Source organism: Dryas octopetala, chromosome 1 (assembly GCF_963921425.1).
Source record: "Dryas octopetala chromosome 1, drDryOcto1.1, whole genome shotgun sequence".
Taxonomy (NCBI): domain Eukaryota; kingdom Viridiplantae; phylum Streptophyta; class Magnoliopsida; order Rosales; family Rosaceae; genus Dryas; species Dryas octopetala.
The window spans coordinates 32,234,033-32,522,390 of NC_141366.1; the positions used below are offsets into that span (position 1 = coordinate 32,234,033).

The following is a 288,358-nucleotide window of genomic DNA, read 5'->3' on the forward strand; positions in this document are numbered from 1 at the left end:
GACTAATTAATAAATGCCTTGTTTATAGTATAAGGCAGCTCACTATCATAATCCCATTCTGATTAGGAATATGACTTAGTTGAGCTTTTCCTGTTGTAGTTTGATTAATACTCCTATCACTTGACTTTTAAGTTTTATTAGCATGATCAACATCCGAATAGAACAAGGATTAAGTCCATTAATTTCTTACATACCCATCCAATGTGAATGTGCCATTGCCACCAGTAGAACATGAATACCAACGTTGAGAGAGAGAGAGAGAGAGAGCGAGCGAGCGCTCACAAATGTTCCCTACTTTGTGATCTCGGTTGGAAATATAGTAGCCCTCTGTGGCTCTATGTTAAGATTTTTTGTTTTGTTTATTTGGATACCCATGTGTATTACCCAAACCCATCTTATCTCTATATGGGTTTTATAAAAATCCTCATACCCAGCCCAAACCTAATAATAATGTTCCAAACCCATCCAATAGGTGTTGCGGGTACCCACACCCATGGGTCAAATGGCCAATCCTATTCTCTACTAACATATAAACAATCAAGAACTTATCAAGGAAATAGAGTTAATTAAGAGAATTTAGGCTGATAGGAAAGCATGAGTTAAATTCTCATTATCTCAATCATAAACAATAGATCAGCACCCTAAAATGCACCAGTATATATTAGACTACATTGCAGCCTATGCATAACCACCTAAACTGCTAGCTAACTATTCTAACAACAATAACTACTTGTAAGTGACTTTATGACTGGATAATCTTAATCAATGTTGAACTGGACTTAAATAAGTCTTTTAGAAATAATAATCTGTGTGGTGGCTAACTTGGAATTTTAGAGTATTCACACAAGATTATGCAGCTAAAATAAGTAGATTTGGATTAATGGGAGAAAGGTTGAAATATGGTTGAGAGTGCGGCTGTAAGCTCACCTCACTAACTCAGATACATACATCTTACATCACCTTCAAAGAAAACAAAAGATGACTTAGAGAACCTGATACATTACAGCAAGGGTGATGTGGATTCATCACAGCCTTACATCAAGTTCTATAAAAAATGACTAGATTGTCCTATATGAAAAATAACAGCAAAAACATAATACTAAGGACATAAAGGACATTAACACTCTATTAAGAACTAACAGCAGCCCCTGCTATTAAGAACTAACAGCAGCCCCTGCTGTTAAGAACTAACAGCAGCCACATGTTTTGCAACTGCTAAGATCTTCTGGTTAACATCCTCCTCTGCATAAATCTGACAAAAAAAGTCCTTTTGAACACGATGCTTTCTAGTTTCTCTTTCAGGCCTAGTGAAAGTTAGTTTCAGTGTGTTTTTTTGTGAGCATGAAACATTGGATTTGACGATGAGACATTTTACACCAAATTAGAGGGATATTGGGAATGAAGAGATGAAGATCATCACATAATAGTTGTCATTCCAAGCCAGCTCTGTAGAATATGATAGCAAGAGCTCTATATTCAATGTCAGTGGAATATCTACACACTGTGGATAGTGAGGGGTCTGATCCTAGAAGAATGACAAATCCACTTGTAGATTTCTGATTATTAGGATCCATTGCCCAATCATCAATGATTGCTATGAGGTTGAGATTGCTAGCTGTGCAATGGATAGCAAAAGACTGTGTGCCTTTAAAATATCGAAGAATTCTTTCTACTCTAACAAAGTGAGTATCAGTTCCGGAATGAATAAATGACACAATTGGCTCACAACATAAGCAACAAGAAGGTAGGAGTGGCAAAAGTATGCAACCAAAATTTTTTACGAAAAGAAGCTCTAGACAACAAAGTTAGATCTATTTAACTATATGTTTATGCTCTTTCTGCAACTTCATTTTGTTTGTGGGGTACATAGGCATGATTTCTGTTGTTGTATGCCATTGGATTAGGAGAGAAAATATTGAAATCACTTGCTATTGTACTCTCCACCACCGAACAGAAAGACTTTAATCTTGGAAGATGATATATTCAGCATAAGCTATGAATTTGCAAAGTACAGGAAAAAATAATATTGAGAGTAATCATCAACAATGATGATGATAACACGGCCGAGGACCGAGTGTACAATCATGATGATTTGCACTACTGACTTCCAGTTAGGCAATCGTGAACCAAGAAAGGAATACCCCTTGGTTGCAAAGGCTCAATTGCCTCGGCTATAAAGACTTAGGGCAGATGGACCGTGTTAGGCGTGATGGTGCTGCCATGGCTGAAAGTGAATATGCGAGTGATAGGTGCAAAATTAAAATAAAGCAAATAACAATTGACTGTAAAAACAAAATCAAAACACAAGCAATCTTCGGAATTAATTGTAATAATACGAGTATGAACGGTAAAACGCATAATCTAAAACTAATATAATCTAAGAAAGCAATAAAAAAAACCAATAAACCTACTTATGCAAAATTTAAAGAACAAGAAAGTAAAGCTAAACTACCAATATATATGGGAATTAAAAAACCATACTCATATTAACTCCAACAAAAACCGAAGAAAAGAAAGGTTTTATTCCCAAGTTCTTGAGAGAAATCATAAGATTTTCTCAAGAAACAAGCCTAAAAACAAAAGAACATAGCAACTACCTATGAAAATAAAAAAAATATAAGGGCTCTTGATGCTTGAGATGTCTGGGAATTTTTCTGGTGATTTGAGTTGTTCTTTGTGGAGATACAAGGCCTCTATTTATAGTGGTATAACCCTAACGGGTGTCTTGGACTTCAAGAATCCTGATTTTTTGAAGAGTTGCAACAGGAAACACTAAAGCTCAGAGGAAGCATCAAATATTACACCATTTTCGTCGTCCCGTGCGGCACCAGGATCCACTCAAATCCTGGTCAGCTTGTTTCGCCCATGTATAACACGTGATTATGTCCAATAACAAAAAATACGGAAGACATCTAACACACATCCTTAACGAGTCCCGCCACAAACCCATGTCATGTGTTGGTGACGAGACACGGTCTGCCACACCAATATCCAACCAGCATCCGTACTCTGTCGAGACAATCTCTTAAGCACACATAATCCACAAGGTACTGAGGGTAAGGTTTACCTGCAATCCTATTCTTCAGCTAGTCATGCATGCTGCCAGATGTGCATGTCGCCCAAGAGCAACACATATAACATCGAATGTCTATACATCAAACCTTCATCGCAGTGCAGGGTTGCCCAATCTGCACTCGTCGACATCCATGCATTTCCTTGAGCAAGGCTGAACCCAAGCCAAGCTCTAACGTGGTCAGGGTTCGCCACGATACTCCAAGATGATGGCATGATCCGCCTGAACGGTATACCGAGCCATAATATCGGATACATGCCACAACCTCGGCCCCTGTATGGGAGCCGCAATACTGGTGCCCCTTACTATCAGTACTGTCTGTAAGACATCTTGTTCTACAGAGACACTAACTGCCCTTATGACAATCTAGTGTTCGACACACTCATGATATCGCACATTGCCACACATTTCCACACGATACCAAGAGAGGGACTCGCTTAGTGCCCAACATCATAACGGCACTTGGGGTGGTAGAGAGTCTTACACCAGATTGTCACTCCCCTATATAGCATTCTGAGCCATCTTCCATCTGGCAGGATGAAACATCAATATGCCCGAGGAGTCATAATGGATATTCCCTCCATATTTCTCTCATGGACGCGCTACGAGAAGTCCGTCCGTAACATTCTCCCACACCAAATCTGTCAATGTCCTCATTGACGAAGAGTAGAGGATCCTGTCCATGACATTCTCCCACACCAAATCTCTAGATGTCTTTATCGACACGCCAAGTTGCAACAACCCCCGAATACACCAAATCTCTCGATGTCCTACAAGTGCAATTTTACTGGTCTGTCCCCACAAGAAACTCCAAGATATCCACACGAAACTTCCCTTTTACAAGTCGTCAGCCTTCTTATGCCACACCGATCATGACTAGCTCATCCTCGACTATCCCGAAGCTACCCGACATGACAACCTTGAAGCCATGCACATGGCATGCTCCCCCAGAAATCACAATGTCGTGGAATTTGAATGCTCCTAAAACTCCTCCTCGAACCAACCAGGCATTAGTCCAACATAAATGCTAACACCATCATTGTCATGCCAACTCGGGACTGAAGATCAAACCACACATTTCAATCAAGCAGTAAACATGTTTCGACTTCGTCCCAGCTTTTAGTCCACAACTGCTGCATATCAACCTGACACATCCAAAAGGCTCATCCTAGCTCAAGGAGCTCTCCCATCTCCAAAGCTTCAACCAACACGAGTCTTTGCCATAACCTAGACGCTTGCCCAAAATGCTGCCTACCTAGGATCAAACTCAGACTGCACCCATTTCCTCAAAGTCCCAACTGATCACACAACTTCAATTCCTTAGTTGCTACCGGGTCCCTGCCTACCCATGTTCCCACTTCCGCGGGACACCCACTAACATGTGAACACCAACTCAGTGTGGGTGCTTGGAGAATACGAACAATAAACTGGGTTGTCTTCACCACACCACTCGGCATCAGCTCGCATCATAAACGTATCCCAGGTATCCTCCCCCACCTGGACACGTTAACTGCATCCCAAGTTCCTTCACCCCTTGGGTTCACCAATCGCATATATAAATGTGGAGCGAACATATCATTCAACATCACAAGTATCCTATTACTTTCAACCTGAACAATCCATCAACCTGGCTTAATTTCTGGCAACCTCTTGTCTGGCTAGCGTGGTCCACAAAGTACTCGACTATTTTTGAGAGCAACCCTCGTTATGACTTATGCACTCCCTTGACTCCAAGTGTCCATGGCATGCGCCCCCAGGAGTCTGCATTGACATGGCCCCATAAGCTCTTGCAACTCCTCACTGCACAAAGTAGAAATCCTAGCCTGACTGAAGAGCTAACAAAGAACCACAAACTCTAATACTGTTTGTCATTCCATGAGCGCATGCAATACGCTGCATACCTATTAAGACTCAGTTTGGAACCACATTTGCCCTCCCACGTGAGATCACCATCTTGTCCCACGTGGGTATATATCCGCTGCAAATCGGACCCCTGCCTACCCTTCAACCATTGGGTGCTTGCCGCAATCCAAGTGAGATAACCTCGTCTCACGTGAAGATACCGCTATAGGGCCAATGAGAACAACTTCGCCCAACAAACATACCATCCATCTTGCCTACTGAGGAGTTAACCTGCTTCAATGCTAAATGCAATAAACCAAAGACGCTCCATGTGCTTCTTTTTCCGAAATATGGGTGGGTTCTCCAACTCCATAGGACTTCCATCCAAATCCACATGTATACCTGCTCCGATGGTTGTACTCCCAACATCACAGGAATTCCAACCTTGTTTCCATTTCTGATTCAACAAATGGTAGTACCATTACACCAAGGGATCAGTTTTGATCGGATGAAAACAATTGTGAAGTTCTTTCACCCCAACAACCAGAATTTCCCCAAAGTAATCATTTCACTCTGATACCATCTATCACGGGGCGACGCTAAAGCCCAGCGGAAGCATCAAATATTACACCATTTTCGTTGTCCCATCTTGGAGAGTTATGACTCTTTGCCTTCCTTGTTTTAATGGCACTTGCCTCCTTTGATTTAATCTACACGCTGGGCTCGGACCACTTTTCTTTTTGGGCTTTTGTGTTGTCTCTGGCCCATTTCTCTTACCGGCCTACTCCACTATGGCGGTTTCTTCCATTTATTGGGCCAGTTTTGTAATGGCCCAATATCTTTCCATTTCTTGCCCATCAACTGAAAAGTGTAAAAATCGGGCCCAAACAATATGTACAAGTATCCAACTAGTACATTCAGACATTTTCTTGGAAAATGCCACACTTTCTTTGTTGAAGTAAGTTGATCAAGCGGTCAGATTTCCTAAGAATCAACTTAGTGAAATCTCATACTTTAGAGAAAAACTTACCTATAACAAGATAGAGGACTGACTTGGCATCCTAAGAGATAAATTATGTTTTGAAATTGGAGAAATTGTTAGGTGATGAATTATAAAAGCATAGGTGTTATCATGTTATTGAATTGTGATACTAAATCAATCATATCCCTGTTGCAGAGAAGTTTCTCTCCATACTTTAAAGTTATGTGAAATCAACAGTAATTAGTGAAATTCCATACAAATTTGTAAGTTTAAGTGGTCTAGCTAATATGTACTTTGTAAATTAAAAAAAAATGATCTGTGAGATTCAGGATTGAAATTCAATATCGTACCAGTATCAATATAGTTTATTTTCTTTATTTGAAAGCAAAGATTCAACAAATAACATCCAAAATTAAGAAACTTTTCATAGTCTGAGAGAACTAATTAGCAATTCCAAATTTTTTTAAAAATAATTTGTCATTATCTAATTGTTTTCAAATAAGTCCATTCAACGATGTTGGAATAGAATAAAGAAACATAATCTATGTATAAAGATAATCTAAGCTAGTAAACAATACTAAAGACAAATGTAAATTAAAAACGAACGTCACTTTAAATTAATGTCTGAAAATAATATTACTCTCCAAATTAATAGAAGAGCAATTAAGATTACATGCAGTAGATTAATTACAACAATCATAACAGATTGTTCATTATTATAAAAATGCTGCAGACATTATTACTTCAAATTAATACTGAGCCTCGCTTAGGGCAAGGCTTGTTGGAATTAAGGTCCTTAACTGATAGCTTATTAGGTAGTTAAAATGAGTTAATCAGTTTTTAAATAAAAGAAAGGTGTTAGTCATGTTAGCTATCATTTTGGACAGGTGTCAATACCTTATAGGGTCTTGTCTTTGTGGCTGGGAAGAGATCACAGTCTCTCCTTTTCTTTTCTATTACAATAGCCAAAAGATATATACACTTTATTGCTTGTAATTATCACATACAGTGGAATGAATTGATACAAAAAGCACTACGTGTGCTCCAAGAGATTTCAGACTCCATTCTTCCTTCTTTATTTCTTTGCTAATTTCTACTGTATCTCAACATGGTATCAGAGCCCAAGGTTTGATTTGAGTTGGGCGTTGTCACTGTGTAACGGGTGAGAGAAATCCAACAGAGAATACTCTCAACTCAGAAATGGCAGGAGCTGGTGGTGAGCTACGGGCTCCCATCTTTGATGGTACTGAATTTGAGTTTTGGAAAGTTAAGATGATCACAATTTTCAAATCTCATGGGATTTGGAAACTTGTTGACAGAGGTATTGTAATTCCAGAGTCCAAGAAGAAGAAGGGAAAGAAAGAAGGAGATCCAGGGAGTGTTGATGATGAAGAGGATGATGCTTACCTGGAGGAGCAGCTTATGAAAGATGCCAAGGCACTGGGAATTATCCAGGGGGCAGTTTCAAAGGAAATTTTTCCTCGTATTGTGAATCAAGAAACAGCAAAAGGGGCTTGGGACTTACTCAGGGAGGAATATCATGGAGATGAGCAGGCCAGATCTGTGAAACTTCAAGGACTACGACGTGAATTTGAGTATATGAAGATGAAGGTAAATGAGTCACTCTCTGATTATTTCAGTAGATTTTTTGAGTTAACAAACCAGATGGAAAAATATGGAGAAACTTTGGCTAACCAACGCATGGTACAGAAGGTACTAATTAGTCTCACCAAGAAATATGATCCGATGTGTGTTGTGATTGAAAGAACTTCTGATCTGAATACTGTTTATGTACATGAAGTCGTTGGGTCCCTTAAGAGCTATGAGTTACGAATAAATAGAGATGATGATGATTCTGGAATTTCAGAACAAGCATTTGCTAGTATGGGCATTTCCTCAAAGGGCCATAATGATAATCACCGATCATATGGTCAAGAGGGTGGAAAGAAGAATTACAAGGGATGGAAAGGAAAGCCAAAGAAATGGGAAAGCAGGTATCAAACAAATACAAAACAGGGCACTGCCAATGATGGTGGAAAACCAAAATGCAAAGTGTGTGTCAAGACTCATTTTGGTGATTGTTGGTATAAGGGTAAGGTCAAATGCTATAACTGTGAGAAGTTTGGTCATATGGCAAAGGAGTGTCATCAACCTGGCAGGAAGGGTCAACAAGCTAACTATGCAAACCAGGTACAAGATAACGCCACCATGTTTTATGCATGCCATAAAGCCTCTGTGCAGGGAGATGGAAATGCGTGGTATCTGGATAGTGGTTGTAGTAACCACATGACTAGTTGTGAATCCTTGTTGATTAACATTGATCGCACTGTCAAATGCAAAGTTAAGATGGGAACTGGTGACTTGGTTGAATCAGTTGGCAAAGGGACACTGGTTGTGGAAACAAAGGGTGGAACTAGATTCATACCTGAGGTTATGATTGTTCCTGGCCTTGATGAAAATTTGCTAAGCGTGGGACAAATGATCGAGCATGGATACTGGCTAGTATTTGGAGGATTTATGGCCTATATTTATGAAGACAAAAATATGCAAGTACCAGTTGCAACTATCCAAATGAAGGGGAATAGATGCTTTCCTCTTACATTTGAAAGCATTTGTCCAATAATGGCAAATAGGGTGACTGTTGTTGACTCAACCTGGAAGTGGCATAAGAGACTTGGACATTTAAATTTTGAAAGCTTGAGGATGCTGGAGGATAGAGACATGGTTTATGGACTACCAAAACTCACAGATAAAAATCACATTTGTGAGGGATGTGCTATTGGGAAAACTCACAGAGAGGTGTTTGATAAAGAAAAGGTGAAAAGAGCAAATGACCCCCTTGAATTGATTCATACAGATGTGTGTGGACCAATGGTGGAGACTCACGGAGGTAACAAATATTTTTTGACTTTCATTGATGATAAGACCAGGATGTGCTGGATTTATTTTTTAAGATTGAAGTCAAGTGTGCTCTCAGTGTTTATGAAATTCAAAGCCATGGTTGAACTGCAATGTGGCTTTAAAATAAAGAAGCTAAGGAGTGACAGGGGTGGAGAATATACTTCACAGGAGTTTGAGAAATTTTGTGAAGCAGCTGGAATTGAAAAACAGCTGACAGTTGCTTACTCACCACAGCAAAATGGAGTTTCTGAGAGAAAAAATCGAACAGTGGTGGAAATGGCCAGAACAATGCTTCACGAGAAGAAGTTGCCTTTCACTTTTTGGGGAGAAGCAGTAAATACTGCTGTATATATTCTAAACAGGTGCCCTACTCGTGCACTTGAGAACATGACACCTTTTGAGGCTTTCAATGGAAGGAAACCTGGTGTGAAGCATCTGAAAGTATTTGGTTCTGTGTGCTTCACCCATGTTCCATCTCAGCTCAGACATAAACTAGAGGAAACAGGACAAAAGGGGATATTTGTTGGCTATGGCACTAGAGAAAAAGGCTATAGAGTTTATGATTTGAAAAGTAAGAAAGTAATTGTCTCAAGGAGTGTTGTTTTTGATGAGGATGCTCTATGGAATTGGGAAACAAATGAGACCTCATATGTGACAGTTCCATGGGACAAAAGAAATGAAGCAAGTGAAGATGGAAATTTGTGCATATCCTCTACTCCTGTGCAGTCATCTCCAAGACCTTCTAGTACTCAAGATGTTGGCTCGAGTTCACAAATCACTACCTTTGCTGTTGGAAGTAACAGCCAAAGATCAGCCCCTAAAACTGATGTGTTTGAAAGTGGAATAGATTTTTCAGAAACTTATGATTCTACACCAAAGAAATGGAAGGATCTCAATGAAGTGTTTGCTCAATGTCGAGTAAGCATGATTGAACCTGAAGGGTATGCTGAAGCAGTAAAAGACATAGCTTGGAAAAAGGCCATGGAGGAGGAAATTGCAATGATAGAGAAGAACCAAACCTGGGAATTGGTGAAAAGGCCTGATGACAAACCAATTGTGGGAGTTAAATGGATATATAAGACTAAGCTAAATCTGGACGGAACTATCCAGAAATATAAAGCAAGGCTTGTAGCTAAAGGTTACACACAGAAGCCTGGAGTAGACTTTAATGAAACTTTTGCTCTGGTTGCTAGATTAGATACTATTCGGACCTTGATTGCCTTAGCAGCTCAGAAAGGTTGGAAATTGTATCAACTGGATGTCAAGTCAGCTTTCCTAAATGGTGTTCTTGAGGAAGAAGTCTATGTAGACCAGCCGGATGGCTTTGTGGTTAAAGATGAGGAACACAAAAACTACAGACTAAGAAAGACACTTTATGGGCTTAAAAGCTCCAAGAGCCTGGAACAGTAACATTGATGCATATCTACAACAATGTGGTTTCAAGAGAAGTCCAAGTGAAGCAACGCTGTATGTGAAATCTGAGGAAAACAAAGGAACCTTAATTGTATCTATCTATGTAGATGACATCGTGTATACTGGAAGTAATGGTAAAATGATGGAAGAATTTAAAGATGCCATGATGGAAAAATATGAGATGACAGATCTCGGGCTGTTACACCACTTTCTAGGAATGGGAGTTATTCAAAATGAAGGGAGTATCTTTATACACCAGAAGAAATATGCTCTCAACCTACTTGAAAAGTTTGGTTTAAAGGATTGCAAAGAGGTGTCAATTCCTCTTGCAACAACTGAAAAATTAAGGAGGGATGATGAGTGCACACCAGCAGATGAAGAACAATATAGAAAAATTATGGGAAGTCTGCTTTATCTGACAGCTACAAGACCAGATATCATGTTTGCTGCCAGCCTCTTAGCAAGGTTTATGCACTGCCCTTCAGTCAAGCACTATGGAGTAGCCAAGAGAGTTCTCAGATATGTCAAAGGCACACTAGACTATGGAATCCAATACAAGAAGGGAGACTCAGCTCTTTTAATTGGATTTTGTGATAGTGATTGGAGTGGGGATGAAGATGATATGAAATCCACATCAGGTTATGCCTTTTCTTTTGGGAATGGTGCATTTTCATGGGCTTCAGTAAAGCAACAAAGCGTTGCTCTATCTACTGCAGAGGCAGAGTATATGAGTGCTGCAGAAGCAACCACACAAGCAGTTTGGCTTAGATTTGTGCTCCATGACTTTGGTGAAGAGCAGTTAGAACCTACTACACTATGGTGTGATAATACCTCTGCCATTGCAATGTCTAAAAATCCTGTATTTCATCAAAGGTCAAAACACATAAACAGGAAATTCCACTTCATTCGAGATGCAGTCCAAGATGGTGTGATAGATTTGCTGTACTGCAAAAGTGAAGAGCAGCTGGCTGATATTTTCACTAAGGCATTGGCCAAGGACAGATTTTGTTACTTAAGGAGCAAGCTTGGAGTTAAATCAGTTAAGACCTTAGAAGGGAGTGTTGGAATTAAGGTCCTTAACTGATAGCTTATTAGGTAGTTAAAATGAGTTAATCAGTTTTTAAATAAAAGAAAGGTGTTAGTCATGTTAGCTGTCATTTTGGACAGGTGTCAATACCTTATAGGGTCTTGTCTTTGTGGCTGGGAAGAGATCACAGTCTCTCCTTTTCTTTTCTGTTACAATAGCCAAAAGATATATACACTTTATTGCTTGTAATTATCACATACAGTGGAATGAATTGATACAAAAAGCACTACGTGTGCTCCAAGAGATTTCAGACTCCATTCTTCCTTCTTTATTTCTTTGCTAATTTCTACTGTATCTCAACAAGGCTATATGCATGATCGAGCATCAGAATTGCGACCAAAACCGCATGATACATGAAGAATATAATAAAAGGTGGAGGGTGGTCAGGTCGTGTGGCCAATGGTGTGCAAAACATCACAGTACTATTAACATTAACATCATGATTTGAATTGGAGTAAGTCATTCTCTCTTTCTTCTTGTTCCAATAATTGTAGGCAGAGACGAGTCCACGTTGTGGGCTGCCTGGGCTGTAGCCCATGTGGATTTTTTTTTTTTTTTTTTTTAAGTAGGCTTAGTTTTACACTTAAGCCCACCCCAAAATAACCCCAGCCCACTTATAGCCAATTAATCAAACCTCCGCTGGTCACAGTAAATCACAAATCACTTTACTCTTCAGCTCTCTCTCTCTCTCTCTCCTCTGTAGCTTTGTCCGACTGTCCCCTTCATCTTCGACAAATCATCTTCTCTCCAGGACCACATGGTCCACCGCATCTTCGGTCTTCCAATCCAAATTTTTGGTGGATAATCTATACTTCTCTACGTCTCTAGTCTCTACAACTCAGCTTCAAGTTCCTAGGTACTGTTTGTCCCTTTTTTTTTTTTTTTTTAATTCTCAAATTTTAAAATTAGGGATTTGATTATTTTATATGATTAAAATTAGGGATTTGATGATTAAATTAGGACTTGATTTTGATTAATGTATTAGTAAATTAGGATTTGATTATTTTGATTATTGTATAGGATTTGATTATTTTGATTATTGTATGTAGGATTTGCTTTGTTGGTCATCTAGTGGAGTGCCTCACTTGTTCTAGCTATTGAGGTGTAGTGCTTTGCTGAGGTAAATTTCTTGTCTCTATAAATCTAATATCAATGCATTATTTTTGTGATGATTGAAATCTTGGACTGTTCTCTTAGCCATAGAAATATAGAATATTAGTCACTGGATTTATTCTTTGCCAATTGCCTTGTTATTTTATGCTCATTATATCTATATATAACTTATAGGTTATATTTTATAATGTCGGAACATGATCGAAATCCGAAGAGATTAAAGAATATGTTTCATTTCTTTAAAAAAAAGAATGATGAATCATCAAGTGGGGTGTCTTGTGGCTCTTCTCAAAGAGTTGAGTCTGCAATAGCTTCTCAAGGAGTTGAGTCTCCAAGAGTCGTCTATGATCAAGAAGTAGATACTAATTCTCTTGAACGTGATCCGGGATTACGTCGTCAAATATGTGAGTATCCGGTTAATGAACGTGACAATATTCGAAGAGCATATATGCTTCTTGGACCATGTCAACCCAAATTAGGGGAGTATCCAAGCCACTTGGATGGAGTACAATCTCGTCGATTTCAATATGTTTGGTTCACACAATTTCCTTGGCTTGAATATTCGGTTACTAAGGATAGAGCATTTTGTTTTCCATGCTTTCTTTTTGATAGTGAAAAGTTACACAAGGCATTTATTGTTGATGGGTTTATAAATTGGAAGAGGATTGGTGGACAAAAATGTAACTTCCTTGCTCACAGTGTTGGTTTAGCACATCATCGTGCTATGCAAGACTGGCGTGGCTTAGGAAACCCATCTCGACATATTGACACAGTCATGAATGCACAATCATCAGAAGAAGTAAAACAGAATCGGTTGCGGCTAAACACCACAATAGAGAGTGTTAGGGTGTTAGCAAGTCAGGGATTGGCTTTTAGAGGTAATGATGAATCCAGTGACTCAACCAATCGGGGAAATTTCATTGAATTGGTTAAGGCTTTTGCAAGATGTAATGTTGAAATCGATAATGTTGTTTTAGATAATGCTCCTGGAAATGCCAAATATATTGCATCTGATATACAGAAGGAGATATTGCACATTTTTGCTACTAAAGTGAGGAATAAGATTCTTGAGGAAGTTGGGGATAGAAAGTTTTGTATTCTCGTTGATGAAGCACTTGATGAATCTGGTAAGGAACAAATGGCTATTATTTTAAGATTTGTTGATTGTCATGGGTTTATTCAAGAACGGTTTTTTGATATTGTGAGCGTTCCTGATACTACTGCTCTAACTCTTAAAAATGGGATATCCAATGTACTTGCTAAATATAATCTTCAAGTGGAAAATATGCGTGGTCAAGGATATGATGGTGCTAGCAATATGCGTGGTGCATGGAATGGATTACAAGCATTATTTCTCCAAGATTGTCCATATGCATATTATGTACATTGTTTTGCTCATCGTTTGCAATTGGCTTTAAATGGTGCAGCTAAAGATGTGAAGGTTATTTGGAGATTTTTTTCAATGTTGACTAATGTTGTGAATTTTGTTTGTGCTTCTGCTAAGCGACAATCTGAGTTAAAATTAACTCGAAAAACTGAAGTTGAAGACTTGTTGGAGGCCGGAAAGCTTGGAACAGGTACAGGGGCTAATCAAACTTGTAGTTTGCAACGACCTGGGACTACTCGTTGGGGTTCTCATTTTAGTTCTATTCGAAGTTTAATTGAGTTATTTGGTGCAACAAAAACACTTCTTCAGGATATCAGTGATAATGGACCAAGTCAACAATTTCGTGGAGAAGCTGAGAGTCTTTATATTGCTATTACATCTTTTGAATTTGTGTTTAGCTTACTTTTGTTGAATAAAGTGATGGGATTCACTGATTTTCTTTGTCAAGCATTCCAGAGAAAATCTCAAGACATTATAAGTGCTTTGAATTTTGTTTCAAGCACAAAATTGCAACTTCAAGAGTTGAGAGAAGATGGTTGGGATAATTTGATCAGTAGTGTCGTATCATTTTGTGAACAACATGATATTGAAGTGCCTGATATGGATGATCGTTATAAGATTGGTACAGGTCGATCTTGTCAACAAAAAGATTCTATTACAATTAGACATTATTATCGTGTTGATATTTTTAATGCTCTAATAGATTTTCAGTTGATGGAGTTGGATAGTAGGTTTTCAGAGCAAACTGTGGAACTCCTTACTCTTAGCTCAGCATTGGATCCTCGTAATGCTTTCAACTCATTTAAAGTTGATGATATATGTAATCTTGCAGAGAAATTTTATCCTGAAGACTTCACTACATCTGAGTTGTATGCTTTGAAGCTACAATTGGGGTTTTATAAGTGTGATATGGATCGTCGTCCGGATTTCTCAAATATTGATTCAATTTCTCAATTATGTCAACGATTAGTTGAAGCTGGGTTGTCAAGAGACTATCACTTGATTCATAGACTGATTTGTTTGGTGTTAACTCTTCCTGTTTCTACTTCAACGACTGAACGAGCATTTTCATCTATGAAGTTTATTAAGAACCGACTTCGAAACAAGATGGAGGATAAGTTTCTTGCTGATTGTCTAATGATCCACATTGAAAGAGAATTTGCTAACAGTATCAGTAATGAATCAATAATTAATGATTTTTACTCAGTGAAGAAACGTAGGGCACAACTTAAGTAGTCATATATTGTATTTGCATTGCATGTGTAATTATTATTTTGTTGTCTTTTATTTTTATGTAAATTTTATCTATGTATAGATGTGCATTTTGAGAGGTAATAGACTCATTATGTCCTCCTTATTTGGTGTATCTTTTTTTTTTTTAAATAAAATTTACTCATATCGTCGAGTTTTTTTATAAGCTAAGTTTAGCCCATCCTACTTTGGAATCCTGGATTCGTCCCTGATTGTAGGTGTCTCATATACAGTCGCTTATACCCCAATAGCCAAGCAGGAATTGTTGATTCATTGCCTTGCCTCCAGATGCTGAAAGAATGTCCATTTATGCGTTGTTTTGTTGGACTAAGTAAGCCCATTGCCATTTTATTTAATTTGGGTCAAAGTAGATCGACAAGCCACTTACATCTCACGTGTGATACGCTAGAGGAAAGCATTGTGGTGTCAAAGTCCAACTGCCACATCGTCTCTACTGAAGTACAAGCCCTGATAGCTTTGCAAGTTTCTTATACACAAAGTTAGTTTCGCATCACAACCTGCGCGCAAAGGAGGATCTATATGATATGGGAAGAGATATATGTTGGGATGTATGATATAGGCTACAATCAGTGAACAAGGAAGTGTAAACAGAATTGGGAAAACATCAACTAATTATATATTTCAAAAAGTCAATGGGAACAGTACTACTCACAAGAAGCAAGCGATAGTGCGGTCAAGTAAGGAAAAACCTCTTGGCCTAGGTCATTTTTTAGTCTTGGGAACAAAACTTTGTAATGATATATTGAACAATAAAAATTATAGATTGAATGGAAATCAAGTGCGATAAACATAAAAGAGAATTTTAACTAATTAAATTGAAAAAAAATAACGTAAAGTGCAAATAATTAAAAAGAACTTCAACTAAAATGAAATTGAAATGACAGAAGCAGAAACTAAATTGCAAGAAACTAAATTAAAAAAAAAAAAAAAGTAAATTGTTACTAAGTCTATAGAAAACTTATAGCAGAGCTTCAAACATAAATTAGAAATTAAGAAATAAAATAAATAAACATGGTGTCTGGGTTCTTGTGTTATGTTGAGTGTGTCTTTTCTTTTGTTCCTTGTTGCTTGTATTTATAGGGTTCATTCATGACTCATTTTGGTTGGTCATTATTGGCCTAAAATCATGTTGCTTGATTGATCGGATTGCAATCAAATCCATGAAATTTGGGATATATGATTGATTAGCTTGCTCTTCAAAAACTTTTTAATTCCTTCCTTTTTGAAATCGATCGCAATCAAGCCCATGGATTGGGAATGTGATTAAATTATGATCCTATATATTACTTGATCTTGGCAATTAATGCTGAAATCCTTTCCTCATGTCGCTTTAATTATTAGTCACATGAGAGGCGTGTTTAGCCCTGATTCAAATTTTGAAATCTTTGGTAGATTTATTCTTGGGTGGATTCTATATTTGGGCGGATTCCATGAGGCGGAATCTATGGTGAGAAAGATAATCTTTTATATGACAAATTTGACTTGGACTCTTTTACATCCTTACACAAATTGAAGTTACTACATTTAACAAATCCAGACTTCCGATCAAAATTCTATAAAGGAAAAAAAATTTGACCTTGAGCAAAATTCAAAATGAGAAGGATCATTCGACCTTGAGCTGGCCAAGTCGGGTCTGGTATGGGTACGGGTATCAGTACGTACGTGGGGAGACCAAGTGGATGATGAGGCCAGGTGAGTCCTACACCTACTCCTTGTTATCTTTTCATGTTTTTTGGCTCGGTACTCATTGTTATCTTTAACTCTTATGGGGATGAAAAATCCCATCAAAACACACATAAGCATCTCAAACATTTTTTGGGCCTAAAAGTGGGCCGAATTGTGAGAAATTAACCTATTGAGCCCAACCATTGCACACTCATGATATTTGGTCTACAGACCTTATGCAAGCTAGAAGTTATTGATCGACTTCGTCAATAACTGGGTCATAGAAGCTCAACCACATGCTCCTACAAAGTAGGAGGCATGACCACCACACTTTCCATCACTCTCTCCCAAGAGCAGATTGGAGTGCATTGGTGGACAGAAAAGTGGAACGACTAAAGCTTAGAGCTATAAAGACCGAAGATCACATCATTTCAAGGTATGCTTCATTTACTTTGAATTATATTGTACTCATCTTGAACTCTTGCTGAATTAGGCATCGGATGAGAGTTTTTTGCAGGTACAACCCTCTCCTCTCTCATTGTCGGCAATCGAAGATGGAGTCATGCTTCTCAAAATCATTAGGGAATAATCGTTGTTGGCAAATTATCTTCTTGTGAGAAATTTGTCACCAACAAACTCCAAAAATCTTTGTTTTATTAACAATAATGGATTGATTGTTGTGTATGTCGCTCGATCATTTCACTTGTTTTCTTTCTTATATAGTAATAATAAATAAATCTTTAAAATAACTTTATGTTTTTATGTTAAATATTATATTTTTGTGAATTATTGGTTTTGCATATGACATGTCGTCTCATGTAAATTAACAAGGAGAATGCTTAAGTTTAGCCCAACTCATTTCCTTACGTACAAGACATTCTTATATTGAGTTCTACTAATGGGTAAGTACCATTTTTCTATTAACTAATTGTACGTTGGTCCTAGGTTAACTGTTAAGCACTTAGGCCCCGTTTGGGATTACGATGAAGGACCCAAAAGCTGCTGTGAATGACAATTCTCAATCACCTATAGCAGTTTTGGTGTTTGGTAAAAAAATTAAAAACTGCTTTTTCTCACAGTTCTCAACTTCCCACAGCAAAAACAGAAAGCTGGTTTGAAAACTGCAGTGAATCACAGCAACAATTAATATTTTATTTTACCCATAATACCCTCATTGATTTTTGAAAATCACATCTTTTATCCCTATTTTATTTTACGTTTTGTCATATTAGTCATTTTGGTATGTAATGCATGTGATGGTTGATTATAATTTTCATGCATATAACTATTTAAACGTCTATAATTTTAATTTTGTTTATTTTAAATTAAAAAATATGTCTATTGTTAGTTATATTTTATATTGTAATCATTAATAATAATATTTTATTTGTATGATTAAAATTCTAATATACCTAAAAAAATAATAGGCATACTTATTTAATCAGTAATGCTACACTTACCACATTTTTATACCACAATTTCATACTATTTTATATGGTATTCATACATTGGACACTAAAAATTAAAAAATAAAACCTAAAAAAGAAAAAGGAAATACCCTTTCAGTAAAGTAATGACACATCAGGTGGGATACAAATGTGGGGAAAAAAAAAGTGGAACAACTAGCATTATTGTTATTTAATAATGTTGTTCTTAGAAAAATTAATGCTAATACAAATTTGTAGCCAAAAATTTTAAAAAACAAGTAAAAAAAAATTTATTTTTACCAAACAAATAAGTGAAAAACACTTTCAGCATCATGTCCATTTTAGTAATTATACACAGCCACAACATTTTTACATTAACATTTACCAAACACTTTGATACTGTTTTTTGCAGTCACAACACTATTGAAAACAAAGTTTACCAAATACTCAACTGCTTTACTTTACAGCTGACTTTACTTCACTACTGTTTTTCCTCACAGCAATACCAAACTGGCCCTTAAACGTGTCAATTATCAATTGACTTTTTTTTTTGTTGGCGTTGTGAGTTGCTAAATTACATCTGCTAGGGGTGGGCACGGTGTGGTTCGGCTCACTTCACTCCGAGAACCATGCACCGCGCCATAAATGTTTTCTCGGTGTGGTTCGGTGTTGTAAACCGAACAAATTAGAGAAAAACCAAACCAAACCAGACCATTGCAAAGACGGTCTGGTTCGGTGCATGCACGGTTTTAAAATAAATACAACCTATTTAAAACAAAGTTAAGAACCTACTTAAAAGTTAAAACAAATACAACCTGCTTAACACTTAAAAGTTACTAGTTTACTACAACAAAAAAAATAACTACAAGTCTACAACCAAACAAAGTTAAGAACTTGCTTTCTTAATTTCTTTAGGCATTACAAGCCAACCAAACAAAGTTAAGAACCTGCTTTCTTAATTTCTTTAGGTTTGTCTGATGACTTGAATCACTTGATGAGTGAATGTCTTTTTTTTTTTTTTTGTAGGAGAGTGAATGTCTGAATGAATATGTGATTTACTGATTTTGTCATTTTTTATTTTTGTTTTTGGTCTATTGACTTATTGAGTATTGACTCTATTGACTCTATTCTAATATTACAGACTTTACACTATTAATTATTTAATTAGTTTAATTTAGGTATGCCACTGTCTGATGAGTGATGAGTGATTTCTAAGTGATTTTGTGATTTTTAATTTGTTCTTTTTGTTTTTGGTCTATTACAGTATTTATGTATTACTCTATTTGTTTGGTTTTTTTTATTTTTTCTGTTTTAGTTATTTGGGGTTTGGGTAGATTGGGGTTTCATTTGAAGTTTTGGCAAATTGGGGTTATATCTAATATAAGATTATAATCTGTAACTATATATATTATATAATCTATTTGTTTGGTTTTTTTAATTTATTTTATTTGGCATTTCGTTTGGGGTTTGGGGAGATTGGGGTTTCGTTTGGGGTTTGGGGTTTGGGTAGTAGGGGTTTCATTTGGAGTTTTGGCAAATTGGGGTTATAAGTTATAAGTTATATCTAATATAAGATTATAATTTGTAACTATATATATTATATAATCTATTTGTTGGTCTATTTGTTTGGTTTTTTTAATTTATTTTATTTGGGGTTTCGTTTGGGGTTTGGGGAGATTGAGATTTCGTTTTGGGTTTGGGCAAATTTGGGTAATAAATTATAACTATATATAAGATTATATATAAGTATATAACTACTATATAGTAATGAGTATAGTATATATATAACTATATACTACTATAGTATATACTAGTATACTACTATAATTATATATTACTTATATAGTTATATATAACTATTGTAGTATGTATACAACTATATACTAAGTTACTAACTATATAGTTATATATAACTAACTATACTAAGTTACTAACTATATAGTTATATACTAAGTTTATATATAACTCTATATGCATAAAACATTATTATATAATTAAACTATTAGACTCCTTCTATTGAGGTATACCTCAACTTAGTTATGTTGAGGTATGACCTTGTTGAAGCCCACACGAGTTGTCTTGTGTCGATCCAAACCATTCAATTTTTACATCTCCATTGATAGATCATTCTTGCAAAAAATTAGCCAAATCGGAAATCATTTGTCTATCTAACTTTGATCAAACAAATGAACGGTTTCATCGAAAATAGTTGGTTCGTCCATTTATTTGATCAAAGTTAGATAGGTAAATGATTTCCGATTTGGCTAATTTTTTACAATGATGATCAATCAATGGAGATGTAAAAATTGAATGGTTCGGATCAACACAAAACGACTCGTGTGGGCCCCAATAGGGTATACCTCAACATAAATAAGTTGAGGTATACCTCAATAGAAGGAGCCTGATTAAACTATAGACTATAGAGTATATAGAAATAGAATACACTAATTTTATTATATAAGATATAACTAAAATTATATACTAAAACATTATTATATATATAATATTAAACTCATAGGGTTATATAAAATATATTTTAGGGTCTAAAATAAAAATGTATAAAATGTGTATAAAAATGTATAAAATGTGAACAAAAATGTATAAAATGTGCATAAAAATATATAATTATATTTTTTAAAAATTACTCGGTTTGGTTCGGTTTGGTTCGGGTTAAATGATCATAAAACCGAAACCGAAATCGTCTATATACGGTTTGGTTCGGTTTTCTCTTACGGTGTTGACTTTTCGGTCAACTCGGTGTTTTTTCGATTTTTTTACGGTGGGTTTGGTTCGGTTTTTCGGTGCGTCGGTTATTATGCCCACCCCTAACATCTGCAACATATACAAAATAATAACACAAGTATAACTCAATATCTTGCAAACTTAAAACGATAGCCTAAGTACAGAGTATCAAGAAATACATACCAGATGAAGACATGTTGCTGTTAGTTGCTTGCAAGTCCATAGGCACAAGTCTTCCAATCAGCACACCAAATACCAACTAGTCTCTCATGCAATGGGGCAAAGAATATGACTCAAAAGCTTGATGTGTGATCAGGGACTTATGCTCTTATATAGTCATTAGAATCCTAATCCCTCCCATAAAAGGATTTCAGGTTTCAATCCTATCATGACTCTATAAGAGACTTAGTTGTACCATTCCTTGTTTATTGGTATGAGATCTCCTAGTATCTAAGTAATCCTAGTCCAAGTCAGAAGTGAACCAACGGAATTGAGTCCTACTAACAGTCTTATTACTTGTATCTTAAATAACACCATGAGTTAATGAATCCAAATAGAACAATGACTTAGTCCACTTAATTTCTTACATTCTCCCACTTGGACAAACATTGTTCTGAATCAAGAAATGTATACTCAGTATTACAAGTAACCCAAAGTTGCGCTGGACATGTTATGCAGAACAAAATACTCAGATCAACTTTGTCAAAATATAATATCAAGCATCAAACTATGAGTGGTAATAAAGCAATTTAATCTGCTCTAGCCACTCATGATCATTGATTCTCAAAATTATATCCCACATAAGTCATTTACAAGGGATGAAAATGAAATATCAGTTTACAATGCAGATGTCCCTCTCACAGCAACATAATTTGTAAACTTGGTCCTTCTGAATGATTATGATGTACCTTTTGCACAATCACTGAATATTATTTGCAAGACCACTATATGCATGCACAAGATAATATGTTATAAACATTTCTGGTGTACTCTGAAATGACAATGTCTTTGTCTACAGTTTGTGCATGCCGACACCAGAAAATATTTTACTGTTAAAACTTCAAAATTGAAAAATAAACAGCAATGTACATGTATTAGGAATTGAGCTGACAAGAACTGTAATGATGATTAGTTCAGATCAATCTTAATCCAAACTGAAAATACCAAAAATTTCGACAATAAGGAAAAATTGAACTAATAGCACCTATTTTTCTACATTTATAACTATATTACAGAAAACCAAAATTAAGAACAAACAAGAAAACATCAGTTAGCCAAAAATATAAAGAACTCCCACTATATCTATAGCTCCCACTCAGCTATAGACTGTAAATTTTCCAATACTCCCATGTTCAACACATGTTGCTTGAAAACTCCAACTGCCAAGGCTTTAGTGAAAGTGTCTGCCAACTGATCTTGTGTGTTAATATACTCAATTTGTAATTCTCCTGCTCTTACATTCTCCCTAACCATCAAATATTTTGTCCCAATATGCTTAGACTTAGATGTTCTCTTACTGTTCTTGGAGAAACTCATAGCTCCATTATTATCACAGTATATTCTAGCTTATAGAGTTAGTTACTGACTTCACTATCTTTGTCTTTAACATAAAATTCTCCAACCAAAGAGCCTGTATTGATGCTGCATATAATGCCACATACTCAGCTTGCATTGTAGAAGTGGTAGTTAAGGTCTGTTTAACACTTTTCCATGATACAACGGCACCTCCAAACATGAAAATGTATCTTGATGTAGACTTTAGACTATCCACACACCCTGCAAAATCATAATCTGAATAACCAATCAATTCCAAATCTTTCACTCTTCTAAATATTAGCATATGATCCTTTGTCCTTTTTAAATACCTAAGTACCTTCTTTCCTGCAATCCAGTGGGCTTGACATGGATTTATTTGATATCTTCCTAGCATTCCTACAGCGAAAGAAAGGTCAGGTCTAGTACACATCTGTGCATACATTACAGATCCTACTAAAGAAGCATAAGACTTATCCTTCATAAATAATTGCTCTTGTGCTTTTTACTGAACTTGTCACCTTTTTTGGACATTGGTGAATCACCAGGCTTGCAATTCAACATGTCAAACCTTTTGAGGACCCTCAGTATATATGCTTGCTGCGACAATCCCAGTAAGAAATTCTTTATGTCTCTCTTAATTTCAATTCCTAGTACATAAGATGCCTCTCCTAGATCTTTCATCTCAAACTTGTCTAACAGAAAAGCTTTTGTCTCAATTAGCAGCTCTTTATTACTACTAGCCAAAAGAATGTCATCAACATAAAGGACTAAGAAAATAAAATCGCTCCCACTGGTCTTGAGATATATGCATTCATCTGATGGATTCTCTTGAAAACTGGGTTCTTGCAGGGCTTAACTTTATATTGCAGACTGAGCTCATACCTGTTGTTGGTCCGATTCCTTCTCTCTTTTCAGGTACTCACTATGATCCTTACCATAACCTTCTCTGCATAGTTTATGGCTGCAAACAAGGTCAAATAATTTCTCTGACCTTCTTACTGCATAGGCTTTTTCCAACTTGAGAATGATTAAATAGGTCTTTTATATTTCTAGTGCTCCTTGCATGTCACTAATAGGCTAGCTGCAAAGAAAGTGCAAAGATCTTGCCTTTATAGTCTACTTTCATCCCTACAAAAGTGATTTTTTTAGTTTTATTTCTGAGGGGCAACAAACTGATGAGCATTTTTTTTCATGCTATATTGTTTGACAGTATTTGAAGCCAACCATAAAATCAACATGACTGTGGCTTATTAATTTATCTTCCCTTCAAAGCCAAGGTTTTGAATTTCTCTGATTGTTCCATATCCAATGATGGTTTAGATTTTCATTATAGGAGCTTGATCTTGTAGTTCACACTGTGTACAGAACGATGGATCACTAGTGGGCTATAGTTAAAATGCAATAATGATATTTTTTTTGTCATTTTGGTAGGTAATGATGATTCATTGTGCATATGTTTATTGTGATTGCAAGAATTTGATCCATTCTCATTGAGTATCGATGGGGATAAACTTTGTGGTCATGGAACCACTAGCTGATTGCTTGGGGCATGTTGAACTTGTAACTGAGCTCATGAGAAGGCTGGGGGAGACAAAGCCAAAATTGAAGTCAACTGCATGTGGTGGTTGTCTTGATTGCAAATGAAGAGAATTCCGCCATTTCAGGAGTTGGTGTGGATCCACTTGTAAAGGAAGGTCCTCTGTAAGTAATTTGCATTTCTTAAAAACCAAAAGGACAACTAAGAAACATCACTCTGATTTATTTTGTTTTATCTTATAAAGAGAATGATTATTCTCTTTTTTTGCTCTGATTTTGTTTTCTGTTTTATCTTTATAAAGAGAATGATTATTATTTTTTTTTTCTATTTTAGTTCAGTTTTAGTCATTAACTTCTATGTTTTTTAATGTAGATTAGAAGATAGTGCAAAGGACATCATTTGGCGTAATGGCTGGTGAAGCACAGAATTATGAGGAAAGAAATTAAGGATCAGAACAAAGGATGAACTTGTTTGGCTAAGTCATTCCAAATTTTTTTGTTTTTTTTACCATTTTTTTTTTTGTAATTGAGATACATTTTATATCTTGGTTTGAATACAATTGATATCTTCTAATATTACGTAACTTACAAGTTTTGTTGGACAATTGATATCTTTTAATACATTTTATATATTTGCACAAATTTCAGGCCATTTCAAATTACATGCACAATTGTATATTCAATTCATTGATATCCTTTTAGGTGAAAAAAAAAAAAAAAAACTAATATATATCATACATTCCAAATCTTTTTTTTTTTTTAACTTGAAATAATAAACAATATCAGTTTTGGTCTAAAAACTGAAATGTTATGCCGTTTTGATATCAGATTCTCTCTCAGACCTGATATATAAATTATGTTTAGATATCATGGTCTGTTCCATACATGAAATTGATATTGAGATTACATATAAGATTTTATCTTATACCTGATATTGATACCATGATTTTAAATCATATTCTACCTCAAACCTGATATTGATATCATGGTTTTATATCATATTCTACCTCAAACCTGATATTGATACCAGGGTTTTATATCATATTGTACCTCAAACCTGATATTGATACAATGGTTTTATATCATATTCTACCTCAAATACGATATCTATTGATCAGAACTATTGATACTCGGATTTAATAGATATCAGAAATAATATCAAATCGGATATCCATTTTGTATTTATGACATCAGATTGAAAAAAAATATATATATATATATAAACAATGTTTACATATCAGTTTAAAACTGATATTTAAAATGTGAACATTAGATATCACGACTCGCTATATCGGATGATTACTCAATTAGATATCAGTCCACGACTGATATATCGACAATTTTGTAGTAGTGACCATAGGAGGTGATCACTGCATCAAATTTGACATACCATTGCCTAGATGCTTGTTTGACCATATGGATTTTCTTAACTTGCAAGCCAAATGGATTTTCTTAACTTGCAAGCCAAATGTTCATTGCCTTCCTTTATGAAACCTTCAGGTTGTGCCATGTAGATTTCTTCTTCCAATTCTCCATTCAAGAAAGCTGTTTTGACATCCATCTGTTGCAGCTCCATATCAAAATGTGCCCCTAAGGCCATGATTATCCTGAATGCATCTTTGCTTGAGACTGGTGAGAATGTCTCATTATAATCGATCCCTTCTTTCTGAATGAATCCCTTGGCTACCAATCTAGCTTTATATCTCTCTATGCTGCCATCAGGGTTCTTCTTTGTTTTATATATCCATTTATAGCCTATTGGCTTGAACCCTTGAGGTACTTCAGTCAGCTCCCAAACTTCATTCTCATACATTGATTCGATTTCAGCTTCCATTGCCTCTTGCCATTTCTGAGAGTTAATATTACTCATTACTTGTATGAAACTTCTGGGATCAGTCTCTTCCCCAATGTTGAAATCTATTTCATGTAAGTATAATACATAATCATCTGATAAAGCTGGTTTTATTTGCCTAGTTGAATGCCTTCTAGGAACTTCCTCAATGTTCTGCACAATCTAATTGTCATTAGGTGCCGAATTCACTTGATTTAATGCTTCATTATGAATTTCTTCAGCTCCCACTACTTCTTGTGGTTCCAAGTCTATCTGCCTTTCTGATGCCATAGCATTTTGAACTGGGAAAGATAAGTTTAAATCTCAATAATTATTCTGCAAGTGTTCTCCACTATTGAGCTCTTCCAGTTGTAAATCCTCTATTGCTACTCCACTTGATGATCCAACTTCATCTATGAACTTAGCAACGTTTGTTTCCAGTATTCTGGTAGGATGAGATGGACAGTAAAATTTATAACCTTTTGACTTTTCTGGATATCCAATGAAAAAACCACTTGTAGTCCTTGAATCTAACTTTCTCATATCTAGGTTATATAGTTTAGCTTCTGCCTTGCAACCCCACACATGTAAATGTAATAGTCCAGGTTTCCTTCTTGTCCATAACTCAAAAGGGGTCTTGTCAAGAGACTTACTTGGAGCTCTGTTGGTCATGTAATTACCTGTTTTCAAAGCCTCTCCCCATAGGAACTTAGGAAGTCTAGTTGTGCACATCATGCTTCGTACCATTTCCATAAGAGTCATGTTCCTTCTTTCAGCAACCCCATTTTACTGTGGGATTTCTGGAGTTGTATATTGAGCTTTTATACCATTTTCCTGTAGATAAAGAGCAAATGGTCCCATACGTTGTCCTGTCTCACTGTATTACCATAGAATTCCCCTCCTCTGTCAGACCTCACAATTTTAATCTGCTTTCCCAATTGTTTTTCTGCTTCCATTTTGAAAATTTTAAAGACTTTCAAGTGACTGCGATTTTTCTAAAATAAGAAACAAAGAACAATATCTTGAGAAGCCATCTATGAACAAGATAAAGTATGAATTCTTGCATATTGTCTTGCATGAAAATGGCCCACAAATGTCTGTATGGATTATTTCCAGCAAGTCATGACTTCGGTTAGCTCCTTGTTTCCTAGAACTTGTTGTTTTTCCTTTAATACACTCAATGCAGTTATCGAAATCAGAAAAATCAAGATCTGGAATGAAGTTTTCCTTGATTAAAACTTGCATTCTCGCTTTTGATATATGTGCTAGTCTCTTGTGCCACAATACAAACGAATTTTCAATGTTCCTTGATCTTTTGTTAGCTGTTGAAACATCAATGTCATTGACATCTTTATATTCATAACAAACCATCTTCCAGTGATCATTAACAAGAAAAGCATTGCCAATAACAAAAGAATTGAGAAGCAACTGCAAGCCACTTTTATTGATGATAAATTCGAAATTCATCCTAACCAACTGAACAACAGAAAGAAAATTTCTACTTAATTAATGAAGCGATTACAAATACTTCCTCTAAATCTAAGACAAAACCAACTCCTAAACTAATGCTAACAGCTCCTATGGCTTTGACTGCTACTTGCATCCGATTGCCTACTCGGATGTTGACTTCATCCTTCCTAGCTTGGTGTCCTATTTCTTGTGATACCCTACAAGGAATTTGCAATATGAATGGGTGAGCCTGTATCAATCCAACAAAAATTAATAGGAGAGTCAAGTAAATTAACTTCTAAGTAGAAGCAATGGGGAATACCTTTCTTAATCATCCAAGCCTTCCATTTCTCACAATCTTTCTTGAAATGACCAGCCTTATGACAGTGAAAACACTTGAATTTAGTTGTTTTCACTGCCTTGAGGCCATCTGGAGTTTGCTTGGAGCTGCTAGCATTACCTGGTGTTGCCTTTGATTTGTGAGAATATTTCTTATTACCTTTGAAACCCTTCTTTCCATTGTCAGTCCTCTGCACCAAATTCACGTCCATAACTGCCTTGCCATTTTTGTTTCTCTCCTCTTCTTGTACACACATGCCAATAAGCTCATTCCGTGTCCATTTTTCCTTTTGAGCAAAATAAATCGTGATTAGTTGTTCATACTGCTGTGGTAGAGCCATCAATACTTGATAAACCAGAAATTCATCAGCTATTGGGATTTTTAAAGCCTTCAGCTTTGCTGCAATGTCAATCAGAGACATAATAACTCCCTCTCACTGCCACTTCCATCGAATTTCTTACCAGTCAAAGCTGCCATTAAATTTCCAGTTTCTGCCATTTCTGACTCCTTGTACTTTGCACTTATGGATTCATGGTAAGCTTTTGCATTGTCATTCTCTTCAATCCCACCCTTGACAATGTCAGCCATAGCCCTTTTCATAATAAGATGTGCCATTCTATTTGCCTTCTCCCACTTCTCAAAATTTGTCTTTTCTTTAACTATGCTTGTTGTTGTCAATGCAATTGGTTTGTCCTCTCTCACTGCCAAATCCAAGTCATTGAGTCCCACCACAATTTCAATGTCTTGCTTCCACTTTTTGAAATTGTGACCATTAAGGGGCTCAATGCTTGGAAAACTCATAGAAGCTGCATTCAAAACTGAATAAATCAAAAGATACCAAAAATTGATTACAAATAGGTGAGTTTAGAAAATTATACCCCTGACTGAAATTGCTTTTAACTTCATGTATCGATTTGTTCTATACATGTAGTTAAAAACTTTATATTCTGTATCATGCTGTCTACCTGTTATGAGTTCATTTAGTTTGATTGATTTTCTGCAATTTGTTCAGCAAAATTTGCAATCAAAAGAAGTACTGATCTCATAAGCAGACTTACAGCATGGCAATTCTGTAACTTAGCATTCAAATGGCTGTGTCTCTTATAAGAGAGCCAACAAATACCTAAAATACAGAATTAAACCTTCATGTGATCTGAAGAATCTATTGTCTTAATCGTAGTTCTCATTATGCAGAAGGATTTGTGTTTTCTAACACAATAAGAACTTTGGTCAAGATCTTGATCACTTTGCTAAAATCGAATTGTAAAAATAAAAATAAAAAAGAACAATTCTGCAGCGGATTCAATATATATATAACTCCTAGCACGTACTAATATATGCAAATGATACATAGAGATAAAATGATACTCATTAATATACGCATGAAATTAGTATATGTATAAAGTTATATATAAAAGTCATATAAATCATGTATTACACAGGATCATGATAAAGGAACAACTAGCTATCACTTTAAATAAACATACATGCAATTTAAGATGTTTGAACAAGTGTATATAGCAAATAATCAGTTGTTATAATTAAGCTTATGCAATATCGTAATCTGTAATAAAGATCAAACTTAATCTTTGTCTTTATTTTGTGTGTGGTCGCTCTGATACCACATGTAAGTTGCTAAATTACATCTGCAGTATATACAAAATAATAACACAAGAATAACTCAATATCTTGTAAACTTAAAACGATAGCCTAAGTACAGAGTATCAAGAAATACATACCAGATGAAGACATGTTATTGTTAGTTGCTTGCAAGTCCACAGGCACAAGTCTTACTATCAGCACACCAAATACCAAGAAGTCTCTCATGCAATGGGGCAGAGAATATGACTCAAAAGCTTGATGTGTGATCAGGGACTTATGCTCTTATATAGTCATTAGAATCCTACTCCCTCCCATAAAAGGATTCAGGTTTCAATCCTATCATGACTCTATAAGAGACTTAGTTGTACCATTCTTTGTTTATTGGTATGAGATCTCCTAGTAACTAAGTAATCCTAGTCCAAGTCAGAAGTGAACCAACGGAATTGAGTCCTACTAACAGTCTTATTACTTGTATCTTAAATAACACCATGAGTTAATGAATGCAAATAGAACAATGACTCAGTCCACTTAATTTCTTACAGGCGTGACTTCCAGCCACCACAAATTTGCACTATAGCCATATAGGGTATTTAGAGCATTTTTAAAAATCTAGATTTTGTAAATCCCTTTTATGCCCTTAAACTCATTTCTCACATTTTTTCTTTGTTTTAATTAGGGCTGTTTTTACTCCTTAAATTATGCTTTTAATATTGATGATCATTGATTGAACGTTTTCTGCACAAAGGGTCTAGATAAATTGTTTATTTCTCGATGCTTACCAAAAAAAATTGTGTATTTCTACTTAGTTATATAATTGAGAGCACTTAAGTCCTTAATAATTTTGTGTGGCCATGTATGAGAAATGAAGTTAAATTGAAAAAACAAATTTAATTGCAATTCAAAATAGGTAAGTAAATTGGTCATTCGAAAAAAAAAAAAAAGAAAAAAGAAAAAAAAAAAGGTTAATTGATGATTCTTAAAAATATGTAGGTGATTTGATGATTCTTTTTTTTTTTTTTTTTTTGATCATTCTAAAAAAATATGCTTCTTTTTTTTCATGTGAAATATCTACTTTTTTTGATTTTTTATTTTCACGTGTTTTGTTAGTTTTTGGTCATTCGAAAAAAAAAAAAAAAGAAAAAAGAAAAAAAAAAGGTTAATTGATGATTCTTAAAAATATGTAGGTGATTTGATGATTCTTTTTTTTTAAGTAGGTATATTGATCATTCTAAAAAAATATGCTTCTTTTTTTTCATGTGAAATATCTACTTTTTTTATTTTTTATTTTCACGTGTTTTGTTAGTTTTTTAATTAATTTTGAAACCTTCATGTACATACAAATTTTAAAGAGAGATTTTGAATTAATTGGGAGTAGACTATCTACTAAATTTAGATGTTTGTTTGTAATCTAATTTTGTAATCTATTAATGCCTTATATAATTGGGATCAATCGAATCCCTAAAATTTGGATTAGATTTATTGCCTTGTAATATTAATGAGAATGGTAGGTTTTATAATTAGTGAGGGCATTTAAGGTCTATTTTAATCTTAGATGGCTAGAAATTGTGAATATGGGTCTCATCCATTAACTAAAAGATCAATGGGTTGCAAGCTTTAAAAAAATAATTGGAGGGGCTGAAATCCAATTAACCATATTTTAATTTTAATTAATAAATATTTTGCAACTGAATATGGTCAAATTAGTTTTTTTTTTTTCGTTACAGTTCTGAATCTCTGAAATGCGTATTATTGAACTTTAATTCCATTCAGTAAGATTATCTATCTTCTAGATGTTTATGATGCAGTCTGCGTATTCGATATATCTATATTTTAATTTTAGAAGATTTATTTTATTTTAATAAGAGATAATTAGGCTTAGGTCGTTTAGAAAAACAGTTTTTAGATGAAGACCGATAGCCTTCTAAAAAGAGAGTAGCTAACTTCTAAACAAAGGGAAAGAATGAGGGTATTTTAAAATTTATAAGAAAATCCTTTTAATTCATAATAATTTATAAGAAAATTCTTTTAATTCATAATAAAGTCTTTTTAATTTATAAGAAAATCATTTTAATTCATAATAAAGTTCTTCTCCGATTTGAAGGGTATTTCCCCTCCTAGGGTATAGAGTGGGCTTTGTAGATGTTCCATGTTAGGTTTTAACTTCGAGATTTTGGGCAGAGCTCAAAATCTTGGAGTTAAAACCTAACATAAAGCAGTCAAAGAAGAAAAATAAAATGACTTAATTAAAAACCCTAAATCACTATCGGTCATAGTCTAAAAAAGACTCATAAAATGGACTGGATTTTAAGTCTCCTTTTTAATAATTTGTAATAAGAAGTCTCTGCTAGTTTTAAGAACTTTTCTTAGATTTGGTAAGATAAGATTTTAATTAATATTTTAGATTTTATTATATTTTAGATTTCGTTTTAATTAGGATTCTTGTCGCCCAAGTAGTATGTTTGGTGCCCAAGTAATCTAAGCCCTATAAATATGAGTTCTTGCATGTACTTTGTTGAGGTGGTGGTTGAAAATTAATAAAATTTGAGAAAAGATGATTTCTCTCTTTTTCCCTATTTTTCTGATAGTTTAGAGAATTATAAATCTAATAGAAGCCCTTGTTTCTGGCCATTCTCGATGTAGAGAATCAACATATCTATGATAGGTTGTGTTCCGAAGAACCGTTTCTCTTTCGTTCGCCGCACGCTGTATCAGGAACTAATAAAATAAGGAAGAAGATAAATCCATAAAAATATATTAATATGGTCAAATTATTTGTAGTGTTATTTTTTTTTTTTCCAAAAGTTCGGTGTGAGATTGAAATTTTTTAAATATTATAGATTAATTAGAAATACCCCTTATAGTTCTGGCCAAAAAATAAAGAAATACCCCTTATAGTTAGAATCAAGGAATAAAATTTCGGGTTTCGAAGAAATTTCGATGGAAATTTCGATGGAAATTTCGACGGAAATTTCGAAGATTTTTAAATTTCGACAAAAATTTGATGGAAATTGTTATCAAAATACGGAAATTTTGAATGAAACTTTACCATATGTTTATTTATCATATTATCTACTAAATTGATAAAAAATATTGAAGAAACTAAATTATATAGTAGGTTTCATGTGATATATGATAAATATAATGCACGCTGGAGACAAATACTGATAAATAAAATTAGTATAAAATGAAATTAGTATATTTTCTATACTCTATAATATATACACTAAACCCTATATATTTTATAATCTATATTCTATATTATTTAGAATATGGTATATGATACTAGAGTTTAAGCCCTTTAGGGTACTTTAAATTATTTTTTATATAAAAATATATTATAGTTTACTAGTTTATGGTTTAAAAACAACTAAACGAAACTCCAAAACGGGCAAACGAAACCCCAAACTATTTTTTTTTTCACAATTAATCCAAAGGCTCCAAACCCCAATCAACCCTAAACTTTTTTAATTTTTTTCTCTTTTTTCTTTTTTTTTTCTTCTTTTTATTTCCTTCCTTTTCTTTTTTTTCTTTTTTTTTTTTCTTCTTTTTCTTTCCTTCCTTTCCCTTTCCTTTCCTTTCCCCCGAGGCTCCAGCAAGTCAGCAACTCTGTTTTCTTCTTCACTCTCTCTCTCTCTCTGCATCTCCCCCGCCGTCTCCCCGTCGCCCCTGCCCTCGCCCCGTCGCCCCTCTGCCGTCGTCCCGTCGCCCCTCTGCGGTCGTCCCGTCGCCCCCTGCCCTCGCCCCGTCGCTCTCTGCCGTCGCCTCTCTCCCTCGATCTTCCCCCTGCCGTCGCCTCTCTCTCCCCCTCGATCTTCCCTTGCCGCCGCCCTGCCGCCACCCCTCTTTCTCCCTCGATCTCCCCCCTGCCACCTCTCCATTTTTCTGCAAAAACCCAGCTCCAAAACCAGATCGAAAACCACCGTCGAAAATTTTGCCGAAATTTCGACGATTTCGGCGAAATTTCGATAATTTCGACAATTTCGACAAAATCATCCCGAAATTTTAGCAAATATGGGTTTCGATTTCGACACCCCCAAAAATCGAAATTTTCGGCGAAATTTCGCCGAAAACTTCGAAATTTAACACCCTGGTTAGAATCTTGCTTTGGCAATAAAAAACCAAAAAAAAAAAAATCAACAATCAATGACAATATATTGTGGTTGTTAGGCGTAAATGTCTACATGACAATTGTGGGTCTCATTTTGTATGCTAACATGTAATCTAACTTGGTGCCACATGGATTAAATTATACCATGTGGATAAAAATTAATTAAAAGAGGGCTTAATTATGTTTTTACCACTCAAAGTTTCAGTTGATTCTCAGTTTACCACCTACAATTATTCTCCGGTCACACTTTTTCGTCCATTTCGTCACCCAAGCTGTCAAAAATATTGACTTTGTAGTGACATTTTTGTCACTAATATTGACGGATTAGCTGACAGAATTGACGAAAAAAGATAAAGTGAGACACAGTGAATAGTTGCAAATGGTAAAGTGAGACAAATAAATATTTGGGTAGAAAAGTGAGAAACATCGGAAAATATGGGTGGTAAAAACACAATTAAGCATACAATGAACCATTAAATTTTTTAAGGATACTAAGAATTGAGGCTCATTTGAAACTGCTTTCAGAACTGCCAAAAGTGCTTTCAAATTAGTAAAACTGTCTTTGGTAGTTTTTGACAGAAATAATTGAAAGTACTTTTGGGTCGTTATAAAAGTGTTTTTTAAGTGATTTTTTGATAAGAACGTAACAGGTACTTCCTCAAGAATTACTTCTAAGTATACCTAAATTTATTTCAAAGTTTTAGTGAATGAGCTGTACCAGAATCATATTTTATACAAATTTGCAGTATCAATTAATTGTGGTCGACCTTTCTTTTTAATTGTTTCAATTAGAAAATGGGTATTGTTGTAATTTCAATCCATTCATCATTATTATGTCCAAGATTGTCGTGAGCAAGAAAGAAGATGAAGAAGAAGCTAAACCTATTGAAATTAATATATTGATTGATAGTAATTTTTGCCAACTCACCACAGAGCGAATAATTATCCGCTCACGTAACCACCCAAAAATGAAGTTTAATGGTCGAAATTGTCCATATTTTAGGTAATCATTCAAAGATCACTCTTCCAAAAAATAAGCCAAAATGGAAATTGTTTGACCAATGTACTACTGTCAACATCATTTCAAGTTAATCTAATGTACTGTACTTGTCTGCATAATTTAGATGACCAAACAATTACCGATTTAGTTTACAAGGATGACCCTTGAGGAGAAACCTAAAAATGGATGGTTCCGATCATTGAATTCTCTGTTATACAGTGAGCAAGGAATTCTCCGCTTTATGATGAGTGGGTGATCATTTTTGTATTGATTGATATTATAAAATAAACAAATAGAACAACAAATTATTAGCGCAATGATGACTGACACACAATCATGCCCTTCAAAAATAGTTTGATTCAATTTTAAAAATGGTAACCATCACAAGTTTAAAAACGATAATTGTGTGATAATTTTGAATTAAAAAAAAAAATAATTGTGTGATAGTTACCAATTAAAATATAATAATTGTGTGACAGTTATCAATTAAAAAACAGTAACCGTGCGACAATTACAAGGTAACCCTTTCTCAGCCGCATCTCTCTCTCTCTCTCTCTCTCTCTCTCTCTCTCTCTCTCTCTCTCTCTCTCTCTCTCTCTCCCTCTCTCCTCCTCCTCCTCCTCCTTTGCCGCTTCGATGACGATCATGATCTACTGTTTTTCTCCCCCTCCGCCACCACATCCAAGATCTCCCTCCCTAACCACACATGCTCTATCGCCAGCCGTTCCCAGCTGTTCGACAGCAGTGTTGCCTCGAGCGAGTCGAAGACAGCGGCATAATGGTCCACCGCCTCCGCGAATCTCTGGAGAAACACCGGGTGGTTGTGGTCGGCTTCTCGCTCCCCCATCATCACAATCGTCATCAGAAATAACAAATAAAAACAAAAAAAAAATTACCTATCTCGCCCAACAACCCAAAATAAAAAGGGAGAATTTTTGTTATTTTTTTGGATTAACTTTAATGGGTTTGAATCATTTTCGATTGTTCTGTAGCAAAATCCATCTTGTTTAATTCAGGTGGATCTCTTTGGGGTGTTAAATCTATATTTGGTTGAATTGGTGACTTGGGTTCTTCAACTCTCGCGGCTTTGATCAAAAATTTTTTGTAGTTCTAGAATGTTGCTCTTACCGAAAAGCTATTCGATCCAAATTCGATCGCGAGGTGTGGAACAACAATCTGGAGGAGCTTTGACATCAATGACATATGGAGGTGTATGTCACAGCAGAGAGACAGAGAGAGAAAGAGAATGAGAGAGAGAGAGATGCAATTGGGAGGGGGCTTGCCAACGTGGGGAGGAGGTATATGACTGGTGGACGGAGAGGGGGAGGGAGGTGGGTGGGTTGGGTGGCCAACGCAGGGAGGAAGAGGGAGGAGGGTTGCGGCTGCCAGTTGCTGGGCTCTTAGCCCTTTTTTTTTTTTTTTTTCTTCTTTGCTTTTATTTTTTCAATTCATCAGTTTTGAAAGTTTTATTGATTTTATTATTATTAATTGTTTATCCATGTGGCTATTTTTAAAAGTCAAGTGAATGCTTAGTGGTGGGGTCCATGTGTGCCACGTTAGCAGTTAACGAACTTTCTAACAACCAGACTAACGGAGGTACTTAGGTGACGAGATATCGTAGTTAGGGTACTCAAATGCAACTTTTTAAACTTGAGGTACCAAGGTGAAAACTGAGATATAATTAAGATATATAATTGTAATTAATCCTTGAAAATATTTATTGATTTTTTTTGTAATTGACCCTTTTTTTAATGGTGTAATTGGCAACAAATTGGCAATTAAGATTTTGTTTCCATCACGGCCAAAAACAAAAAAATTGCCTTCCATTTATTACTCAAAAATAGATTTTCATTTTGCAAAACATAAATGCAATGTATAATATAAATAGACATCCTCTATGACCATATGACTCAACCATTCATATCAAAAACTATAGCAAAAGGGAAGAAGAATAACCAACAAACCTGGGCATTATGGCTTCCACCAATTTTGCTTCTCTGACGAGATACTTATTCTTGGGGCTCTTATGCATTGCTTTACTTATTCTCAGTTCAGGTGAAATTCCAGTCATTTCCAAATACTTGTTATGTCGAAATAACATACTAGTAATGCAGTAATGCTACATGTATTACATTTACTAATTACATGTCTCGATTTATAATAGAGATGAAATTTATGTATATAAAGTGAGTTGCATTTTTATTAAATATTTGATTTCTGCAATTAATACAACCTTGTATCTTATACAACCACATTCGAAGGAAAAGTGAATCGTCACACACAAACATTAAAAGCATGAGTCACATTGCTATTAAAGATGCGAGTCTTGCAATTAATTAATACAACCTTGTAACATATACATTCACATTCAACAAATTTTATACCCTAAAAGAAAAAAGATGAACTCGTCACATCTAAATGTTAAAAATAGGGGTTGTATGACATATAAGGTTCTATTGTAGAATTTTTCTAAAAATGCATGTACATGTGATATATAATATAGTTAGTAAATACAATAAAAAATAATTTTGTTGATGAAAATCGTATTCGCACTCTTTTATATACAATTATTGAAAAAATAAAATAAAGCAAGAAATTAAGATTTATTTATTAATTACTTTTGTATTGAATTTTTTAGGCAATGCAGCTGCAGAAATCGCTCCTAGGGAAATTGATGTGGGCCTATGCTCAGAGAAGTTCCCAGATTGCAAGGGTTTTTGCCAAAGTTATGGCCATAAGGATGGTGGTTGTGAAGTGAGGCCGCCATCTACAGAAAACATTTGTTACTGTAGAGATTGATCATGAGAGTGCATGCTATAGATGGCTAGAGCTGGGACAACCTAAATTATATTTTCAAGGTTTCAGTTAATTGAGTTGTTCCCATATCATGTTTTAATAAAAATTTGAGGATCAACTAATTGTGGTAGAATTAGTTTTCTTTTTGTTACAATTCTGAAATGGGTATTGCTGAAAATTCAATTTTTTCCATTCAGAAATATTATGCTCTAGATTTTAGTGAGGGAGGAAGTCTATGAAGAAGAAATTAAATCTATTAAAATTAATATATTGGATTATAAAAATATAAAAAAGACAAATACATCAACAAATTATTAGCGCAAAGATATATATTAGGTACATTTTGTGGCAATATTCTTCTTTCATTTTGTCCATAATTGTTAATTCAATAATTGAGTCTCTAATATATCAAAATAAAGTTTGATGAGTACAATCACACATCCAATTCCATGTGTAATAATCGTATCCCCACGTGAGCCCATCATGATGCTTTTAACGTGTAACCTGACATAAAACCTAAGTTGTACGTCCTTATATTGCTACCATTAGCAAACCACAAACAATTGAAACTACAGAAACTAAAGTGGAATCTAACCCAAACTACATGGACCAAAGCGAAATTTGATCTCAATTTTAATCAATGTAATAATGCTAAAGAATTAAAGATTGAAAATAATTATAAGAGTAAATATATAACAACAAAAACAAAAAGATAAGTAAGAGTTTGTTTATTACAAAATGGTAACAAAGAAGTTGAAACTCTTAGCAAAAACAAAAATGTTGGCATGTGGAATTTTTTTAATCAGATGATATTAGTGTTTGGGCCATAAATTGGCATTTACCATGGCAAGATGATCGGAAAAGAGAATGGGTAAAATAGAGAAGCCGGCCTACATCTTTTAATTGAGTTTTCGGCAAGGAGGCCTAGATGAGGAATAAAATCAAACACTTAGCGGGCGTTGTTGTCTTTGAACTAAGAAAGCTCAAAGGGGCTGCTATGGGGTCCCAAAATCACAAGTTTCAATAGAGAAAATATGTTTCTAGCATGATTGTGTTGCTAGGAGGATGTGCGCAAAAATGACTAAAGCATGGGCTGTTGCATAAAGAACATGTAGGTGGTTGGTTTGTTTGGCATAAATGAGATAATATGATGAGTTTTTATGGCTGAGTTTGTCTCAATATATCCAAGGCCAGCAAATAATATATATATATATATATTTGGTTAATCAAGTGGCTTTAGTGGAGAGATGGGCTTTGTTGTTGATTTGATATAGAGAGATCATTGAAGAAATGGGGGCTGCAGTGATACCTGCGTGAAGTAAAGGAAAGAATGGCTGCAGTACGTGGTACTTCATGAATTGAGGAGAGAGGGAGGAATGGTTAACCTGGTAAGTGCCAAAGCCAATTGGAAAAGGCTACCCGTGTGTGTTGAATGCACATATATATATACATATATATATGTGTATGTACAATGCAAAAGAAAGATGGCAGTAAAAGTGGTGTGGCCTTTTGTACTAATATATATATATTATATATATATATATATACAAAGTAAAGTAGATATCATACATGTCTAGTTGGCCATATATATATTAGCTAGTATACACATGCAATTGAAAGAGATGGCAGTAAGTGGCGTTAATTGCATAAGTGTATGGGTATATATATATATGTCTATATATATATACATGCAATTGAAAACCTACAGTAAGTGGCATGGCCTAATATATATATATATACATATATATATATTATTTTATTAGATATTTGGCTTAAAAATAAATATATGTATATTTATATATGCCTAGCCAAATACATATTTTTAAAGACCAAAAAGTGGTTTTATTTTTAAGTGGGCCCAAACTATTTTTGAAAAAGAGACATGGAAGTTGGCCACCCAAAGCCTCTAAATATTCTGTCCAGCCTCATTCTTCTTGTTTTGTCTAGCCTCATTCTTCTTGTTTTGTCCGGCCTCCTTCTCCCTAGCTATTTTGTCCAACCTCTCTCCTCTCCTTTTCTACTAAAATTTCTTCTAGGCTATCCAGACTACTTCTACCCACAAAAATATCCTATGATTAGCCTGGATTGCTTTTTTCCCATTATTTCTATCCACCCAATTACTCTATCATTTTTCACACCCAAATACCTTCTACATAGCCCGGGTAACTTTATTTCCCTATTTTTTATGATTTGATCACCCAATCTCTTTTCTTGATTATTTCGCCCAAATATCAACTATGTTGATCACCCAACCTTGTGAGCGTGATGAAAGTGATCAATTAAAATCTACCCGGGCTACCTCGCCCTTGGTTTCAAAAGTGTTGTTCGCCCACTATAGGAGGCCGGGAGAAAATGCCTACAAGAGGCTGGGCGAAAATATTTTGTGAAGTAGCTTCAAAGGCCTAGAAGAGGCCGGATTTTGGCGAGGGATCATGAAAGTGGCTCGACTTGTGTGGGTGAAAGGCCAAAATATTTTATTGAGTGGCTCAATCCATTATGTCGTATCAAATAAGAGAGTAATTCCGGCCTATTGAGGGGCCAGGTCATCTCTTTCTCATGTTTTTAAGATGAGTTGGCCCAACTAAATGCAATTTGCTAGGCCATATATAATTTCAAGCAAAGAAGAATAATTTTGGCCTAGTTTGAGGCCAAGTTATGTATTTAAAATAACGAAATCGGTCCAATCGAAGATAAAAATGGGCTGGACAGTTTTATTATTGGGTATAAAAACAAAAAGAGGTGGTTCCAGCCTAGTTTTGAGGCTGGGTCGTTTCATTTTATTTTAATTTTTTTAATTAAAGTTTGGGTCTCAGTATTTGGGCCGAATTTTTATTAAGCTTAAAACCTCAAAGAGTTTGATCGAGCCCGAAAGCTTCTTGATGAAATTTCTTAGCCAATAATGGCTCTGCCCAAGTCACATAAGGATTTCTCATCCACCAAGAAGTTCTACTTAAGCTAGAATTCCGTCCAAGTAAAGAGTTCAAATTTGGAAAGGATTCTCATCGACCATCAATGCTCAAGATCATGTGGTTATCAAAGAAGAATCCGGTCGAATCCTAATTTCAAGAGAGTTCAAATCTCATATGTACAAGGAGTCTAAGGGGAATTCCGGGCCAAGTAATGGCCCATTGCTATCCTAACCCTTATATATAGACGCATTCAGAAGAGAGAAAGGGACATTGAACACACAGCAATCAACTCACAAATTTCTCAAGCTTTCAAGAATTTCTCAAAGTTCTTTTGATTTCAATTTTACTTAGTTGCTACCGTTCAAGGCGCTTTTCGGTTTTCAATAGTTCTAGTTCACTAGGTTTGTAGCTCTGCCATCATCTTTCCCAAAGGCTTGTGGTATCGATTTAGTTTTGTTCTTTACTTTTCATGCAACTTTGTTTGTCTTGATTTCAACTTTAATGCAATTTTTCTTTCATTCGCCCTCAATCTAATGCCTGCTATTTTCATTGTTTATTTGAATCTTGAAGTTAACTTGGTTGGTCAAGATCATATTGAGTTTCATTATATTTTTGTTATCCATAGTTTCTTTGTTTTGCTTGGGCACTTGCACCACTTTGTGCACGAGTTCGATCACGTAATTTTAAGGAGGCCAACTAGTGGGTCGGATTCCGATTCCGACTAGGCCTTTAAGAGCCTTGTCCCCGAGGCTAGAAAAGAACCTAGGCCAAGAGTGGTTCCTAGCTTGGCCGATCAATCGCTTGATAAGAATCAATTTAGGCGCAGTTACTCAACCCAATCACTATCACATTCCGATTGAGCCAAAACTTGGCTTGACGGTGGCACGCCCCGCACTTACACGAAAACGGACCAAAGTGTTGCTTTTGGCCAACCTTGGCTAAAAACGAGTGAACATATTTTTGGCACGCCCAGTGGGACCTTATTTGTTGTCTTTGCTAACATTGCATGGTTGCTAATACTCGTGCGTTTCCAAATCGTGATCAGGAGAATCCTTACCGTAACCCGGTTCCTTATCGTGATCCAATGACGAAGAATCAGGCCATCCCAAGCAACCAACCCGCTGGCAAGGCGACCGGTGCTATGAATCCAAGCAATCATCCCAACCTTGATTCTGGAAAGAGGCCTCAAGTTGGCCAACAAAACGGGAACGATCACGTTTCGACCTTTGTGGACCAAGGAGTGGACCAAAAGAATCAGGATGGATCGTATGGTGAAGTTACAATCGAAGATGTATCGGAGAAAATTGACCCTCTACTCCTGCCGAATCCGGCTACTATAGAAGATGTCCAACAACTCATCGACTTGGTGAGGGAAGAAAGTCGGGTCACCCAGACTCATTTACAAACCGTGGCTATCCAGGTGAACACTACGTTAGACCGGATTGAACGGACTAACAATGTGATGGCCAACAACATTGCTAGTATGGGTACCCAAATCGGACAACACATTGTTCAAGCTCTTCAAGGAGGTAAGGGCCAGAATCCACCCGTGGCCAATCAAGTGCAAATCCCTGAACCCTATAGACCGCCACCTTTGGCAAATCAACCACGAGTTCATTTAGGTTTGGGGGGCAATGGTAACGGCCAGAATAATGGACGGGCTCAAAACCAGGGAGGCAACCATCAAGCGGTCAACAACTTTGCTGGGGGCATTCAGGTAGGACTAGGCCAAGCCCCAGTGGGAATTGATAGAAATATAATCGAGATGGTCGTCCAAGACATGTATGGACCTCTAGCTAGGAGAACAATCCGACCAGTATACCGAACACCTTACCCTGACTTTGTGGACCAAACGGAATACCCAAGAGGTTTTAGGGTTCCTGATTTCACTTTGTTCTCCGGTCAAGATTATCAATCCTCTATTGAACACATAGGCCGATTCACGGCCCAGTGTGCTGAAGCGGCAAACAATGATAATCTGAAACTTAAGATGTTTCCCAACTCACTCACTAGAGCTGCTTTCACCTGGTATGTTAGTTTGCCGGTCAACTCGGTTCCAAATTGGCAAACTATGGAGCGAATTTTCCACAAACAATTCTATCGCCACGAACCAGAAGTATCGATGGCTAACTTAGCCCGTTTGGTGCAAAATTCTGAAGAATCAGCTCAAGGGTATATTTCTCGATTTAGGCTTGCAAGAAGTAAATGCACTGTCCCTTTGCCCGAGAGCGAATTTGTGAAGTTAGCCCAGAATGGTTTGTCTTTGGAGCTTCGGAAGAAGTTTGAAGGGATGGAATTCCGAGATCTTTATGATTTAGTCATGAGGGTGGATAGATATGAAGCTATTCTACGGGAAGAACGCCAGAAAAGAATGGCAGCAAAGGCTGCATGGAACAAAAATAAGTCAAGTGTTTAGATGGTGGAGATGGAAGAAGAGCTCGAGGAAGTGGAAGTTGAATCGGATGAAGAATCAGCCGAGGTCAATGCGGCTGAGATTATGATTTCCAAGCCTCATGTATGCAAGGCCTTGGTGAAGGCGTCCAAAGATCAAAAAGTGCAACAAGTGAATTTTTCTTCTAAGCAGAAAGGATCCGCCACTAGAGCATTCACCTTTGATTTATCAAAGGGTGAACAAATATTCGATCAACTATCGGCCGAGAAGCTTATCAAGCTGACCAATGGCCAAGCGATACCACCGGCCAATGAACTAAAGGATCGAACCTACTGTAAGTGGCATAATGCGTGGACTCACTCGACCGCTAATTGCGTTGTCTTTCGGAATATTGTGCAGGACTTGATTGACAAGGGAACCTTACGCTTCCCGGAAAAAGAAAAGGCCATGATGGGAGTTGAGAAGGATCCTTTCCCCAAGATGCAGGTTAATATGGTCAACTTACATATTCCAAATACAGATCGAGGAAAAGAGAAAAAGGTCGGAGAGAGAAAGTATAGACCAGCACAACCGCATGGGGGGCAAACTCAGAGGCAAGAGTATTAGCCGGTTGGAAAGATAACAACTCGGCCGGAAGAGAAATCGGCTCCAATAAAAGGAATTGTGCTATGCAGTAGGTGCCAATGTGAAGTGGCGCTCGAAGCTTTCAGGGTAGAAAAGGGGGCGGAGGCCAAGGTTCTAAATGTGTCCTCGCCGACTCAAGATCACAATGAAATTAAGTCAATCATAGTTCAACCAAAAGACAAAGGACAAGAAAAGATTGACCAAGATCATGAAATGAAGAAGTTGGTCGGGCATCACCTTAAAGACAAAGGCAAGGGTAAGATGATTGAAATGTCACCACCTGAAAATTATGGTCCTCATAGCCCTAGAAGAAGAATTGAGACAGATAGTAAGGCTAAACGTCACCTTGACTTTGATGATTATGTCGAGAGGAAACCAGTTGGTTTGCAACTTAGAGATAAAAGCAAAGGAAAATTGGAGGAAATGCCTCCACCTAACGGCTACCCACTTCGTAGCCCAAGGAGAAAGCTTGTGTTGGGAGATGAACCAAGACGGAGTTATGAGAATAATTATCGTAGGCCGTACAAACAGCCTTATCAGAGGACACTCCGATATGATGATGTGGCAGAAGATCTTTCCAAACCATATGAAAGAAAGGAAAGAAGCCTTTGGGTATTAGTGGCTGACGGCCAAAAGCGAGACGTGTCTCATGTTACTATGCCGAAACCAGGCAAGAACACTTTTAAACCCACTCCGGCCGAGCCTAATGTATGGTATAAGAAAGGAAAGGATGAAGCTATGATTCCATTGTCAAGAACCCAAACTCGGCGTGTTCAAAGGCAATACGCTCAATCATGTCGAGAAGAAGAAGCTTGGATTGAGCAAAGGGATGCTCAACTTAGGAGAGGTTCTGACCTAAGGGAGAAATTGAGAAGAGGGAAGTCAGGCTCCTAAAGAATGATGGTTCAACCGAGGGTAATGTGACTGTGTTGCCTAAGGTCCAGAGGATGGTCGAAGGGACCAAAGTTTTGGTCGTTCCAGATGAGAAAGAGGAAGTGATAAGTATGCTAGAAGCTCACTTGACTGGTGCATTCGAGACCAGAAAGAAAGAAGTCGTAATTAATAAAGTTGACATCGATCAACCTATGAATGAGGTTTCTAGAATTGCAATAGACCAACAAATGGTCGAAGCTTCTAAAGTTGAAACTGACCAATCTGTGGTCGAACCATTTGAAAGTGAAGTCAACCGAGAAACGGTTTTAACTCCTGAGAAGGAGGTCGACCAATTTAAGATTGATTCCCTCATTCCCTCTGTGTTCATTCCACCGAGTTCTGATCCGCTGATAGAAGAGAATAAAGACCCTGTCAAAGAGGAAGAAGAGAATGAGGCCGAACCCAACCAGGACATGGAATATGAAGGCGGAGAAGATGACTACTTGGAAGACGAGTACGATGAAGAATATGATGAAGAAGGGGTCGAAGAGGAAGAAAGTAATGACAAGGAAGAGGAGAAGAAGCCCCGAATGAAGATATCGCCTTCTGGGAAGATTACTTATGATTCCGGAACACAAGAGTCATCAGAATGTGGCATGATTATCACATTACCTTTGGAATTCGAAGCAAGGCCAGAACAAGTGGCCCAATTGCAAGGTGATGTTGTAGCTGAAGAAGAGGCTTGGGCAGAAATTGATGAGGAGGTAGCAAACCAAGAGGAAAATGATGATGAGCGGTTTGCATGCCTCAAAGAACATAATGACAACCTTAGCAACCAGCTGAGAGCATGCCTTGGTCGACCAACAGAAGCAATGGCCAAGCAAGTAAGGGCATTATACATTCGTGCACACATTGAGGGAATGCCAATGAATAAGGTATTTGTGGATAATGGAGCTGCCGCTAATATTTTGCCTTTATCAACCTTAAAAAAGCTGAAGAAAACACAACATGACCTGCGTCCAACAAAAGTGAGGATAAGCTCTTTTGTAGGGGATGATGAGGAGATTTTGGGAGCAATTTCTTTAGAAGTAGCAGTGGGGAAGAAAAGAAGAAACACTACTTTCCTTGTAGTTAATTCGAACTCCCAATACAACGTACTCCTTGGTCGAGATTGGATCAATGGTAGTTGGTGCATCCCATCTTCTTTGCACCAGTTACTAGTTCTTTGGAATGAGGACAATACACTTGACGTCATATCGGCCGATACACGGCCTTTCCCAGCCTCCGCCAACTTTGTTGATGCGGAGTTATATAAGGAAGGAGTCACCTTCCAAACTTTGGTGGATGGAACCAAGACTACAAAGCCTTTGGGGATAACGGCCAATGAATTGGCTGGAATTGAGAAAGGGGAAGTCAAGATTGAAGATAAACGACCATCTTTGGTCGACTTGTTTGCAACAATATCCATATCCAATGACAGACAAAAATAAAGAAACTATTAATGAAGCGTTGGAGAGATGGTCAACGCACTTGGCCGAAGAAACGGCCTGGATAGATGAGGATGAGATCAATCTCATCGAGTGTTTAAGAGAAGGGCCTAAAGAGAACCTCTTAGAGATCGAAGAATTGGATCCAGCGCCGGCTAAGCTTGATGACTCTAAGGCTGAAGTCCAAGACCCTTTGATCGAAGTAAACTTGGGAACGGCTGAAGAACATAGGCCGGTTTACATCAGCGGCTTGATGGAACCATCGCTAAGAGTCGAGATTGAGTCACTTCTTAAGGAGTTCAAGGATTGCTTTGCGTGGAATTATACTGAGATGCCCGGACTCGATCGCCAGCTAGTGGAACATCGTCTTCCGATCAAAGAAGAATTTAAGTCATTCCAACAACCACCCCGACAAATGTCTAAAGAAGTAGAACTTAGGGTGAAAGAAGAAATAGAAAAGCTTGTAGAAGCCAAGTTCATTCGGCCATCAATTTATGCAAAGTGGCTTTCTAACATTGTTCCTGTAATAAAAAAGAATGGCAAAATAAGAGTTTGTGTTGACTTTCGAAATTTGAATCTTGCAACTCCTAAAAATGAATATCCTATGCCTGTGGCGGATCTCCTTGTTGATGGAGCAGCCAAACATGAAATTTTGTCATTTATGGATGGTTACTCAGGTTACAATCAAATATACATAGCAGAGGACGACGTCCATAAGACAGCATTTAGGTGCCCGGGAGCAACCGGGTTATTCGAATGGGTGGTAATGCCTTTTGGCCTTAAAGAACGCTGGGGCAACTTACCAGCGGGCCATGAACGCTATTTTTCATGACATGATCGGAAAAATGCTTGAAGTATATATCGATGATGTGGTTGTTAAATCGACCACTCGACCGGGTCACCTTGGAGACTTAAGAAAAGCCTTTGAGAGAATGAGGATGCACAACCTTAAGATGAATCCTCAAAAATGCACTTTCGGCGTGTCGGCCGAAAACTTCTTAGGTTTCCTTGTCCATCAAAGGGGAATCGAAACAGATAAGAATAAAACCAAAGCTATCGTCGATGCACCACCACCCAAAAATAAGAAGGAATTACAAAGCTTCCTTGGCTGGATAAATTTTCTTAGGAGATTTATTTCAAACTCGGCCGGAAAAACAGAACCATTTTCCCCACTTCTTAAGCTTAAGGGAGGGGAAAAGTTTATTTGGGAAGAACAACAACAAAAGGTTTTTCAAGCAATCAAGGATTACTTGACCCGACCACTCGTGTTGATACCGCCCAGAAGAGGTAGGCCGCTCAAGTTGTACATTTCGGCCTCTGAAAACTCGATCGGAAGTCTTTTGGCCCAAAATAATGAGGAAAAGAAGGAACAAGCCATCTATTACTTGAGTCGAATTTTAACGGTGATTGAAAGAAAGTATTCGCCGATCGAAAAGTTGTGTTTGGCCTTGTATTTCACAGCCACAAAATTAAGGCACTACATGTTGCCTTCCGTAGTATATATCATTTTCAAGACAGATCTTATTAAATACATGTTGTCTCGACCTATCATTAGAGGCCAGATTGGAAAATGGACAATGGCTTTGTCCGAGTTCTCATTTAGATACGTGCCCCAGCAATCGGTCAAGGGCCAAGCTTTGGCTGATTTTTTGGCTGCCCACCCTAGCGTTGAAATAGAAAACATGGAGTCGTTTGAGATAGCGTCACACTTTTTGATTCCATGGAAGTTATACTTTGATGGGTCGAGTACCACGGCCGCATCTGGGGCCGGAATTGTGCTTATTTCCCCAGGAAGTTTCAGAGCACAATATGCCTTCCAATTGGATTTCACATGTTCAAATAATCAAGCTGAATATGAGGCATTAATTATCGGCCTAGAAATTTTGAGAGAACTGGGGGCAACCAACGTAACAATCATGGGTGACTCCATGTTAGTCATCAAGTAGTTAACCAGGGAGTACAATTGTTATAGCACGGTGTTGTTAGAATACCGCGAAATGGCCATGCAATTGATGGACGACTTCGATGAAGTTAGCATAGAGCATGTGCCTCGAGACTTGAATTGGGAGGCCAATGAATTGGCCCAACTTGCATCCGGCGTGCACCTATCTAAGGGGTTGGCCGAGAGATTCTTTAAAGTAGAAAGAAGATCTTTACCTTCAGTCGAAGAAAGAAGTTTCTTGATTGGAGCGATACCGTCAAACGTTACCCCAGAAGATTGGTGTCATCCTCTTCTTCAATACCTTAGACGTCTAACCGACAAGCACAACCGACGGATAAGACTTCAAGCAAGAAACTATGTGATTATGAACGATGAATTATACAGAAAAGGGTTTGACGACTTGCTTCTGAGGTGCTTAGGAAAGAAGGAGGCCATGCAAGTAATGACTGAAGTCCATGATGGAGCATGCGGTGCTCACCAATCCGGAATTAAGATGAGGTGGTTAATTAGAAGACATGGCTATTATTGGCCAACTATTCTAAAAGATTGTATCACGTACGCAAAAGGATGCCAGCCTTGCCAGAGGCATGGTCCGGTCCAGCATGTGTCCGCTTCAACCTTGAACCCCATAATCAAGGCTTGGCCGTTTAGAAGTTGGGCTATGGATGTGATCGGAGAGATTCACCCATCGTCAGGCAAGGGCCATTCCTATATCTTAGTGGCCACTGACTACTTCACTAAGTGGGTCGAGGCTGTGCCTTTGAAGAAGGTATCTCAAGTGGAGGTTATTCAATTTGTGAGAGAAAACATCATTCACCGTTTCGGCCTGCCCGAATCCATTACTACTGATCGGGCAAAATATTTCATTGGGGCGGATGTCAAGGCATTTATGGAAAATAATGGGATTAAATTGTATCATTCCACCCCATATTACGCCCAAGTCAATGGCGAAGTAGAGGCCAGCAACAAGGTTATCAAGAGTATCATTCAAAAAGTTATAACGAACAAGCCAAAGAAATGGCACGAAATTTTGTCCGAGACCTTGTGGGCATATCGAACGTCAAGGAGATCGGGAACAGGAACAACACCGTTTGCTTTAACATATGGGCATGATGCGATTTTACCTATGGAGATGGCAGTCAAATCCTTACGGGTCGCCCTCCAAGAAAGTTTAACACCGGATGAGTACACCCAAGCCATGGTTCAAGAGCTCGAAGAGTTGGATGAATCGAGATTGAAAGCCTTGGATAACTTGAAAATTCAAAAACAAGCAGTAGCGAGAGCGTATGATAAGAAAACAAAAGCCAAGAGCTTTGGAGAGGGCGATTGGGTTTGGAAAACTATCTTACCTCTTGGTGTGCACGACCGGAAATTTGGAAAATGGTCACCCACTTGGAAGGGACCATTTGTCGTGGATAAGGTTTTGGGAAAGGGGGCATATCATTTGAAAGATTATGACGGTCAGCTTCACGATGCCCCGATCAATGGCCGATACTTGAAGAAATATTACTCGACAGCATGGGAATTGATGGAGAGAGGAAATGAATAATAAAAATAAATTTGAATTGCCAAGGTCAACCGGAGTGCATATATATCATGGGACGGTCGAAATCACAAAAAAAAAATAGGGCCAAGAATGGCCTAATATCCCAAAATAGGCCGTAATCGGCCTGCCAAACACGAAATATCTAAAATGGCCTAGAATGATAAATAAAAGCTAACAAAATGCGGCCAAAATACATCACAAAAGGGGCTGAAAGCTACATGAATGAGAAAAGATCTAAACCGGGCGAAAGAGCCCAAGGACTGCAGTACTAATCAGCTGCAACAGATAGCGAACCGAAGCCTCGGCAGTCGCGTGCTCTCCCTCAAGTCCCTGAAAAGAGGCTTGCTTCCCGGCAAGACTCTTAAGCCTGGAAATGCATGGCTGGATCCCTTGGGACTCTCTATCCTCCTCGGCTGCTAGCTCAGTCAACTCAAGCTCAATTTCTCTCTTTTTGTCCATCAACTCTTGCCGACGGAGACACCGCTCTTGTTTCTTCTTGTACTTTTCTTCTAATTCACCTCAAACAATCTGGATCTGAGCGGGAAGTCGTCGTCCTGCCTCAAGGCGACTAGAAATACCTAAGTATCGGTCTAGAGCAGACCGGAAAGCAGGCATCATCTGCTCAACCATAGTCGCGGTGGTAGACTCCAATGCACCAGCCTCAGCCAACTACCTAAGAGATGTGTGAAGGCTCGTTTGGTAAGCCTCGCCAACCATGGCCCTAGGCTCCCTATCGAACAGATCTCAGAATGTGGCATAGAGGTCAGGAGACTGAATACCAGTAGAAGTAGGTGTGATGAAAGAGGCCGTGGGAACAGAAGTGGCAGCAAGGAGATCATCGACCCCCTTCCAAATATCATCACTCGAACATGCAGAACCCTACACCAAAGGGGGATAGGTCAGGATACGTGCTAACCAAGTAGGTTGTAAGAACTTTGAGTTCGACAACTTACATCATGAGGTTGAGCAGATAGGCCGGAATCGATAATGGTGGAGGCATCATTCTGACCCGCGGCCACCTGAAAGGTAAAAAGGTGTTTTTTGAGAAACGTTTTGAGCAAGCGAAGTTAAAAGTTGATAAGAAAAGAAAAGCAAAAGCTCACCACGCGGCCAATAGGAATAGAGGATCCTACCTCGGAATGACCTGAGTGAGGCAAAGATGTCATCATAGGTTGGCCGGCATCGGCCTGAAAGGGAGCATCTCGATCAATAGTATAGTCCTATAATACAATATTAAAAAATAAGGTGACAGAGCATAAGTATGAACAAAGGATAAAAGTACAATTATAGGACTTACCTCTACATGGCCGGGAGAGCTAGCGGTATCAGTAACTGGTGCATCAACAGTTATGGTCTCGGTGTGAGTAGGGACATGGCCCGATGTGCTCGTCTCCTCAATCGGAGCCTCAGAAGAGGTAGAACTTAAACGAGCGGAAAACTGAATCACTGGGCTCGCTACCTACCAAGGATAGTCAAGGGATGAACTTAGTTGGACCCAAAAGAAATCGAGATGGGCTTCAAAGAAATAGCTCAGTCAACTTACCCGCGGGTCAGACGAGGTGATAAATTGAACCGGTGAGCTGTCGTCAGGAGCAGATTCTATCACTACGGTAGTGTCTGTTTGGCCGTGTTTGTCGGTCGGAGGAGTGGTTGTGACAGAAGAACTCGGGCTCTAAAAAAAAAAAGGTGGTCATTCTTAAATAAATAAAGAACGGCCAACAAACAAGCATGCGCCAACAAAGTCAAGAAACAAACCTGGCGGACGGATTTCTTGGGTTTCTTGGTAGGAACTTGGTCGGACAATTCCTCTTGATCGCTCACTTGATCTGCAAAGAGAAGGCCAACCAAGGTTAGAAAAGCTTGATACCATGAATAGTGGAAAAATCAATAGACAAGAGACTAACCTTGGGTGGAAATTTTGCGTTTAGTTGCCGCCATTTTGAATCTTCCTTTGGGTGGCGGAAGGATTGGAACATTCTTGATCGGCCGAGTACCTAGAGCAAGCAAAAGATGGAATGGATGTCATCTGTATAAAAAGAAAAAAAAAACATATATGGGTAAGTCGGCCTACCTTGGACTTCTTGTGATTCATGGCTAGCCTGGCCGGAATGGATGTCATCTGTGGCTCCTCTTACTTTATCCGCTCCAACCCCATTATTCCCCCTTCTAGTAGAACCTATCAAGACAAGAAAACGGTTAGAATTGTCAACTAGATATAAGGGAAGAAAAAGAGAAAATAGAAAAGTAGGAAGAATGCATACTCAAAGTCTGGTCCTCGTTGGTTGCCTTGGAGAGCTTGGATTTGGTTGTTTTCTTGTAGTTGGCCGACACCAGGCAAGAGGCAAATACAATATCGGCCTTATCTTTGGCCGGGCTGCTAAACCATAATTTTGTGAAGTCTACCCACCAAGAGGTAAACTCGGACGACGCACTGAAGTCAACATCTCGAAACGGCACTTCAAAGTTTTCCAAAAGGCCATTGTTGTTGGAAATCAATCGGTCCATCGATCCATCACTGAGTTCAGCTCGCCAAACCTGATGTAAGTTTGGGGAATATATGTTTGGTAACGGAATGGCTTGTCTAAAGCCAAATTGGCGGCCCACGGCCGGGGTCCAATAAAGCTCACCTCCACACGTGTAATTGGGCGGACTAACAAGGACAAATCCATAGTATAGATCACGCCCAAGTAAAATGCTAGTCCAAAGATCATTGTGCTCACTTTTTTTTCTATCATCATTATACAAAGAATTTAGTGCAAGTTTGAGGAAGGATGGGTAGCTCCGATCTAAACAAGTGGAGAAGTTGGCCGGTGAGAATGTGGATAAGTTGTAAAAGTAAGTGAAATACTCTTCCACCGTCCGCTTCTTAGTGGGTGTGAGTGGAAGTATGCTCTCACCTAGCACTCGGTTTGGCGAAAACTTGGTACCAAATGGGCGAGCCTCCGGGAAGTACACTTGAAGCCATAATTGAAACAACCATAAAGGGCCCGAAGTGTGGTAATCCAAGGTGGTCTCACCATGTGTTATCTTTTGAAGGCCCCGATATAGATGAGCCAAAACTAATGGACCAAGGGCGATCGGGTCATCACCAACTAGGATCTCGGCTAGAGGTTGGAATTCCTTGGTCATGGTGCAAGAGGCCGGGCAAAATATGTACTTGCACAACCACACATGAAGGAAAGCTACATGTTCTTCCATAGAGATTTCTCCGGATGATTTAGCATTTTCCTTGATAAAACCCACAAAGCTCAAGGAATTGTCAAGAGTAAATGCACATGCAGTCGAAAGGTTTTTACCATGAATAATTTTACCATGAGGCCGGAATCCCGCAATGGCGGCCAAGTCAAGTAAAGTAGGAGAAAGCATGCCAAATTGAAGTCGCATAGTATTGGAGGAGGCCGACCAAAAGCATAAAGCGGCCCCGATTAAGGAACGGTCACAATGAAATTCACCTTTGTAACAAAGGGTCAAGGGGTCGTGGAGACCACGTTGATGCCATTGATCTCTAAGAATGGGTTCAAGCCGTTCATACCATGCATTTCCATGACATATTGGGAGAGCTAGACTCACTAGGTGGGTTGGTCATGCTAGAGCCCTTAGGGGGCACCTTGGCCGGTTTGTCAACCTTAGAGGGGGTTGGCCAATTTTTGAAAGGTTTACATTTCTCCCAATTTTTCCATTCAATCGGGCCTCTAAGCCACAATGGGTCATCCTCCCGGTAACTTTTAAGTACCTCATTTATGTTGGTTGGTAAGGAAGTAGCAAAGTAAGGGCCAAGAAAGCATTTACCGGAATTAGGAGCGATTGGAGCATAGAAGGCATCCATATAAGTCTTGCATTAATCAACAACTTTGTGGAGCTTTCTTGAGAATTCCTCCGAATCAAGAGAAGAATTTGGTGAAGCCATGATGATTGGCTACAAAGAAAGTACCAAGAAAATATCAAGAACACGCGGGAAAGTTTTAAACTTTGACAACAAAGTTTCTAAAAAGCCACCAAAATACATGAAATTGAAGAGAACAAGGTGGGAAAGTGAGACTTACCAAAGATTCTCGAAGAAATCACCAAGAGTCGCTCCAAATCAAGTCAAATCCAAAGCAAATTAAACCTATTATGAGGTTTTTTGAGGAAAAGTTAGAAACTTTTTCTTGAGTGTTTTTGGCTATGGAGTTTGTAAAAATGAGAAAGATGAAGAAGAAATGTGATTTTTAAATTACCTTAGTAGGGGTGATGATGTCACAAGAGGGCTTCTCCACCAATTGTTAATTGCCACACTATGTACCTACAAGAAGGAGAAATTCAAGAAAAGTGAAAATTTGAAATTCAAATACTTTACAAACTTTGTGGCTTTGATAGCCAAAACCACAAAGCTTGGGGGGGCAAATGTTTGGGCCATAAATTGGCATTTACCATGGCAAGATGATCGGAAAAGAGAATGGGTAAAATAGAGAAGCCGGCCTACATCTTTTAATTGAGTTTTCGGCAAAGAGGCCTACATGAGGAATAAAATCAAACACTTAGCGGGCGTTGTTGTCTTTGAACTAAGAAAGCTCAAAGGGGCTGCTATGGGGTCCCAAAATCACAAGTTTCAATAGAGAAAATATGTTTCTAGCATGATTGTGTTGCTAGGGGGATGTGAGCAAAAATGACTAAAGCATGGGCTGCTGCATAAAGAACATGTAGGTGGTTGGTTTATTTGGCATAAATGAGATAATATGATGAGTTTTTATGGCTGAGTTTGTCTCAATATATCCAAGGCCAGCAAATAATATATATATATATTTGGTTAATCAAGTGGCTTTAGTGGAGAGATGGGCTTTGTTGTTGATTTGATATAGAGAGATCATTGAAGAAATGGGGGCTGCAGTGATACCTGCGTGAAGTAAAGGAAAGAATGGTTGCAGTACGTGGTACTTCATGAATTGAGGAGAGAGGGAGGAATGGTTAACCTGGTAAGTGCCAAAGCCAATTGGAAAAGGCTACCCGTGTGTGTTGAATGCACATATATATATACATATATATATGTGTATGTACAATGCAAATTAAAAGAAAGATGGCAGTAAAAGTGGTGTGGCCTTTTGTACTAATATATATATTATATATATATATATATATATACAAAGTAAAGTAGATATCATACATGTCTAGTTGGCCATATATATATTAGCTAGTATACACATGCAATTGAAAGAGATGGCAGTAAGTGGCGTTAATTGCATAAGTGTATGGGTATATATATATGTCTATATATATATACATGCAATTGAAAACCTACAGTAAGTGGCATGGCCTAATATATATATATATACATATATATATATTATTTTATTAGATATTTGGCTTAAAAATAAATATATGTATATTTATATATGCCTAGCCAAATACATATTTTTAAAGACCAAAAAGTGGTTTTATTTTTAAGTGGGCCCAAACTATTTTTGAAAAAGAGACATGGAAGTTGGCCACCCAAAGCCTCTAAATATTCTGCCCAGCCTCATTCTTCTTGTTTTGTCCAGCCTCATTCTTCTTGTTTTGTCCGGCCTCCTTCTCCCTATTTTGTCCAGCCTCTCTCCTCTCCTTTTCTACTAAAATTTCTTCTAGGCTATCCAGGCTACTTCTACCCACAAAATATCCTATGATTAGCCTGGATTGCTTTTTTCCCATTATTTCTATCCACCTAATTACTCTATCATTTTTCACACCCAAATACCTTCTACATAGCCCGGGTAACTTTATTTCCCTATTTTTTATGATTTGATCACCCAATCTCTTTTCTTGATTATTTCGCCCAAATATCAACTATGTTGATCACCCAACCTTGTGAGCATGATGAAAGTGATCAATTAAAATCTACCCGGGCTACCTCGCCCTTGGTTTCAAAAGTGTTGTTCGCCCACTATAGGAGGCCGGGAGAAAATGCCTACAAGAGGCTGGGCGAAAATATTTTGTGAAGTAGCTTCAAAGGCCTAGAAGAAGCTGGATTTTGGCGAGGGATCATGAAAGTGGCTCGACTTGTGTGGGTGAAAGGCCAAAATATTTTATTGAGTGGCTCAATCCATTATGTCGTATCAAATAAGAGAGTAATTCCAGCCTATTGAGAGGCCGAGTCATCTCTTTCTCATGTTTTTAAGATGAGTTGGCCCAACTAAATGCAATTTGCTAGGCCATGTATAATTTCAAGCAAAGAAGAATAATTTTGGCCTAGTTTGAGGCCAGGTTATGTATTTAAAATAACGAAATCGGTCCAATCGAAGATAAAAATGGGCTGGGCAGTTTTATTATTGGGTATAAAAACAAAAAGAGGTGGTTCCAGCCTAGTTTTGAGGCTGGGTCGTTTCATTTTATTTTAATTTTTTTAATTAAAGTTTGGGTCTCAGTATTTGGGCCGAATTTTTATTAAGCTTAAAACCTCAAAGAGTTTGATCGAGCCCGAAAGCTTCTTGATGAAATTTCTTAGCCAATAATGGCTATGCCCAAGTCACATAAGGATTTCTCATCCACCAAGAAGTTCTACTTAAGCTAGAATTCCGTCCAAGTAAAGAGTTCAAATTTGGAAAGGATTCTCATCGACCATCAATGCTCAAGATCACGTGGTTATCAAAGAAGAATCCGGTCGAATCCTAATTTCAAGAGAGTTCAAATCTCATCTGTACAAGGAGTCTAAGGGGAATTCCGGGCCAAGTAATGGCCCATTGCTATCCTAACCCTTATATATAGACGCATTCAGAAGAGAGAAAGGGACATTGAACACACAGCAATCAACTCACAAATTTCTCAAGCTTTCAAGAATTTCTCAAAGTTCTTTTGATTTCAATTTTACTTAGTTGCTACCGTTCAAGGCGCTTTTAGGTTTTCAATAGTTCTAGTTCACTAGGTTTGTAGCTCTGCCATCATCTTTCCCAAAGGCTTGTGGTATCGATTTAGTTTTGTTCTTTACTTTTCATGCAACTTTGTTTGTCTTGATTTCAACTTTAATGCAATTTTTCTTTCATTCGCCCTCAATCTAATGTCTGCTATTTTCATTGTTTCTTTGAATCTTGAAGTTAACTTGGTTGGTCAAGATCATATTGAGTTTCATTATATTTTTGTTATCCATAGTTTCTTTGTTTTGCTTGGGCACTTGCACCACTTTGTGCACGAGTTCGATCACGTAATTTTAAGGAGGCCAACTAGTGGGTCGGATTCCGATTCCGACTAGGCCTTTAAGAGCCTTGTCCCCGAGGCTAGAAAAGAACCTAGGCCAAGAGTGGTTCCTAGCTTGGCCGATCAATCGCTTGATAAGAATCAATTTAGGCGCAGTTACTCAACCCAATCACTATCACATTCCGATTGAGCCAAAACTTGGCTTGACGGTGGCACGCCCCGAACTTACACGAAAACGGACCAAAGTGTTGCTTTTGGCCAACCTTGGCTAAAAACGAGTGAACAATTAGTGGGGAGGAAAATTTGAATTTGAAATCACAAATATAGGAGTAAATCTTCTTAATCGCTAAACTTTATCTTTGGCTTGGACATGTGGCATTTAATGATGTAAGAATAAGGAGACATGAGAGTTAGAGTCTCACTGAAATATAGGAAAATATCTACTCCTCTAACAACAGTTGAGGGTCCCTGTCCAAAAATAAAAGTTGAGTTCCATATTGACTAGCTTACAAAACTTGTAAGCTTTTCATTTTATCAAACCTTTTATGTTTAGAAATACAAAATGGAAATGATTGCATTGCATATTTGTTTTGGACCATTCAACATATGTTAACTTTCTTTAATTTCCCAAATTACATGACATTCTCGTGGAAAAAAAAATCATGGAATGAGTACACCCATTTTTTCGATCTCTTTCACGCTCACATCGAGTTTGACACATTATTCTTTTTTTAATTCAATTACGTGGTTTGTCTTATCATGTATCTTGGGGAGGAGCTACATGTGGGCTTGAGGTTTCCCCCCAAACCCACAGACAGCTCTATGAAATTCTTAGAACAATTTAAAAATAGTTGTAATATTCTTCAAAATTTTGGAAGAAATTTCTATAAAGGAACCTCTAGTTAATTAAGGCATTTGAAATTGTGGCGATATGGTCCTCTAAAAAAAATTTATGGTCCCAGCTACATGTGTTGTATAAGTTGGGAAACAAATTTGGGATAAACAATATTTCTTGTTTATTTTTATGATAAAACTATTTATACCACATTTTTAGCACCACATTCTTGATAGAGGTGGAGTGCGCGTATACAACTGTGTCACATCTATACTACTAGAGATGTGCTACACATGTCTAACCTAGGGCTAGAGCTGAGATTTTGATCAAGGGCCCGAGGCAACCATAAAAGTTGGGCCCTCAACCTTCAGTGTACATTCAATTTTCTTTCTCTAGTTAGTAAATACTCATAGAAATTATTATATTTACTCATATTGGTCCGCTGTTATGGAGCTGACTTACTGGTCCTGATTAACATAATTACTCAAGTTGATCAAGTGGTCAGATTTCCTAAGGATCAACTTAGTGAAATCTCATACTTTAGAGAAAAATTTACCTATAACAAGAATAGGGGCTGACTTGACATCTGTAACGACCCGACCCAAATTTCTTTAGAAATTTGAAATTTTTATTAAACTTTATTTATTTTAAGAGACTTTATAAGGAAAATGAAATTTGAAAGACCTCGAAATTTTTTTTACTAAATTACTTTGGAAATGTTTTAAGAATTTATTCGGTGTTTTCACTAAAATTGATTTAACATTATTCAAAGCTTATCGGTTGAAAGTGTTATGTTTTTAAATTGTGAGACTCCGTATTTTTCAAAATCTTTATTTGGGATATTATTCGATATTTTTGGGAATTTCTATGAGGAAATAATTGATTTGGGTTAATTTTCAAATTTGTTGTTTTAAGTTGGTTTGACTTGAGAGTTGACTTTTTATTTATTGGGCTTTTGTTTTTTTATTTTGGGTCTTGTTGGATAGGTCTCGAGCCCACGAGAACGTAGACACGAAGTACACGTAAATCGAAGTTATGGTTTGAGAGTTATGAGCGTTTGAAGTGAAGGGCAAACTTATAATTTTGCTTTAAGCTAGTTTAAAAACCCAAAACTGAATTCTTATTTGAGTTTTTTTTTTTTTTTTTTCTCTCTCTCTCTCTCTCTCTCTCGCCCATTCAGCATCGCCGCCTTATCACCGGCGTGTGGGCGCGCGTCCAGCAGCGGATGGAGGGGGACGAAAGCTCCCCGAGCTCTCCGTCCCTCCTTCTTCCTTCCCCTGGCCTTCGTTCAGCCCAGAAAAACCCCAAACCTGAAACCCAGTTCAAGGCCTGTTTGGAGCTCCGGCGTTGACTTGCTGTTTCCGACGTCTTTGCAGCCTAGCTCTGGCCCAGGAAGCTTCCTTTCGTCAAGCCGAGCATGGTGGTGTGCTCCAATTGCTCATCTGACGCTCCTCGACGGCGAATTGACGCTGTGAAGGCCGACGGCTTCCACCGCCGATTTCGGCCATTTTCGGCGAGATTTGGTCGTCGACCCAGTTGCAAGAAATGATCCTTTAGGTAAGGGCTTTCTTTCCCCCTTGGTCTTGCTTGTCAATTTTGAGAAATTTGAAGTTTGAATGCACGGATATGAGAAGGATCATTCGACCTTGAGCTGGCCAAGTTGGGTTTGATACATGTACGGATATGAGTACGTACGTGGGGAGACCAAGTGGATGATGAGTCCAGGTGAGTCCTACACCTACTCCTCGTTATCTTTTTATCTTTTTTGGCCAGGTACTCCTTGTTATCTTTAGCTCTTGTGGGGGTGAAAAATCCCTTTAGAACACACATAAGCATCTCAAACATTTTTTGGGCCTAAAAGTGGGCCGGAATGTGAGAAATTAACCTATTGAGCCCAACCATTGAACACTCATGATATTGGGTCTACAAACCTTATGCAAGCTAAAAGTTATTGAACGAGTTCGTCAATAACTGGGTCATAGCAACTCAACCACATGCTTCTATAAAGTAGGAGGCATGAACACCACACTTTCCAAATTTGTCACCAACAAACTCCAAATTTCTTTTCTTTTCTTTTTGGTTTTATTTTTATTTTTATTAACAATAATGGATTTATTATTGTGTATGTCGTTGTTCGTTGTTCGATCACTTCACTTTTTTTATTTCTTATATACTAATAAATAAATCTTTAAAATAACTTCATGTTTTTTCGCTTAATATTATATTTTTGTGAATTATTGGTTTTGCATATGACATGTCGTCTCATAAAAATTAACAACTCGTTTTCCTTACATACAAGACATTCTTATATGGACAGTACTTGGGTCACTCCACCCCCCAAGTTCTGATTTCGGCAATGTCGGTGCATGATTGGAACTGTTCACTTTTAGATAACTTATTAAAGATCATCTCTGCAAAAAATCAAATCAATCGGAAATCATTTGGTTATATAACTGTTGTCAATTAAGTAGAAAAAATTGATGATTTTCAATTAAAGAGTGATTTTTTTACCAAACCGTTGATTTTTTCTATTTAATTGACAATAGTTATATAACCAAACGATTTCTGATTGAGTTAATTTTTTGCATAGGTGATCTATAATATGTTATCTAAAAAGTGAACGATTCCGATCATGTGCTGGCATTACTGAAATTGCGATTTTGGAGGGTGGGGCAACCTTGGGGTACCCCGAAGGGGTGACCCAGGGACTGTCCTTATATTGAGTTCTACTAATGGGTAAGTACCATTTTTCTATTAATTAATTGTTGGTCCTAGGTTAACTGTTAAGCACTTAAACGTGTCAATTATCAGTCCACTTTTTTTTTGTTGGCGTGACTTCCAGCCACCACAAATTAATTTGCACTATAGCCATTTAGGATATTTTGGGTATTCAACAAAAAATAAATTAAAAACAATTGGACTGTTCTCAACAGGACCAACATCCAAAGCCACAATCCCCCGTTCCCCTTCCCACCTTCCTACCTTCACATAACCCTCACTGTCATCACCAAGCAAGCAGTAGACATAGACACTCAAAAATAGCTAGCTGCCCTGCAACACAAACAAAGCCCCAAGGCTTCTCACTCTTCACACTTCAAACTCAAATCCAAAACAAAAACAAGAATGAAGTCATAATAAGCATAAACCACACACCATGCTCACAACCCTCCTCCTCCTCCTCCTTGGCACCGCTCCCTCTACAGTCCAAACGGAGGAACAACATTACAAAAATTTGAAAGTTTGGGTTTAAGATTAATACGTTTTGAAAGTTAGGGACCAAAGTACTGTTATTTGACCCAAACAATTAATAAAGGTGCAAAGTATAATTAACTTTTTAAAATTGGTTTTTGTTTTATTGTTTTAAAAACAAAACTCATAATGCTTGACGAAGACTGCAGGCCCCACTCAGTCAAATTAATGAAAACTTTTTATCTAACAAATATTTAAAAAAAATGAGTAATTGTAATTTTCGCATCAAAGGTTGAAAAGGATCCATATAGCAAAAAATATGTGTTGGGATGTATGATATGGGCTACAATCGCTCGGCAAGGTGTAAAGAGAAACAAGTATTTCAAAAAGTGAGTTAATTACACTTACACCCCCTGAGGTTTATCGTCTTTTCACATACACCCCCTGGGGTTTCAATAATTACACATACACTCCCTGAGGTTTCAAAACTGTTGCATATAACTCCCTATAGTGAGACAAAAAATGATGAGAAATTGCAAAAAGGCATACTAAGGGATAAAATGACCTAATAAGATTACTCAAGGTGTAAGGTTCAACCTCAATACAAATATTTTATTTTTTGTTTATTTATTTTTTTCTCTTGTAAGGGGTTATATGCAATAGTTTTGAAACCTCAGGAGGTGTATGTGTAATTATTGAAACCCCAGGGGGTGTATGTGAAAAGACGATAAACCTCAGGGGGTGTAAGTATAATTAACTATCTTTTAGTTAATGGGACAAGAAGCGTTCCTCGAATGCTAAGATTTGTCCAAATTTTCATGAATTGGAGTTGCTCCATATATAAAAGTGGACTAGTAAATCCGGAGAATGGCTTTAATTGCAGAAATAACCAATACCAGGTAATGGCTTTATTTGCACAAACAGCCAAAACCAGCCAAAAGGAGTAGGGTAACACTTTAACTAAGTTCACACTCATTTCTAACTTCTGCTACTCTTTAATGGCTAAATGAGTATTGATTAGGGGACCTGTTGTTAGTCTCTTGCTTGATCTAGAGTTTGTCATTTTCCTCTTATGGAGTTTCTAAAACACAACATTCGCATGGTTGGATTAGGCGGCGTTGGGAATTGATGATGGAATTACAAAATGAGGCAGGTGATCTGATAGGCTGATAGCCTAGGGGTTCAAATACAATCATATACATGGTTGTTCTGATAAAAAGTGAATCTGGGCTGCATGTAGGTGGTGCTGGCTAAGGCCCAGGCGACCAAGGCACAGGCCTAGGGCTACAAATTGAGAAAGGCCTCACATATCCATCAGCCTACTACTCTACTATTGAAAAGAAAAAAAAATTATAATGGCATAAAAATTTTTATAATGGAAGCCTGAAAGCTTCCATCCTTTTCTCTTGAAAAAAATAAAATAAAAAATTTAGGCCTAATGTTATTGTGGAAGCCTAGCTAGTAGCCTACATGCCTACAATTAATGTTGCACACCTACAATATATTAATGCTAATTGCTGCACGCCTACAATTAAGCCATCAGTGATCAAACTCTACATTTGTTGTCTATTCCTTATTCCTAGCCATCAGACTCTCAAGCTCTCGTCTCTCTCTCATTCTCTCTATTCTCTTCTCTATTCTCTCTGACTCTCTATCTCTCAGTCTCTCTAGTCTCTAATATTCTCAATCTTCAAACTTAATAGTCAAGACTCATTAGAATAACTCGATCATAACTGGTAAGTTTCTCTTAATTTTTTATAATTGTCAATTTGTCATTCGATTTTTGAATTTGGGTTGTTCAAAATTGGTGTGTAAATGTGTAATCATATGATTTTAATTTTATATTAATCAAGATTTTTTTTCTTCAAAATTGCAGAGCCATTTACTTGTTGAAATTGCAGTTGAGCAAAGTTTTATTGTTCTTGTATCTCATTAGTTTTTGTTTGTCACTTTGTTGTTTAATTATTAGTAGAAATATCAAATATGTCTAATAGGAAATTTGAATCTGGGTACAGTCAACTATGTCACAAGAAAGATTAAATGGGTTAGCCATGTTATCTATTGAAAAAAAAAATTGGTAAAACAACTTGAATATAAAAATTTAATCACTAATTTCGTATCTCAAAAAGCAAGAAGATTGATTTTTCAATGATTTTTTTTTTAATATTTTTGAATAATATATTTGAAAGGCCTCTGCGTAGTTTCGCGTTAGGCCTCACTTTCCATTAAGCTGCCACTGAGCCGGATCATAACGATAGTTGATCTTTTTCCTGTTTAACAATGTACAAACTGATCGATTTCTAAGTCAGTTAAAATTTAAATGCCTCAAAACATTACTGCCCACATTGAATAATTAATCCTCACAGCTATATAAGCTAATTTCAATATCTAATTTAACATTACATTAGAATAATAAAAAAATTGCATTTACATAATGCAACCACGTTGAATGGATATATATCAAGGCTCCTACAGAGTGATGATTGGACTTTAAATTGAAAAACAGAACACAGTCCAAGTATAAGTCTATAGTCTAACAAACTAGTAACAAAGGATTGCTATGGTATAAATTAATCTAGCGGTAAAGGAATCAAATCAAATTCCATGTACAGTCAATCTCTGTTTTATTGCATGATTGTGATCATATATTATATAGAGTTAATTTCAGTTTAGTACCTCAAGTTTGCTTCAAATTTCAATTTAGTACCTCATGTTTAAAATTTTGCAATGTCATACCTCATCTTTCCAATTTGTTATAATGTCATACCTCCGTCAGTATGATTGTAAAGAGATCTATTAAATGCTGATGTGGCATTTACATGGCACTCCCACAATACTGACTAGATGTCACGTGGTCTGACAACATGACACGTCATTCCAAGTGGCATAAAAAATAATTTAAAATCTAAAAATTTAAAAATAATTATGTGGCATGATGTGCCATGTTTCTAGATTTTTAATTATTTTTATGCCACGTGGTATGACTTGGCATGTTATCAGACCACGTGGCATCTAGTCATTATTGTGAGTGTCATGTAACTACCACATAAGCTTTTAACAGATCTCTTAACAGTCATACTGATGGAGGTATGGCATTGCAACAAATTGGAAAGATGAGGTATGACATTGCAAGATTTTAAATATGAGGTATTAAATTGAAATTTGAAGCAAACTTGAGATACTGAACTGAAATTAACCCTATTATATATTTATAAAGGTGCTTAATATAACATTGCATGCATGCAACTTGATCGAAGTTTTCTGAAAGGAAATTAAAGTAAAATAATACTAAAACATCAAACAGACCAATGTAATTAAATTAAGGACGAACACGACTTAAAATTAATGGTTCATAAAAATAATATTTCTCTCCAAATTGAAGAGCAATATTACATTTTACAAATTAAATTCTTTTACAATAAATGAAAATTGAGTGTTGATGAACTTTGGGTATAGGGGTACAACGATTGCCAAAGGATGCATGCAAATGCAATTGCATCTTTTCCAAACTCATCGATCATGTGTTTGTAAATGTACGTACGATAGAGTAGGTAGATACCCTTTCCCAATGTACAGTCGCTTAATTATACTCCAACAGCCAACAGTCATGGTGATGGTGGTGCCTTCTAGCTTGGTGATACATCAAGATCCATTTATGCCCGTTTTATATAATTTGGGTAAAAGTAGAAAAGCCCATAGTTATGTTGTGATCCAGTAGTGGAAAGCATCTTAGACTGGTGTCCAAAGGATCCATAGATATCTGTTTTGGGCTACAATAACTCTGCATATGTTAGCAAGAAAGTGTACGTAAAGAGAAATGGCAAAACATGACAAATAAGTATTTGAAATTAAAGGTTCATAGGAACTATTGACAAAAGTTCTTCAAACGCCAACATATATTTCTCCATTTAATTTCGTGAATTGGCCGGAGACGTTACTCCACAGCCAGATCCATGAACGATATTGCTCCATTGGAAATCCGGTGAATGGCTTTAAATGTACGAACAGCCAGCTGATCCAGTCTACCGAACCGAGAATGAAAAGGAGTAACTTAACACTTAGTCAATTAATTTTTCAGTAGTGCTAGATATCCCACATTTTTATACTACAATTTTATACCACTTTATGTGGCAACTTACATAACATTTATACATTGGATACTAAAAAATAAAAATAAAAACCCAAAAAGAAAAAAAAAACTCTATCCAATTAAGTAATAATACGTGATATGGTATAAAAATGTGATATAAGAATGTGATAATTATAACATTATTCTTAATTTTCTAATACAACACAATATGAGGCAGATGATCGAATTGATAGCCTAGGGTTCCAAAATGCAGTCATATATATGCATGGTTCTGTTTTGTGAATCTCGACTGTATTGATCATAACGATAGTTGATCTTTCATATTGAATACGAACCGTAAAGGAATAATCTAGAACATATATATAGTTGTAAGTAGTATTCAATTAGTTCAGACATGTTCGAAAAGGCCCACACTTCTTTGTGGAAGTAGGTTGATCAAACGGTCAGATTTCCTAAGAATCAACTTAGAAAAATCCTAAGTTCAAATCGCCTAATATGTACTTTGTATATTAAAAAAAGGAATGGTCTATTAGATTCGGGATTGATATATATTTAATATTGTACCAATATCACAATCTAGGTTATTTTCATTTTGGATAACAATGAAGAAACATAATCTATGTATAAACTTATTACAATTTTTACAAAAAAATAAAAAATTTATCTAATTTTAAATTAGACTGGAATTATAAAATTTGAAGTTATGTAATATTATTTGTAAGTGCGATCCAGTAAGGCTGCAAGTGCATAAGAACCTAGCTAGCTAGCGTTTCTATGAGTTTGGTCTTCTCGGTGAATGAGTATGAGCTTCTCCATATCTTTTCTTTCTCTTTTATTCTAGCGAAGTCCAAGGCAGAGTGATGAACTTTAATTGAAACACATAACGCAATCCAAGTTTAGTCTAAGAGTAATAATAAAGTCCTATATATTAATACTGCTTCCTCCATGCACATGCACAAAGCATGAATTTGTGTGGTTTGCTTTGGTATAAATCTAGCGGCCCACAATGGAATCTAACCAAATTTCATATACATGGGAGTCTCTCGTATAAGCATGCATGACCAATATCCTTTGTGATCATTATACAAGTGCAAGAAAACACATTGCACGTGCATGCAACTCAATCATGAGCAAACGTATATAGTTTTTTTTTATAGGAATTGAAATTAATTTAAGTAAAAAATACTAAAGACAAATGTAAATTAAAAACGAACATCACTTCAAATTAATGTACTGAACATAATATCTCTCCAAAATTGAAGAGCAATTAAGATTACATACAGTACATTACAACAATCATAATTGATTGTTCATTATTACAAAAATAACATTATTACGTACTTCGAATTTACTGACGCATGATCAGCATCAGAATTGCAACGAAAAGTGCGGGATACATGAAGAATATAATGAAGGGTGGAGGGTGGTCCGGTCCTGTTGCTAACGGAATACAAAAAGTCACAGCAGCAGCCAATATTAACATTATCATCATGATTTGCACCGCTGACATATTCTTCTCCTTCGAATATACGTGTCTCTCACTCTGTATGTAAATTAATGTGTATAAAATAGTAAAAATCAAAAGTGCTGATGAAATTGTGAGGAATGGTGGGTGGGTATATATAGTGTGCATGGTGTCTATTTAGGGAGGGGTACAACCATTGCCAAACGATACATGCAATTGCAAACTGATCTCTCCAAGTCATCATGGTATTGGTGCCTTCTCGGTGAAAATGATTCATTATGTTTAAAGACCACGAACCGTTTCAATCAGAAAAAGAAATTAAAAAAAAAAAGGTCCATTTATGAGTTCTTGGACTGAGAAGCCCATTGCCGTTAGTTTTATATAATTTGGGCCCAAGTGAGAAAGCCGAGTTATGTGTCACGTGACCTACTAGATTGAAAGCATGGTGGTGGTCCAAGTTGAACCGAGACGAAGGCTTGTTTTTTTTAGGGTTTTTTTCGTTTTTAGTACCTAAATTTTGACCATTGTTTCAATCTGATACTTAAACTTTTATTTGTCTCAATTGAGTACCTAAATTTTTTTTTGTGTTTAATAGGTACCAAATAAATTTCTGTTAAAATTGTTAACAGAAATTAGGGACAATATGGTCACTTCAAAAAAATTATATTTTAATTATTATATTTTATATGTTTAAAAGTAAAAAAAAAAAAATTAAACCTTTCTCCACCTTCTACTACCACCCGCCCACCAGTCTCCCTTTCCTTTCTCCTCCATCGCCCCTCCTCCTCTCTATTTTTTATTTTGGTTTGCTGATTGTGAGTTTTTTGTTTTTGAATCAGATTTGCATATTTTAAAGGAGAAGGGGAAAGAGAGAGGACGAAGAGAGAAGAGAGAAAAGAGAGAGAGAAGGGGGAAGAGGGGGTTGTCGCCAGGGACGGATGCAGGATCCCCAACCTGGGGGGTCAAACCCAGGTAGAGCCTGGCGCCGCGAAGCGGCGGCAAAATTTTTAGGGACCGGGCACTGCAGCAGGGGCGACGGCGTCACGGCTGGCTGGGTTGGGCACTTCGGCTCTGACCTCTGTGTGTGGCTGTGTGGCGACTGGGTTTGCTGTTAATGAATAGGATTGATTATTTGATATTGACGAAGAGCGGAAGTGGCTGGGAGCAAAAGCCATTCTGTTTTGTTTTAATTCCTAGCTCAAAACGACGTCGTTTTGAGTAGGAAGTTAAAAAAAAATTACACAGCCCGTAGGCCACAGCCCACTAGCCCAGCCCACTAGCCCAGTAGCCCAGCCCCTTATTCAGTCTTTTTTTTTTTTTTGGCCACGCAGCCCACGCCCCCACGCAGCTCCTCTTCTCCTCTCTCTCTGTTTTTCAATTTTCAATTTCTCAGTGGAGCAGCGGAGCTTTCATGGCGTTTCATCACCTGGAAGGCTGGAGGCTGGAGCAGCGGAGCCCTGGAGGTCGCCTTCTTCACGTGATCACGTCGGGCCGTCGTCGGGGTCGGGGGGTCGCCTTCTTCACGTCGGGGGGTCGCTGGTGTCGCCGTCCAGAGGTCCAAGCCTTCGTGCTCCGCCGTTCGGGGGGTCGCCCGACCCCCCAAGCTTGGCCGTGCGTCCGTCCCTGGTTGTCGCCGTTGATGGTGTCAGAGTTAGCCGATGCAGAAGTGGGAAAGGGAGGCTGGTGCAAATCCAGAATGAGAAAGGAATAGAGAAAGGGGGAGAGAAATAGAAGGATAGAAAGAAAAAAAAAAAAAAGGAGGGGGAAGAGAAGGCCTCCGGCCAGTGCAAATGATGGTGAGAGGGAAGGTGGGTAGGTTGAGAGAGAGGTTGCCGATGGTGGAGAGAGGTTGGGGGGCTGGGTTGTCCAAGGAGGAGAGAGGTTTGAGTTTTTGATTTTGTTGTTTTACTTTTCCATAATCTGCAGAGAAAGCATGGAGGGGGGGGGGGGGGGAGGGCGATGGAGGAGAGATGGAAGGGAGAGTGGTGGGCGGGTGGGTAGTAGTAGAAGGTATACCGTATATTGTTTTTTTTGTTTGTAATTTTTAATGGTTTTTTACTTTTAAATATATAAAAGAAAATAATTAAAATATAGTTTTTTTGAAGTGACTAATTGTCCCTAACTTCTGTTAACAATTTTACCATAAATTTACTTGAGTACTTATTAGACACAAAATAAAAATTTAAATACTCAATTGGGATAAATAAAAGTTCAGGTACCACATTGAGACAATGTTCAAAGTTTAGGTACTAAAAATGAAAAAAAAATCTTTTTTTTTTTTTTTTATTACAAGGGTTCGGGTAGGAGGGAGAGTTCGAATCCAAATATGCTAGGGGGAGCTATTGTTCTTGGCCAACTAGGTCAACCTCATTTCACAATCGAGACGAAGACTGAAGGTCATATTAATTATTAGAGGTTAATTAAAACATGGGTCCTCGTTCAACTCGCCGCTGCCACGTGATGTCTACTTTTGAGCACTATAAAATTTGACACTTGCCAAGTATACTGGCTTCTAAGTTGTAACTTGAGAGAGACTCTCTGCTACTTTGGAGATACAGAGGATGGAATGGGGAGGTTTCATGGTTACCAAAAGACACCGCACACAAACTCTGCATTTGGTAAACTGTATATATATATATATATATATATGCCTACTTAGATTTTTCTCTCTGTACGTTTTTTTTTAATATATAAAATTAGTGTTCCTTTTGTAGAATGCACATTTATGGCTTGCATTCTTTTTTGATTTTTTTATATGGGAAAACTTTCTAAATGGGCTTTATATTTTATAGTTAATAGGTTTATGCACTATTTTTGTAGCCTTCTGTTATGGCCAAAAAATCTCTCGACCACCTCACAGTCGAGATCGACCACAACACACCTTGCCGTAAGTGTGGCAAGGATTCCGACCTGTGGTGTGAATGCGGGCATGCTACTATTCGGCTTGAAATAACCAAATAGAAAAAAGATAATATTTGATGCGAAGATAAATAAAACGTAATGTGCCAAATTAAAGATCTAACTTCTAAGGGCTATTCCTTGCCTCAATGTGTCTGGAGATGCCATAGGCGCTGTAACTATTGCCAGTAAGTTAAAAAATTTAAAAAAAAAATTTATAGGAAACTCAAAATTGCAAAACCAGGGAGCCCTGAATTTGGTTATATATTGTAAATATAAGACACATTCAAGGTTTATTATTATTAGTTAATTCTAAGTTGGAGTTTATTTGTGATGTCATGAAAGTTGGTGGATTGAAAATTATAATTCTAAGGAAATCTTTCTTCTTACAGGGAGGGAAAGTCCGAAAAATAGAGGAAACTCGCCAAATTTTGTAAAAATGATCAAATTTAAAAATTGAGTCTCTGTATGTAAGATTTGAATCATTTATCTTAGTGGCTCTTTTCAGATATCCACATCCTTCAGTTGTGAGGGCACAAATCTGAATCATAAGACTGTTTATGTGTTTTCCATTCATATGACATGCTATAGTATGAGCCAATCGCTAAGCCAAAAAAACAAGAGCAACCCAATTACATGGTTTTTGTAGAAAACGTTCCAATTATCAAAGGAAGCAATTAAGATCAATTGAAATCCTACAAGGAATTAGAAGATCAACCTTCAGAGCCTTTAGGCATGTCGAGAGTAAATAATTTTCAAAGTTATAGCAGGAGTTAAATATTCTCACAAAGTCTTCCAGAAGTGCTGCAAGCTAAGACATGCTTCAAAGAAATATACAACAATTGATTATGGAAAATTATCCAGCCTGCTATGCACTCCTTTATTCCAGGTATTCTCTCTTCATCAGCTTGTACACTTATATTGTGACTGGATAATAAAACAACGCAGAAAAACAAATCAATGTTATAGCAACTGATATTAGAACATGCGAATGCTTTCCATAATCATGCAGAATATATATGATCGACAGTTGTAATTGTTTACAGTGTCAAATGAGGCCATGCCATGTTCATATCCCTATTGGTAAAATTGACTGAATCATATATCTTTTCAATTTATGTGAATATATAGTTCAAACAAATAGTTAAATAAAGTGCAAGATTCCAAAAGGGAATACTAATTTAATACAATATAAACCTATGATTTGATATACTAATCATGACGTTATTATTAGCTTGACGTACATTGTTGGCACATTCTCTAACAACTTAAATTTTTGGCGTCTAGTGGTTGTTTAATATGGTATTAGAGCTCTAATTTTAGGAGGTCTTTGGGTTTGAAACCTCTAATTTCCAATATACACTTCTTTGTTGGTTAATTTGCAAGGTACAGAGTGGGGTTGCACCTATTTGTTTGTCTTCCCACGTGCAGAATGGGGTTGTACATACATTTGGGGTAATATTAGCTTGATATACATATATTGTCAGCCCATTCTCTAACATATTAAGTTTTTCGGTTTTTCGGGTCAAGTATGTGGTTGTCTAACAATTGTATGGACCTACTGTCCTTACAGTGGAAGATAAATTATGAGTTTAGAGTTCTAAATGCAAAAAAATAAAATAAAATAGAGTTAGTTCGCCACATAGTTAATAAATCAGTTGTGTGCAAACCTGCATGCTTCAAATTTTCACATTAGTGACATACTTCGTAAGCATTCCAACAATATCCGATGAGACCTTTGAGGCTGATCCCTTCAAGTTCTTAATTTTCGTTTCAGTTTCGTCTTCAAGCCTTTTCACATTGGATCCCGAACTTCCACTTGTCTACAAAAGAAAAAAAAAATTAAAAGCTAATCAGAGAAAGAGATCAAAGAATACTGACTCATTAATTATAGGAGGCTCATGTTATGGTGGTAATGGTTGTTGAAGGTTTTGGTAAACATAATAGTGTCGCTCGTATTCAATTTCAAGAAAGATCATGACTCTATTGACAACCATGGAGTTATCGATCATGATCGATATTGATATTTAATGAGAGATCAGTCAGTACCTCTGTAATTTTCTTTTGGTACTCAGCCTCCAAATTGGACCGATACTGCTGCACATCCCTCTCAGCTTCATATTTAGCTTGTTTCAAGCGTGCCATCTTCGCTGAAGAATGTAAGATCGTTGTGGAGGATCCATATCAAGAGAAAAGGAAAATGGCATGAAATAAGTTTATGCATATAATCAGTAGTCTATGAAAGTCAAATCTCAGACAATTTAGAATAATAATTGTGGAAATGAGTTTATGCATTTACAGTTTCTAGCACTGTTAACAATGTGTTGAGCCTCCTGTTCTGCTGTTAGCAACATCTGGATGCCTCCTTGTCCTCTAACGGAATCCATGGCTTAACAACACAACCAAATTAAAAAGGAAAATACTCCATAAGGACTTTAAGAAATAAATGTGCACATTCTCTACTAACATATAAACAATCAAGAACTTATCAAGGAAATAGAGTTAATTAAGAGAATTTAGGCTGATAGGAAAGCATGAGTTAAATTCTCATCATCTCAATCATAAACAACAGATCAGCACCCTAAAGTGCACCAGTATATATTAGACTACATTGCAGCCTATGCATAATCACCTAATTAAACTGCTAGCTAACTATTCTAACAACAATAACTACTTGTATGTGACTTTCTGATTGGATAAACTTAATCAATGTTGAACTGGACTTAAATAAGTCTTTTAGAAATAATAATCTGTGTGGTGGCTGCTTTTAAGAACTAACAGCAGCCACTTGTTTTGCAGCTGCTAAGATCTTCTGGTTAACATCCTCCTCTGCATAAATCTGATAGAAAAAGTCCTTTTGAACACGATCCTTTCTAGTTTCTCTCTCAGGCAAAGTGAAAGTCAGTTTCAGTATGTTTTTTTGTAAGCAAGAAACATTGGATTTGAGGATGAGACATTTTTACACCAAATTCAAGGGATATTGGGAATGAAGAGATGAAGATCATCACATAATAGTTGTCATTCCAAGCCAGCTCTGTACGTAGAATATGATAGCAAGAGCTCTATATTCAATGTCAGTGGAATATCTACACACTGTGGATAGTGAGGGGTCTGATCCTAGAAGAATGAGAAATCCACTTGTAGATTTCTGATCATTAGGATCCCCTGCCCAATCATCAATGAATGCTATGAGGTTGAGATTGCTAGCTGTGCAATGGATAGCAGAGACTGTGTGCCTTTAAAATATCGAAGAATACTTTCTACTGCAACAAAGTGAGTATCAGTTCTGGAATGAATAAATGACACAATTGGCTCACAACATAAGCAACCAGAAGGTAGGAGTGGCAAAAGTATGCAACCAAAATTTTTTACGAAAAGAAGCTCTAGACAACAAAGTTAGATCTATTTAACTATATGTCTATGCTCTTTCTGCAACTTCATTTTGTTTGTGGGGTACAGAGGCATGATTTCTGGTGTTGTATGCCATTGGATCAGGAGAGAAAATATTGAATCACTTGCTATTGTACTCTCCACCACCGAACAGAAAGACTTTAATCATGGAAGATGATATATTGAGCATAAGCTATGAATTTGCAAAATACAGGAGACAATAATATGGTGAGTAATCATCAACAAAAGACAATCAGAAAAATCCAAAAAAAAAAAAAAAAAGTTTCAAGAGATGGGCCCTATGAATCAACTCAAGAGGAGACGAAGAAAATTTATGAGAAATAGAGAATGGAAGCTTAGGCATTTTTGCATAAAGGCAATGTTTACAAATGCAATTCCAGTTTTCTGATGTACAGCATATCACTAGAGGTACATTTAAGAATTTCTTCCTTTAAACTGATAGAAGTTTTTCCACAAATTGATAGGAAATCAAATTGCAATAACTCTGAAAAGACAATAAGCTCAACAGCTTAAGAAATTCATTGAGGAATTATTCAGTAAGGCTCAGGAGAAAGAGGTACTATTGTAGACAAAAAATTCAAAAGGCTGAAAACGTTGTAACTTGTACGGATGTGAAGTTGTAAGGAGTTAAGAAATTGAATTGTGCAGCCTCTATTATTAATTGGTATTTATACATTGTTCTCCTGCAAAAGCTGATGAAAGAATAAACCCCTTTAAAGCCTTTCCAAGAAGACCAAAGAGGTGTTGACCATTGAAGAATTAATTTTGGCAAAGTTACTCTCAAAGACTGTTCATGAGTAATCTCTTTTGAGCCTGGGTTTCTAATTTAAAATCCTTCCCTTCCATGCATATATGAATCATTCAATTAATTAATGAAGTTTTCTTATTTTCTAAATAAGAAAGATTAGTGGAAAATTAGAAATTGTAGTAAGCTATAAGCGGATTTATATATTAAAGAACAAATTCAAGCAATTTACTCTCAGATGTACACATCTTGTTTTGATGGAATAAGGCAGATTTATATATATATTAAAGAATAAATTCATTCGTGAAACTGAAATATGTATGATACAAAATCCGAATCCAAATTGTTGAATTGTTTATGTTTTTCTTTTCTTAATACACAACCACGCATTCAAAAAAGAATCTACTTAATTAGTTGTTCTGATCGAGTGTGTGACAACATAATACAAGTTTGGCAAAACAAAATTACTGTGTCTGTGTATACATATATTATATATTACACTTCATGGGAAAATTATTCAGAAAAAAAGAAAATAATAACACAGCATGAACATATAAATGACATGAACTAGATAATACCTAGATCTGTGTTTGAAAAATAAAAAAATGCACCTGAACGAAAAAATACTGCAGAAGGGTTATATCCTTAGAAACGCCTTCAGAAGAAACAATTAATTATGGTAGTTTAAGTTGTTTGATAATATATAAGTTGGAGAGAGAGAGAGAGAGAGAGAGAGAGAGAGAGAGAGAGAGAGAGAGAGAGAGAAAGAGAAACCATACTTAAAGGGATTAGATTTTAGTTTTGGACTATCCAGGTCAAAAACTGTTAATTTGCATGTATACGTGTAAATTAATGATATGAAGTTATACACCAGCTCAACTGAGAGTCTGAGAGGAGTTTAATTTGGTTGAGAAATTATTGGGTCATGGTGTCCATGGTGATTGCTGACCACGTGACATACTTATCTGATGCGGTGTTACAAAGTCTATGCTATATCAATTGCGAATATATATATATATATGATCACAAATGTGCTAGACAGATGTGCATGACTTAGCAGGTAACAAATGACTTCCTCACCTCCACCTTCACAGATCTGCCATTGCTAGCATAGTTAATGCCACTCCATATACAAGTCTCTTTCTTTTCTATTCATTGCGTGAGGAGGAGTTATGGAAATTGGTAGGAGTAATGAGTCAGGGAAGAGCTATGGCGGATGGGTGGGCTATTTCCTTCAACTAGTTTTTATTTTCCTTTCTTAATCAACTTTCCTTTCTTTCTGTATTGTGAGTCAACATTTTGGTATCAGAGCCCTTCTTTCATGGGCCGTCCTAAGGAGGGCTCCACCTCCGATCCGCCTGCTACAAATCTCCTGGCTGACGTCCACCATGACAAGATGGTCTCTCAAATCGAGGATTTCCAGAGCTCAGTGGCCTCTCTGTCTCACCATCAGGAAGAGTTTCAAACCCAACTTTCTGAAATGCAAAAAGCCATTGCTCTCATGACCTTTCAGTAGACTGCTTTACTTACCCATGCAGCAAAACCAATTCCAAAATTCCATTTACAATAATCAGCAGTCCCTTCTCCAAAAGGCTTTCTTTGATGAACTTCGCCAGTTGACGATTGGACCTCTGACCTTGTCCCGCCCCCGTTTTTCCACCACATCGTGTTTGCCTGGAGGTTCCCTCGAGTACTGATGCAGGGAAGCGTATGAAAACAAGCGTCTGCGGCAGATTAAACACGAATTTTTGAATTCAACTCTGTAGCTTCAAAGAAGACCAGAAAACAAATCCAGAATTTTAGAGCAAATGCTCAAATGTAATTTTTATTTCATCAAAAACTAACTGCTGCCTTCACATAACTTAGAGGTGTCCCTAACTTAGATTTTATTGGATTTTAAAAGTTCAATTAAATCTAAGTGTCATAACTTAGATTTTAATAGATTCTAATGAAATTTAGGTGTTTCTAACTCAGATTTTAATGAATTCCAATGAAATTCAGGTGTCCTCAAAAAGTCATGGATTTCATTAAGTGAAGGATTTGAGTTAATTACACTTACACCTCTTGAAGTTTATTGTTTTTTCACATACACCCCTTGGGGTTTCAATAATTACACATACACCCCTGAAGTTTCAAAACTGTTGCATATAACCCCCTATAGTGAGACGAAAATGATGAAAAATTATGCAAAAATGCATGCTAAGGGGTGAAGTGGCATAATAAGATTACTAAAGGTGTAAGGTTCAATCTCAATACAAATATTTTATTTTTTGTTTATTTATTTTTTTCTCTTCTAGGGAGTTATATGCAATAGTTTTGAAACTTCAGAGGGTGTGTGTGTGTAATTATTGAAACCCCAAGGGGTGTATGTGAAAAAACAATAAACTTCAAGGGGTGTAAGTGTAATTAACTTGAAGGATTTTAATGGATTTGAATGCATTTTTTACACATAACAAATTTCATGAGAATTCCACCCAATTTCTTTGGATTTTGATGAATTCTATAAATTTTAAAATCCATTAAACTACTTTAAAATCTGAGTTGGGGACACCCCCCATAGTTTAAATAGGCAAACCCTATAATAGCTAAAATTAAGCGTAATTAAAAAGGCAGAATTGACGGAATCAGATTTTGACTTTTACAACAAAAAATATAACAAAAAATAAAACTTTCTTAAAACGGAAAAAACGGTTTTTTCAAGGCCTAAATGATGGAATTTGCCCGAAAAGCGACGTTCTCGCTTCCAATCAAAATACCCTGCCCAAACACCAAAATTCGACCAAAATTAAATTGCTAGCAATACTCCAAGGGTCTAGTAGAAATCAAAGTTATTTCCACTCCCAAGATTCCATAAAATGATTCGCCATCTCCTCCACGGCATCATTCTCCCCAGGCTGAATGAAATTCGCCCTCGAAATCACGACATCATCATCCCCAGCAGAATTATCACCATGGAAAGGAATAAATATTGCTTCACATTAAACACATCAGCAATGCAGATATGACTAGGCAACTTCAAGCGATAAGCCTTAGGATTAATCTTCTCAATGATTTCCACTGGACCAATCTTACGGGCAGATAGCTTGTTGTAGTGACCCACAGAAAACCGATCCTTAGTCAACATAGCCCAGACATAGTCAGACACATCAAATTCTACCTGGCGCCGTTTTTTATCTGCAGCTTTCTTGTATTTGGTCATAGACTCCAATAATTTCTGGTGAGTCGCAGCATGAACGTGTTGTAAATTGGCCACAAAATCCTCTGCTTTCCCATGAACACGCTTCAAATCAAGAGGAGATGCCAAATCAAGTGAGGCACACAGAACAAAGCCATACACAATATGAAAAAGACTAAAGCCCATGCTGCGGTTGACATAATGGTTAAACGCAAATTTAGCTTGATATGACTTCTTATCCCACGCCTTCAAATGCTCTCCCATTGTTTATACCAGGGCTAAATTGGGAGGATTATTAGAGGAGCTAAGGCCCAAAGAGACACAACAAATAAAGCCCATGAAAGAAGGCCCAAAGCACATGTTAAATATAAGAAGAATGAGACAAAACAATTGTCCACAACTAAGGAATAGTGACGTCGCAGGGCTGATGTCACTGTTCATGTGACGAGGTCACTGTTCACGTGCCTAAGGTTTGCGAGCCGCTATATAAAGAACGAATCCCAAAGAAGAAAAGGATACCCAGACTTTTACCTAGAAAAATACACAAATACCCAAAATTCCTAAACATTTTGCATTGTTCTTGCTGCTAAATGTCAGAACTATACCATCATTGTCATTTTTGTTTCCTTTTGTATTTAAGCTCTACCAAAAGTTTAAGCCATGACTCTTTTGGTATCGATTTAAGCGCATGATCCGAATAAAGCACAAACTCTCTGCCAATCAATAAGAACGCCAATGCTTAAGGGCTTGAACTACAACATAGAATTCCACATCGTAAGTGCTGTAATTAAGTTTGCTCCCATTGAACTTTGCGCTGAAATAACCTATCGGCCTGCCACCTTGGCTTAGAACGCCACTAATCCCTACTTTAGATGCATCACAATGAAGCTCAAAAGGCTTCGAAAAAATCTGGTAAGATAAGGATAGGAGCCGTTATCAACCTTCCCTTGATCAACTCATCCAATGCCTTGGACGCTCCTCTGTCCAAACAAAATTACCACCCTTCATACAATTTGTCACAAGTGCCATAATAGTACTAAAATCCCGAATGAAGCGTCTATAGAAAGAAGCCAAACCGTGAAAACTTTGCACCTCAAAAAGGCTTTTGGAACTGCCCAATCACGTACTGCTGCCACCCTGGTTTCATCCATGGCAATGCCATCCTTGGACACAAGATAACCTAGGAAAAGAACCTTATTCATCATAGAGGCGCACTTATTGAACAAAGCATACAGTTTTGCTTCGCGCAATACAGAAAGAACCTCCTGCAAATGTTTGAGATGCAAATCTGGGCAGGCACTATACATCAAAATGTCATCGAAATACACCACAATAGATTTACCGGCACATGCCCAAGCCGAAGGGCCGGTTCACGTGATACATGGGTATTATCGCCCGTTACCCCATGCACAACAAGTAGCCGGTCCCGAGCAAGCCATCTTAGTCCAACTCCAAGGAGGAGTATATGTACCTCCACATAACCGAATGCTCTACTTGCGAATGGAGTGAATGGGGCGAACAGAAACGAGGCAAGTGTAGGAGTCCAGAGACATGAATCGCAGCACCAACATCAATACCATAACCACGATGGACATCCAAGGTATGAAGTTCCTCGGCAGCAGGTTAGCCGATGATTAACGACAATGAAGATGGCACGCGAGTGGTTGTAAACGAGAACCACTTCACTGGACAACAAGCGCCATGGCTAACAAGGGCAGAGGTTCATGGCCAATCTAGGGCGAACACCAAGACCTACCTATCAGCTCTCATTTCCACCAGAAATTGCCAACATGGATTATCGAAAGGGATTTTGCTTGCATGATTTTACACGTACTATATTCTGGTTCTGAGGGATTTTCCACCCTAGAACATGTTGGGCGGTTTACAGCGCAATGCTGTGAATATGCATGAGACGAGACTTTAAAGATTAGAATTTTTGTCAATTCTCTAACAGGTGCGGCCTTTACATGGTTCAATAACCTAGGCCAAACTCGGTTCATACATGGACTGAGTTAGAGAAGCAGTTCCATGAGTATTTTTATTCCGACCAAGGTGGTGGACTTGATAGACTTAGCAAAGATGTATCAGTCAAATGTGGAAACAGTCTTCGGTCATATCCAAAAATTCCAAGAGGCAAAGTCTAGATGTCCAGTCATTCTCCCTGAAAATGAGTTCGCCTGGATGGCGTTAGCGGGCTTACATTTTAAATACAGGGAGAAGTTTAGCAACGAGAATTTTAGGGACATCTTTGATCTTGCCGAGAAAGTAAGGAGATATGAGGCAGTTTTGAGAGAAGAAGCTCAAAAGAAGAGTTATGGGAAAAGCACATACTACCGAAGACTATTGCACATATGGCCGAGGCATACCCCACAGAGGTCGATGAGATTGAAGAAGCAAAAGTTGCGACAATGCAAATTGATTTGACAAACCGTTTACTTGTGAGGCATTAGCGAAGACAAAAAGGCCTGGTCATAAGCAAATGGTAGTAATGACTAGACCGGGAAAACAAAAAAAGAAAGTACCTGTACCAAAGGATTATTCCTTTGACATTTCTACTGCCAGTAGAATTTTCAATTGTTTGTATGTCGCTGGGAAAATCAAGTTGGAGAGTGGCAAGAAAATGCCCTCGTTCGAAGAATTGAGCACGTTGAGAATCACAAGAATAAGTATTCAGCACCTTGAGGAAAAACAGTAAAGAAAATTACACTGAAAAAGAGATTAGCCTACTTCAGCAACTTTTGTTGTGTCTAGTGCTCCTGATGGTTGGGCATTAACATCAATGGTCTCTACTTCAGACACAAACTGCAAGCAGAAGGGATAATAAGATAAAAGAAAATGCAAAATGAAGTAAACAAAGAGGTAAATGCGAGGAAAATCAAACCCATAAAGTAGGGTCAGAGACATTGAGAGTTGGTGAAGCTGGAGAGGATGCTTCGCCTGGGTGGCCTCCAGTGGACGTTTCGATCGCCAGTACTAACATTCTGTTTCAATAAAGTGTTAATAAGGAAACTAGAGTAAAAGAAAAAACCTTGTGAACAAAAAGTGAAATACTTGGCGAAACATAGTTTCGGGGGCAGGAGACTTCAGTCGAAGTGGTGTGGTCGAAGCCCTCGTCCTTCTCTCTTCCTTCTCTTTTTCTTCTCTCTCTTTCTTCTTCCTCTCTTCCCTTTCTTAGTATTCTCTCTCTCTCCTCCCTAGCCTTCTTTGTGTCTCTTTCTTCCCTTTTCCTTTTTTCTTTCTTCTTCTTCTTCTTTTATCATGTCTCTCTCTTTCTTCTTTCTTTCTTTTCTTTTTCTCTTTTTCTTCTCTCTACTTCTTTTCTTTTTCTTTTTCCTTTTCTTTCTCTCTTTCTGCCCTCCTTTCTTGTTTATATTGCAGTTTGATTGCCTTAAGGCTGCCAACCTCATTGTACTTAAAAGTACCATCAACTTGTGGGTCTCTGATCACAACCACGGCTAAGCATGGACAAAAGAAAAGAGTTTGAATCAATATTTATGTTTATGTAAATATAATATAAGTATATACACTATGTATATGTCATAACATGAACTTACCTGTTGGAACATTAGTTCGCCCACGCTAACCCTCGCCCAAATGGCCTTTACTCCTCTTTCTCCGCTGAACAGAGATATATGCTCCTCTTCGTCCACTGGGATCGACAGAGTGTCGTCCTCAATCTTTTCGGCCTCATCTTTGTAAAATGGAGTAATAAAGTCGCCATGGGGCCTAAACCCAAATATGGCCGCCATGTCCAGGACCGTAGGCAAGAGGGGAGCGTCTGGTAGGTATAGAGCGTTTAAGGCCGAAGACCAAAAACACAGAGCTGACGCCAACAACGGGAAAGCGAAAGTAGGGGCCATCAGGGACAATGCAATGGCATCCTTGATACCCAGAGTTTTCCATACATTGCTTTTGGTCTCCTCCACCCTAATGTACCATTTGATACATTCCTCTATGATAGAAGGCCAAACGGTTTAAGGTTTTTGGGAAGCCCATCTTCCCCAATGACTCCCAGTGTAAAAGGTGGAGTAGTCTTTGAACAACGTGGACATAGCCTCAGTACGTAATAGGACTAGGCATGTCATCTTTGAAGCAGGGGCCCAAACAAGTAGATAAGCCAGGGATTTCCTTATGTCTAATCAGCAAAGATATTAATCTTGTCTGCAATGGTGTCAACAGTACAATCAACAGTACAATGGGAGGTGATAGAATCATGGAAAGTTGTGGCTTCCTCTTCCATCCTTCCGGAAGTTTGAACTCTCCTAGTGGGAACCATAGTGAAGAAAAGAGAAGTGGATTTGGTGTTTAAGGATTGGTTCTTCCAGAAAAGTGAAGAACACTTAAAGAAAATTTTCAGAAATTCAAGAAAGCATTGAAAGCGTAAAGAATGAAAAAATGGCAAAGAGCTGAATTCATAGTACCTGGGCAAGAAGGTGAAGAGATGTGAAGTATGGGAAACGACTCTTTTTCTTTCCAATAGTCACAATGGTTCAAATGATGATGATGGACTTTAATGTCTGAAGCGGTGGTTGAGTTTTAAAAAAGAGTAACACCTTATGATGCGTGAAGACATGCCACCTAGGGTTTCGAAAATCAAATAATGACATTGCCTCTGAAATACGAGGAGACACGCGGCCAATCAGGCAACGCCACGTGGCCCTGAGCGTGCAAAAAGCTGCTGCATGCATTTAATACACTAATCCAATGTTTTCCAACTCAACTGACTTTCCTTTTTCCTTCACCTAACCCAAAAAGGTTTAGTTTTCCTTCCCCTAGTACGAAAGGAGCCAAAATACACACTTGGGGAGCAATGTTTGTACCATATTTTAAATATGCCACCTGACATTGATATTTAGCCCAGCTGCAAGGTATAGAAGTCCAATTGATTAAAATCACCCAAGTGGCCCAAGTCCAAGCCCATTTAGTGAAAAGCCTATCTGACCTCAACCAGCGAATAGAAGCTCAGATACATAAGGCAGAGGGAACATGACCATTAATGTGACAACATGCGTACCAGGAAAGCTGTCAAAAAGCTGTCCCCAGCTGTCAAGGTTGTACTTGTTTCTTTGCAAAGGTCACTCACAGACGTACACTTGTCAGCTATGCCCTGATTTCACTTGTTTATACTGTTTGTCTTGTGTGAAAAATTATCTTTTATTAATTCCAGCTCCTTTACATTTACTTTCAGTATTTCATTTATGATTGTATTTCTCTTAAGGTTAAGGAATATTAGCGACCTTTATTTCCGAGTGTAATTAATCTCATATCTGGTTACTTTCCAGTATTTATTAGCATTTATTTTGTCTTTTTGATTTAATCATTAGCTCATCATGATCTCCCATTTATGGTTCGATTTGCAGTGAGAACTACAATTGTTTATTAGCCAAGCTTGGATGTGATCAATTTACTTTCTTTACCTTAATTTATTATTTTTATTTAAGCCCTCTCACCCTCAGTCCTACGATTAGCACTTTCGAGTTTACAAACATAGTAGCAATTAGATTCGAACACTGAATGTCCTAGAATGCCCAGGCAAAGAAAATAACTATAGCTGAGGTTGTTCCTTAATTAGCTAACAATTGTCTGATCCCCGGCCTTTATTTTATTTTACATTCATTTCATTTTCCTTTTATCTTTTTTATTTTTTTAATCATCTAGCACTCGTCCAAGTACGAATTTACTTGGTGGTACGCCCTAATCCCAAAAAGAACAAATGATATGGATCAGATCCTAGCCCTCTACGTGGCAAAGACATTTTCGACCATAACAGTTACATTTTAACAATAGGTGTACTAGAGATTAAGTAAAATGTTTGTCATGTATCATGCACTAATTTATTCTTTTATTTATTCCATCAAGTAATCACTACCATTTAAGTGATTTAATTAGTACTGTTTGTTTATTATGTATTTAAGTGTATATATTGATGTGAAGTCATACACGTTGCACATGATGATCAGAATTTAAATTCAAAACTTGACTTTTGAGATAACCATGATGATGAAGCTGATCTCATGATATATATTTGTGTATTCACACGACAAATTAAACAAAGTCATACACAGCAGGAGAGAATATTCTTGTTTATTTTTTTATTATTAATAGTTAGTATAAGTAGGCCAATTAAGCGTTACAGCCTTCAAACTCGCAGCAAAGCATGGCTAGACACAACAATATTGGTGCAATGCTTATTCTCCTTGTTTGTGGTATGATCTCCAACCCTTTTCAATTGTAGTTATTTATTCGGATTGTAATTTTCCTTTTTTATTTTTTTTAAATGAATCATTTGCTTACATTTAACTTTTGAATTATGCTTGCAACATGCTTTCAGTAAAGACCGAATTATGTTAATGTTCTTTGTAAATTGGGTCAGGTTGTGCTAAAGTTTTTATAGTTTCAATTGTGCCAATAGTGCTTATATAGTTCACTTTCTCAACTTGTGTACATTTAACTTTTGAATCATATGCATATGGCCAATAAAAATAAAAAAAAAATTTTGACTTATGCATGCAACACGCTTTCTATGAAGCCGAAATTATGTTTTTGGTCAATGTACTAGTTTGGGTTAGATTTTGCTAAAGTCCTTATACTTTCAATTGTGCCAGTTTTTTTCTATATATGTAGTTTTGTAACACAGTTGAAATTTGAGGACATACACACTCTTAATTTCGTCAATTTTTTTTATAACGAAAATAGCATGTTAAGTGCATGAGTAAGGGTATTTTAGGCTTTTAGATGGTTTAAGTACTTCATGGTTACTATCTAGCTAAAATGCCTCGAATGGTGTACATCACATGTTATGTTGGATTTTCGTAGACCACATTAATTGTCAACATTAAGGATGTGTCCTCAATTGCAACGTACTGTTAAGAAATTATAATGACCTTCTATAATAGAACGTCATATTGAAATATAGAAGAGTAATGTTAGATGTACAATACTGATACCACATCTCTAATAAAAATAAAAATAATGCCTAAAAAATAAAAGCAAAACGCATCAAAAATAAAAAGCTTTCATGTTTTTCCAAGGGTATATATGTTTACCTCATTAGGGTGATTGGCATGTTCCAGGTTCAATCCTACTGCAAATCAATCCAAGTGCAGCCAAAATTTGCCCTCAAATTTGTGGTGGAGCAGCAGATTATATGACTTGCCCGTCTTCAGGCAGTGAGCATCTTGCGCCATCCTGCAATTGTTGCTTAGCTCCCAAGGGCTGCACCCTTTACCAAGCTGATGGAACTCCAATCTGTACTGGCACTTAGCACTTGCCATGCATGCATGCCTTAATTGTATGATATAACAAGACTGTATTATATATATATATATATATGGTTTCCCATTAATGATGTAAATGGCATTGTTGCATGCCAACCAGTAATAATAACATTAATGAGAATAAATAAACAGACTTCGATATCTGAATTATGTATTTTTGTAGTTTTAACCCAATTAATAAACGGTAGTGATATGAACGAAATATAAAAATTTCGAAATAAGTCTTTATTTTTTGTCATATCGCATAGTACTTCTTTAGAAGTCAATGTACTGCCTATAGTTTGCATGTGTAGGAGATCAGTTGGAGTCCTTTCCCAGGATTCAGGAAGGACCCTAGTGCATGCGTATCACTACTAAGCGATTATGCTTTAACGAGATGGAATGGTTGAGAATGAAATTGAACAGAGAAAAGAATGACTAGATAGATTAGAGGAGATGATTCAAGTCTAGCTCAAGCAACTGTAGCTTACCTACTCAAGATAAACGGGGCGCCTAGCCTTTTCTTAGGCTACATATATCCTCTTGAAATATCTCATCCAAGAGATCACTAAAACTTAATTTTTAGGAGCTTTTTAATTGTTTTCTAAATAATTTATTTGAGGGATCCCTCAATAGAATAGAATGAGGCTATATATATATATATATAAGATTTTCGATTTGACTAATTTTTTGCAAGGATGATCTATTTATGGAGATGTAACAATTGAACGGTTCGGATCGACACAAAATGACTCATGTGGGCCCCAACAGAGTATACCTCAACATAAATAAGTTGAGGTATACCTCAACAGAATGAGCTTATATATATATATATATATTACTATAACTATTTCCTGTCATGCTAATTGTGAAATTCTACATGATTCCTTATGGAAATAGAGAGAATCAAATTATAAATAAATTAGATTTATTAAAAGGTTCTAAGGGAGTTAAACTAGGAATGTAATTAATGTATATATATATATATAGAATGATATACTTTTGTAAGATGAGTTTTTTTTTTTTTTTTTTTTAAACCCAGATCTAGAACCCATTGAACCACCCGGCTCTGTTGCAAAAAACCAGTACCAAGCCAGTCCTTTGTCAAAATCTCGATGGCTTTGGGGGTTGGTTTTCGGGGGGAGATGTGGTTGTCGAGGGGAGGGCGACGGTCAGGGTTGGGGGAGATGTGGGGTTTCGACTGGTTAGGAGCTGGATAGGGGCAGGGAGAGCAGAGAGAGATGAGAGAGAAAGTGGGGAGAGGCAAAGGGAGCTAGGTTGTGTTTCTAGACAAAGAAAGAGAAAGAAAGAGAAAGAGAGAGAGAGAGAGAGGAGTTCGGATGCTGGGAGCTAGAAGAAGTTGATTGGCAGTGACAATCATTTATTGTTGGACATTAATTATTTAAATTGTAAAAATACTCTATTAATTGTAACTGTGCAATAATGGTAATCATTGCAGGCGAATTTTTAGTAATTTACCTTTGTAAGATAGTCTTATAATTAACAAAAATATTAAATTAATTATGAATGATAATTACTTTATTGGATTAAATATAAAAATGGTCCTCCAACTTTCATTCATATTTCAAAGTGGTCCATGAACTTCAAAACGTGACAAATTTGCCCAAACTTTTCAAAGTGTTTCAAGTCGGTACAAATGTTAACTTTTATTCAGTCAGTTGATAGAAGTGATTATGTGCATCGCACATGACCACTTTTATAGGGGTATTTATGTCCACTAAAACAAACAAACTGAAAAAAATAAAAAAATAATGGAAAAAAAAAAACTAAAACTAAAAGAAAAAAATAAAAATGGGAGGTCCCCCCGTCGCCCACCCCTCGCTGCCTCCACCCTCCCCCTCCACCTTCCCCCTCCACCCCATTCGTAATCTCATAAAATCCGACTTGAATCACCAAATTAAACTAATTAGATTTGTATCAGAGCTTTGCCCTATCGCCATGAATGATCAATGACTCAAATAAAAAGCCAACAAACCCTTGACACAATCATGCAGAACTACCATCATTTAGATGTTGCATGTGGGACCTGCATAGTGAAACTCAAGGTGCCATACCAAAAGCTATATACAAATATAGCAGCTAAACCCTCTTTCCTTGCTGCAACACATGGACAATTAACAATTAATTATAACGGTTCTGTTAATTTCAGAGTACATCTATAGAGTTGATGAATGCTCCAAAATCAGATAAAAAAAATTATCTTCCTTATCAATTTATACTTCACGTTAATCATTACCCTCAATTTAACAACTTTTAAACAATCAGTTTCAGTGTATCACAAATTGCAATAAACCTAAATAATAAGCAGCTCAATTTAACAATTAAAACAAACGCCAAAAGCCAGAAATAGAATGCTATTGAATTGAGATCCAATCATTACCAAACAGAGAGTTTTTTTATTTTCTTGCAAAGACGAAACACAAAAAAATCTGAATTCATATACAAAAAAAAAACACACACACACACGCAGAGCCCACACCAAGTGGAGCTCTCACTCACCTAGTGTCACCTAGCTCTTGGCTCACACAGTAATATTATCTGACTATCAAATTGCCACTCCTCACTTCTTGCTATCGTAATCGACGACCTTGGAGTCGGTGAAAGATCGCGAGTGCTGCACGATGGACCGTCCGATTGAGTTGATCCAGTCCTCCTTCTCTTTCTCGAAGTCGGTGATGAAATACATGGTGTCGGCGTGCGTGGAGAGCTCGAAGGTGTACTGCTTGTTGAGGACGTCCTCGGCACCCTGAACAGTGAGGCAGGAGAATGGGATGCGACGAGGGCCAGGGGGAGAAGGAGGGTGGAGGCAGCAGGAGGGACCTCCCCTTTTTATTTTTTTCTTTTAGTTTTATTTTTTTTTCCAGTTTGTTTTAATTTTTTATGTAAACTATTAAAAACACCCTATTTTGATATACATTAATTCAAAACCTCCAATCTTTATTAAACTATTTCAAAACCCCCCGCTAACACTTAATATCTTTGTAAACTCCCTAGTCAACTTCTAATAAGAAAAGTTTGACTTTAATTTTTTTAAATATACCAGGTTTACCCCTGTTTTGTTTTCCTACATCAACAACATTAATTACCGTACCATTTTTTTAGTTACCCCTGTTTTTGCGCTTGCGATGTTCATCGTGAGCTTGAATCTTCATCATGAGCTTGAATCTTCATCATCGTGAGCTTGAATCTTCATCGTGAGTTTCTTCATCTTCATATGCGATTCTCTTCGTGAGGAATTGAATATTCGTGAGCTTGAGATCGGATTCTGCGGGGTGTTTTCTGTGATCGGGGGAGGTCTTCATCGGATTTTGGAGTAATTGAATCTGCGCGAGCTTGTTATCGGATTGTTCGGGGTGTTGTGATCGGATTGTTCTGATTGTGATCGGGAGGTTTTCATCGGAGCTTAGTAGACCAAATTTGATTACTGTGAGTTCTTGAAAATTGAGTTTCAATTGACTAAGTGATTTTAAATTTGTGTGTTGATTATGTTGAATTTAGGATAAATTTCAATTGATTTACAATTTCTGTGTGTGATTTAGTTACAATTTGTTTGAGTGATTTAGTAACAATTTCTGGGAGTAATTTAGTTACAGCTTTAGTGGTTGAATTTAGGTTTGTTGATTTATTTAGATGTAATATCAACTTAGTCAATTGATATCAAAACCTTAAAGAGAATAATTCAGTTTCACTGTAGGAATTATGTTGAAATTCAGTTTCAGTGTACCAATTATGTTGAAATTCAGTTTCAGTGTAGCAATTTTGTGGAAATTCTGTTTCACTGTAGGAATTATGTTGAAATTCAGTTTCAGTGTAGCAATTCTGTGGAAATTCAGTTTCAGTTACACTTGTGTTTTTTCTTTGTTTGTTTTATTTTAAGTCAGAAATTGAAACTGATATTGCCTAAACTTATTAAGAAATTGAATTGCAATACTGATTATGTTGTTCTGTTTTAACAGTTTCAATTGATTTTATTTTGTTAGTCAGTGTTTACTTACTTTTTTGTTTTATGTTTTCTTATCATGTAGCTTAATGGATGTTGGTGTGATTTCAAGAGTTACTTGTGACAGTAAGTCAGTTCTTTTGTCATTGTTTTCCGGTGTTACCTATGAATGGATTTGTAGTGAAGTAATAAAGAGATTCAATCATTTGAAGGCAGGGCAATTTAGGTTATCTTACTCTTTACCGGATCTTGAAAGTTGCAAATTGGAATGTGATATGGATGTTCACTTGATGTTAGCTTCTTTGCCTTTGTTTAAACTTTCATATGTTGATATACTTGTGAATCACGATGGTGTTCTTGTTGAGTATGTTGCTTGTAGTGCTCCTAGTACATCATCTAAAGATACAAGTGCTAGTGAAGTCTCTTATACAAGAAAGAAAGGTGCAAGTTGTTCATCTTCTGAAGACTTTGAGAGTTTGATTGATCCGAATCAGTATTTAGGTGATTTTGGAACTGCTGAAACTAAAAGTTATCTATCGAAAGAGTGGGAAGGTTATATTGATCATGTTGGACAAAAATTTGAGGGCGGTGTAGCTGAATTTCGTTTGAAATTGGTGAAATATGCTGTTCAGATGGGATTCAAATTTGTATATGCGAAGAATGACAAAGATCGGATTATAGCTGAATGTTTTGAGAAGAATTCACACGGATGTAAATGGCGTGTGTATGCAGTGTTATGTAGAGCAAATGGATTTTGCTATATTCGTACTATGAATAATCAGCATACATGCCGTGGAGTTGTTCGTGAGACTAAAGGTAAGATGATGAGTTCACGAATTGTATCATCAATTGTGAAAGATGAGCTTCGTTTGAAGCCATCTTTGAGACCTATTGACATTGTGCAGGAACTGAAACTGAACTATGGTTTGGATATCAGTTATCAAAATGCATGGAAAGGTAAAGAGATGGCAAAGCTTCTTGTTCATGGTGATGAGGAGGCCTCTTTTCAAAAGTTAGCTTGGTACGTTGAAGCTGTGAAGATTTCAAATCCAGGCACACATTGTGTTTTACAGTTGGATGAGTCAAGTGGTCGGTTTCAGAGATTTTTCATTTCATATTCTGCATGTATTCAAGGATATAGATGGTGTCTTCCCATGGTTCATGTTGATGGAACTTTTTTGAAAGGGAAGTATTTGGGTCATTTGCTTGCTGCAAATGGAAGGGATGGTGATAAAGGTACGTCTTTTTTTTTTTAGTTGCAGTTGTTTATTGATTTCGTTGCTTCCTTCCTCGATTTTTAAGGGTAAATCCCTATTTTTGATCCAATCTCCTCCTAGGGTATAGAATGGGCTTGGTGGAGGCATTATGTTAGGGTTTAGCTACGGGATTTTGGGCGGAGCCCAAAATCTCGTAGCTAAACCCTAACATAAATGCCGACAAACCAGGTATTTGTAATATTGAAACTTTTAATTGACTTAATTATATATGGCTCTAAAGAGATTAATTCAGTTCAGTGTAGGAATTTTTTGGTAGATCAGTTTCAGTGTACCAATTCTGTGGAAATTCAGTTTCAGTCTAATATGGCAGTGAAAGTTAAAAAATAGAAAGATTGAGTTTATTTGACTTGGTTACAGTTACAGTTCAGTAAATTATCATATTTTATTCTTTTGCTTTATTAGTTACACTTCGGCTTTTTCTTTGTTTGTTTTATTTATTTTTCTGTAGGTATATTTCCTCTTGCTTATGCTATTGTGGATTCTGAGTCTGAAGACAATTGGACTTGGTTTTTTGAAAATTTGTATCAAGTTTTGGCACCCCAAGGTCGTACAGTTACATTCATTTCAGATCGTAATCTTGGCTTGTTAGAAGGTGTTAACCGTATTTTTCCTTCCTCACCTCATGCATATTGTTATTTTCATTTGGTAGGAAATTTGAAAAATAAGTTTCCTGTGAAAGTAGTTGGTAAATATTTGAGAGAACGTGTTCTGAATTTATTCATGAAATGTGCATATGCGCCAACGGTTGAGATTTTTTACAAACATTTGGCTGATTTGGAAAAAGAAGGGCATGACAATGCTAAGAAATTCTTAGAGAGCATTCCGTTTGAACATTGGGCGTGTGCTTTTTTTAAAGGTAATCGGTATGGGGTTATGGCAAATGGCTTATCTGAGTCTTTTAATTTTTGGATCCTCAAGTTTCGTTCATTGCCCATATTTGAAATGGTTGATGGTATTAGAGTTCAAATAATGGAAACTATGGACAAAAGAAGGACTGAGGCTAGTAGTTGGCATAATGTTCTTTGTCCTAAAATGGATGAGATGTTGAGGAAGTATATGGAAGTGGGTAGGCATTGGAAGATTGCCCGATCATATGATTCTGTTTATGAGGTGTTCGGTCCACATTCTGTTTTAGTTGATTTGAACTCCAACTTTTGTACTCGTCGTAGATGGAAAATTGAAGGGTTCCCTTGTGCTCATGCTCTTGTAGCAATTCAAAGAGAGGGTAAAAATGTCTATGATTACATTGAAGACGAATTTAAATCTGGTTACTATAGGAATTCCTATGCAGCTGCAATTCTTCCCATTCCTGATATTGAGATATCTGCTTATGATGCTTCTGATTTTGTTATTCCTCCTTTTACAAAGAGGCCTCCTGGAAGACCAAGATCAACGAGGTATAAGTCTATTGGAGCCAGTTCAAGATCTATTAAATGTGGTAGATGTGGTAAAGTTGATGGCCACAATAAGAAAACATGTACTGCTCCTTTGAGGAATTGATTTCTTTGTTTTTGTAGTTTAGTTTCAGTTTATGAAATTGAATTTAAGGATTTCTTGGAATTATTACATTGAATTAGATTGATGATTCTCGAAATTTTGATTATGTAGTCCTGTATTCTTGGATTTTGGAATTTTCAAATGGAATCTGTTTGGTTTTCTTGTTTTTAGTATTATTTTCGAAGGTGAAACTGTTTTGATATAGTTTCAGTTGAATATTTTGTATTATTAGGGATTTTGGTTTATGATTGTAGTTGAATGTTATTATCTGACTTATGATACAATTATTATATTCCAGTTGATAGCTTATTAACAATGAGACTGTTCATTCTCTTGAAACTGAAAAGACGTAACCTCTTTCTCTGAACATGGCAACTGAAACTGTTTTTTAAGTGAAACTGTATTGTAAGTGAAACTGTTTTGCAAGTGAAATTGTTTTTCAAGTGAAATTGTTTTTCAAGAGAAACTGTTTTGTAAAAGTTGACAAGTGCGTTGGTGTTATTGCGAGTTTTTTTGGTCCTACAAGCAAAGTTGACAACATTTAAATACAGTTTCAGTTACTTTTAGTGTCCAATTTTAGTTATTGTTTAACAGTTACACTAATTTAATGATCAAGAAGTTTTTTTTTTTTTTAAGTGAAATTGTTTAGACATTACAAAAATTACAGAAATAAAAGAACTATTTATATACAAGTAATAAATTTAAGAAATTAGATCAATGTTTGAATTTAGCCAAAAATTACAGAAATAAACCAACTACTTATATACAAGTTATAAATATAAAAGTCTCGACATTTTATCAATGTTTGAATTTCGCCATGATATGATCAAACTTGTTGTTGGCTTCTGGTCTCTTAACTTTTTTGCCCAATATGTTCAACCAGCTAAGTGGATGATCCATGAACTTCTTCAGGACTTGTATTTTGAATTTCTGCACATCTGTCTTTGTGAAAGGGTTCTTAAATGGAGCTCCCCTTTGAATTTGCTCTGTGTAGTACATGACTAGGAATCCACAATCATTTCTGCAATAGACAAGTTACAATTACAGTCAAACTTACAGTTACAGTCATTCCTTTATTCTGAAATATATATTTGTACTTTTTAAAATATGTAATAATACTTACGTTCCCGATTTTTGCTGGGGACAGTTGTTGTCATCTTCAATTGGCATTTCAATGTTGTGTTCCAACAGCCAAGTCAATGTTACTTTCTCATCCTCATTCAGTTGCACTTGATATAAGTCATCTAGTTTCTGTTGATTTGCCTGGTTTAGGGAAATTGGACCTATTTGTTTCACTAGATTCTGCCTCCTTGTCCCTTTAGCTAAATCTTGTGCAGCATTCTTTTTGGATTCTGTGAGGAATTGATCCACGTAATCTTTCTGCATGTTTAAGACAACATATGTCAGTGTAACTGAATGAATCATATGTTAGTGTAATTTAATGTTAATATACATTTTGTTTGTTTCTTACCAAATACTTTGCATTTTCAAAGCATACATCACTTCCGTTCACATTACTTGATCTGAGGGAATTGAAATGCGTCCACTTTCTATTCTTCAAGTCAAGCATAAGTAGTGTGAAGTGGCTCTTTTTTGTAGATAGCATAGGAAACAGGAATTTGTCATATTTTGGCAAGCGTTGCAACAATTCTTTCAAAAGGAATCCAACGATGCCATTGTCGTTTTTCTCTTTCAAAAATCTCTGATGTTCTCAAGAAAAATAGATTTGAATTTGATAAAGCATACATATACACATTTAGAATTAATAGTAGAAATAAATAATGCAGTTTCAGTTCTTACCCAGGCATAAGTACTGAAAATGAATGTACCACTTTCTTGTAGCTCTTCTTGCAATAAGTGATTATATGAGTCGACAACCTATGTTTTGTGATGAATTTCAATGTTAGAAATTAGTATTTTAAGGTATAACAAGTATAGAAGAATGAAATTGAGCATGTGTTACTTTCATGCTTTTATCTTACAGTATTTGCCACATCATGCTCTTTGATCAACTGGTCCACATCCTCGCGTGATACTGTCCATCCAGGTTTACCACACCAAAAGAATTCACTGTTTGATAAAGAAAACAATTTCAGTTACAGTATAAATTCAATTGCAGTGTGAAGATTCAGTTTCAGTCTAGTATTGCAGTGAAACTTCATATGTAAAAAGATGGAGTTTATTTGACTTACTCAAATTCAGCTTCTTTCCAGTAATATATGATTTGTGCTTTCAATTCAGGTTCCATCATCCTGTACACTGCACATCTGCCCCATGGGATTTTTCTCCTCTTTTGATCTACTACTGCTGAATCAACAGTTGCAGTGGTTTCAACAGTTTCAGTGGTTTGAGTGTTGTCGAGTTCCTCAACATCATCAGGACCCACTTGTGAAATTGGCATTGCAACTTCGGCAGTTTTGATGGTGGTCCTTGTCTTTTTCTTTCCACAGTCATAATCGAATTCAGGGTACTCCAACTTCTTCCTCTTTCTTTGTTTCATCCGTAATATTGCTGACAGGTTTTGGATGAAATGCTTATTTGATATCTTTAATGCCTGGCAGGGAGTTTCAGGAGTATTCTTTTCCTTCAAGAACTCTACCTCTTTGATGAGTTCGTTCTTGATGTGGATTATTTCACTTTGGATGTCTTCTAGGTTCTTGATCTGAAGCTCTAGGCTGCAGTTCTCAGTCGCTATTGCCAAAAGGTCATTACTCATTCCCTTCACTTGTTCATTCAATCCATTTACATGTTCATTTAGAGATGCATTTGTAGCTGCAACATTTGCATCTGAAATTCAACTTCAGAATTTTGTTGTTTTTCAATTTGCAACATGTGCTTCAGTTCTTCATTTTCTCTATTTTTTTCCTGTAACTGTTCACGAAGTTTGTCAGCTTCCTCTTTTAGCATGTTGAATTGATGTTTTAGATCATTCCTTTCTCGTGTAAGCTCCTCATTCTCAGTCATTTCTTCTGCCAGCATTTCTTGAGTCGATATTCTTTGATATTCGACTCCATGTGGAACTTTAATTTGCCTATAATTTTCTTCCCTTTCTCTCAGATAATGATCTTCCAATGAGCCAACAATGTCTCGAAAAACATCATTGCCGCCTGTCTGGTCTCCACCTTCGACATCTTCATTTTCAGTTGCAGCATCAGATTCAGTTTCAGTTGCACTGCTGTCAGACTCATTCCCTTCTTCTTCATTTTCATCTTCTTCTTCTACAGGTTCATCCTCATCTTTCTTTTCCTCTTGTTTTTTGTTGTCATTTTTCCCCTTTGCAGTGTCATCCACTTGTTCTTCCTCATCAGATTCAGTTTCAGTATTTCCACCTTGCTCTTCTTCCTCATCCTCACTTCCTTCCTCATCATTGCTTTTTCCCTCATCCTCCTCGTCAGATTCAGTTTCAGTGTGTCCACCCTGCTGTTCTTCCTCATCGTCACTTCCTTCCTCACCATCGCTTTTTCCCTCATCTTTCTCTGCAGCCTCATCCAGTACTTTGTGTTTCTTTTTTGGACCCTCTTGGTTTGTATTTCTTCGCCTGATCCTTAAGTTCTTTCTTGCCATCTGCATAGTTGCAATATAAGGTATTGCAATAATAGTTACAATACAATAATTTCAGATTCAGTATAGATAATGTTTTTTTCACTTACCATTTGTACTAATGACATGTCTTCTTCAAAATCATCATCATCATCATCCTCATTACTACTGTCAACATCTTCTTCTGCAAACTGCACATTTACATTAGTGTTAGTATCATTGAGAAAACAGTTTCAGTATATTAATAATACAATTACAGCTTAATTAATTAGAATAGAAATTTTTACCTTTATATCTGCAAGTTTTGTCTTTCTCAAAGCTGCAATCAATTTCAACAAGTCCCACTTTACAATTGTTGGACTCATGTTTTCTCTTCCTTCTATTGGTTTTATAACTCTAGTTTTCTCACAAAACCAATACTGTGAAGATACAATAAATAAAGATATAGTTACAATCATATCAACATATTGTAAAATAATGTTAATAAAAAACAGAAAAATGTAATTACGTACCAAAATCATTATAACACATCCACTGACAGAACTGCCCTGTGGACTATTCCTCAAATTATTTCCCAAGAAATCTCTTATGGCTCTTGCCCATGCAAACGATTTCATTTTCTTGATGTTTTCTATCGGGGAGACTAAATTCCATGCAAGTGTGTACCCCGAATTTGCAAAGAAGATGATAGTTAACATCAAGATAACAATCAGCCTCACCACATCATCCGTTCTGTCTGCTTGAAGGGCTTTTGTAAGTACATTTTCAGCTTCTTTTTTGGTCACTCTTATGTCTTCACTGAAATATCTCTTTACAAAACTTGAATCACATCTTGTGCAGCCATAGTTGTCGATTTGTACTTCCTTTCCATGACTTGGCAACCCAAACATCTGTGCAACATCTTCAACTTCAATTGCTTCAAATCTTCCCCCAATTTTGAATTTGTGTGTTCTTGTGTCATACAAGCTGAGGATTTGGTGGATCTGCTGGTCTGATTTCCTGTGCTCTTTCTTTGTTATTAATCCTCTGTTGCAGGCATCGAAAAAAGTCCAAAAAGGAGTCTGTTTTAACTTGTCCAGATGCTTCTGCTGTAGACTAGGCTTGATGCTTTGGAGGATATTCAAAAAGCTCACCAGGTTTTTGGAGGATATTCAAAAAGCTCACCAGGTTAGATCGATATTGTATACCTGGATTCCTTTTAGCGTCCTTCGCTGGTGATTTTTTCTGACTCTATAAATGTTTAAACAGTTACACTTATTAGGATATGCTATGAATTGAAACATGTCAAGGTATACTCAAACATAAGAAACATGTCCAGGTACATTTCCTAGTCCCATATTCAGTTACATTGCATTTATAGTAAAGTAAAGTAAACATGTGCAAATGGATAATTATGGTGAAACTGTTTATGTGTAAATGGATAATTATAGTGAATTTATAGCAAGTGAATTTATATCAAGAACAATTATGTGCTTGAAATTAGCTCAGTCAAATGATGAAACCATATTACATTATGCAACTTAGTGAAACTGTTTTCTCCTACACTAAGTGAAACTGTTTCCTCCTACACTAAGTGAAACTGTTTTCTTCTACACTAAGTGAAACTGTTTTCTCCTACACTAAGTGAAACTGTTTCCTCCTAGACTAAGTGAAACTGTTTCCTCCTAGACTTGGTTATAGTTACATAAATTTTTGCAACTTGCATAAACTAGGTGAAACTACATCAGTCAAATCACGAAACCATATTACATTATGCAACTTAGTGAAACTGTTTCCTCCTACACCAAGTGAAACTATTTCCTCCTACACTAAGTGAAACTGTTCTTATTTAGAAATTGAGTTGCAATTGTTTTTTGTCGTTTTACCTTATGTTTCGGTGCTTTGTTTTGTTTTGTTGCTTGCTTCCCCTTTGCCATTTTTTAAACCCTGCAATTTTGAAAGTAGTCACAGTTATTAGAATATACTAGTGACCTTGCTGAAAGTAGTCACAGTTTTAGAACCCTACAAATTTGCATAAGAAACACAAATTCAATTCAAATATAGTTACATTAGTACACTTACCCAGAATATCCACAAATTTTTATGTCCCAGAATACCGAGAAGAAAATTATGTACACTTACCTTTTCTGCAAAAATTCTTTATGTTTGTTGTCGATTTTGGTTTCTTCAGCTAATATATGTGTTGGTTTGTAGGAGAAGGAGTAGATTTCGGAATGAGAAATCGTGGGGGGTGAGTGACGGAAGTTGAAGAGTGAGTGGGTTCTGAAACTGTTTTCGGAGGGGGGAGTGGGTTCTGAAACTGCTTTCGTGATGGAATCAGAAATCGTGGGGGGGGGGAGTTGGGGGAAGTTCAGAGGGAGTGGATTCTGAAACTGATTTCGCAATGGAATGAGAAATCGTGGTGGGGAGAAGTGGGGAAGGTTGAAGGGGGATGGGTTCTGAAACTGTTTTCGTGGGGGGCAGTGGGTCTGAAACTCTTTCAGTGATGGAATGAGAAATCTTGGAGGGGGGAGTGGGAAAGTTGAAGGGGGATGGGTTCTAAAACTGTTTTCGTGGGGGGGGGGGGGGGAGTCGGTCCAAAATTTTTTCTAATGGAAGGAGAAATCTTGGAGGAGGGAGTATGGAAAATTGAAATGGGTTCTGAAACTGTTCGTGGGAGAGAGGGTCTGAAACTGTTTTCGTGAGAGATCGTGGGATATTTTCGTGAAGTGGGTTGGGCTGCTGGGGGGGGTTGGGCTTCCAGCTGTCCTGTGGACTTGCTTGGGTGCGGTTTGTTTGTGGGCTTCTGGCAATTTGTGGGCTTGATTGCAGTTTCTATGGGATTGGTTGCGGGCTGTGGGCTTGGTTAATGGCATAGACGTAAATTCTAGTAATTATGAAGCCTAAACTATTGGTAGGCTGTGTTTAGGGTGCGGCTGGTTTGTTGGGTAATGGCTGGGTGCGGCAACAAATTTTTTGCTATAATTGGGTGGTATAAATTACGGACTGTAATTTTTTTCAGTTTGTTTTTTCTAATGGACATAAATACCCCTATAAAAGTGGTTATATGGGGTGCATATGATCACTCCTGTTAATTCACTAGATGATTTGTACCAACTTGAAATATTTTGAAAAATTTGTGGACAAATTTGTTACATTTTGAAATTTATAAACTATTTTGAGACAAGAGTGAAAGTCGGAAGACCAATTTTGTATTTAACCCAACTTTATTAGACCATAAGAGGATCTCCAAGAGGCAAGAGGCTTGTCAAACACTCTTGGCTGCTTGATTTAAAAATTAATTATAACAAGCCACGTCAGATACGATTGGTCCAACAGACTCGGCAATAGAGGTTGTCAAAATGGGGACTTGATTTTCGCTCATCAGTTCATTTACCAGCTCGTTAAATATTATTTGGGCACTAAAATATGAAGCTCCATGCATTGGAATCATGAAAAAGTAAAAAGTAAAACCAAATTAAATTAAAAGGAGATAAGAAAAATAATAGATTAGTGAAGTTTGACGAGTTTGTTGGAGTGAAAAATTCTAACGTAGTAAATCTGACTTTTTTAAGTTGCCACGTTGGCCAATAAAGTAGAGTTTGAAAACCAAAGTTTGAATCTTCTCATAGAGAAGCTTTAAGTCTAGACCACAAATAAAGTATTATCCGCAACTAAAAGTTGTTACCAACAATCGTTTTAGTCATCATGGGGGAGCCCAACACCTTGGAGATCCATCACTACTACAATAATATAAATAGACGACACTACTTACACAACGGTTGTTTTAAAACTGTTGTGTAGTTTTAAAGCATAACAGTTTTTAGAAAAACTGTTGTATTTATGCTTGAAATACAGTCTTTTTTTGTGGGATAGATTTTATGAACTAGCCTAAACAACACTTATTAGTCGTGACCGTTGTGTATGTGAAAGAAAATGAAAAAAACCGGTGCTACAGTATTTTCATTAATCCTCTCGATCTGTGTCCTCCCCTATCACTTACACATACAAACCTTCTCTCTCTCTCTCAAACCCTCTTGATCTGCTCCCTCTCTCACTATCAGACTTTCTCTTCTATTGTCCTACTCTCTATCTCTCTCACACCCTCCCCTCAATCGACCTCGCCCTCGCCCTCTGACCTCACCCTCGCCCTCGCCCTCGTCATCGCCCTCTTTTCTTTCTTAGTCTCGATCGTCCTCCATCGAAACCCAAAAGCTGCCTCTCACCTCGCCCTCTAGTTTAATGGGTCTGAGCAAAACAAATTCTAGTCACAAGTAATCTCTTTTCATTCTGCTTTTTCTCTTTGATTACACTTGTGGTGATAAATGGTCAGTGAGGGTTTTGTAGTCTAATAATAAGGGTCCGTTTGCCCACCATTTTTCTATGCTTGGATCTTCTGTTCTTTCTAGGTTTCTTTTAGATCCGGTGATGAACCAAGGTCAAGAGCGTCGTTAAATACTCATTCCTGTCTTTCTCTCTATGTCTCTCTATTTCGTTTACTGATTCAAGGTTAGGTTCTTTATGTTTTTTTATTTTCGTTTTCTAGGGCTTTTGATTTTCATTTTTAGGGCTAAGTTGTGATTTGTGATTTCTGAAATCGGAGAGGAGAGGCTGTATGGCAAGTAGAGTGGAACACGAGTACGACTATCTGTTCAAGATCGTGTTGATCAGAGACTCTGGTGTGGGCAAATCGAACTCTACAGGCAAGTTTGATTTTTGGGTTTTGATTAGTCTGCTTGTGTTTAATCTTAGTGTGGAAGCTAATTTATGTTTTACTCCTTTTATTTTATGAGCGTTGTATGTGAATTTTATTTGTCATGCTGCCCAGGTGGTTTAATTTTTGGAATTAGAATTAACTTGGTTGATGTTTTAGAAGGTTGTGTATGTGAGTTTGGATAGTTAGGAGCTTTTGATAATTATTTGTATGTTTTTTTCCTTTTGGGATTTGCTGTGTTTGATTGAAGATATATCGATAGAAAAAAAAAATTGTTATTAATAGCTTGGTCAATGAGGCTCATATTGGTTTTTTTAGTACTTTGTTTTTGTGAAGGTTATGATTGATGAACTCTAGATGGGGCTGTCAATTTCTAAATTTAGATGGGAGATGAACTGCACAAGATCCCAGTTTTGTAGTGTGTCATGTTTCTTGTTGTTGTCTGGTTATGATCAAAATAAAGATGACGTGCATTCTTACTCAGATTGTGATACAGCTGAATATTTTAAGTGATCTTTATTTAGCATAGAGCGTTTCAAGGTACTTCCCTTATCTTTCTTCTTGTTCCTTCAAAATCAAAAGCTGATTCAGATGTAAGAAAGCAAAATCTAATATTTTTTGTAATAGTACTTTGTCTCTGTTTGTATTGGTGAATGGTGATTCTCGGAAGTGGGCTTTGGTATTTCTTCTAGCTTGTATTATATGCAAGCTAGAATAAGAAGATGATGAAAAAGAAGATAAGAATTAAAGTTTGGATCTTAATTAAGTTTCTCTTTTTATAGAGTTTCTATTTTAAGTTATTTCTCTGTTTTTTACTCTTGGGTGTTATGGTTTTAAGTGGGTAATGATTTTAAATGTCTGGAGGGATCAAATTTGGTTCTTTGAGCTCCACTTTGTCACCATTGATGACTGATTGTAGGAATTACCATACATTTTCATGTATTGTAAAGTTTATCTTTTATTTTTTATTTTAGTTAAGCTAGTCCCTTTTCATTGCCATACTTGACTTATTTTACTTTTTTTTTTTTTTAGTGATTGGAAACTAATAGAGGTAAAGCTCTGTTACCTATTTCAGTTGTCTTTTTTTGTGCTTTTACTAAAGGTTAAAGCTCATTTGAATCTGTATGGGATTGTGTCTATGGAGTCAGCAACTGTAAGTTTGTTAAAGCATTCTGTGCTTCTGAGTTTTAACTGTCTTTGGTTGATTTTTTTATTTTTTTAATGCTGCTTGGTTTTTCTTGGCATTTATTGTAGCTTTTGGAAGAGGAAGAAGTTGAGGTTCCTATCACAAAAGAGCAACCAAAGGAGGCTACTAAGTTAATATTGAGCCAACTCTGCTAGCTCAAACTATATTACATTGTCTTCTAAGGCACCTTATTCAGGTAGTAATTGTCTTTTTTCTTTGATTTGGGGTGGGCGGTGTGTAACATATTGGAAAGAGTAAATCTCATTCTATGGAGGAGACCTTGAGCTCCTGAATCACATAGGCTACTTTCCTAACAGCCTTTGCTAGTCTTCCTATCTAGTGAAAGGTGGCTTAAATCAAAAGTACTTTATTGTGTAAAGCTTGCATCTGCATAGTCATAATCTGCATATAGGTTCTAATGGAGATTTGATTTATGTTTACAATGCTCTACTGAACTTCTTTATTGTTATATTTTTTTCTTGCCTTAGCATAATTATAGTTATCAAATCTATAAGCTTCCCCAGACCAACCTGCCCTTTACCAGCTAAATCCAAGGTGTATGGGCACATTCCATACTTTGATTGAACATATACTACTACAAAAAGTGTAATAGACTTTTCTGGATATAATGACTCATTTTTTTTAACAAGTCATTAAAACACTTTTATGACACTTTCATTCCACACTTAAAAAATATTTCACATGAGAATGTGAAATCATTTTTCACTTTCCCACGAGCCACAACCCCTGGCCCTATTTCTCTCTTCTCCCTCTCCCCGCGAATTCTCTCTTCGATCTGCCACCTTCTGGCGGCGACTGTGACGGTACCAGCACCGAGCTGCTCGCCTCCTCCTCGCCCTTTTCACTCTGGTCTTCGTCTCCTTGAACACCCAGCCAAGGACCCAATCCCAATATAATTAACACTATGTCATGAGTTGATTTCATCACCCGGATCTTGCATGTAGCTTTATGTTCAGTATATTTGAGATTAACTACCAAGGCATTCCTCTTTTTTTCAGCTAGACAACCCTCACACTAAATTGGGAGAGAAATTTCATAAGTTATGGTGACAAAGGAAATGAGGTAGTCTGTTGTGAATTAGCTTTGTTTTTCTTAAATCAGATTGTTAATTTGAGCTTAGGTGCTTTTACATCAAGGATTTAGATTTAGTTTTATTGTGAAACCTGATGACAAAAGCAGTGTCTTGTTGCCTATGTGAACGGGTCTCCCGTAAATTTCAGGAAAATCATTACCATTGTTATTTGGTGAACCTTTGTATTTTGTTAATTTGTGGCTGGAAGGTTATGAAATAATACATTTTTAATTACTGCTTCTGTGTTGTGTTATTTTTGGTTTGTGAAAATGTGTGTTGAAGTGTGCTTTTAAGTTATGATTTCAAGCTTATACATGTAACCCAAAATCTGGTAGTTAAATATACACACACACGCACACACATTTACATGGTGACTATGTGAGATGAAGGCTGATAAACGTATCCTTCCTGATGGTGTTAATGCCAAGGTATGTCAATTTCTGCCAAATTAACTTTACATTGCATTCTTTTGGTTCTTTAAATCAAGTTTTGTTCTATATTTCTTTTGACCCACAAACTAATAATTCATATGTGGTTCTTGCAGCTTTTGGGATGCCATGGATCTTTGGCCCTGTGCAAACCTCCAATACAGATCTTTGGCTTTACTGCCATGGATGCAGTAGAGCCTGACTATGTGGAAGTGAGGAGCTTTGAGGAGGCCATGTGGGTCTCCTGGAAAGAGACAGTGAAGCTGTGGAGAATTGCAGCTCCGGTGGCTTTTACCTGTCTGTTTCAGTACTTGATTCAGTCCATCACCACCATCTTTGTGGGCCATCTCGGAGACCTTCAGCTCTCTGCTGTTTCCCTTTCTCACACTGTCATCGCCGGCATCTCTTTTGGTTTCCTGGTATGCATTTGTGCATCCCTCAGTCATTCACATGTACACAGTTGTTTTCTATATGTATTTATCAATTCACATGTACCTATTTGTACTGTATCTTAATTACTTATTGAGTACTTTTATAAATGGTGCTAAAGACTAAAGAGTATGTATTTTTCCCATTTAAAAGGACTATATTTGACTTGTGTTGAAGGAATCAGAGACTAATTTAATATAATTGTACAAATTTATTATGTAGCAAGGTATGGCAACTGCACTGGGAACACTTTGTGGTCAGGCATATGGTGCAGGCCAAGTTGGGTCACTTGGTATCTATATGCAGCGCTCATGGATTATCCTATGGATAGCTTGTATCATCCTCACACCAGTTTATATAGCATATTGATAATTCCTCAAATGTTTTCCTTTGCCATCAGTTTGCCTACCCTGAGGTTCCTTCAGGCTCAGAGCAAGGTTAGCGTGATGGCATGGATTGCCTTTGTCGCTCTAATTATTCAAACTGGACTGCTTTATCTCTTTATCAATGTATTTGGCTGGGGAACAAATGGTGCAGCTGTGGCTTATGACATCACAAGCTGGGGAGTTGCAGTTGGTCAAGTTGTGTATGCTATAGTTTTGTGTAAAGAGGGGTGGAATGGATTTTCATGGTTTGCATTTAAGGAGATTTGGGCTTTTTTCAAGCTTTCCCTTGCCTCATGTATCATGTTCTGCCTAGAGCTATGGTATCCCATGAGTATAAGCATTCTTGTAGGTCAACTTGACAATGCAGTGATTGCTCTTGGTTCCTTTTCTATATGGTAAGATCATGACAATTTGCAACATACATACGTATTGTACACTAATTTGTAAACACATATGAAAGCCATAAAACACATTTTTAATTTTTCCATTCTCTAATTTGGTCTGATGTGCATTTTATCATCGACATGACTGAAATGATCAAGTTAGCCTTTTATTTGTGCTCATTCTTTCAATTTTTATCTTTTCAGCATGAACATTCAGAATTGGGAACTCCAGTTGTTGGTTGGAATAAATGCTGCTATATGGTAAATACTGCTATGGGTCTTTACTGTACTTCCCATTTTGCTTGTGTTGTTGCTATGACATTGCTAATGATCTATCATTATTCCTTTGCTGTATTGATCCCTATGTAGCATTCGAGTCTCCAATGAACTTGTAAAGGGGAACCCAAGAGCAGCCAAATACTCTGTCTGTGCTGCAGTATTGCAATCTCTGATTCTTGGGACTTTATCTATGATTGTTATGATCACACGGAGAGACAACTTTGCCATCATTTTCTCCGACAGTGAAGAAATGCAACGAGCAACAGCTCGCTTAGCATACCTTCTTGGTGTAAACATGCTTCTTATTAGCGGTACACAAGTGTTAACAGGTATCTCTTTTAGTGTGGCTTTTGCTCGCTTCCACAGTTCTGCTCATGCAATGTTCCACTGCTAAGCTTCCAACCCCTTTTCTTGGTCATATTTGCAGGTGTTGCGGTTGGAGGTGGATGGCAAGTGATGGTAGCTTATATAAATTTGGTTTGTTATTATTTATTTGGGATCCCACTTGCAATCCTTCTTGTCTTTAAAGCAAATCTAGGTGTCATGGTAATATTAGCTTCTCTATCTTCCTCTACAAATTGATTAAAGCTTTATTAAATTGGGTGGGTGTCAGTTCTTGCCTATAGGACTTCAAATACTATTATAACTTAACTGGGGAATTTGCTTCCACATTGTCCTGTGTCTAAGATGAGGGCTGTGATGATTTGCATCAATTCTATTCACTGATGGCTAATTTTCTTCCTATCCTCTCTTTATCTAATAATTCTCATTTCTGCTTAATTTTTCTTTGAATTCTGGATTTTACAACCTAGGGACTCTTGGGTGGCATGGTGAGTGGAAGTGCTCTTCAGATCATTTTCCTATTGATTGTAACTTGTAGAACCAACTGGGACAAAGAGGTAATGAAGTAGAATCTCATATGCAAACGCATCCCTTGGTGCGCTATATGTAGATCCAATACGTACTCCTCACTTCCCTAAGTCCGCTGGCTGGGTTTAACAAGCATTTTTTGGTAAATATTTTGTATAGTTAACTGGCTAGGCTGTGTAGACATGCAATATTATGATGGGAGCAGTTCATTGACTAGCTAATCTTGCAAAGTCAGATATTTTGGTATGTATATGGCTGACTTTACACGATTACTTAGGTTAGACCATGCCATCCCTAGCTTTATAGTTTTTGTAATCAACAAGTACTTTTTGTAGTTATCAAGTTACTTATAATTTTTTGGGCTGTACATTAATTGGCAAGGAATGTGTGAATGGGTTTGTTATCATGATCGACTTTGTAAACTCCAATTCCAATTTAATGAATTCATGGATCTTTTTGAGTTACCAATATTTGTGGATTACTTTGGATGCAACAAGCAGGGATTTAGTGGGATTTAATTCCAATTGGATATGCAAGCAGGGAATTAATGGGGATTCAATTGGATGTAAGCAAGGATATTAAAATGTGAATCAAACAAACAACAGTTTTAAATTTAAAAAAATTATGTTAATTAATAATAGACAACGGTTTTAGTTAAATAACCATTGTATAAAACACCTACTAACAACAGTTAAAACGATTAACCAAAAAATTGATGTGTATCATCTATCTATACAACATTTTTGAAAAAAAATTACTTGTCAAACACATAACTTAACATCATATATAGTTAAAAAAAGTTATGGAAAACATGATTACCCAACGGTTTTAAGATATAAAATGATATGTATAAGTAATTAAAATAACATGTTTTAGTAAAAACTGTTGTTGAGTTTCTTATGTACAAACATCATGCCGGTTTTATACTTAATTATGCAACGGTGTTTCTTAAAACGGATGTTTAATAATACTTCGGACAACATTTATATCATATAAGTATTGTCTAATCATTACTAATACAATTGTTTTGTATCTGTAAACGTTGTGTATTGGGTTTCAACACAACTGTTTAAGATGAATATTGGGCATTTTGGTGGATACTAGACAACAGTTTTAAATTATAAATGTTGTATTAATTCACTTAGACAACGGGTTTTTACCGTTGTCTAAATATACTATAGTCGTCACTCGCCTAGACGACGGAATTTTGGGTAAATAGACAACGGTTTTTCACCGTTGTCTATTAACTTCATTGTTGTAGTGCATGGAGACATAAATTAAACCTAGCTAGGGTAGGTAGGGAAGTCCCTCCTGTCTAAGCCTTGAAGGAGTGTCCATCCTTGGCAATCAGATCCGTCATATAATTAACCTTCATTTCCAGTCAAACTCTTAATCCAATAACAAAGTTCAAACCATCGAAACAAGTAAAAATAATACAAGTAGAAAATTCAAATCACCAAAATCATTAACAAAGACTCAACAATATACAATGTTTATTCAACATTTAGCAACCCATAATTTTAAAATTAAAACTTAACATGCGGTTTCCACAATCTCATTTTACACTCTATAAAGATATATTGTATACTTACACTTACAAAAATTGACAGAGATAGCAGCGTCGAACGCTGCATGAATCACTTGGCTGTGTTGTTAAAAATAAATAAAAACATTATCGTGTGCTCGGCATCATTATTGAGCACTCAACGGTGGATATCCACAGAAAAAAAAAAAAGCAAACACATCCATGTTACCAAAAAAATCATATATATATATATATATATATATATAACAATTGAGAGACGTAATTCACACTCTTAAAAAGTCATTATGCACTTCCAATTGAATTATTTTTATCATATCATATAATTCTAGTAATGGTCAATGAGCCACTAAACACCTTCCCCAGTGCCAGAGCTACAAAAAATTCTAGTATCAGTCATGCACTTCTTTAACCACAAAAAATATTGTGTGGAACATCTCGGAAGTCAAAAGTTCTCATTCTTGTTAAGATACAATCCACTAATTGTGCACCCACACCATCATCACAGGCACACCAAAACATATATATATATATATATAATTTATTTGTGCAAACGTCCGAACATGATCGAGTATATATATATAAGATTTAACTATTAAAGGGGCTGCTAATTAAGTTTCTTGTTTAACTTTTTTAATTCCTTCAGTTACTATAAATTTGGGACATTAATTCACTACTTCTCAAATATCTAGCAGGAATCAGTGGCCGGTAACAGAGCAAGTATCATACTTCTTCTCCTTGCATGTGTATGGTATGCTCCCATCACTCTTAATTCAAAACAAAAAGAAAAGAAGAAACAATATAAAAATAGTTTGGTTTTATGTCTTAGTATCTGTTTGGTTTATAACATAATTAATGCCCTTTCATAAGAAATGTCAAGCATGCATGATATAATTACAATCTTAATTTTGACTTGAGTGGTTATATTCTTATATTTTCTCATCCACCTTATTTTTACACCCCCAATTAAATTTTAAAAAAATATTAAAACACTCTTCACACCCTTCATTATTCCTATAATAACCTTTGATATATCAACTCAATTAAACACCCACTCAATAAATTAAACACTCTTCACACCCCCTTAACTATTATTCCACCCACCTAATTAGTCATATGTATAACCAAGGTGTTAAATTTCGAAATTTTCGGCGAAATTTCGCCGAAAATTTTGATTTTTTGGGGTGTCGAAATCGAAACCTATATTTGTTAAATTTTCGGGATAATTTCGGCGAAATTTTCGAAATTTTCGAAATTTCGCCTGTGGTGCTCGATCTGGTTTTGGGTTTTTTGGAGGCTCGATCTGGTTTTGGATTTTTGGAGATGAGATCTGCTTTTGGGTTTTTGGAGGTGAGATCTGGTCATCTGGGTTTTGGGAGAAAAACCCAGTTTTGGGAGAAAATGGGGGGTGCGGCAGGGGGGAGATCGAGGGAGAAAGTGGAGGAGGCGGCGGCAGGGGGCGGCAGGGGGAGATGAGGGAGAAAGAGGGGGCGTCAGGGGGGCAGCAGGGGGCGACGGCAGCAGGCGACGGCAGGGGAGCAGCAGGGGGCGGCAGGGGGGGCGACGGCAAGGTGAGGGTGAGGATGGGTTGGTGATGGATAGGAGAGAGAGATAGAGATAGAGAGAGAGAGAGAGAGGAAGAAAAACCAGTGGGTGGAGGCCAGTTCGGGGGAAAACTGGAAAAGAAAGGAAAGTGAAGGAAGCCAGGAAGGAAAGGAAAGGAAAGAGAAGAAAAAAAAAAAAAGAAAAAAAGAAAAAGAAGGAAAGAAAAAGAAGGAGAAAAAAAGAAAAGAAAAAAAGAAAAAAAGAAAAAGAAGAAAAGAAAAAGAAGAAGAAAAAAAGAAAAAAAAAAAGAAAAAGAAGAAAAAAAAAAAAGGAAAAAAAAAGTAAAAAAGAGAAAAAAATTAAAAGGTTTAGAGTTGATTGGGGTTTGGGGACTTTGAGCAATTGTAAAGAAAAAAAATGATTTTGGTTTTCGTTTGGCCGTTTTAGAATTTCGTTTAGTTGTTTTTAAACCCTAAATTAGTAAACTCTAATATATTTCTATATAAAAAATAATTTAAAATACTCTCTAAACCCTAATATCATATACCATATCTTAGTTTGAGGTTTTTGGGCAATTGAAAAAAAAAGTGATTTAGGGTTTCGTTTGGCCGTTTTGGGGTTTCGTTTAATTGTTTTTAAATCCTAAACCAATAAACTCTAATACTTTTTTATATAAAAAAATAATTAAAAATATCCTAAATGGCCTAAATCCTAATATCCTATACGATATCTTAAACAATATAAAGTATAGATTATAAAGTATATAGGGTTTAGTGTATATATTATAGAGTATTAAGAATATATTAATTTTATTTATTCATTATACTAATTTTATTTCACAGTATTTACATTCAGCGCGCATTATATTCATCTTATATCACATGAAACTTACTATATAATTTGATTTCTTCAATGTTTTTCATCAATGTAGTAGATAATATGTTAAATAAACATATAGTAAAGTTTCATTCAAAATTTCCGTATTTTGATAGTAATTTCCATCGTTTCCGTCTAATTTCTGTCGAAATTTAAAAATCTTCGAAATTTCCGTCGAAATTTCCATCGAAATTTCCTCGAAACCCGAAATTTTATTCCTTGTGTATAACAACATATATTAGACAAGAGAGTAAAGAACCAAGCTCTTTAATGAGGGTTTGATCCTTCTGGCACAAATTATGCAAATATGACAACCAAGATCTTGGAATAGTCAACCTGTCAATAAATGATTAAAAACTTTGCATAATGCCCAAGTTGGTGGCTGTCATATTTAACGCATTCCACCCTTGACATTCACTACAAGAAAAAGGGTCATAAACCACTGCTACATTTTCCGGTGCCTATACATCAATGAAAAATGAACCATTATATACCACATAGAGCTGTCCATCGGTCGGTTCGGATCGGTATTGGGGCTTACCAAACCAAAACAAAAAAATTCAGTATTTTTCAATTTCGGTATTTTTTGGTTCGGTATTTTTTGGTAAATTTCAGTTTTCAGTTCGATTTCGGTAATTTTGGTATTGGATATTTTTGGTTCATTTTTCGATTTACCTCGGTATATCTTCGGTTCATTTTTTGTTTACTTCGGTTCATTTTCAGTTTAATTATTATATACCAATATAAATTAAAATTTAATCAAATATGATGCATAAAATATAATGTTTGATGAATATATATTTGCACGAGTAGTATTGGTAGTTTAGTATAGTACTAGTATTTTACCCTAGTAATAATATATACTAATATAATTAGTTTAATAATATGTATTAGTACATATCCTATTAATTTAGTATGTATATATACCGATAAATATGAGTGTATATATATATATATATATGCATTACTTACCTAAAGATGAGATTTTTATTTTCCTAAAAATAATAACATTTACTTTATTAGAGTATGACTCTATATCTTAACTCACACTTTTGATAATATTAATATGATAACATTATACAATTATATTTTTTTATAGTTGTTTAAGATATTAGTAGTTTAATATTTATTGTACCACTAACATAATAGTATTATATAAACATATATAACCAAATTTCGGTAATTGTTTCAGTTTTTTCGGTATATATTTTGGTTTTTTCGGTAATAATTGATTCGGTTTATTTCGGTAATAATTTTCGGTAATCGGTCGGTCTATCAACTTTTTTCGATTTTTACCAAAACCAAACCAACTTTTTTCGGATATTTTCGGTTTCAACTTTCCGATTTTCGAATTGTGAAAATCGGTATACCAAACCAAAAAAATTCAGTCGGTTCGGTAAAAACCAAATCAAAAGGCAGCCCTAAATTACCACATGATGGCCCTGCCTAGGGGTGGGTTCTAATCGGTAACCGAACCGAACCCCTCCGGTAAGCCTCCATGGCAACCGAGACCGAGACCGGCAAGCCGGTAAACAGATGTCCGGTCAATCGAAGAATCCGGTCGGCTCGGCTCGGTCATGGGCCTAGACCGAACACATGTTGGGCCATGTTTTGGGCCATTTTTGGGCCTTGACTCCATTCACTAATTTAGTATAATATATTAATATTATGGTTTAGGGTATTTTTAATTAGTTTATATATATATGTATATATATTAAAAAACATATAAATTAAAATTATTGGGGTTTATAAATTTATATATGTTTTATATAAATTATAGAAATGTATTATATAAAATTATAAATTATTTATTAGAAATGTATAAGCAATGTATAAAAATGAATTATGTAAATGATTTGTTAAGTATATTCGGTTCGGTTCAGTTTACCGACGGTTTAAGGATATAAGAATCGGGACCGAGTCCGAACCTCCCAGTTCGGTAGTCAAACCGAATTTCGGTACGATTTTATTTCGGTATCGGTTAGGCCGGTTTCGGGCTCGACCTCGGTTTTTCGGTCCTCCCGGTTCGGTAGTCAAACCGAACGTTCGGTAAGATTTTATTTCGGTATCGGTTGGGCCGGTTTTGGGCTCGACCTCGGTTTTTCAGTCAACCCGACCCAGCCCTAGCCCTGCCTATGGTTTTTTCATTATTAGCCACAGTCCTATGGCAAATAAACCTCCGTGTCAGTAAACTCTGCCATTTTTTTTGACAAAAATATTTACTTTACGAAATCTCCAAATGTTTTTGCCATAGGTGGTGTGGTAAAAGCCCACAAACTTCATTTTTTTTTTTTTTTGGCTAAAGACAACAACGTTAAGTTTCTTTAGGAATCTTTGGCCGAAAAAAAATTAGTTTATTTGGGAATCACGTGGGTGTAGGTGTAGATGTGATTAAAATATCAATCAAATTTAAATTTCAAATATTATTTTTACCCAAAAATAAAGTGGAGAGTGGAGGCACATTTTTTAAAAAAATTTCCCTCATTGTTTTTCGATCCCACTCTCCTTATAGATGAGTACAACAATCTTTTTCAATCTCTCTATCTCTTTATATACTCTCTCTGGATCTTTCTTTACTCTTTCGATATCTCTCTCTACCTTCCCTCTATTTTTTACCTCCAAATCCTTTTCAAGCTACTATGAGCCGTGCCATATTGAATCTCAGCCCGTGTTTTAATTTGAGCCGTTGATTCATTGAAGGGAAGGAGATCTGGGCCGTTGATTTCATTAAAACCCGGTCACTGTTCATCCGGGTCAAGGACGACCCACGCACCTTCAATTCGGGTTGACTCGCCCGTTTTGTCTCACAAGACAGTCGACCCATGGGTTTTCTTCCAACCCAGTTCGATTTTCAGCCTTCTTTTGAGCATTTCTAGTGCAATTTTTCCTACATTGAAGATTTACAACTTCTTCCAACCCTCTAGTGCCTATAAATAGAGACCATTGTCCCTCATTTTCACTTGCACCACCAAGTGAAGTTAGAGTTACTCATTCCTTAGTTATTTGAGAGTCTCTCTAAAAAGAGACATACCAAAAGAGAATAAACTTCTCATAGTTAAAAGTTTTGAGGATGCAAGAAGGAGTCCCTATGAGTGGAGTCTAACTTTGGAGGTCTACAACCGGGTAAGTTTTTTATTATTTCTGCTTTATTTATTTATTTTTAGGCTTTAATTTTAGAATGCATGCTTAAATTAATTAAGTAGGATTTATTTATTCATTAAGCATGCCTAACCTTATTTTTGGAGACTTATATGGTTATTTAAGAGCAATTAGCATGCTAGGATTAGCCAATTGTAGAGATAAATTGGATTAATCTAAATTATTTTGAGGAATTGCTTTGAGTTAAAGCAACTAGTCAATTGTTTGACTTTAAGATAAAAGTTGAAACTTGTGAACCCTTAAGTAAACTCTAAAGAGAAGAGTTTAGTCCACTTAGAACTAGAAACGAGCAACGTGTGACTAAATAAAAGGTCATACCATCTTCCCTTATTGTTAATCGTCCCTAACTTAGAGTTTGTTTTCTTTTATCGATTTTGTTTCTATCGGATTACCCAGTTGTCGAATTATTAAGAGGTTAAGGTTATCGTATTGTCTAGTTACGACAGACTTGCCAGGATAGGACCGTGCGCGAACGTGGAAGGCTTGTGAAAGAGAATACCTGAAAAGCATTGGATTTCAGGTAGGGGGATTTATCCTACATTTCTAACTATGGACTTTGTGTGTGTATGTGTAATTAAATTGTTATAGCATGCTATTATGATTATTGTAATTGGTTTGAGAGTTTGGGTAGTGTAGTGCGTGACTTTGGGTTCAAATCCATAAACATTCTAGAAGAATTGATATGTACATTATGAGGACTTTAGCCATGCTAACACGTGGCTACGTGTTCTTGTGCAAAACGGGGACCCATGATTGGTCAGGTGGCAGTGATATGGTTTCTCAATTGTGAGTTTCTATTTACCAAGGCACTTTCGCTATGGATGCTATTTTCTTTTATTATAACTGGTCATAATCGTACCTAATGTGTATCAACCATCTGGATTATTATTATTTATGGATTTTTATGCATGTTTACCATATACTGCTGCAGCTGAGGTGTTAAATCGTTTTTTGAAAATGTTTTGGGATTTTGGAAATCATTATTTCACAAGGAAATGTTTTTAAAGGTTTTTAAACTTAGCAGGGTCCCATGAGAGAAGCTATGATCGTATGAGATGCTTACCCCCTACTTTCTTTGTTTTGTTTGTTTCTTCTCTATTGTTTATGCAAATTTGCCTCTTAGAGGAGATCTTGACTGAAGAGATGTGCAGCTTGATTTCTCTTATCGGGTGTCTCAAGGTCTCTGTTATCATGTCTTTTGCTATCGTATCTGTTCTTACTTTCCCATGTGTGTTTACTTTGGGAATCATTTTTGAACAATGTTATTTTGTTTTAATCATTTTGAAACTTATGTGGATTTTACTTATATTTTGGTAATTCCCTTTTTGGGGTGTTGATTTAACTATTCCACCCTAGCGGGTTGGTTAATCTTTATTTTGATTACTTATATATTTTGATCTTAATATTTCCTTAAATATCTTGTTATATAATGAGTACTCTTATTCAACCTGATCCATTTAAATATATATATACAAAAGACTCAACCTCTCTTGGGCGTCTTGAGGGATTAACACTCGGTTTTGTTGGCATTAACCTCTCGGATACTCAAGAGAGGTACCTCTGTCGCATACCCGAGGTTCGGGGTGTGACAGTCAAGCACAACAAATGCTTGTCCAGTAGCAAGCACGGTGGCATTTGCTCAAATACCACAGGGGCTCAGTGGTTTTTTCACACATATACCACTGTCACTTGCATGTGGTATATGGCTAGTTTTCTAGTAGTGATTTTTGTATGGCAATGGAAAAGTGGTTTGGCTTGGCTACGCATGCAATTGCAGCAAATTAAGTAACAATTGGATGCTTATTTTGGATGCCACTGTAAGCAAATTAATTCTGGATGCAACTCCAACAAGACCAATTCATGGTGATTCCAACTAACAATTGAACTCACGGGGTTTTCCTACTCCAAAAAAAAAAAAAAAGGATTGAAAGCATCTCACAAAAAAAATTTGTTTTGCTTACCTTTTCACTAGGTGAATTCTCTTCTACGGATATTTGATTGTCCGTCACCCAAAAACAGTATAATCAAAGAAATAATGATATGAGAAAAGAAGAGAAAAAGATTTTAGGGTTTATGGAGTTTAGGTCGTTGTAAAAGAGTGGGTGAGTAGGGAAGGATGGGTTAGAGTAGATTTATTTTCATTTTTTTTAGTCAAGTCTTTAGAGGTAATTTTACAAAAGGATAAATTTATCATGATTTTTTTTTATTAAAATATGGATGAAAAAATAAGACAAAAGGTGAAAATATAACCACTCTTTACACCTTTGTATCTTTGTATGCTTACTCTTTTCATCTTTGTAGATAATAACAAGTTCTTGGGTCAATTACTTCAATCATAATCATCTAATTCTAGTAATTAATGGCCAATAATATTGCACAAAACACCTCCCCCCAGTTCCAAAGTTCTCAGTCATACATTTCTTTGACCATAAAATATTGCGTTGAACATTTTGGAAGTCAAAACACATTATATTTCGATACAATAATCCACTAATTTATGTACCAAAAAAATAATCCACTATTTTTTGACTTTGAATATTTACGATCCACTAATTGTGTACACACCATCATCATAGACACGACAATATTATCTATATAATAAAACAAAATGGTTTTTGAATCTCGGGTCTGAATGACTTAGATCGTTTCGGCTTAAATTCAATAGTCGGTTATCTATTTCTCAAATTTACTATCTCACCCATGAGAATTGGTGTGCCACCTCTCTTTCCTTAATTAATTACTGTTTCTCTCTCCTTAATTAATTTTTTTAAATTACTTTCTATTATTTATTAAACTGATTACGCTTGCCAAAATATCGCTATTTGCGCAATAGAAAGAGCCATTTCGCACTCACGGAGCAAATACAGAGAGGCTAGTACATATATATGACTGAGGGATTATTTAAATAAATGTATTTAAGGAAATTTTTGTAAGGTCCACTTAAAATTGTAGTTCCATAATCATAACTTTCTATCTTTTGAGTTTCCCTTAAAAAATGAGACAAATTGAAGGCTATTTAACCATTCATCAGACAAGAAAACCATTTAATTAAATGATCATCATATACTCTAATGTTTATCATAAACACTGTATTGTCTATTTATGTTGTGACTTAATGGTTTTAATTTGTCTAATTTTTTTTTTTGTAAGGATGATCTTTATATTGATATTAAGGGTCAATTTGAGATTCCTGTGTGGTGAAAAAAAACTGCTTTTGTTGTGTGGTGAAAAAAAACTGATGTAACGTAAAGCAGCTGAGTGTTTGGTAAACTATATTTTTTAAAATATTGTGAGTGTTAAAAGAAACATTAGAGTGTTTGCTAAATTTTGATGTAAAAGTGTTGTGGTTATATATAATGACAAAAATGGACATGATCCAATTGAACTTGCTGCATGGTTTGTTTCTCTACAATGCACAACAGCGTCGTCTCTCACTTTCACTGTCTGATGGAAGAGGGAAACAATGCTCAAGAGAAAATAACGTTCAAAGAAAAAGAAAAGAAAAAGAAAGAGACGTTAGAAAGAGAAGGGTATAGGAGGTCATATGCTAAAATATTTTAGGATAATATGGGTATTCCAATAATAGTTATTAATGCTCCCTGTAGCTTACGCATGTTTTTTTTTCTGTCAAAAGCTACCTTGGAGCTGCTTCCCAAAACTGCTGTCACTGATCCCATATTTTATAAAAAAAAAAACAAATTTATTTTGTTTTACTCAACACCTTTATGCTCAAAACTTAAATTGAAAGCTACTTTTTGATACAAAACCGCAACCCCAAACGGTCACTAAAGAGTAGACAGTTCTGACTATTAAATTACAATAAGAATACGCCCCACAATAAATTCCTAAATAAACTTATTTTAAAAATTCCTTAATGAAAGTTAAGCTTTAATTATTCTAAATTTAGCATTGATTTAGATCATCTTTTGGTGTGGATTAAGGATGGCTCTTTGTGGCTTGTATCTTATCTGAATCATGATGTACTTGCTTGATGAAAGTCTAATGAATAATTAGCCTACCGGTCTTTTCTCTAAAAAACAAAAAAAAGTGCTGCTAATTAATTAGGCTTCTTGTTTAATTCTTTTGTTTTTAACTCCTTTACTATAAATATGGGACATCCACTTCCCAAATGGCCAAATCTATTGGGAAACGATGGCTGTTAACAGAACAAGTATCATTTGTCTTCTCCTTGTGTATTATCTCCCATCACTCATTCAATAAACCAAAAATTAATATCTAAACGATAGTTTGGTTCTGTGTCTTGTCTGATAATTTGGTTTGTAATTTAGTGCCCTTCATAGTCTAATTCCATTTTAAATTTCAATCTTTACTGACACTTTTTTTTTTATAATGTTTTTTGATAATAATAATTAACCAATTCCTTTTTCACTGGGAACCAACGTACCGACAAAATGTGAGCGCAGCAAAAGCTTGCCCTCTCATTTGCTTGGACGTAGAGTACATGACTTGCAAGTCTTCGTGTTGATGTGAGTCAACATAATAGTTAATAGGGAATATATGAGTGTAATTATGTTAATTATTTCTCTCCTATAATTAAGTTATAGGACCATGTATATATACTTAGTTTTGTGGTAATAAGAAATCATCAAAATATTAGCCCAAACATTCTGATCATGGTATCAGAGCCGACCCTTCTCACCTCTTATTTCTCATAGGTATTAGGGATTAGGTCGTGGTTGTTTTGGATGTTTAGGGTTGTATCTTGATCATTATCTTTCTTAATCCTAGATTAGTTTTTTATCAGAGTATTGGTGAGTGTACTGGTGTAGCTCTGTTCAAACAGAGAAGCATCGACGAGTTCCGCTGCATCGTCTATTTCTCTCCACCAGAAAATCATCTCTGCCTGTGATTGCCGTGCACCAACGACGCCGTCCGTTCGCCTGTGCGCCGACCGTCTGCCTGTGCGCCGACTAATCGCCGTGACACCAACTCCTTCCAGTGACGTCGATCCCTTCCAGTGACTGCCGCTCGTGCGCCAGTGACGTCGTCCGCCTACCTATGCGCGTCGACCCCTTCCAGTGATGCCAACCTTCCAGTGACGCCGACCACTTCCCGAGCGTTGATTGCTCGCTGGTGTGCCGATCACTCACTTGCCGTGACGCCGTTGGCAATGACGCCGATTGCTTGCTGGTCTCTGCGCGTCTTCTCTACTTGCAGTGACAATCGATCGCTCGCTGCGACGCCGACTGCTCTGCTCCTTACTGTACCAGTGACGCCGACCCCTCCCCGAGCGCTGACTGCTTGCCGGTGCGCCGACTGCTTTTCGTGACTGCTTGGCTGCTTGCTGGTCTATGTGTGTCCTCTCTGTTTTGTCAATCATCATGTCTCAAACACCTCCCTCTAGTCCTGGAGGCTCGAACAAAAACAAGAACAAGGATGTGGTTAACCCAAAACCACTGCTGCCTGCTCTCCTTCCGTTAAGTTCCCAGGATGTGTCATCACTAATCTCACCCGAGAAACTTGATGGCTCAAACTATATTGATTGGGCTCTCATCGTGCAGAATAAAATTAGAGGTCAAAAACGTTGGAGTTTTATCACAGGGACAAGAGCAGCTCCAGAAAATGTGAGTTCAGATGAGTTTGAAACATGGAAGGATGAGAATTGCATGGTCAAGTCTTGGCTTCTTGATACTATGACTAAAGAAGTCTGATCCCTCTTTATTCGATTACCGACGGCGAAGGACATCTGGGACGCAGCCAAACATACTTATACAGTGAGCCAAGATGCCTCCAAGGCATATCAACTCCATTGTGAGGTAATCTAGGTACGTCAAAATGGTGGGTCTATTATTTCCTATATTTGGTAAGCTGCAAAAACTTTGGCAGGATATTGATGCAATTGAACCTTGCATTATGAATTATGCGAGTGATGTTGAAAAATATACTACTATGATTAACTCTCAGAGATTATACATGTTTCTAGCTGGTTTGGATTCTCATCTAGATGGAGTTAGAGGCCGTATTCTTGCCATGTCTCCTCTACCTAAATTACAGGCCGCATATGCAATTGTGTACTCCGAGGCTAATTGGCAAGAAGCTATGATGGGGGGTGCTGATGGGGCAGTCGCTATGGTAGCCCACAAAATCTCACATAAAGATGCTAAGAAAACTAGGAAGTGTACTCACTGTGGTGGTACAAATCATGTGATTGAGAAATGTTTTAAACTACATGGCTATCCTGAGTGGTATCCGAAGGGTGTAAAAGCCTCTTCTCTACTTCCAAGATTGACGACACCAGTTCCAGGGTGAATTCCATTAGTGCATCCAGCTTTGTTGCCAAGTCAGGTAACTCTAACTCTGTTTTGAGTACTTCTGCTTGTTCTAGTGATGGTACATGAATAATTGATACAGGTGCTACAGATCATATGACCTCTGATTATTATGTGTTGAGTCATCTATCATCAATTTGTCCTAAACCATTTATTATCAATTCCAATGGTGTGTCATCCCCTGTTGTCGGGGGCGGCACTGTGTCCTTGTCTTCTAGGTTGTTGTTACGTGATGTTTTGTTTGTTCTTTCCCTCAACTGCAACCTTATTTCTGTTAGTAAACTAACTCAAACTCATAATTGTGTGGCCACATTCTTTCTTACTCATTGTATTTTCGAGGACATTCATACCAAGGAGAAGATTGGCAGTGGTAGGAAGAGAGGTGGACTGTACTATCTAGACAGTGGTGTTTCCCTATCATATGGTCGTGGAGTTGTGAGTGTGGTCCGAGCTACTTCTTTACAGAATAAGAAACAGATCTAGTTGTGGCATCGTCGACTTGGTCATCCTTCATTTGGTTATCTTAGAAGATTATTTCCCTCGTTATTTGTTGATTTAAATATTTCTGACTTAATTTGTGATGTCTGTGTTTTGGCGAAAAGCCATCGTACTATGTTTCCTTCTAATGATCACCATATGGATATTCCTTTTGCATTGAAATACTCAGATGTTTAGGGTCATGCCCCGTCTGTTACACATAAAGGGATAAAATGGTTTGTGACATTTATTGATGATTGCACACGAATGACTTGGGTTTATCTTCTGAAAAATAAAAGTGATGTGTGTAATGTTTTTCAACTCTTTCATAAAATGGTACTCACTCAGTTTGCATTCCCTATTAAGGTTCTTCGCTCTGATAATGGTGGAGAATTTATCAATACTGAATTGAGTCAGTCTTTACTTTCTGCTGGGATTCTTCACCAGACTTCTTGCCCTCATTTTCCGCAACAGAATGGAGTTGCTGAAAGAAAAAATCCACATTTATTAGAGGTCACTTGATCCCTTCTTTTGGGTGGACATGTGCCCTCTTTTTTATGGGGTGATGCTCTGAGTTCCGCTGTGTATCTGATCAATCGAACACCATCTAGTGTCCTGAACTTTCGTTGACCGTTAGATGCTCTATCCGATTTTGTTTCCTTACCAAGTATTCTTCATTTAGAACCACGGGTCTTTGGTTGTGTTGCTTTTGTGCATTTGCATTCTTATCAACGATCCAAGCTTGAACCTCGAGCCTTAGAATGTGTTTTTGTCGGCTATGGTCCATCTCAAAAGGGGTTTCGGTGCTACCATTCCTCTACTCAACGTTTCAATGTTTCTTTGGATGTTACCTTCCACGAACATCGGCTTTTTTACTCCTCGAGTATAGTGGACTCTACACTTCAGGGGGAGAGTTCTAGTGAAGTGCAGAATCGAGAGGATATGTTGTTCTTTGATCAATTTGGGTATAGAGGAGTGGAAAATGAGACTGATAAGAATGTGGAAAATGAGACTACTGAAGTTATGGAACATGAGACTGATGAGACTACTGAAATTGTGGAAGATGAGACTTCCATTGTTGAAGAATCAACACTCCATAATATTACGGTTACCTCTCCCACTCCATTGGATCAAACTCCTGAGGTAATCAACAATACTCTTGTTTCCAATCCTACTGTTGATACTATTGCTCCTAAATTTACTCTTCCTCCTCGCTCTAACCGAGGACAACCGCCAGTCCAATATGAGCCAGACCCTAATGCTAAAGTTTGGTACCCAATTGGAAATCATGTGTCTTCTGTTAAGTTGTTAGAGTCATATGAATCCTATGTCTTGCAATTATCTTCTGTTTCTATCCCTAGTAGATTGCAGGATGCTCTTGCAGATTCTAGGTGGACTAAGGCTATGGCAGAAGAGATGGAGGCACTACAGAAAAATTCAACATGGGAATTGGTCTCTCTACCTAAAGGGAAGAAAACAGTTGGATGCAAATGGGTGTTTGCTGTCAAACATAAAACTGATGGATCAGTTGAAAGATATAATGCTCGTCTGGTGGCAAAAGGATACACCCAGTCATACAACATAGATTACCTGGAGACTTTTGCTCCTGTTGCAAAATTGAACACAGTACGAGTTCTATTGTCGTTAGCCGCAAACAGGAATTGGCCACTTATTCAGTTCGATGTCAAGAATGCATTTCTGCATGGTGAGCTGACTGAAGAAGTATATATGGATCCGCCTCCAGGTGTACCAAAGTTTGATAATACAGGACTGGTATGTAGATTGAAAAAGTCTCTGTATGGTCTTAAACAATCTCCAAGGGCATGGTTTGGGAGATTTACTCGTGCAATGAAGAGTTATGGATATCGACAAAGTAATTCTGATCATACTTTGTTCTTAAAACAAAGGAAGGGAAAAATTACTTGTCTTATCATTTATGTTGATGATATGGTTATGACTGAAGACGATTAGGAAGAAATCTCTGATTTACAGAGGTATTTGTCTAGAGAATTTGAAATGAAGCAGCTGGGGGATTGGAAATTTTTCCTTGGGATTGAAGTTGCTCGATCTAAACATGGCATTTTTCTGTCTCAAAGGAAATATGTCCTAGATTTATTGGCCGAAACTGGTATGCTTGGATGTAAACCAGCTGTGACTTCTATGGAACAGAATCACAAACTTTTTAGTGTTTGGGGGCTTCACCTGCAGATAAGGGGTGATATCAGAGGCTAGTTGGGAGGTTAATATATTTATCTCATACTAGACCTGACATTGCTTATGCTGTTAGTGTAGTAAGCCAGTTCATGCATGCCCCATGTAAACCCCATATGGATGCCGTGGAACGGATTTTACAGTACTTAAAATCTGCTCCAGGTAAAGGATTGTTATTTGCTAATCATGGCCACTTGAATGTTGAAGGCTTTTCTGATGCAGACTGGGGAGGCTCAGCTGATGATAAAAGGTCTACTTCAAGCTATTTTACCTTTGTAGGAGCAAATCTAGTGACTTGAAGAAGCAAGAAACAAACAGTTGTATCTAGATCAAGTGCAGAAGCTGAGTACAGAGGTATGGCTCTTGGAGTCGTTGAACTCTTATGGTTGAGAAATCTGTTGATTGATTTGGGTTGCAGACTTAACAAGTCAATGGACTTATATTGTGATAACAAATCTGCTATTGAGATAGCACATAATTCTGTTCAGCATGATATGACGAACCATATTGAGATTCACAGACACTTCATTAAAGAGAAGCTTGAAGCTAAAGTCATCAACTTTCCATTTGTGCGGTTCGAGGATCAACTTGCAGATGTATTGACCAAGACCGTGGCAAACAGAATTTTTATGGACTCACTAGACAAGTTGGGTATGTGTGATATATATACACCAACTTGAGGGGGAGTGTTGATGTGAGTCAACGGAATAGTTAATAAGGAATATATGGGTAGTTAATAGAGAATATATGGGTGTATTATGTTAATTATTTCTCTCCTATAATTAAGCTATAGGACCATGTATATATACTTAGTTTTGTGGTAATAAGAAATCATCAATCAGGGGATGAGAAGCTTAGTCCAGTCCAAAGTGCAACTGCTGCTTGGCTCCAAAGCAGTACGTGCACTCTTCACCTTGCCGATGGGACTTCGATCGACTGCAACAGGAAATGAACGGCGGGACGTTGTCCATCTTGTCCAAGCTTAATCAATCCATTTGCTATAATTAAAGTTCATAATTAAACAAAAAGAAATTATTATCTAAAATAAAACTACTGATATGATCAGACAAAAATAGTCTATCATTATCCTGTTATATATATGTATGCTTTGACTTTGTACTGGAGCAATTGGCTGAAATGCAAGTTGAAATGAAAATCGTTTTCATTGTAATACATTTGAATTCAACTTCTGGTGAGAATGCTTTTAATTTGAACATATAATATTGGGCAAAAGTTCAAAGTAGTCTTTTATCTTTCTCCTCTTTGTTCTGGTGTTAGTCCTACTCCTTGTCCACAGTTGGGGCAACTCTTGAGCCCGAATCCTTGGCAATCAAAACACCTGAAATTTATGTACGTTTCATTCATAGATCGAGATATCACAAATAAATTAATATTCTTTTATTATTCATAGAAAATTGAGAAAACTGATTTTTAAAAGGACTAGTTACAAATAAATCACTAAATATTTTCATATTTATAGATTACTCAATCCATTTTTTTGTAATTTCATTTTAGTTACCATTGAACAAAATAGATAAAAAATTACAATAGAGATGATCGATGAACTTACTTCCAGCGCTCAAACATATTTCCATTCTTCTTATTCTTTCCCGTTCCCTGAAAAGATATGTTTTACATGCAATATTAATTTATCCATTAATGTCGATCGAAGAAGTGAAAATGGGAGAGATCGAGGAGTTGAATTGATAGTTGCATATATGCTAATGATAGGTATTCAACCTCATCAAAGAGTAACTTTTTTTTTTTTTTTTAGGTGAGAGGGGGGAAAGAGACTTTTTTCTAACAACATAAAGATAGTAACTTGTTTTTTAGGGGTGGTAACTTTAGGGGCAATTAAAATTTATCCACACAGCCAAAACTAGATTGTCAGTCCGATCTTTCTTTTGCTCTCTAAAGTGTATTCATAGTGTGTATACAAAAACATAGTAACTTGCTTTTTAGGTGTGGTACCGTATACAATTGTAATAATTTATTTAAAAATTGAAAATACTATAGTAGTTTCAACCAGTTCACTCTCATCCGACATATCTCACTTTCTTTTCAACACCTATGTTTCTTTCTTTCATTCTTGTAATTTTTTGATTTCTAGGTTTTTGGATATAAGTTGGTTCTTCATTTGGTGCAAAGCATGATATATTTCAACAAAAATAGCGAAACCATGAGTCCCAAAATTTACGTTCTTTGTCGAGGACTAAAAAATTGAGTAAATTAAGAAGTTACTAAGCATAGGTGAAAATCAAAAGATATTATGGAAGCACCTTGCATCCCAGACATTCAATTGCACCTTGGCCTCCACAGGTTTCACAGCTTTTGAAGATCTACGTGTACAAAAAAAAAAGGTAGAAAATTTATTCCATACATATATGAAGTAAATAACAATCATGAAAACAAGGGTGGTTCTAGTGTATTGAGATTTTATTCTGTAGAGATGTGCCAAAAAAGTGGTGAATTCATGAGCGGGCTTGATATTTGAGGGCAAACCGCCCAAGGCGAACTTTTAAAATGAAATTCCCACATATTCATATGAAGATGCTATATAGGGTTATTTTGGAATTTTGTAGGATTTTCTTTTGTTAATTTGTGTTTTAAGATCTTGTTTAATACATTGGATTGAATTAGTTAAATGGATAAATTCATGTGTATTTAAAGAATAAACTTAGAATAAGATGAATTAGTCATAAGGGGAAACTTATCCCTTCCGGCCAATTCCCCCCACAAAAATGATGGGATTAGTGGGGATAAGGTTAATTCCCCTTATGATTAATCCATCTTCTTCATTCAAATTAGAAGACACCCTCCTTTTATATTTTTCTTGAATACATGAATCTATCCATTTAACTTATTCAATCTAATCATATACACCAAACAAGGCCTAAGTAAAATACAGATGAAATATAGGGACGAAAATGATCATTTAGGGTATATTAAGCTATTGTATTCTCATAAAGGAGGAAATTAATTATGATACTGTACATGTAGTGGACTTATTGAGTTCAATGCAAGTTTACAGTCATATGGATTGTCTATATGGATTTAAAGCCATTTTAGATATATAATGATTCATGAGCTCTAATTCAAGGGTGGGGAAGTGATAGGTTTTGGGTTCACATTGTATTACAAGCACATGAAAAAATTAAATAAATAAATTTAGTCAATGAAGCAATTAATACATAAACAGGACGTACCGAGTTGAGAGAAAATCCTCCAGATTTTGCAGCAAAAACTTGAGCTGCTCTCTGCCTCTGCTCTGTGTAGCTTGTTTTGATCAGTATGGTTGGAGTAAACAGAGGAATGGTTGGTAGTGCAGGATGAGGAGGAGTCAAAGTGTTGCAAGACATGGAAAGTTTGGAGGTCATTTTTTCTTTCTGATCAAAACCAAGATTATTATATATATGAGATTACTTCCACCTTCTGGGCCTTCGTAAACCCAATTATAATCAATGGAAGGAGAGACTGTTTCTTTCTCCAAGGGTTTTGAGTTGGAATGAATGACGTATAAAGAATCTCATCACAACCACAAACTTTTGTTTGATGCATGGGTCACTGCCATCTGGCCTTAGTGGATAACGTTACAAGACAAATAAGCCATTCAAATTAATAATTGCAACATGCACAAATGCAATTCCTTAAATTTCATCATATGACTTATTTTAATGCTTAATTTGTCGACTTTTTTACCTCCCTGCCAAAATACTTGTAATTTTAAATCTTTGGACAATTTTTGACTGAATTACCCCTTTTAGATGATAGTACGTCGACTGCTCATGGTAGTCAAAATAACGATCGACATGGTCTTGATCACATCTCGACAGCTAACTCAACCACATTTAGACCATAATCTAAATGAGTGATAATTCAATTTTTTATCGTTTTATAAAAGTCAAATTTGTATAATTTTTTACTAAAGGTGAAAAAATAAATAGGGCATAAAAATGTGTTATTTGATGAAAATTCTAAATATACTTAGCAGGTGTTGCTAGGCTGCTAGCTGGACATAGGGACGAACCTAGAAATTGAAAATGGGGTGGGCTAAACTTAAAGGTTATCTGCAACAACAAAAAAAACTTGGAGGCAATCGAAATTTTGGCAGCATCTCTTTTATTTTTTTGATATATACTTCTCAAATTTAAATAACCTGTTAAAACACATATTTGATCTAAAATAAAATTTATTTAAAGAAAACTCGACGGTACGAATAAATTTCATTAATAAACAAGAAAACATACACTTAGTCAAGGGGGGAACGTAATGAGCCTTAATCCCTCAAAATGCAGTCATACAAAAAAGACAATAACAAAAAAACATGCAATGCAAATAAAATATAACACTAATTAAGTTGTGCTTTGTTAGATGTATGCCCTAAATGCCAATTTATAATTGGAGTTTTTAGGAATTAATTAAATAAATACACAAAAGAGCAAGATTTATTTTATGTAGTCATATATCAGTATATGTGATATACTGAACCAATATATAAAATGTCCATGGATATTAAGATAAGGAGAAAGTATTCTAGGGATCAGAATAGGTGAGACCTTTACTGCTTAGTTTAATTCTTATTTCCTAAAGTTGTTCCTGATTAACGGATTACATACTTGACACATGTGATTCTATATCAGCACTTGTTACATACTGGACACATGTGATTATAGGGTGGATGATAAGTCTCGGTTCATTTGTGTAGTTTGACACTATAATAAACAAGTGGGTGCTTAATCCGGGATTAAGTTCACTAAACTTGACTATTGAAGGAATTCTTGTATGGAGTTTTACGACATGTTAAACAAGAATCCTTAATTATAACGTCGTTAAGAATCCTTTGATATGAGGCACTATGGGTCGCCTTGTGCATGCGTGGCTAAATTTTGACTATACAATGTACCCATACCCGCATAAGGGACTTGGAGTACGTATGGATAGGGTCTAGTGATTCATGTACAAAGGATCATAGTTGTATGACAATGAATCTTTCACCTTCGGTAAAGAAGACGAATAACCTATGTGACATTCTATGATAATTATCTTAGAGACTCTAGCCAGAGCATTAGATTATAATTTGAGAAATGAGTATTCTCAAATTATAGGATTGGACAATATCTGTTAGAAGATGCCAAGACATATGAACATTTACATGGGATTGAAAATGTGTTTTCATGCCCTATTGTTTAGGTTCGGATTATTGTATGACAAAAGGATATATTACGATCAGATTGTAATTGAATAGGTTCACCGATATTCTAGTTGTTCTGGGTATTCATGATACACTGGTAAGTGTCAATCATAACTTGTAGAATAAGAATTAATTAATAAATATAATTTATTAATTATTCTTATTTTAGAAGTGTTTCTAATGGAAGACAATGAATTCCACTGCTAGAAGAATTATAACCTAAAAGGTCATACTCTATACAAGGATGATGACCAAGCAATAGAACGGTAGATGAAAGATATAATTAATTAATGCGATTAATTAATTATTGTGTTGTAATTAATTATTGAAAATAATTAATTAAAGTTCAAATTGGATTTAGGCTTATAGCTAGTTATAATTAATATTTGGGTCAGACTTAAGAAAAGCTCAAAGCCCAAGTTAGTTAGATTTAGGCAAAGCCCAAATCATAAACATGTGATATTTATATTTTGGATAATATTAATTATATATATAATATATAAATATACAAGCCTTTTCCGTTGAGGTATACTTCATCTTAAACATGATGATGTATGATTTGTGGGACCCACTCCACAATGTAATTTGATTATTGAAGTCATCTATTTTCTAATTCTCTATACAAGAATCATCCTTACACAAAATTAGGTAAATCGAAAACTATTGAGACATCTAATTGTGATAGAATAACTAGATAAATATAGTGATTCCGTAAATACTTGAAATGATGACCCTTTAATCAAATGGTTAAATGATTTCCGATTTGTCTAATTTTTTACAAAGATGATCCTTGTATAGAGACTTAAAAAGTAGACGGCTTCGATAATCGAATTACAATACGGAGTGGGTCACACAAGTCATACCTCATCATGTTTAAGATGAGGTATACCTCGACATAAGGGGCATGTATAAATATATGGATAATGAGATATTGACTTACTAAATTAGTTTTGGATAAAGCTAATAAACCAAAGTCTGATAACAAAGTTTGACTTGGTATTTTATTTGGGATAAATGTAAAATAAAATAAAATATTCCAACAACCAAAATCCTATGTAGGTCAGCCACTCTAGGATTATTAGGAAATTAGTTTCTTACTTGCACTATAAATAAAGGTTATTACTCCTTCCTAGATTCATCAAGTGCTTCATCAACAATTATACAAAACTTGGCATCCCCAACCTCCTCACGGATCTTACTCCTAACTTTGTTAGCAAGAATATTCAAATTAAATCACTTTTTGGATCTTGAGAGAAATATATCTGACATTTCTAGGAGCTTGGTCTAGGACAACATTTGTAATATATTCATTCAAGCTTGCACTATATTTGAGCAATTCAACAAAATTTCCACGACTCGATGATTCATTAGATTCATCATTGCCTCTAAAAACAAGTGCTTGTTTAGAAATCACTCTAATGCATGATCTCTGTTGTGGCCTTAAGCCACAACTGATTTTGTGCAACATTAATTTGTGGTGGTTATATGCCCACACACATTTTTTAAGTTATTCCAACTTTACATATTAAGACCATGTGGTGAATTTGAAAACCCAACATGATTATGAAGGAAACAATGTGCCCCACCGACCCTCTTCCAATCATCAAACCCTTGAGAAGTGAATAAGTATGACATGATGTATCACTTTCAAAAAGGAAGTAAGGAAAACAATATACTTTTTCTTTTTCTACGGAATAGTCAAGTCATTCAAAGTTTTTGAACCAATTATATTGAAACTGACGATATTGCTCTTTATAGAGAGAGCATGGATACTCATCTAATTTGGATTGATAAGATCCATAAAGCAAGTTTGTTCTTCGAACATCATCACGATAATTAATAGGATATGTTGATATTGCTCTATATTTTCCCAGATCACGTTACAGATTTGTGGTATCAACTTGTTGCGGCTCAACTCTTTGAAATTTAGAAGGTGATTTTTATAGGTAGAGAAGCATGCTAACATGGTGTTGATGGTTGATGTTCTTTCCTGAAAAGTTAAAGAATAGTTTTTCTTGACTTAGAATTTTGATATATGTTGATTCAACATTGTAAACTATAAATCATATGTAAAACGTTAGAAATGTTTATTGTGTGTGGTCAGTTGAGTAAACAAACATCTCAAGTCATGTTTTGACGCTTCCAAAGTCATACCCTAGGGTTTCTCAAGTCGTTCCTTAGGGAATTTCAACTCGTTCCTTAGGGCATCCCAAGTAGTTCTTTGAGAATTTAGTTCATAGCTCGAGGTATTTTAAATGTTTATACCCTTGATGTATTTTAAATTTGTCACCTAGTGACATCCACAGTCATGTTTTGACGCTTCGAAAGTCAAACCCTAGAAATTTTCAAGTCATGCCTTGGGCATCTGAAGTCATTCCTTAAGCATCCTAAGTTGTTTCCTAGAGAATTTCGATTTATAATTCTAGGTATTTTAATTGTTTATTCCCTTGATGCATTTTAAATTGTACTTATTGACATCCTAAGTCATGTTTTGACATTTCCAAAGTCATACACTAGAGTATCTCAAGTCGTTCCTTAGAGAATCTCAATTCGTTATTTAGGGCATCCAAAATCGTTCATTGAAAATTTTAGTTCATAGCTCAAGACATTTTAAATGTTTATACTCTTGATGCACTTTAAATTGTAGCTATTGACATCTCAAGTCATGTTTTGACGCTTCCAAAGTCATATACAAGAATTTCTTAAATTGTTCCTTAGAGCATCTCAAGTCGTTTCTTGAGAATTTAATTTTATTACTCGATGTATTTTAAATATTTATACCCTTGATCTATTCCAAATTGTACCTAGGAACTCCCAATTCATGTTTTGACGCTTACAAAGTCATATCCTAGAGTTTCTCAAGTCGTTCATGAGGGAATCTCAAGTCGTTCCTAAAGGCATCTCAAGTCATTCCTAGAAAATTTAATTTCGTAACTCGAGGTATTATAAATTTTTATACCTTTGATCCATTCCAAATTGTACCTAGTGATATCTCAAGTCATGTTTTGACACTTTCAAAGTCATACCCTAGGGTTTCTCAAATCGTTCCTTAGGGAATTTCAACTTGTTCTTTGAGGAATCTTAAGTCGTTTCTTAGGGCACCCAAGTTGTTCTTTAAGAATTTTAGTTCGTAGCTCGAAGTATTTTAAATGTTTATACCCTTGATGCATTTCAAATTGTACCTAGTGACATCCCATGTAATGTTTTGATGCTTTTAAAATCATACCCTAGAGTTTCTCAAATCATGCCTTAAGGCATCTGAAGTCGTTTCTTAGGGCATCCTAAATTGTTTCCTTGAGAATTTCAATTCATAGCTCTAAGCATTTTAATTGTTTCTCTCCTTGATGCATTGCAAATTGTACTTACTGACATCCCAAGTCATGTTTTGACGCTTTTTAAAGTCATACCATAAAGTATCCCAAGTCATTTCTTAGGAAATCTCAAGTCGTTCCTTATGACATCCAAACTAACTCATTGAGAATTTTAGTTCGTAACTCAAAAAATTGTAAATGTTTATATCCTTGATGTATTTCAAATTGTAGCTATTAACATCTCAAGTCTTTTTTTAACTCTTCCAAAGACAAATACAAGGATTTCTCAAGTCGTTCCTTAGAGTATCCCAAATCGTTCATTGAGAATTTCAGTTCATAACTTAAGGAATTTTAAATGTTTATTCCCTAGATGCATTTCAAATTATATCTAGTGACATCTCAAGTCATGTTTTGACGCTTACAAAGTCATATCCTAGAGTTTCTCAAGTCGTTCGTAAGGGAATCTAAAGTCGTTCCATGAGAATTTAATTTCGTTGCTCGAGGTATTTTAAATGTTTATACACTTGATTCATTCCAAATCATGTTTTGACGCTTCAAAAGTCATACCCTAGGGTTTCTCAAGTTGTTAAGGAATTTTAACTCGATTCTTAGGGAATTTCAAGTCGTTCTTTAGGATATTTCAAGTCCTTCATTGAGAATCTTAGTTCATAGCTCGAGGTATTTTAAATGTTTATACCCTTGATTCATTTCAAATTGTTCCTAGTGACATCCCAAGTCATATTTTAACACTTCCAAAGTCATTCTTAAAGGTTTCTCAAGTCGTTCCTTGGAGAATCTCAATTCGTTCATTAGGGCATCTCAAGTCGTTCATTGAGAATTTTAGTTCGTAATTCAAGGAATTTTAAATGTTTATACGCTTGATGTATTTCAAATTGTAGCTATTGACATCCTAAGTCATGTTTTGCCGCTTCCAAAGTCAAATACAAGAATTTCTCAAGTCGTTCGTTAGAGCATCTCAAGTCGTTCATTGATAATTTTAATTCATAGCTTCAGGAATTTTAAATGTTTATACCCTTGATACATTTCAAATTATATCTAATGACATCTCAAGTCATGTTTTGACGCTTACAAAATCATATTCTAGAGTTTCAGAACTCATTCGTGAGGAAATCTAAAGTCGTTCCTTGAGAATTTAATTTCATACCTCGAGGTATTTTAAATGTTTATCCATTTGAAATTGTACCTAATGACATCTCAAATCATGTTTTGACACTTCAAAAGTCATATCCTAAGGGTTCTCAAATCATTACTTAGAGAATTTCAACTCGATCCTTAGGAAATCTCAAGTCGTTTCTTAGGACATCGCAAGTCGTTCTTTGAAAATTTTAATTCGTAGCTCAAGGTATTTTAAATGTTTATATCCATGATGCATTTCAAATTGTTCCTAGTGACATCTCAAGTCATGTTTTGACGCTTCTAAAGTCATAACCTAGAGTTTCTTAAGTCATGCCATAGGGCATCTGAAGTCGTTCCTTAAGGTATCGTAAGTTGTTTCCTTGAGAATTTCAATTCATTGCCACTAGTCATTTAATATGTTTATACGCTATATGCATTTGAAATTGAATTTATTGACATCTCAAGTCATGTTTTAATACTTCCAAAGTCATACCCTAGAGTTTCTCAAGTCGTTTCTTAGGGAATCTCAAGTTGTTCCATAGTACATCCCAAGTCATTCATTGAGAATTTTAGTTTGTAGCTAAAGACATTTTAAATGTTTATACCCTTGATCCATTTCAAATTGTAGCCATTGACATTTCAAGTCATATTTTGACTCGTCCAAAGTCATATACAAGAATTTTTTAAGTCGTTCCTTAAAGCATCATAAGTCGTTCATTGAGAATTTCAGTTCATACCTTGAGACATTTTAAATGTTTATACCCTTGATGCATTTCAAATTATAATTAGTGACATTCTAAGTTATTTTTTGACGTTTACAAAGTCATATTCTAGAGTTTCTTAAGTGGTACGTGAGAGAATCTAAAGTCGTTTCTTAAAGCATCTCAAGTCGTTCCTTAAAGTATCTCAAGTCATTCCTTGAGAATTTAATTTTGTAGCTCTTGGTATTTTAAATGTTTATACCCTTAATCAATTTTAAATTATAGCTAGTGACATCCCAAGTCATGTTTTAACACTTACAAAGTCATATCCTAGAGATTCTCAAGTCATTCAACTCGTTCCTAAAGGCATCTCAACTCGTTCCTTGAGAATTTAATTTTGTAACTCGAGGTATTTTAAATGTTTATACCCTTAATCCATTCCAAATTGGACCTAATGACATCTCAAATCATCTTTTGACGCTTCTAAAGTCATACCCTAAGGTTTCTCAAGTCGTTACTTAAGGAATTTCAACTCGTTTCTTAGGGAATCTCAAGTCGTTCCTTAGGGCATTCCAAGTCTTTTTTTGAGAATTTTTGTTCGTAGCTCAAGCTAGGTATTTTAAATGTTTATACTCTTGATGTATTTCAAATTGTTCCTAGTGACATCTCAAGTCATATTTTGACGCTTCCAAAGTCATACCCTAGAGTTTCTCAAGTCATGCCTTAGGGCATATGAAGTCGTTCCTTAGGGCATCCAAAGTTGTTTCCTTGAAAATTTCATGTCATAGCCACTAGGCATTTTAATTGTTTATACCCTAGATGCATTTGAAATTGTAATTAGTAACATCTCAAGTCATGTTTTTACGCTTCTAAAGTTATATCCTAGAGTTTCTCATGTCGTTCTTTAAGGAATCTCAAATCGTTTCTTATGGCATCTCAAGTCGTTTCTTAGAGCATCTCAAGTCATTCATTAAGAATTTTAGTCCATAGCTCAAGACATTTTAAATGTTTATACCCTTGATGCATTTTAAATTTTAGTTATTGACATCACAAGATATGTTTTGACACTTCTAAAATCATATACAAAAATTTCCAAAGTCGTTCCTCAGAGCATCTGAAGTCATTCGTTTGGAATTTCAGTTCATAACTTGAGGCATTTTAAATATTTATACCCTTGATACATTTTAAATTATACCTAGTAACATCTCAAGTCATGTTTTGACGCTTACTAAGTCATATCCTAAAGTTTCTCAAATCGTTTCTTGATGATTTAATTTCGTAACTCGAGTTATTTTAAATATTTATACCTTTAATCCATTCCAAATTCTACCTAGTGACATCTCAAGTCATAGTTCCTTAAATCGTCCTTTAGGGAATTTCAACTCGTTTCTTAGGGAATCTCGAATCGTTTCTTTGGGCATCTCAAGTCGTTCTTTGAGAATTTTCGTTCGTAGCTCGATATATTTTAAATGTTTATACCTTGATGATTTTAAATTGTACTTAGTGACATCCTAAGTCATGTTTTGACGTTTCTAAAGTCATGCCCTAGAGTTTCTCAAGTCATGTTTTATGGCATCTGAAGTCATTTCTTAAGGCATCCTAAGTTATTTCCTTGAGAATTTAAATTCATTGGACTCTAGGTATTTTAACTGTTTATACCCTTGATGTATTTCAAATTATACTTAGTGACATCTCAAGTCATGTTTTGACGCTTTTAAAGTCATACCCTAGAGTTTCTCAAATCATTCAATAGGGAATCTCATGTCGTTTATTAGGACATCACAAGTCGTTCATTGAGAATTTTAATTCTTAGCTCAAGGTATTTTAAATGTTTATACATCTCCCACAAAAAAAAATTCACACATTAAACTATTTGTAGGATGTTTGAAATTGAGCACAAAAAGGCTTATTAGGTGGATACAATTTGGGCCTAATAAAACTTGTCAGAACCCAAAAAAAATAAAAACACTTATACCCCTATTAGGTACATGTAACAAAAATAGAATTTGTATAATAGTACTAGCTTAAGGAAAGATGGCAGAAAAAATATATAAAAACATAAATTCCTCACTTGCATGTAATGGCACCCCCATAAAAAAAAATTCTGGCTCCGCCCCTGTCTTTGGCACATTCCTTTAATATTAAGATGGTAATATATTTAAGGCTTATTCGCGCCAATGCTCTCTGAAAGTAACTTTGATTTTTACTTTGCCTCTTGAAACTTCATTCCTCCTACTTTGCCCCCCGAACTTCACAAAATACCATATTCCGTCAAGTCCGTTACTTGCTCCATCAAAAGACCTACATGGCTGCCTAAGTGGCATGAATGAGCCCTTTTAATATTATTTGAGATGCCTACGTGACTCTCTATCTCTATCTCGATCTTCCCCTCTATCTTTCTTTTTCTCTCTCTTCCCCTCATTCTTTCTCTTTCTTTGTGTCTCTACCCAGATCCACAATTCCCACCATACAAACTAAACAAACCTTCATCAACCACCATCCTCACCCTTCCCACCGACCAGCCCCACCATCCTCGCCAACCGACAAGCCTTTTTTTTTTTTTCTCTCTCTCTCTCTCTCTCTCTCTCTCTCTCTCTCTCTCAATCAATCAAGCCACCACACGGTCCACACACCAGAAGATCAAATCAACTGTAGCCTTCAACGAGCAAAACTAGTCGACCCTCGTAAGTCCGCAACCTACTCACTTACAACAAACCCAGCCACCGCCCTCCCTTCCTCCAGAGACCCCTACATCCATCTCTTTCTCTCTCTCTTCTTTGAGTTTTTCTAGATCGATCTGAAAATAGAAGCTTTTTTTATTTGTCGTGGTGTGGAAGGGTGGGGTGAAGAACGGTGGAGGTACTTCGCCATGGTGGAGATGTGGGTTGTTGGGTTTGGGAAAAGATGGGAGAGAAGATCGTGGGTGGGTTGCTGTGGGTGGGAGAGTTTGAGTGTTTTTTCTTTCTTTTTTAAATTTCTTTCAATCTTTTTAAGTTTTTAATTGAATTTTAATTTTGTTTTCATTTTTAAAAAAATTTTGAATTTTAAAATCATGATTTATTAATATTTTGTACACATAGCATTTACAGACCAAATGCTTATGCACATAAGCACCACATAAGCTTTTTCGACGGAGCAAGTAACGGATTTGATGGAATATGGTATTTTGCAAAGTTCGGGGGGTAAAGTGAGAGGAATGAAGTTTCAGGGGGCAAAATGAAAATCGAAGTTATTTTCAAGGGACATTGACGCGAATAAACATATATTTAATACGCTTTTTGATAAAATAAAAATGTTTTCTTAGAGCATCTTCAGTTATTCCCTAAACCTTACCTCAAATTTAAATTTTGGAGAAAAATGATATAAAACAGAGCTCCAATTATTCCCTAAAATCTCCCCAAATTTGAGATTTCCCTAAAAATTTTTCAAAATCAAGTTAAATGGAGGGGGCTCTTCAAACTCTCCCTAAACCTTCAATAGTCAGATTTTAGACTAAAAACCAAAAAAAAAAAAAAAAAAAAAATTCAACTTTAACATTGGAAGCCTTTCCCCAAATCTAAATTTTTTTCCTAAATTATCCTCAAATTGAAAAAAAATATAAAAAATGGACTGAAGATGCTCTTAAGGGACAAATTTTGTGCAACTATGAGGTTGATTGGAATGAATGTGTAATCTTTTAAATGGATAATTCATTCACTCATTTTATTGATCCAACCATTCATCAAAATTTGTCCCTTAGGAAAATGAGACTGTACAATAAAAATACTAAAAATGTAATTGTATTCTACTGAACCTAATGCAAAAACATAAAATAAAAAAATAAAAAATAAAAAAATCTAATTCAAAGAGGAGGGCAAATGAGTCTTTATTTTCTTATTAATAAACAATTGTTGTCATACATGAGATTCCTAACAAAGAGATTAGGTGCCACTATTAAACAAAATAGTCATTGATAAGTCAATTTACATGAATTAAAATATTTGAAAGTAACAATTATAAATGATAACTTTGGAAATACAAACTATAAAAATATATGGAAAACATTTAAAAATAAAAAATAAAGGAAAATGAGTGCAAACGGAGAAAATGAGAGTTTGAAAATCTGCAAATGTTGGGAGATATACTATTTGGCCATGTTAGGCGAGATATTTGATACATAAGGATGTGCATCAATGAATACAAAAGCCAATAGGTAAATTATCATAGCAATAAAATAAATAAAATCGACCCATTTCCAACCCTCTTAATCAACTTGTCAAGAAGATATTATGAAGAAGATCCAGCTGGAGAATTACAACTTAATCTAATTGTTAGAAAGGTATTGAGCAAGCCCCAGCAGTCAATTGACTGCTTGCAAGTTAATTTGTTTGTCGATAAGATCATTGGACATTGCAGAGGGTATTCGGTGACACTTCAAAATTTTGGAAGTCGCAACTTTTGCTAAACGATGGTTCAAAACAGCCACCCTATCATCATCCAAATCAAACCGCACGCTCTCTTCAGTACAGTTTTCGACAAGTTGGCATAAATGTTTCAAGTTGTCAACTTCTATCCCATTGACCTTCTTAACCTGCCACCACATGTTTAACATTTTTCAGGGGACAGCTAAACAAGTACATGTATAAGATTTTCATCTTCTATAATATGCATTAGGAAACATTTATATGAACCCTCAAAAATTAGTGATACTAATTTGCTCGAACCTGTAACTCTGCAAGACGTTCATATCCTGCATTGATGTCATCCATCAGGACCTGAACCAATTAAACAATTATCACACAAATGAATACAAATTCAATGCAAATTAAAAAAAAAAAAAAAAAAAAACAAAGTTGTTCCTAACTCTGCTTGTGCAGTTAGACTACAAAATGTATAATACAGAAGAAGTTAGAGATTGGCATTTTTCTTTGTGATAAACCAAAAGGTGGTACTCCCCTAGTATACAAGCCTACAAGGACATATCGATGCACTCATCAGAGTAGAAACCCTCCCCCAATCTCTAGTGTTCAGAACACCATTTTAACCTTCAACATTAAAATACAATTCATTTTGCTACTTAAAAGGGGTACATGAACTTTCATTCATGCATCAAACAAGATACTTCCAATAAACAGTTCTAATCTTCAGATTAACTAGACTCGCCCTTTGATTCCAGATAACAAACTGAATCACAGTATAGTTGGAATCATGCTTTCATTAAAGTTTCCAAAATATGTCTCCTTGATTACATTACATTAAAAATGACAAAGCTTACGTTCCAACGTTAATTATACATTTATATTTCAACCATTAAATCCATGTACTTTCCTGGCCAAAAAAAAAAAATCCATGTACTTTGAAATAGATGACCATATGATTGCAAAACAAGTACATTGCATATATAGGGTGTTATTATGATATTGTTACAGAAAAGCATGGAAATCCACGTGAACACAAACATCTACATTCATGTTTAAACAAACTGATGTATTTGTAGAATATACATTATCTTTTGCCTCAATAAGAACATAGTCTACATAGTTTGGTTATTGTGTTCTTTTAGCTAAATGTGAGAGTAGCACAGTTGCTTACATATTCCATAAAACAAATACATTACAACTAATTTCTTAGATACAGTTATACATTCTTAATGTAATTCAAAGAAGAAACATTAGCTATGCTACAATTCATATTGGAATTGTTTTGTCTAAGTCTTTATGTATTTATTAAATAAATTCATTAATTTATTGACCTAATTTTATGTTAATCATGGGTCTTATATGATGGATCTCAATGAATGATTTCAAAAAAATACAAATTATGAAAACAGAGCTGTAGAATGAAAGTTAATAGTATTTTAAAGTTGGTGAAAAAAGAAATGATATTTTATTATTTTTATCAACAATAAAAAGTTTAAATTTATAGTATTCTATGAAAGTTAGGACATTTTAACACGTCAAATTATGTAGTTTAATGAAGGGCGTACTTTGGGTGGGTTGTTAAAACAATAGTGGTCATGTTGTACTAGTACTGCATTTTAAAGTTCCTATGTTGTTGGACTGATCCAAAAGATCTCTATCAGGGACAAGGGTCGAAAATCTGACAAATTAGTAGGGTTGACTACATCGAAATACAAAAAATATAAAACTTTGGAAATAAGAAAACAAAAATAATGATGAAAATTTTCAATTTTAACTAACTACATAAACAGGGCCGACATTGACAGTATTTTATCTCTTCTTGTGACATTGTGTTTCAACTTAAATGAAAATCACAATTCACAGCCTTACATTCTTTTACCAATCTTCATTAATGAGTCTTTTCTTAATGGCATCAATATGCACCCGTACTATCAACAAAGCAATGCATATGTAAGACTTGTATGACTTCAAAAGAAAAAATATATATATATATATATATATCTGTGCAGACCTGAGAAAGGATGACAAGCTGTTCACCATTCTTCTTAGGCGGCTTCCTCAGTGCCCTTTCACACAATCGACGAGGTGAAGTATTATACCAGTCTTCTCCATACTCATGAAGGTATGGCTGAGTGAGTGGAACAAAGACCAAACCAGCAAAAATATAATAACTAGGAAGCTTATCAAACTGATGAACTGGAACTAATGGCTGCAACTGCATAATTGAACAACTATGAATCAATTGCAAAACAATACAATAACTCCAAATTTCATGGAAAAGAATATCTTCATTACTGATCAAACAATCAATTATAAATTCTATATTTCTATTTACCTTTTACTATTGCAATTTTAAAATTTGCAGTGAGGACCAATTACCACTGCAGTAAGTGGCAGTTCAAACATCTACAGGTATAAGAGCTAAATAAACACAAAATGCATCATAACAGGATACCCAATTCCATTTAACCAGCATGAAAACGATTTAGTGAGTTAAACCTTTTTTTTTTTTTTTCCTGAAACCTGCTAGTGTCAAATGCCACTAATTTTCATATGCCTTTGTTCCTTTCAAAGGAAAAAACATAAACCTTAATTTGAAACATGGCAAAGGGTGTGATAATGTGCACAAAAGGCTGAATACCACAAACGCCACAAGGCAACAAAAACCAAAATTTGAGGATATCTAAAATTCTTAAGAACAGCAAAGGATTAAATAAGTTTAAAAAACACCATATGCACAAATATCTAAACAAGTTATTAAACTTATTGAGATCCAAGGAACATCATCTTGAGGTTTTGCCAAAATAATCCCCACATCCTTACACCAAACTTCCTTTCCTGCCATCTCTTTCCAACCACCATCAAGTTCAACTAGAAATACATAACCTATGGCTATGGCACGCCAAACAATAAACATAGCAAAGGGCCCCAACTCTCAAATATTGAGCAGTGTAAAAGCAAGTGAACGACCAAATTTCCATCTTGCGTGCACGTATAACACCAACTAATCATAAAAGGCTTCCTGCTTGTTATCTACTCTAAACATTAGGGTCTAACCTTAGTAAACTCAATGGGGGACCTGATCCAACAACTACAGGAAAACCAAACAATCATATAGCACATAAATTTCTTGACCTTTTTCTTTCAACAGAGTTTCCAAATACTAACCATGTTATTTTTCTCCATTTGAGTTACAAAAATGAGAAATAAAAAATCTTATGTAAGTTCAAAGGACACCTGATCTTATACTTAAGATTCTTCAAATAGAAAAACCCCAAAATTAAAAAAAAAAAAAAAAAAAAAAAAAACATTTCAAAAACAGAACCATGACTTACAGGTCGAAGGGCGATACTGAATTCATACACTTCACCATCCCTCAAAACTCTAATTACAGCTGTTTCGTTGGGTTTCTTCATAGAAACCAAATGATCAAATGTTATCCGCTCTCTGTTTCGGAAAGGAACTGCATTGTGTAGAAATCATGCTATGAATTAAGAACATAAGGGATAATACATATATTTGAAAAATACAAAACTCCCCTCTCTGCCAAAAAAAAAAAAAAAGGAAAATCTCTTCAAAAGATCAGCACTATTTTACATAAACATCAATTTTCTTTTCATCTTTTACATCAAAGCACAGTCCATTTTGGAAGAATGTGTGAGAGGGATTCTTAGCTAGGGACACCACCAGCTGATACATATGCGTGTTTAACACCCAATAAAAGCTGGTATTATGGCCCCATTTGGGATTGCTTTTCATTTAAGTTAGCTTCTTTAATAACATTTCTGAAGAAGTTTTTATTAGTTGATTCTGAAAAGCCGTAGCATTACTAAACAGATCCTAAGAGTGACTTGGCAACTTAGAGAATAGTTTGGTTGGAAGTAGCTCATAATACATTGTTTGATTGTTTCACATACATGTATTGGCAGTGTGACTGGAGGTTGACAGTTGATTTCGAATTTTGTGTTGATAATTTCTCTTGATATTTCTACATTTGCATTGAAATGGAGTCAATAAGACATCATTCTTGGTACTGCATCAACCAGAACCACACAAAATTGATTTATTACAGTTAAGGAATAACAAGCGACTACCTGTTCCATCATTTGCTATCGGCACTCCATCAAAAACAAGGATAATATCATCTTTCCTCAAGACTTTATGGGCATCTGAAAGAGGGTTAATTTTGCTCACTAGTACCCCAGTCATTTCAGGGCGCATCCGAAAGTGGTTCCGAAGTTGAGCATTTTCAGTAGGCTGGCATGACAAACCAAGAGAGCAGAATCCGACATATTTACCACTTTCTTCCACTCCAGCAATAAAATGCTTTATTACTGGAACAGGAATTATATAACTGAAAATTCCAACAGACAACGAAAATCAAGTTAGCCAAAGATGACCAATGCTCTGAGACACCATTAAGGGTTAAGGCAGGAAACACTTAAACTTGACAGAAAGATTGCTTGGTTATTTATTTTATGCATTTGATTGTCTGTGGACTGGACTTGTGTTATTAAGTGCCAAAACTTCTGTTCCTTTACAAGATGTTGAAACCAGAAAACCAAATAAATGAGTAAAATAGTGCAAGCATTGTAGAAGTTACAGAGGTTTGGATAAATTTTCATGTTTCAAGACATAGACAGGGTGAAGTCAGAAATAAGAAAACAAAGTCAGATGGTGCAAAATAGTATAAATGAAATGCGGACCGCAAACAAAGCCCTTCAGAGGTAACTGAATAACTGATTACTTAGCATGTCTAACCAGCAAAAAGTAAAAGAGTATATAACAGACATCCTGTCCTATAATCCGAACAAGCTGATAAATGGACAACTGAACCAGAATAACTCACCCAATATTCTCTGCACCAGAAAGGTTTTGGAAAGCTACACCAGCAACTTTATTGCCCATGATTGCTGGGCCGCCACTATTCCCTGGATTTATTGCTGCATCGATTTGTATTGCCATAAGCTGGGTTGCACCATGCACATACTGTGTAGGTTCAACCCTGGAAACAACGCCTTTAGTAACAGAAATGTTGTCCCCACCTGCAACCAAAAGCAAAGCATTAATTATGTGTTTTCGTACCATGCTTTCACTATTAATTCATTAAAAGAAAAAATCTATGGGGTGCAACCCAAGTGCTCTAGTATAACAAGATAAAAGCCATTACACAAGGACAATTAACTAAATGAGCTATAAATTCAAAATAGGAAGATATCAGAAGAAGCAGAGACGCCATCCAAACATATAAAGAATGTAGAAAAGCAGCTTTGAGATCAATAAAAAATCAATCTCCTCAGTAATGAGTCTGCCTATTCTTTGATGCCAATTAGGAGCCTAAGAAGAAGCAAATGCAAAACTGAAGATTTATGGTTCAATTATTTCTCATCAAGTAGCTGTGTCAAAGAGTCTCATTTCATATTTCCTTAAGTTTAGAAATACTCCACTGGTTTATTTTCAGTAAGTCAGAAATATTCTACCCTTCTAGTAGTACCCCGATTTTCTTGAATTTGCTCTAATAGCGGCCCAAGAGTCTAATTTTAAATTTTGGAGACTTTGTATATATTGCTTTAGAAGTTCCTACTCAGTTTAGTTGTTCTTTTTTCTATTTTATTGAAGCACCCTAGTTCTTGTAGGAAAGGAGCGGTCATAGCCTACATAGCCTTTCAACAACACACATTAAGCTTCTTGAGGGTCTGATGCATTCTCTTCCTAGGTATAATTTCTTAGGAATACCTAAGTGTGATTGCCTATGGTTTCATCAACTATTTCTTTCTTCTATTCAAATTTCATTTTTTTCATAAATTCATACAACCTTAAGATTGAAGTGAGCGGCACAACAGCCATTAGGATTGGATTTCCATCATACATAATCACAGATGACCATTCTTAAACAGCCTTGCTTCAAATTTCAATCAATGAACCATCCAGAATCCAAACTATAGGGCTGAATAGTTAAAGATCCTGCATAAGATTTAGTATCAGAGCCCACAACAGCTGTTCACCCTCTCAGTCTACTATCAAAAAAGGCATCAATGTGTGAGTGCACGCATGCGTGTGGATAAGGAATAGGTATACATACATAATTTTGAAACCCACTTGCATTCCTAAATAACAATAAAATTCTCAGGAAATATTATGCAGGCAATCAATTTAGTAGGGGAAATAATGATACATAAACATCCAAGCCTCTTTGTCATAACAAAACTTTAGTGGGGATTTTTCCTATTAAGAACCCACATGAATTATATAGTTTTTGAGGCATAAATAATGCTCCACACAAATATTGTAACGCATAATACGTATTGTCCTCTTGAGCATGATATATTAGTTGGATGAGATAAAAGATAAAGAAAGTGGTAATAGCAAATTTGATTGTTACCTTGAGGATATCCAACAACAGCAACAGCTTCTTGCAGAAAAGGAATGTCCCCTAGCTCGAGGGGATTCATACACTCCCAGAACTCTTCACTTTCAACACTTAAGATGGCTAAATCACATTCATGACCAACAGCTTTGACTTGCGCTTTATACTTGGTAGGAGAGCCATGCTTTCTTACAAGTACAAAGGTATGATCAGCCACTACATGAGCATTTGTAAGAATTTTCTTCCCAGGGATTACGAATCCTATATTGTATTATTTAGGATCAAAATATATTCAAATTCGTAAAAAATGTTGAATTCTAAAATGTGAGTGAGAGAGTACCGGAGCCCATGGTCTCTCGCTGGGACTTGTTCTGCCATGGAAGGATGTAGTTAGGGCTGCTGGACACAGTGAAGATCTTGACCACTGAGTCCAATGCCAGCTCTATTGCATCCGTTTCTGCATCCGTGGTGCTCCTCTTGTTGTTGTTGTTGTTGTTTCTCCGATCACCTAAACGTCGTCGTCTAAGTTTGCTGTTGTTCCTGAGAAGGTGCACGTGCACTGCAGCAACTGAGGAGGAACAAGAAGAAGAAGAAGCAGCAGCAACATCTTCAACATTAGCTGCGGCTCTGGTGTAAGTGCAACTGCTACTACTACTACGAGTCCCTCTTGCAGTTGGCTTATTCGTATAATCGTTTATCAACTTAATAGAGGAGACGGAAGAGGAAGAGCAAAGCCTGCGGAGTGTACGGACGGACGTACTACCTAGCATGTCTTCTTCCTCCTCTTCCTTCTACTCGGATTCTGGTTTCTGAAACAAGAAGAAGACGCTGAGGACTGAAGAGGAGGGAAACAGAGTTAGGGCTCAAAGCCTCAAACAATTTCACCTAGTTTGGGCTTTTGAGCCCAACCTTACAATGAGCTTGGGCTTTGATTGTTGTAGTTGGGCCAGGAAAATTTTGAGTTGGGCTTCAGGCGACGGTCAAATGAAGCCTGGGCAACGAACGCAAGGCGAAGCTCCTCTCTGCAAAATTCTTGTGTTGAGTGTAGACTGGAAGTCCTGAGGAGGATAGAGAGCAGTTGAAAAATCAACAATGGCGGATGAACAGCAGCTGAAGCTGATGGCGATGCAGATATCTCCGGGTGATGGCCATGGGACTACACCTGGGAAGGAGCAACAGGCCGCTGGCGTTGGCATTCTTCTGCAGATCATGATGCTCGTCCTCTCCTTCGTCCTCGGCCATGTTCTTCGCCGCCACAAATTCTACTATCTTCCCGAGGCCAGCGCTTCTCTCTTGATTGGTATTTTCTTCTTCTTCTTCTTCTTCTTCTTCTTCTTCTTCTTCTTCTTGTTATGATCATTATTATTATTTCCAGGTTTAATTGTCGGCGGCCTTGCTAACATCTCTAATACCGAAACCAGCATCAGGTCCCTTCTATGCCCTATGCCATTTCTAGAAAGAGGAATTTAACAATTAAAAGTTAAAACCCCTTGTTAATAATCATCATCTTCTTTTCTTTTCCTTATGTTCCTTTTTTTTGCAGGACGTGGTTCAATTTTCATGAAGAATTCTTTTTCCTCTTCCTCTTGCCTCCTATCATATTATATCCTAACTTTTCCCTGTTTTTTTTTTTTTTTTTTTTCAAACATTTTCATTTTCGTTGCTTGCTTTAATTTACGTTAATTGGCTTGGCTGGCTCCTGTGTGTTGTTTTTCCTTGACACTTTTGTGCTCACTCAGTCCGGGTTCAGTCTCTCACCGGTGAGTTTTTCACTACTTTTGTCTCTGCATATTTGTAGCTCTGAAAGAAATGCTTGTTTTTCTTTTGCCTTGCAACCCATCTCCTTTTAATGTGCTTTTCCGTTATTTCCACCATCTTCGCAGAAACCTTTCTTCTCTAACTTTGGAGCCATTGTCACTTTTGCTATCCTAGGAACCTTTATAGCTTCAGTTGTTACTGGTGTTCTAGTGTAAGTTTTTTGTTCTGTTTTATCATTCACAAACATCTTTTCATGTTATTACAGTTTTTACCCCCATTCTAAGGTAGATTCATTTGTACCCCCTCCTGTTGCAGTTACCTTGGTGGTCTGGTGTACCTCACGTACAGACTTCCGTTTGTGGAGTGTTTGATGTTTGGTGCTCTTATTTCAGCAACCGATCCCGTCACTGTCTTGTCCATCTTTCAGGTGATTTTCTGCTCTACTATTACAAAAGAAATTGATGTAATATTGCTATTTAGTATATATCAAAATAATAGATGCACAAAAGTTAATACTGGTTTAGGTTTATAAAAAACTTGAGAAGACCAAGACTAGTGTTGGATATTATGGCTTTGAGACAATTTTACTTCCAAGCCAAGGAGCAAACTTGAACTATATCGACCCTTTTGCACTTTCAAGAATAGGGAAAAAAAACAAATGCATGAAAGTGAACAATGTTAAGGCTTCCTAAGCTTACCTTTTGAGAAAAGTGGCACAATCTTGACTTCCAACTACATTTCTCATGTTCATGTGCTCACTTTTAGATGAACTTCTCATTCACTTGTTTATGATTTTGAGCAAGTGAATAGTCAATCTTCATCTCCATCTTCACATGAAGGAGAATGCATTCCAATGTGTGCCCACCTCAAATAGATTGTGGAGCCCACCTGAATTTTGACTCAAAGTTGACCAAAATTAATTTCTAAAAACCATAATTTCTATTTAACATTTGCTTCATTTGTCACAGTTAATTTATCACCATGCAATCAGTATTTCAGGATATGGTTTACCCTTTCAGTGAACCCATGTTGCAAAACAAACATGAAAGAGAAATATATAGAATTATTTTCAGAATCGAGAACAAACCTGTGCCTCTTCTAATATTTTTTAGGTGTTTGGATCCTGCCCTCCCCCCTCCCCGTGGAACAAAAAAAAAAAAAAAAGTATAAAGAAAAAACGCCATATGGTTTTAGGAATTGCAACCGGTCATAATTATAATCGAATTTTATCAATACAAAACCTTATGAATCTCATTGTTTGGAAATTTGTATTCCCTATCCATTTTCAAGCATTGAGGCATTATAATTGGTTGCCCGTCGAATGTATCAGAGGTGCTAGGAACATTTCCATTCTGATGGTCCATGATTCAAATGAATTCTGAAATTGTAGTGATGGCATTGATTACAGGAACTAGGCACAGATACGAACCTGTATGCCCTGGTGTTTGGAGAATCTGTTCTCAATGATGCGGTCAGTTTTTATTGTCATGATTTATAATCCATGTTCTTGATCTGTACATTTTTTGTCTCAAGATTGACCGTGTTTACTGGATGAAATTTTTTTGTTGTATGCTGCACAATCAATAGATGGCAATTTCCTTGTACAGGTATGTAGAGTAAATTGTTGTTGTACCTAGCAGTTATAATTTGTTTGAAGTTCAGTTCTAACTCAAGAAATTTTCTGCTATGCAGGACAATGTCCTTGGTTAGAAGTCATGCATCATCTGAACAGAACTTCTTCATGGTTGTTGTCCGGTTTCTTGAGACCTTTGTGGGTTCACTGTCTGCAGGTCAATATTTCTTATCTGTTACACTCTAATAATGAAGTATGTGACTCCTAGTTATTTTTGTTTGTGTTGGAAAGAAATTTACTAATTTTGTGGTCTAAGGGTCAAGTTCTGTGATGTCAAATGCTGTGATACTTAGACCCTTACTTGACTCTGTTATACCTGTGTCAACATGACAGGACATAACATGGGTAGGGCTTTGGCTATCACAAAAATTGGTTCCAAATAGGTTGATAATGGAAAAATACCTGTACCCAACACCCATATTCGAGTCCTTGTAACATGGATTTTACATGTCTCCTGGAAATACTTTGTGGTGGTCTCCTACTAAAACTTGTGTACCACAACTGCTCTTTCAAAATTTGGTGGAGGATTGATCTAGAATCAGAATTATATCTCTTTTGTAATTTGAGGAAATTTAATAGTTTTGAAAATTCAGGTTTAGAAGAAAAAAATAAAAGTTAAAACATAAGGAAGATGAAAATTGAGCTTTAAGGAGAAATTTACTTATTTGGTCATAATGGTTGCTGGAATCATGAATATACTCAACATAGTTTAAAAGTTTGTCATGATTTATAGAGCAGGACTTGCTTGCTTTTGATTTGACACACTTAAGAATGACCGGTAAAACATTAAAATGCCCAGAGTTTGGGTGATTGGAAGAATTTTGGAAGTTAGTAGTTATGCTGATTCCCAGGTTCAATCTTCTCCGATGGGTGGGCAACTAGTGATGTGTGCTAAATGCCCATACAATAAAATCTTATGAGATGGATGCTAATTTTATCTGCAAAGTGTGATTTGTGGCTACGTAGAGGAAGTTATGCTACATGCATTCAAGAGACTTTTGTAAAAGTAATACTTAACCATAAAGATGTTGCTATCCCCTTATTCCCTATTCCTGTTTTACTGAAATTTCTATTTATATTTGTTCGGTTGTTCTTGGAACTAAGTAGTTTGAAATCCTTAGAACTATAAGGCCTCTCTGGATTGCTTTAGTTTCTTTCACTAGAACAATGTTATCAAAGACAAGAAATTCAGAAATGAAGAGATATTCAAGGACAGGGGCCACCAATTAAAGAGATGAGAAGTTGTTTGAGACAGTTCAATTTTCTGCAAGAGGACCTAGGGCAACATGTGGGGGATTGAGTTGATTCTGAATAATAGATTGAAAAAGAGTGAAAGGAACCCAAAGAATTAGCGCCTTATAGGAGTGGTAGAAAGGATGTCATTATTAAAAAATTATGGATAGTATGGGACTTTCTGTGCGGTTTAGTGGCTAAAAGCTATTCATGCTTGGGAGTCCCAGTTAGTTTTAAAGAGAAGAATTCACCTTGCAGGTGGATGGGACTAATATATCTTATAGTATTTACAAAAGATGGTACTTGAGACATCAGGTACGTTGCAATACAATAAACTTGAACCAAGAGTGCTAGTGAATTTTCATATAGAAGAGTCAAGTAAAAGGGAAATTTGAAAGACGGGATGGCATTGTGGCTATTGCCAGATTACTGTCCATAATAAGATCAACCAATTTGAGGCAATGCAGGCAAAGCAAACTTTAGGCCTGTAATGGTCACTGAAAATTGTTTTCTCAACAATAATGACACTTTTTTTTGTCCTTTTTTTTTTTCTCTGAAGTTACCTAACATGAATTTCATAATTAGATGTTTCATTATGGCTGGATTTTGTTTCTTCAGTTACTAACAAGCATTGAATATTGCTCTACAGGTGTCGGAGTTGGATTTACTTCTGCTTTGATATCCTTCTTGTTCAATTACTCTTATATTATATTTAACAATTTGCTCTTAATAAGGTTTTATTGGTTGATTGAATTGTGAAACCTTAATTATGAGAACCTCTTTAAGTATGCAGGGTTGGATATTGACAAGTGAGTTCTACTTTTATACTATTCTTTTCCAACCTTTGTTTAATTACTATGTATTGTGGAAATAACATTCTTGTCTTGTTATCTTTCCAGTCTTCAGAACTTGGAGTGCTGTCTTTTTGTGCTTTTCCCATACTTTTCGTAAGTGATCTTCTTGACCCTTTTTTCATGCTGTGTGAACTAGTTTTGAGGTTTTTTATACCCTTATATGCAAATTGATGTGAAACTATTGTCTGTCTAGGTACATGCTTGCAGAAGGTCTTGGCCTCTCTGGTATTGTGTCAATATTGTTCACAGGAATGGTAAGTGGAAGTATACAGTTTTCCTGTTTAATTACATATCTTAAGTTAAAGATTTGTCATCGAAACACTTGTCTTCCACTTTAGGTCATGAAGCACTACACATATTCAAATTTGTCAGAAAACTCTCAACGATTTGTTTCTGCCTTTTTCCATTTGATATCATCGCTAGCAGAGACATTTGTGTAAGAGAGCTCTTCATTGTCCTTGTCATATAAAACTAATTTAACTGTTCTTTACACATGACATCTCCACCCTTATCCTGAATGTAAACGTTTATTTGCAGATTTATATACATGGGCTTTGATATTGCCATGGAACAACATAGCTGGTCACACGTTGGATTCATTTTTTTCTCAATTGTATCCTTGCATAATTTGTCAATGGTTAAACCGTTAAAGTTTGGTGATACTCTACCAACTGAAACTTCATCTTGTTCCTTAACTTTGTGCATGATTGCCTCAGATATTTATCGTAGTTGCAAGGTATGCCTCTTGTATGTTTGATATTATGAGCCTTTGGTTACAAGCTTATTTTATTACAGTCTTAACTTCCCAATACAACTTTTAGTATTCATTTTCCATTTTATATCAACCTTACTATAGGTCAATGTATCCTGTTGTGAAACTATTGACAAGTGTGTCCAATAATTTTGTGCAGGGCAGCTAACGTCTTTTCTTGTGGCTATTTGGTCAACTTGGTTCGACCTGCACATAGACAGATACCATTAAAACATCAAAAAGCACTTTGGTACAGTGGTAAGAAAAACATAAATTTCTGATATTTTTGAATTTCTTGATTTTTGAGAGTGTCTTATAATGAACTACGGGAATGAGTAGGACTTCGAGGGGCAATGGCTTTTGCACTCGCTCTACAATCAGTTCATGATCTTCCAGAAGGGCATGGCCAAACTATATTCACTGCAACCACTGCAATAGTTGTTCTGACGGTACACAAGCTGATTTTTCATCTTAATTTAGAATCTTCTACCAAATGTCAGTTGAATATTGAGTACCTACTTTTCCTGATAGATATGCAGGTTCATACATCTTATTTCTGATAGTCATGATTCATGAACTGAATCTGAAACACTTTGTCAAAATATTTAATCCTAACAAGGACAAGTTGTTTGGCCAATTAGGGAAAAAAGTTGAACTCTTTTTACTCGATATTATGCTCTCTTATTTTCTTTAAAAAAAAAATTATGCTCTCTTGTTTCTATTTCATTGTATTGGTGTCCTTGTGTGCATGTGTGTGTGTTTTTGTAAATGATTCTGCTTCAAAAGGGAGGGAAATTTTATTTGAAACAAACAAATTTTTGACTAATTGCCTCTGAAGTTCTTATGAACACTGTGGAAAGTCGTGATAGAAATAAATAAATAAATGAGAATGCTAGGCTTCGACAGAATGGAATGTCTCTTGGCTCTGGGACTAGTGTGTGTTTAAATGATTCTGTTTCAAAAGGGAGTGAAATTTTGTTTGAAAGAAACAAACTCATTGATTAATTGCCTCTGGAGATTCTTATGAAGGCTGGCCTTGTGTAGTTGTGTACAAAATGCAAAGTGATGTGATAGAAGAAAAAATTAAATGACAATGCTAGCCTCCTACAGAATGGAATGTCACTTTACCCTGAGACTTCATTCCATTCCCTACAGAAGGCCAAAAGAACTTGTTTCTTATTGGCAACTTTGTTCATCATCCTGTAGTTACATATTGAACCGACACCTAATGAAGTTTACATATTTTACACCTTGCATGCAATGGAAACAAGGAATTAGCAATATGATGTATATTAACAGTAACTTAGATAATATATACTCAAGTATACTTGTCTTGTAAGATGCATATGATAGTGTTTGTGTGACTTAATTGTAACTTGTAACCTTCTGACCAATTCTTTAGGTGTTATTGATTGGAGGTTCAACGGGTACCATGCTGGAAGCTTTACAAGTTGTAGGTGATGGCCATGATAGTAACTTGGGTGAAGTAAGTGTTCCAGATCCCCCTGCAAAAAAAAAAAAAAAAAGTTATGCTTATTTACTTGTTTTTTGTATTTGAGGAGCAATAAAAAAGAGAGTTCCATGTATGTTTGTGACAGTCATGATCCAAATTTGCTACTTGAATCTACATTAATTATTCCAGAAAAGAGTAACTATCATATGTAGGCTGAATATCCATAATCCTTTGTAAATTTTCTGGACACAAATTATACTATTGAGAGCCCTAAGAGGATAAGAGCTGATGCGGATTATTCTTATGGTCCAGGGCTACTGCTCACTATGAATAGCCCACATTAGAGGGGTAGGGACTATATTTTCAGCCCTCACAAAAGCCATTACTTTGCTCCTGTGGCATCACAAAAGTGCCAAAGGTTTTGGTCCTTTACTTTTCTCCTGTTCTGTGTCTCTGTCACAGGGCTCAGTACCTCTATATATGTCCAGTTACAATGCTGACATGGTAGGTCTCTGTCACACAAGGGCTGTCCATGTCTTTTGTTCACTGTGTCACTCATGGCAATATTTCTTATTTCATGAACATTTCCCGTTTAGGATTCATCTAATCCTTCCCTTTTGCTCTCCTTGGTGTTTCCATTTTTGTACTTATTTTCAAAAGATACATGCAAACAAGTTATTTAGTTTCTTGTTTATATGCTTTACAAGCTCCTTTGAGAATAACGATAGGGCAACCTTGATTTGGGTAGGCTCTGTTAAAGGGGTGTTTGGTGAAAGTGGGACACATAAATAATATTTCTAATACCACATGCAGTTGGTTTATTCTCGAGAGGGTATGTCATCGTATGTATGTTCTTGGAGTGGTTTCTAGGTAGGCTGCCTCATAGAAAGTTATACGTAAAGTTGATTGAGCTGTTGCCAGCATTGTTGGACCATGTTCTGAAATTACATGTAGATCACCTTTCAATTATGTGCAAAGATGTAATCATCCTACTTGCACCTGGCTGAAACAATGATTGTTTAAATATCTATATAACTGCATTTTGCTACATTTAATATCAACTTTTCAGATTGATGGGATCACATGGTTGAATTATGATATTGATGCTACTGTCATGTTGACTGGTGATCTTGCAAGTCATCAAAGCTGACTATATTGGATATATATATATATATATATATATAATTCTGCAGAGTTTTGAAGGGAACAACGGCTATATTGCTCCATCTTATGATGAGGATGAGGAAGTGTCATCAGGAAACAGGATCAAGATGAAACTAAAGGAATTCCACAAGAGGTAAAATTTGGTTGTTATCTTCTTGGAGGAACCTGGCTTTCATTTTGATTTATTTGCTAAGCATCTAGTTTTTCCCTCCACCCCTTTCTCTTGCAGCACGGCGTCATTCACAGCTATAGATCGAAACTACCTCACCCCATTTTTTACTAGTCAGAATGGTGATGAAGCAGAAGGGCTTGGTAAGATAGAATTTACATGGATCTATTTACTTCTAAGAGAGAGAGAATCAAGTTCATATTCATCTTTCGCCTTCTTTGCTTTATGAATCGAGTCTTTCATATATACCTGGATTTCATGATTCTGAGTTATTTTTCCCTTTTCTTTATATTTTCTTAACAGATGAGCCAACACCGAGCTCTTCAAGAGGGGGAGGGGGTTTCCATGGTCATGGCTAATATTCAGGGTGATATTTTGTTCAGAAATTAATATGTTGGCAGATGAAGTCAGCTTTGTATATACTTATATAGACTTGCGCCATAAAAATGGCCTCATAGGTGAAGGGCACAAATGCACAAATTGTTTTCACACTTTAGAAAATGTAGTTTGTGCACTTGTGCATGATTTGGTGCACAGTGTACTAGCGTAATCAGGCATCTAATGAAAATAATATCTTTTAAAAATCTCATCAATGGCATTTAAAATTTTTTTATTATTTTCATCAGATGATTTATTCTCAAAATATATATCTTTTTCTTTCCAGTTTTTAGGGAAAAATTTATGAAAATAATATATGCTGTGGGGCAGTTGCATTTTTCGGACATATATTTTGAATTGTGTCGTTGGAGGACTAACACGTACAGTTTATGTCGTAGTGGTATGAAGGTCACTTCTTTTACAAACTCTGTCCAAATGAGGGACATATTGTTCATTTTATATTGAGTAAAAGTTCAATTTTCTTTCTAAATTAAAAAAGATTAATACTAAAAATAAATTAAAAAATATCAAAATTAAAAATGATTAAAAACTAAAAACAAAAACAAAAAACAAAAAAGAGGGAGGATGCACAGATCCCACATTTCCACCCTTACTTCGGCGGCCCTTCCCACCATTGGCGCTCCCATGCGGTCTCTCTCTCTCTCTCTCTCCCCCCAGTGTAACCCACCAACGGATTGGTGTGGGAGGTTGATGATGGATTATAGTGAAGAGAGAGAGAGAGAGAGAGAGAGAGAGAAAGAGAAGGGGAGGATGGGGCCGCCAGGGGTGGGGTGGGGCGGGGCGGGGCGGGGCGGGATCTACGCATCTCCCTCTTCTTTCTTTTTTTATTGTTTAGTTTTAATTTTTTTTAATATGTTTTTTGTCTTTAGGTGGATTGACATTTTTGCCCTTGAAAAGAGATTACATGTGTGGCACGTGATGTATTTTAGACAGTGTTCCTGAAGGAAGTGATGGAGCGTCCTACGATGACACAGAATGCAAGTTTTAGTCCTCTAATCACACATTTAAAAATACATTTCCGAAAATGCAACATAGCCCAAAACGTATGTCCTTTCCATAAATATTTCCCCAATTTGACTTTTTCAAGTTCTGAGCTGAAATATGCTCCTACTGAAATCCCTAAAGCACATTGTTAGGCAGGATATATATAGCATGAGATTGGACTAAACTAGTCTAATCCTATGTTTGATCCCAATATTTTTTTTACAAAAATTTCCCTTTGACCCCTGTATAAAATTAAAACTAAAAGACTAGAAATATTTTTTTAAATAAGTAAATTTTCAGCAACTCCCTCCTCACAAGTAGCGAAACAAAATGGCCAACTACACTTACTGAAACATAAGTTTGGTAACGTAGTAAGAGTATCCATTAAATGGTAAGTACCACATAAGCTAGCCTCTCAACTGAACAAATCGACTAGCTCATCCGTACAAATCCCTTCTGAAAGTTTAGGGAATAGAAACCCAATGTCATCAACACATGTGGCCCTTTATTCTCATATCAATCAAAAATGATAATAAAACTATATAGCATGGCATAAAAAAACTAATGCAATTTTCGCAAGCAACAATAATTAATATCATACATATACACATAAACGTGTCCCCATAGTCAGGGTGTGAGAATCATCAACTTGGTGTCCAAGCTTAACCTTTGTGTACATCAATAACATCATTGTCCTTAACATCTTCTCTGGGTCACTAGAGATCCAGATTCGAAAATAATAACAACTTAGTCAAAAGGTAATTTTGACAAAGTTTTGACATGATCTTTCTTTACGGTCTTATGTTTCCAAAATATTCCGAAAACCAGTCCAACTTAGACCGAGTCTCTATATTTTGAGGAACTAGGGTTTCTACTCGAGTCCAATTTTAATTTTAAGTTTTGGAGTTGACCAGTTAAAGTCTAACAACATAACCAGGTCAATGGATGGGAGAGTGTGGGAGCTCTAGCCCAATATCCAATGCATGTGTGCTCACGCACTGACCTCAACATGACGTCGTTTAGCTACTTTAACAAGGTGGCCTCAATCCTTTATTAGGTTTATTGATTAACGGGCAAGTATGTCCAACTAAAAGTTGCAAGAAAATTAAATAAATCCAACTTAAATTTTATTTGCATGTTTCCTAACAAGTGTACTTTTAGTTTGTTGCAATTCTATTATTCAATTTTTCATACATAAATAGTTATATATTACAAATCCAATTTTAACTAATTATGTTTTTAATTCAACTTCGCAAGATAGGGTTAAGACCACTTACTCGGTTGTAGACCTCATTAGCTTAATCACCAACAATTAGAATCACTAAAACACAATATTAAAGCCTAATGATCGAGTAATTAATCTTAAACTTGAACAACTTAACCAAGTTCAAGGTTCTCAAGGTTATATATATATTTTCTTTTAATCCAAGTGTGCTTTCTCTTTGTCCTTTGGAAATTCACCAAAAATTTCTCGATGTTTGATGAAAAATTCGTCGACACTAGGATGTCCGTCTCGATTGATAATATTTTTCTACAGTCTCGATTTTCTTAACGATTTGCACGTTTATCTCAAATAAACCGAAAAACGTCCGGGAAAGAGCTTGTTTACCTATTTTCCAAAAATACAAATTCCTTAATAAACTTCAAAAACTCACGATTCAAGACACGTGTCTCTGCTCAACTAATCCTAATTATTTCCAAACTCGTGGCATCGAGTACTTTTTAACGGTAGTTACCTATTAATCATTCGACTCCAATCTTTTTAACAAAATCTTTGATAACTGAAACATGAATTCTATTTTATAATAAAATAAATTCTAGAACATACTGATAAATCAAAATAAATACCTAAAAATACTATAAGCTCAAAATAAAGCACGAAAAAAATCCTAAAGTGTCATAATGGAGGACTGGGGGAGCTCCGCCGAGTGCCCAACGCCTATATGCTCATTAACTTATTTTCTATTATTTTTCTTGTTCGAGAATTTTAACGAAAGTAATATTAGGGAGAAAGAAGACCCGTATTTTCTTTGTTCGGAGGGCCTAATTTTGAAAAATTGAACCGTTACAACTTACCCCAAACAGCCAACGGCTAGTTATTTGTTGGTTCCCAAATGATGAGCACCTTCTAGCTCTCTCTCGCTTTAAGGTTCCAGATCCCCCAATATTGGAGGACTGCAAGGACTGGAGAAGAGCCCAGCAAAAGAGTCAGCCAGGAAGGAGAAGGTAATAGCACAGATTCGCTCGGTCTCTATGCATCTACTGAGGAATATGGATGAATCGATCGTGGGAAATTGCGCAGCAGAGGACGCATCAGGTTGTTGTGGTCCTCCCCCTCCTCCTCCTCCTCCTCCGCCTGGTCAGCGGCGACCGAGGGTTAGGGAGGTGAGCTCTCGGTTCATGTCTCCTGTGGTTTCCTTCTCCGGTGATCATCCCTTGCCTACCAAATCGCAATCGCCTCTTCCTAAACATCAACACCACGCCTTTTCAACTCCAATTCCAACCCCGACCACGACCCCGGAAATTCCGCCGAAGCAGCGGTCTTCCTCTGTGAATCGGCGGCGGAGGCACTTGGAGTACTTGGAGCCCTTGCGCTGCTCCTCCTCCGACGAGAACAGGCCCACCGCCCAAAGCTCAGAAACCCCTCTCCCGCCGGATGTGAGGAAACAGCGTCCTCTCAAGCCTTTGAAAGAGAACGGAGGAGGAGGCCCTAAACCCCATCACCAACAGCAACCGCATCTTCCAAAACCCTCAAGACCTGACACACCCATGGCCATGGTCTCTGCTAGTCTCGATAGGACGACGTCGTCCAGATTCAGACTCATTCAGCAGCAGCAGCAGCAGCAGCAGCACCGGGCTTCCAACATGACTTCCACAGCTGCTGCTAAGCTCTTGCAGTCCAATCTAGCCACTGAGGCCATTTCTTCTTCACCAAATCCTCATGATGATAACTATAATCACAGTCGTCAGGTACCAAGTGATATCCGCTCTTCCATGCCTGAGGCCGTGTCCAGCAGACACCACCTGGTAACTGAAAAAAGTGCCGATTTTTCAAAATTTCCGGGGGCTTCCCCTTGCTCCCGATCTCTCAACTTGCCTCTCTCGAGCTCCGAGCAGTCGTCCTTCTTCCAGTCAATCAAAGGCCGCGAACAATTAACATCTGCTGTCTCCAAGCCCCCAGTCTCACTACCATGTGCAACCGCAAAGTTGGGTAAAGGGAAGAAAGTTTCTAGTCACCGAGAAGATGCGCAGCACTCCTTGAGATTGCTTCACAACCGCTTTCTGCAGTGGAGATATGCCAATGCAAGAGCAGAGGCATCCATGCGAGCTCAGCAGACAGAGACCCAGGTAACTCACTGTCTTTCCTGTTTCCCAATCTATATATCCAAACTGTTCAAATTTGAGATAAAAGTGTGCTTTTAAACATACTATTGTTTCTGGATATATTCTCCACGAGCATACATATATTTCCCATTCTAGGAAGGTTGCCACTTCGACCCTAAGCAACAAAACAGCTGAAATTTCAATTCCAAGGGCTTGTTTGTTTAGTTGTTAATTTGGAGGACTTGAAAGCACTTTTGTAAATTTTCTTATTAGAAATGCAAGTGCTTCTTGTCAATACACTTGGAAGCCCAAGTGGTTAAAAGTGCTTCTATAATCTAGAAATTTGGATTCTAAGTCGAAGTGGTAACAACAATAATTGTTCCCTTTCCCATTTGGTGTCGATAAAGTCTTTGTTACCCTGATTTAGTTACTAACCCTTCTCATGTGTTTCTCATATTAATATTCCCTTTACAACTTAGTACCTAAATCAGGGGCTGCTGCACAAGAATGCTTCTTATGTACATTTATTCACCCTGTTACACTTCTAATTTGATAAAACAAATTAACTTTCTTTTTCTCCACTTCCTTGTAGAGAATGCTTTATTCCCTTGCGGTAAAGATAGCAGAACTATATGATTCTGTGAAGAGGAAACGGATAGAACTCGGCACTCTGCAAAGAACAAAGACTTTATCGACAATTCTTGAAGCTCAAGTAAGGTTCTGCCATCTTTTGATGATTGCTTGCTTTACGCTTTTGTGTTGATGACTTCATGCAGTATATTATCTTTTCTATGCTAGAATTTCTCGGTGATTCATTTAATAATCAGTATCTTGCATAAGCATATTTTGTTTAATTGCAGTTTTATCTCTTGGTGAACTTTAATGATCAGTATCTTTCATGTTGAGCACAATGCATGAAGAATCAAGCTTTACCTTTCATTTCCATATGACTAGGATCTGTTAAGCAATGTAACTTTGGGTCTTATCTCAACTAACTTTGCCAAAAAGTTGGGGTGGAGAAGCAATACAAGTTCAGCAAAAATAGTCGTTTTCCCCTGATGCAACTTAGCTGTGAAAGAGAAAAGCACAATAGTTTTCTTTTCCTGTTCTAATTTACCACACATGTACCCTAAGTAGTATGCTGTTCAGCACAAAGAAATTGAAATAGCCTACATTCATACTTAGGGTAACTTACTCTTCATGCTGTTCTGGCACAATAGTTTTCTACATTTGATGTTCATGCTGTTCTAGTTTACTGATCCTTCTGAATGATGTTTGTAACTTACACATTGTACTGGAAACTATTTTAGATTCCATATTTGGACCAGTGGTTTGCTCTTCAAGGGGATTATTCAATTTCTCTGGCAGAAGCAACTCAGGCTTTGTTGAATGCCTCACTTCAGCTTCCAATCAGTGGCAATGTTAGGGTATAGTTTCCTTGTTTAATTATAGCTTCTGCATTTTATTTAATCAATGTTCAACTTATGTTTCGTATATTGCTTTGTATATGGTGTTCTTTACACCAATAGTGACACTGACATGAGATATACTGTAGGCTGATAAAAGAGAGGTGGAAGAGGCACTGTACTCAGCAATAGAAGTGATGGAGATTGTAGTTTCCCATGTTCAGCGATCTATACCAAAGGTAGGAGACGGTTTCCTTTTGCAATCATCAAGTGGATTTTATTCAATTTTTTATTATTTTTATATGAAGTGACGGCACAACTGGTAAGAAGAAAAAATTTCATTGCGGTGGGAAAATCTCATGAGCCTGTTATACAAATGGGTAGAATGGGAGAGTAAACAAGTTTATATTAGATGCAAAGAAATTGTAGAGTTCCTGAACTTAGAATTGCGTAAGAGTAAATTGATGACAAAAGGAGAGTAAGGTTTATAAAGTGCATAATCAAGTACTTGCTCTCTCTCTCTCTCTCTCTCTCTCTCTCTCTCTCCCTCCAGTGTTTGTGGATAATAATTTAACAAAACCTACTTTGGTTCTGGATATTGTGTGATTCAAGGAGAACTTAATGCGTAGGGTTTGTATTTCACTTTTCCACACATCCATTTGTTTTGGCTGTCAATGACAAAAGCTTTTCTCATACAGGCAGAAGAAACAGAGACTTTTATTGCAGAACTAGCTAGAGTGATTGGTCAAGAAAGAGCTCTCATTGAAGAATGCGAAAATCTGTTGTCTAAGACATATACGGTGCAGGTTTGCCTCACCCCAATTCTGCATTTCTGCTATATAGTACAATAATTTGAGAGTTATCAATAATGTGTGTTTATATGTATGTTGGGAATGCATCAAAATTTGAATAAATAAAACATTTTCACATTATTTGGAGAACAAATTTAAGGAGCTATATAATTTATTATGCTTTTCTCATTATCAGATTTTTCTATTTACCAAGTATGTGCTCTGCTTTCAGGTGGAAGAGTGTAGCTTAAGGGGACATATAATCCAGTTGAAACAACGCTGCTGTCCTTGAAAATTATTACCGTTATGAAGAGCGAGCAATGAATAAATTACTGCGGCATGTCATTTGTGCTAGCATTGGCAGGTGAATAGTGGATCCGTTGCATGATTTAGGAATATACATATAGGATTTTTTATTTTTTTTTGTACCGTCAGGGCCCAAAGCCCAAAAAACAAATAAAAAATTTTTAAAGCAACCATTGGCAGCTTTTCCTAAAAAAAAATATATATGAGACATTTCCGTATTTTTTTTATTGAATATCTCACTTGATTTACTTAAAAAGATGGTGCAGTAAAACTGTAAAAGGTAATTAGGCCTTCTACTTACAGTGATACTGAGAGTAATATTATTGTACCAAATTAAATTATGTCTAATATTGAACGAGTGGTCATTAATTCTTATTATACCAATATCATTATTTTATAAAATTTAAAAAAAGTCCAATATTATATATATATATATACATATTAATTATTTGAATGCACGAGAATTACATTTTTATCTTGATCAAATGCACAAGAAATTTGATAAAAAAAACATACATTTTATAAAATATAAAATGACAACTACATCAAGGACAAAATGATAAAATATACATTTGCACATAGAACAAAATGACAACTACATCAAGGAAACAATATAAGGAAACTACCACGGCAGACCTTTCTTCCCCGTAAACAGAACGGGAAGGTAATGGAGGGACATAATGTCAAACATCCAAATCATACAGCAACTCAAACACATAATGCGAAATCCATAATAGGTTTAAATCTAACCTGAAACTGAATAGAGATCATAGAGAAACTGAATTTTTTTTTTTAGAGCAAATTACAATTTATAATTTAGTATCTCAATTTTACATGCTGTTTCAAATTAATACCCCAACTTTGAAAACTTGCAAAAAAGTACCTCAATTTTCATTTTGCGTCAAAATAGTACTTACGTTAGTTTTCTGTCAAATAAACTGTTAATTGCTGACGTGGTAAGTATTTTCGTCTTTTTCTTCGCATTTAAAAAAATAATAATATTTTAGAACTTTTGATTAAAAAATTATTAAAAAAATTCTTAAAAAAATTGGGGGGCTGCGGAGATGGGCAGGGAGGGTCGGGGAAGGGTTGGGTTGGGGGAAGAGAGGCAAGGAGGGGGGTTGCTGCGACGGCACTGGGGCTAGGGAGAGGGGGTGCGACGGGACTGGGGTGAAGGGAAAAGGGGTCGGGTAGAGAGAGGGGGAGGATGGGTGGGGGCGAGCTGGGAAGGGGCTGGCTGGGTGCCGGATGGAGGGGATGGAGGGGATGGGTGGGGGAGTGGGGGCTGGGTGGGGGACGAGGCTGAGATTGGGTGGCTGAGGGGTGGGGGGGACGGGGCTGGTGCTGGGGCTAAGGTGTGGTGCTGCATGGAGCAAGGCTGGGGAAGGGGGAGGTGGAAAAGTTTTTATTTTAAGAAATTTCTCAAATTTGTTTATTAAATGTTTTTTAAATGTGAAAAAAAAAAAAAGACAAATACATTTGCCACGTCAGTAGATAACGTTTTATTTAACAGAAAAACTAATGAAATTACTATTTTGACACAAAATAAAAATTAAGGTACTTTTTTGCAAGTTTTAAAAGTTGAAGTACTAACTTGTAATAACACGTAAAATTGAAGTACTAAATTGTAATTTTTTTTATTTTTTTTTTATATGGCGGCAATACTCTCTCTCTTTCTTTCTCTCATTCTTTTTGTCTCTATCAGCCACTTCTTCTTTCTCCTTCTTTTTCTTTCCCCTTCTCTTATTGTCGATTTTATTTTCTCCGTTATTCTCCCATTCCTTGAGCAGAACTTGAGAAGCTTAGGCTACATCTTGTGTGTTTGGTTGTCATGTTGATATGAAAATCTGAGAGGACGTTACTGTGGCTACACGAATGTTGAAATTAATATTAGAACATTCATACTCTCAAGCTTAAGTATGGTAAATACCTTACAAACAATAGAATTATCAAACTAGGTTTATGATTTATCATGCATCTAAATTGTTAGAAAACCAATATGGTTAATGCTTTATATTTTAGTAAATTTAAATTTCTTTACATGATTTAGAAAATATCTTTTAAGTAGTTAAGGGCATGATCATCTATTTAAAATAATTTTCAAATTCCTCTGGTTACCCCTGTCCGCTGTCCGTTCTAGCAAATGTCACAGTTCCAATTTCCCCTTATCATGTCTAACAAAAGCATCCAAACAAAGGATATAACCATTCTTTCCCTTTTTTACTTTCCCTCCCCTTTAGTTCATCTTCTACCCATCCAAACAAGCTGTAAGCGGTATCAAAGAAAATGTTATTTTTAAACCAAAATGTTGCCTTAAACGGTTACATCAATTAGCTATTCTTAACCAACCTTTTACAACAATAAGGCGGGAAAGATACAATGATTAATGTAACTGATTCCTCAAAATTTTTACTTTGTTTTGGTTTCAAGATCCTATTGCTTTCATTCTTTCAGCCCAGAGCATGGAAAATGAAATTTAAACTATGTGACCAATGACATTGTTTAAAGCATCATTTTGAAGACAACATGTCTGAACCCTACATTTCCAAAAAGGCCAAAAATTGATGTTATTTCTAGGAAAGGGGAAAAGGAGTGAAATATCAGAAGATTGGGAGGCAGAACTGTGCGAAAAGGACCGAGGAGAAGATATTATAATACTAGTACATATAAGCAGATATTAACTACGCCTTAAACTTTTCAATCAGATTACATGAATTGCATGCTATGTAAATATATTTTTAATAAAATTTTAATTAATATTGCATCATCTAAATCATGAAATGGACTCATTGCAATTCTTATGTTTACAGCATTTGACAACAAGAATTCATGAACTTGAATGGGGCCATCAAAAAACAAAACAAAAATCTGATAAACAGCAAAGCAAAAAAAATCTCACAATGTCATTTCAAGAAATTCTGAAAAGAGAATCTGGAGCCACATCTGGGGTAGGGTGGAAAAGAATAAATTAATCGTTTGACATATAGTGGCTTATGCACAACTAATGCAGAATGCCAGCAGTCAGTGTGCTTGGGAAAAGCACTGTGTAAGGAGATATGTACCCTTAAAATGGTTGTAGGGATTCCAGCATTCCAGGTATGCACAAGTTTGATTGGTGGGGAAACAACTTTCTGTTAATTGAGGAACATGTTGGTTTAAACCATGGAAGCAAAAGGTTCACACTTATCTAACTCTTAACTCATAAAGTAGCATAAAGATTTACATATCTTGCCAACTGACCTCGTGGGCTTGACAAAAATCATGCATGTTTGAACACTTTCATGCTGAGCCAATGAAAATATACAGAAACCACGAGAACTGGGAGTGTCAAGGGCATCAAGAAGCAATAATACCTATTACAAGAGATGAAATCAAGTTACAAAAAGAATGAAGAATAGGAACTTCGATATTACTACTGCCAATGACAAAAAATCCAAAAACAAGTTTCCTACATTCCATGCTCATGTTAAAATTGATTTTTCTAAATCAATTTCACAGGTTTAGGCACTAGTTCACTTAATCAGTTAAGAACAAATAAAGAAATCTCTCAACTCAAACATATTTTGGATGCATGGTCTATCTTCTCTGATTCTTGACTATTATGTGTGATGCCTACATTTGTTTAATTAATCTTCCACATTCTTTTTTGATTACTCCTTAACTGCTATATTCCAGCTTTAACCAGCACATGCACCTCCTCAATACAATCAAAACCCAACTCTTCTCACACAGCATCCTAAAACCCTGTTCTTTCAAATAGGCTCAAACACCATGGACTGTTTATTGACATTGCAGGCAATCTGCCTCATTAACACAAACTTGCAAACAATCTCTAACTATTCAAATGAAACCCAAACCGACAAGTCTAAATAAAACAGAAAAAAATAAAACTCTCACCCAGAAAATAAAAAAGATCATATACAGATAAACAATAAAAAATGGTATTGCGTTCATAAAGGTAATAGTATGTTATTGGATGAGTATTGCATTGAACAAATATGTAAGCATATATGAATACATACACATTGCAACTTATATAAGAAGCTTCCTTTTCTTTTTCATTTTTTTTATTTATCCAGGTAAGTATGTCAGATTATATTGCAATTTTTTTCTGTAAGAAATAAAAATGTCAAAATGAATTAGCATTTAATAACAAAATAAAAAAAAATAGATCCAAAAACACTTGGGAGAACAAAAAACAAGAAAGATTGATTCATTACCGGTCATTTTGTATGGCGGAGATAATAGTGTTATCTGATGGTGGAAGAAGCTTGGATAAGACGGTAGCATAGAGAAACCCCAGAAAGAAAACAGAGCCGGATGCGATGAAAAACCATCCCCAAAACCAATTCCGTTGCATTTTACATTTACCTGTAGGAGAGGGTATACTTTGATCTGCAGAGAGCCCCAGAGAAAAAAGTCAATTTCTTTGGGTCTGGTAAGAGTTGGAGCACGAAAGAGAAGGATGAGAAGCTATGGAGGACAAGCCCACTGAGCCTGTGGAGAAGCACGAAGAAGAAGATGGAAAAGTGCAGCTATTTATATACACATATTTATGAAGGCTTTAGAAAGCAGAAAGCGAAAAACACCAATTGACCAATTGACCAATTAACCAATTACCCTAATTAACAAAAGGCCCCAGCTCAACCAAGACAAGCTAAACCAGCTCTTTAAGAGTGATTGAGACTCTTTACTGTTTCATTCATTGAAAACGAAACACAGTCAAGCTTTCTTTAATTAGAGCGAGAACACAACAGTAAGTAAATAGCTGTTGACCCATAATAGTCTGTATTTCAAATTTGGGAGTAGGGACACAAAATAGCAGTTTGACTTTTACATGAAAAATGATACGATAGCAAAAAGGTTAGAACTTTTCCAATTGAATAATAAAGAGGGTTTTTTTTTTTGGGCAAAAAATAATAAAGAGGGTTTAAACGCCAGTTTCCACATTTGTTACAAACAATTTTCAAATTTCTCATCCACACACAGAGGCACACCTCCAGTTTTGACCTTATTTTACCCAAAAAGGAAACTCATCAGAATAAACCAATAAAAATTGAAATAAAATTAATTGAAATACCAAAACGAGCACTAGCCTTAAAAATATGCAAATTAGAAGGAAACAGAAACAAAGTACAAATCTTTAAAGCCCCCTCTTAACGAAATTAGACTCTATAAATGGGCACCATTTTAATTTTGTAAAAATTCAATATTTGCAATGTAAACGAAAAGAAAACCCTAAAAAACCACCATTTCTGATTTGAAATGTAAAAGACAAAAAAGGCCAAACCTCTCTTTGGCCGCTTCGGGGGCCACCGAAGGCGGGGGGGCATTTTGGGCAAAGACCTCGGGCTTGGCAGTGAGCTGCTGCTGCTGCTGCTGCGGCTGCGGTGGCTGAACCTGAGGCCGTAGCTGCTGAGGCGGCGGCTGGTAGCTGTGGAGGGCAAAATGGGGAGGGAATTGTTGGGGGAGGAATTGATGAGGGTGGTGGTGAGGGTTGAGGTTGGGGTGGAGGGCAAAATGGTCTTTTGGGGGTTGGGGTTGGGCGTAGGGGCGGAGGAGGAAGTTGATCTGGTCCCGAATGAAGGCAGCCTTGTGGGACAGGTCTAACCCTAGCTTGGCCTCCAGCTGCTGAACGACGCCGTTTACAGAGGTCACGTCGTTAGGCCCCGATTGACGGAGCACAGTCTCCACCCCTTCCGCTATTTCTTGGTCCGACACCATCGTCGTCATACCTACATATATTATTAACAGAATTACCCTAATTAACAAAAGGCCCCAATTTCAGAGCTTAATTTCCAATTACCCTAATTAACGAAAAGCCCCAATTACCTTAATTAACTAAAATCCCTAATTTCCTATTGAAAATAAAAAATGAGAGCATAATTGACAAACAAGGCAGAGCACCCCTTTCCCTCCCCCCTCTCCCCGCCCGACCCACCCTCTCTGTAACCACAATACTAATATGAATGCAGTAACTCTCTGTAACCACAATACTAATATTCATATTCAGCATCATTTATCAACGTCGACGAAGCCCATTTGGTCCAAATCCTCTTCAACCCGTCGCAGAAACCCTAGTCCTATTTCTATTAGTAGGCCAAGGCCTTCTTCATCTTTGGTAATCGAGACAGTGGAAGGCCAACTTGCTTCTGATTCTGAGCAAACTCCTCCATCCTTTGCTCGTCGCCTCATTCTTCTTCGCCATGCCAAGAGTTCCTGGGATGACCCTAAGCTAAAAGGTTCAGCTTCCCTCAAAATTTCAATCTTAATTGTTTGTTCTCTTGTTTTTTATTTTTTATTATTATTTATATTTTATTTTTTTTGCGTGATTTTTAGATCATGATCGTACTCTGAGTGAAACAGGACAAGCCCATGCTGTCCAAGTCTCTCACAAGCTCGAACAGTTGGGTTGGATTCCTCAACTTATATTATCTAGGTAGGTGGTACCAACCAAATACAACTAATTGCTTCACAATTCACATTTGGTTTTGGCCTTTTCTAAACTTAAGTCAAATTTCTTAGCTGCCGTGTTTGGGCTGCAGCAATGCAATGCGAACCAGGGAGACTCTTGCCATAATGCAGCAACAAGTTCGAGGTTTCTTGGAAGCCGAGGTCCATTATATTTCTAGCTTTTATTCCATCGCCGCCATGGATGGGCAGACTGCTGAGCACCTTCAACACGTTATCTGTAACTATTCCAGGGACGACATACTCACTGTCATGTAACTTCTGCTTACTCTTTGCACTTTCCTTTGTGCTTTGCCCATTTTTCTTAACAATATATATATATATATATATATAGATATATATAAGTACCAGCATTAACTTTCTGATGCCAATTCTAGTTCACTTCTCATAAGAAGTAAAAACCTCATGTGGCTTGTGCTATTTTATCTTACCATAACATCATAAAAATGAGAAATCATAATATAAATATTATAACGTGATGCAAGTATACAGGTGTATGGGACATAATAAGGGTTGGGAGGAGGCTGCCTCAATGTTGACAGGTACAAGTGTTCAAAATCCAATCCTCTCAAACTGACTGCTTCTATCCAATCCAATCCAGTCCAATTTGATGAGTTTTGATGACTTTGGCTGATTGGATTGGATTTCTAAATTCAAAAAGTGACATGATTGGATCGGATGATGGATTTCCTTTTGAAAATTCAATCCAATCTAGTTGAGGTCTTTCAACTTTTTTTTTTTTGGCCTCATAAGCATTCGAAACTATAGGAATTATGGATAATTTAAATCTTTCGATAGAATTATGTTGGGTAAATTATATAATCAAAACACTTTTCTTAGCATTTCACATATTATTCTATTGTATTTCATTTGCTGAAATTTCTTTGGTTTAAATATATATATATTTTTAAAACAAAAACCGGATTCTAAGCTAATATCTTATTCAAATGAATTGTAAAATCTACAATCGATCTATATTAGATCAGATGTGGATTTACTAAAAATTTATGGTTTCGAATTGACGAACACCCCTATTGACAGGTGCCTCCATAGAATTGAAGACTTGCAACGCTGCTTTGCTTGAAACTACTGGGAAATCTTGGGATGAGGTAAGGTCTCTTTCCTTCTATTAGTTGAACTTGTATCTTGTAGTTCTCATTTTCATGCTATATGTCAATGCAATGTGTATGTTTTACCTTTAAAACAGTCCTTGGAGATTGTATCTTTGGCATTTTGCAACATGCATGACCAATTAAAACTTTAATTTTCTTTCAAAAAAAGAAATTGTTGGAGGGTATCAATCTCATTCAATTAAGATGGGAAGAGGGTCAAGGATCACATACATTATGGAGCAAGACTGGCTACGCAGCTTGCTCACCAAAAGAAGTTTAGAAGAGGTAATCAGAAAGTGAGGTGGAGAATGTTTTGTTACGGACTGTAAGAATTGAAGATATGAAAAAAAATAAATAAATAAATAAATTCTTAAGAAACAATCAGCAAGTGAGAAGTAGAGGAAGAAGATTCTCTAGGTTGCTCTCCCTCCACCCCTCATTCTCTTGAAGAAAAAAATCTTAAAAGGTAATTAGCAATTGAGAGGAAGTAGATTTTCCAAGTTCCCCTTCCCTCTCCCCTTGTTTTCTTGACTTAGATGGGTTCCAAGCATTGGGTTGGACTGCATTACCGTGTGATTTCTTAGTTCAAGTAGGGGTGCCCTTTAGTTCAACGCAGTATCAAACATCAGTCTTGACAAAGCTTTAGCTTTGCCAAGATATAGAACAATGTATTGAGAAATATGTATTTATATTACTTATAAACAATGGAAAATGTGTGATAGTGGATGGGAATTATAAAGAAGGCAGAGTGGCTCCAAATAAAAACAATGTGATATTAGCAGCATTTTTTTCCCATTACCCTTAGCAGTCATCAAGTAATGACCATAAATCTTGAACAGACCAACAGAATGACACTTGTCTCTTGGGATCATCTCTCCTTGCAGTTGGCACTCATGCCAAGCAGACAGATTTTTGAGAGCATTCTTAAGTTGAGGCACTCGATTATGGAAAGAGAAGCCTATAACATCATTAGCTCCGAATGGAAGTTAAGGAAACATGCTGTAAGGAAAGGTTGAGGATTGATTATATATGTCCATGTAACTTTCTTTTTTGTTTTCTGATTAGACGCGTTGATTATTCCAGTCAGATGTCATTGGACGGAGAGTTTAGGTTATTAGATTGAGAGTAATATAGAGTTTCTTGTGACTGCTTTGGTCATACTATCTGGGTAAAATCATTATTTTTTAATTGTTTCTATTTAACTTTTTATTAATCCTGCGTTATTGTCACAGGCATTCGCTTTGGCAGGACTTGGGGGTTGGAAGCTGCAGGGCATTGTGAAACCAAGTACTAGCCCATAAAATTTTGTGAAGTTTTGGATACCAGCCCCAAGTTTAACACATCATACTAGCCCGCCATTTCTCTCCAAGAAATATATCATACCTTTGGTTAGTCACTGTAGTTAATCTTGCTTCTTGTTTACCCATCCTACCTTTTGTAAATTTTCCATAAATTTGTGGAGAATATAGTACTATCTTATGATTCAAAAAGCATCCTGCATGGTTGGGAAAAAGTTTATAATTTTGTTATTCGAGGTTAAACTACTTTTTCTGGTAGTAGTTATGAGACTAGAAAGTATGGATCTTAGTCGAGAAACGTTGCAATGTGTGTGGAGGGGATGGTGCGCCCCACGCAACACAGGAAGTACCCACGCTTGCTACTTGGAAGACGAAGTTAGATTACTGTTACAAATTTACAATTATTGATTGATATCCCACTTCCTGAACTTTACTAGAGATCACTACTTGATTCTGATAATTTTTGTGTATACAAAAATGAGCTTTTGTTACACAGTCAGTATTATTATGTTTTCAGACTGTGAATCTTGATTATTAATTTAGATTGATTAATTATGACTGGTCTACACAATGATATGGATTGACATGCTAATGCAAAGGAGAGTGTCACTAGCGGCTTCTCACAATGATGACTGATTATTGCGTCAACATTCGTTTTTCGCAAAACCTATTCTTACTCGATTTTTTTTTTTTTTTTTTTTGAGATAACCTATTCTAACTCGTTTGTGAGGATAGTTTGGACATCTGACTAAAAACTTATACATCATAAATTGTTTTCATACCTCCCCTTTTCATGTGAAGATAATAAATCAAGGTTATGTTCCTAATGATTAACATGTTATAAAATAAATTAAGGAGCTGATATTCACACTTCAATTTTGGTCTTTTGCAATCTTATTAGTTGAGCAAATTAGATAACCTATGATAAACACAAATTTTTTGGCGCTGTTGCGGGGAGTGTAACCACATGCATCACTTATGAAGCCAAAAACCAGAATCAAAACCAGATTAAAGCATGTATGAGAGAATTGGGCGAACTAGAAAAACACAAAGTCCAATAAAGGTCAGAGGTGCAGGCAAGGAAATTGGTCCAATTTCTGAATGCAATGCTCCAGAAGATAGGGCCGTTCTCTGTAGGTTGGATTTACCGCAAAGTCTTTGACGAAGAGATGGTAACACAAAATGCAACGCCAACAATAGCAATGCTGAGAGCCTTCTTGCTCGCGCGTATTACGAGTTTCAAATCAAACTCTAACCCCAACAAGAACACCAAGTAAACCAGGCCAAAGTTTGTTGAAATGAGATATGTAACTCTTAGAAAAAGCGAATCTATGAATTGATATTTATAAGCTACCTTAAAACAATATGTCATAACTCATAATAGTTGTAGCTAGAATTAGTTGGGATCAACTTAGCACTCACAAGAATATCAGCGACAATGCATGGTTAATGCAAGGGTTTGAAGGCGAGCATGAGGACGTGATTGGCGGGGATAGAATGCTTGTTTAACTTAGACCGACAAAATACTTAACACACTAAAAACTTATTAATTTTAACTTAACATCTCTGTTATCCCTTTGATGAAAGAATTTTTGTCCCCCAAAACATGACTATCAGACAATTCATCAACGTTTTGAGCAGCATGCTTCATCTGCCCCATGGAATTCGTGTTGAACATATTTACCATGATTATGTGAATGAAATGGAGAAGTTCATGAACATAATCATCACTCACTATCATAGTTTTGGGACAATGATTGTAATACATTTCTTGTGCCATTGGTTTTATTCTCCCCTCCAAATTGTTCATCTTCTCTAGCTGAATTGTAATTACAGAAACGCTAACATACTTGAAAATGCCATTTTGATTTCCTGCCAAATGCCAAATAATAAACATGCTCAATAATGCCAAATGAAAAGCATCTCAAGTTGCAGCTTATAAACACTGTTTAACTCAGGGACAAAAACAATTTTCGTGTTTTTGACTTTGACATACCTCTGTTGGTTTTTGTCAACAACTCTGTTGGGTTGCTAGGGAGCCCTTGAGTAAGCTTTTGCTTCTGCATGGCAAATATGAGCAAACAAACATTTATAACTCATAAGCTTTCACCAATATGTAAATATCTATACAACAACAACAACATGCCATACCTTCAAATTATGATTGGATGTTTCTCCACTGCCACTTAGAAGCTCAATCATATCTCCATCATCATCATCTAAATCTTCATCCTGAAGCCTTCGAACATAATCTTTTGAGTTCTGCATAAATTTGTAAGAAAAAACAGGTCACATTAGAAACAAAAATCCCACAAGAAATGATAGGAGAAGTAAGAGAAAAAAAAAGATCAAGGAGAACTAAGTTGGACATAAAAATAAAGTATCAGTACTAACATGGAACACTATGGATTTTAAGACTGCTTCATCCTCCTCTTCCAGCTTTTTCTCCTGTCAGCACATCAATCTTTTAGTATGCTCAAAACTAAATAATAAAAACTGACATTAAACAAACAGGTAGAAAAGCATGCTCAATAGACAAATGAATGCACAAAACATGTAGTTACAAGTACAAATTATTGTATATAATATATAATATATACAGCGCTCCACTAGCTCCTTCAAATTGACCTCCCCTAGATGATGTATCTTGTTTCAATGAGCTAATTATATCAGATAATTTGTTTATCTGTTCATTGGGTTCAGGGTAAGAAGATAATTTGACTAACTTTTAATTAAGTGCAGCTTTTTTTCAATTAAAAAGACAGTCAACCAACCCATTTTAATAGGTGGGCTCTAGAAGAGCCCTATAAAATTTCTATGGCTATATTATTACTGTACACTGAAATTTTTTTTATAAGAACCCTGAATTACATGATCTAACAAATTCATGGAAGCCGTAACATCTGAGCTTCAGCTATTGCACCCTTCAGGAACCATGCTCCTATGTGTTTTTGCATTAAAAGATCTAAACAGATCCGCATATATACATGCATACACGTGTGTGAGTGTCTATTTGGTTTAAACTGGTCTATATATAAAAAAGCAGAAAAAGTCATACCATTTGTGCAGCCGTGTGTTGCAAAGCCTCCAACATAGCATCCACACTCACTGTAGCATGCCAGGACTGGAAGCCACAAACATTGTATTAGGATTTTAGAATATTGAATTGCAGCTGACATAAAGGAAATGAATACATACATAACACATCATACATATAAATATAACTTACAAACAGAAAAGTCATGCACTATGATTTAGTTGCAAAACTGCATGATGACATCCAACTACATTAACGATACATAACTACTGAGGCATCTACCTTCATGGACTTTAACTCATCCAAAGCAGCAAGGATGTCCATCTCTCTTCATGAACAACATGGGAGATGTTCTCCAATGATTTCATGACATCTCCCATTTCTTCAGACTCCCTTTTTTGTTTCTCCCTATCTACTTCCTGAAAGGAAAATATATATGAATCAAGCCATTAATCCCAAACAAAGAAAATTCTTTGCCAAAACATACACAAATATTGAATGTAAAATCGGGCGTGGTTGGGATGAGCAGTTGAGCACGGCTTGGATGATACACGATTAAAACAAACACGGTCGCACAAAATGGGTCGGACCGGCACGAGCACAATACAAACAAAAAATTGAAAAATTAATTACCTCTAACTCCAAGAAAAAAAATTAATTTAACTTGAAAAATAATAATTTACATGTTAAGGTAAATGACAAATTTATTATTATCTATTACTATATTTTTTTCTATTTATCTCTCTCTTTTATCCCTTTCTTTACCTCTTTATTAACTTGAATTAAATCCATCTCTATCTCACCCTCATATCCATCTCCAATCCTTGAAATCTCACCAGAAAAATCTGTGAAAATCAACCCTCTCATACTATTTGATCAAAATAAAAACCAAAGCAAAACACTAACACCCATTTAGCTATTTCTCAAGCCCACCACATCAAAACTGAAACCCACCAATCAATATATGGACAACAATCCCAACACCACCACCAAAACTCTAAGCCCAATTTGGTATTGTTGTGACTTTTAAAATAATCAATTTTAGCTATGCTTTGAAAATAATTATTCGTGAAGTAAATCAATTAAGCGTTTAGTAAATTTTGTTCTTAAAAGTGTTTTGAGTATAAAAGCAGTGTATGAGTGTCTGGTAATGCATTTGGCTTTGGGAGTGCTTATGTAGGAATTGTTTTTACTAAAAACGTTTTTGTTAGAAAGATATAAATTTTTTTGAAAAAAATTCAAGTGTTTCTTGTAAATGTATTTGAAAGTGCATTCAAGTGTCTTTATAACCCAAAACCTTTTTTAATTTTTTTTACTAAACACAAGTAAAAACGCTTTTAACTATTTGAAAACACTTTTAAGGCTTTTAAAAGCACTATCAAAAAAGCCTATAGTTTCAAGTTTCACTAAGTTTGTAGTTCTACTATCATTCTTTCAAAAGCTTATGATATTGATTTAGTTTTGTTCTCTTTACTTTTCATGCAGCGCTGATTGTTATTATTTCAAGTTTTAATGCAATTCTAGTTCTCTTTTCTTTCTAAATGCTTACTGTATTAATAGTTGTTTTTAACCTTGAAGTTTGTTCAATTGGTGAAGATCTCATAGAATTTAGGGTGAAAAATCCTTGAATTTCATTATACTTTTGTCGTTCATAGTTTCTTTGTTTTGCTTAGACACTTACATCACTTTATGCACGAATTCGATCACGTAATTCTTAGAAGGCTAACTAGTGGGTCGGATTTCGATTTCGACTAGGCCTTAAAAGAGCCTTGTCCCTGAGGCTAGAAAATAACTTAGGCCGAGAACGGTTCCTAGTTTGACCGATCAATTGTTTGATAGGAATCAGATTATGCGCAAAAACTCAATCCAACCACATTCTTATTCCGATTAAGCCAAGACTTGGCTTAACGGTGACACGCCTCACACTCATACAAAAATAGACAAAAGTTTCGTTTTCGGCCAACCTTAATTGAAAACTAGTGAACACCTAACTTCAAATGACAACAATTGTCTTTCTCGATTTCTCTATTTCTTTCTCAATCAAGTCCATGTGGTTAATGTGAGTGCCCAATCTTTTTTACTTTTCTAGCTTTCAAAATTTCCAATTTTTTTTTTTGTTAGTTTTAAAAAATTATATATATTCTATCTAAAAAAGGTTTATATCCATTCTATCTAAAAAATTATATCTAAAAAAGGTTTATATTTTTATGAATAACCATATTTTTATTGTTCAAAAGTTGTCATTTTTAATTTCCAGACACAAAAAAAAAGTTGTCATTTTTAGTCATTTTGTAAAGGGTACTGTTGTCAATAAAAAGTTGTTTAAACTGGGCTGTCCAAAGATGATTTTAGGGTGTCCATCACTCGTACTTACTTGTGATTTTCTGATTTGTTGTCGTTGGGCTTTCTTTCTCTGCAAGTGGAACGTCAGAAGCTTCAAGGTGGTTCTGGTTGCCCATGGGGTAATGCTACAACCCTAGGTAAAAAGATTTGCTCTTTTTTTCTATTTTACAACTGAGAAAAATGAGATTAGCATTTCATGAGTTAGTTGGTTGGAGATCTGGAATTGGAATGCCAATTCTATTCTTAATTTTTGGTTTTCTCCTTCTATTTTCGGAAAAAAATTTATATTAAGCTTCTGTTCCTTTTCTTAATGTGATGATAGCTCAAAGTTTTTCTCAGATTTAGCGAAGTGGGTTCTAAGTTTTTCACGTTTAGGTTAAGGTTGTGATTACCAGGAAATTCCTTGTGCTTTTTCATTTGGTTCATATTAGCTTTTGGAAATTTGATGAGGAGGAGTAAAGGGTCCATATTTAATTTTAAAGTGAGGATTCTGGCTTCTCAGGGCTCTGCTATTGTTGCTTTTTCATCTTATGGGGCGGAGTAACTTTAAGGGAAGATTGGAAGCAAGATGATTGATCAATTCATTAATTTTGTCATTCGCCCTCCCAGGTATGCATCCCATGATTTTATTTAGTTTCATTGACAAAATAATATTTTCTGTTAATAAAATAGTGCAAAGGATATCCTTCAGAAGCACTTTAGCGAGCTCGTGCACATTTAATGCAGAAAGATGGGACTCAATATCTGCTCTACTATCTAAAACCAGTTACTATTATGGGACATTTTCCCCCTTTCATGCAATGGAACGAGAAACAATACAAAATCACCTAGTCCTGTTTTTGTGCTTTTTGTTTTTTAATCAAAGGGAAAGAAGAGAGAGAGAGAGAGAGGAGAATATAAATACTAAATTATAATTTTTTGTTTTGTTATAGTTCTATCTACTCTCCTCTCTTCCTCACGTCTCTCCCCCCTTTATCTTCTTAATATTTATATATATATATATTTTTTTTTTTTTCAATCCCTAAATATTTCACTTTTATGGCTGAAATATTGTAAACTTACTTGGTAACACATCTTTCTGTAGTTTTACCCAGGTGTCATATTTATTTGCATGCTCAGTGCCCATAATTTTTTTGCTTGATATTGTGCCCAGATATAAGGGTAAATCATGTGGAATATGGTTTGGAATAGGGTTGAATGGAAAACATGTCAGGTTGAGGTGTAGTTAAGTTGAGAGTAGGATGGTGATTGACTGATGCTGTGAATTGCAGTTTTTGATTGCATATGAAATTCTGAATGAATCATATAACACAACTCTCACTGTAGTCGTTAGTGCTACCTCTGATATTCACCTTTTGTTTTAAGTAAATATTGGTGATTTTTGTTTTGATATTAATAATATGTGTATCTGCTATGTTGGTTATACAGGGCAGATTATAACCCAGATCAGTATCTTTGGGAACAAGATTTCACTCTTGCAGGCAGAGCATACAAACGACAAGACTTGGAGGCAAGTATGGACATCGGTTACCAGGACATTGTAGTTTTATTTTGCAGCAATGGGTAGCTACATTATGGTTCCTGAACCTGCTAGATTATCTGTTTTTAAATACTTGCAGCTTACGAATGCTAGAGGCCATACCTTGCGGTGTAGTCATTATCTGCCTTCACCTTTCCCCGAAGATTCTTCTCTTCCTTGCGTTATATACTGCCATGGAAACAGGTATGTAATGATTCTGTACATGGTTATAAATCCTGATTCTTTTATATCACATGTTATTTTCACTTTTCCATTATTGCTTCCTAGATTATTATTTTTTTCCTTAAAATTTTAAATCAGTGTTAAAGGTGCTTTATAGATAAAGAGGTTAGAACTTACTCTGCACTAATGGGCAATGATGCAGTGGATGTAGGGCAGATGCAAATGAAGCTGCTGTTATTCTTCTTCCATCAAATATCACCGTTTTTACTCTTGATTTTTCGGGTTCAGGCTTATCTGATGGTGACTATGTCAGCCTTGGATGGCATGAGGTATGCTGCCTCTTTTATTATTATTTTTATTGACTTTTCTTTCTTTGTGAAGTTTGTAAATTATCTTTTATCTGTGCCAGAGAGATGACCTTAAGATTGTGGTTTCATATCTAAGAAGCAACAAACAAATTTCACGTATAGGTCTGTGGGGACGATCTATGGGCGCAGTCACTTGGTACTTTGTCTTGTCATTTATTGACTCATTATTATGTTAACTTCTCAGATTTCCTTTGAGAATTTCTTCATCTGGTATTATTGTAGGCATTCAATATGTTATATAGACTTGTTATTGTGTTAAAAACTTAAAATTTCTTATTGGTGCTCAAAGATGGTGATATTTTTCTTTATCACATAAGAAATACTGACTTCTGAATTTTTTGTGTGCATAAGAATGATTTTGACACTCCTGACGTGATTAACTTTCATATTTGTAATGCAGCCTTCTTTATGGAGCAGAAGACCCTTCCATAGCTGGAATGGTGTTGGATAGTGCCTTTTCAAACTTGTATGTTCTAATGATGGAACTAGTTGATGTATACAAGATCCGGCTTCCTAAATTTACAGTACCATCTCTCTCCCTCTCCCTCTCTCTCCACACACACACAGATAGACATGCAGACAAACATCATACTTTTTTGGTGTTATCAGATCTCTTAGGACCCAGAATATATGGGGCATGCTTTGCCCATACATATGGCTAATTAGGGGTTACTGTACTTACAATAAGATAAGGAAGATTAGGAACATAAATTGGTCATGTGCAACAATTAAATACAAATGATCCAGTTCAAAATAATTATTTGTGTTGGAGCATAGAAGTAAGTTAGGCTGACAATGACATGGTTGGGACTAGTAACAAACATATGTTGTGCAACAAATACACTCCAGTTCAACTTAATTGTTTGAGTTGGAGCATGGAAGTAAGTTTAGGCTGACAATGACATGGTTGGGACTAGTAACTAACATATTTTGTGAAATAGAAATATAATTTTGACTTTGATAGCACTAAATAACTGAAGAATGATCAATATTGCCAACCCAAGACCAAATCCATTCATGCTTTATACAAACATACCTACCTACCTACCTAAAAGACACACAAACACACATTACACACACTTATATGCATACATTCATAAAGTAATGATTTCTTGCTAGGTATTTGCCACAACATAGGGACCCACCAGATATGTGAAATAACTGAAAATTAGTTTTCTGATGCTGAAAACAGAATGGTACACGCCAAGTTTCTAGATATAGGGTCTCTGCCCCTTTGGTACATGCCATTTTTTGTGCCAATGTCAGTTTTTGGCACACCCAAATGACTCATTACCATTGAAGTGCATTTGCTAAATTTTGATGTTTTGCCATTTAAAAATGACTTTGGCACACCTAAATGACATGGTAGAATTGGAGATGCTCTAATAGGCTGTTAGATCTCTTTCTAGATTATATGTGAATAGGTAAGAAGCCAACGAATATATTAATAAAAATACTTAAATGTTACAGACAAAGAAAGAGCAAGTAAAACCAAAATTTGAAATTTTCAAAATCTTGAATCTTAAATTACATTAACAAACCAAATAAATAAGTCTGCTCCCATCTACTTGGAAAACCTATATTTGAGTTCTTGATATCTTGGCAATTTCATAGAAAAAGATACAAATTTCAACTTTTTTATTGGTGGGAGATGGGGAAAGGGTCATGTTTTGGGAAGGACCTCATTGTTCATTTCTCTCCCTCCACTTTACAGATTGTCAATCTTTCATAATGCACCGATGGCTCAAATGTCTCAACTCTTTTATTCCATTATGTTCAGATTTTAGTTTTCCTAGAAATTTGAATTAATCTGAAATTGGGGACCACACTTTTCTACTTCCGCTTTTGGAGAATGTTACTTTGAATTCTTGAAGGCCAGATAGGAGAAAATAGAAGTTTGAATCATCTTAGGTCTTTTCTTGTAGATCTTATTTTAGGGAGTTAGCGGCAATCCATCTCGTTCTTTGTTTCAATCTGCTTCTATGATTTGGAAGCCTGAAGTACCTCCTAAGGTACAGACTCGTGCTTGGGTTATTGGTCACAACAGGGTCCATACTTGTGATTTGATTCAAGGGAAAAGAACTAGTGTTTGTCTCTATCTCTAATGGTATATCATGTATAAAAGAGAGGAGGAAATTGCAGATAGTTTTTTTCTTGATTGCTCTAGTGCTTTGAAATTTATGTATGAGGATTCAGCTGGGTAATTCCAGCAGCTTGCATATCCATTTTTTGTGAGAAATATAAGGCTTTTGGAGAAGGAAAGAGGCAAAGGGTTTTATGGAATTGTGGGGTGTTGGCTATTTTGGGTGGTATGTTCGGTGAGGAACAAGAGGAATTTTTGAAAATTATAGAGAGGGGGTGGAGGCTTAATGGGAAAATGTAAGGTTTTGAACTTTCACTCTGGGCTTCTTCTGGGTTCTGGGAATTAACTCTTTTTTGTTTTTTTTTCTTGGCAAGGATTTTCTTTATTCTTGCCGGTTGATAGAAACTTTCAGTTTTGGTTGTATTGTATGAAGAGGATAACTTGTCCACAATTCTTGAATTTTTCGAGCTATTAATACATTTTGTTTCTCATAAGAAAATATATATATATATATTTTTTCTACAACAAGGATTAAAACACTTAAAATGTGAGTGTTTTTAAACCTTGCTAGAGAGTGTTTTAATAACGGATCTAAAGGTCCAAGGTCCAATATTATCCCCTTAAGTTGCCTTCTTCTTTTGGCTCCTTACTAGCACCAGTGTGTATTAAATAATATATCTATATATATCAATGTCAGTATCATTTTTCTTTTGGAAATTATTTCCATGGATGAAGCATTAAATATATCCATTTTTTGTATGTCATCTTTTTAACTCGGGTTTCTTCACCCATCCTTCCTCTTTAACTAGGTCAAGGTGGCAGTCCAATACATGCGCCGAATAATTGAGAAGAAGGCAAAGTTTGATATCATGGATCTTAATTGCTTACAGGTTTTTCTATGTTTATCACTTTGTTGACATAGATGAGTTACCCCCCCCCCCCCCCCCTCCCTTCTCTCTTTTGATTCACAGATATCCCCCTTACGTTATGGGATCCCCCAAATAATTTTATTTAAGGGATCCCTTGTGGGGGCCCATTCCATAATGTGTATCAATGATCCGAGCTGACTATTTCTTAGGTCTCTATTCAAAGTCATCTATGCAAAAATTTGGACAAATCGGAAATCATTAAGAAATCTAATTTTGATCAAAGAAATAGACAAATATAATATTTCGACAAACACTTGAAATAATGACCATTTAATCAAATGGTTAAATGGTTTCCGATTTATCTTTATTTTTTTTTTTTGCAAGGTTGATCCTTGAACGAAACCTTAAAAATAGATGCCTTCGATTGTCGAATTACAATGTGGAGTGGGCCCAACAAGAGATCCCTTATTTACCCTTAAATGAGGGATCCCTCATTGGAAGGGGCCTGTATTTTTATATATTATAATATATATATGTATATTTATATTTCTACTAGATAACTGAATATGGTCAATTGTGTAACACTGACAGGTTGCACCCAAAACATTTATTCCTGCTTTTTTTGGACATGCTAAGGACGACAAATTCATCCAAACCCGCCATTCTGACCTCATCTACAAGTCCTATGCAGTATTTTCTCAATTTTTGTAGTTTGAAACATTGAAAAAATTGGGGAATCTTGTAGTTTTGTGAAAGTAATGCGTTGTGGTTGAAACATTGAAAAAAAATTATATCTTTGATTCTTTGCAGGGGGACAAAAATATTATTTATTTCGATGGTGATCACAACACCTCTCGGCCTCAGTTTTATTACGATTCAGTTTCCATTTTCTTCCATAACGTTCTTCATCCCCCGCAAATTTCTTCTTCTCATTCATGTAAACTTGAGAAATATTATGATCTGGGGGATTTGAAGATTGGTGCTGGTTTGGATGAGGTGATTTCTGTTTCTTATAAGATATTGTGATATACCTTATATTGCTACCCTTGCAAATTAAATTGTGTTTGGGTTTCAATGGTGCTTGTATTATGTGTGCAAGCTAACACCCCAATGCATCAATGTATCTATGCTTTTAACAATCCTTGTGTCAATGAACTGTAGCTCAGTTGATACTTTGTAGCCAAAGGGCATTCTACTGAAATTATAGTGAGAGGTGGGAAGTTAGAGCTTCCTGACAGCCATGCATCATTTTTATGTCATCATCATCGTCGTCATCATGATCATCATGCATTTTAGTTCAGCTCTGCACAATTGCCATTAATGATGAGATTAACTGAAAATTCTGTTATCAACTTAGTGGCTGGCCTCACAATTATAATTTGATGGTGTCCTGCGTTTAAGTCAGGTTCTGGACCACAGTATCATTTTTCAGCTAGTGGTCAGCAGCACATGTAGTTCAGCCATTTTCATTGACCATGCCCTATAACCACCCTCCTTGTTTGGGCAATAGATGTTGTCTACCTTTGTGCTTCACTTTCATAGCATGGCACATAATTTCCTTGGTACTAAAATGAATATGTGCTCCCACCACTTGATTTTTCAGGGCCTGTTATATGAGATAATCACTGGCGTTCAATCTGCGGGTACTGATGCTGCAAGTTCATCTTATGCTCCTCCTGCCATTTCAACCACAAAATCTGTGGGTGAACTACTTTCTGAAATTGCACCGGTGACTAGTTTAGTTGTACGTGTTTTTTTTCTAGGTTTAGTTACCTTTTGTCTCCATATTACCCATTTTGTTGAATCATTGTGCAACATACTTGTTATTGCTAATGCAGGATTCTGTGCATGATGATGATCCACTTAGCAGTCATGTGCCATCATGTCTACAGGTGAACTGAATGTGTACCATCCTTGAAATTTGGGAGTTTGATTTTTTTTTTTTTTTTTTTCAATTAAGGTCAGGCATCAAAGTAGAGAGCCATGGATTGGCAATTGGTTTTAATTAGCTTGTTAAGGCAGAAGATAGCTCTTTGTCCTGGTTTAATTTGTTCTTAATGACTGTTGTCTGATTATCACCCAGGGATGGAAATTATGAGATATTGTATTGGTGCCATGTTTCTAAATCAAGCATAAATTAGCTTTTACCTTTCTTCCTCCTAGCCTTGTTCATATTTTTCTTTTTGTTTTATAATTGTATGTATATTATTTACTGACAAATTATCCTCTGCCTGGATTGGAATTTGACCATTGTGAGAGAAGGTATAATGTGCAATGTAGGCTCTTCCGTTTCACAGATATTGTTTTTCTGAAATTTTGCACATATGATTTTACAGGATCAGCCAAATGATCAGAATGAAGAATGCATTTCATATACAAGCTCAAATAGAGAAAGTTGGGGAAGATGCTCTTCGTTAGGAGGCAGTGATGAAGAATCTTCCGCTGATTGCACAGCTGCTGACAATAGTCATCAGGTCTCTCTCTCTCTCTCTCTCTCTCTCTCTCTCTCTCTCTCTCTCTCTCATATGCATGCGTTCACATTGTATGTTCCTGTACAAACTTTCATTTTCTTAATATACCAGTTACCACTTAAAGTTTTACTTTAGTAGGACTTGTCTGCATGAATTGTGGTATTATTTTTTGTTTTGTGTTTGTCTGCATGGATGGACGCTGTTTGAATATGCTGGGTACATTGGGATAACGTTTAGGTACATTAATTCCAGTATAAGGTTATGCTTCATTGGCGTAAATTATGCAAACTGGAAAAGGAAGTGTGTAGTGGGTCATATGAGATCATACTTGTGTTTAGATTTTTAAAATTTTGGTTCCTATTTTTGGTACCATCAATTTATTCAGTAGTTGCTACAAATTCTGCTTTTCTTGTTTAAAAATCTTTGGCATAGTCAAGGTGCAATATCTTGCTGAACATCTACTGCATGTTGACAATATCCTACAGAGTGCTTTCTTTACCAGCATTTTTGTTAATTGTTATGTCATTCCATGTATCGATTTTCAATATAAGAACACATAAACTGGACACATACTGTTAATGGGAAGATCAAGCAAGGAAGCTAGATTCATAATGCTTTGACAGGCATTTTTTTTTTCTTTTTTAAATGGTGTTCTCGTGCCTTCACTCTTCACAGATGGATTTAAAATATATTCCCAAGCTTGCTTTTCTTGATTTTAAGTAATCCCTTTTGAATTTTTGATTGTAGAAGAAGACCCTTAAGGTATTTGCAACGCCTCTTCGATGCATGCAACAAAAATCATCAGACCAAAGAAAACAGGAAAAGAAAAAGAAGGTTCCAATTGTTCCAAAGAAGCCCAAAAGTGAAAAATTTGAAAAGTTAGAGGCCCTTGGAAAACGGCTGCGGCTTTGCATCCTAAAGCGAGTAAACCATAGGAGGCATCACACTTCATGACTGCTTCTTTTTCTGTAGAGAAGTGTTTGTAACTATAATTGTTTCCATCTTCAAATTTTACTTTTTGTTGTATCCCCCAAACTTGTATAGGTTGTAGTCCATTTTTTCCCTTGTTTAAAATCATTAGTCTTTGTTCTAATCTATGCACGTCAATTTGGCGTCGAATGAGGTTTCATGAAGATCTATGTGGTTGATGAGGTCCGCTCTCAACCTCCTGCTCATATGTGCATTTCGATATCACAAGTAACTTTAGTGAGCCTAGTAAAGTTGAGGATGTTAAATGGACATGAATTTCATAAGATTAGCTTTCTTTGTTTATAGAAGCGGGGGGCTGGGTATCTGAGAACAACATTCTGTAAAGTTAAGTAGGGTTAATGTAAATTTGTTAGTTATTTGGTAAATCCGGTCATAGATTGAGATGCACTAGATTTGTTTCTGTTTTGCCCAAAGTCTCTGTTTTTTTTTTTTTTTTGGTTTCTGATTTGTTAGGGAGTCATTATATTTCTTGGAGGGAGGCTATGCAAACCACCCTTTTGTGCTGAGTTGACCACTCTAATAAATTTTTTTCAATTTTTTTCCTATTTTATCCTTTATTGCAAAAACATGATAAAATCACTCAGATTCATTCGGTGGTCATCTACCGAAATATCCACCAATGTTCGGCAGATAAGTGTCGAATAAATACAAATATTTCGGCAGATAACTGTCGAATGCCTTTTTCATTTCCATTCGGTAGTTATCCACCGAATAATTCACCAATGTTCAGCAGATAACTGTCGAATAACCATAAATATTTCGGTAGATAACTGTCGAATGACCCAACGAACAAAATTGAAATTTTTTTGTTTTAAGGGTAAAGTTGGAAATTTGAAATAGGGTGGTCAACTTAGCAATTTAGGGTGGTCTGAATAGTATTGGCCTATTTCTTGACCTTCACAAGCACCCAACAGTCTGCCCATGTCATGTGCAGAGGTGAGCATGGTTTAATATGACATGCAAAAGTCGTGCATCGCACCTGCATAATGAGTCTTCCCAGTGTGGGTTGACTTCGCTAATTTGAACAAGGGTAATTTAATTAGAGAGTTACTATTTACAAACCTTTTTTTTTTTTTCTTTTTGCACATCCCAAAAACTTAATTTGTAAAGAGTGTTGTTATTTGCATTTTGCACACTTTTTTTTTTTCTTTTTGCACACTCGACTTAAAATAAAAAATTCAAAGAAAAAATACCATAAAGGACACTTCATTTACACACCCCCTCCCTGCCCCTCTTTCTCTCTCCCCGAAACCAGCCCGGCAGCCCCTCCTCCCCCTCCTCTTTCTCTCTCCATATCTCTGTCTCCTTCCCTCTTTGCTGCACCACCCTATCTGCTACTCAAATAAGATAACAAAGCAATCAAATATGAATCCATATCCCACCCTGTACTTCTTCCAATGAAAGAAACCGTTGAACAATTAATAGAAACATCACAATTACATACTTCTCTTTGAGAAGATAACCCATAGGACCCCATCGATAAAAAAAAGGTGCAAATTTACTTAACCTACAGACTTGTTCCTGCAAAGAACCTTACACCTTAAAACCCTGTCTTGAAAATGTACTTAACATCACAGTAATCTCTGCCTATACATTAACATGTCTTCCATGTAATGTGGATAAAAGCTCCTATTCTCTTCCACCCTCAAAATTCCCAATGGTGTATTGAATGAAAATGCAAGAAAATGAAGCAACCAAATGCATTTGGTAGCAACAAAGAATACTTGAATAACCTGCTCTGGCCATGGCCTTGTCCAATTTAGTGTTGTAATGATGCAAACTGCACTTGGCGAGCTTGTTCCCTCCCTCTCCTCTTTTTGTCTCCTTCACTCCCTTCTCTTTCTGTCTCATTCCCTCTCTCCTCTCTCCCTTCTCTCCTCCCTCCCTTTCTCTGTCGCTGCAACTGGTTCGGTAGATAGCCACCGAACGAAACTAACGGCTTCGGTAGATGACTGCCGAACGAACCCATCGGTTTCGACGGATGACTGCCGAACGGTCTACGAAGCTCATCCTCTTGGCTGGCACAGCGGCGTGGTCGTGCGAGCTGGGCAGAGCTGGTCAGGCATGAACTCATTTGCGTCGGCGGCGTGGTCGACCGTTGGGGCTTCTTGGCTGCGCGAGCTTGGCATGGTGGTGCGCGCGGGGAGGAGAGATAGAGGAGGAGAGGGTGAAGAAAAGAGGAGAGAAAGAAGGAGAAGGAAAAGGAGAGGAGATTGGTGCGGGGAGGGTGGTGCTGCGCGCGGTGTGCGTTGACAGAGAGAGAGAGGGAGAGAGAGAGATGGAGTGTGTGGGTATGTAATGAAATGAGGATATTTTGGTAATGGGTTGAGAGGTTTTGAATTTAAGGTGAGTGTATGAGGTGTGTAGGAAAAAAAAGGTGTATAAAAAGAAAAAAAAAAAAAAGTGCAAATAGCAGCACTCTTTATAAAATGACAAAATAACACCTAAAACAAAATTACCTAAAACCTCATTCTGGCCTTTATCTCTCCTTCCCTAGTTCCCTCTTTCTACCCATCTCTCCTTACCTCTTTCTCCCCGTCACACAGAACCCCCGCTCTAAACAAAGCTCGACAGAACCACCTGCCGACCACTCCGCCCCCCTCTCTCTCTCCTTCCCTCTCTTACCCCGTCGACCACCCACCCTCATCCCCTCCTCTTTCTCTCTCCTCGAAACCCAACCCCAGCCCGTCACTCTCTCTCTAAAACTCTCAGTCCGGCAGGTTCGCCGGAGAACTAGGCGGCGAGAACACCCCAAAAGCTCACTCTCTCTTCCCCTACTCCCTCAACCCAGCCTCCACCGCTAGCGCGACTCCATGCGCGCACAGCATCCCAACACCACTACTCCCTCCTCCAGCCACCACCAGTCACCCCACCGGTCGGAAAATATTCCTCAGAGGCTGGCCATCACTCCCCAGAACTCCCCTTACCGGCCAGCTGCCCGCACCCCCCAGAACCTGTAAAAATTTTTTTTTTTAAGTGGATGTTCGGAGGGGAGAAGGAAGGAGAGAGAGACAAGGAGAGAGAGAGAGAGAGAGAGAGAGAGAGAGAGATAGATAGATAGAGAGAGAGAGAGAGGGGGGGGGCTGGGTGGGTCGGGTGAAGGGGGGAAGGTGGCAGTGATGGAGGTTGAGGAGCTGGGTGTGTTTTTTTTTAATGTGAAATGGATAAAATATGGATATTATAATAATTGTGAGAGATGTGTATATGAGAAATTTCAAATTTTCAATTATGGGAGGAGAATGAGAGTGTGAAGTGAGGAAAAGTGAAAAAAAGCAAAAAAATAGTGTGAAAAAAGACAAAACAAAGTGTGCAAATAACAGCACTCTTTAATTAAATAGCTTTGTTTAATCAAACTCAAGCTTTTTTGATCCTCTAGCTCAAAAATTTACTTTTCTATAACTTTCTTGTGTGAAATGTTCATAACGCTTTTCATATAAAAACCTAAATCCTTTTGTTATTATAGCATTTTGATTTATCTCTTTCTTCTTTCTCTCATCGTGTCTTCTCTTCAGCCATTAAACAATTTCCAGTTATGCCACAAATGAAGATCCAAGCTAAGAATAAGACCCAACCAAGATCCAAGATCAACACGTTGATGGCAGATGTGGAAAATTGTGGAAAATTGTGAAAAATTGTGGTTTTGATCCAAGATCAACACGTTAAAACAAAAGTCATAGATCTTGACTTGTTAATGGCAGATGTGAAAAATTGCAAAGCATCAACACGTTTATAAGTGCTGCAACTGCTTTCATAAATATATAGTTTTGAGTTTGATTATCCTCTAAACCCAATCCATTCCAAACCCAAATCAAAAAAGGTAAAAGAAAGTTGTTTTTTTTCTTTGAAAATTTAAACCATCATCGTCATCAACAGTCAGGCTTTTGTTTGATTTTTGTTGTTGTTTTCACAATTTTTTACTCCACCCACAGAGATCAGATCTGATGTTCTTTCTCTCCCACCCCAGAAACTCAGATCTGACTGTTGTCGAATTTGTGGTCGACACCGTTGAATTTTTGGTCGACGACTACACTGTCCACTAAAAATCCACGACCGAATTCCACCACTATGTTCACCGAAAATTACACATCTGCAATTTTTGCATCTTCTTCTTCTTCTCTATTGAATACAGATCTGGTTTTAAGAGATCGGGGGAGGCCATTGACAAAATTGAGGGAGGGATCAGATCTAGAATATATAGATAACACCCAACAAGTTAAAAGAAAAAAATAATGGATCTGGTTTTTGTTCATCAAATACCATATCTGCTCGCGATGGCGATGGTTTTTAGGCAAAGCTATAGATCTGGTTTTTTTTCATCAAAGAGATATAGGAAATTTAATTTTTGGGCAAACCATATTTATTCTTTTTCTTTTAGTTTCTTTTGGGCATAATATTTGATGAGCTATAATAGCTTTTGTTTTGTTTTTGGGCAAAGCTATAGATCTGGTTTTTGTTCATCAAAGAGTCATCGCGAGGGAGAGAGGGAGGGAGGGAAAAAGAGAGATGTGAACTTTTTGGTCTGTCGGTGAAATTTTCGTCCTATAAAGTATATATATATATATATATATTTATATGAGAATGCTCTAAAATTAACTACTTAGTAAGTTAATACAAAATTAACCACTATATTGGGCCTACCGCACAATATAATCACAAAATCTGAACCGTTTAATTTTTGGATCATACTTCAAAGATCATTCATGTAAAAAAATCTTCAAAATTGAAAATCATTTAGTCATTTGATTATAACAATAATTATTTATATGCTTTTATCGAAAACACTGATCGTCTATTTATTTGATCTCAATTAGATGACTAAATGATTTTCGATTTAGTTAATTTTCTGTAATGATAATCTTTGAAGTATGACCTAAATAATTGACGGTTCGGATTATGAGATTAGTTATGTGGTGGTCCCAAAAGCATTGTTAGTTTCGTATTAATTTGCTAACTAGTTAGTTTTAGAGCATTTTTCTATATATATATATATATATATATATACATGGAGGCTCCATTGTGGAATTTTACAAATAAAATTAGGAAAAAATTTACAAACATGACACATACTTTGATGGTTGTTTCATTTCATGACATTAATTTTGCTTTGTGTTGATGAAGGACGCATATTTTCATTTTGTGTCAATTAAGGACCATGTTTTTTTTTTCAACTTTAGCCCGACGTTGGACCCATCAAAACTCCATCAAATTCAGAAAAGATATACATCTTCTCTTTACAACCATATAAAGATCACCCAAATCGGATCTCTACAACTCCAAATAATCGGCCCCAAAGTAGGGTACCCAAAACCGTCTGATTTTCCAAATTTTTTCCCAAAGATCTAACTGGACAATTTCGGGTACCCAACTTTTGGGCCAATTATCTGGAGTTGTAGATGTCTGATTTGAGTGATCTTTATATGGTTGTAAAGAGGAGATGCATAACTTTAAACCAAATATAAGTTTGCTAAATTTGGTGGAGTTTTGATGGGTCCAATGTCGGGCTAAAATTGAGATAAAACGGGGTCCTTACTTGACACAAAATAAAAGTATGTATCATTCATTAACACGAATAAAAATTAATGTCTTGAAATGAAACAACCATCAAAGTATGTGTCATGTTTGTAAATTTTTCCCAATAAAATTATTTGTAGGATACCTCGTGGGGCCCACTCCCATATATTTTCAACAATCCGAACCGTCTATTTTTTAGACCTTTATTCATAAATCATTCTTGCAAAATATTAGCCAAATCGGAAATCATTTGATTATCTAACTTTTTTTTTTGCCATATTTGACTATCTAACTTTGATCAAACAAATAGACGAACCAAAATTTTAATTTAAAACCGTCTATTTGTTTGATCAAGGTTAGATAGGTAAATAATTTTCAATTTGACTAATTTTTTGAAAAGATGATCTATGAATAAAGGTCTAAAAAAAAAACAGTTTAGATTATTGAAAAACTACGTAGGAGTGGGCCTCATGAGGGATCTATATTTAGTGTTAAATGTAAGATCCTACAATAGAACCTCCCTATATATATAGGGGTATTTTGGTCACATAAAATACAAAAGAGCTATTAAAGTAAATTTTTAGGCTAGGGGATCAAAAAAACTTAGTTTAATTAAATTACCCTTCGAACAACATCCTTGCAGAACTTTAGGACTTTCACGGTCTGATATTGAAATTTAGGCTCTCTGGCCTATGTGTATTTCAGATACATAAGCATTGAGTTTTGAGATATTAGATAAGTTGTTTGGCAATCGTAAGGTTCAAATGTCATATGCTTGTGTATCTCATGCTTATAAGAAGCATTATGCTTAGCTTAGAAATGTATTTGCAGGATCACAATATCTATAATTAAGATTCTTACGCGTCCTACAATACAGAGATCTCAACTGTTAATGTTTGAGGATTCACAAGGACTAAAAAGGGATCCATCTAAAACCCACATGCATAAATGGTTGAAATCTATGGAATTGCAACCGATTTCAGGGCATATGTTACCTGTGCCTGCTCTGATAATAAATCGAGCCTTTGTACAATACTGCCTTGAAACATTAGGAAGACCCAAACCATGCATTCAGTACATTTGAACCTAGGCGACTCTTGGCTCCGATATTCATGCACCTGATTGTACTTTTTGCTTTTTTCTTTATTATGACAAGCGACAACTGATGGTACTTGCTGCAGTGCCATCAGAAAGTCTAAACTCCAAAGAAATATGGCCAGATGGTACTTGACCATCTGGACCTCCACAGGCAATGGGGCACACCAGTGGACAAGCTCAACGATAATGATATTGCAGTACTAATTCCTACCCTTGTTCACAATAATTCTCTCAATTTATACAAGGCCAAAGTTCTTCAGACGTGTTTGAAGCTGGAACCTAATTAATGCAGAACACCTGTAAGTAGCAACATTCTTTCACCTGCTTGGAGGCACACCTCCCAAGAAACTCATACAACGCAAAATGAAAGTCCTACAGTGCATATGCTGCTCAGAACACCAAACTACATGTCACTGCCATCAACTTTTACCAATGGATTTCATTCATGACTGAAATCCTGGATGAGGGATCAAACTGGCTCCTAGGCAGGAAAATTTGTGTGTGCTTGCTGGTAAGAAGAGTTTAAGCTCGATTCCAATATCTGGTGCGAAAGCACCATTTCTGGATTACCAAATGCTTCACCCATGCTAACCCGTTGCTTCTTCGTTGACCTCTCTGCTTTTGGGCTCTCAGCTGGAGAACCCACTTGACAACCAGAATCTGGAGTCAAGGGTTCATGACGAGATGAGAACGATTCATCAATGGAAAGGCTCTTTGCTGGCGCGCGTTCCTTGGCAGTCTTGTCTAGGAGGGGGCACTCGGAGGTCGGGGCAGGGGTTGCTGGATCAGTCTTGTTGTCAGATTCTGGGCAATTATCACCTGATACACGGGCTGAGTGCCCAGAGCCAGGTTCTTCCGAAAAAACTCCACTAAGCCGTTGTTGCTCTTCAATAATTTTCTTCAAGTATTTACCTTGTGCTTCTATCCGTAACTGTAGCTGTCTCTGTACCTGTTGTGCATTATGAAACTGTCAGCTTGGTGAGTTCAGCTCATAATACCATGCTGGACCAACAAACAAGACTTCCTCCTTATGTATATGCAGCAATTTCCGTTAGTATGGTAGTGGGTGGGGTAGTTGTAACTGATCTCTCATTATTTTCCTTCCCAATTACTTGGTATCTTCAGAGAACATCTTGCTAAAGGTTTTCTAACACTATCAACATAAATGTTGAGAGGATACATTGCTTTAAGTAGGTGACCATGCATGATTAATCATAGCTTATTTGGAAACTTTATGAGTGGCAGACATGAATCCTAAAGATACTTTAAGTGAAATGAGGCTTTGTAGCAAAGCAAAGAAACGCAATATCTAGATTTTCCTCACTTAAGTGGATGACAAATGTGATGTTAACAAAAGGAAAACCTGGTGACAATATACTACTAATTTATGGGAAGCTAAATTTTGTAGAGAAAACATGCCTCTAGTTGCTCATGCAGTCGCTTCTGCACCTCCATCTGCAGCTTGAGTGCTTCTGTAATTTGCATCCCACTGCAATCAGAAAGAGTACGTACTTTCTCACATCAATCAGCCAACTGATAAGTCAATTATATACAAACTGATGGTCTTCACATACAGCAATAATAATTCCTTATTCTATGTTTTATATATTCTCCATGCTTTTTGAGACTATCAGACAGAAGGAAACAATTAATGTATTCAAGAACACAGAAGCCTATCAATGGTTAGCCACATACTGCATGTGTGCATACAACTTGTGCAGTGAATATGAATTCTTCAATTTTAAACTTTCCATACAGGATTCCAATTGACATAGCCCATTTCTCTACTGATAACAGAAAGAAATACTCAGCATAATAGGCAGCTCTACTTACGATGAACCATCCAAATTGGAAAGCACATCCCCCGGTTCTTTCTTGTCAGCTTTTTGTCCTTGCATTAACATTTGAAGAGAATCAAGAAACGATAATGAAGGTTCCTATAATAATACATCTTTGATATGCCTTTATCACTACAGAGAACCTGTTTAGTGCATAATTATATGAATAAATAACAAAAATTGGAATCAGGGAAACCTACCGTCAGATGTGGAGTCGGGTAGATATTTTGCAAGTCGATATTTCTGAGTACATCACACAAGTGGCATTAATTGAAACACCAGTGAGAAAAGAAATGTTGCCTCACCCAATCTCACACCCACCAAAAATAAAAAGAAAATAGAAAACAGAAAAAAAGGAAAAGTTAAGCATTGGACAGAATGAACTTTTACATACCTGTAAATGACTTTTTACATGGTATATGGTTAAACCTTGTACACCCATCACTCTCAAAACACCTTTGGGTGTTGCACCTAGAAAAAGATTAAGAAGAAATAAAATATAACATTTCCAAAGTACACAGAATATCATACGTAGACGTTGAAGGATATCTCCATTGAATTTAGAATTTCCTTAAGCAGAAACATAAAGCTTTTAACCTAGATCTTTGGCCATGCAATACATCATTTCTGATCTCTATCAAGTTCTTAATCATATTTGTGAAAGAGGAACCTAGATCTTTGGCCATGCAATACATCATTTTCTGATCTCAAACAAGTTCTTAAACATATTTGAGAGAGAGAGAGAGAGAGAGAGAGAGAGAGAGAGAGAGGTTATCAGAAGTATGGAAAGTAGTTGATTCCATCTTAGTGTAAGAATCTGTGGAAACACACATATATAGTCAAGTCAAGATTTCATACACCTTAGTAACAAAAAAGGGGTCAAGATTTCAATATTTCATTCACATATATAACCTTCCACTGATTTACTATAAATTTGCTGCACATGATAAATGCCACAACTCAACCAACAAAAAAAACAAATGCCAGTTAACCCGACAGAAGTTAAGGTGACTCACGATCTGGCCCACCAAGCTGTGCCACAGCATCGACAAAGCGTTCATGAAGCTCGTGCGTCCAACGTAACCGCTGTTTTGAGGCGAGGTTAGAGTTGTTCAGACTGTTCCCTCCATTGCCAGGGTCCATCGTGTTGGTCCCACAGTCTAAATGTTGACCATGAACTAATGAGTTGTTGTGGACTAAGCCTGAACTAGGAGCACCCTTTGGTTGATACGTTTGTCATTTATCTATAAACAAAAAACCAGAAATCCATAAACATAATACATAATAGCATAAAATAAAATAAAAACAAAACTTCAAGACTCATTATAACTACAATCTTATCTACCATATCAATCAGAGGAAATAAAAAATTGTAACTCAAAATGGGGATATTTTAAAAAGCAAACATGTAGTTCTTCAGATCAGGCACCTTTAGTTCTTAGTCTCTGGGTAAGTATGTCAGAGGCAGACTTTTACCATACCAGAAACCCCACAATTCTTTTTGTACAATTACAGAATTTTACCACACAACAGAGTTTGTAACGCAATTGATCAAAGTGATCCAAACCAATTATGGTACTCCATGGGCATAAAATTGACAGTTTTTAATTCAATTCTATTAATCAGAACCTGATAGATTTAGTAGCTTGAAAATCTTAAAAGGAGTTATTATTTACCTTATTAGATAGATATTCCTCATGACTCTTTATCTAGTTTAGTAAGATAGTTTAGTAAGAAATAAACAGTTACACTTGATATCAGCCTGTAAAAACAGAACCAACCAGCTTGGTGTTATAAACTTATACCTATCCATTTCTAATGACTAAAACATTCCATCACAAGTATTGCTTTTATCTTTCAAAAGAGCACAAGTTAACGAGTATAAAATGAAAAAATTTGGACAAAATTTAGTACTCTGCAGAAGGGGCACCTGGGTCAGGTTGAAGCTAAACCCGTCAATGATATGTGCGCATTAAGACAAATGTGTTAGTGTATGCAGAGAATTTGGTGGATTTATTGAATAAAAAACATATCATACATATACAGTGAGTCTGTTATTTAGGAGAAAATCAAGTTGCATACTTGCCACAGAGACAAAGTTAAGGTGATTTTACGATCCCCAATAAGGTTGGTAATTGATGTTTTCCCATTATTTAAGCAATAACCTAATTCAATAGCTTCATCGACCAATCGGAAATAAATTAGGGTTTCATAAGGAAACAAGCTAAGTTGACGCAGAATCATATTGTTAAGATCAATTTAGGAAGAAGAAGAAGCAAGTAGGTCAAAAAGTGTGTTTAGGTTCATCTTTATCAAAGACACAGAAGGAGAAGTTAGATAAGCAAAGGAAAGAGGAAAAGAGACGTACCCAACTCAGATGGCAGATCTCTCTCTCTCAAATTCAAACCGCCCTCCAATTTGGGAACTTTGCTCTCTCTCCCTCTCTCTTTTTCTCTCTCTCTTTGTTGATTAGTAGTAATAACAATAAGAATTCAGAAAGGAGGTATGAGTTTTGGAGAAATGACTCTCTCTCTCTCTCTCTCTCTGTTTCTGAGATAGATGGATAGAGTCCTTAAGTCTTGGAATGAGGAGCTAGAGATTCCAGAAGTACTAGTGGTTGCACCAGGCAGTATTAAAAACAGCTTAGAAAAAGTAGACTTGAAAGTTGAAACCACTATCCACCCTCGGGGGAAGAACCCAAGAACCAAACAAAGCATGAAAATCAACCCCTTCCTCCCTCCTATTTTATATTTCTTTTTTTTACTCCCTACTTTTTTTCTCTATTTTGTGGCTGCTACAAAAAGTGCGAGCTCAGAATTAACCAAATTTTACTTCAGCTCAAGTTCCAGTGTTCCACCCATTTGAATTCTCTATTCGCGTTTATAAAGTATACTCAATTCTATAATAATAATATATAGGTATAATATAATGTGTTTAATATTGTGGGGCTTAATTATTAATTTACCATCCAAAATTGTAACTCATTCTTATATTGCCACCTGAAAATGTTTTTGTCCTAAATCACCAGCTATAACTTACATCTGTGTCTCATTTTATCTTGTTCTGTCAACAATTCAATTAAAAATGTTGACTTGACCGTTATTGCTGACGTGGCGCGCTGAATGTGCGCCATGTGTCACATTTTTTCTTATATTTTTTTTTTATAAACTTTGAAAATTAATTAAAAATAGCTCCGAACTCAGAAAAATATATGAAAAATTCCTACGGACTCGTCTTGACTAGAACTAATTTATTATGGGGTCAAAATACCAATTTTCCCTCTAAAAATTTTAATAAAATTTGGGAAGTCCAAATTTATTTCTAGAAAATTAAAATACTTTAGATTCTTTGAAAATTCATATGATAATCTCCTGAACTCCAAAAAATATGAGGTATGCACCTTTAGTCTTCAAAAAACTAACAATACCTTTCTCATGAACACTTACTACCCAAAAGACCTCTCGGTCTTAGAGGAAAACAAATTTCCCTCTATAAAATAAATTCTATAAAAATTCTAAAATTTCTATAAAGTCTCAAAATAATTCTCTAAAACAGATTTTTGGTAATTTCTAAAATATTTTTGAAAATTCGTCCGAGAGTTTATGAAAATTCTAGAATTTATTTAATAGAGGGAAATTTATTTTAATTTTCTAGAAATAAATTTGGACTTCCTAAATTTTCTGAAATTTTTTAAAGGGAAAATTGGTATTTTTGACCTCATAGTAAATTAGTACTAGTCAAGACGAGTCCGTAGGAATTTTCCGTATATTTTTCTGAGTTCATAGCTATTTTTAATTAATTTTCAAAGTTTATAAAATAGGAAAATAAAAAAATCCAAAAATAAAAACAAAGATGTGACAGTGACGCACTTCTAGTGCGCCACATCAGCATTAATGGCCAAGTCAGCATTTTTAACGAAATTTTTTACGGAATAAGGTAAAATAGGATACACATGTAAGTTACAGGTGGTAATCTGGGACAAAAAATCTTTCAAGTGACAATATGAGAACGAGTTACAGTTTTTTATGATAAATCAATAATTAAGCCTATTGTGGGTCTTAATATCTTCACTAGTTATTTTCAATATGAGTATTTGTCAAAAGGATAATTTTAGCAAAAGAACTCATACCATACTCATTGTCGCAGTTGAGATGCGACATTCACTTTGTTCAAATTAAGGATCTCAAACTTTCTTTTTTGCTCAATTAAATATTTTCGGTCAAAAAAATACCAATTTTGAGAGGCAAAAATGTCTCTTTACGTAAAAAATTATAAAAAATATATAAATAAAATGAAAAATAATTAAACAAAACAAAATTGGTTGGGGATTGCAACGAGGATGGGGGATAGTAGGGCGGGGAGTAGACCTGACAAAAACACACACGACCCGATAACACGACACGACATGAAAATTTACGAGTTTGGGTTCGAGGTTATAGGGTCGAGTTGATATCAGTGTCATCCGTTAAGATAACGGGTCAGGTTAGGTTAATTCGCAGTTACCCGTTTCACCTGTTAAGGGAAGGGCATTTTAGTAATTACGTTAAGACCATATCCTACACCCTACCACATGTAATCACATTCACACATCCATACCCTAACCTAATAAAAACTGAGTTTCATTTCACTTCCAAAACCAAAACTGCGCCTCCACCTCTTTCTCTCTCTCTCTCTCTCTCTCTCTCTCTCTCTCTCTCTCTCTCTCTCTCTCTCTCTCTCTCTCTCTCTCTCTCTCTCTCTCTCCCTCTCTATCGATCATCTTTCTTTTCTCCATCATGTCTCTCCTCTGCAATGCCACTCTCGATTTCTCCTATCCATCGTGTCTCTCGGTCTCTCCTCCCCATCGATTGTTTCTCTTTTCTTCTTTTGTTTAATGAAATCTTATTAAAATAATTATATTTTTGCTTAAAAAATATATTAGGTTTTTTTTCAGATGAAACGGGTCAGGTCAGTTATACTCGATAGTTTTCAGGTCGTGTTCAATTTGGGGTTTTTACCACCCGAACGTTATCGGGTCGTGTCGGGTTTGACTTGAACTTGTAAAACACGACTCGTTTGCCAAGTCTAGCGGGGAGGGGGGAAAAGGTTGGGGCTTAGGGGGAGAGGTAGGTCAGGGTTGGGTGGGGGAAGCGCACGGTTGGGGCTGTGTTGGGGGGGAAGAGAATGGGTTGGGGTTGCGACGGGGATGAGGGAAGGGTGGGGCGAAGAAAGGCTGGGGGGAGAGAGAGAAAGAGAGGAGAGGCAGAGAGATATGAGAGAGAAAGTGAGGCAGAGAGAGGAGAGGGGCGGGCGGGCGGGCGGGCTGGGTGGGGGAAAGTGCGACAGGGATGGGGATGAGGATGGGGAAGGGTGGGGGGGAACGGACAGGGAAGGGGTGGGGGCAGAGAGAAAGAGAGAGATAAGAGAAAAAGTGAGGCAGAGAGAGGAGAGAGGTGGGGTTGGGTGGGAGAAGGGGGAGGGCCAGGGCTAGGTGGTGGGGAAATGGTGGGCAGGGCTTGGTGGGGGAAGGAAGCGGCCTAATTTTTATTTTTCCTTGTTTTTATTTTTTTACTTTTTAAAATTCAAATTTTTTATATTTTTTCAGTTTCTTTTAGTTTAATTTTGAAATCTTTTTATGATTATTTTTATTTTTTAATAATTTGTTATAATTAGTTTTATTTTCTATAATTATTTTTTAAGTAAAAAGACGTTTTGGCCTCTCAAAATTGGTATTTTTGACCGAAAACCCTTAATTGAGCAAAGTAGAAAGTTTGGAATTCTTAATTAGAGCAAACTGAATGTGGCATCCTCAACTACGACAAGAGGTATACTTAAAGTATTTTTGCTAAAATTATCAATTTGTCAAATGTGAGAAGAACTTCCTTGTACTGTGATACTGATGTGGTATCACAACATAGAGAGAAGGATTTAGGGTGGTATCACAACATAGATGTGGTATCCAAAACATCCATTCTCTCTGCGTTGTGATACCACATCAGTATCACAGGTGCAAAGAAGTTCTTCTCTTGTCAATGATGCTGCCAATATTATATGAGGGGCTAGATTATTCAAGAGGGTAAAATTGAAATTTAAAACTAAAATAAAAAAGCTAGGTGGATTAGATTAGGTGAGTACCTAATTAAATTTGGGGTTTAAATATAATTACTCATAAGTCAAATGCTAATGTGAGCAAGGAATAAAATTTCGAGTTTTGAAGAAATTTCGATGGAAATTTCGATATAAATTTCGATGGAAATTTCGAAGATTTTTAAATTTCGACAGAAATTAAATAGAAATGACGGAAATTGCTATTAAAGTACGGAAATTTTGAATGAAACTTTATCATATGTTTATTTAACATATTATCTACTAAATTGATAAAAAACATTGAATAAATCAAATTATATAGTAGGTTTCATGTGATATAAGGTGAATATAATGCGCGCTGGAGCAAATACTGTTCAATAAAATTAATATAATGAATAAACAAAATTAGTATATTCTTTATACTGTATAATTTAATTATACACTAAAATCTAAACCCTAATGCTCTATATATTCTATATACCCTAATACTTTTTATACTCTATAATCTATACATTAAACCCTATATACTCTATATTTTTTAGAATATTAGATTTTAAGCCCTTTAGGATACTTTTAATTATTTTTTTATATAGAAATGTATTAAAGTTTAAGGTTTAAAATAACTAAAAGAAATCTCAAACCTTTTTTTTCTTCTTTCCAATTGCCCAATTGCCCAAAGGCCCCAAACCCCCCCTCATTTTTTTTTTCTTTCCTTACTTTTTTTCCCTGTGCCTCTCTCTTCAGTCTTTTTTTTTTTTTTTTATCATTCCTTCCTTTTTTCCCGTGTCTCTTACCTAGCCAAGCTTTGTCTTCACTAAGTGTAACAACCCAAATTTTGGCTTATGGTAATTTTGTTACTTAAAATTTTCAAATTTGTTTGAAGGTTTGTTTAAAGGAATTAGAAATTTCTTTAAATTTATTTTAACTAACTTAGAACTTTGGTTGTGGTTCTAGAGCTTAGTTGTGTAGAAATGAATTTTAGAAAATGAAAATTCAAGAATTTGACGATTATTATTTTTTTCAGAATTAACTTATAAAAGTAGGATTTTTCATAATTTTTTTGAAAGCAATTTGACTATTTTGAGGTTATAGGAAATTAGTACTCATCAATACGAGTCCGTAAAATTTTTCGGTGAATTATTTGGAGTCTCGAGTTATTTTTGGGTATTTATGAAGTTGGAGAAAATAGAAAATATGAAAATTTCGATAAATTTTGGTAAATTTCGATAAATTTCGGTAAATTTCACCGAAATTTCGAAAATTTTTGCAAAATCTTCCCGAAAAATTATTAAACATGTGTTTCGATTTCGACACCCTAAAAAAATGAAATTTTCGGCGAAATTTCGCCGAAATTTTGAAATTTAATTCCTTGAACGTGAGATACCCAAGGTCCTAACTCCTAAACTCCAAATTGGATTAGAGAAGAAAAATGCTCATCAATATTTGAATGACTGGAATTATAATAATTTGCCATTTGCAATAATAAATAACATTACATATAAATTTTTCAAAGCCTGGAATAATAACTCACAAATTCAATTCTGATAAAAAAAATCGGAAATCGTTTAGTCATGTAAATGTTATTAAATAAACATATAGTCTAATTGTTACAAAAACTATTTATTTATTTCATAACGGTTACATAATCAAGAGATTTTCGACTTATTTGATTTTTTGTAGATATGATCTTTAAAATATGATCTATAAAAAATAAATTGTTGCAATTATGAAACTACACTATAAATAAAAATAACAAGAGAAAAAAAAAAAAAAAGCAAATTGAAAAATGTAGTTAGCATTCAACAAATTTGCATTATACATAGCTAGCAAGAAAAAAAAAAAAGGTCAAAGTTCATTTTTGATCTCTGTAGTTTCAATTGTTATGATTTTGGTCTTGTAGTTTATAAATTGTTGTAATTCAAGGACATCTTAGCATATCGTTCATCAAATCATCAAATTTGTTGTACTTTTGGTTATTACTTTACAAACCATTTTGATTTTGATAATGTATTTTACATACCGTTAGTAATTCAATAACTAGTTTAATAAATTAATTGACAAAAGTGTTAACGTGTCCTTAAATTGCAAAAATTTGTAAATACAAAACTAAAATCATAACAATTAAAACTTCAGAAACCAAAGTAAAACCTAACTCTAATTAAAAAGACCAAAAGTCAACTTTGGCCAAAAAATAAGAACAATACTTGGGTCACCCCTTGGGGGTACCTCAAGGTCACCCCACCCCCTCAAATTTTAATTTTGGCAATGTCAATGTATGATCAGAACCGTTCACTTTTTAGATAACATATTAAAGATCATCTCTGCAAAAATCAAATCAATCGAAAATCGTTTGATTATATAACTGTTGTTAATTAAATAGAAAAAATATATGGTTTTCAATTAAAGAGTGATTTTTTTACCAAACCGTTGATTTTTTTTATTTAATCGACAACAGTTATATAATTAAATGATTTCCGATTAAGTTAATTTTTTGTAGAGAAGATTTATAATAGGTGATCTAAAAAGTGAATGGTTCCGATCATGCGTCGGCATTGCCGAAATCAGAATTTGAAGGGATTGGATGATCTTGAGGTACCCAAGGGGTGACCCAAATATTGTTCAAAAAATAAAGGCATTATGCATGATACATTACCGGGCTTGACGGAATCTGGTTAATAATATTCCGTGTCTTGTCTAAACTCTAAACAACAATTATTCCGGCAATTTTGTCATCTTCCTTTGCCTCATTTTGAGAGCTACGCATGTATTTGGAATTTTCTCATATCTTGTTATTACAAAATTCGAATGGTTCCCACTTGTCCACCTCAGAATTTTTGGTGTATCATTTCATTTGATTCTCAATTTATCATTGTCATAGTATAAGGCCATAAGCGTACAACAAACGACCCGCTCTTTTCTTGGCTCTAACTCACTATTACTAACCTCCTCAACCCAAAACGATAATAATAAGAAAAGACCCAACTTAACAACAAAACTAACAATACCATTCGGCATGCACAAAAAGATAAATTAAAAATCAGTGCACAAAATTAAGTCTACTATCTAAAAGAGCGATTGTGCCAGAAAAGAACCATCCACTTATCTGAATTCTTGCTATGCCTTAATGGTTTAAGGACTTGAATAAAACCAACCAAAATACAAAAGAGTGCAAAGAACTAGACTTTATTACTATAATTGCATAAAAAGAACATGAAAAAGCTTGCATGAACGTTAGTTCTAAGCAAATGAATTTTTTTTTTTTTTGCCACTAAAAAAAAATAAAAAATTGAGAGTCTTTAACAGAGCTAAAAGTAAAAGATTTAAAGAAGTAAATGAACTAAGGAATTGTAAAGTGTATTACACTCTTCTAGCAAAAAAAAAAAAAAGGCTTAATTGTGTTTTTACCACCCAAAATTTGGGATGATTTCCACTTTACCACCCATAACTTTATTTGTCCCACTTTACCACCCAAAGTTTACATTGATTCTCACTTTACCACCCAGAACTTTATCTGTCCCACTTTACCATCCAAAGTTTACATTGATTCCTACTTTATCCCCTAAATCTAGAGTGACAGAATAGATGAAAAAAGATTAACTGGGACACAAAAAATAATTTTGGGTGATAAAGTGGAAATCAATGTAAACTTTAGGTGGTAAAGTGGGACAAATAAAGTTCTGGGTGGTAAAGTGAGAATCAATGTAAACTTTGGGTGGTAAAAACACAATTAAGCAAAAAAAAAAAGAGTATTACATTCATGATGAGTAATATTAGCGATTACAAATTTGTAATATTTGGCATTATTCCATTAGGAATTTTTTTTTCTCCCACAGAATAGAAATGGAGAGAAGCGGGTTGTAAGGTGGACAAGTGGGAAGCATAGGTGTGTCACTTTCTCCTATTTCACAGCTATATCATCTACTTATCTCTACCAACTTATCATTGTCATTGATTTATCACTTTGCTGTAAGATATGGAATATTATCACCGTTACTAGTAAATCTGCTACTATTGGAAAACGTTGACAAGGCCCCTTAAAGCACTCAAAGATCACATACATGCAAAAGTTGACTAGAAAAGCACTCTCATGTTTTTCAAGACTGCCAAACTATAAGTATAATCGAAGGGGCTGCATTAAGTCAAAATTCAATCCACGCAACTTCGGGTCCATGATTTGACAAATCGGACGCAATTCGTTCTAATATTTAAGCCACTAGTATGTTGAATTTACAGTTTGGGAGTCGGGACAACTAGTTTTCCACTTTCAATTCCTGCCAACTAAGTGGAAAAGAAAAGATGAAATTTTTACATTTAATGCACAGAGTGAACAGAAGGATCTCACTCTGATCAAACAGAATATTCAACCCTATATCCCATACCTAGCAATCCCATGAGGGTCAACTGGGGCAACATTAATCTCTTGGGTTCTCACCTTGGCTTCACCCCAAATTAAAGATGCAGTTGCTGAGTCCAAGCTCACCATTCTTTTTTTCCCACCACCTGGAGATCCTTCCAAGGTCAGTCCTCCAGAACTCTCATGTGATGTGAGGCAGCTTTCAGTGGAGCAATCAGCCCTTTGGGTACGGATACTAGTTGGCACTTCTTCTTCTGGACCCTCGAGTCCAGCCACATCTGTGGATTGTAATGAGTAGAAGCCAAGTGGGTCAAGAGAAGAACTTTTTGGATTCTTATTCCCCAATCCATGACCTTTATGGCTGTCAGTATCAATGACTGAACCTCCAATAAATTGATCAGCAAGCATCTTACAAGCCCTCTCAAGCATCGCAATATATCTTCGCTCTGCATCCTGGCGAATTTGCAAGTGCTTCTCAGCCTACATATGGTAAGAAGATCAAGTAGCTTGAGTGTGGATCTAGACATAGAGTCCAGTAGTACCTACTTCCTATTAGATGGTGAGCTTAGCATTTTGAACTATCAATTAATTGTATCCTGTGCACAAGGAAGCTGTGCAATGCTGTATCAAAAGCAAAGTCACAAGCCAGGCAGATAAATTGCATAAAAAATGGTACAAAATTGTCAATCATGCCTTACATATTTAAAGAAATTCAAAGTTACCATAACCAAGTCCACTTCCAAACACTTGGCAACAAAGTTTACTGTTCACGAAGAAACTCCAGAAGAGAGGAAAACCAGAACCACATGCACACACATCGCCTACAGAATATGGAAATTTACCTGAACTTGTACATGGAATTCCAGAAGAGGGGAAAACCAAAAACACACACACACAAGCTAGGCAGATAAATTGTGAAAAAAAAAGGTCCAAAATTGTCAGTCATGCCTTTCATATTTAATGAAAATCCAAACGTCTACCGAAAAAAAGAAAATCCAAAGATTACCATAACAAAGTCCGCTTCCAAACACTTACCAAAGAAGTTTACAGTTCACACACACACATGTGCACACGTACACAGACACACACACATTTCACTAACAGAATATGGAAATTTACCTCAACTTGCACATGTAATTTACTTTGCACTTCCATCTGCACCCGCAATGCCTCTTTGACTTCATAACCCCTAATCATGAGATTTTGGTAAAACCAAACTTTTTTAGGTAAAATGACATTCTATTAAGCACCAAAAAGTTTTGATGAAAAGAAGAAAACTCTCTTACTCATTCATATCAGAAGTTGGCAAATTTGGGGAAGAATTACCAGTACCAGGGCTTTCTAGAAGGTATGAACCTGACATTCCGCAATGATTGGCAAAAGAAGTCAGGCATAAAATTTAAGAGTATAATCACAAAGACACCTTCTAGTTAGCTTTAAAATAGATATTTAATGAAACATGATTAGCCTTCCTTGTATAGTTTAATTTTATTGGAGCAGACAATTCCTTTCTTTTTGGGGAAAAAGTGAGGGAGGGGAAGAGAGAGAATGAGAGAGCACCTATTAGAATAATTGCTGTCTCACATACTTACAGTTTAAGATTTTTAGAAACAGTGGTAACCAACAAAATTTAGCATGTTCTCCGGAATCTTAAAGTTCAAATCTCTGCAACCACAACCTCCTAATTCATAATGAATTCTATGTGTTGAGTTCTCGAGCAGTGCCCACAGGTCAGGAGGAGTGTTAGGGAAAAAAAAAAAAAAAAAAGAATTGTTATGTCACATCCTCACAACTTAATTAGGAGATTTTGTTGGTTTATTGCAGCTCTCAAATCTTAAGATGTGGGACGGACAACAATGTTAGCTTGATATAAATTAATGGTTTATTTCTAACAGCTTACTTTTGGAATCCTATGCTTTGGTTCCAAGAGATCCAGATTTTAAATCACTCATTCCCATTCCCCATTTATTTTCAAGGTGCAGGATGGCTACACCTATGTATTCTATTTGTCTGCATATGTCTACTTCTTTGAGGTGATGGAGTGGTTTTGCTGGATATAAATTGTTGGCTAATTCCCTACCAATTCTTTTATACTCTAACAGCTATGTCATTTAAAAGAAAGAAACAAAATTTTGAGGACTAAACCACATAATTTGAAAGGGCGCAAAGAGAGAGTTTATTACAAAACCTACCATCCTTTGATAGCTCACCCATATCCTTCCCTGATTGCTTACCTAGTCTGTATTTCTGCAATGCAGCGAGAAACAAAAAGTCCATACAAGTGGTTGAACTTTGGTAACAACATGATGATTCAATATTAAAAAAATAAAAAAAATAAAAAACAAAAAACAAAAAACCTGTAGATGACTCTTTAAATGAAAAAGAGTAAGCCCCTTGACATTCATTGTCCGCATAATGGCCTTTGGCGTAGCTTCTGCAAAGAGAAAAGAATGGTGTAGGTGAGTGAAAGGGATCTGAGCCCAGTGAGTTGAAATGGTAGTAAAGAAGAAACCCTAAAATAGAATATTGAAAAAGGAAAAGACTTGAGGAACAGACTAGAGGCACCGCCAAGCTGAGTGACGGCATCGACGAATCGTTCGTGAAGGTCAGCAGTCCAACGGAGACGGGGTTTGGGATCGGAAGTCAAGACGAGGCAAGGGTCTCCTCTACCGTGCCCTCCGCCGACTTGCATATCTTCCATTTCTTGACCCACTATTGCTTCGTGCGGAGGCTGCTGCTGCATCAGTCTCGGAAACATCTTCCTCCGCAAATCAATCGCCAAATCCCAATCCTAAATATTTTTAGTTTCTTTTACTACAAAAATAAAGATAAAAGGAGACTCGTACACTGCTAGTGCTGGCCCTCTCTCCCTTGCAACTTCACTTCACGCTTTTGGCTTTTTTTACAAGGGAAAATTAGAGGAAACCACATGCGTCCGAGTCACATTAATACTCTCATTTTAAAAGTGGATATGTTAGGACAACTATTTCACTTAACCTGTCAAAAAAAATTATTTTGTCAAATCCGTTACACTTTTTATCAAAAATAATAAAATAACCAATAGGCAATATCTTCTTCTTCATCTTGCTGCTTCTTCTTCTTCTTCTACTACTTTTTTTTTTTTTTTTTTTATGTTTATATAATATAATCATAACTATGCTCACTCAGTAACCTTGAAAAAAACTTGACTAAGGTTAGCTTGGCATTTAGGACCATCTAGGATGATGATTGAGCACTCTACGACGGTGATTATGGCAAGTTATAGAGTTGGAGGTGTAACTCATTAAGATGGTGGTGGACAAACTATAGACTTATATAGTAGGAGGTGGAGAATTCTTAAAGACTGAGAATCCAGCACTTATAATCTAACTTGGCTTTCTCTTCCTTCCCTATAAATAGATGATATGCTCTGTTATTTTTCACACTCATTTAAAAATTTTTTATACAAAAAAATGGAGGAGTAAGGAAGCTTGAGTTCTGAAGGAGAAAGGTCCTAAGGTTATAATTTAGTTGCTCTTATTTGTGATTTAAAGTTGTTATAGTCCAATTTTTCTAAAAATGTTTTTGGGATGTCCAAATCACATTTCAAAATCTTTATTGAGGTCCAAATTTTCATGGTTCTTAGTTTAAATTCAAAGTTAGGTTTTATATATGTTTTTCGGACCCCATTGGTTCATTTTATGTCTTTGGGTTTGAAAGAAATCAAAGTTTCAAAAATTTTCAATAGTTGGTTTGGCTAATTCGGACCCCTATCTTTGATCAATGATTTCTCTTATATATATACCAGAGCTCATTTTTTAATCCAATAAATGGTTGGAAAGCTGATTGTATAAGCTTTCCAACGAGTTTTATTTGCAAAATTTTGTTGAGTTTGATGGGTCGAAATATATAGGGTACGAATTAATATGGGTTTCTAAAACTGCCATAATTATGTTTTGTTAGAGAAGATGATGAACCATGTTTTCTCTTCATGTCCACATATGTTTTAAGTACAGTTGGATCCAAAAAGAATAAAATGCCGCTTAAAAAGAGGTCGCGTGCGACACACATGACCATTTTTGGATGGAAATCTTGACAGAATCAGACGGAGGTTGTATATTGCAAATTTTTTTAAATTCAGGTGTGACATTGAGTCAATTATTTGTTAAGTGGTAAAGTAAAAAACACGTCAAAATTCAGATGAGTAAAATGTTAAAAAGTCTTCTTTAATTAAGATATGATTCACATCTTAAATCGATAAAAATTATTTAGTATGAGTTGGGGCGTGATAGCCACTTTAAGACCCATATATGGCTATCACTCTTATTTCACCATTGTGGAAGGCCTAAGGAACCCAATCAGCAAACCAAATGTGACCTAAATGCAATTCATAAGCGGTGGAAAAGGCAAAAAAAAAAAAAAACCTTAGAAAAAAAAAAACTTGAAATTTAAACAAAATTCAGCATTTTAAGAAATTATATGTTTTAATTTCCTTGTTTGGGTCCATAAATACGGAATTTTGTAAATTCTATGTAAAAAAAAAAAAACTTGAAATTTGAGGACTGTAAATTTCACATAAATTGGTGTCATTGTCAAAATTGCAATTTTTACAAAAAAAAAAAAAAAACGTGTCCACCCATCACTTTGCCAATTAATTACAATACCACCACCACTACCACCACTGACACCGTTGCCGCCGCCATTGCCACTACCACCGCCGCAGCCGCCACTATCACCGCTGTAGCCACCACTACCACCACCACCGACACCACCTCCGCTGCCACCACCACCATGGCCACCATTGGTCCACTGCCATCGCCGCCGCCGCCGCCACCGCCACTATCGTCGCCACCACCACCTCTCCGCCACTACCTCTATCGTCGCCACTGTCACCACCACTGACAGCACCGCCACCACCATCGCCGCCGCCACCACCACCATCGATGCCGCCGCCACCACCACCAATGTCGTCTTCGCCGCCACCTCCAACACCTCAATTTTTGCCGTCACCATTTCTTCCACCACTCATGGGCAATCACCCCTACTACCATCATCAACTCACCACAAGCATCATATTTATTGTTGCCACCATCACTATCACTCTTTTATAAAACTACTATAAATTTCGTATTTAAATTTCATTATGATTACATTTATCCAAATCCAAACAAGAGAATTTACATATTCTAGAATTTTAAATAACGTCCTTTTAAATTTCGTCATTTGTGAATTCCTAGTAATTTCAAACTACGTCATCCAAACGCACCATAAGCAGTTGTTACAAATACAAAAAGAAACGTAACATTCACATGACAAAATGAGGAGGTATGGCTGTTAATCGTAAACTTTTGAAGAAATATTAGTGTTCTGAACATTCTCTCTCTTTTTTGAAAGCCGTTTGAGGCTTTGAGCATAAATTACATGTGGGAGGGACAAACCGAAGACTCACAATGGTCCTAGCTAGTCTAGATTACCTAAAAAATATATGTAGGATTGATGGTAATTGATTTGTGTGTATCTACTGTGAATGTCTTTGTTGAAATTGAATTGACTCAAAGCCTGTAGCCATGCAAATGTTTGGCCCATCTTCTAGCCATGTAAGGATCATATGCATGGTAGTCCCAACTTTCTACGCTACTGGTCCTCCCACCAGTGACTGCATCCATCATCGTGCCTGAAGCAGCTTCTGCTTCTGTTGCGTTGCTTTTACCATCTCCTATGCTCACCACAGTTTCCCCTGTTGTGATAGCTTCCTCAACCTCACCCTCTTCAATATAGCTATATCCCACACAAATATGTCCACACACACTCAAGTCCACCAAGATTTTCCTTTCTTCACCCCCTCTTAGCTCTCCTATCTTTACAATCCTACTGCTGGCTTCCCCTACTCTGATCCTCAACTGGATTTCTCTAACGACTCCGCCAAGGAGTCTTCCGAGGAACTCTTCAAATTCATGCATGATAAACCCATTGGCAGTGCCAAAGCCAAATCCTACATGAAAACGATGAACTGGAATGGGCACATCCATGTTGGTTAATGCAGTATGGTAGGATCGCGTTGGGCTATCAGACAGATGCAGGATACAGGAATCTGGATTCTTGTATGCACGATCTTGAAGTATCTTGATCCCTTTCTTAAGCCCTTCTACTGGATCTGCTTGCCCCATGTAGAACATACGATCAATAACCTGTAGGGCCGTTCGCTTCCCATAAGATGTCATGCGTCTCAGAGGGAAGAGACGGGCAGCAGCCGATGAGTAGGTAACAATGGCCAAGCGATCAATAGGTCTAAGGGAGAAAACCAGCAATGCCATGCACTGCTTCAGAAGCCTCAAGTGTGGCCCATTGGGGCTAGCAACCAGGACCAAGTCAGTTGGTCGTTGATGTGCCAATTTGACCGAAAGATATGCTCTGTCTGAAGAGGCACACAGAGTATAAGACTTTGGCCTTGTTGGTGATTGTAAGAATGATGAGGAGCTAGAGCTTAGGTGATGTGGGGGTGGATGGTAATCATGGTATGGATATGGGGTGCACCAGGCCAAGGGTTGAAAGGTAGGGGGTGCACTAGGTGAGATGGGTGTTAGAGAGAGTTGGAGACGGGGGCAATTAGGCTCAATTGCATCCAATTGATGAGGCTCAATTGGGTCATCATCATCATAGCGAGCAGAACGCAGGAAGGAACGCCTGTGGATGCGGAAAGTGGCAATAGAGTCATCAAGGATTTGGAGGACGGGGTCAGCTTGGTTGCAAGAAGAGTTTAGATTGCGGGGCAGCTGGGTCCAATGGGCACGGCAGATGGGGCAGGTGACACTACCATGACGGACATTGGAGGAGATGCAGGCAAAGTGGAAAGCATGGGAGCACTGGGCCGTGAATATAGCCTGCGCAGGGCTGCTGCCTTTGCTATGGTAACTCAGAGGGTCTAAACATATTGCGCACAAATTCTGCAACAAGAATCAACAAATAATAAATGTTATTTATTATTATCATTTGTACAAATTAGAACATCCAACTAAAACTAACCAGGAGTACTATACTCATTACTCACAACATTACTACTATTTTTGCATTGAACAACCAGGAGTTCTAATTAAAAGATAGTTTGCTTAATTCATTTGAATCGTACGATAGTGAATATGGTACATATGGATATAAAAGTACTCATAAATCTGATGTATTTCAGAAGCTCGATTGTTAAACAATTGTTGTTGGTAAAAGGTTATGCATAAATATCACTGTATTAGGAGCAAAGTGATAGAGATATGTGTGAGAAAGTTACTGAAGCTCCGAGAGGATAAAAAGAGTTGGGTTTTCTTTTTCTGTATAGTGGGTGTAAATTGGGAAATATGGAAGTAAGACATTTGAACTTGAATTTGGGGAGCAGGAGCAGTCAAACTTGGAATGGAAGTGGAGGAGCAACATATATATTACATATAGCTAGGATTCAACAAAGTAAAAAGCTTTGATTAAGTGAGCAACAGTAAGTAAAATGGATCATCTGAATTGTGTGAGAAAATTAAGAAGATTGTGGTATGTATGAGAATGAGGGTACCTTAGTAGAAGGCACATTGTGATTGTTGATTGTAGATTCCGTTTCCCTTGCAACGTCTTCTTCAGCTGAAGAACCTGAGATCTGTAAATATAAACGAACAAATGAAAACACAAGAAAGTGGGTTGTTTGTTTTCAAGATTGACAATAATCAAAGTAATTAAATTAATAATTGTTGAATAGAATTGGGGAAATTAAGATGACTTACAGAGGCAGAGGTGGTGGTGTTGGTATGATGGAAGAAGACGATGGGGTCCACAACAACAAGAGGCTTCCTCCTGGGGAAGGAGAAGGAAGCACATGCATTTGCAGCTGCCACCACCATCTTCTTTGCTGCTTTTCTCACTTTTGATGAAGCTCCTCCTCCTCCTCCTCCTCCCATCCTCTCTCTCAGTCTCTCTTCTTCTTCTTCTTCTTCTTCTTCTTCTTGTAATGGCAGACAAGGCTTTCTCTGCACACCTCTGCAATTTGTCCCACCTCTTACTCTACCAGTCTAGTTGCTGTTGCAGTTTCCATTTCTTTCATTCAATAAATAAATATTGTCCCACTCATCTATGATTCTATATATACACACATTTATTACGTATTTGCCACTTTACCAATTAAATATCCCACTTTCATGCTACCTCTTTTTTTTTCTTTTTTTTTTGTATCATTGATTCTCTTTTCTTTTCTACCACTTAGTTCTTTTTCCCTTTTCTTTTCTTTTCTTTTCTTTTCTTTTCTCTGTCTGGTAGTCTGGTGGTTTAAACTTTTCCCCACATTTAATTGTGCATTTTCACTTGTCCATATTTAATTTTGTCTTTCTGTGGTTTTGCCTGTTGACACTCCTCCTCTCCTATTTATGCTCACGCCTACCTCTGCCTTTAGTTTTGTTTCTTTTATTTAAAAAATTCAATCAAAATATGTGAAGTACTACTGTACTAGTAAGAAAATAAAATATTAGGCAGTTCAAATTTTAATGAAACCTTGACACTAAACCAAATTACTTTTCCTTCTACCATAATAATGGAGAAGTAGAGATAATTGACATGTCACAATTAATTGGTTGGATTGTAGTTTGTAATAATACCAAGAATTATTCAGGTTAGATGAGTGACAAAATAATATTAAAAAACCGCCATCATTAACAGGGTCTTAGAAACAAGGTAAAGGCCGTAAAGCAGATAATTAGAAAAACAGAAAAAGCAAAAAGAGTAAAAGACCGTTGGATTGGATTTGAATTTCAAAAGTTTCAGAAAAATAACATCTATGATGACACGTGGTCATTTTCGCCCTTTTTTTTAATTTTTTTTGGCCCTTTAAGTTGGAAGGTATTTAGCATGTTCCATCTATGAGGAAACAGAGCATAGCAACTGGATGTATGGGTTGCCGACTTGGCGCCAAAAAGAAAGTTTTTTTTTTTTTTTTTTTTTTTTCCATATTTCCATTTTGACCATGTTAGCTTATTATCAAAAATCAAATTCACTATTTAAAATTAAGTCTATTGATTTTAACTACTAAATTTCAATAACTTTTTAGTTTAGGTACCAAAATTAAATAGCATTTTAGATTAGATACTAGTTGAAAAGTCAAACAAAATAATAAAGTAAAAGATATTAGAATTTACAAATATTACATCACATGCCACTACAATAAAAAAAAAATAAAAATAAAATTACATCACAAATATTACATTAATTTATCCTATATTGTATTAAAAAAAAAATCAATTTAGTCACAATTTAACTGTGACTGTTTTGGTACATTAAAAGAAACAACTCACACCACTATACTATGTATTATTTTGAATAAAAGTATTGTTTTGACCTCTATTTATACTATATTGTAGTATAATTTCTCTAAAAAAAAATTTAATTAATTCACAACTTAACTGTGACTGTCGTTCAGTCACAACTAAATTTGAAATTGTGAGTGTCGTACAGTCACAACTAAATGTGAAGTTGAGACTACATTAGCAAATTTTCAAGATAATATAAAAGCCTCAAGGGCAATTTTGTCAAAATCTTATAAATTTTAACTAACACCAATCATATGTGGGCCAAAGGACAAAAATGTCAAATGGAAAAAGCTCAAATCAAATGGGTCAACATATTTGTGACCTAATCTAAAAAACTACATTTAAATTTTGTTAGTTCAATTGAAATATTATATAGTCTTCATACTATACCAAAAAATTATTGAGATTTGATATTTAATCATAATTTTCTATTTAAAATTATCTCATCCAAATAGATCCTTACGTTTCCTCTTTGTAATTATTTTTTTTATTGAACCGTTGTCATATTATAAATTTATACATAAGACTTTAAAAAATATATATATATAATACATATTTTAGGGTCAATTTTATTTCAGGACACATATTTAAGTTCGTGCTGATGGACACCTAATTAGAATTTGTATCAATGTAAGACTAACCATTAGTTCTGTTACTAACTCTGTCCAAATGAGAGACAAATTGGTCTTTTCTTATTATATAAAATTTTAATTATATTTCTAAATTTGAAAAATAGCAAAATATATAGCTATAAAAGATTATTACTATTAAAAAAAATTAAAACTAAAAGAGAATAAAATTAAAAAAGCCAACCCACTTCAGGCGGCCTACTCGCCAGCGATGACCTTACCTACTGGCACAACCCTCTCTCTCTCTCTCTCTATCTACGTCTTTGTCTCTTTCTTTCTCTATCTATTTCTCTCTTCACTGTAGCTTACCACCAGAGTAGTGAGTTACAGTGAAGAAAGAGAAAGAGACAAAGAGGGAGAGAAAAAAAAAAAAGAAATAAAGAGAGAGGGAGGGTGGGATAGCTGCCGAAGGTGGCTTGGGGTGGGTGTGGAGAGGGGATCTGCCATCTCCCTTTTTAAAAAAATTTTTAATTTCTTTTTAATATTTTTACTCTACACTATAGGATTCTAAAACATAAAAATGAATTTTTTTAAGTGTAGTGGTAAGACATAGCAAATGACCATTTTACCCCTTAAAATAAGTCTTGACTGGCATTTGGTCTTTATTTAACGGAAATCTTGACAGAGGTGACGATTTGTCCTACATTGATACAAATTCTAAATAAGTGGCATTCATCGATACGATATGTACTCTGAAATAAGATTGACCCTAAATATATGTCCTAATTAAAAAAATTCCCTATATATACTCACGTTTTTATTGAACCGTCATGTAGCCCCAAAACCCAATCAGAAGGCCACTCTCTTTTTTCTTTTTAATCTTTGAACTAAAGTTATATTGCACTTGTTTTGGGCCTTTTGGGCTCCACTCTACACAAAAAACAAAAAACTTAAAAAAAAAAAAAAGTGTTATATTGTACTTTGACTTTGATTTTCAACTTGAAAGGATAAACATCCCTATTCCCTCCCTTGGCATCTAAAATGTTTAGGATGGCTTGTTCTATCTACTTTTAGATTAGGACAGACATCCTTGCTAACAAATGGGGAGGTACTTTGTTGTGCCAAAGGATGATCAAAACCCTGAAATTCAAAAAAGAAATTTCCTTTAATTTGGAAAACGACTAATGCAGTACTAAAGTCTAAGTACTGAGAGTATTGAGAGCTAGGGTAGGGAATCTCTCTTTTGTGACAGACAGACAGACAGACATGGGAAAGCTTTCAAGTTTCAACGATATGTGCCTCTCTTGTCTTGCACATCAAAAGAAGGAAAAGAGCAAAGGTTGCTATTGTTCCCAACAGGGACCTTGCTAGCCTGCAAAGCACATATATGTTTCATTGCTTGCTTCCACAACCACCTTGTGCATTTTGACCTGGTCAAATCCATTTAAAAGGGTTCAATCACATTTTTAATATTAAAATCATTAGGAGACGGCCTGTAGCTCTAATTTAATTTAATTGAACTCATTTTTGTCTGTAGTTATGTCTATATCTATGGTTTTTTTTTTTTTTTTCTTTATAATGTATATATGCTCATCCATGTATATATCTTTGCTGTTAATTAATCAATCATCTTTCTGCCGTATCTGTTTGATCAAAGATTCCCATTAGTTGTCATTATCATTGATTGGTGAAGCTTTGGCATCTTATAATGATTGAGCAAATTATGTTTTCAAAACGAAAAGAACAAGGTAAGCAAACTAATATGGTAGGTTTTTTTTTTGGCTAATTACAAATAAGTCAATAAAACTTTTAACAATTACATTTTAATTAATACTCTTTTTTATAATTTTATTTTACCAAAATGAAAAAATTAATAAACATACATTACTATTCATATTTAGATTTGTATTAAATTTATATTTGACTACTATGTAACAAAATAGTTTAGAGTTTAGCTCCTGGATCTGCCTAAAATCTGAGGTCTAAACCGTAAGCCATAAGCTCTTAAATCCTAATTCTAAACCATAAACCTCATTTATATACCATGTGCTCCATTTTTATACTCTAAACTAAATTAAGGGCAACGTCATAATTTTACGCCCATAAATAATGAAAAAAAGAGATAGGCAAATTGACATTTTCTAATACACCAAAATACATGATATCATCAAGTGGATTGAACTTAGTGACTAAAATAGGCTAGGTCATTGACTAAAATGTAATTTTTCAAATTATTCCATTAACTAATATGGGATAGGAAATTTTGTATTGACCTATTTGTAATATTGAAATTTTTTATTGACTTTTTTGTAATTTGCTATTATTTTTTAATGGACAAAAGAAAAATAAGCTAGAACTAAAAATCCCTGAAAAGAAGCAAGTTTGCGTTCATTGAAAAAAAAAAAAAAAAAAAAAAAAAAGCAAGTTGCATGACATCCCTAAGGCATCAATCTAGGACCACTGAAAAAAATGTATTTTCCCAACATAAAGAAGAACCATAAACTCGACCAAATATACTCAAAATGTGCTAGGTTAATAACCTTTTTTTAGTTAAAACTGTTAGGTTGATAAGCTTTATTATACGCATGGTATTATGACTAGATATATAAAAGTAAAACCCTTGTACAAGATACTTAGATACATATAGTCGATTAGAAGCAGAGTGAAAACACATAAAACCCTTGTAATCTAAGGTATAACTTAGGAAAATGCATAGTGCAGTCATAGGCTGGAGTTTGTTGGAATTGTAAGGGCTGAGTAATGGATAGCATGCACAACCAAAAATTTTGAGGGAACTAATATCTGGAATATGACTAAACCATTTTTCATAACTTGCATGGCATTCTATTAATGAAAAAAGTGGCAGTGGCACATGCATGAAACCAAAAATTGGGGTGGGAGAGATGCTGCAGACAGAAGATTTACTGCAGTTTCTACCAAATGCCTATGTTGCCGCACCATTTTGCTGTGGTGTATGCGGACATGATTTGTGATGAACTATGCTTTTAGAAGAGAGGTATCTTGGAAGCCATTGCTAGTGTATTCCCCTTCCCCATCAGATTGAAGAATTTTAATGAAACTATTAAAGAAATTGGAGATATAGGCATGGAATTTCATGAAAACTGATAGTACATCAGATTTATTAATGATAGGAAAAATCCAAGTGTACTAGGTATAATAATCTATGTAAGAAACATAATACCTAGAACCTCAGATTGATACATGAGGAGTTGGTCCCCAAACATCACTGTAAACTAAATGAAATGGATTGACAGATACATGATCAGATTTTGAGAAAGGTAGTCTAGACATTTTTCCCTAGAGGCAGGCTTGAAAAACATTCTTGGTGGAATCACAAAAGATATTATTTGAGCCTTGGTGAGCATGACGGAAATGACATCATTGGTTGGGTGTCCAAGTCTCTGGTGCCACAGATTGGAAGAAACCTTGTGTCCTAAGAAGGCTGCAGGACTGGAGACTGGTGCAGAGGACTTGAACTCAACTGGAAGAGGCTAAAGTCCATTGTGACTCATGCCTTGGTAAAGGATTTCCCCCCGTGAGTTTGTCCTGAATTTCAAAAGAGTTAGCATCAAACAGAAATTGACAATTGTTATCATGACAGAACTGATTGACTGATAAGTGATAACAGATTGGAAGTGAGTTTAGGCACATGTAGGACATTAGAGAGATGAAAATTATATTGAGGAGTTTGTAAAGAAGTATAGCCAATATGTTCAATGTCAAGACCAGCTCCATTACCTACTGTAATAGTGATGATACACATGAAGAATGACAGCAGAAATAAATAACATAAAAGAGATGGTGAGATTTATTGTTATTAGTATGTGTATTTTTACTCAATGAATGTTTTTGTCTGAAGAAAAAAAGTACATACCTCATATTTTAAAATTTCCTCTTGTGCCTCTTTTGATGCTAGAAGGAAAGCAACAGATTTAGCATCAACTTGCTTTTGTGCAGAATGTTTCAACCTTCCATGAGTGTTTTGTTTTGATCTTTTGTTTGACATGGACCCTGATCCAATATGATAGTTTCGGCATGCAGTACTACTGTGGATACGAGATATCATTGCATTCTTTTTTGGGAAAGCGGGTTGATTTTCATGTGAATAAAGTTTGGTCTCCTCACTCACTTCAGTTTTTACCTCCATAATTACATCCTTCATTGGAACTGAATCAAGTGACTGAACAACAAGAGCAGTGGACATCATCCCATCAACATCAAATTCAGAATTTGAGGAGCTGAATTTGATCATCATCCCATCCCATCCCATCAACATCAAATTCAGTCTTGAAGAGCCTCGAGGAAGGCTCACCCTCTGCAGAATCATAGAGCGGAATTTTCTCAACTGAATACCTGTCATCAACAGGGAGTTACAAATAAAGGGAGTTAGGCTGAGCAAGGTCAAACCATGTTTAATTTTCTTTATAGGAAACAAAACATTTTATTAAAGAGAAAAGGTACATAAAGAGATAGACAAGGTGTCCATTTATACAACATAGACAAACTATAGAATTACAGAAAAAACATACAATCTACACAATCTATAAAGCAGACATTGACACAACACAACAAACACATCACGATTCATTACATGACACGACACGACACATACATGCCGACACAGAAAATCTCAACAAATTAGGACATGATACAGTGTGGACACAAAAAAAAAGTAAATACATTTTTATAATTTTATATATAAATTTTCATCTTTATTCATGAAAAGTTTGTTATTAATTTATCTGGACTTAAATGGTCAAATGTTTCATTGCAGGCATGTAAAACTCAAGTCCTAGCTCCATATACCACGTCATAACAATAAAATCCAAATCTAACAATCAAAATACAAATAATAATAATAACCAAAATCAAAATAACATAAAAATAACAACAACAACAACAATAATAATAAATAAAACACTCCAATATCATGTTCCTCTTCACCGAGTTTATAAGCAATATGTACTCAAATATTTCCCAGAACATGAAGAATATGGTTGGCTATGTAAGCTAGTAGCTACAGCTTGAACTTTGGGTGTGGATCTATAAGCAACCCACCATAACTTTGGATCCAAGACTCCCTTTTCAAACATAAAATCCCCTAAGTTTTTACAATCACAGGTGAACCCCTTTTTTAAGACGCCTCAACTGTTGGTGAAGTGCTGTGAAAGTGTCGATGAAGTGTTTGCTGGAGAAAATGCCCACATGCCATGTGGAGTGTTAGCATCGTGTCAGGTACCGACAAGGACGCAACAAATTCGAAGAAGTGTTGGTGCATCATAGATTACAATTAATTCATAACACTCAATCAAGATGAATTAAAAAAATGGGAGTCAAGTCAAAACCCAGGGAAAGACATTTCACAAGAGTGTGATCAGTTTCTAAGGTGTTGTCAATTAGAAGTTGGGAAGGGTGGTAAGGTGAGGTTTTGGGAAGACAAATGGGTGGGGGAGAACAGGCTGCAAACTTTGTTTTCAAGACTATACAATGTAACAAGATATCACAATACTGCTGTTGCAAAATTGGTAGTGGTACCAAATTCTTCTGTATGCTGGACTTTGGGATTTGAAGAAATCTAAATGATGCAGAGGTGATGTTTGACACAATTGCTGCAGTTACTGAGGAGTTTAGATTGACAAAGGCTAGATTCCAGAAGATTGAGATTGGAAGCTACAGGCTCCTTCTCTTGTAAGTCATACTTTAAATTTCTTTGTGAGAATGAAGCCTATCCTAGATTTCAGCCTGCTGGGTTATTTGGAAAGCAAAGGTCCCTCCCAAGGTAAAGGTATTGGCTTGGATTGCAGTGCATGGAAAGCTAAACACTTGTAATTTGCTTCAAAAAAGAAGCCAAATGCATGCCTCTCTCCTCATTGGTGTATCATGTTTAAAGGCAGTGCAGAAAGTGGGGACCATGTTATGACACACTGCCCAATAGCTTTGAGTTTGGAACTTAAATTGTTTAGGGAAGCAGAAGTTAATTGGGAAGGCAGTGATGGGTGATTTTCTTTACTTGGTGGAAGGCACCGAGGGTATGGAGGAGGGAAGAAGGCCAAAGTGCTTTGGAGGTGTAGTGTTTTGGCTGTGATTTAGTTATTTGGATGGAAAAAAACAAAAGAACATTTGAAAACTATGCAGGCTTGGTGGAGGAATTGTGGGATAAGTTCAGTATTGATCAGCTCTTTGGGCTTCTATTTCAGGGGAATTTAGAGTGGAAAATTTTAGCAAAAGGACTCCAACTATACCCCATTTCGCAGTTGAGGATGCCACATTCATTTTGTTCCAATTAAGGATCATAATTTTATGTTTGTCTCAATTAAAGATTTTCCGTCAACTCTATTTTAGGGGTAAAAATGTCTATTCACCTAAAAAATAATTATAATACAATAATAACATAAAATTATAAAAATTTCAAAAAATAATGCTGAAACCCTCCCACCCCCACCCCACCTCTCTCCCCTCTCCGGCCACCAGCAGGCCCCCACCGCCGGTGACCCCCTCTGCAGCATCTCTCTCTCTCTCTCTCTCTCTCTCTCTCACTCCATTTCTCTTTCTACTGCCGCACCCATTTTGGGTAGCTTTGATGATGGTTTATTCATTGAGCATGAATTTGGATTAATGGGTATGTTAAATCTTGGTTGTCTTATAATGGGTTTGCTTCAGATTTGTTTCAGATTTACAAAGAGAAGAGAGAGAGAGAGTGAGAGAGAGAAAGAGAATGATAGAGAGATGCGATAGTCAGTCGTTGGTGCGAAGAAGAGGGTCGCCGGCAGTGGGGGCCTGCTGGTAGTCGGAGAGAGGAGGGAGGTTGGATTGGGGGTGCGACGGGGCTGGGGCTGGGCGGAGGGGGGCAGGGAGGTGTTGGGTTGGGGCCCGGCCTGGTCAGTACTTAACTGGGCTGTGGAACTATAAAAAGCCCCTTCGGACGAAATAAAAAAAGAATATTATGAAGGGCTTTTTCTAGCCTTATTTTTTATAATGTAACTTATAATGTAACAACTTATAATGTAACATAGAATCCATTTTCAATTGGGAGGAGGTGGAGGAGGGTCGCCATGTACTTGTTGCAGGCAATACGCGCCGCCTCCTTCGCTGAAAACGTTTCCTTTCTCCCGTGAAACCAGGTGGATGCAGAATGAACTCATCCACACTTTTCTTCTTCATACCCACATCATAGATTCGGATCTTAGGGTCCGGAACACCACGGCTGGGGAGGGGGGCTGGCCCGGCTGGGTGGTGGGGTGGGGACGGGGAGGGGGGGAGGGCTGAGATGGTTTCTACATGTTTCTTCTTTTAGTTTTTTTAAGTTTTTTTTTTTTTTTTATAACTATTTTTTAATGTGATGGAAAAGACAATTTTATCCTTAAAATTGGATCACGTGCGGGTCATGTGATCAATTTTTAACAAAAGGTATGACGGAGTTGATAGAAAACCCTTAATTTTGACAAACAGAAAATTATGATCCTTAATTGGAACAAAATGAATGTGGCATCCTCAACTGCAAAATGGGGTATGGTTGAAGTCCTTTTGCTAAAATTTTCCCAATTTAGAGACTGTGTTGTGGTAAGATATTCTATTAGACAGGAAAGCAGCTGTTCGGTAGTTGAGTTATGCTTTTGTTTTGATAGAAATGGAATTCATATTTGTGTGTCTATAATGTAATGAGAGGTAGATGCCTTATCCACTGTTGTTGTACTGGTTTGGTGTGTTAATAAAAGTCTGTTAAAAAAAAAAAAAAAACAAACAAATAGAGTGTTTAAGTGTGTCTGTGTTGTGTTTTTGTTGTGTAAAATTATCAAAAACCCAAACACAACCCATTAACTTATTATGTCAACCCAAATTCATTGTCTCATATCATATTTTATCCATTTCTTTTTTATTTTCAACCAAACAACTAAATACTAAAATCTACAAAGCACCTCAATAAAGGTTTAGCTTTCACCACCATATTGCAAACTTTATACATGCTTAAAGAATATAATCAAATAGTATTAAATGTTATTTATGAATAAAAACAAACCAGTGAAGTTAAGAAAATACAATAATAATAACTTTATTAATAAATTTCAATACCTCTCATATATCATCTTCATGAAGAAAAATTAATTGGAGTATGACCCTAATTTATTAACTTCATATGAGAAGAAGAGGTGCAGGAAAATAGTTATGGTCTTTAAATTTTTAATAAAATTACCAAAGTAGCCTCACTAAAAAGTTTTCAATCTAAAAAAAAAAACTGCAACCAAAAAATCAAATCAATACTACTCTCTCTCTCCCCCCCCCCCCCCCCCCCCCCAACACCCCCAAAACCTTCAGCAATCTCTCATGTGCAATCATTATGTTGTCATCAAATCTGAACCTTCCCCACATTTGATACCAAACTCTTACATCTTGTGACAACAATGGTCTGACCACCAAATTAACCTGCTTTTTTAATAAGAAACGGAAATTGTATAGAAAAAATATATGAGGATACAATAAAAACTTGTCAATCTAAAAAAAAAATAGATCAACCAAAAATAATCACAACAAAAACAATCAAAACAATACTCTCCCCCCCCCCCCCCCCCCCAACCAAGATAAACCAAACAACAAGGAATGTCCCTAACATGTTCTGTCAATGAAGCCCACACAAAGATGCCAAAAATCTGCTAATCTTTGTGGAAAAAAAGAAAAGAAAAGAAAACTACTCGTCTTGATTTGAAAACTCTCTATTGAAAACTCTATTGTTTCTTTCCATCCAAACAAGCCAAAAACCACCAAGTCTGCATAACGCCACAGAGAAAACATGTTCTTTTATGTCATCTGCATACTATCAAAGAGAAATTCTATGTACGCCCCAACCCACCATAAAATCCTTAATCAATCCACACTCCCTAACCTGAAACAACAAGCTACTTAAGATGGGCAGTAAAATAAAAAAGAACATGGAAGATAATGTTCAAATTCACCATTCTTATTTCTTTCTCAGGTTAATAGGCAAGGAAAAAGGAAGCTTCAAGAAAGACAAATTTTGAACCCAAATCATGAGATAAAAAATTGTTTCCCTCTACTCAAGTCCCTTTGAAGCCTTTTTTAAAATGATTTAACAGTCTCACCGCCCACTAATTCATTTCCTTGCAGATGAAACGGGAAAAGAAAAACTTTGAAAGAAGCTTCATGATGCGCAATGAAAAGGGTGCCTAGGTCGTACACTAAATTGTCCACTTGCAACCTTGTGTCTGGCTGGTCTTCCACACTTAACTCACATGTATGTCGTCCGCATCATCAAATCCATCCACATTTATTTCCACCTCACCCCCTTGGACTTACAGAGCCAATATCACCAAAATTGTTATGATTCTCTAGAATAAATTAATCAGCTTCATTGTTGCAACCAAAAGGGCCCTTACCACACAGTTTCCAACAGTCTTTTCCCTGTAGACTTGGTCAGCAAATCGTGAAACGAAAGCTGAAAGAAGACCTCAAAACCAAAGACTGACTAGGATCTAAGTTGCAATTCACCTTTACACCCCCAGCATAGCTGTGACTCACCCCTGTTCTCCCATTGCTATGGCCTCTAGGTTGTCAAGAAATATCTTCAGCCATCAATCCACTAGTGCTAGCCGATACGAGCCAACTTTGGGTGCATAAATTTGATTGGGCCAACAACTGATTTGCTATGGCCTCCAGGCAATTCACCCATGTGATTCATCGTTTCACCCATAGCACATGTTCCATAAAATGGTAACCTGAATCATCTCACAATAACAGGCCTCTCATATTTTGTAATAATTGAGGTCATACATTTTATAACTTGGGTCACACTGGGAAAAACCAAAGATCATTAACATCAAATCGATGAATCCACTTCCTTATCAGTTTAGATTGGATGATTTGATGGATAAATTTTGAGTACTTGACTCTGGAGGAAGCTACCTAAACTCCCTCTCTCAAACATCTGCAGGCACTATCAATTCTCTACAGTGATGCACTCATTTTACTACTCCATAACCAGCCCTTATTTCAATTAATTTTCATCATAAAACTGTAATATCACAATCTTATATTTTCAATCCAATAAAAGAAGACCCTATGCGTGTTTATGCCCTCATTGGTGTGTGTTGTGTAAAGAGAAGGGAGAGAATGCAGATCATATTTTTCTGCACAGCAGTTTCACTAGTCAGATTTGGAGTAGGCTGCTGACTATGTTTGGAGTGTTGTGAGTGCACCCTAGAAATTGTTATGGGTTGCAGTCTGGGATCTTTTTGGGCATTGGGGCTAACACGAAAATGATTACTCTCTAGAGATGTGCAGTTTTGGCCCTTTTGTGGTATATTTGGTTGGAGAGAATAAGCGCCTTTTTGAAGATAAGGAGGAGGAGGTGGAGTTCATTTGGGACAGGATCAGATTCTTAGCCTTGATGCGGGCTTCCCTATCCAACCACTATAGAGGCATCCCTCTTAGTGCTAATCTCCTAGATTGGGGTGGAGTGATGTATTGAGTGTTGTTTTGTGAAGTTGGTGCGCCTTAGTTTTGTTTGTATGTTTGGGGGTCTCTGTTACGGGTTTCTTGTGGTAGTGGGTTCTCTTTCCTTGTTTTTGTGTCTTGGTTCTGTTGGTTGAGGATAGTTTCTTTTGTGGATTACTGGCCCACTTTTGATTGTACTATTTTCCCTTATTACTACAGGTTTCTCGTTTCCTTTAAAAAAAAAATCCAAGAGCTCATCCAAATAGTCACAGAACCCATAAAAAATATCCATTGTCCAGAATTTCCATCTACATGCCAACCTCTATTCCTTTGAACCATAAGCAGTTTACAAACCCTAAATGCCATACCAAACCCAAAAGTCTCAATTTTCAATCCCTAGCCAGTCTAGACAATTTTCATTACAATTTTCAATCCCTCTACCAAACCCAATTTTCAATTTCCTCCATAAGCAAGCATAGACAACTTTCATATGCACGCACGAGTAAAAGGCAGGTATGCATACATGCATGTGTGTGCATTAACATCTCTTTTTTTTTTGCGATGATAGGAGAAATGATGTGAGCTTAACACAACTAAAAACAATAATGTTGATAAGCATCACAAGAGGATAGTATGAATTGGCATATGCTAAAGCATATTGGCAATATAATAACATATGAATTAGTTAAGTATTAGAATTCTTACCATCAAAATAAGTGCATATTAATGATAAATACATGGCCACACCATGAAGACTTATGTATAAAACAGAAGAAAAAATTATACGCACGAAACACGGACCCATTTTCACAAACCCAGCTGAAGGAGGAGGGAGGGAGGAGGGAGGAGGGAGGAGGGAGGAGGGAGAGAGAGAGAGAGAGAGAGAGAGAGAGAGAGAGAGAGAGAGAGAGAGAGAGAGAGAGAGAGAGAGAGAGAGTTTACCTGATTCTTGCAATAGACACCGCAAGGGCAATATCCAGGATTGCATTCCGTGCTGGTGAGTACATTCAAGCATCTCTCCCCACATGCACTTTCAGGATCATTTTCATCACACTTGCATTCACACAGAAATATCCTCCTCCTTCTGCTTCTTGTGTCTGCAAACAAATAGAGGGGTGACAAAGAAAACATGTTATGCTAGTATGTGCGTGTATAAATACATTTTCAATTGCTAATGCAAATAACTAAAGTACTTAAGACCTGTCAGCTCCAACCCAAAAAAAAAAATGAGGCCGGCAAAGATGTCAAGAAACTTGCATTAAAAGGTAACATTGTTCTGTGCATAGACGAGAGGGAATTAATTTAACAAAAGGATTTCTTATATCTCAGTTTTTAATTCAACAAAGAGCATTATCCAAACTGCAGAAATTCTTACATTTTGCTGGAGAAGCAATCAGTTTTCTCAATAGAATACTGAATGCAATAAGCTCTGCATCAGATAAATAGATTACTTGTGTGCTAAGATTTTTTTTCAAAAGTGACTTGTATGCAAGGATGCATGAGTCAAATTGCATCCCCGTAAGATATATTTTAATTCCAAACGCTTTCAGTAGAAAATAGTTGGTGGGTAATGCTTGAACACCCCATCCAAAACGGTAAGAAGGTATTTTCTCATATTGTGGGCTTAAAAATAAAATGAAATTTACAATTAATCCTCTCAATGATATCATTTTATAATTCCTGTGTTGTCGACACTTGACAGACCCCAAGATTCGCAAGAAAGATGACAAATTGAGAAACCCAGAAGACCAAATTGACAAGGCATCAACCAATTGCATAAATGTCATGCCAAGCTAAAAATTATACAGAAAAAATTGAAAGAAAAACAAATAAAGAGAAAGATATTTTACTTACCTTCTATGTGAGTGTGAGAAATCATTTTGGTCAATGTGTATATACTCTGGCTGTTCTTCAGTACGTTGATCAGTCAAACAAGGCGTAGTCCCTGACTCCATGTTCTTTGACACACACAATTTGCGAAAGAATTATTCAATTTCTGAAAATAAATTCTCAATCACCAAAATGAAAGCAGAAATTTCTCTGAAAGAAACAATGCCGTCTAGCGTCGTTTGGACCAAAACTCTTCGGCTCTTGATCACTATCCCTCGACTGAACCCTCTTTCTCGGTATATATCTTCTGTTTCTTCATAAGGCCTTCCAAAATGGGGATATCCAAATTTTGTTACCCAAAACAGTTAATATTGATTAAGTGATGTTTAATTTAGGGTTAATTTCATTTTAGTACCTCAAGTCTGCTTTAAATTTCAATTTAGTACGTCATATTTAAAATCTTGCAATGTCATACCTCATTTTTCTAATTTGTTGCAATATCATACCTCAGTCAGTATAATTTTTAAGAAATCTCTTTAATGCTGATGTAACACTTACATGGCACTCCCACAATGCTAACTGGATACCATGTGGTCTGGCAACATGATACATTATGCCACATGACATAAAAAATAATTTAAAATCTAAAAATTGAAAAGAAAAAAATTAATAATTATGTGTAATGTTTCTAGATTTTAATTATTTTTTTGTCATGTGGCATGACGTGGCTTGTTATCAAATCACGTGACATTTCAGTCATCATTGTGGAAGTATCATGTAAGTGTCACATCAACATTTAAGAGATCTCATACTGACAGAGGTATGACATTGCAACAAATTGGAAAGATGAGGTATGATATTGCAAAATTTTAAACATGAAGTACTGAATTGAAATTTGAAGCAAACTTGAGTTATTGAACTGAAATTAACCCTTTAATTTATAATTTAAAACTCAAATAATTATAAAAATTATACTATTGGTCTTATTTTAATGAGATCTTTAAAATAAGGTCAATATTGAATATATTTAAAATAGAGAAATTTTATAAATTAGACAACATAAGCCATACAACATCGGAACTTCAACAACCATAAACAACAAGAACAACCTCATGATTTAAAGAAAAAACAACAACAACAAGTGCATTCAATATAACAGAAAATGAAGCGAACTTCTTATTCGGAGTCCGATGACGAAAAATTGACACCCACGTAATTATACCAATCTGAGATCTTCTGTTCAGTTTCACACTCGTCACATGGTTGAACATGAGGGTTTTTCCCGCAGGTGCATGGCACGGGTGGTTTGGGCTCTGGCAGATGGTTCAACCATTGGTGGCGAAGATTTGGGTTTGGCCAGATCATTGAGCTCCAATCTCATGCAAAATTCACACAAAGGGACCAAAACATCATCTGAACACTTGCAAAACGTCCAGTCTAGTTCTTTTGCACGCTCCATCATTAAACAATAATCGCACAATGGAGCAGCACAGTTAGGGAGGCACTTACACAAGATTTGATCGCACTGTTATTTGGAGCTCTCACCGGCGCCTTGCTTGGAGTTCTCACCAACGCCTTGCTTAGAGCTCTCACTGCTTAGAGGAGGAAGCCATTTCTAAACGATAATTATGTAGATGTGTTAGCCTACTAGTTAAACCTTGGTATTTTTAGGGGAAAAAACATGATAACTTGCCCATTGGATTCCCTGATGGATTCACAGATACTCGAATCTCACTTGTGAAGCAACAGTGTTGTGCATGAGATGGAGTGTGAAGATTGCGTAAATGTCACTCTAAAGCACATTTTTTCTTATATTTGCTCCAAGACAACCGTCATGAGACTTCTCTAGCCAAGCCTTTACTAGGGCTTGATCTTCACCTTGTGCCCAAGAACATCCTCTAGGAGCCATGATAAAAAAAAAAATTTTTCCTTTTTTTTTTTTTTTTTTTTGCAAATGTGGTATGAAAGATTGATGTTTGTAATGAAAAAATCATGGATCTTGTGTAGTATATATATAATCTTTGAGAATATAGCCGTTGGGGGTGTGGTAGATTTTTAGAAATTTTTTTCTGTAATTTTTTAAAAAATTTGCGAGTATTTTATGGATTTTACAATTAATTTAGTAATATTTTTTTTTAAAAATAGAATGGGAGTGATCTGGGCCGTTGGATTCAAGGACTAGTCCTTATTTTAAAATTTTGAAAAAGGCCCAATCATGCCAAGAGATCCTAGCCCTTCAGCCACAACGGTCAATTAATCATTCCCCTTGGTGGCTTCACGCGCTGGCTTTGGCAACAAACATAAGAAGCAACAAACACAATAGGCCCACATGCAACTTTGGTGTCAGCTCCCCTCTCTCCTGCTGCAAGTCTTCACATGGTGGGCCATCACAATTTTGGGTAACAAAAAAAATGGGTTACACTGTTATCTAAATATGGATAACACATTGGGCCACAAGGGAATATGGGTAACAAATTTCGGCCCATTGTGGGGAGTTGTTACCCATTTGTTACCCAAAATGGGTTTTTGGATAACATTTTCAGGTGCATTGTGGTAGGCCTAAGTTCTCCCACTAACACATTGGGCCACAAGGGAATATGGGTAACAAATTCCGGCCCATTGTGGGGAGTTGTTACCCATTTGTTACCCAAAATGGGTTTTTGGATAACATTTTCAGGTGCATTGTGGTAGGCCTAAGTTCTCCCACTATATTTTTCCAATTTATTGCTCTTTTTCAATTTACCCCTTCTAATTTCTATTGAAAGAATTATATTCATGCCTACATAAATTGCTACCTTTATTTTAAAAAATTTGACTTTCTCCCTAAAAAAAATTTTAATATATACTAAAACTGAACTCTTCAGCCCCTGCTTTTTGTGGTCTCGGTCTTCCTTGCCCTTATGATGTCTGTTTTTTAACGTCCAAACAATAAACTTGGATTGGGCTTTCTTATGTTTGTTGGCCCAATATTTTGTGGGATGTAAACAGCTCAGGCAGGTGTTTTTCCCTTTTCGATGAAACATACAATTGTTGACTAGATTGGTTTGAGGTTTTTGCTACGGATGATTTGGTTTACTGAGGATCGCTTTGGTCTGGTGAGGATCTAACCTAATCTTGCTAAGGATTTTCACCTACTCCTCATCGGTGGGTTGTGTCAAAATGGAGTGTACATTCTTTGGAGATATTTTCATCTCATGTCTAAGTGTTTTTTTAGATTGATTTTTTCGTGTCAGGCTCCTTTCCCCATAAAGAGTTTACTATTCGGTGTTGATCTGTCCTCTTCTACGCTGTCGATTTTTTTTTTGTGATTCAAAGATCACATTTTTTTGTTCAGATAAGTCTCCCTGTCTCATTTCTGGTTTTTCTTTTGGTTTTTTTTTTTTTTTTTGTGATAGGTTGGTGCGATTATAGCTTCTCTTTCTTTTGTGTAACTCTCAGCTTCTTCTTTATTATGTATTCTTTTATTTTCATCTTTTCCGTTTTGGGTTTTTGCAGGATGATTATTTGTTTTTTATCTTTGATGTGTTTGTCCTATTTTTAGCTAAAACATGTCGTTTGTTTCTGGGTTTTCTATGGTTTGTTGGAGAAGCCAATTAAACTATGCATGCTCATCGGTTTCATTTGTTTGGGTTTGTTAAGTTTTTGTCTTTTTTTTTGTTTTCATAATTTTTTGTTTACTGTGTCACAATTTATTTATTGTCTATGTTCATTTGATGTTTTTCTTTGGTCTGTTTTGTGTTTTATAGAGCTTTATAAGATGAGATTGAATTTTGGTGGTTGTTCTGTGTTTTTTTTTTTTTGGGTCCCTAAATGGGTTGTTGGTGGTTGTCTAAGCATGTGTTCAGTCAGTTAAGCATGGTCTAACATGTGCATGATTTTGGGTTACTGTGGATTAGAGTTTGTGGAAATCATATGGGTTCAAGGTAGTTTGGTTTCCTTTGAGGAGTGTGTTCAGGTGCATGAGGTTCATTTCTTTTTGTTTCTACTGCTAGTTTTACTTAATTATTGGTGAGGTCTTTTGTTTGTATGGTGTAATTTTGTTGGTCTTTTTATTTTTTTGTTAGGCGCTGTTTTCCCTTTGGATTTTCTTCTGGTTATGTGTTTTGGTTTCCATTGGAATAGACACCTTTGTCATTCTTAATTAAAACACTTTTGTGGTTTGTAGGTGATGCTATTTTTCTTTTGAAACAATTGTGCATGAATTGAATCAAGAGGTAAGTTTTTTTTCCAATCTTTTTCAGCATCTTATATTTTGTTCTTTTAAATTTGTAATATAATTTCAATATGCATTTGCTAGCTTCTTCTCACAAATAATGTATACAATTTTATTGTATAACTGACTACAATTTGATTGTTAGACCATCATTAGGTATTAGTTTATTTGTTGGTTGGGGTATTTTCTTACAAATTGTATCAGTTTATTATTTAGTTGGGGTATCTATCAGTTTTCATTTGTACTGTTTGATCACCCAAATAAGCAGTTTTCTCACTTTTAATGACAAATAAATTTGTTTGGATCATTTTAAAGTTATAATTGGCTTTTTATTTTTGTGTTCATGGGTCACTAATGATTCGAAGATTTCATGCAATTCTATAAGTTGTATGTGTTGCCTCTTTCTTTTATGAATCTGTGCATAATGCCTTCATAGCTGTAAAGTTTTTCTATGATGTGAGCAATTATACTTTAATTCATTTTAACCTTTCTAAATAAAAAAAGTGTGTTGCTATTTGCACACCCTAAATCTCTCTTTGCACACCCTTTCTTGAAAAAAAAAAAAAAAAACTCAAGGGAAAAGACCATTTGGCCCTTCCCTCACCCACACACCCCATTCCCATCTCCCCCCCGTACACACCCCACCCCTCACCTGCAAATTTTTTTTTTTCTTCTTCACCGTCGCACCCTCCACCCTTTATCTTCTTCTTCTTCCCCCCACCCCAACCACCTCCCCCCGAGCCCTCCCCTCCTCTCCTCTCCTCTCCGACTCCTCCCCCTTGCTCTGTTTTTTTTTCTCTCCGCCGATCACCACCTTCCTCGCACCAGCAGCACCACATTCCTCGCAGAACCACCACCGCGCGCCACCACCTTCCTCGCAGCTAGCTCACCGTCGCGCGCCGGAGAGAAGATAACTTAAAAAAAAAAATTTGGAGTGGGTTCGGCGGACCAGTGCCGAACCCGATGGTTTCGTTCGGTAAGTACCCACCGAACAATCCTATTCTATTCGGCGGGTACCTGTCGAACGAAACCACCGGGTTCGGCACTGGTCCGCCGAACCCGCTGCAACTTTTTTTTTTTTTTTAATTTGTTTGGCTGTCTGCTGGGTGAGAGGAGAGAGGGAAGGAGAGAGAGAGAGAGAGAGAGAGAGAGAGAGAGAGAGAGAGAGAGAGAGAGAGAGAGAGAGCGCTGCGCGCGGTGGCTGGAGGGCTGGGGTGGTCGGGGCTGGGTTGGGCGCGGGGAGGGTGGTGCAGCAGGGAGGAGAGAGAGGGGTGGTGCATGGTGGTGGGCACGGGGAGAGTGGTGCAGCAGGGTGGTGGGCGCACGGTGGTGGTGCTGCGCGCGGGGAGGGTGGTGCAGCAGGGTGGTGGGCGCAAGGTGGTGGTGCTGCGCGCGGGGAGGGTAGTGCAGCAGGGTGGTGGGCGCGGGGAGGGTGGTGCAGCAGGGTGGTGGGCGCACGGTGGTGGTGCTGCGCGCGGGGAGGGTGGTGCAGCATGCTGGTGGGCGCAAGGTGGTGGTGCTGCGCGCGGGGAGGGTAGTGCGGCATGGTGGTGGGCGCGGGGAGGGTGGTGCAGCAGGGTGGTGGGCCCACAGTGGTGGTGCTGCGCGCGGGGAGGGGAATGAGGTGGTCGGGCTGGGGCTGGGTGGAGGGGAATGAGGTGGTCGGGCTGGGGCTTGGTGGAGGGGAGGGAGGAGGTCGGGCTGGGTGCATGGATGGGAAGGAGGTGGGCTGGGTCGGGGCTGGAGGGAGGGTGCGACGGGGCTGGGCTTGGTGGAGGGGAGGGAGGAGGTGGGTGCTGCGTGGGTGGCCGGTGGGTGTGGTCGGGTGAGGGAGATGAAGGGGGTGTGTGTGTTTTTTTTTTGTCTGTTGATGGGTGTGCAGAAGAGAAAAAATTGAGTTAGGGTGTGTTGGGTGAGGGGTAAGTGTGTCTTTTTTTTTTAGTTTTGATTTTTTTTTTACAAAAGGGTGTGCAAAAAGAAAAAACAGGGTGTGCAAATAGCAGCACTCTAAAAAAATTTATGCTTTGAATGTGGTGTGAAATTCATACCGCTATAAAAGGTCTAGGTGGGAATCAAATTTTCGATTAAACAAATTTTTAATAAATTACTTACAAATAGAGAAAGGTTGAGAGTAAATGGATTAAATTTCCAATTGTCTTATGTATATATATATATATTCATCAAAAACTGGTTGTGTTAAATTAAAAGGCATTTAGTTAAAGAGCTAAACAAAGGTTCAAATCATCATAATTTCAAATGTGTAACTACCTTACCTTTGTGTATCAATGTGAAAACATTTTATAATTTAACTATCAACTTTCTGCACAAATTATGTGCATTAAACATTTTAATTTTACGGAAAAAAAAGGCAAATGACATGCGCTTTTTCATAACCACATACACTTTTTTACAATTGATGATTTAGTGAACAACCTTAAATGTGCAATAGTTATTTAGTAGGACATCAAGCCTATATCCAAGGGTACATTGATATGGCCAGTATTTTTAACTTTCAACTTTGAAGCCTTGTCTTCTAATTAAGCTACAACCATGGCTTCGTCAGCTAGAACGGTTGACTGTGTAATCACTAAAGGGAATTGAAAAAATCATGGAGCTCATGATTCTAATAATGAAGTGAAGTTAAATTTTATCTTTTCGCGAGAAGTTGTTATGGTGCCCAGCTTTCCTTGATTATCCAAATATTTTTGTTTGTTCACATGTTTTTAATTAAATCAAGTCAATCATCTTATCTCCCTTTTGGTTTTAATAATCTTTATTTTTGCCTTTTGGTTAGTGTTGGGCTATTTACTAGTTGTTCATTGCTGAGATTTACTTTTATTTTTTTAGTGTAATTTGTTGTGTTCTAGCATGAGCGCACACATGTCTATTTTACTTTCTTAATTTTTGTTGGTCTTTCTCTGTTTTTTCAAAATTTAAAAGTAGAGTTGGACTTTATGTGCCAACAATAACAATTCAGTTTGGTCATGGATGATGAGTATGCTTGAATAAATACTCCAGAGTTTCGGCTCAATGATGTCTGAGGCACTTTCCTGCCCATTACTGATGCATGTAGAAAAAATTATGTTGAAAAGACCTATTAACATCTTGAATGATATTTTGTACAATTGATATATATAATTTTTTTGTTTAATGGCTGTTAAATTTTTAAGTCGGATATAGATGAGATATGTTGTCTGATTGTCTATGGTTGATTGTTTATCAAAATAAATCTGCTTGGTTGTCATCCATTTATTGTTGAAGCACATAGATTATAGTTGCTTGGAATTTTTCAGGAATTGGTGGCAAACATTGGACAACTTTAGACGAAAAGAGAAGATCTCCAAGGACGACTGAAAAAGGTTTACCCTCTACTCCTTATGTCACTCTTACACTTTAGGAGATCATAGTCGTTTACAATATTGTTTAATTGGTTTGTGATTATTTTTCCTTAAAAATTGTATATCTGATTTTTTAATTTGATTAAGGTTGAATATTATGATGGTTATTTTCTTAAATTTTTATGCAATTGAATATTTGATCACAATATTGTATTGGTTTGTGTTAATGCTCTAATGCTTTCATTGAAATAACTAGCTGTTGTAGTTCTAACAAAAAAATGCATGTTTTGCAGGTATTGTTTTCCTCATTTTGGATTTGTTAGTTTCAAACATGTGCAAAATGGTCTGCGTCCGACTATAAGAAATCACTATTTACATGTCTAGTTGAGGTAGGAAAAGATGATAATTATCTAAAAATAAGCACCACAACACACTACTTGATGAGCAGTGCGTTGTTTTATATTAATTGTAAATTTTAAAGAACATATCAAACAACTAAGTGAGCACGTCTAATTAAAGAACTCTCTTGCACAAATATATCATAAGTTATGAACAAGGTTTGGTCATTCATTATTTCTTTGGTTTTTGCTATTTAGGGTTGGCTCATAGAAATGGTTGGTATATTTAGTTCTATTTTTTCTATTCTCCCTTTGAGAATTCATTTTATCGTGTAAGCATTGCTCACAGTCCTATGTGCCAATTTATTTTGATGCTTTAATAAATACTGCAGAGTTTTAACTTTGTGATAGCTGGAAAATTTTCCTATCTATTTCTAATACATACATAAAATATTTTGTTAAAAACACCTAAATAATATCTTGCTGAATTGATATATGAATTTATTTTTGTTTGATGGCTGTTAAATTCTTAAATTGAATATTTTTCAGAAATTGATGATAGAGTTTAGACAAGTTGGGAGGAAAAAAGAGAATCTCCAAGAACAACTGAAAAAGGTTCACCCTCTATTCTTTATGTCATTTTTACACTTTATTAGATTATAGTCAAATAGATTTGATTTCAAAATTTCTAACACAACTCGATCTTTATCCTTTTTAGTGCCTTTTATCTTTTGTGATAAAACAGCTATCTAAATTTATTAGACTTTAGAATTTTCCAAGTAAATGCTAATGAATATGCACCATCTTTTTTTTTCTTTTTATATAATTTCAGTTTTGTGTCAGCGTATAACTCAAGAGGATTATCGATTGACATCATTTACATATAAGTTCAATTTATGAGTCACCGTAAGATACCTCTCCAAATATTTTGTTTAAAACACTTATTAGCATATGTACTAATATTTTTTAAAATTTATATATGATTATTTTTTTGTTTAATGGCTGTTAATATATATAGTGAACTGTTTATCAAAAAAATTTGTTTAGTTGTGATCCATTTATTGTTGAGGTTCACAAATTATAGTTACTTGGATTTTTTTAGGAATTGGTGGCAGAGATTAGATAACTTGAGAGGAAAAGAAGAGATGTTTAAGAAGAACTAAAAAAGGTTTATCTTTTATTTCTTATGTCGCTCTTACAGTTTAGGAGATTATAGTTAGCTGAGTAATTAATTCAAAATTTTCAATACAACTTGATTTTTATTCTTTTCGACACCTTTTAATCTATCATGCTATATCAGCCACATAGCTTTATTAAACTTTAGACCTAGCGAAGAAGATATTAGCATGGTCTTATAGTTATAGGTAAGGATGAATTAATTAATTCATATTTTGGACAATGGTTAAAATATATTCCTTTATTTAAATAGGTAACATGCAACTAAACTGAAATTCAGTTGTAATTATCGACCCAAAATTTTGAAACAAAAATTTAAAAAAAAAATGTTGTGGTTGTTTAACAATACTTTACATCTTTTTTTATATGGTCTGGGTGCTAATGGTTATCTTTTAACATTTAAGAACCAATCACTTTGATAAAGTCAGCTATCATGACATTGTAGCCAAATTGTTATCTATATAACCTAATAGTGAAATTTTCACCTCCTACAACATTGATATTACTACTTAAATTTTCATATATATATATATAAATAGTATTATATTTTCTATATACTTTTTAAAACTTTCTACACATTTTATACAGTTTTCGCACCCACAGCATCGCGCTGGAGCGATCATATTTTAATCCATTTTAACCTTTCTAAATATAAAAAATTTATGCTTTGAATGTCGTGTGTAATTCATGCAGCTATAAAATGTCTAGGTGGAATCAAAATTTTGATTAAACAAGTTTTTAAAAAATTACTTATAAATAGAGAAAAGTTGAGAGTAAATAAATCAAATTTCCAATTGTTTTATGTCTATTTTCATCAAAAACTGGTTGTGTTAAATCAAAAGTCATTTATTTAAAGAGCTAAACAAAAGTTCAAATCATCACAATTTCAAATATGTAACTACCTTATCTTTGTGTATCAATGTGAAAACATTTTATAATTTGACTATCAACTTTGTGCACAAGTCATGTACATTAAACATTTTAATTTTACGAAAAAGAAAAACAAATGACATGCGCTATTTCATAACAACATACAATTTTTTACAATTGATGATTTAGTTAACAACCTTAAAGAATAACTATCAAATTTTCTAATAGAGTGATATGTCTGCACATGAGTAAAAAAATTTTGTTTGCCCTCACAGAGTATTTCTTTTTCTTTAGTTGTTGTTATGATAAAATCTTTTCATTTGTGTTTTTTTTACTTCTTTTCTTACTGTGTTTTTTTTTTTTTGTATAGGAAATGCCAAAAATAAATTCTTAGATTGCTTATATGTGCATCTTCATCTCTTTCCTTTTTTTTGGGGTCAACATGCACATATGAGAAATGTCTATTGAAATAATAAACTGCTCCTAAAAATGTATACATGTCACTAAAAATTAGTTTTTCCTATTTCAGACTATTTCTTTTTATTTGATTGTTATGACAATCATATCTTTCCATTTGTGCTATCTATTCGCCGTAATAGACAAATTTAACACCCTTAACGGCAAATAAATTTATGCTTTGTAGGTGTTGTTTTCCCTACCTTTGGAACAGCCGTGTTGAAATTGCTTCATCAATCGGTTGTGCATTGCTAAGCAACATGTCAGTTTCTATTCAATGCGTTTTCAGCATGTTTTTTTCCGCTTTTAAATTTGTAGTACAATACCAATCTGTATCTATTATTTTAAATATGTTGCCTCATGGCAATCTACATATGTGTTTTCTTTACCAATTGTACACTGTTTCAGTCTTTGTATTACTTGCGTTGGCCAATTGTTTATTTGCCTGTGTATTCTTTTTCAGCTGTAAATCTATTTGTTCGTGTATTTTCGTTTCAATGCAATGGGTACAAATACTAGACTGTCTAACATAGATTTTATAATATAACAAGCCCGTTGTACAAATATCCCGAAGTTTATAGGAATACTTGGAACAGACAAGTGTGATGTTCTTAGTGGCAGTCAACTATAAAAAAATCTTCAAATTGTAGTAAGAAAATGAAATCTATTGAAAGTAGACTAGTAGACGATTTCAATCCATCTGGCATAAGTGCATATCAGATTCAATTCAATCAATTAGATTCTAATTCTAATCATTTGAGTTGCCGTGCGAGTTCTTTTCATTCCAGTATTGAAACTTTGACTCCCTCATTTATTGAAAGCACTTCAAATCATACCAATAGGGGTCAGACATATTATCATAAGAAAAGACAAAGTATGTCTTCTTCTTTGTTGAATTTTTTTTTTTTTCAAATTTCAACATTGTTGCTCTCTTACTGATAATGTGTGTTTGTCTTTTCTTTTGTTTTCTGCATTTCTTCTCTTCATATGTGGATTTTGGAGATAAGACTTATATATGCTTTTATTGTTGTGCACTTTTTTGGTTAAAAGAATCCATTTAGAAAAAAACTAAGAACAATGAGCCTATATTTACTCTTTGTTGTCAAAAAGGGAAGATCAAACTTCCAACTGTAAAGCCCACACCTTATTTTTTGGACACTTTGCTTGATTCTAATAAAAACCAATCAAGTTTGCTATTTAAGGAGAACATTAGGGCGTATAATTCCATGTTTGCATTCATTTCAATGGGAGCAAAAGTTGATCATTCATTTAACAATAGACTAGGCCCTTACATTTTTAAAATTAGTGGTCAAGTTTGTCATTTAATGGGTTCATCAATACCGCCTGAAGGACAATGCCCAAAATTTACTCAACTTTATATTTATGATACTCATAATAAAGTAATCAATCACCTTAATGCTATTAATTCTAAAGAAGCTAATAAAAAACTTGATGCATACATTGTTAAGGATTTGATTACAATGTTCGATGAGTGTAATGAATTAGTAAAATTCTTTCGAACAATGAAGGACAAATTTGAACATAATTTTCTTGATCATGTGAAAGTCAAACTCTGGAGTAGGCAACCAAATGATAATAAACAGTATGAGCAACCAACATGTGATGAAATTGGTGGTCTGATTGTTGGAGATATAGGCCTTTATGATTCGAATAGAGATATTGTCATAGAACTTAAGGATGGAGGATTAAAACGAATTACAAAATTACACTCAAAATTCATGTCTTTACAATATCCTATTATCTTTTCTTATGGTGAGGATGGTTATGAACCTAATATCAAATGGAATGATTCATTTAAAGGTTGCGGGATTCAAAGAAAAAGAGTGTCTATAAGAGCCTTTATAGCTTATCAAATCCAAGAAAGAGAATTTGAATTTAGTACATTGTTAATAGGTGAAAAATTGTTTCAACAGTTTTTGGTGGATACTTATGCAATGCTAGAAGAGGACATATTGGATTATATTAGAAAAAACCAAAAGAGTTTGAGAAGTGAAATTTCTAAGGACATTTATGATGCGGTTTCAATGGGTCATGCAAATGGTAATGATGTTGGACAAAAGATCATATTGCCAAGCTCATATACTGGAACTGCTAGATACATGATCAACAATTATCATGACACTATGACAATCTGTAGAAATTATGGCAATTCAGACCTATTCATTACATTTACTTGCAATGTGAAATGACCTGAAATTCTTACAGAACTAAACTTGGCTACAAGGTATAGGATAGACCTGATATCATTTCTAGGGTTTTCAAATTGAAATTGAATGATATGATTGATTATCTCAAATCAGGAAAGCCTTGCAACAATGTCCAATGCCCTTTTATTTCATTTTCTCCATAACCACATCTACATTGCCCAATGCCGACACTTACAACAAATGACCTATTCATTAATTGAAAGACAATAAGACCAAACAACTCATTTTTAATGGCTTTTGCAATCAAATTTGAAACAAAATATATTTTAGATGGAACAAAATCTCTACAAAAATAATTTACCATAGGGCATTTTAAATAAATAACTTTTCATGCAGCACAAAATACCTAACAAGTGAAACTGTTTGAGAAGCATGCTAAATCTATTTGACTGATACCAATTTATTGCTCCCTGACTGTTGTTTTCCTTTTTAAAACTAATCTAGGCAAATGCAGTGCAAGCAATAATCGATGAAATTGATTATGAAGCTGTTGCTCCAAAACTGGAAACTGGCTCTATATATGACATTACCTAGTTCCACGCTATTAAAAGCAAACTCACATACAAAGTAGTTTCCCATATTGTTGTCGCGTACTTCAATGAAAGAACAGTTTTCAATCAATTGAAAATTGTGGGTACCAAAATTCAAATGCATCGCTTCTATCTGCTTGATTATAGTCAGCAGACTTCTAGAATTGATGTCAACACAGTTCTAACAGGTAACAAATTGGTTAAAGAATTGTCCTTTAAATTATATTTCACTTTCAAAAATCTTGTTAAATGTTTAAATTTTCATTTGCAACCTGCTTTTACATATTCCGACCATCTAACTATATTCCTTTATAAATTGTAAGATGTTATTGGACGTATAACGACCATTCAACCCTTGGAACAAAAACAGGTTCAAAATACCCGAATTGAAGACAAGTGTGAAATTTTTATTGAGAACATGATGCACAATTATTGACCAAATCTTCATGCATACATAGTTTTTTACCCGAGTCTTTTAAATGTTTGTCTTATATTTACTATTGCAGGAGAGAAGAAATCAGAGTGACTTTATGGAGTGACACTGCGAAAACCTTTGATTTCGAAGGTGTCAAGCAGTTAACACCATCAGTATTTGTGGTCTTCACAAGCCTCAAAGTCAAACAGTTCATGAGTATGGAAATAATCTTTTTCTTCTATTTTGTGTATCTAATTTTCAACCTCACAACACACAAAACTTATGTCAAATTTTCACATATGCAGAAAAATCTATTTTGAGCAGCAGCAACTCAACTATGACTTTCATCAACCCTACAAAACCAAAGATTGAGTCATACAAGCTAGCGTATGATTTTTGTGCTTTTTTATATACACAACTATTTTTTTAATGATCTATCTTAACACTTTTGTTTTCTTTTAGAACAAAAAAATTACAGTTTTAAAGATTTTTTAATGCCTCTTAAGATCCTGCTATTATCCACATTCCCACAACTATTGTCTGCACAACATCAATCTGCTCCCCAATAGACTGTAGCAGATTTGAATGTTTTTGACCCTAATAAATACACATTAAACGTCATTTTAACTTTTTCTTTGGTTTTTCTGCTGTCAATATCTTAACCAATTTGCTCAAACATGATATAGGATCAAATCATAATATGCAGAGCAACAATTACACGTTTTGATACGACTGCTGGATGGTGGTACAAGGCATGTCCTTCCTGCTACAAGCAATTGAGATCTGTTCCACAGAGCGACAAATTTATCTGCCTAAGATACAATACCATAGATTCAACTCCAGTCCCTTGGTAAAACAACTATACATATTCAATTTTTAAAATCATTTTCGCAGTATTTTAATGCATGTGTACTTTGCTCATAAAAAAAACAATTCATTAAAAATGCAGGTTCAATGTTAGCTTGCGCATTGAAGATATATCTGGAATAGCCAATATTATTGTTATTGGAAAATCGGTTGAGCAACTCTTTGGATTGTCTTGTCATAGCTTAGTTGTGGAGGCTGGTTTTGTTGATCAGAAACAACTGCCGGACGTTGTTCTTTGAGTCAAAAGGCAAATAAAAAATTTTCTACTAAGATTTGGTACCATGAGAACTGATTCAAATAGAAGTGACCTCCTAATACACGGTATATATGATGATCAGCCACTTCTCATTGAATTAGCATCCAAGCCCTCCAATGAAGAAATAGCTGCACAGAAGAAAGAGTTGTCTACACAAAGCCTCACTTCTACTCCAGCACACAGCTTACAAATAGCTCCACTCACACCAATTCTAACCTCATCAACCAATATTCCATCAAAGACAAACTTGGTTAAACAAGCAAAACTTGTAGTGAAAAGGGCTCTTTTCACTTCCAAGCAACACACAAAAAAGAAATATATAAAAGGTTAGTAATTTCTCAAAAATGCATGCTTTGTATCATCAATGTTTGCTTCAAATGCCAATTGTATTAAAATTATACAATCTACTAATCATTTTTTTTTCCTGCTTTACATATTTTCAAGTCATGTTGCAACTCAAGGCAAGACTACGGGGGGTGTTCCCAACTCAGATTTTAAAGGAGTTTAATGGATTTTAAAATCCATAGAATCTATCAAAATCCAAAGGAATTGGGTGGAATTCTTATGGAATTTTTTATGTATAAAAAATGCATTCAATTCCAACCAAATCCATCCAAATCCATTAAAATCCTTCACTTAATGAAATCCATGACTTTTTGAGGACACCTGGATTTCATTGGAATCCATTAAAATCTGAATTGGGGACACCTAAACTTCATTGGAATCCATTAAAATCTAAATTGGGGACACCTAAATTTCATTAGACTTTTAAAATCCAATGAAATCTAAGTTGGGGACACCCCCCTACAAGAATTGATGCTCTCCAAACTCAAGAAGAAAGTAACTTGGATTTCGATGACCTTCCCATCAAAGCTTTAAAAAGCAAATCAACCACCAAAAAATCCAACAATAGGTTTATTGTCCTAACAAATATATTGCAAAATCTTCAATTCAAAGTGAACTTTGTATGTATGTCTTAAATAATCTGTTGTCACTTCTTATTTAGTTGACTTTCGTCTTACAAAATTGTCTTAAGTCACTAAGTTTTTCTAAATTGCATGTGCTTTGTAATTCGAAGTTTGAAAATGCTTCAATAAGTAACTCAAATGAAAATTGCACGTGTGAAATTGAAAATTCAAAATTGCACCTAAGTGTGGGCCTGCTTCAAGTTTAGGCACGACTCTTTTAACATTGTTTTTTCTATTTTTAGAAAACTTTTCAACAAAAATATTCAATTTTCATGAAAAATAATGTTAATATTTTATTATAAACAGGAAAAAATATCATAAGAATAGTTTTATCACTCTAAAAAAGAAAAAGAAAAAAAGGTTCGTGGGCTGGCCTTTTTAAGGCACGGCACGAGCACGAATGGCCCGCGATCCGTGGGCCGTGCCGGGCCTAGGTTTTAACTATATGAGCTGGCCCGAGCACGGCAGGAAAACACGATGAGCTCAACTTAAACGAGCTGGGCCAGCCCGTTTGACACCTCTACCCCATGGTCTTGCTCGTCAATTTTGAAATTTGAATTCTAGGGTTTATGCCCATTTCTGATTTTTTTTTTTTTTTAAATTGGACCAATTTGATTTGTTTTTCATCAAATTGGAGTGTCTAACATGAAATTGGAGTTAATTAGGACTTATGTTGATTTCCAGGTTACCTAGGGCCTCTGTCGCTACTGCCACCGTTGAAACCGCCACTTTTGGCAGTGGGTTAGTGGTTGTTTGACCCAATTCCGTCCAATTGAAGTCACATGAACCTTTTTAGGTTCATTTGGTAAGTTCTTGTGAAATCCTGGTTTTGGGCAGCCACTGGGCGTGGTGGATACTGCTCGTTTCGGCCATTGAGCGACCAAGTTTGTGAATCATGTTTGATTGTGTGTTGGTTGTCTGGTCTTAATAGGTACTTAGCTCAGAAATTCTATTTTCGATGCCACTTTGGTTGCTGGATTTGAAATCGGAGCAAGGGCACCGTAAAGGACATTTTGGTCTTTTCACTTGGTTGCACTCACAACTTGGTCAATTTCCTTGATCATTGGGACATGTGTGTACGACGAGTTAGTCACGTGGTGGTGGTGCTGAAACACAATTTTGGGTTTTGGTTAGAATCCGAGTAGGTGATTAGTGATTTTGGTCTTGTGATTTTTGTTATTAGACTTTTGTTGTCTAATTTATAGAATTGTGAAAATGATTTATTTGCTTAATTGTGTAAGGTGAGGTTACCTTACTCGACTTATTGTTTTAGTTATGGTGTATAAAACCTTAATTTTATAGGTAACACCTTATTGTGGATTTGTTTAAGTTATTGAACTGTTGTTCAAATTAATTGGTATCGTAGTGAGAACAATACACAAATTGATTGTGATGACACGTTTAGTTGTCGATGATGCTTGTTTAAGCTGTTTTATTATTGTATTGTTATTGGCCATTGACTTGGTATTTAACTTGTTAATGTCAAGTTATGTTATGAATTTCATTATCATTATTGGAATTCCTGTTATTAGATTGATGAAAATTTTAAGCATGAGGATTAATTGGTTTATGTTAGAATGTTATTGAGATTGATTGGAATGCTATTATGTATCAGTTTTATTGAAAATTGTATATTGAAATTAATAGTTGTTGATTAGGCATTTAATTTGCTAGATTGATATGTTGTTATTATTGGATCATATTGTGGATTTCTTTATTATGGTTGAAATTCATCGTTTTTAAGGTAATAACTATTGAGGTTGTTTTACATATTCAGTGAGATAAAAATAAATTAGATAAGACACTTAATAATCGAAATAATAAAAATGGTTGTTTTGTGTACTTGTTAGTGAATTAAAATGAGTTAGAGTACACTCTAGAGACTTAACATAATTAAGCTCTTATTTATTGAGTGCGTGTGACTCTATTGTATCTCATAATTGAATATTATAATTTAACTAAATATTTATTCGGTAAAGACGATTAATGTCTGTTGGAGAACTATTTATTATAATTGTGATGGTTTGTATTGATGATAATTGATATATTACCTATATTATATAATGATTTGGCATGACAACTGAGCATGATGATCAATAAATAAATAATTAATTATGTGGATAATTATTGGATATGCTACTTAGAGTGCATTAAAAGTTGGCATGACATTGAGCATATCAATCATCATTGATATATTGATTACATTGATGATGTTTAAGTGTTTGGACCATTAACTTAAGACGAAGGGTCACATAGTGATGACCTTGGGTTCGATCCCCTAAATCCACCGATGGGGTTTACCTAGTGATGAGTTGTGGCTCCCCATGGACGGTTGTTGTAATTTATACAACCGCGTGGTTACTACTTCTATCAGTAAGCTAAGTTGTTGTGATATGAAGATCAAATGGTTAGGACGTTTCACTACCTGTTCAGTTTTCACTGATAGGGAGGTAGTTGATAAATTTGATTATCGGTTAGTGTGTGTCCACTGTCATTTGTACAGATATACATGTGTTGCTTCTTTTGCAGGTCAGGTACGCATGCATTAGTGTGCATGACATATAATTCATATGACAATATGACATCATGATCATTAAAATGTAAATATACTTCTGAATGGTCAATGTGGCGCTATTACGTATCCAAATCTTCTAGGCCCTGGTTTGGGGTGTCACATGTCCCCCACAAGAAGACAACATCTTCTCTTCTCTCCAATCGCGCACCGACACATGGACTCTATTATCTTACCAGCAGTTATTTTTCTCTCTTGTGGGCTCCACTTGTTTTGGTAAAGGAAAAGACAATAGCAAGATTTTGGGCTAAATTTAGCTTAAAATCTTCTCATGGAAAAAATTACCTTGCATTTGGCCCAGCAATATAGATGTTTTTTCACATTTTGAGCTAAATCTTGTCTTTAGCCTTGCATTTAGTCTAGCAATATACATGCTCTAATCAAAGCAAAAGAATCATATATAAATAACTAAAGGTATAATAATTAAGTCATAAATATAAATTACGTTAATACTGAAAGCCTAATATATGCAATATGTAGCAATCATGATTACAAACAAAATGACAATATATCAATTAAGCATTGAATGCCCAAATTGATTAAGCACTCAACATTTAATCAATCATATTATCTAAATAGAATAGGTGTTTATCATGAAAAATTTATTTCATAAAATATGATGATAACATCTACCATTAATTGAATAAAAACCACGCAATTAATTAAGCAATTCTATAAAAAAGTTTCCATAAAAACAAGAAAATCCAGTGGTTGAATAAAGCATGATGAATATGCTTTAATATGGATAGAAGAAAGATAAATAAGCTAGCAGATTTAAAGAAAACATGAATCATAGACATAATATGAGAGATAAAATAACAAGTGCACACATCAAATCGATAGAATTAAACCATTTAAATCTTTAATGGTACCAATGAAATACCAATGTATGGGAGTGAAATACCATTGATCTCAATCTACAGAAACAACATAGTAGTAGTCTCCAATCAAAATAATCAATCTAGTAATAACTATGGAGATAATCGTGCTGATAACGTGTTATAAAAATAAGAGAGAATCTGTAAAGAATACAAGAGAGGTAGGGATAATTCATAGTATGTTTTTCATTAGCATAAGGGCCATAAGGCCTATATTTATAGGCTTAGCCGCTTAGGGTTACTTGGAGACTACTCCTAAGTATCCCCGTTTTACAGAAGAAAGGATTCTAATAAAGGAGACTTAGAGTACAGTCCATTTTATGAGTCTTTCTTAAACTAAGACCGGTAGTGATTTAGGGTTTTTAATCAAGTCCTTTTATTTTTATTCTTTGATGGCTTTATGTTATGTTTTAAAATCTCGGAGTTAAAACCTAATATGCAGCCTCTATAAAGCCTACTCTACACCCTAGGAGGAGAAATACCCTTCAAATTGAGTGAGGACTTTATTATGAATTAAAAAAAATTTCTTATAAATTAAAAGAATTTATTATGAATTAAAAGAATTTTCTTATAAATTTTAAAACACCTCCAGTCTCCATCTAAAAACCATTTTTTTAAAGGACTTAAACCTAATTATATCTTCTAATAATTACAATATTACAAATTGTGAGATCCCGAAAATTTTCAACTGTATTTAAAAATGTATTTGAAAACTTTGAAAAATTTATTTCTATTTTTGGTGATTTTTCTAAAGCTTATTTTATTTTTGGTGATTTATTATTGATTTTTTTAATTAGTTTGAATTTCTATAACTTCTATTTAAGGTATTGGATTTTTCATAAAATTTTTTGAGACAAAAAATTTATTTTAAGGCTATAGAAAAATAGTACACATCGTCACGAGTCTGTGACATTTTTCAGAGTCCGAATGAATTTTTAGTGAATTTTTGAAGTTGAAATGGATTTTATAAAATAGGAAAATAATTCAAAAAATAATTACTGACGTGGACGCATATGGAGCGTCCATTCCATATGATCTAACAGTGGGTGGTGTGCAAGCAAAGGCCGCACTTGCGTGTAGCTGCAAACATGGAAACTTTGGTGTATATGCGATCTGGAGCGTTCATTGAGTTGATCTGACGGTGAGTGAGGTGCAAGCATGTGTAGGAATCATGTGCATCTGCGCTTATTATTTCTTTGTGAGCTCACGATCTCAGCCTTAGATTATTTTGATCAAAGGGTGAGTGTTGCCCAAGTTTGGTTGTGATCTAGTGTAGCCATGTTCATGGAAAGTCTGTGAACCCATTCTTTCTTTTAATTACCAGCCATGTCCTTCCTTTCATTCGCACAATTCAGATGCATGCATCCTAAGAGACTTTCTCTCATCTCTTCATTTTTCTCTCTTCTTCAATCTTATTTTTGAAATATCTTGAGTTCTACAGCTCCGATCGACAATCCGTTTTCACGTACGCGATCGTAGCGATGAGCCCTTCGATTCTAGTAGTGTGAAGGCTAGGTTTCGATGAATTTTTAAGAAAATCATTTTCACACTCCATACTTAACAAGTCTATTAGTATCGAAACTCTGCTCGTGGGAAGTTTGAAAGCAATCAGAGTGGCGCAGCAGAAGCATAATGGTGTTGTGCGAGTAAATTGGTCATTTCACATTTTTTAATGTAAAATGGTTAATCGAGTAAACACTGTGAGTGAAATTAAGTTGGATTATCCTATTATTATATCATGAGAATGGTAATGATGCAGTGAGTGAATTAAGTCTATTTGAATTGTCTGATTATTTGACTTGTCTAAATTGCCTATTTATTTGATTAGGACTTGGTAGGTCCTAGGGTTGGATCAGAAGGATGAAATTAATTTTGATGATGATAATGATGATTATGCCTGATAAAGGATTAATTGGATTATTATGTAAATTGTTTATATTGAGACATCTGGAGATTTATTAGGCATTGGATTGCTGGATTAAATTATTAGTATCATTATTGTTGGATTCTGATGATTTATCAAATATTTGGTTTATATTTAATTAAATATATTTGAGGATTTGAGATTCTTGTTGGTTTTATTCACTCATAAGAGTTCTAGTAAGCTTATCGGGTTTGTGTTTAACCCGGTGCACCATGGATATGGTGTGGTGTGGTTCTGATTTTGCAGGGTAAGCATGTGGGGGATGTAGAGGGGAAGAGGACAAGGCTCTTGGGCACTCTGATTTGTATTTTTGAAATAAATGTATTTTCATTAATGAATGCATTTTGAAATGCATTTTTATACATAATGACTCATTCAAATGTGTGTTTGTTCCCTTGGAAATTCGGGAAGTTACACAAATGAACCCCAAATACATAATTGTGGACAACCACATAAATATCAATATTTATAACATATTATAGTTTATAGTTTATAGGTTTAGTCTATAGTTAATAGTTTATATATTATAAATTATACTACTAGAGGGTTTTAGGGTATAAGCCTAAACCTTATACCTTAAATCTTAAATCTTAAATCCTAAATCTTATACCCTAAATTTTCAACCTTATATTTTATAGAGAGCTACTATTTGCACACCTTTTTTTTCTTTTTGCACACCCCTATTAAAAAAAAAAAACAAAAAAAAAAAAAAAAGACAATACACCCCTCCCTTCTTTCCTTCTATTTTTTCTCTCGTTCACACCCCCCTTCCCCTGTTTTTTTTTTTTCTTCTTCTTCTCCAGCCAGCCCCTCCACCCAACCCACCTAGCCCCTCAACCCCCTCACCCGACCCACCCCTCCCTCCCTCCCCCTCCGGCCTCCCCCCTCCACCCAACCCACCTAGCCCCTCAGCCCCTGCACCGACACCCCCAGCCCCTGCACCACCAAAACAGCCAACCCACCGACCCCCCTCAGCCCCTGCACCACCAAAACAGCCACATTCTTCTCTCTCTCTCTCTCCTCTCGCCCAAGAAAATAGCAAAAAAAAAAAAAAGGTTGCAGGTGGTTCGGCAGACCAGTGCCGAAACCGTCGGTTTCGTTCGACAGGTAACTGCCGAACAAACCTGGTTCGTTCGGCGGTTACCTGTCGAACGAAACCGACAGGTTCGGCACTGGTCTGCCGAACCACCTGCAACCTTTTTTTTTTTTTGCTATTTGCTTGGGCGAGAGGAGAGAGAGAGAGAGAGAGAGAGAGAGAGAGAGAGAGAGAGAGAAGAAGAATGTGGCTGTTTTGGTGGTGCAGGGGCTGAGGGGGGTCGGTGCAACGGCTGAGGGGGGTCGGTGGGTTGGCTGTTTTGGTGGTGCAGGGGCTGGGGGGGTTGGTGCAGCGGCTGAGCAGGGGCTAGGTGGGTTGGGTAGAGGGGGGAGGCCGGAGGGGGAAGGAGGGAGGGGTGGGTCGGGTGAAGGGCTAGGTGGGTCGGGTGGAGGGGCTGGCTGGAGAAGAAGAAGAAAAAAAAAAAACAGGGGAAGGGGGGTGTGAATGAGAGAAAAAAGAGAGGGAAAGAAGGGAGGGTGTGTAATGAAATGAGGGTATTTTGGTAATGGGTTGGGTGTGTGTTGAGAGGTTTTGAATTTGAGGTAAGTGTGTGGGGTGTGTAGAAGAAAAAAAGAGAAAAAGGATGTGCAAAAAGAAAAAAAAGGTTGTGCAAATAGCAGTCCTCATTTTATATCCTATACAATAGGATTTAGGGTATAGAATATTAATATAATTTAGGGTTTAGTTAAATTTTACATAGTTTATTGTTTATATATGTTTTTAATTAGTTTTTATATATGTTTATAGGTAATATTGATTATGTTTATATATAAAGAAGTTAAGTATAAACTAGCAAAAAGGAGCTCCAATTTTTACCTCAACAGGTGTATTCAGTATAGAACTTGGTGGAATTTAAAAGACTATTGTGGAATTCAAAAGTCTAGAGGTATTCAATATGATCTAACGAGCGCAATAAATTGTTTTATTAAAAATTTTAATTATATAATTTTATTAAAAAAAAGTGGTCAAACTCTACAAGAGTCCATAAAATTCTACAAAAGTCTATATTGTTAACTCATAGAAATCTATCAATAATTCTACAAAGACAATAAAAGTCTATATAAATTCATAAACTCCACAAAAATCTCTCACTTAAAAAGTGAAAATGTATAAAATGTCTAGAATTTTATATTGAATACACCCCATTCCACAGTTTTTGCACTATGATGTCCAGCAAACTTATTTAAAGTCTTTGTAACTCATCTGTTAATGAAATTTGCAAAAAGAGCTCCAATTTTTACCTCCACCGTGCTTTCCAAACCCTTCAGTTCACTTATTCTAACTTACCTTCTTCTGTTTCTTCCCAGCCGCTGCAGCAGTTTCTGATATTCTTCTTCATTTTTCCGACGCCACAACTCTCTCTCTCTCCTCTCTATCTCTCTCTTCCCTTTGTCTCGTCGCATCCATCTCTCTGTCTCACCGTCGCCGCTCGCTGCCGCCGCTGTCTCACTCACCGTGCCCACCCCTACCAAACACTGTTTCAGTCCCAACTTCCGCCATGGACGAGGTGTGCGAGGGCAAGGACTTCTCGTTCCCCAAACACGAGGAGAGGATCCTCCAGTTCTGGTCCGAAATCAAAGCCTTCGAGACCCAATTGGCTCGCACCAAGGACCAGCCCGAGTACATCTTCTACGACGGCCCGCCCTTCGCCACCGGCCTCCCACATTATGGCCACATATTGGCCGGAACCATCAAAGACATCATCACTCGCTACCAGTCGATGACGGGCCACCATGTCACTCGCCGCTTCGGCTGGGACTGCCACGGCCTGCCGGTCGAGAACGAGATTGACCGAAAGCTCGGCATCAAGCGCCGAGACGATGTGCTGAAGATGGGGATTGATAAGTACAATGAGGAGTGTAGGAGCATTGTTACTCGGTATGTGGAGGAATGGGAGAAGGTGGTTACGCGTACCGGGCGGTGGATCGATTTCAAGAACGATTATAAGACCATGGACTTGAAGTTTATGGAGAGTGTGTGGTGGGTTTTTGCTCAGTTACATCAGAAAGGCCTTGTGTATAAAGGCTTCAAGGTTAGTTGCATTGTGTTCACTTTTAGTTTTTCTCAATTGGGTTGTGATGAAATTTGAGAATGAACTCATTGAATCCCTGGAAGTAATATTGTTTTGATTATTATTTGTATTGAAATGTACTGAAATGTCGGTATTGGTTTCTAGTTTGGATAAAACCCATTGCTCTTGACATGTAACTTGGTACTGCTACATGGAATTCTAATTGCAAAACAGTGTTTATTTGCGGGAGGGAGGGTGAGAGAGAGAGGGGGAGGGAGAGAGGGAGGGAGAGGGAGAAAGAGGGAGGGAGAGAGAGGGAGAGAGAGAGTATATCCAACTCTCAAGCAGAGGACGAATGTTCTATTTGACTTACTGAACAAAAGGACATGTTCTATTTCCGTTGACATATTTTGTTTCTTTTGTGTAGGTCATGCCATACAGCACTGGTTGCAAGACACCGCTTTCCAATTTTGAGGCTGGTCAAGAGTATAGGGTTTGTGATACTTCTGTTAATATTTTATGTAAAATTGCTGAGTTAATTTTATGTAAAATTGCTGATTATCTTTCTTTGTATTATTGTCGTTGAATTTTGTTTATTATAATGAGGTTCTGTATTTTCTGGCTTCAAGGGTTAAATGACTGTCAAAATAATTCAATTGGTGAAACTCGTAATTTGTCTATGTTGTTGCTCAACCATTAATTCAGCCTTTTGTTTTGTTTTCATATTGTTGGAACTTATAGTTTGATGTATATGAATCTGTATCATGTTTGACATCTCTGGACTAACACAGGATGTGCCTGATCCCGAAATTATGGTGGCTTTTCCAATTGTTGATGATCCTCAAAAGGCAGATTTTGTGGCTTGGACAACTACTCCATGGACCCTTCCTAGCAATTTAGCCCTTTGTGTCAATGTAAAATATACCTATGTGAAGGTCAGTTAGCTGATATATACTTTTGATATTATATTTATCAGAAATTGAGGCATTGAGTGTGTTTGATTTATGTTAATGTCAGTTTGTTTGTCATTCCATATGTTTTCTTCTGCCATTATAGTATCATTTGTTTTCTTCTTTTGTTTGTAAGGCCACTGGACCATATCCTGCAAATTTAAGCCCCATATTTGCGCTTCAACCTCTTTGTTTTGTTTTTTTGGTAGTATAACATTCTTGTTATCTATTGGTTATCATATTATTTTGTAATATGCCATCAATTTTTCTTCACCTTTATTCAATGCATTTTTTATGCTATATTACTTGAGCAACTAATTTGAGGTGGAAATAAAAATCAGGTACGTAACAAGTACTCCAGAAAAGTTTATGTTGTTGCTGAATCTCGGTTGTCAGCTCTTCCTAGTGAGAAACCAAAAGAAAATCAAGTAAATGGATCCGTGGATGATGCAAAAAAATTAAATTCAAAGACCAAGGGATCTTCAGGTGGGAAAAAGGAAGCTGTCGACGCTTCATATGAGGTGTTGGACAAAGTCTCGGGGGCTTCATTAGTGGGAATGAAGTGAGAACTTCTGTTCCTCATTTTACATTATTACTGTCAGTTTGGAGTTAGTTTAAGATGGTTGCTTTTATTTGTTTGTCTATTGTTTACTTCATGACTTTTTTGATGGGTATCACAATTATAAAGAGACTGCAAACTGCAGGTACAAGCCACTGTTTGATTACTTTAAGGAGTTCTCTGATGTGGCATTTAGAGTTGTTGCGGACGACTATGTTACTGATGACAGTGGTACTGGAATTGTTCATTGTGCTCCTGCATTTGGTGAGGATGATTATCGCGTTTGCCTTGAAAATAAAGTGATCAACAAGGTATGCACCCAGATCCATGTAAATGGTATAATCTCAAGGTTAGAAAGTTTCTGATTCATTACATCAAGATGAGATTGTGTGTATTTTGTTTGGTCTCAAATCTGACATTGTGAACAAGATGGTCTTAGTTAGAGTACCCTCTACTGTTCAAGCAGTATGTCTTGTAATTTTTTGTTGTTATACAGTTCCTTTGAGTCTTTCTTACTGTGATTATTATTCTTAATTTCTGCATGAACATTTATTTTCTTGCACATTTTCATTGCCTTCTGTAATCTCTGTTTCTTATGTAGATGTATATTTTTGTCCAGATTTGTTTTCAATCATCTCGGTTAATATTTCTAGCTCTTCCTTACAGTCCTGCAGAAACTCTTGTTACATTTTTCTATAGATTGTGGGGTTTATTATCCTGCAGGAGCTCTCATTACCTTTTTCTCCAACACCTTGGGATTTGTAAGTTCAATGGTAAATTGGTAATTGAGTATTGCAGTGATGCCTCCATTTTGTTGGCAACTGTAAGTTCAGCAGAACGAGATAATTATCTAAACGTGGTTAAGGAACTGTTGAGAGTGGAATGAGAAGAAGATTTGTGCCTTGGAAATCATTCTGTTAATATTATTTCTCTGATTGTAGTTTAAGATCAGCAGTGTGACTATTAAGTTGGTGTAAAAAGTAATGGAGATGTGGGTTTGTCTTTCATTATTAGAAGATGGGGTTGTTTAAGGTCAGTACAAAAGCTTGTGGTTGGTTATTAGGGTTTGTTGGACAAGTCTTATTTTCTGCAAGGTGGTGTTGTAAGTGTTTTCAAAGGCGGAATCAAGGAGCATCTTGACGTGAGGCAACATAGGAATGGCCGAAGCATTCCTCTGTTTGGCTTTCTTCCCAATAGCCGTACGCCTCTTTCTAATAGGCGTGTCAGGCATATGCCTTTTGAGCACACTTTGTTTTTGTAAACTCCCCATGCCAAACGATGCTGTTTGGTCTAGGCTGTTACAAAATTTAAAAGCCCAGGTCAATGAAGAGGAGTATAAGATTCTTGAAAATTATGGGGGAGAGGGGTGGAGATGTTGTATAAAGTTCGTTTTTGGTCTTCCTTGTGGGCTTTGGTTTCTTTAGGGTTATGGGAGTTACCGTTATTTGTTATTTATGTTGATTGGGGGTCTGCCATAACCTAGAATTGCTTGTATTGCAAGTTATATGTTTTGTTGGGTAGCTATTAGGTTTGGTTGTCAGAGGACACCTTGCCCTCTGTTACTTTGTGCAACTTCTGTTGTACTCATTTACTGTTAATAAAATCCTGTTTCCTATAAAAAATAATGATATACATTACTCAATATAAGAATTTTGAGAATACTCATTTATTAAGAAGTCGATTCATTTTGTTGCTGTTTCTTTTGTAGTTCCATGCCTATAAGGGCTTTGACATGCTCAACTGGATGTCAAAAGTCACTTATTATTTTTTTTTTCCCCAACACAATTTCCATAAATGGTGTTGGTGTTGTTCTGCAGAAATTTGATGCTCCATTGTTTCAGTGGTATCAACATGGCATCTCAGCTGTGAAACTTAAGCTCCACATGAGGGGGATTGTGATTCTCTTAATCATCTAATGATTTTAATAAACGCTACCTGCCTAGTTGCCTGTAATTAGTCTAGCATGGACCATAAGCTTGTTCGACCTTACACTCCCCTGTTGCAATGCAGTATCTTAGAATTCATTTCCAAAGATGTATAAGTATATATTTTATTTGTTCATATTCCATTCTGCTTCTTCCAACTCTTTGATTTTCAACATTTGTGCAAGCTTTTTTTTTTTTTTTTTTTCCTAATGCTTTATTGGTGTTGAAATCCTCGGAGAAATTTGACCCTATGTGACAATCTGGTGGTAATTCAACCTACCTTCAGAGGCCCTTCCTCTGTTCAGGCATGGATGATGCCCTTAAGTGGCATGGCAAAATAAATAAATATTTCCCGCAAGAAATTCAAACGTCTTTTTTTTTTTTTTTCACAGTTTACTTCCTGGTCCTTATTTATTATGTTTGCCTTTGTTTTCTTGGCATGTAGGGAGAGAACTTGATTGTAGCAGTTGATGATGATGGATGCTTTACGGAAAGAATTACTGACTTCAGCAGGTGCTATGTCAAGGACGCTGATAAAGATATTATTGCAGCAGTGAAGGTACGAGAGAGAGTTTATGTACATTGACATGCATACATATGTAGGGTGTTTTACTTCTACAACACATATGCACAATGCCCCTCAACTCTGTTGATTGCATTGGCGTCAGCATGCAGTCAATGGTCTCTAGTGATGCGTGACGTTTGTACACCCCACTATTGAAATTCTGTGTGTATAAGTGTATGTATTTATGTGTGCCAAACCCCCCTCCCAATTGGCCAAATAAAAAGAAGATGGAACTATGCCATCAAACTTTTAGAAGAAATTATATTTTTAGAAAGATTTTCAGTTTTGCTAAACCTATGTTTGGCTTTGAAGAATAGGTAGGTTCATGTGTTTATGTCATTCATTTTTGTTGTTCGTCTTGTTGCCATCATAAGTTCAATAGGCCTTTGGGAAGAAAAAGTGAAAGAAGTAGAAATCAAAGTCCTGCTCGGGATGGGATGTTTCTTTTCTTATTGTATATCTGTATGTTGTTTGTCTCCTTTGTTCTAATGTACTTCTTCATATTTTCTCAGGCAAAAGGAAGACTTGTTAAGTCAGGAACCTTTACCCATTCTTACCCCTTTTGCTGGAGATCTAAAACTCCGCTTATTTACAGAGCTGTTCCAAGCTGGTAATTGCAATTTTAATTAGCTATTTCTTGTACTTCAGTTTTACATTCTGTTATTTTGATTAAAAACTCAGTCTTCTTCATTGAGTTTTCATAAGTCAATTGATTTGTAGTTAGATCTACTTCATCAAATTCTTGCATGCATGCTTAAATTTATTGCAAGTTCTTAGTATTTGATTTTTCTTTAGTTCCCTTTTTGTAGACTAAGACACTGAGACTTATATTGGTTTTCTTTTGTATTTCTTTCTTCACCTGTCAACATGCAGTCTCATCCTAAATAAGTTTTACCATATGCTTACAGGTTTATCCGGGTGGAGCAGTTAAAAGACAAATTATTAGAAAACAACAAGCAGACTTACTGGGTTCCTGATTTTGTTAAGGTTGATTTTTATTTTTTTTTGTCAACATGGATGGCTTTTCTTCTTTATGGTAATGTGTATTAATTTTGTGGCTGAGTGTGGTATATGATGATAACTAACTAACTAACAATTTAGGGTGATAAATTGGGTATCTATGTTTTACGCGTGTAATCAAGTTTTTGGAGGTGCTTGAACATTGTCTTCTATCTTCCCTATTTTCTCATTTTAGTAGTTATTATTTTGGATCCTTTGTTGCAGGGACTTTCTTTTGTCAAAATGATATTGGGGTCTTTGATTATGGGTCACAAAATATTCATGTTAGAATTTGATAATGCTGAAATTTCACATAATCCACTCTTGGAATTGTGGACAAGGAAACAAGGAATACACTTTTGTTTCACACAAGATGTTCATATTTTGAAAGAAAATGGCATGAAATTCACATGACATTCCTATATTCCAAGGTTTCAGTCGAATTGTTGTTGTTTCCCCCTTGAAACTCATGGTGTTTCCATTGAAACTGTGTGATTCACAGTGACGGATTAGCTGCAGATTTGAACCCATAGCTAGATCTGATATTGGGCATGGGCCCAATATCGAACCTTCTGATTTGAAATTTTCTGCAAATGGCTATTTTAAATGCTATGATATAAATCAACTGTATTTTGGTGTTGCAGTTCTTCATTTGAACTGTGGTGTTGATAACTCCCTGCTTTCTATTGCCATGTTTCAGGAAAAACGCTTCCACAATTGGCTGGAAAATGCAAGAGATTGGGCAGTTAGTCGAAGTAGATTTTGGGGTACTCCTCTTCCCGTGTGGATTAGTGAGGATGGTGAGGAAATAGTAGTCATGGATTCCATTGAGAAACTTGAAAGGCTTTCTGGTGTTAAGGTTTGATTTCTCTCTGTATACATGTGTGTTTTGAAGGTCATGTTTTATTAATTTTTACCTTCATGAATTAATAAATAAAATAATAAATGAGTTGTATTACATTTTGCTTCTTATTTATACTCCAGATGTTTTGCTAGATACTTTAAATGTTTTGTCTAGAGATTTTAACCAAGGATTAGAAGCCAGTCGTTAATTTGGAGGACATCCAAATTAACTTGTGTTTTGTTTGTTACTGTGTTTATATGGCATAACTCGATTGTGGCTGGACCACTTTCTATTCAACATTTTTGTTTATATGGCTAATGCATTACATGCCACACTGAAACATATTTATATTTTTTTTTGCTCCTAATGGGCAAGGTGAACCTCCTATACTGAATTATAGTTTTAAAATATAGAGAGGTCTTTGTGTGTGTTTAATAAAACAGGGTACTTTTCCAGTACCATATGGATAATATAGATATCCCATTCATTTTGTATTGGATCAAGGAGAATATTATAAGAAGTTTCTTTAGTTTAGGGGCAATCTTGTTGAAAGGATGAAGTTATGTAAATGCTTGTTGCAACATACCATAAACTTGTCTTTATTTTTTATGCACACGCACACCCACACACAGAGGTTCTAGTCAGTAGCTAAAATATGGAGCTTAAATAAGTAGCTAATCTTTTGTCGCTAGATATCTTTCTACGGCTAGGATTAAAAAACCTAAAGTAGGAATGTATAAATCATGGTTCCTGGATCTAACTGCCCATAATTATCTTCTTCACTTGCTAGAACTTATCTGTGGTGTGTGTAAATATACTATCCTGTAAGTTTCTTTCTTTTCCCCCCCGGAGGCATTGCTTCATCAAGAGGGTTAAGAATTACTGGTCTGACGGCCAATTTGTTGATGCTTGACAGGTGGTGAATTGGAATTTGGAGTTGTTTTTTAAATTAGTTAATTTATTTATTTTTGAAGAATGCTACTTATCCTAAATTCTTTCAACTCTTTTTTTGTTTTTTTCTCTACCTACATGGCACATGATATGGCCACAATACATCATCACTTAAAAAAAAACCACATCACATCATTACATATCAGCCTGCTGCATAGGTTTGGGAAAAAAATTGCTAACAGTGGATGAGATTTGTGTACATTGTTTTTTCTTCTTAAAAAAAATGTTTCCATTTGATCTTTCCGCTAGTGCAGAGAATATTTGAATATTTTCTTGTTTAAAAAAAAAAAATGGTTCCATTTGATCTTTCTGCTAGTGCAGAGAATATTTTGAATATTTTCTTGTGCTGATTTTAACAGGTTTTTGATCTGCACCGCCATAACATTGATCATATCACTATTCCGTCTAGCCGTGGTCCTGAATTTGGCGTTCTTCGGCGTATAGACGATGTAAGATTACTGAATCAGTGTTCTATTTTTTGTACTTCAAATCATAATCAATTTTGCATTATACACTTTTGATTTGTGACTCATACAGTCTCATTTGTAATCAATCATAATCAAATGTGTTAACTGTTTGATTTCACAAATATGCATTCAATGACCTTCTGGTGCATTCCAGCTGTGCTATTACGGTAATAGCCAATTTTTTCTTTACCACCTTGGGTAAGAATCTGTTCTTACAGCCAAAGGAGTGTAGGACATTGTGGGCATGATGTTCGTTTCCTCAGGAATTTTGGCTTAAATTTATTTACATCAACTCAAAAAATGACCTCCTAATCTTATGTTATTTTTTCCTTGATGTTTTTGGAACCTTTTTCTCTTTAAGAAGAGAAAAAAACAGGTACTGCATATCCTGCTGGTTCAAGGTGTTATGTATTGACAATGTTCTAATTCACTGATGAAAGCTTAATGGTTTTGATGGTAATCTGTTGTTTTATCTTTTCAGGTGTTTGATTGTTGGTTTGAGAGTGGGTCCATGCCTTATGCTTATATCCACTATCCTTTCGAGAATGTTGAACTCTTTGAGAAAAATTTTCCTGGGCATTTTGTGGCTGAAGGGCTAGATCAGACTCGTGGATGGTAAATTTGTTGCATTTGGGATTTTCCAATTTTCCAGATTTGAGAGTGCTTTTCCCCTAGTTGATTATTCTAGTTATAGTTGTAAAAACTAAGGGCCCATTTCATAACATTTGAAATTGCTTTTGGTTTTTAGTTTTGATCTTATGCATCATTCCATATCCATCTTCTCTCTCCCTCACATTTATCATCTCTCCTCACTATTCTCTCATATTGTTTTTTCTCTATGTTTAATTAGAAATTTGAACAAAAAGCAAAAATGTCACCAAACGAGGGACCTGAGTAAATTGACTTACTAGATTATTTTTTGTAGCTTCAATGTCAATGATGTATAACTCCCTAGTTCCTTGCTCTAATTGTTTTAGGAGATTTTAATTCATTTGTTTTATTAGTGCACAAAAGATTTATCTTGTTATGTATGTGTGTGTGTGTGCGCGTGCAGAAATGACATTCTTCATTTGAACATGGAAACTAGTGTTAAAACAGTATATCACAACCATGGCATGACATGATGGAACAACTATATATATGGTCATCATCAGTATGTGACATCGAATGTATATATTTCTCTACCTTAGATGTTGTCTTTGTAAACACAAGAACCACGTTACCACAATGTTAAAGAGTTGAAGATATCAAGTAATTATTTGTGCACATAAATGCATGTTACCTTTAAAATTTTGGCTTTAGTAGCAATACATGCACACATAGAGAAATTGTACTCTTGTCTTTTTTTTCTTTTGACATGGAAACTATTTGAAATTGCTTTTGGTTTTTAATTTTTATCTTATGAATCATTCCATATACATCTTCTCTCTCCCTCACATTTATCATCTCTCTTCTCACTATTCTCTCATTTTTTATTCTCTATCTTTAATTAGAAATGAAATCCAAAAACTAAAAATGAAAATGCCACCGGACCAGGGCCTTAAGTAAATTTGATTTACATAAGACTTTTTTTTTGGTAGCTTCTAAGTCAATGATGTAAAAATCCCTAGTTCTTTGCTATAATTATTTTATGAGATTTTAATTCATTTGTTTCATTGGTGTACACAAGATCCATCTTCTTATGTATGCATGTCTGTGTGCGCGCATGTGTGTGGAAATGACACTGTTTATTCGACATGGGAACTAGTATTAGAACACATGACATATGACACAGCCATATATATATATTGTGTTGTCAATATGTGATATCTAATGTAAATATTTGTCTACCTTACGTGTTGCCTTTGTACACACAAGAACCACATTACCACAATGTTGAAGGCTTGAAGATTTGAAGTAATTATATGTGCACACAAATGCATGCTGCCTTTAAAATTTTGGCTTAAGTAGCAGTATACTCACACACATAGAAATTTCACTTTTGTTTCCTGACATGTAAACTATTTTAGACACAGAAAATCTCAATAACTTTGGCATGGTCAACCAGTTATATCTATGTGTTTATCAATATGTGATATCTAAGCTATATCTTTATCTACCTCATAGGTTGGTGTTGTACACATAGAACCATAGTGGTAAAGTAACTGTATGTGCACATAAGTACCTATTGATTTTTGTGTTTAGTTGAAAAACATTGAGTGCAAGTGTTTAAACAACCTTGGAATGCAAGTGTACGAGAGTAATTTTTCTTGGCCGAAAGGTGGCCAAGAGTATGTTGTCCTTAAAATGTCCGACATGGTAAATTTGTTTTACAAGTGTTGTATAATTTTTTTTTGTGAGAAGTTTATTAAAATCAAAACAATTACGGACGAGAATCATAAATCTATTTGAACAATTAAATAGTATAATATTGTTTTTTTTTGTTTCGTTAATCACATAATGGTTAGAAAAACTACATGCTGGCTGCTTTTTCTGTGATCAGATTCCTTTCTGCTTATTTTATCGCAACCCTAGGAACATGTGTCTCGAAAGACTTAGCCAGGCCTGCTTGTGAATTTTTGTTGTTTTCCTTCACACTCTGCAGGTTTTACACTCTTATGGTGTTAGCTACTGCATTATTTGGGAAACCTGCTTTTAGGAATCTCATTTGTAATGGGCTTGTCCTTGCTGAGGATGGGAAAAAAATGAGTAAAAGTTTGAAAAACTATCCTTCACCAATGGAAGTTATCGATGACTATGGGGCTGTAAGTTTATTATGTGTTTGCTCTTTCAGTATTTATTATACTAGATGTTACGCCTTACCAATGTTTAGACTATTTCCTATTTTTTTTATGCAGGATGCTCTACGATTATACCTCATTAACTCTCCTGTTGTTCGTGCGGAACCATTACGTTTCAAGAAGGAAGGAGTTTATGGTGTTGTAAGTATTATTTATCTACTTTTCTATGTTAGTTTTTGCATTGGAGTTCTGTTTGGTTGAGTATTGTCTTCAATTTATGGTCTCAAATTTGTGTATTGATCTTGGTTCACTTGTATTGATCTTTTCTTTGTTTTTTTTTTTTTTTCCCAGGTGAAGGATGTATTCCTTCCTTGGTACAATGCATATAGGTTCCTTGTTCAGAATGCAAAGAGACTTGAGGTTGAGGGGTTTGCCCCCTTCCTTCCTATTGATCAAGCCACTCTACAAAAGTCTTCTAATGTGCTTGATCAGTGGATTAACTCAGCCACACAGAGTCTTGTGTGTTTTGTCCATCAAGAAATGAATGGTTATCGACTTTACACGGTTAGCTGTCTATTAACCATTCTTTTAGAAAGCACTTTGTATTTCATTCAAAGTTTAGGTTGATTTGTGCATACTGATTACATCCAGCTTACATATAACTGCAGACGAAATTCAGTTATGTAGAACAAAACATCAGAATATAATCCAAAATTGTTACAAGTGTTTGGTACTTTTTGACATTGCGATACAAGTATAGTGTTTTAGGTGTTAAAGTTGAAAACATACTTGAATTGATCTATGTTCAATAATATTGGGGTAGCACCTTTTCATAAAAATACATGAAGCTTCTATGGTTCTGCTGAAATAATGATTTATGAAAAGAAGGATGCTGGTGTGTAGTGACTTTTCAGCTGTTATAAGTTCGATTAATGACATGCATTTATTATCTAATCATTTGGGTAGTGAAGTCCTATTTATCTTGACTGGCAACTATAGGAAAGCAGGGGTTGACTTATAAGAGTTGTCTTTTAAAGTGTGGCAGCTGTGACCATAATTTATAATTACTCCTTCCACAGTTAATTGATTGCCATTGGATACCTTCATTTGACAATTGTGGGAGCATCTAAAATCACTGCCCTATTGCGAATTAAACTTTTTCATATTTGGCTGTGTTAAGTTATTTATATAGGTACAGCGGTAACAGACGACTGATTGTGCTTTATATTCATGTTGGATTTAGATTCCTTTATAAAATATATTTTGTATTAAGTAACTGCAGTACAAATAGGTAGTGTACAAGTTCCACCATAAGCTCACAGGCTTTATTGTGATTTGCACTTCAGATTTGCAATATTTTGGATCTAAATTGTTCTAATAATCTTTTTTCTCCAAAAGTTCATTTACTTTTTCATGGTTCCGACATTATTACTTTTTGCATATATCTAAATGAACACTCTATTTCTCTCTACACAACCCTATCTCATTTATTTCCAAGTTTTCCCTTAGTTAATAAAATTAAAAAAAAAGAAAGAAAAAAAGAATGAAGCTGGTCCAAGGACCTGACCTGAACCCAGCCCCTACCTCTGCCCTCCCTGGCGCTCGCCACCCTGCTCTCTCTCTCTCTCTTCGCACCCCCTCCATGCCGGAAGGAAAGGGAGGCCGGCATGGGGGGCGCAGAGAGAGAGAGAGAGAGAGAGAGAGAGAGAGAGGTGCCGGGGCACTAGAAGTTCTCGTAATTATTTTTTTAGTTTCATCAGCTGTGATTTTTTGGGATTTGGCAGTGAAGATAGTGGCGTGGAGGATAAAAAGAAGGCATTTTTAGCAAGAGGAAGTAAGCTCACAATATTCAATCAGTCATAGGCTACATTCCAGCTTACTACCTTTCTCTCTTTTGAACTCCAAAGAATGTGCATAAAAGGTTGGAAATGTTGATGAGTTCTTTTGTGGGAGGGAGTTGGGGATGGTAAAAGTAATAATTTGGTGAAGTGGAAAGTTGTTTATTGCTCTCGAGAAAAGGGTGGGTAAGGGTTTGGAAGTTTGGACAAAAGAAATGTGACTCCGTGGTAATGGCTGTGGCGTTTTCTATTGGAAAGAAATTCCCTTTGGCATGCTGTTATCAAGACCAAATATGGGCTAGATGCATATGCGTGGGACTCTAATTGCGATACAAGGATCAAGTTGATGAAAAATATTTTTCAGCGCATCAATTCTTTTTGTACTTACCATCGTCCAGTGGTGGGGAATGGGGTCCATAAGTGTATCTCCATATTGATGCGTCATGTGTACAATGGGGGCTGAAAGTGTAGATAATTTATTCCTTCAGTTCCCTATTACTCTGAGGCTTTAGCATAAATTGTTTATGGAAGCTAATGTAATGTGGCCGATTCCAAAATTATGCACCTCTGTGTTTGTTGAGAAGTTCGTATCTTGGAAGGGGGAGAAGGCAAAAATATTGTGGAACTGTTGTGTGGATAAAACAACAAAAGTAAGAGGATCTTTGAACCTATTGGGGAGGAGGTGGAAGGATTATGGTAGATAGTTCATTTTTGGGCATCATTGTAGCTCAATGTTATAGGAGTATTAGGATGTACATTTTTTTTCCCTTCTTTTTCATGCAAATTGAAGGGCGAAGCTCTCTTAAAATAGTGCTTAGTTTTAGTTCTTTGGCATTCTATTTGACATTTTGTGGAACTGATTGTTGATGCTTTTTGAAGCATTTGGTTATGGATTTTGTATGTGCCTCAGTGGTCAGCGTGTCTACTTGCATTGTACTTTTTTGTTCATAGCTTATGAATAAAATATTGCTGTTTCTCATAATAAAGATGTGTTCCACCTAGATATCATTCTCTTTCTTTCAATATTAATGCATTTAATCTATACTAACAAGTAACCTTATAAACAACTTTATAGGTGGTTCCTTATCTCTTGAAGTTTCTTGACAACTTGACAAATATTTATGTGAGGTTCAATCGCAAGAGGCTAAAGGGTCGTACTGGTGAAGACGATTGTAGGATGGCACTCTCAACTCTTTATGATGTATGGTGGTGGTAACTTACTCTTTTTATGTTGCTTTCCATTATTTACTAAATTGCTTTACATTATGTGACTAAATAGCTTGATCTTACCATCAGTGTTGGTATGCATGGTGGATTGAGATTCATCTTTAATGTTAATTCAAAAAAACAAAGTAGGTTCATGTTAAATGTTGATATTGCTTCTTGGATCATGATTTTGGTTTGCTATTTCATTCTGATTTTGTAGCTATATTTTATATATATTTTATAGGAAACAAGACTTTATTAATCAAACAGAAATGGTTCAATACTGAGTACAAGGTGTACTCTTAATTAAAAGCAAATCAACTACAAAATATCCTAGACTTCTAGAGAAAACATTAATAAACAGCAGGATTCCAATCTAAGAAAATAACAGAAAAAGAGCTCTCTTAAACTCTGAAGACACTGATGGCCAAAGAGATGCCCAAAACCAAAACAAATAATTCACCTCCTTGCCCTTTGCAAATGAGCTATGCATGTTGTTTTTGTGAGTTTTAATAATGCCTATTTTTGTGTTTTTTAGATTCTGGAATTGTGTTTCGTTTGATACGCCAGTACTGAACAAAATGGTAATGTTCGAGCTATAACCACCATACAGCATTATATTTTTTTTTATTGCTTGTTGGTGAACCACCAAGCATGTTCTTCGATGTTCAGTGGCACGTCATTGAACTTTAGTGTTTGTTTTTTATTTTTGGATGTCCAGAAATCCCCTGGGCGAACCCAGTTTTGAAACTTTAGTGTTTTTTTCAGATCAGGTTGTCAAACTCAAACACCCATACCTCTACCATACTTTACCCAGTCAAATTTACATGCAAAGACATAAATATTTATCCACAGAGATATGCAGTGGTACATTTGTTGATGCAAATGTCAAAAAGGACACATAAAAGTAAGCTAAAATTAGTTTATGCAAATCTGCTGAAGGAGATGGGGTACCCATATGATGCAAATATGTTGAAGGAGATGGAAATAATAATAAAATGATGCAAATTTGATGGTGAAGGCTCACCTGTGTGCGAAGCTTGGTTGTTGTGATGTTCAAGTTTGATTTGGCTTGGTATTGGTGCGTGAGTGAGGGGATAGGTATACTGGAGTAAATGCAACCTAATAGAGGGGTTGTTGCGAATAGGGTCAAATTTAGTATAGCTGTGGGTATGCTGAGAAAAGAGCAAAAATTTAAATTCATTGGGTCAACTTAGCAGGGGGGCTTACTAACAAATATGGAGGTCTAAATAGTAATTCCTTTACATTTTATTTGTCCATTTTCCATGATTTTTTTTGTCTGTGAAGCACTCTGTTGAGATTAATAAATGAGATCCATGAATATGTAATCATGTAATGAAAGTAATCTATTTGTTTCACCAATGCACAAGGAACGAAGAATACAAGAATATCTATTTGTCATATTTTTGAAACCTTTGACTTTTAAAATTACTTGCTGGTCAATATAAGAATTAGATCCTAAGGTCCTGCAAGTGTAGCTTTTTGGGTTCATTCTAAAACCCGAGTGTACCTTAATGTAATTTTCCCGTCTGAATTCTTTTTGTTTCTGGATGTTAGAACTGTTCAATGGCTTTTGTCCTGCAATTGTTCCGTGTCAAGTTTTGAGGTTACCGATCCCAGTGGAAAATTTTGCAGCATCAAAAAGGGGTTTAATTAATAAATACTCTGTTACAAATCATCTATTTAGAATACGAACGCTTCATCAGCATGCATAGGTTGACTTCTACTTTTCTTTTTCATGAGGGGATACAAAGTGATATATATGATAACTTGATCAATGTATCCTCCGTAATTTCTCTCTGGAATTGCTCCTCCTGTGCTTATGTTAAGTTATAAATTAGTGTATGTGAGCTATCACCTGTTGTTGAGTATCCGATGAATTTTTACTTGGGATTCATTTTAACATCTTTCTTTTTGCATAGCATGGTTATTATATCATGCCATCGTCATCATAATTATTCTCTACATATTGTTTTCAACTGTGATATGCTTCATAACTATTCAATTCTTGAGATATTCTCCATGAGATTCACTAGTCTAATGGTTGTGTATCTTTTATTTTGTGTCTCCAGGTCCTTTTAGTATCATGTAAAGTGATGGCACCACTAACACCATTCTTCACTGAGGTCCTTTATCAAAATTTGCGGAAAATTTCAAATGAGTTAGAGGAAAGTATTCATTATTGCAATTCTCCTCAAGCGGAAGGAAAGGTATTGGTGATCATTTTATTCTTTATCACACCATTGTTTATTAAATATTTCATGTTTATTTAAACCATTAACTTGTCGAGTCAGTACTCCTAAAATTGGGGCAGTTGCATTTTTATATACATCTGATTAATGGCAGACCATAGTTCAATGAACTTGATGTTAACTTATTCATATTTTCAGGTTAGTTGGAAACTATAATGGTGAATTTTTCTCACTTCAATGCATTATCTTTTCAAATTTTGGCTATCTTTTCTTATAATGTAAGACAGACATTTTACATACCCTTAATACCGGCTGGCTGGCTTAACTTAATTGGGAGATTTTTCAACAGAGGGGGTTAAGTTCAGTATGATATTGTATTTTTTGGAACTTCCTGAAGATCCCGAAGCATTGTAATTTTAGATTTGTATGTTTCTCTCAAATATTTGCATGGGTTTACTAAGTTATACTGCTATTTCAGAGAGATGAACGTATTGAGCAAAGTGTTACAAGGATGATGACAATAATTGATCTTGCTCGTAATATTCGTGAGCGTCACAACAAGCCCCTCAAATCACCCCTCAGGTGTGCTAATAACATCCTCCTTATTTGCGTTTTGTTTTGGTTAAATTATGCTTCTTCAGTTTTGTCTACCTACTTTCTCATATTTATCTGAAATACATTTTTCTTTTATTTGCTTTTCTGAACAACTAAAGGGAGATGGTTATAGTTCATCCTGATGCAGAATTTCTTGATGATATTGCTGGAAAGCTAAGAGAGGTAAATGAATGATAGTGCAAGCTCATATTGTGCTTATGCTTTTTCATACATGTAGAAATGTATGGTCAGTTAATCTATTGTGGTACCAGCTAATGCTATTCTTTATGCCAGTATCTCTTTTAGTCATACATGGTAGCTTAGTACCCTTTTAGTCGATATCAGCAATGTTTTACATCTGACTGACTGTTTGGCTTTGTTTTGCAGTCTAATAGATTATTTTTTTATTGCATTACCTGTTAGTTTTGTTGATTTTTAAGCCCTTGAGATCTTTGTTCTTTGATGTAAATTAGACCTAGAACTAGAGATGACTTGCGACAATTGAAAACAGAAAACCAATCACACGCAGCACACACAAACACAAGAGATTTATACTGGTTCGGCGATAAACTTGTGCCTACGTTCAGTTGTGATATCTCCCGAGAGATTCACTGCACTATGAAATAAATTCAGAGGTTACAAGGACTTTTTGGAACCCTAGAACCTAATTCCCCTTCTGCAGAATACCCTGAAAAACTTTCAATAACTCGGCTCTCTCTTTGCTGGTGCTTGTGTCTTAGACATTAAACTAACCTAGGGCTGCCGCAACCTATTTAGAACTCACAGGTTGCAGCTTACACTTATGTTTCAGCTGGGATTCCTAATCCTACTAGAACTAGGTAATTGGTCTAATTAGCTAATTCTAATTCCTTGTACAATTAGGAAGTACTCAAAACTCCTTCGTTAACTAGGAAAACCTTGCACAAGTCCTCTCAGCATTCCTAAAATCTGTACCCTACTAGGAATAACCCAAACTGCTACATTCCAGACTTTTGATGAGCCAAACACAACAAGTTTCTCTGAGTAGGTGTTCTGAATCAAGGACTGAAAATCGATATTGTCAGCGATATTTTGCTGATAATATCACGTTTTCATAAAGTCAATGTATTGGCATACAGCTGCAAATATATCATGGGTTTTTCGAGTTTTTTGGTGATTATTTGAAGCAAATAATCCAAGATTGCATAAAAGAAGTAAAGATGATTTCATAGGAGAGGGAAAAATCTACAAATTGGGTGAACAGGAAACTCATGAGAACACCAACAACATTGCTTTTTTCACTGAAATTCATAATTTTCTCCAAGTGTGCCAGCAGGCACACAAAAATGCCTCTACTAAGGGGGTTGGGGATTCATCTCCAACCTCAAGAGTCTTTAAATAAGGGCCAACCATATCTGCTTAATACTTCTTTGAGTCATCCTTATTATAATGATTGGATAAAACAAAATTGACATGCAGTTAAAATTTACATGGGTGCTACTAAGTTGTTCACACTTTCTTCAGACTCATTTCTCTTTCAATCTCTCTCGCTCTCACAACTCTCTTTATGATCAAAACTAATGTTATTATTAACATTTATTATTTTTGTTTGTAAGTAATCCCCTAAGAGGTTTGTGTAGTACTAAGTTGCTCGTGTAATTTCCCAGGTAAAGTATAAACAATTGTATTAAATCAATATCAAAATGAAAATTGAGGTATATTTAGTAAAATTTCAATAAGTACCAAGTCTATGAGTAATATTGTCAGCTCCTACTTTATTCATCCCAAATGGTATAAACCTTGTATGTACCTTGGTTTTAGCTACTTTATTTTCATTAAAACAGAAGATAACTAATTAACCATCTCCTGAAGTTTCATCCAAAAGTTTCATGTTTTCTCATAATTTAAATAAAAATCTCCGTTCCTGGCCAAATAAAAAAATTTAAAAAAAATCTCCGTTTAGTACCAATATTTGATACCTTGTTCTGACTGAATTTGTGACTTTTAGGACGATGTCTTGTATAATTACTCCTTGGTGTGTGTGACTGATTTAATTGTCTAAAAAATTTGAGAATTTGAAGAAGGTGGCTGTCTGGGGGCTACTTAATTAGTTGCTTTATGTTCACTTTGTGGTTTGGCATTACACCAGTTTTTTTGAAGGCTAACGTTTCTTATGGGAGCCAGGAAAGTCTCTTAAACCTCTCAGAATCAACATTGAACTGTGTTCTATCATTTGTTTTTTTGTTTGGCTGAATAGTAGAACTGTAAAACTATAGGGTTTTGTCTGTTCTTTTTTATATACAAAGAAATGTTATCTTGTATGTATTTGTTCTACAACTATTCTTTTTTTTAGTGGCCCGAGTAGTGGCTCATTGCAGATCTCATGTACATGCACTCGCTGTTTCTAAGGCATCTTTCTCCACTAACTAACACATCAACTATTTTCCTTTTGAATCTCAGTATGTGCTGGAGGAACTTAATGTTCGATCTCTTGTCCCATGTAATGATACGCTAAAGTATGCTTCATTACGTGCAGAGCCTGACTTTAGGTATGTAAATGTTTTTTTTTTTTTATTGGGGGGGTGGGGGTTTTGGGTGAAAGCTGGGCCTTTGTATTTATGTTTAATGGCATTGTTGTTTTCTTATAGCGTATTAGGTAAGCGGCTAGGAAAATCTATGGGAGTTGTTGCCAGAGAAGTCAAGGCCATGTCCCAAGAAAATATTTTAGAATTTGAGACAGCTGGAGAAGTTACTCTTGCTGGTCATTGTTTAAAGCTGACTGATATCAAGGTGCTCATCTGCCATTGCTAAGATAATATTATTTTCTCTTTATTAGCTTATTAGCAGTTGTGCACTGCATATACTATAATTTTCTTCTTGGTTTTCCCCTCAACTTCTTTGCGACATTCTCTCCCCCTCGTCTTTTACATTTCCCTTTGTTTTATTTTATAATAATAACCATTTTTTATGGACACTTGCAATCTCTTTACAATATTAGCCATTTATAGTCTTTGTGTGAGATAAATAAGATAAATATTAAAGGCATATAAGGTATTGTGTATATTAGTGAAGCCTGTGACCCCAAAGAAGACTTGATTTGCATATTATATTTTGGTAGCCTCTTCATATCAACAGGATCATGGAATACCTTAAAAAGCTGTGTTTCTTGAGGAAAGCATTTGGGCATGTGTGATGCTGGCCTAAAAATCCGGCTAGAATTCCTTTCTCTGCATAATTTAATTATATTTCATTCCTTTTAATTTTCAGGTTGTTAGGGATTTCAGACGTCCTGATGGCACAACAGAAGAGGAGGTTGATGCAACAGGAGATGGTGGGGATATTTGAGAGCATCCTGATATACATAAACTTTTTTTCCTGATATAATATATAAAGTTTTTCGGTGTTCTACATTTCAGGTGATGTTTTGGTGATCTTGGACTTGCGTCCAGATGAATCATTATTTGAGGCTGGTGTTGCTCGTGAGGTAATTTCGCTACTCTTTGTTGGGTTTATTTAATGTAAAACTGTAAATAATTCTCCGTTCTAATTATGTAGAGTATGTCTTCTTTTTCACAACATGAGTTTAACAAAAGGTTGAAATAACAGCTGAATTTTTGGTAAATAATTGGATACCGTGCGTTGAAATGGGGTGGAAGGACTACCCTAGGGGAGTCCTACCCAGCGTCTACTGCTTGTCAAATGCCCAAAAGCAGTACAATAGAAGGGTTGAATGCTATCTTAAAGTGTGGGAATGGAAAAGATGAATCTAGGGTTCAGTGGGTTTAGGTGGGTGTGTAGGAAGGTGAGTGGGTTGACTAAGATTAGTCATTATTTTTTTCTGGGTCTAAGCACGTAGAGGTCATTTTACAAAAGGGTATACTTGTCATTAATATTTTCATTTAAAGGTTGGTGGGGAAATAGTGACAGGAGGTGGGAACATAATCTCTCAATTAATAGTTTATTACTGATATTAAAATTCTTTTGTTAATTCAAGACATAATTAATGACATTTATATAAAACCTATTTCATACACAATAGTTTGATATAATCTTATATCAAATGCATATGTTAGAATTTTTTGAGAATAAACGTAAGCGATGCACATTGTTTTCAATCTATATGTCATATTTATTATGTATATAATATTTTATGAAATTTACATGTTTAATTGATTCATTATTGTTTGTTCAGTATTTCAAAAAGTTTCATTCAATATTTCTATGCTTTTGAGAAAATTCATTGTTCTGTAGTTTTAATGGTATTTCCATCTATATCAATATAATTTTCGTAAATCTGGACTGATGATATTTCCACTGATATCGATACTTTGAACCTTGGTTTAGCGCCATGTCTATGCCTCTTTCATTTTTATTTTATCACTGTCAATTGTTCTATTTTAAGTTCCATTAATGAGCGTGCCTTTGAATTTATAGCAGCTTCTATTAGGTAAAGACACCTTCCGGTCACATTGTGATCCAGATGTAGTGGCCCTTAGTTAAAAACATTCATTTTGGAGTGCTAATTATTGATTGTTGGAAGTGGACACATTTCTGACGAATGTATTGCTTTTTCCCCAACACATAACAGATTGTTAACAGAATTCAGAAGTTACGGAAGAAAGCTGCCCTTGAACCTACTGATTTGGTGGAGGTGTACTTTAAATCTTTGGATCAAGATAAATCAGTCTCACAACGGGTTTTGCGTTCGCAGGTACTTTTTTTGTACATATGAGCAGTGTGTTTGACGTGAGAGTAACAACATTTAACAATTTTTGGATTGAGACTTTGATGAACTTATGATTAATTTGTCAGTGGTGCTTGAGAACCTATGTTTTTTAAACTTTTTTTCTAAATGTGCAGTGAATTATTTTCTGTAGTAGATTAATGTCTTTTTCAATCTCTGATGTCTTATTTGTTGGTAATGGATGTGATGCAATCATTTTTTATATCTGTTTGAATCGTACCAGTCTTCTTTCTCCTTATTTTCTTAATTTTTTTGGAGTAGGAGCATGATATATTTCAATTTTGAAACACGTATGCATTTATGTGCTTTGAATAGATATACATGTGGGGAACTTTTCTTTTTAGTATTAGTTAAATGAAATCATTTACCACAAGCAATATTTCGCAAGTCCACAGTTTCTTGATATCTTCAGCTTGAGGGATGCATCTCTTCTCGAGCATTGCACACTGCCCAAGAAAATCAGTGTTTGATGCCTGTCATGTCAATGACTGTTTGGCACATTGACCACTTTTGATGACATTCTGTGTCCACGGCTGATTGGCTATTTTGTATGCAGGAACAATACATTAGGGATGCGATTGGTTCACCATTGCTTTCTTCTTGTGTGATGCCATCACATGCTGTAAGTTGCATTCAATGGCTACTGCTTAATTTTTTTGACAACAATATATATATATATATATAGGGAAATTTTCAAGTAAAAAGTAAGAACATCCTCTCTTGACCTATAATTCAATGATCGGAATCGAACATATTTTAGAACATCATTCAAAGATCACCCTTGCAAAAAATCAGTCAAATCCATTTAATTTAATCTGACGGATTGTATCTGTCTGCACTGTTTAGATGACCAAACCTCTGAGCGGAGCCCAAAATCCTAGAGCTAAACTATAACATAAACGCCGACAAACTAGGTCCAAGCGCTCGGCGCTAGTGCGGACGTTCGCACCTGAATGGGTATATAGATATATACACATATCAGTAATGATCACTCGCTCACCATAAAGAAGGGAATTTCCCGTTCTATGTTGAGCGAGTGATCATTTTTGTATACCCATATATATATATATGCCCCTTCCATTGAGGGATTCCTTAAATAATTTTATTTAAAGAATCAATCATGGGGCCCATTCTATATAATATTTCAATGATAAGAACCATCTAATTTGTAGGTGTCTATTCCATGATCATCTGTGCAAAAACTTAAACATATCGGAAACAATTAAGATATCTAATTTTGATCTAATATATATACTGGTGTGGAAGTTTACTAGGCCCCTTCAAAGTTCTTTTCTTTTTGGCCATTTAGGCCAGGAAGTTGACACTAGTCTTAAAGATACATCAATGGGAATTATGTTTTGGCCGAACATTTTTCCCTCCTTTATGTTTGAATAAATGGATATATAACTACTTGTAAATCTCATAGGAGGCTTTTTGCATATTCAGAGACCTGTTGCAGAGACTTCAGATACCAATATTTATTTCTTGTGTCTTGTGTCTTGTGTCTTGAATCTTGATATTCTTATTGATTATTTTACAAATTGCAGGTCATCGTAGGGGAGGAGAGTTTCCATGGGATATCTGGCTTGTCATTTGTTATCAGTTTGGCCCGACCTGCCCTAGCGTTCAACTCAGATGCAATTCTTGCTTTATATTCAGGTTGGCACTCTTCACCAAACACTTACAAAACTAAAAGGAAAATGTTAAAGAAATAATTCTGGACACATTTAATATGGTGTGATCTAGTGCAACCAAATTTTTACCTGTTTTTGTCCTCTGTTGTGAATGCTCGACAATGGTGCAGGAAACACAAAATTCGCACAGGGTCTGCAAAATTACTTGTTATCAAGGGATCATCAAAATTTGAAGTCCGAGTTTCAAAATGGAAATGGAAAGGTTTGTTTTACTTTTCAATAATTCTAGTCATCAAATGTATTCACACAATTTATTCACCAAATGATGGGTTAGTATACATATAAGTATCTTGTTATAAATAAATGAGGTCCACAATGGGTCCAAATTTGAACCACATCACTCTTTACTTTCCAACCATTAAGCTTCAATTGTCTCAAGTAAAAGTATGTACTTTACATTTTCTCATGTGTATCTCTACTCTTTGTGCAGATAACTATTGATTGCATTGAAAACATGCCTTCTGTGGATTTGGTGTTGGGGGAACATGTATGTTTGACTGTTGGGGACTTCATTTCTAGAACAAAATCTGGGTAGGATATTTTTTGGCCAAAAATGGGGGTTGATCAGTTCTTTCTCTATTCTTGTTTTCGATTTTCTTGTGATTGTACTTTTTATAAGGGGAAAAAATGATTACAGAACAAATACACAGGCCCCTATCAAGGGCAGTTGTAATCGTCATTCTTGTTGTACAGATGTAAAAGACATGTTATTTCAAAACTATCAATCCTTTCCTTCTTTTGTTTTTGGCAAATCCGATCTTTACCGTTTATGGTCCTCCTTTCCTTACTTTCCTAACAGACTTTAATTTCTGATTAAAAGACTTAATCAAACCATTGGCGATTTCACATTACTACATTTTTAACATCCTAATTATTATTTAACAATTAACTTAGCAAGTGTATTTTATTTTATTTTTTTGGTAATTGAGGGTGTTCTAGATCAGTTTTCACGCGTCAGACTAATCACTTAAGCCGGTCAAAGACATACAATTTACGCCGAGCTTAGGGGATTCATAAGGGATTTTATCTCTTTTGTTGCCTAGCTCCAAGAGTCGAACTGGAGATTCGAACTCGTGTGCTTAAGTTTATAGTTATACTTTCGAACTAATTCCTCTAACACCTTAGCAAGTTTATTGCAATATAAAACTAAGTAAATGTTTGAAAACCTATTAGATTGCTCAACCTATTCTTGATGGAAATTGCATGTGGATACTTAAATTGGATTGGGTTCTGTTTTTGAAGAGGTGGACTATTTTGTGAGAAATGGTGATGTCCAAAATTTTGCGGAAAAAAAAAAAACATTTTTTGTCCTTGGGTTTTATCATAAAAACATATTTGGTCCATGTAGTTTTAAAACTCTGCATTTGGTCAATGTGTTTTAAATTGCAATTTTATGACATTTCATAATACATTGAAATTTTTAAAAAATTAAAACTAATGACTTGTATAAACTTGCAAATTTTATTCAAAAATGACAAAAATTCATGTATGTAACCTTTAATTTTATTTTCAAACAAAAATTGAAATCTTGAATTGTTAACTTCATATTGCAAATGACATAAAACAAAAGGACTAAATTTATTTTCGAAGTAAAACAAAGGGACTGAAAACGTTTTTCACACTAATTTTGCAGATACTTGTATCTTAGCTAGTCTAAAGCCCACCCAGATGCGCTTGGAAAAATTATGAAAAGTATTGATGCTCGTAAGATCACATACATACTCCAGTTGAAATCTGTTTTAACTATAATGATTGAGGGGTAAATTGACATCGATAGAGTAATAGTAAAGAGTGAGGATAGATGATCATTTGTTGAGAGGAGATGAGGTCCTTTTATAAGGAGACAATGGGCCCTTTCCTTTTACATTTGCTTTGGGCTCGATGTCAGAGTATGTGAGGCCGAGACACCACACCAACAAAAAGTTTATATATGCATCAGAACAAATATGAACCAAGACATGGATGAATTCTATCAATTTTGTTAGGAGGTAAAAGGGAAGAGTTTTTAGACCCAAACAAAAAGAAAAAGGGAAGGGTCAAACATTGATTGTGGGGGTGAGGTTAAAATGCTCTATCCCTGAAGTTATAAGCCCAACGATGAATTCTATCAATTTTCAAGATAGAACAAAATGTTAACTAATTTCTAAGTAGTATAGAAGGAAGGAATTTAGTCTCGATGTTGTGTGTCTGTGATTCGTTTCTCATAGACGTTAATCTTAAAATGCATAAAATAAATAAATAAATAAATAAAATAATTACTCATTACTACATCTTTGCTATGGTTTTTAACTTCTAATACCATTATTGTTAATATATAACAATCAGGTTAGTTTTATTAACAATCAGGTCACTTTGAGTTGGTACCAATTGGTATTAGTCAATTTATTAACCCTGTTTTAAAATTGATATCTATGCTAATAATGGAAAAAATGTGCTACTGTTCACCATTAAAAAAAAATTTTGACAACCCGTATTTACACTCTATAGCTCACATAGACTTGCATTCACACACCCACACTCACATCCAAACTCAACCACACCCACACCCACACCCAAACTCATCCATCTTCTTCATCGATCTCCGACGAAGATGATTGAGCGCGAAGTTTAAGGTAGGTGGTTTTCCATATGGATGTGGTTATAAGCTAGCTGATTTTTCAATCCGAGAGAAAGAGAAGTCTGAAAAGTCGCGAAGAGAGAGAGAAGAGAGCTCGATCTGGACGACGTCGCAAGATCGAGAGCTCAGATTTCCCGATCTGCATGAGCCCCTTCCCCAATTATGTTTAGGTTCTTGATTTTTTTTGTTTAGTTCAGTTTCTGAAACTGCAGATGTTTAGTTCAGTTTCTGAAACTGCAGTTATCTGCAGTTTTCTGCATTTTTCTGCAGTTTCTGGAACTGCAGTTTTCTGCAGTTTTTGGAACTGCAAGTGAACTGAAACTGCATAAAAAAACTGCAGTTTATGCAGTTTACAGTGAACTGAAACTGCAGTTTCTAGAATTACAAGTGAACTTTCTGCAGTTTCTAGAACTGCAAGTGAACTGAAACTGCATAAAAAACTGCAGTTTATGCAGTTTACAATGAACTGAAACTGCAGTTTCTGGAATTACAAGTGAACTTTCTGCAGTTTCTGGAACTGCAAGTGAACTGAAACTGCAGAAACTGCAGTTTCTGGAACTGTAAGTGAACTGAAACTGCAGAAACTGCAATTTATTAGAGTTGAAACTGCAGTTTATTGGAGTTGCGGACTTGCAGTTTCAGTTTCTGTTTTTTGGTGATGCGTTGATGTTGGTATTTTGGAAGATGTCTGCATGTTATGTTTTTGTTATGTCTATTTTCGGATGGTATTTTGGGATCTAGTGGTGGTGTGGTGTCCGCAAATAAAGAATGAGTTTGTGGTCGTTGGTCCGCAAGGGAAGAATGATGTTTTAGGTGGTTTTGGTTACTAAAATTAGATGCCAGTACCTTTATATTAATGGACTCTAAATAAATTATAACCAATTGATATTGAACTCGAAGGCGAACACTCGAACCAGCTTGTTGAGGACCTTACACTTACAGAAGACGGCTGGAGCAAACATTGGATTGGATTGATGTGCTCAGTTAATCTTAAGTCGGTATTAACTTATACAAGAACTTATCAGAGCTACAAGTATATTGTATCTATTGATTCTGATCTCAATGGTTGCTTTTATTTATTTATTTCTAGTTTACTCCATGAAATCTTACTGGGTATCAGGGTATCACAATTATAAAAGAGACTGAGAACTGCAGGTTTGAACCAGTGTTTGATTACGTCATGGAGTTCTCTGATGTGTTTTATTGAGCATAGAGTTACCATCCAATACATCCACTAGATAAATTTTATTATTATTATTTTTTAACTGAATTTGTTTGAGCGCACTTCTTGAAGCTTAAAGCTAAAAAAGGTAGGAAATTACAGACCAACATTCACTTTGTATAGCAATTTCAGCCTGAAACGGAAACAGCATCCTCACAAGCCTCAGCCTCATATGCCTTTGCTGGTTCATCTTGGAAGCTGGGAGGTTTTGGAGTCAGACCAAGCACCTTGAACATGAGTTGATCGGCATCAAAATCATTGTTAGGAGTAGTCAACAGCTTCTCACCGGCGAATATTGAATTTGCCCCGGCAAGAAAGCACAAAGCCTGCTCAGCCATTGAGAACCGAACTCTGCCAGCTGATAATCTGACCATTGCTTTTGGCATGACGATACGTGCAGTACCAATCATTCGTATCATCTCCCATATTTCAACTGGCTGAACAAAGATGTAGCAACATGAATTCTGTTAAGCTGCAGAAGTCCTGGAACATCGGTAGAATTTTGTGAATGCAATTTCCATGATGATTGGTGGCTCTAGAAGTTGGGATTAAAGTGAAATTTTTGAAGCATCAAGTGACATAATTGCCATTGTTAAAGTGATGATCTATTGTGAACCTAAACACATTTTATCAATAATGTCAAGTACTGCCCAATATCAATAATATCCATAACAGAGTGAAGTAAAATTTAAAACTTCATATGACTTTCTTCTTCTCTTGGTCAGAGGGATACTCGCACAATTCCATTGACCTTTTTTTTTTTTTTTCTCTTTTTGAACAGCTTTCTCCAAACTAATTATCCTTATAGTGTTCCCAATATAGGCTGTATTTCAAAGCCTGCTTTTCAGATTTCTGTCACATAGTCTTGCATCTTTTGATTGCCTAGTTAATTATGATTTCAACATCTCAACTGGAGGGAAAAAAAATTAAAAAAATAGCTATTCTATTATATAACATCTCAACAGAGGTCCATATTATAGCATGTGCAATTATTTTTACAACCTATGCTTTCAAAGTGTAGAGTTGAACAAATGCAGACTAACCTTTTGATCTTGAAGAGGTGTGCCTTTCACTGAAACCAGCGCATTGATGGGAACGCTTTCTGGGTGAGTTGGGAGTGTTGATAATGTATGCAACAAACCAACTCGATCCTCCTCTGCTTCTCCAAGCCCTATTATTCCTCCTATTAAAAAAATAATAATAAGTGTTACCATACAAGTAAATATCTATATTTTGTATCCTCGTTTATAGAATACATTTGAAAATGATGATGATGAACATTTAACGTATAGAAACTTAAAATTGGCTTGAGAACACTTTGACGGCCACACAAATATAAATCCGCAGCATGTAAGGGAAGACAGTCCAAGCATCTGTTTCCACTGTTTGGATTGTTCTTAGAAACTAACATATAATTTAGGATATTAAGGATAAACAACACTACAGGGAGCATAGCATGCATAAGAATGTAGTATGTAACCATATATGACAATAGAGTATAGACTAATTCTTTCCACTTTTGTTAAATCAGGCTAGATAACTATTGACTTGCTACAACAGATGCATGTGATCATACTCAAAAGTAAAATCAGAGTACCTGAACAGACATTAATTCCTGCATCCCGGACAAACTTAATAGTTTCCAAGCGCTCATCATAGGTCCTCGTGGTGATGACGTTCGGGTAATATTCCCTTGAGGTGTCAAGATTGTGATTATAAGCTGTCAGGCCTGCTTCTTTGAGTTTTAAAGCTTGTTGCTTTTCTAGCATGCCTAAGGTGCAGCAGACCTCCATTCCCATACCCCTAGAACATGAGACATCAACATAAGTTACCATTGTATGAAGCAAAAATAAGTCACACAGTTAGATGATAACGTAAAGATTGTATGATCAACAATACTCAGATGGGGCCCCCACATTACCATCCTACACTTATATCATATTATTACTCTCACATGACTTTCAACTCAATGTAATGCACTTTATTACCCTCTTCTGAAATATGTAGATGCAGTCCTGGACCGTGATATACCATTATGAAGCTTATATCACATTGCCTTGAGGACTGTAATGCATTTGACCTTCCAGCTGTTTCATTTGACAACTACAAAGTAAGAAATGTACGCATTTTATCCAAGTTTAGGTAGAAGAGAGATGAACAAGCCTCTTTCTTGGCTTCTCAATTTCTTTCACTAATCAATGGATTAATTAAAAACTAATGACCTTGAGATCTAATACAGAAAAAAAAAAAAAAATGATCCAAAGTCTTATGCGTTTAATGAAATTCATGTTTTGTATTAAATAAAAACCCTCTCCTTCCCAACTGCTAAGTGCATGCATTATATGATGCTTTATTACCTTATTTCTGTTACATATTCAAGGATCTGATTAAAGTTTGTCTTTCTTCCTACTGTATCCCTCCATGCAGCACCCATGCAAAAACGTGTGCTACCAGCCTCTTTTGCCTACCAAATAATGAAATATGTTCAAAAGATTAGGACATTATTGACTTCAAAGTGTGAATGTAATCAATTCATTTGCAGGAATCATAAATAGTGCTGTTCAATTAATTTTTGCAGATGTAAATTAAATAAAAGCTTGGACAACTTGAGCCAATTTTATGTTATAAAATCAGTAAGGCCCAATCTTGTTTCTCTCTATAAAATGTCTGCCGCTAACAAAATAGTACTCAAACAGCAGAAGTCAAGCAATTGAAAATTAAATGAGAGGTATCATCATGATTTATATTTAGAATAATAAATTAAAAAGAGAGAAAATCCACTATCAAGAGTTCATATTATAGTAAACCGCAAAATAACAAGGGTGGTGTGTAAATTGGTCATCAAAGGTATAATGAACATGCTCTGGTGCATGCAGCATAGTTGATTCTTTCAAAGAGACATACAAGTTTCAAGCAGAAAACCTCTCATATAACAAAAATTAGAGTTGTAGGGACATAATCTCTGTGATGCAAAGATCAGATAATCATGTGAAATAATCAATCATCTATGAATAGAAAAATATATTAAAAAGAAAGACCAAGAGATTCATGATTCGACTATAAGAACAAATTAAATTTGCAGTGGCATAACAAAGAGAGAATCACCACTAGAATGGGTCATTGAAAGCATTTAGATCCAACCAGAGAGGGTAAACAAAACTCTCTTGTTGATTGCAACCCAAATGCAGAACTGAACTTAAATGTCTAAAATATCTCTCGCAATACGAGTTACACCAAGATTCTCTTATGAAAATGCTCTCTCACTTGATGAGGGAGGAGGAGCCAGTCCACCTTTTGGCTCACTCTCTTGGCTTCCAAGGGTAGGCTGTTAGTTATCAAGGGCTATGTTATTAACAACACTCTAGAACTCACAATGAAAATTTAGTTTTATTGCACATCAAGAACCAATGTACATAACAAAAAATCTAGGACCCTTGAGCACTTGCTATTTCATTGTTATCCAGGAAACCTCATCGGTGAGAGACTTCATCGATAGGAGGATTAACACACAAACTGCATGCTTCCATTTTTTGTACTTGAGATTGATCCCCTTGACCTTCCTCTAATTGCAATACCTCACTTATGACAATTCATGCAAGACCATCAAATTCCTACCATGTTATTGTCATGATGCATGTTTCAATCACTTTGGTAGACTAAGATATTGTACTGTTTAAAGAACTTTAGAAAATTCCGAAATTGCTTTTCTGACAGACATCTTTCCACCTTACGGTCCTTTCATATTCTTTATACGCTTTTGATAATCAAACCACCTAGTATTACATCTTAGAATATTCAAGGATGATGTTTCTATTTATCACCAATTGCATCAACAGTTCTGCAACTTCAGCTCCAGTCCTTAAGTTTCCTATTCAAGAAGAAAATATGCCTATATTTAACAAAGAAACAGTAAGGCTAGTTATTGTAGGTTGAACAAATGCAATCTTATAGTAATGCATTTAGAACATACATTCCCATTCAAGCATGACAAGAGTTGTAATTTCTTATGGATACTTAATAATAATCTTAGCTCTTAAATACAATGCAAGGTTACAAGATAAAGAAATTGACCTTTTTTGCTGCCTGTATAACATCCTCTTTTGTCATAAGCTTCTGTGCCTTTAGTCCTGTGTCATACCTGGAGGATTGAGGACAATATGAACAATCCTCGCTACACCCACCAGTCTTGATAGAGAGGAGAGTACACTGCTGCACTTCCCTAAAGTTATGAGCTTTTCTGTGAACTTGAGCCTGAAAAAGCATGAGATTGACGTTTATAATATGGCGGTGATATAATGAAATAAAAAAAGAATTCAAGACAGAATCTGAAGAAATAAAAAAAGAATTGCTTACAATATAAATATAATTTAAAACCACTCCACACATTGAACAGTGTAATACTGCTTCCATACGAAGGAGAGGAACTTCTCAGATTTAACAGTAATATTGCAAGCATATCAAGGACAAGAGTTTCAAAGTAAACTAGAGCAAAGGTTATGGTGACTGAACACTTGGCATGCTCACAAAGTCTTATTGAAACACAGGCCAAAGGCATTACCAAGTTCGTCGAAAATTAGAGTAAGCAAAACCTATGAACTAAAACAAAAAAAATTTATGTACCCATAAACTAACAACGCATTATGAAAATGAAAAATGCATACATGCCATAAAAATGCGTTATTTAATCAAACAAGAAATTCTACTACACCGCAAATAGTATGTGACCCAATTTGGCCACGAAGAAACCAATACCGTTAGGTCTAATCGGCTCAGTTGGGCCTTATTTATACAAATGCAAGTCTAAGTTGAGCTGAACTAGTCATATAACTGCACAAAGTGTACAACTTGAATTTTTTTTTTTTTCTATTTCTTTTAAATTTGTTAATGACTTTCAGTTTTCTTAGCAACAAACATAAAAGAAAATGTAATGGAATATGACCATCAGCATCATTTTCCAGGCAATCAAACAGTGCATAGCAAGAGTTTTCCAAATGAAAGAAAAAGTAAGATAAAGAGAGAAAGAGGGGGGGCACTGACTCCATGGAAAAGGAGATCGAGAACAGGAGAGGCATAGACTTGCTTGATCTCGTCACGGGTCCAGTCATTTCGAGGACCTTCTCTGATGGTTCTCTCAGCTTGAATTGCAGCTGCAGATGATAAAGAGCTATAAAATGAAGAATGCAAAACAACCACCGACGACCGTCTTGGCTGCCCACGCAATACGGACCTAATGGGAAACATCTCTTCACTGTTTTCCTTTTTTATTCTTGTCGGCAAAAACCAAAACCAAGCTTTTTCCGGGAAGATGCAGAGAGAGAGAGAGAGAGGCTGGGCGGAGAAAGAGAGACAGAACAAGAGTGCAAGAGTGAAATGCCAAACAACTAACAAAAAAAGGACAAAACTCAAGTACTCAACTAATATATTAGGTGTTGTGACTTAAAAAAAAAAAGAGTAAATTGGTCAAAAAAAAAAAAAAAGAGTAAATTATATTTCGTTTTTCAACTTGATACATTAATTTTAAAAAGTTGTATTTTTATATCTTAACTTTTATTTCATATCAATTTTATACCTCGTTACATTTTCCGTTGAAACTGCCATTATCTATTAATGTGACAGTGACGTGGCATACACTAACGCACCTATAAGCATGACATGGCTTCTAATAAGTAATAATAGCCACATGGATGTAAAGTAATAAAAAATCAATAAAAATTTAAAAAATAAATTTAAAATTTAAAAAAAAATTAAAACTTATAAAAATAAAGAAAAAGAATCAAATAATTTTTTTTTTTTTTTAAAAGAGCTAGCCCCCAGCAACCCCTCCTCCCTCGTCCAAGCATTCAAGTCCATCCCCATCTCTCTCTCAATGGTAGATTTGATCCACCCCTAAGAGAATTGACTCGACGACGTTGTGGCAAGAGCCTCAAATGGTACCACCAGTGTCGCCGATGGATGGGGACCGTCGTTCTAGAAAATGGCAGAGACGGTGTCAGGTCGTGCGCGTGTTGTGGGTTTATGGGTGTCTGGCGGCCGTCGTAGTATTTAGGTCATACAGATCTGGCTTTCCAAGTTCATTGGCTTTTCCAGTGTGGTCGGTGGAGCGATGGTGACTATTAGGGCAGAGGAGGGCGTTTGGGTCGCTGGTGGTGCTGTGCATCCGCCGGTGTCTGTAGACCAATGGTCTTTTTGCGGCTTGGAATAACACTTGGAGATCGTTGCTGCCATTGGTCGTGTCGTGTGGAACAACCGCAGCCAGCAGAGGTACGACGACGGTAATGAAGAGATGGCTGTGAATTTGCATCTGCCATGACATTCTTAGGTGTCATCTTTCATCTGTTTGTGGGGGGAGTTCATTCGTTGTTCTTGGTTCTTGGTTCTTTTTATTTTATTTTTTATTTATGTTTATTAGCTTTTTAGTTTCTTTTATTTTAAAGATAAAATTCTCTTTTAAGAGAATATTTAGAGATATGGTTCTTTATTCTTAGAGGTTTAAATTTGAGGTTTAAATTTGAACAAATTACATGGAGGTATTTCAAGTATATACTTCATTTCAATTAAGTACTTTAATAAAAAAAAATTGCTCAGAAGTACCTCAACTATCATTTTTGACACCCGCATACCTCCGTCAACTATTCCATCTAGGAGCCGTTAACCTCCTACGTGGCATACTAACAAGAACAAAATCAAACTTCCGTTAAAATTGTCAGTTGAGTTTTATGCATTTTATCTTAGAGTTATAGAAATCTAACATGTTACTCATCAAATAGAGCTGTGAATGTTAGTATGAATCAAGATACAAAAAATTTTTAACTGAAGTTTGATTTTTTCCTTATTAGACTCAAAAGATTAATTTAGAAACTGAATTGGGACAAATTAGAGTTCAAGTACTGAATTGAGACATGAATCAAAACTCAAAGACGAAAATTGAAAAAATCAAATATTAATTGATAATTAACCACACGAAAAGGCTCAAATATATATATATATATATATTGTACTTTTCAACTTAATTTCCTGATATTCATTCTTTCAATTTATAAATATGGTTTGACAAAATTAATATTTACTTACGGGGTGAGTGGTGACGGCAGATGTGAAGAAAGATGAGCTCCTCTTAGAGTACCTCATCTCCCACATTTGTGGTAGGAGCTTCTAGACCTTGTAGCAGTCCATAAATCTCAGCAGCCTGAAGATGAGATCTGTCCCCGACAAAAAATACATGATTCCTGCCCTTCACTTCAATTTGACTAAAACCAGGAACTTTCTTCACTTTGCTCTCCTTCATCTTCTTTCTTACTTGAGCAAATTCATCCCACTTCCCATGTGCAGCATACACATTAGCTAAGAGTACATACCCCCCTGAGCTAGTTGGCTCTAACTCTAGTAGCTCCTTTCCTATACAATTTGCCATTCTAACATCTCCATGCAACCTAAATGCACCAAGCAATGCCCCTAAAACAGCAGCATCCTGCTCACAATTCGCAGGCATTTTGCGTACCACCTCTGTAGCCTCATCCACTAATCCTGCTCGCCCTAACATGTCTACAAGGCAGGAGTAGTGCTGGGCATTTGGTTCTAAATCACAAGCACGAGTCATTGAATTAAAAAGCCTTTGCCCTTTGTTGACAAGACCAGCATGACTACAAGCTGATAAGACTCCAACAAAAGTAATCTCATCTGGCTTGGCTCCTGATCTTAGCATGTGTGCAAAGACCTGCAATGCATGGTGACCATATCCATGAGTTGAATATGCTAATATCATTGCATTCCATGATACCGCATCCTTAGCCCCAAGACCCTCAAAAACAAGCCTAGCAGAGGTAACATCCCCATTTCTGGAATACATAGTAACAAGACCATTCGTAACTAATGTATTATGCTCAAACCCATGAGATATGACCAGTGCATGAGCTTGCATGAGCTCCATCATGCCCTCACATGAGCTCAGTACGCTAGTGAAGGTAGTTCCATTGGGCCTAAAGCAAAATCGAAGCATGAGAATTAGGTGCTTTAGGGCTTCGCCCTTGCACCCACTTTTGGCATAACCATCAATCATCACGTTCCAAGTAACAATATTCCTTTCCTGCATCAAACTGAATAGCTCACGAGCTTCTGCCATGAGGCCTTGGTCACCGTAAGATGTGATCATAGCATTCCACGCAGCTACATCTTTGTTAGGCATCCGATCAAAGTACTCCCTTGCAAGTTGAGTCATCTTGTTATGTGCCAGACCTGTAACCATAGTTGTCCAAGATATTGTGTTCTTCTGCAGCATTGAATTGAAGAGTTCAATGGCTTCACTTACTCTATTTGCGTCAAGATAACCTGAGATGATGATATTCCAAGAATATAGGTTCCGTTGTGGCATATTATTGAAGAAATGAATTGCCTCATCCAATCGATCATTCTCAACAAAAGCTTTGATCATGATGGTCCACGAAACAGTGTTCCTTTCAGTTTCAGGCATAAGGTTGAAAACATGGTGAGCTTCATCAATCATGTTGTTGCGAGCATAACCCAGAATCACAGTAGTCCAGGAGACCACATTTTTGACAGGCATATTATCAAAAAGGCGGCGAGCCTCCTCAACTTGTCCGCAACTGAAATAGCCAGAGATCAAACTGGTCCAAGAATACACATTTCTGTTTTCCATGTGATCAAAAACGTTTCGAGCCTTGTCTATGAGGCCGGCCTTGACGTAGCCATTAATCATTGCAGATTCAGCAACAATACTAGTTGTGGGCATGGTTTGAAAGAGCCTCTCTGCATTGGGAAGATCATGGTTCTTTAAGTAAATGTTGATCATGGAAGCATAAGAGACAGCGTCCGGTTGAGGCATTTGGTCGAACAGATTCCTTGCTTCTTTGACTTTGCCGTAGCGGCCGAGATTTACTATATCACAGTTTGAGCTATATACGTTGTTAGCATCAACTATATTGGACAGGGTTGGACTCAGACAAGCTTTAAGCCATTTCAAATATGGTTTTGGTTGAGGAGAAGCATTGAAATGTCGGATGGTTTGGAGCATGGCGGGAAGGTTTGAAAGATAGAGACGGCAGACAGAGGATGAATTGCACATGATGTTGTTGTTTTTCTGGATTCAAATCCTCTTTAAAGTGGGTCGGGTCTGGTTCCAAAATGGCAAAACCCAACGTGGCAGGCATTAGCAATCATGTGAAGTTGGTCCCCAATATCCCTAAGACAGATGCATTTTAATGAGAAGGTAATCCAAGCAACCTTATTGGCCTTAGCTGGGTACTTTCAATTCATGAAATGCTTCCTGCTGTTGCGCAAGGAGCTATTGGAAATTTGGAATTGCGTGCTGAAGCAATGACAATAAAATGGTGTGTTTTAATCTTCTCTTTGACTTTGCTGGATATGCTCACTGCCTCACTTAGTCACTTCACTCACTTTCATTACCTAACTAAAAATAACCTTAAACTTGTCGGAAGGTTATAGTGAGACTCGAAAAATAATAGAGAAACCAGAGGAAATAATACTAGAATTTACTAGACAAATCAGTCATACGATAAGCTTAGCTTGTTTTTTGATTCATGTCTTGAGTTTATTTAACACCCAAAATTTTGTGACTCTCTTTCTCTCGTATGATAGGAAATGGTTAATTGTTGATTTATACCTTTTAGGGTTTAGGATTTACAAATATTAAAATGAGTACAAAATAAATCAATAAAAATTTTCAAAATAACAAATTTTTCAATACATTTTTTTCATAATTCCATTTTAATCAATATTAACCAAAATCGAAAGATAATTACAATAGATCATTAAACATATACTATCATGCAAATTCAGATTTGTATTTAACTATCTCGCAACAAAACGACTTAAGATTTGGGTTTTAGGTTTTGGGCAGAACCCCAATTCGAAATCCTAAACCAAATCAAGGGTGACTTGGAATTTCACGCCCAAAATGCATAATATCAAGAAGTGGATTGAGCCTATTAACTAAAGTTGAATAAAATTTTAAAACTCATTGAGGGAAAACAAAATCCACATTGACTATTATGTAATATTAAAATATTTTAGTGGGCCTCGTATTATTTTTTGGGTTAATTAAAAAAATATACATCAACTATACCTCGTTTTTCAACTTCATACCTAATGTTAAAAAACTTTCATTAAAGTACACCAACTACAAAATCGTATCAACAAGCTACCGCCGTTAGTCGGATGACGTGACACATTGACTTGACTTTTAAAAATAATCATTGGACAAAAAATAATAAAAAATTATATAAAAATTATATAAAAATACAAAAATATATTAAATAAAAAAAGAAGAAAAAAAAAAAAGATCCCAGCAACCCCAAAACTCCTCCGCCCCCCCCCCCCCAAACCCAACACCCTCCACCAACCTCCCTCCCTTTTCCGACCATCCCCGCAGAACAATGTCACCGGAACCACCCTAGCAAACCGTTTATAGGGCCCCGCCATTCCCGTCCCCAACCAACGAGACAACGCAACCTCATCACCACCAAAACCTCCACCATCTAATCCTCGCCCATCAATGTTATTGATGGACCAACATGCCATCGCTATCTACCTCTCCTTCTCCATCGTCCTATACCTCCTTATCACCCTCACAAATCGCTTGGGTTGACCCGTCCCCCTTGGACCCTCTCCAAGTTTCAATAAAAAGCAAAACCTAGAAAAAGAAAATAACAAGCAAATGGATGGATCTAAAGGCTGAAGCTACAAAAATGATCAAATTCCTAGAAGTAGATCTAAAGAATGAAGCTAAAGCTACTGCCGGGCCCTAAAGGGGGGCACCGAGTGCGACCGCCTAGGGCCTATCTTCAAAGGGGGCCCACAAATTTTTTTAATATTATATATATTTATTTAAAAAAAATTTCTGCTGTAAAAAATAAAAGAAAAGCAAAGCTATAAGCCTACGTGCCTACAGAGGCCCAAATGGCCAAATCCAATATGAGTAGAAAGAACTACATGGAGGCCCAATGTTAATAATCAAATGATTCAATTAATGTGATTCAAATTTCAAAAATCAAAAGTCTAAAAACTTTAAACTTACGCATGTCCCTTCATCCTTCTCTTTACTCAAAGAAAGCGGAAGCTTTACAATCCTTCCTCCTTAGTGATAATGTTCTTGCTTCATTAAATAATAGATTTGAACAGTTGAAAATATATGAAAGTATTTTTGGGTTCTTATTTAATTTAAAGAAGTTAACTGAATTAGATGATAATGAATTAAAAAATTGTTGTGTTAACTAAATTGGATGGTTGGATTTTATTGAAGCTAGTGTGATGTGGCTAATGGAAAGAGTGTGATGTTGCTGCTATTTTTCTTTGGTCAATTTGTCATAGACTCATAGCTAATTTGAAACTATTATTGATGATTTTGTTTCTAGAAATGTTAGAAGAAGACCTTTTGTTAATGAAAGTATTATAATGCATTGATTCCAAATTGTCTGTTGTCAATTGTCAATTGTTTTACAAAAGTTTTTTTTTTTTTCTACGACTAAAATTAGGGGCCTAATTTAAATTGTTGCCCCTAGGCCTTCCAAAAGTCAGGACCGGCCTTGGTTGAAGCAAACAAAAGAGAAATCAAATCATATTTTTTCATGGTCCATGAAAAATAATATAGCACCCTTTTTTTTCTTGGAAAAGAAGAGCAAATGCAATTGCATCAAATCATATCATTGTGATAAATAGGTTTAAAGTAGCTCCCTGTGGGGTGATGGTTGAATTGTCTCCAAGTGGGAGATTGTTGAGGTGTGGAGCCAATTTCAAAGAGGTTTTGATGTTTTTTGGCAAGTGCAATTTATCCAAGAATATTTAGGAATTAGGATTAATCAACTATGAAATGCAGCAAGGTTTTGTGGGATCGATCTCACAAAGAGGAGTGTTCTAGTAGAAAGTGAAAGTGGGATCAATCCCACTTTTTCTGGGATCGATCCCATGTCGCAACCCCTGTTTTTCTGATGTGTTTTTGACCTCCAAATGTTCCCATTTTGCTCCAATATAAGCCTTAAGTCCTATGAGGTATAAATAGAAACTTATGGGCATTCTAAACCCAACTTTTCAAAGAAAGAGATAGTAAAAAGAGAAAGGAGAGAAAAAGGGAAACACTTTGAGAGATTTTGCGTGAGAAATCTTGTAATCCCTAAGAGTTAGTGAGTGAGAGATAAACTTGTGGACTCTTAAATTTGAGGATTCTTCCTCTTGTTCTTCTTCATCTATAGTGGAACCCTAGCAACCCTGTGGACGTAACTCGTTTGGTCACATTGGCTGGGTGAACCACGCTAAATTTGGTGTATTCTTTCTTTTGCTTGCTTCTTGGGTAGTGCTATTGATTTGGGTTTGATTGCTCTTGACCTAGAATATTTGGAATTTGTTGGCATTATTAGATTTCTTGGTTGTTGTCTATTGATGCTTGCACTTGTTATTGGCTATGGATTAGGAACTAAAATCCCTTAAATATGCCTCCAATAAAGTCCATTGTTGTTTTTTTATTTGGCTCAAGTATTAGGGTAATGCTAGAGGGACCATGTTATTATACCATATTTGTGGTACCACATGATCTGACTTCTTATCCACCCTTAATCTAGAGAGAGAGAGAGGGGAAGAGATCAAAGATGGCTAGTAAGCCATATCATATGGTATCACAGCCACATCATATGGTATCACAAATGTGGTGTAATGACATGGTCCTCCTAGCATTACCCCAAATATTATCATGTCATCTATAGTATTACGTACATGAACGTCACATTACCACATGGAACGTTTTTCAACCCAAGTTACTAGCTGCAACTTATTGTTGTGCCGCTTTACCATTTCTCATAAATCCAGTCAACCAATTTGTTAGTTTTGATGACATGGCCACATTGGCCTATTTTTTGCTTATGTAAAATGCCACGTGGATAAAAATAACAAAAAAGTTATTTGAAAATTCAAATATTATATAAAAATTTAATTAGAAAATAAAAAATAAAATTTCAAACCCCAACACCACACTCTCCTCCCTCCTCCCTCCTCTCCCCTCTCCCCTCTCCCCCTTCCCGTCTCTCTCTCCTCTCCTACATTTTCTCTCTACATCTCTCTCTTCCTCGAATTTGAAAAAAATTATTGTATATAACTATAATATCACGTGACATAATGACATGATGTTATCAATCCATCGAATTTGAATCCTTTCATAAGCTAGCTAATCTCCTCAACAACCAGCACAATTGGCGGTTTGAGGTCCAACTCAGACTCAATTTGCTCAGCACACTACTGGAATGATATATTATCTCTTTAAAATCACATCCATCTTGTTTATTAAAAAAGAAAAAAAAATTCAATGTCATTTTCTTTTTAAACGAGATTCAGAACCCAAATGTAAAATGCATGCAAGTAAAGTGAAAAAAAATCATTCCCAAATATCATAAATTCTCCATGTAACTTGATAAAAAGAACCAACCCAATTTTCCAACTGAAATAAATATTATTAAAAAAAAAAAACAGTTTCTAAGTCCACGCATGAAATGAATAGTTTAGGGTTTAAGAACATATAGCAATTCGTAGCCATAGTCAGAATTTAAATCTGAACAAGAAGACAAAAGAAATTACAGATTTAATCCACTTATTTATACCTAATTCAATTTTAATTTACGATCTTTTTTAAGTTTTGTTTTGGTCCACTAATTATTCTACTTGTTCAATAAAAGTCCTGATTTGTTTTCTCAAATTTGGTCTGCCTTTTATCCTATCAAATCTCACCCAAATTTAGCAAACATATACTTGTTTTAAAGCTATACATCTTTTCTTTACAACCATATAAAAATCATTTAAATTAGAGTTCTAAAACTTAAGATAATTGACCCCAAAGTAGGGTATTCGAAACTACTAATTTTTCCTAAAAAAAATTCAGATTTTTCAAACTTCACCCAACCTCAATTCTCTTAGATTCTAATACTCCAAATTGGTTCCTATGACTAAGAAATGATGAAATATAACTTATACTTCCATTATAATTGAAGAAAATACAACCCAAATGATTTAAAGTCATAAACCCCAAAATTGAAATTTCAGAAATGACTTTTATTGAACAAGTGGAACAATTAGTGGACCAAAACAAAACTTAAAAAAAATCGTAAACCAAAATTGAACTATGTATAAAATAAGTGTATAAATGTACCACAACACAAATTCTTAGTCCATGCACAAAATGAATAGTTTATGCACACCCAACATTAACCCCCTGCAGTGTCATACTTATTCATTATACAAATCTTCTCCAAATGTGCATCTATAAATCTGCTAATTAAGAAACTCCTTGAGGATGAAGGAAGGCGGTGCCAGTGCATCAATTTGTATAACTTCCTCTTTATTACCAAATCAACAAAATCAACCATTATCCTGACTTTTCAAGTTTGTGATTACGTGCATATCTGAATTAGGTTGATAGAAATATAATAGTCTGCGTAAGTATATTTGTTTTGTATTCCCATCAGATAACCCACAATCTTCAGGCTTTCACCTCACAACTTGTATCAAATCACTCTTTAGTCCTTATTTATTTTCTAACAACAATACACAACACAAAGACCAGGAGTTGAACTAGAAAACTCAGTGTAAGCTATTATTATTATCTGAATTCTGGAAGATAATCAATACTCACTGCTTAGAGGACAACAACAATCAATAAATTGCACAATTTAGAATTTCCTAAATAGCATACATTAAGAATTTACAGTAACATAGGAAAGTTAGCCAAATATTTCTTTTTCCCCCATTAATCTGTTGAAATTACGTATCAAATAAAATTTAGCTCAACAAATAAATAAGAATAAATGAAATTCTTACTTCAAAGTGCAGGATGTTTTGTTTGAGAGAAACTGACATTCAGGGCTGATAATCCAATGGTATCGGGGCTATTGAGCTGATCAAGCTGTTTCTTACCACGACGAAGTAAGTACTCAATGTAAAGGAAATTTTTGCGATCTACTTCCTTGGCATTACGGCGGAACTCATTTGAAACAAGTGATTCAATCTGGTGTCGATCTTCAGCAGATTTTGAACGAGCTGCCCGCAAGAACCCTCTGTATAGACTAAGTACTTGTCTCTGCATCCCAGAAAGCCTTGGTCCCCTAGAGGCTCCCATTGCATCTTCTTCTTATGTTTGGCACCAGATTTGTTTCAGAAAAGCGCTTCCAAAAATTACAGCAATCTTTTACTTTTGTTATTTATGCTGCAAAGGAACACAAATTAGTATGTTGCGTAAGCTATAAATAGAACATGAATTACCACTAAATAGAGGAGGTTTCCTATCAAAAAATGCAACAACTAATATCAAAAGCTGATTGACCAGATACAAACAATATAAGCATTAGGAAATCAAAAATTTAAACCAATCTAGAAGTGTTGGATTTGACATACCAAGCCATTTTTTGCATAACACATTTTTGAAATAAACAGCCTGGAATCCAAGAAATAACTTAAACACAAACTATATATATAGTAAGATTGATCATCGACATATCATGGTTCATATTCATATTGAAGTGCTAAGGTTTGAACAGTGTTCAAAATATCGGCCCGGTTTCTGGACTAGGCAATATCGATATTTCCCCGATATGGCCGATATTTTCTACAAATTTCGGATATCCCCGACATTCGAATGATATTCACCGATACTCAGAAACCTAATCAATGAAATAACATAAAATGATCAAAACTCAATAATTGAAAAAGAAGAATCTGACATACCTTTAGACCTTACATCCCATCTACATACTGTTGAGTCTGTGGTGAAGCCCATATTGTGGAGTCTGTTAATACACAGTCTACCGACAATCCAAAAGGAATCCCATCTATCATTCTACCCCAAACTTAAACTCTCTATAAATTGCTTCAATTTATGAGAGTGTCGCCACCCAAACCTTGAGAAGGAACCTTCAACCAGCAGCTGTGAGTCTTCTTCTCTCTCTCGCGCGCGCGCGCGTATGGTCTCTGTGCGAAATAGTAGAGACGATGCCTTCTGTTTGTTATGCGCAAAGGGAATTATTTGAGTTATGAGGTTTGAGAGACTTGCTTGTACCGAGGACCTGATATGGACCACTAATTATTTAGAGTGCTGCTATTCACATCCCTTTTTTTTTTTTTTTTTTTTTTTTCACATCCTTTCTGAAAAAAAAAAACTCAAGGGAAAAAATCTTATACCCCAATTTTTTTTTTTTTTTTACACACCCTTCCTAAACAGAAAAAAAAAAACACACACACACACCCCATCCCCATCTCCCCCCCGTACACACCCCCTCACCCACACACCCCATCCCCATCTCTCCTCTCTCCGGCACACACCCCACCCCCGTGAGTAACCACTCGTCGACCACCCCAGCCCCGGCCCACCCCGCTCTCTCTCCTTCCCTCTTACCCCACCGACCACCACACCCTCATCCCCTCATCTTTCTCTCTCCCAGAAACCCAACCCCAGCCCCGGCCCGCCCCACTCTCTCTCCTTCCCTCTCCCTCATCCGGCCACTACCAGTCACCCCACTGGTCAGAAAATACTCCCGAGATGCCCGCCATCACTCCCCCCTTACTGGCCAGCCACCCACACCCACACCAACAAAAAAATTGCAGCGGGTTCGGCACTGGTCCCCCGAACCCGTTGCAATTTTTTTTTTAAATTTTTGGTTGTCTGCTTAGGCGGTGGTGCATGCAAGGAGGAGGGAAAGGAAGGATTGGGAGGTTGGGGGTGGGCTTCGACGGTGGGGTGTGTGCCGGGGGGGGGGGGGGGGATGGATGGGGTGTGTATGGGGGGGGAGATGGGGATGGGGTGTGTACGGGGGAGGGGGTGTGTGGGTGAGGGGAGGGCCAAATGGTCTTTTTTTTTTAATTTTTTTTTTTTTCAGGAAAGGTGTGCAAAAAAAATTTATGAATGCGCAAATAGTAGCCCTTATTATTTAATAGCTGTTTGTTAAAAAAAAAAAAAAAAACACAAAAGACCCAAATCTCACTGGATGAACCGCGTTTATGCCTCTAAAGTCTAAAACGTGAAAGCGATCCCAAACAAACAACAGAGAAGATACAAAACGGATCAAATTCCTAGAAGTTAATATGAAGAATGAACCTCTGTACCAAAAAAAAAAAAAAAAAGAATGAAGCTGAGCAAACACAAAAGAAAAATCAATTCAGATTTTTTCATGGTCCATGATAAATAATATATAGCATCCTTTTTTCTTCTTTTTTTTTTCTTGGAAAAGGAGCAAATGCAATTGCATCAAATCATATAATTGTGATAAACAGGTTTTAAGTAGCTCATTTGTGTTCAACATTGACATCCTCACTTTCTCGGGCTTAGGCCCGCCTTCATACCAAACAAACAAAAAACATTGACATCCTCATTATGTACTTTCCAAAAAGTTTAGGTCTTGTGGATTATCAACTACAACACAGGTTTCATATTAAAAATAATCATTTAGAGTTCGGCCATTCAATATAAATACTCAAGAATTCTTTTACTTAAAAGAAAGTAAGAAACACAAAAATCATCATATAATAATAAAAGGGATAATTTTAGCAAAATGACTCATACTATACTTATTATTGTCGCAGTTGAGGCTGTGACATTCACTTTGTTCCAATTAAGGATTTCAAATTTTCTATTTAGCTCAATTAAAGGTTTTTGGTCAAAAACACCAATTTTAAGGGGGCAAAAACATCTCTTTACCTAAAAAATTATAAAAAATAAAATAAAATAAAACTAAATGAAACTTTTTTTTTTAAGTCCATTTCATAAAATAGACTGTTTTAAGGCCCAACTGCTACAGTGAAATACTGTAGCG

At 36.0% G+C, this 288,358-nt stretch overlaps 19 protein-coding genes, 1 non-coding gene and 3 pseudogenes across 26 annotated transcripts; 9 read left to right on the plus strand and 14 right to left on the minus strand.

Moving 5' to 3' along the window:
- Positions 1-12,598: 12,598 nt before the first annotated feature.
- On the plus strand, positions 12,599-15,034 carry LOC147299836 (uncharacterized). The gene has a single exon (XM_086232517.1). It carries the CDS (start codon positions 12,599-12,601, stop codon positions 15,032-15,034), a length of 2,436 nt encoding a protein of 811 aa, XP_086088643.1.
- A 33,837-nt stretch (positions 15,035-48,871) lies between these two features.
- LOC147299837 (uncharacterized) lies at positions 48,872-52,701 on the minus strand. The gene is made up of 9 exons (XM_086232538.1): positions 52,446-52,701; positions 51,137-52,327; positions 50,947-51,051; positions 50,631-50,734; positions 50,419-50,547; positions 50,173-50,334; positions 49,979-50,095; positions 49,829-49,894; positions 48,872-49,754 (listed from the first exon to the last, which is right to left on the minus strand). The coding sequence occupies exons 1-9, from the start codon at positions 52,699-52,701 to the stop codon at positions 49,620-49,622; spliced, it is 2,265 nt and encodes a 754-aa protein (XP_086088664.1). The 3' UTR covers positions 48,872-49,619.
- A 17,473-nt stretch (positions 52,702-70,174) lies between these two features.
- Positions 70,175-70,882, minus strand: LOC147299838 (V-type proton ATPase subunit G1-like). The gene is made up of 3 exons (XM_086229165.1): positions 70,795-70,882; positions 70,545-70,645; positions 70,175-70,318 (listed from the first exon to the last, which is right to left on the minus strand). Exons 1-3 carry the CDS (start codon positions 70,880-70,882, stop codon positions 70,175-70,177), a joined length of 333 nt encoding a protein of 110 aa, XP_086085291.1.
- A 4,686-nt stretch (positions 70,883-75,568) lies between these two features.
- On the minus strand, positions 75,569-76,090 carry LOC147299839 (uncharacterized). Its single transcript, XM_086232549.1, has one exon. It carries the CDS (start codon positions 76,088-76,090, stop codon positions 75,569-75,571), a length of 522 nt encoding a protein of 173 aa, XP_086088675.1.
- Positions 76,091-86,339: 10,249 nt separating this feature from the next.
- Positions 86,340-89,820, plus strand: LOC147299840 (uncharacterized). The gene is made up of 3 exons (XM_086232560.1): positions 86,340-86,529; positions 87,129-88,279; positions 88,769-89,820. Exons 2-3 carry the CDS (start codon positions 87,133-87,135, stop codon positions 89,818-89,820), a joined length of 2,199 nt encoding a protein of 732 aa, XP_086088686.1. The 5' UTR covers positions 86,340-86,529; positions 87,129-87,132.
- Positions 89,821-97,394: 7,574 nt separating this feature from the next.
- LOC147299841 (protein DETOXIFICATION 35-like) lies at positions 97,395-103,554 on the plus strand (annotated as a pseudogene). Its single transcript, XR_015123579.1, has 7 exons — positions 97,395-98,039; positions 99,305-100,757; positions 100,874-101,176; positions 101,409-101,967; positions 102,160-102,216; positions 102,325-102,563; positions 102,662-103,554. The product of XR_015123579.1 is annotated as a protein DETOXIFICATION 35-like (transcript).
- Positions 100,427-100,556, plus strand: LOC147299842 (small nucleolar RNA snoR74). Its single transcript, XR_015120127.1, has one exon. It is a non-coding gene; the product is annotated as a small nucleolar RNA snoR74 (small nucleolar RNA).
- A 16,668-nt stretch (positions 103,555-120,222) lies between the features above and the next one.
- Positions 120,223-122,722, minus strand: LOC147299843 (SSUH2-like protein). The gene is made up of 4 exons (XM_086257343.1): positions 122,412-122,722; positions 121,485-121,544; positions 120,776-120,822; positions 120,223-120,544 (listed from the first exon to the last, which is right to left on the minus strand). Exons 1-4 carry the CDS (start codon positions 122,580-122,582, stop codon positions 120,454-120,456), a joined length of 369 nt encoding a protein of 122 aa, XP_086113469.1. The 5' UTR covers positions 122,583-122,722; the 3' UTR covers positions 120,223-120,453.
- Positions 122,723-133,644: 10,922 nt separating this feature from the next.
- DEG10 (DegP protease 10) lies at positions 133,645-141,123 on the minus strand. Its single transcript, XM_086227886.1, has 8 exons — positions 140,653-141,123; positions 140,328-140,573; positions 138,795-138,990; positions 138,040-138,299; positions 137,281-137,408; positions 135,957-136,160; positions 134,249-134,299; positions 133,645-134,115 (listed from the first exon to the last, which is right to left on the minus strand). Exons 1-8 carry the CDS (start codon positions 141,080-141,082, stop codon positions 133,885-133,887), a joined length of 1,746 nt encoding a protein of 581 aa, XP_086084012.1. The 5' UTR covers positions 141,083-141,123; the 3' UTR covers positions 133,645-133,884.
- A 213-nt stretch (positions 141,124-141,336) lies between these two features.
- Positions 141,337-149,938, plus strand: LOC147299845 (sodium/hydrogen exchanger 6-like). The gene is made up of 22 exons (XM_086235956.1): positions 141,337-141,612; positions 141,688-141,739; positions 141,856-141,915; positions 142,048-142,072; positions 142,196-142,281; positions 142,386-142,497; positions 143,479-143,541; positions 143,658-143,677; positions 143,763-143,860; positions 145,586-145,614; positions 145,714-145,745; positions 145,836-145,883; positions 145,984-146,044; positions 146,129-146,226; positions 146,328-146,403; positions 146,507-146,526; positions 146,702-146,799; positions 146,881-146,990; positions 147,944-148,027; positions 149,188-149,291; positions 149,388-149,470; positions 149,631-149,938. The coding sequence occupies exons 1-22, from the start codon at positions 141,405-141,407 to the stop codon at positions 149,684-149,686; spliced, it is 1,623 nt and encodes a 540-aa protein (XP_086092082.1). The 5' UTR covers positions 141,337-141,404; the 3' UTR covers positions 149,687-149,938.
- A 3,043-nt stretch (positions 149,939-152,981) lies between these two features.
- On the plus strand, positions 152,982-156,564 carry LOC147299846 (protein ENDOSPERM DEFECTIVE 1-like). The gene is made up of 6 exons (XM_086245582.1): positions 152,982-154,058; positions 154,627-154,746; positions 155,345-155,461; positions 155,590-155,679; positions 156,139-156,246; positions 156,464-156,564. Exons 1-6 carry the CDS (start codon positions 152,982-152,984, stop codon positions 156,521-156,523), a joined length of 1,572 nt encoding a protein of 523 aa, XP_086101708.1. The 3' UTR covers positions 156,524-156,564.
- Positions 156,565-160,768: 4,204 nt separating this feature from the next.
- Positions 160,769-162,288, minus strand: LOC147299847 (uncharacterized). Its single transcript, XM_086251743.1, has 2 exons — positions 161,828-162,288; positions 160,769-161,034 (listed from the first exon to the last, which is right to left on the minus strand). The coding sequence occupies exons 1-2, from the start codon at positions 162,268-162,270 to the stop codon at positions 160,905-160,907; spliced, it is 573 nt and encodes a 190-aa protein (XP_086107869.1). The 5' UTR covers positions 162,271-162,288; the 3' UTR covers positions 160,769-160,904.
- Positions 162,289-162,436: 148 nt separating this feature from the next.
- LOC147299848 (Phosphoglycerate mutase family protein) lies at positions 162,437-165,973 on the plus strand. Of its 3 annotated transcripts, none has more exons than XM_086245588.1 (6): positions 162,437-162,779; positions 162,877-162,976; positions 163,083-163,262; positions 163,501-163,550; positions 164,050-164,117; positions 165,353-165,973. In XM_086245588.1, exons 1-6 carry the CDS (start codon positions 162,503-162,505, stop codon positions 165,419-165,421), a joined length of 744 nt encoding a protein of 247 aa, XP_086101714.1. In that variant the 5' UTR covers positions 162,437-162,502; the 3' UTR covers positions 165,422-165,973. The 3 variants fall into 3 exon arrangements, with proteins under 3 accessions (XP_086101714.1, XP_086101717.1, XP_086101720.1); XM_086245591.1 differs by having other exon boundaries at positions 162,904-162,976; XM_086245594.1 differs by lacking the exon at positions 163,501-163,550 and having other exon boundaries at positions 165,353-165,425.
- A 1,172-nt stretch (positions 165,974-167,145) lies between these two features.
- On the minus strand, positions 167,146-169,322 carry LOC147299849 (uncharacterized; annotated as a pseudogene).
- Positions 169,323-170,796: 1,474 nt separating this feature from the next.
- Positions 170,797-179,466, plus strand: LOC147299850 (alpha/beta-Hydrolases superfamily protein). 3 transcript variants are annotated; one of them, XM_086256052.1, is made up of 14 exons: positions 170,797-170,935; positions 171,301-171,407; positions 172,227-172,308; positions 172,418-172,521; positions 172,703-172,829; positions 172,910-173,004; positions 173,269-173,392; positions 175,761-175,841; positions 176,412-176,510; positions 176,631-176,816; positions 177,424-177,564; positions 177,659-177,712; positions 178,157-178,294; positions 179,039-179,466. In XM_086256052.1, the coding sequence occupies exons 2-14, from the start codon at positions 171,367-171,369 to the stop codon at positions 179,243-179,245; spliced, it is 1,479 nt and encodes a 492-aa protein (XP_086112178.1). In that variant the 5' UTR covers positions 170,797-170,935; positions 171,301-171,366; the 3' UTR covers positions 179,246-179,466. The 3 variants fall into 3 exon arrangements, with proteins under 3 accessions (XP_086112178.1, XP_086112187.1, XP_086112195.1); XM_086256061.1 differs by having other exon boundaries at positions 177,424-177,519; XM_086256069.1 differs by lacking the exons at positions 170,797-170,935; positions 171,301-171,407 and having other exon boundaries at positions 172,227-172,312; positions 172,789-172,829.
- Positions 179,467-186,058: 6,592 nt separating this feature from the next.
- Positions 186,059-189,451, minus strand: LOC147299851 (myb family transcription factor PHL7-like). The gene is given in 9 exon segments (XM_086238287.1): positions 186,059-186,328; positions 186,331-186,382; positions 186,384-186,839; positions 187,310-187,379; positions 187,724-187,781; positions 187,929-187,971; positions 188,123-188,199; positions 188,745-188,972; positions 189,405-189,451. Coding segments are annotated over 8 exon segments (918 nt in total). The 5' UTR covers positions 188,872-188,972; positions 189,405-189,451; the 3' UTR covers positions 186,059-186,293.
- Positions 189,452-197,954: 8,503 nt separating this feature from the next.
- LOC147299852 (protein PHR1-LIKE 2-like) lies at positions 197,955-201,045 on the minus strand. The gene is made up of 6 exons (XM_086238276.1): positions 200,705-201,045; positions 200,506-200,582; positions 200,341-200,395; positions 199,435-199,504; positions 199,268-199,337; positions 197,955-198,628 (listed from the first exon to the last, which is right to left on the minus strand). The coding sequence occupies exons 1-6, from the start codon at positions 200,904-200,906 to the stop codon at positions 198,161-198,163; spliced, it is 942 nt and encodes a 313-aa protein (XP_086094402.1). The 5' UTR covers positions 200,907-201,045; the 3' UTR covers positions 197,955-198,160.
- A 2,411-nt stretch (positions 201,046-203,456) lies between these two features.
- LOC147299853 (E3 ubiquitin-protein ligase WAV3-like) lies at positions 203,457-206,113 on the minus strand. Its single transcript, XM_086228959.1, has 3 exons — positions 205,885-206,113; positions 205,680-205,760; positions 203,457-205,071 (listed from the first exon to the last, which is right to left on the minus strand). Exons 1-3 carry the CDS (start codon positions 206,056-206,058, stop codon positions 203,680-203,682), a joined length of 1,647 nt encoding a protein of 548 aa, XP_086085085.1. The 5' UTR covers positions 206,059-206,113; the 3' UTR covers positions 203,457-203,679.
- A 5,053-nt stretch (positions 206,114-211,166) lies between these two features.
- LOC147299854 (histone-lysine N-methyltransferase ASHH1-like) lies at positions 211,167-219,486 on the minus strand. The gene is made up of 3 exons (XM_086229621.1): positions 219,435-219,486; positions 211,921-212,399; positions 211,167-211,592 (listed from the first exon to the last, which is right to left on the minus strand). The coding sequence occupies exons 1-3, from the start codon at positions 219,478-219,480 to the stop codon at positions 211,524-211,526; spliced, it is 594 nt and encodes a 197-aa protein (XP_086085747.1). The 5' UTR covers positions 219,481-219,486; the 3' UTR covers positions 211,167-211,523.
- A 24,167-nt stretch (positions 219,487-243,653) lies between these two features.
- On the plus strand, positions 243,654-267,442 carry LOC147299855 (tRNA synthetase class I (I, L, M and V) family protein). Its single transcript, XM_086255401.1, has 27 exons — positions 243,654-244,479; positions 244,886-244,951; positions 245,250-245,393; positions 245,750-245,970; positions 246,113-246,278; positions 248,338-248,451; positions 248,970-249,067; positions 249,366-249,444; positions 250,157-250,315; positions 251,611-251,700; positions 252,200-252,333; positions 254,303-254,462; positions 254,556-254,639; positions 254,790-255,002; positions 257,352-257,477; positions 259,576-259,713; positions 260,174-260,277; positions 260,409-260,472; positions 262,729-262,817; positions 262,917-263,058; positions 263,536-263,599; positions 263,685-263,752; positions 264,857-264,979; positions 265,569-265,634; positions 266,560-266,671; positions 266,817-266,908; positions 267,137-267,442. Exons 1-27 carry the CDS (start codon positions 243,946-243,948, stop codon positions 267,239-267,241), a joined length of 3,555 nt encoding a protein of 1,184 aa, XP_086111527.1. The 5' UTR covers positions 243,654-243,945; the 3' UTR covers positions 267,242-267,442.
- A 3,011-nt stretch (positions 267,443-270,453) lies between these two features.
- On the minus strand, positions 270,454-275,913 carry LOC147299856 (biotin synthase, mitochondrial-like). Its single transcript, XM_086248764.1, has 6 exons — positions 275,583-275,913; positions 274,617-274,796; positions 272,903-273,009; positions 272,143-272,348; positions 271,589-271,728; positions 270,454-270,982 (listed from the first exon to the last, which is right to left on the minus strand). The coding sequence occupies exons 1-6, from the start codon at positions 275,784-275,786 to the stop codon at positions 270,674-270,676; spliced, it is 1,146 nt and encodes a 381-aa protein (XP_086104890.1). The 5' UTR covers positions 275,787-275,913; the 3' UTR covers positions 270,454-270,673.
- Positions 275,914-277,648: 1,735 nt separating this feature from the next.
- LOC147299857 (uncharacterized) lies at positions 277,649-279,801 on the minus strand. Its single transcript, XM_086229843.1, has one exon. It carries the CDS (start codon positions 279,622-279,624, stop codon positions 277,660-277,662), a length of 1,965 nt encoding a protein of 654 aa, XP_086085969.1. The 5' UTR covers positions 279,625-279,801; the 3' UTR covers positions 277,649-277,659.
- Positions 279,802-285,127: 5,326 nt separating this feature from the next.
- Positions 285,128-286,576, minus strand: LOC147299858 (succinate dehydrogenase assembly factor 1, mitochondrial pseudogene; annotated as a pseudogene). The gene is made up of 2 exons (XR_015119874.1): positions 286,278-286,576; positions 285,128-285,759 (listed from the first exon to the last, which is right to left on the minus strand). The product of XR_015119874.1 is annotated as a succinate dehydrogenase assembly factor 1, mitochondrial pseudogene (transcript).
- Between the last annotated feature and the right edge of the window lie 1,782 nt (positions 286,577-288,358).

Bases quoted from the DNA above. Each gene is read 5' to 3' on its own strand.
- LOC147299837 (XM_086232538.1), bottom strand. From the start codon at position 52,701: ATGGATGCCTTCTATGCTCCAATCGCTCCTAATTCCGGTAAATGCTTT. The intron at 50,096-50,172 runs GTAAGTCCTATA...ATTGTATTATAG, and splicing joins GCTCTCCCGGCCATGTAGAG to GACTATACTATTGATCGAGA. The intron at 49,895-49,978 runs GTGAGCTTTTGC...TTTACCTTTCAG, and splicing joins CTATTCCTATTGGCCGCGTG to GTGGCCGCGGGTCAGAATGA.
- LOC147299857 (XM_086229843.1), bottom strand. From the start codon at position 279,624: ATGTGCAATTCATCCTCTGTCTGCCGTCTCTATCTTTCAAACCTTCCC.
- LOC147299852 (XM_086238276.1), bottom strand. From the start codon at position 200,906: ATGTTTCCGAGACTGATGCAGCAGCAGCCTCCGCACGAAGCAATAGTG. The intron at 200,583-200,704 runs GTCTGTTCCTCA...TTCTCTTTGCAG, and splicing joins TCAGCTTGGCGGTGCCTCTA to AAGCTACGCCAAAGGCCATT. The intron at 199,338-199,434 runs GTAAGAGAGTTT...TCTCATGATTAG, and splicing joins CCAACTTCTGATATGAATGA to GGGTTATGAAGTCAAAGAGG.
- LOC147299848 (XM_086245588.1), top strand. From the start codon at position 162,503: ATGAATGCAGTAACTCTCTGTAACCACAATACTAATATTCATATTCAG. The intron at 162,780-162,876 runs GTTCAGCTTCCC...CGTGATTTTTAG, and splicing joins GGATGACCCTAAGCTAAAAG to ATCATGATCGTACTCTGAGT. The intron at 164,118-165,352 runs GTAAGGTCTCTT...TTATTGTCACAG, and splicing joins CTGGGAAATCTTGGGATGAG to GCATTCGCTTTGGCAGGACT.
- LOC147299855 (XM_086255401.1), top strand. From the start codon at position 243,946: ATGGACGAGGTGTGCGAGGGCAAGGACTTCTCGTTCCCCAAACACGAG. The intron at 245,394-245,749 runs GTCAGTTAGCTG...AATAAAAATCAG, and splicing joins TAAAATATACCTATGTGAAG to GTACGTAACAAGTACTCCAG. The intron at 254,640-254,789 runs GTAAGTATTATT...TTTTTTTCCCAG, and splicing joins AGGAAGGAGTTTATGGTGTT to GTGAAGGATGTATTCCTTCC.
- LOC147299836 (XM_086232517.1), top strand. From the start codon at position 12,599: ATGTCGGAACATGATCGAAATCCGAAGAGATTAAAGAATATGTTTCAT.
- LOC147299843 (XM_086257343.1), bottom strand. From the start codon at position 122,582: ATGACCTCCAAACTTTCCATGTCTTGCAACACTTTGACTCCTCCTCAT. The intron at 121,545-122,411 runs GTACGTCCTGTT...TTGTACACGTAG, and splicing joins GAGGATTTTCTCTCAACTCG to ATCTTCAAAAGCTGTGAAAC. The intron at 120,823-121,484 runs GTGCTTCCATAA...ATATCTTTTCAG, and splicing joins TTGAATGTCTGGGATGCAAG to GGAACGGGAAAGAATAAGAA.
- LOC147299854 (XM_086229621.1), bottom strand. From the start codon at position 219,480: ATGCAATCCTGGATATTGCCCTTGCGGTGTCTATTGCAAGAATCAG. The intron at 212,400-219,434 runs GTAAACTCTCTC...TGTTGATGACAG, and splicing joins GTGTCTATTGCAAGAATCAG to GTATTCAGTTGAGAAAATTC. The intron at 211,593-211,920 runs GTATGTACTTTT...TTTGAAATTCAG, and splicing joins AGGAAATTTTAAAATATGAG to GACAAACTCACGGGGGGAAA.
- LOC147299853 (XM_086228959.1), bottom strand. From the start codon at position 206,058: ATGGGAGGAGGAGGAGGAGGAGGAGCTTCATCAAAAGTGAGAAAAGCA. The intron at 205,761-205,884 runs GTAAGTCATCTT...TTATATTTACAG, and splicing joins ACACCACCACCTCTGCCTCT to ATCTCAGGTTCTTCAGCTGA. The intron at 205,072-205,679 runs GTACCCTCATTC...TTCTTGTTGCAG, and splicing joins ACAATGTGCCTTCTACTAAG to AATTTGTGCGCAATATGTTT.
- LOC147299847 (XM_086251743.1), bottom strand. From the start codon at position 162,270: ATGACGACGATGGTGTCGGACCAAGAAATAGCGGAAGGGGTGGAGACT. The intron at 161,035-161,827 runs GTTTGGCCTTTT...GCTTCTCCACAG, and splicing joins CCCGAAGCGGCCAAAGAGAG to GCTCAGTGGGCTTGTCCTCC.
- LOC147299850 (XM_086256052.1), top strand. From the start codon at position 171,367: ATGATTGATCAATTCATTAATTTTGTCATTCGCCCTCCCAG. The intron at 172,309-172,417 runs GCAAGTATGGAC...AAATACTTGCAG, and splicing joins ACAAACGACAAGACTTGGAG to CTTACGAATGCTAGAGGCCA. The intron at 173,005-173,268 runs GTACTTTGTCTT...TTTGTAATGCAG, and splicing joins TCTATGGGCGCAGTCACTTG to CCTTCTTTATGGAGCAGAAG.
- LOC147299845 (XM_086235956.1), top strand. From the start codon at position 141,405: ATGGCGGATGAACAGCAGCTGAAGCTGATGGCGATGCAGATATCTCCG. The intron at 143,678-143,762 runs GTATGTAGAGTA...TCTGCTATGCAG, and splicing joins ATGGCAATTTCCTTGTACAG to GACAATGTCCTTGGTTAGAA. The intron at 145,615-145,713 runs ATATCCTTCTTG...AATTATGAGAAC, and splicing joins TTGGATTTACTTCTGCTTTG to CTCTTTAAGTATGCAGGGTT.
- DEG10 (XM_086227886.1), bottom strand. From the start codon at position 141,082: ATGCTAGGTAGTACGTCCGTCCGTACACTCCGCAGGCTTTGCTCTTCC. The intron at 138,300-138,794 runs GTGAGTTATTCT...TGGAATTTTCAG, and splicing joins TCTGGTGCAGAGAATATTGG to TTATATAATTCCTGTTCCAG. The intron at 134,116-134,248 runs GTTCGAGCAAAT...ATGTGGTGGCAG, and splicing joins AACGTCTTGCAGAGTTACAG to GTTAAGAAGGTCAATGGGAT.
- LOC147299846 (XM_086245582.1), top strand. From the start codon at position 152,982: ATGGATGAATCGATCGTGGGAAATTGCGCAGCAGAGGACGCATCAGGT. The intron at 154,059-154,626 runs GTAACTCACTGT...ACTTCCTTGTAG, and splicing joins CTCAGCAGACAGAGACCCAG to AGAATGCTTTATTCCCTTGC. The intron at 155,680-156,138 runs GTAGGAGACGGT...TTTCTCATACAG, and splicing joins TTCAGCGATCTATACCAAAG to GCAGAAGAAACAGAGACTTT.
- LOC147299838 (XM_086229165.1), bottom strand. From the start codon at position 70,882: ATGGATTCCGTTAGAGGACAAGGAGGCATCCAGATGTTGCTAACAGCA. The intron at 70,646-70,794 runs GTAAATGCATAA...TACATTCTTCAG, and splicing joins TGTTAACAGTGCTAGAAACT to CGAAGATGGCACGCTTGAAA. The intron at 70,319-70,544 runs GTACTGACTGAT...TTTCTTTTGTAG, and splicing joins ACCAAAAGAAAATTACAGAG to ACAAGTGGAAGTTCGGGATC.
- LOC147299856 (XM_086248764.1), bottom strand. From the start codon at position 275,786: ATGTTTCCCATTAGGTCCGTATTGCGTGGGCAGCCAAGACGGTCGTCG. The intron at 274,797-275,582 runs GTCAGTGCCCCC...ATGCTTTTTCAG, and splicing joins TCGATCTCCTTTTCCATGGA to GCTCAAGTTCACAGAAAAGC. The intron at 270,983-271,588 runs GTTAGTCTGCAT...ATCTTTGTTCAG, and splicing joins CACCTCTTCAAGATCAAAAG to CCAGTTGAAATATGGGAGAT.
- LOC147299840 (XM_086232560.1), top strand. From the start codon at position 87,133: ATGGATGTTGGTGTGATTTCAAGAGTTACTTGTGACAGTAAGTCAGTT. The intron at 88,280-88,768 runs GTACGTCTTTTT...ATTTTTCTGTAG, and splicing joins TGGAAGGGATGGTGATAAAG to GTATATTTCCTCTTGCTTAT.
- LOC147299839 (XM_086232549.1), bottom strand. From the start codon at position 76,090: ATGGGAGAGCATTTGAAGGCGTGGGATAAGAAGTCATATCAAGCTAAA.